Here is a 288,358-nt window from a genome sequence, read left to right on the forward strand (position 1 = left end):
CCAACATTCATGATACACATGCTCCTGAGTCTGTGTAATTGAATAATTAATTGAAAGAGGTGTGTTCAAAATAATAGCAGGGTGGAGTTCAATTAGTGAGGTCATTCATTCTGTGAAAAAACAGGTGTGAATCAGGTGGCCCTTATTTAAGGATGAAGCCAGCACATGTTTGCATGCATTTCTCTCTGAAAACCTGAGAAAAATGGGTCGTTCCAGACATTGTTCAAAAGAACAGCGTACTTTGATTAAAACGTTGATTGGAGAGGGAAAAACGTATAAAGAAGTGCAGAAAATAATAGGCTGCTCGGCTAAAATGAGCTTTAAAATGGAAAGCAAAACCAGAGAGACATGGAAGAAAACGAAAGACTACCATTCGAATGGATCGAAGAATAGCCAGAATGGCAAAGACTCAGCCAATGATCAGCTCCAGGGTGATCAAAGACAGTCTGAAGTTACCGGTGAGTACTGTGACAATTAGAAGACGCCTGTGTGAAGGCGAGAAGCCCCCGCAAAGTCCCACTGTTAAAAAAAAGACACGTGATGAAGAGGATACAATTTGCCAAAGAACACATCAACTGGCCTAAAGAGAAATGGAGAAACATTTTGTGGACTGATGAAAGTAAGATTGTTCTTTTTGGGTCCAAGGGATGCAGGCAGTTTGTCAGACGACCACCAAACACTGAATTCAAGCCACAGTACACTCCGAAGACAGTGAAGCATGGTGGTGCAAGCATCATGATATGGGGATGTTTCTCTTACTATGGTGTCGGGCCTATTTATCGCATACAAGGGATCATGGATCAGTTTGCCTATATCAAAATACTTGAAGAGGTCATGTTGCCTTATGCCGAAGAGGAAATGCCCTTGAAATGGGTGTTTCAACAAGACAACAACCCCAAACACACCAGTAAGCGAGCAGCATCTTGGTTCCAGACCAACAAAATTAAAGTTATGGAGTGGCCAGCCCAATCCCCGGACCTTAATCCGATTGAAAACTTGTGGGGTGACATCAAAAATGCTGTTTCTGAGGCAAAACCAAGAAATGCAGAGGAATTGTGGAATGTTGTCAAATCATCCAGGGCTGAAATACCTGTTCGTAGGTGCCAGAAGTTGGTCAATTCCAGGCTGTCGCTCGCGGCAGATAGCCATGTTAAGTCAGGCGCCACGCCTGGACAGCGTCTTCCCCGGGCTGCCAGCTCTCGGATTTCTGCACCCCAGCCTCCTCTGTCCCTCAGGGGTGCAGCCCATCCCCAGAGTTATGGCCCTCCGTCACTGCCGGCACCTCCTCCTCTGACGTCTTTAGTCATTGGCAGTTCCATCTTCAGGCACATAAAGGACAGATCAGCTGTTAGCCACTGTTTCCCTGGCGCCAAGGTCTTGGACATATTAAAGCAGACCCCGAGCCTCCTCCTGATCACCCACATGTTCATAACGTCATAGTACATGTGGGTACTAATGATTCAGCTAACCAACAGTCTGAACTGTTCAAAAGTGATTTTATTGATCTTTTAACTCACTCAAGGAATGCTACAGTCTGAATGCTGTAGTCACAAAATGATGTTCATTGACAATTTTAATCTATTTTTGGAACGTTCATCCTATTTTAGTAAAGACGGAATCCACCCAGTATGCTGGGTGCACGCAAACTCTCAGCAAACATTTTTCTAGGCACGCATATGACTAGCTGCAATGACATGTCTGGACACACCCCTGTCCACTAATTGCCAACTGCTGCCTGGTGAGTTGCAACCTCTACCTTTCACTATGTTTCCGATTGTTACTGGTTGTTCCTTCTATAAGTTCTTCCATTGCAAAAGTTCTGAAGGGTTCAATTAAGAATAATTTAATCGCCATTAACATGATGCCGACAACTCCCATGTGTAAAAATGAGAGGCTTAATATGGCTCTTCTGAACATCAGGTCACTGACAAATAAGATGTTTTTATAAATGACTATCTCTGAGTATAAATTAGACTATTTTTATGACAGAAACCTGGCTATTGTCAGCTGGTTCAGCTACACTCATTGAAGCCTCTTCTCCCAATTATAGCTTTCTACAGTCTGTTAGGGAAGGGAAAAGGGCTGGTGGCATTGGCATCAGTTCTTCCTGATGTTTTAACTGTACAGCAACCTCTTTTGGGAACTTCCAAAGCTTTGAATATCTAGCAGTATCACTCAGATCAAAGTCACCCATCCTTGTTATTACTCTCTATCGCCCTCCTAGACAATGCCCCAGCCTGAGTTCTATGATTTTATGTCTATCATCCTTACTAGCTATGACAGTTTTCTTTTAACTGCCGATTTTAACCTACACGTAGACAATGCTGCTGATTCCAGGGCCATTGAATTTAATAATTCACCACACAAACACGTTAGACCTAGTTAAGGGTATAGATGTTGATATTTCTTCCATTCTTGATATAATTGTGTCGGATCATTGCTGGATTCTTTTTAACCTTAATCTAGAAACCACTGCCAAAAATGTTTCAGATTGTATCGTAAAGAAGCGTCACATCGATGCCACAGTAACTGCAAGTTCTCCAGCTCTGTCCGCTTGAAATTTGTCTGTTCATGATCTCGTTACCACTTTCAATAAAAAAATAAGAAAGGCCATAGACTCTGTAGCTCCAGTTAAAATAAAAAAATGCTCTCGTAGCCAAATTATACCATGGAAAAACAGTACTACCTCTCAGCTGAGAAGGAGCTGCCGCCAAGCTCAGCGACTAAACTCAGCGCAAAACTAAACTCTAAGTCCACCACAATATTTTTAAGGAGTGTGTTGCTGCTTACAATATGCGGAAAGAGAGACAAGCCCACTTCTCTAAGATCATCTCTAATAATACAAATAATCCAAGAGTACTGTTCTCAACTATCAATACTTTGTTGAATCCCACATCCACTGCCCATATTAATAGCCAAGACTCCTTCGATAACTGAGAAATTTGCATCCTTTTTTAGAGACAAGATTATAAAAATCCGTGCAGACATGGTGGAGATTTAGCTGTTGTCCGATCAAACATTAAATGGTATGGTATGATTGTTGGTGTTATCTGCCCTCCGAGGTTAGAGGTTGGATAAGTTGCAGTGTATAATAAGAGACACGACAGTTGATGAAGTTGTTTAGTGTTTCAACAGTAGATTTATTTTTTTAAACAATTCTTTATACATCGGCTATACGCAAAAGTGGTATCAAAATATGACACACATGGTAAGTAAATAACCAAATACATAACTATTAACAATGATAAATGTAATCCATGCTTTCATTCACTTCCATAGGCCATAAACTTATTTAAACCAATGTACATAGAAATGTCCATATGACAGCAAAACTTTTAAAATAACAAAGTCTGTTTCACCTTTAATCAGCAGTCACAGTAAGAAATATTAATAACCTTTTATTTTCCCATTTTATGTAATGACACAGGTCAGTATAACATATAACATGTATAATAATGTGTTTAACTCCCTCCTTTTATGTTACAGTTACAATATCACATAATAATAACCATAAAACATACACACACAGAGTAACAATAGAGCATTTAAATGAATTACTCTTCAAAATGTGATAAATACACTAGTTTGGACCCTTGGGATTGCTGCATACTGCTATACTGTTGTTATTATAATGGCATACTCTTCATAAATTAATTACTGATCCTATTGTTTATCAACACTCTTATTTTAGTTGTTGAGATCACATTTCAACACATAGTATTTTTTAAATAACAGACATTCGTGTACTCTGTATAACTTGTCTATGAACTCATTCTTCAGCAATCACTCTTTACTATTAACCAACTCACATGGCGACCACCATTTTATGAACTGTTCATTGAATGTATGTGCTAACGTCACGTCACTGACTATTAGTTTTCCAATTTACTTGGAAATGTTAAACCAATTCATTGCACCAATTGTCACGTTTCATGTTTGTCATGTCATGTTTTATGTTTAGTTATTGTCTTGGTTATGTTATTGTCATGTCATGTATTATGTTAGTCTAGTATCACCACGTTTTTAGGTTTCATGTCATGTTATGTTTCATATTTAGTTATTGTTATGATTTAATTGTTAGTCTTGCCATGTCATGTTATATAGTTTATTGTCATTGTTTTGCAAACTTGTTATGTCAAAATTTATGTTCCATGTTATGTTGTACCGTTCATTGATTTAGCATACACTTTTTCGTGTCTTTCTGCAAACCTTGCATTCCTGCTTTCTCTCTCTCCCTTTCTGTCACTCACACCCTAATTGTTTCAATTTCCCTTGTCTATTTACTAAATCTACTAATGCTAGATCAGGATTGGGTAATACTAACAAACTAATCATGTGTTCATGTTACCTTACGTTTCTTGTGCATTTCATTTACTAATTTACGAATGCTAGGGCAGGATAGGTTTATTACTAACGATTACTAATTACCTCGTTAACTTGTCAATCCTCCACACCTGATTTCCATTCTCTTGCTGCTATCAAGCTAATTGTCTACACCTGTCTACACCTGCATATAAGCTCAGTTTCATGTCATGTCTGTGCGAAATTGCTTGCCTCCTGTTCGTCAGTGCATTCTCTTGAGCAGTTAAACCAAGCCATTGTCTACCCGTTACGATCCAAGCCTGTTTTTGACCATTGTTTATTGACTTCTGTTTTGTTGACCATTGCCTGCCTGTACCACGACTTTGCCTGCTGTTTTTGTGCTTTTGCCCGGCGGAGCAGACTTCGGTCTTGACTCTTGCACCATCATTGACCCTGAGCCTGTCTACCGTCCGCCTGTACTTCTGCCCCGCTGACCGCTTTCCTGGCTACCGGACTTCCCGCATGGTGTACCGACTACGAGACTGCCTTCTCCCTCGGTACTGCGTTTTGGTTTTCTGGCTGGATATTTACGTATATGAACATTGCTTGTTTTTGCCCTGATGGGACTTTACTACACTACTGTTTCTGAGTCGTGCATTTTGGGTCCAAACCCCCCACGCACCCGTCTCACCAATAATGTTATGTAATAAACCTTGTTGCCAATAGGAAGATGTAGAGAGCCAGACCACATAAAGTATTTGGGCTAGACGCTACAATTACTGGAGGAGAAGGTTCAGGTACAAAACAGTTATCTTTATTATTAAAACACACGCATGGGCTACAGCTCAGACACTACACAGGCATGGGATATTGCGGTGGCTACCTTCCCCACCAGGTCCCCAACAGTACGCCGGACCCACAATAAAGACTCGCCCCCTTAGGGCACGGCACACAGGTAGGCTACTCGGCCTCATGCACACTGCACATAATACTACACACAGGTAGGCTACCCACACGGCAACTGCACTGCACACACACCTAAGCTACTTCCACTACAAACCCCCCCCCCGTGCGATAATGGGCACACCTGTCAAGAAGCCACTGGTAGGTGGAGAGCCGACTGCTTCCCCCACCCCCGTGCTATGGCTGGGCTGTGCTGGGCTAAAATGCTAACACCAATCACACAACAAATAGTGCACAGACATAGGACATAAAACACTTCTTAAAGTCCATTAAAACACTTAACTTGCCCGGGGTTCTAGACCCTCCCACGGGGTCTGGGTTTTGGCACTGGTCCGATCCCCGTCAGTCAACAGCAACAGGTGACCCTCGGTCCAGCGCCGCGAGGCGTCTCCACAAACGGCAGGAGAGCCTCTCCACAAGCTGGAGAGCGGACAGGAGCACTCCTATATCCCCGCTATGCTTTCCCCTTAGCCCTGCCTACCGCAGGAACCTCGCCCTACAACCCGCTACCTATCTTCAGGCCGGCGGCTCTAGGCAGCACGCGAACCTCCCCCCCGTCTATGTGCGAGTGCAATGTTTGTCTTGGTCGGCTGGCTTAGCTCCGTAGCCTCACGTCCTTGCAACACCACTCTCCAGGCCTCCCCTCACGCCCGCTCGGCTCTGATTTATTAGTTCCTCCCCGCTGCAAATCACGTGCAGCTGAGAAGGCTCAACACAGAGTCCCCGTCAGCAGCAATCATCCAACTCAGGTGAAACCACTAGTCCTTGATTACTGACCCACTCAGAACCACATTCACTACATTATTACAACCGTAAACCTCATAGGATTCGGTCATGGTGGGAGGTTACTCCCACTGTGACCACCAGAGGGCCTGAGATCATTGGCTCCACCTGTTCCTCGTTAGCGCCAGGGGAATTACCTCCCTTAGGGCTATTTAAGACCGGTACTGACTATCCTTCAGTGCTTTGGTGTTCAACCGTTCGCGATTGCACTGAGCCGGTAACGCACAGGTAGACTCTACCACTCTGCCACTGAGAGTCAGGTATCGTGCTAGTGTGTGATCTCTAGTCTCTATAACTAGAGAGAAATTCAGAGAAGCTAAGGAAGGTGTTCAGCTGGTGTTTCTTTCGCTGACATCTTCCTCAAGGGTTTTGTTTTTTTGGGCTCGTTGGAGGACGGTGTCCTCCGGTATGTATTTTGGTTTGTGTTTTGGTCCCGAGCTGCGACTCGAGGTTTTATTTTCTTGCCTAGTTTTTTTATCGCTAGATTGTATTTTTATTTTCTCTCCTCGGTCTGTGACCGCCGGTGCATAATTGTTTGGCACTGCTTTTGGTTGGGTCATTCGCCCTGCTTTTTAAAGGGTAGTTTTATTTTCGCTTAGCTGTTTTTGGCTTCTTTTCCGTTTCCTTAAAAAATTTATCAAACAAAGGAGAAAGTCCTTATAGTGTCTGTGTATCCCTCATTCCCTGTTACCCTGGGGTATTTACTGACGAGCACGCCCGCGTGTTGGAGGGTTTCACCCGCTTCTGGCTCTCCGCCCAGCCCCTCCATCACAGATTCAAACTGAATACTGAAAATCCGTCACTCAATGCATTTAGAATAACATTCACAATATGTCCCTACTAATATTAACAGTGCATCATATTAGCACTAGTGATGGGCAGTTTGTGAACGAATTAATCTTTTCTAAGGAATCTTTCAAATGAACAAACACAGCTGAGGCTTCTCCATGAAAGATTTATTCGTTTGGCTCTCTCCCCAAGCGCTGAGATCTGCCTGCCCCGTTTAGCCAAAGAGTTACTAGTGACTTGCTCAGTGTCCAATGGCTATGTATCAGGGCAGCATTGTGTGATGCCAGTCAAACAACCACAAAGGAACAACTGTACGTACTTACGTCAGCGAGCCGTGGAGCCATACTGAGCCAGTGAACGAATGACTGAAAGGAGTGAATGAACGAAAGAGCCACTGAGCTGGTGAACTAGTTTGTGAATGAAGACCCAAATAAGCCATTGAACGAGTGAGCCAAAAGAGCCATTGAATGAATGAACAAACGAGCCATGAGCTGGTGTTGAACTGAAAGTACAGCGCAGTTGAGCCATAAGGAGTAACGTTAATGCCCTCAACAGACATGCCGTGGACCAGCTGAATAGTTAGGATAAACCTGCTCATTATAATATTTATAATAAACTTGCTCATTATAATATTATCACAGATTATATTTAGCTAAATCATTTTGTCTTTTAATTTTCGGTAATATACTCAGCTAGGCTATGCAATAAAAGTGATGAGGTTTTGCAAAGACCACAACGTAGTTACATTGTGTCATTTTATTTTTGTAGGTAGCATATTGAAACGTAGCTGCAATTATATATATATATAAGTTTAATTTTAGGTAATGTTACATTATATACAATGTAATTGTAGCCTATGTAATTTTACATTAACATCAATGTCTCACAACTTACAATTTCTTAAGAAATGAAGCTTTGAAAGATAAAAATGTTTTTTAATGCTATTCATAGCTGATGTATTATTTTGGCTAATAAGCAGATGGCATTTGCGCAGTATCATTCATACTGCAAAGCATAATTAAACAGATGTAACAATGTATTGACCAGCTGCCCGCATAGCAAGTGACGCTGGACCGTATCTGTGCCGGTACTGACGGACTTCGGGCCAGATCCGATCGCTTACTGTCTGTGTGCAATCCAAAAAAATTAAAATATTGCGTCTCCTCGGATTAATAGGCTATGCTACAATAGGGCAACAAGTGGCATTAGTGAATGCTGTCTAAAAGAGGGGTAATGATTATGGTTATTTAACCAATTGCACTTTGGTTGCATGTTAAAGAGGTGAATGTTAGATAAATTCCGCAACTAGACTGGGTGATATTCCGAGGGAGCCACACGTGGGCGGCTTGTTTACACTGTGAACCAATACAATTCAATGCTGCAAACAAACTGAGTAGCATTTGAGACTCATGTGCTTACTTTCCGGAAGTACAAGTGAATGAATGAGTGAGCGAAATGAACAAATCTTTTGAAGGAAGATCTGGCTCACCTGGTTCCCAACGCTAATTAGCACATACCACGTTAGCTATATGGTTAGCTAGTGGCTAGCTCTGTCAACGGGCACTGGATAGCCCTTGGAAAAACACATTGCTTCACACAGCATGAAATGAAAGGTATTCTACACTGACCATCCCTTTGCATCCCTTTTGTCCAGGCTACACTTTTTTAAATCGATAATTGTAGCAGGATAATACAAGGTGTCACAAAATGCACATCTTCTCAAGCTACTTCCACAGACATAACGGTGACTTTAGTTTACTCCAATGGACTGCATAGGCTACAGATCTCATTCTGCCGTTCACCGTAATGCAATGCTTTCGTTTTTATCGTTCTACTAACAGTACTAGCTATTGGCTTATGCTAGCTACTATCATACTAACCTCATATGGGGACCATTAAAGGCCAACAACACACAAGCACTTCTTGTAAGTTTGATCACCACTGCTGTGTAGTAAAAAAAAAAAGGTGCATAAACTTCAATATTCAGCCAACTGTACAATCAGGACACAGAAGAGAACATTTGTACATGTTTTGTAGAATTTGTGATTTGATTGATTTGACTTTTATGTATTAGTTTCTATTTTAGAATGTATAGTTCTATTTTGAATGTATTTCCTGTCGTATTGTACTGCTTCTACTTATCTTTGTTAACAGGGAACTCTTGAAAATGAGACACATCTCAATGAGTCCTCCTGTGTAAATAAAGAATAAACAAAAATAATCAAAATTGTATTGTTAGTAACCATAGTAATTGTCCTTTTCCCCCAGATTTTGTAAAGTATTAGGGTTCTTGAAAAGTGCTATATAAAATTACAATAATCAGCTGATTTCTTACCTCAAAAAGAGTCTAATGGCAAAAAAATTCACATTCAAAAGGATCTTTTCCATACATACATTACCTTGCTCAATCAAATGAATGGTTAAGATAGGAAAGCGTTTGGGCTGAAATTAGCTGGTTCATATTTTTTCCATTGATTTTGATATTAAGAATCTGAATCTACTATGCAATATGGATAACACATTTTCATTTTGGGGTGAAATCAATTTACTTTATTTAATGAGTACCAATAATGATAGAGAACTTCACTTTATCAATAAAGCCTACATATGTGTTATTTAAGATGAGATTAAATGTAACAGTTTAACATTTAGAAGTACATGTGTATATTTCAAATTAAGATATGGAGATATAGAAGACTGGGCCGCCCCACGGCAAGGAGGTCCTGGGTTCAAATCCCCGTTGGCCGGGGCCCCTCTGTGCGGAGTTTGCATGTTCTCCCCATGTCTGCGTGGGTTTCCTCCCACAGTCCAAAGACATGCAGGTTAGGCTGATTGGAAAGTCTAAATTGCCCGTAGGTATGAGTGTATGAGTGTGTGAGTGAATGGTGTGTGTGTCCTGTGATGGACTGGCAACCTGTCCAGGGTGTATTCCTGCCTTTCACCCAATGTATGCTGGGATAGGCTCCAACTTCCCTGTGACCCTGTTCAGGATAACTGGGTTAGGATAATGAATGAATGAATGAAGATATATAAGACTCTTGAATGTAACTTTTTTCTTCTTCTTCAGAGCATTAATTACCGGAAAGTAATGGCATTTGAATTTGGAGGGTAGCAACGGTTTTCATGGCTGCTACCATTAGTTAAGATATACATTATGTACTTATGTATTTTGGCAGTGATTACCTCTTTTAGTTTCTATTACAGAGCATTTATTACTAGAAAGTAACAAGACATATAATTTGGTTTGGTTTAATATGTACACAGTACATATAAGCAAATAAATAATTTTGTAATTGATTTCTAGAAATTAATCAAAGTCCTGCGTTCCTCTGAAAAGAATCGGTTTGTTTGTTTTGGTTGTTGATTCAAAGACAATATTTGAATAGAATATTGGCAGCCTGCCAAGTGGTACATGTTGTTTGAAGTAGACCACAATAGTTACAGTACCCGTAGCAAGTATTAATACATAGTGTGTTGGTAGCCTTGTCAGTGCATAGGTCAAGATAATGTTCTCGGTACTTCGGTGAATGTGTCTTTTTTGGCTTTTGCCAACCATTATGACATTCTCTTACTTTAAATATAGTTTTTGGGTTGAATTTCCACTTTCGGTGATTACATTACCTTGCAGACTTTTTTTCACCAGAAGGTAATGTAATCATATTTATATAAACAGTGGTTGCCCTGACCGATGATATCTTTTTCTGATCTATTTTTTATGTTTATTTATGTTTCAAAATACAGGATTCAAATGTACAAATATATTTTCCACCCTATCCTACCCCCTCCCCATCTAGCAGTCACATCCCCCCCCTCCCTTAGGTCAAATTCCAAATTCAAGTTATATTGCATACATATACACATACATAGATAAATGTAAATGGTAAATATCATAGTCTTGTTGGATAAGGTTAATATTTTATTTGTTCAAGTAACTCAAAATGTTGTCTGTAGTCAGGCTTTTAGCCAGGTTTCTATTGTTCTGTTCATGGCCTTGTGAATTTTTGCCATTGATAATTTGAGCATGACAATGTCTCAAAAATAAGCCATTTCTGTAAAGAAAATGGCTAGCTTATTTTAGGGAATTCATTTCAGCGAATGTGGTGGCATCCATCTTTGAACAACCATTTTTTTTGCTGCCGTTAAGCCTGCTAACCAAATCTTCCATTGTTGTTAGCAGATTGGAATTTTGGAATCAATATATATATATGGGCAATTCCATTATATGACGTTTAAGTGGCACTTATTTGTGCAAGCCACATCACAAATATGAGAGGCCTCTTGGATCAAATCTATAATTTCCAGAAACTTTTAGGTGTTATAATGTTAGTACACTAATTAAATATTTTCTACCAAAATTTTGGTCCATGTTCAGCTTTTGTTTTACCAACTTTGATCGCGTTTCTTTAATGCCCTCTCGTTCAAATTGCATATACAAACTCATAAAGTGTGACCAGCTTTAGTTTCACATTTAATAGAAGGGAACACCGGCACGAAAGCTGGCTAGCTTGTTCTGATCAATGCCAACAGCAACGTTCCTATGCTGTAACCAGGGGTGTTAGCAAGGTTTGAATACATTTGGGGCTGAGCCAAAGTCATATGGGGCTGAGCTGGAAGGGGCGTTCCATGCATTTCGCTTTTACAGGTTAAATTACTGTAATGTTTAGCAGTCTGTATGTATAAATATAATAAACAATGAGCCTGATGACTGTAGATTGGATTGAAAGACTTATTTGTATAACAATTTAAGCAGTAGGTCTTTGTTCATCAATTATGTCATTGTCAATTATGTTCCAAAATCGTATATCCTTTTAAGTCATGTCATGTATGCATACATACAATACTAATATGTAATAGTTCCATTTACACTTTTTTTACATTCACAAAACAATCTCATAAATTGTGTTGCTTGTAAGAATTTAAGGAATATTTTGAAGTCCAGATTGAGATTTTAAGGTGGGAAAATACTTTGGGAAGTCTGCATAATGCAATGGGTGCATACACAACCACCTAGAGGGTGGACAAAAACCTATTTAGGATATTTTTACCCCACTGTTTTTCTGAACCAAATTTGTTTAAATGTAGGCTAATCTCAAACAATCTGTGACGTGACGTTAATTAACTTAACCCCTCACAATTGACACCACTTTTAACTGTCTTACCATATATGTTTTTTAAATTTAACTTTTCGGTGTAAGGAAACACCTTCGATCATCAAGGTGTCAAGATAACAATATCAGAGCTAAGCTGCATTCCAGACAACTCGGAAGTCTTTCCGAACTCATACTAGGAAATAGCCTGTTCTGCGTGTCAATTGATATGAAACAAAGTTACACAAAAGTTATCTGAGGAAATAAAATGAAAAATACCAAAAAACATGTGAAACCATTTGAAAATATACCATTTACTGACTTTTGCTGATTAGCTAGAAATGTAACTAGACCGGAGCACAGTTAACGAGTGGTATAATTTCAATGCAGAATACGGTATGCAGAATGCAGAACGTGGTTATACACTTGCCACATAAACACCACCAGTTTTTCATGTTCAGCCATATTTTTTGTTTACGTTTGGTGTCGTCCACGTGGAACGCTTGGAGGTCGGAACTTTGACATTTAAACTGGGAAAGTCCGACCTCCGATGGCAGCATAATTTGAATCATGGAGAAACCAGGAGAAACGTTTAAATGCTGGAGTTGTCTCTGACAGCCGCCCACAGTTACACTCTCATTGGCTGCGCGCAATGTCAATCGCATGAGTGTGGACGAAATAGGGAAGTTACAATTATGCACGCAGAAACACTCAAAAAGATTCGGGGCTAGTAAAAAAAGATTCGCGACTGAAGCCCCGGAAGCCCGATCCTGGTGACGCCACAGCCTGTAACAATCGCCACAAGTTTAATGTTATCCGTAAGGATACCGGCACTAAAGCTGGCCGACCTGTTTTAATCAAGACAGGGATGTCCAATATCGCCATATCTAAATCAGGAGGTCTTAATTTCCTTGACTTTTCCCACACTTAATAATACGTTCAAAGTCAATTGGATTAAACAATTCTTTAATAATCCTACATCGATTTGGAACTTCATACCCCATTACATATATTAGTGGCCTTGAATTTGTTTTAGTAGCTATGTATTATAAGATTGAAAAGATCCCCCTTAAATTATCCAATTTCCATCAACAAATGCTGCTTGCTTGGTCTATAAGCGTAACTTCTCGCCTCACAAATATTTCATTTGGAATAATAGAAATATATTATATAAAAACAAATCCTTATTTTGTAAGAAATGGTTCACCCATAATATTTACTTGGTGAGTCAGTTATTTAATAATGAGGGACATTTGCTTAGCTACTCAGAATTCTTTACTAAATTTGGTATAACTGTAACCCCAAAAGAATACGCAGTCGTCATGGATGCAATCCCTTCTGGGGTCATAACGCTACTAAAAGATGTAACGGAACTAGGACCTGTATTACCGGTTCCGAATCCAGTCAATACTCCTGTGGGTCAGATATGCTTCTCGTCTACTAAAAACAACAACAAAGGTATACGTAGTTTATTTCAAAATTATGTTATTTCCATTCCCTATGTTGTTGCATACTGGAACAGCTTTGTAAATTACCTTAACTGGAAAAGGATATTTGGAATGTACCCTTTAAGTATTTATTGACTAATAAAATAAGGGAAGTCTCCTTTAAAATTATACAGATATTTCCCAGCAAATCACTATCTTGTAAGGATATCAATATAAGTTGTTCATTTTGTGAAGTGCTCCCAGAAACCCTTCTTCATTTGTTTTTGCATTGTACTCATACCAAAAGCCTATGGAAGGACTTAAGTAGATTTATTATGGACAATATTGACTCTGATTTTACACTATGCTTAGAAAATGTTTTGTTTGGTTTCAATAAAAGTAAAGGAAATAAAATCAAAGAATATTATGTTATTAACCTAATCATTATCTTAGCTAAATGTCATATCCACAAATTCTAATGTAATAACTCTAAACCCTTATTTAAAAAAATTAAAATTGAAACCAGACAATACATGAAAACTATCTTCTCCTTCAATAACAAGATGGCTATCAAAACTGTGAATTTGTGCACCTCCTTTGATATATTTGTATGAATCATTAATATATTCTGGCTTAATATGTATATTCTGTCCCCTGGCATTTTATTTTTCTTGCTTTTGTTATTCAATTAATAGAAAATTATTGATTAATGTCACTTGAATATGCTCTGTATTCAATATTACTTAATAAAATGTAAAAAAGACCTGTTTTGATCAATAGGCTACGAACGGTAATATGTTGCTACACTACACCAGTCGCCACGAGCTTCTTAAACGAATCAGTGCAGACAGTAGTAAAAACAATGCTATGTGATGTCTCCGTAATGACGGAAAACAGCGAGAATATAACGAATTCGATATAAACATGAATAAAATGCATGAAAAAACCCCTTTCCGCAGTGTCACAAACGCATAAAACAGGGCAATAATATAGCCAGCTCAAACCACATACAAAATGCAAGCTAACATTTTCGTGATTCTTAGATTTTATTAAAACTGGACAATGAAAACAACCCGGACGAACGCCAACGTCAGTCAAAAAAGAATGTATTGTTCAAGCGGTCGATTGCGTCGTCTAACCTAACACAGATTTAGTCAGCGAGTAAACTAATTCTAACCGTGTAAAATGCCTCTGTTAACACACAATCTGCAATTTGTGTTCATTTTATATCCTGCTTTACTAACCACTTGAACCTTCACGGTTAATCTGTATTTTCGGAGTGTTTCTTTCGTCGCCATGTTGCAAGAAACACAACCTAGTTTTCAATTTCCGTTCCACTGGTAAACCGAGAGGGCAGGCGCTGAAAACCTGGGGTCCAATCAGAAACACTTTGAAACCATGACAAAGCCAATCTGCGAATAACGTCTAATTTACATAGCTGCAAAGGATAATGGTTGATCTTTAAAATACAATAGTCCGATACAATCGATATAAAATTGAAGTTTATGAAGTTTATATTCGACTGTTAATATGGCTATATCCAGTATATAGCTTATCTTCGATGATTGATGCCTAAGTGTGTAACCTACCGTAAATGTGACTAATGTAGATCCGTTGCCCTTTAAATGTTTACTACTGCGCTTACTGTTCTTGGATGTGAGGGCGATCTGGCTGCGACATCTGTTACCCCATTGATCGCTAGGGTTGATTCGGCTGATCTGGCTAGGCGGGTGTCCCCTTCCTCCCTCACCGCTCCACGTGGGTCCCTCCCGAAGCTCCGCGCTCGGTGGAAGTGGCCGTCTCCCCGGTAGAAGAGAAGGTGTACGAGTAGCTGCACTCCCTGCTAGAACCTCCAAACAAGCTCAAGGCCCATTTGTAGGAGTTACGTAGGGAAGTCAAAAGCTCCGACTTCACACACATCCAAGTGAGGCACTGCACGTGGCAGTCTGCCTTCATTTTTCCGTTTTTCGAAAAATGATATAATGTTATCATTTATATGTTATAAAATGATTAAATGTAAAAAGATGGTATCTTTAAATAGGTGTGACTGGGTCACTGAGGGTTGGGGAATAGCACTCCTACAAAAATGCACAGATGGGAATTGTTTTTGGTTTTTGGTTGTGGTTTTATTGTTTTTTTTTCTATTTCTTTAAAATATATTATTAATCACAAATAGTCATTTTAACACAACAAGCATAGACCAAAGGCAAAATAATTTTACAAAGTTTTTAATTAAGAAACACTAAACAGACTTAAACAGAAAGTGTTTTTACACATAAGAAATTCAAGACTTTAATATAATCAATACAAAAAGCAAGGACACAAAAGGTGGATTGAAAGTCCCAAAGGGCATAAATGTAAAGAAAAAGGGGTCCGTTTTGCTCAGGTTGAGAGCAGGTGCTGGGAATCAATTGCCCCTACTGGCTAATGTGGTTTTATTGGTTATTTTCAAATTCTTTACAATTTAAAAACATTTTTCTCGTTTTTAAAACACACTCCATAAATCCAAATAATAATTTAAACAGACATGTAAACGAAAGAAACAAAGACATCACATGAATGAAAAAATGATCACAAAATAATAAAAAAACGAAACTTTACAAAACTTAGCAAAATCAATATCTAATAAAAAGAAACAAAGGTGGATTAAAAGTCCGAAAAATAGCTAAGAAGAAAGTCAGGTGCACCTCTCAGGTTTTCTGTTCCAAGAGGCTTCTGTGTCCCTTCTGTGTCCCTTGGGGGTGGTTTTTTTAAACACACTAATTAACACAAAATAATCATTTAATCAAGAACTTAAACTAATGAAACAAAGACATCAAAGGAATAAAAACAAACTTAAAGAAAGAGTGATTACAAAATATTCCAAAGAGACCTTACAAAACTTAACAAAATCAATTTCAGCAATAAAGAAACTAAGGTGAATTAAAAGACAAGGAAATAGTAAAGAAAAAGTCCATTCCGCTCAGGTTTGGTTGTCCCGAGAGGCCTCTGTGTCCCTTCTGTGTCCCTTGGGGGGGTGGACTATATGATTAATTCTTTCCAATGGTCCACCCCCCACTTCTCTCTCGCCAGGTTCTTATTTCCATGCATGTCCACCAGAATGCCGTCCTGGAGGAGGTTTTGGATCCTCCTCCGGAGAGTGACCAGGTCTACAGATGTTTTCTGGTAGACCTTGATGTTCCTCGTCTCCCACAGGACCTGCTTCACGGTGTTGATGATCCTCCACTGACGCTGGAGCACGATGGACTTGCATCCCCCCGGCGGACCGTAGAGGACGCCCTCAGCCATCAGGGAGGATCTTGGCAGGAACCTGCTTAGGGAGACAGAGGAACAAACAAGGCCCCAGACCCGCCTGGCCACGGAGCACTCCCAGAACAGGTGGTGGATGTGTTCTGAGTCAGTGCATCCGTGAGGGCAGCGTTCAGTCAGGGCTAAGTGCCGGCGGTACATAAAAGTTTGTGTGGGGAGACACCTATGGGCTGTCATCCAGGCAATGTCTTTTTGTTTGTTTGTAAGACACTTGTGTGTTACATTTGCCCAGATGACTTGCGGGTCCAGGTCTGGCCCCCCCCTCGGGAGCGTTACAATTTCTCCAGATCTTAAATGAGCCATGATCATTTTATAGCTCCACGAGGTTAGGCCAGCCCTGGGCAGACCCGTCCTGTAGGCAAAGTCCTTCAGGGCTCGATAGACATAGGGGGAGTCCCAGCTGTAGGGTATGGTGAGGTCCAGCACACCCAAGCCCATTGCTCTGAGGAAGGGGGTGGCATAGTACCTGGCAAAGGTACCAGAGGCCTTACCCACCTTCCCTGCATTCTGGACAAGGGTGGCCAGACCCTGCACCATAATGATGTTGACAATGTCTGGGACCCCCCGCCCCCCATTCCGCTCCTCTTTGAGGAGGGTGACACGTTTCAGCTTTTCCATGGTGCTCCCCCAGACAAAGCGGAAAGCCATCCAGGTGATTAGCTTCCCGGTGGCTTTGTCTGGGGGAAACACCCTCCCCACATAGAGCAGAATGGGTAGGACAATTGCCTTCAGGACAAGGATCTTACCCGCCATGGTCAAGGGCCGTGCACTCCAGCTCCTGATTTTATTTTGGACGTGGCGGAGGGCTCCCTCCCAGCTGGTTCTCCCTCCTCCGTCAGCCTGGAAGGTCACCCCCAGGAGCTTGATGGTATTCCTACGTACAGGGAAGGAAACGGTCAGCTCCTCACTCCAATATGGAGACAGAAACAGTTCACTCTTGTCCCTGTTGACCAGGGTGCCAGTGGCCACACAGAAGTCGTCCAACACCTTGGTGGCACAAGCGATAGAACGACTATCTGTGGCGACGATGGCAATGTCGTCCATGTACGCCATCACCTTTAGCCGTTCCCCCCCCCGCTCCAGGGAGTGGATAGCCCACCACCCCTGGATTGGCCCTGATGGCCTGGAGGAACGGTTCCAGGTAGATGACGTACAGGAGAGATTCTAGAGGGCACCCCTGCCTGACGCCAGACCTGACATCGAACGGGGCAGAGGGCTGTCGATTGACAACCACTCTGCCCGTTATGTCTGTCAGGCAGATCTTTGTCCAGCGCAGGAGGGGGCCAGGAATGTTCATTTTCTCTAGCACTCTCTCCAAGCACACATGACTCACCCGGTCAAATGCCTTCTCTTGATCGAGACTGAGAAGGCACAAGGGGGACCTCCGCTCCCCGGAGTGGATGATTAGATCCCTCGCGAGGAGCAGGTTGTCATTTATGGACCTCCCCTGCACGCTGCAGGTCTGGTCCGGTCCGATCACCGATGTTATCAGGCCTTGGAACCTCCCCATCAGCGCCTTCGCCATGATCTTATAATCGACTGAGAGGAGGTTGATCGGCCGCCAGTTGCGGAGGTCCTTCAGGTCCCCCTTCTTTGGGACAAGAGCTACTGAGCTCTGTCTCAGTGAGGCGCCTAACCGCCCCTCCCTGTACGCAGCCCTGAACATTTCCGCCACGTCCCCCTTCAGGAGATCCCAGTGAGCCTTGGGGTGGGGTGGCTAATGTGGGCATTGAAAATGTATCTTTAATGACCACAGTGTGGTAGCAAGTAAAGGAGTGTGGTAGCTAATAAAGTAGTTGAAAACAGGTTTATGGTGAGCACCAGAATTCATTGTACATTGACACATTTTTTGTCTTATATTGGTTCTGTACTCTAGCACTTTGAGTTTGAAAGCATACAATGACAGTCAAAAACTGGAAGTGCAGAACCAAAATAACAAAACATGTATCAATGTACAATGTGTTCTGGTGTTCACTGTATATATCCCAGGATGCCAAGGGGCAGGGCTCCTCCACATCGGTGGGAGGCAGCAATTTGTTGACCGCAGATACACTGCAAACTAAAAGAAGGAGAAGAAGAAGGAGGAGGAGCATCATCATTAACGGCTGCCGCTGAATTGTTTGAAATAACGCAAAAGAAGGTCGGCGCGTCTATTGCCGCCGACATACAACATTAATCTAACTCCAGGGTAATTTAAGCTATATTCGAAAACAGTTGAGCATACCATCTTGTTCAATAATTTAGACCGCTGACTAAAAAGTAATTTCGCTAACTGCAAATTTATTTAAGCTTAGCTTCTAAGATACACTGAAAACCCTGTAATCTGTAGGACTGCGTAATGTTTGCAAGTTAACAGTGGAAGAAATGACTGAGTTATTCTCAAAGCGGATTTTGCTACGTTTTGTTTCTCACAGACGACTCAGATTTGTGATAGCTTGGTAATTTTGCATAATATAAGAAAGTAGCGCGTGCTAGCGTTACTTGTGGACGTTCTTGAAAGTTGTAGGCTATGTTTACTTAGGCTAACGTTACAGTACAGGCTAAGTCCAGTATAATTCAGAAAAACTCAACTTTGCGAAGTATGGGCTAACATAAATGCACTTGTCTTTCAGGAAATGGAAATCCTTGATTTCTCAGAAGATGAAATTGAACGTCAGTTGGCAGTACTGGGCTACACCAATATCCCAAAACACAGACTACATGAATTCAAACGAGGTGGGGTTTTGTTAGTTTCAAGTTGTGAATGTTAATTATAACTAGCTAGCCAAGTTGGCTAACTGAACGTTTCATATGTTGCCTTAATGTGCTGTCGGAAGTATCGTATTTGGGCAATTCCTGCGTTATGGAATGACAAACAAATGACTAATGACAAACAAAATCCCTCCGAAAAATCCCTCTCCTCTTGCCTGATAAAAAAAAAAAAAAAAAAAAAAATGCATGCATATTATCACTTTGCTGAGGGGAAGGGGCAAAAATATTGTTAAGCCAGAAGAAATGTGACAGTTGATTATTCAAATTAATGTTATTTCCAGTTAACACCTCCTGATGGAACCCAGGAGCTTTTGTGTTAAAAGACAACAAAAATATATTGAGCAGAAGTCATTTTATTTAGCTTATGTCGCCCTGCTTGTAGCAGTGACATTTTAGTATTCCACTGCCTGCAAGTAAGTATTTTATTGACCATGAAACCCAGTTGGAACTGACACAGTTCTCAGTTGATGATTCACTTGGCTTCTCAGCTGTTTATGTGGAATCAAGTGTATTTAGTCAAGGTCTAAGAAAGCTTTCAGTATCTAGTCTTTTACTATAAATAACAATAATTTCTAAACCTACATTAGCCCTTTTTGTGTCATGCAGTGGAGACTTGCCACTTCAATCTATTGAAATGGCCGTCAATAAGACCACAGTTGTATTTGAGAACCACGGAATTTGTATGTCTTGTACTTTATTGTACGTCACTCTTGATCACATCATCTGCTTTTGGGCAAATAAACAGTTAATGAATTTCTTTAAAAAAATACCAGTTCAAAGGGCCATTTCCTAATAGCCTATGAATATTACACAATATTACAACCAGCTGATTGTCGCCCATTTAAAGTGCTCTATTAATCTCCAGTTATAATAAGAACAGTGTAACATATTGAATTTACTCATTGTTGAATGACTGCATTAACATGGTAACAATGTACGTACAGGGTGATAATGAAAAGTTATGGTATTTGTTGCACTGTGTTTACACAAATATAACACTATAATGTCAAGTGTTACCTGCTTTGTTTCTCCTTCGTGACATTTTAGTGTCTTAATACTTTGTGTAATTACACAGTTACGTGGGTACTACGAATATACCCATCCACGACTCGATATTTTCAGAATACCGAATTTACTCAATTGGTGAAAGTGATTAGTAGTATGTAACCTTGTTACCTACATGTAAATACAAAGTTATGGATGCCAGGACTAAAGCCAGGACATTCACATGACTATTTTGAACATCTCTTGCTAATTGTTTTGATATAAAATGGAAACAAAAACAAACAATGGAGTGATATGGAAATGTATTTCGGGTTGTTGTAGTAGAGTAGAGGTGTACTAAACTTTGAATGAAATGCCCTATCACTTCAATATATTATTGACTCACACCTTGTATGAATTCAAATGTCAGTAGTGCTCAATACTCTCTTTGAAATATGCTAAGTTTCATATGTACATGTCATAGAATTGTGCGAAATGAGTTAAAAAAAACAGATTATTGTAATCTAAGAAGAATGAAATGTGGAAGGCTGAAGTTGAACAAGGAAGTTGGTCTGACACTTATTTTCAATACTTTTCCCTTTGAAGTGCTTTTTATGACTCTTATTCTTTTATCTGAATAATTCTATACCATTGCCATAGCTTTGTGTTTTGCTGAAATTAGCCACTGAAATTACTGAGTGGACAGGACTGTGCTACGAAAAAAAAAACCAGTCTGAATTTACCACAGTACCACCTGTGCGATAGTTTTGCGTGTGTATGTGTGAGCAAGATTCTTGTTTGTGAAGTGAAGGTTTGTGTGCTTGGTTGTGTGAGGTGAATCAATGGTGCATCACTATTCTACTTGGTAGTTGTAGCCTATGATTTGATTAACAATGATGCCCCCGGCCGTGTAGTCCATACATCCAACACCTATTCCCTCAATTGTTCCCTCAATTCCTAGGGGACAATCCCATAATTCCTATGTGTTTGCTTCAGCATGGTTTCCTCAGCCAGTTGAGCTAGCTAGATGATGACAAAATTTCCCATGGCTGACTTCATGCGAAACGGCAACTCTTGTTCTGTTGCTGGTGCAAGGAGGCTCCAGGAAAGGTTCGACAGTCCTTACGTAATGGGTAACCACTTTTTAAAAAGGGATAACATACACCCAGCACTTCCCAACATCACCTTCTTGCCAGAGATGCGCAAAAAGAGCGCAGCGGATATCACTCCACCTTACAATAACCAAGTCCGACCTGGTGGGAGGATATTAGAGGAAGCCGCTAACTTTCTGTGATGATTGACAGGGACATGGACGCACTGAACAAGAAATGTAAAATGGTCTACGTTCAAATCCTTCAAAATGGAAAGCCAACGAAAAAAACTGGTCAGGCAACTGGGACTATTACACAGCTATGCATTAGGTAGCCCACTATTAGAGACCAGATGGATGAACAAGATAGTTTGCTTCGGAGCGGATGGAGCTGCGGTTAATATGGGACATTGTGGAGCCATTTTGGACACAGCCTCAGATGTTTCTATGATAACAGTTCCTGAGTGTCCTCGGAGCAAAATGGCAAAAGCAGTTGATTCATGTCAAGTTCAGGTCAACGTTAGCGACTTCTGAACTCGTTAGCCACCGGTCATTGCCTGCTGGTCAAGTCAGCAACTTGATTAGGCCACCATGTCATGTTATATTTTTGATTTTATGTGACTTAACTGTTCCAACATTCATATCAGTGACTGGCATCAACAATAAACAATATAGAACAAGGGAACAGAAGGGTGGTTGGAAAATCGTTGGAATCAATAGAATTAGCTAACGTAATTTTGTGTATTTTTGTTCTTAGATCTTGATCAACTGATTCAGCATGAAAGATCGAAGAGCCATAGCTCAAGTGATGTGAACTCTCCAAGATCCCAAAGCAGAGCCAGTGGGAATTCCTCGAACGGCCCGGCAGTTCTCAGAGAGAAGTTGCAGAGTTAGTTGTAGTACACAACCTAATTTTTGTTATGGTACCCTAAACGCAATGAACATGATGAATGATATGCTACTGCTAGACGTAGCATAGAGGAAATATTTTTTTGTCCATGAATTCTTTATTCAACATGTTACATTATTATAAATATGGTGTAGGTTTCTTCTCCATAGTTGTTTAGCATTTAATTAAATATAGCTGTTTACTATATTTTGCAAAACATTTATTTCAATTTTAATTTAAAATCCAGCTCAGAGACCAGAATTAAACTTCAGGATCAGTCTGCCGAAAACATCACTGCGAGAAAGACCAGTAAGTTTCTTTCAGGATTTTTTTACTTGCAAAAATGTTCTGACAACACAACACAAATGTGTGTTCTTGCTTTTGGAAAATGTTTTTTATTATATTAATGCATTTACACTCACTCGTGAATACGTGAGATGAAAAAGCGTTTCATTTGTATGGGAATATTTGGTAAAAAAGAAAAAAGTTTGTGTTCCATTTTGCAATTAGTTAAATAGTTCATACCATCATCTCCATGTTCTCTCCGCAAACATTGTAAAATAAATGACTTTATTGTATACAGTCAGTTGAACATTTTTTCTCGTTATTCTCTATCAGTGATCAGGAACAACGAGAATAAGCTTTTTTTTTTAATCTGAGACTTAATTTGTCATGCATGTACTGACAATTTGACGGCCAAAACACTTCTTATTCTCTCCCCTGCTCTTCTCCCCTTTTCTCTCCCCCACAATGGCTGTCCCTGGTCAGCCCCATGTTGACCTGTGTTGTCCATCTGTTCTCGTACTGCTGCTATTACTAGAGCAAATATCTACAGTGCCAGAGAAATATTAATATTTTCAAAATTGCTGTTTTTAATGTTCAGGCAAGTCTCCTGCATCCTTCCCTCCTCAGTCAAGTGGGTGCAATGATAATATGAATTTACGTTTTCTTTATCATGTAAGAGGAGTAATTTCTCTGAGGGATTTTGTCATTCTGTGTCCAAATGTCATGGAATTGCCCATGTATAGGTTTTATTTTATCATAACTGATGTGTTTTTCATGAATAATTAAACCGTGAAAGTTGCCCTGCATCAGTCAGGACTAAATTGTGTTGCATATTCTGTATGTTTGTCTCTTGCCCTACCAGGTGGTGCATTCCATATATGCTGCAGACAATTTGAGTGAGAGACCAGGGCAGTGTGATTCTTACCCAAGGTATTCAGTTTCTGCCCAGTACCCCTGGACTTCATCTGCTCTCCAAAGGCTGCGGGAAGAAAATGACCATAAAAACATGAGCAGTTCTATCTTGGATACAAACAAGTCCTCAAATCCCCACTCTGTGTTTGGGGTTGCTGAGAAGCCTTTCATTAAACGGAAAGTTCTAAGGTATCTTTTACAATTTTATTTAATTAATTAATTAATAATCAGTAGTCTTGCCTTGAATCCAATCTGTGTTAGTGCTGGCTGCGGGTACAGTGCTGTCTATCTGGACAGTGATACTATTTCTGTTTTGGCTCTATACTCCTGCACATTGGATATGAAAATAAATCATGAATATGAGGTTAAAGTGTAGATGGTAATTTGAACATACATCCATATTGGGTGATCGGTGCGGGAATTATTCTTATATTCTTGGGACTGTTGGATAGACTGTTGTACAGAACTGTACAGCACCCTTACTTCGATATGAGTTCATGAACTGGGACTCATCATTTAACTGCTGCTCCTGTGCTCCATAAATCATGAACATCATTCAGCCTTTTTTATTTTATTTTTTATTTTATTTTTTTCAAGCAAGTGTTATCGACAACCTCAGACACTAACGTTTCTATTTGACTTTATTTGTGAACTGAATCCCGTTACCCAATTTAAAAAAGTCCCGTAGAGATACACAAAATAAATTGTCTACATGGGGGAAAAAAAACAACTTCATACATACACATTTTGTAATATGAATACAACCTCATTTAAACAATATGCGCATTACATGTACAGCACCCCTGGAAATCCTTAATTGCGATTAGGCAATAAATGTAATTAATACAGCGGGATGATTAGGCTTTCTTAATGGCTGTTTTGTTTGTCTTTAAACTGCTACAATAACTTAAAACCACAGTTAACATCAATGCAAGATGTGCATCATATGTACATTTCTTAAATATATGATTCTTTTGGCACGGCCTGCCGTATCCATAGCCTCTTCCAAATAAATAAATGTGTGGGCGCGCACATGTCGTCTAAGTGGCTAAAGACTGCATGGACTGGGCCAACTACCCAACAAAATAATTGAGACTTGATTTGTGACTTGACCTGAAAGAATTGACAGCTCTGCTCTGCAGGTCAACCATCCAACCGTTATATGGAAACTGATATTGAGCCGGCACTGTTATAATATTTTTTAATGGATACTGTGTCATCTAGATGCCATGTCATCTGGCAAAGTTTAACTGCGTCTTTTACTGCAAAAATGAATGGGTTGTTATGGCCGCTTGTCCTCCAATACATTATCGTCAAGGAAATTGTGACATGATTAGGAACGATACATAGCCTATGTTAAATAGTTATTACTGTTACTTGTATCAATTTGCTATCAGTTGTTGATTGATATTCTTAATTGATGCTTAGAGATGAAATCAGCGTGACTTCACATTCTGGCAGCAGGTAGTGTTTTCCCTGTCATTTAACCAAGGTACAAACGCGTAAAAAAATCAATGTAGGAATATAAAATAATTTATGAAAACTGAATGAAATAGTTTTATTTATGATTTATACAATGTGGTCTAGCTAGTTAATGTTAGATTAACCATGCAGCTAGCTAACATGAGCTAGCCAACATCATTAACATGAATAACCAGGCCAAACTAGCTCGGTAGCATTATTCAAAACCCTATTACTGTAACATTGCCTCCAAAACAGGCGACAGGCAAAGTCGGATTTAATGTTTCACGTCTGTAAAGTTATCATCCCAGTATTTCTCTATGCGGCTGCCATTGAGCGTCTGGTGTGTATTGGCTAACGTTAGCTGCCAACAATGTTTGTGAAGGACATGAGCAATACAATCAGAAGTTCAGATTTTTTGTTCCCCCCCGACACTTTGAAACTTATGTTCGGTGTCTCTATCAGCTGTCATCGACTGCCAGGCACCTGTCAAAACCGAGACCACCCTGTAAACCGACTGTAGGATCTGGGTTATCCTCCCTTTTAAGAATCAGAAAAAGCCAAATCAACTGTGTGCCTGATTACTTTACAGTCCAAACATAACACTATTTCGGCATCAACAACAAGCTGCTAACTTCTGCACAGCTCTGCTTGTTGATTTTGAAGTAACGTTACTTCGTTCCACGGTCGAGTGGCTGCCGGAAGCATCTTAGCGACCTTTGTTTACACGTATTCTGATTTCATCTATAGGCAATTCCACAGTAATGTCAGCCTGAACATGGAAAAACTGAACTTAATTCCCTATTCAACTTCTTTCACGTTTACCCTTAGGGTGTATATTTTGGAGCACAGACTTAATTTGGCCATTATATTAATGAAACTTCATTTTGTTACCATTAAAGTGCAAATGTCTTCAACTACATTTAATGGATTTTTTAAAAGAGCTCACTGAAAAATTTATCAAATTTATGAGGGTTACAGTTTAATTGATAACTTATGTCTGCAACGATGGCCTTGAGATTCTAGATTCTAGAATTGTCATGTTTTTGAGGAAATGTTTCTGTAAAACGGTTGAAATTGAATTGCAATAAAATTGCATATTAGGGAATTGCAATAAAATTGCATATGCCAAATCATCAGTTTTTATGACTGGTTACCATCCCATTTTCGCTTTCAAAATAGCCTAATGTAGAATATATATATGTATATATGTATGTTATATGTATACATATATGTATAATGTATTGCTTTATTTATTTAGATATATGTAGATACCGCATAGTGGAAAGCGAAGTTTAGTTTGAATAGTTTGAATTTGCGTGTGAACGAATAAACACAGATGAACAACTATAGTGCTGTAGCATTCACTTCCATGCGGTGTTTGCATTCTTAATCCTCTGAAATGGCCTCAGACTGCTTGCTTGTACGACTGTAGCTTGTGGATTTAGTGTAAACAACATATTGTAATATTTGTGAAATGATGTATTGCTTTATTATTTCATGGATATTCCAGTGAATGTGACATTTTGACCCAAAATGACAGACAAAATCCCTCAGAAAATTGGTCTTATTGCATGATAAGGAATTGGAATGCATTTTTTCATAGCACCCACTTGGCTATGAAGGGCCAACATTTAAAAAAATATATCGTTAATGAAGAAAAAAATGTAACAAATTACAAATAAATAATATGCAAAAAGACAGGTATTTTGGGGAGACTATAGACTTTCTTTCGTTTTAAAAGTCGAATGCATAAAGTTTGTTATCCATGTAATGCAGGAGGCTTGGCTCATAAAAATAGCAATTTTGAAAATCGTCTTGATTTTTTTGAGGAGATACTAGCATTATGCATGTGACACCATTAAGTTATGGATGTGACATGTCTGAAATATACAAATATACATATTTTTTGGCAATCTACTTCCTAATCAAATTTTATCATAACGCATTTGTCATCTGACATGGTTCTGAATATCAGTTTTGACATTGAGAAAACCATCTCAAATGTTTTCAAGAGCAAATAGCCAAATAGCCACCAAATAGAATTAATTTCAATTTCAATTGGTCTAATAAATCTATTTTTAAGCATTTTATAGTAGGCTGCACCAGAAATCAATCTCACAGATTTGTTTGATTACAAATGTAAAATTGTGTAATACAGAAATAAAGCGTCTTCTCCAAAAATTATGAATAAAATGTGCTGTAATTTCTGAAACCAAACCAAAATGGTAATGATACACTTTCTGAGAATCTGCAGAATTCTAAAATTGTGGAGTACAGAGAATAAAAAAAAAAGACTGTCTATCCTTTTATTTGCTTTCTAGTTATGTTTTTCAGGTCACAGTAAATAACCACTAAATTAAAATATAAATATACAAACCTTGGTAGATTTGATATAGAGGTATTTTCACAGTTTACTGCCTGGCTTGTAATGGTAATCTCAAGCAGAGCATAGATAAATACCTATTTTTTAATTAATCTACAATACACCTGACTAATCAGAAACAGCAGAGAAGCCAACTGTCCAATGACTTTTGGTCCCCTAAAATAGAGGGACTTTGTATAAAAAGGGATGTTATTCTTACATGGATCACCTGATATGGCCTGAAATTAATGATGACAGTCTGTGCTTTAAAGGAGTAACATGGTGGTTTAATGTGACACTTGTCCATTGTCTTTAGGCAACAACAAAATAAATGTGCATAATTTTACCATTCATGATATAAGCTTCTCTTGGGAGACTGAATTTTCACAAGCTTGCTAACTTATATCCACTGTCGATAGCTAAGGTAAGGACGCTGACTTATCCAATGACTTTAGCTAGCTAGCTAGCAATGATTTTAGCTAGCTAGCAAAATTAAGATAAAAGCAGAACTGTAATGTCCTTATGAAAGCAAACTAGCTAGCTAACGTTATCGATAACATCACCTTTTGAAAGCAAACTAGCTAGCTAGCTAAATTTAATATAACCAGAAATAGTCCTTAAAAGGCACTCTAATTTCACTATGAAAGTGAACCAAACATTAGTTGAATATTATCTTTGTCTTGCCTGGAGGCCAGTGGCGCAAAGGGTAGTGGTTATGACAAAATAATGAGAATTCACAAGAAAATCTTAAACCAGTTTCATCAAAACTGTTTTTGACATTCAAGTAGTCATAATTACCGAAATATGTAATACCCCCATCTTGTAACCTCTCATTATGTACTTTAAAGGGAACCTCCACTCTTTACCCTCTGGGGTCTGAGGGCAAAATTAGGAAAACTGGTGACTGTGCCATGCTCTGACATTTGTGTCATTTTAATCAAGTTTATATGGCTGGTTGTTGTTGCACTGCACTGTGTATGACAAAAAAATGTTTGTCATGGCATTGTGAAACTATGACGTTTGCATGTCTGTTTTTGACATTTTTAAGTAGACTAGCGGCTATTTAGAGTAGGCTTATTTCAATTCAACGAATAAGCTGACCAGCTGCCCCATTATGGTTGAAACAAAAACCAGCATACACAGGAGGCCCCCAGGACCGAGTTTGGGAACCACTGGTCTATTTTATGGCACTATTAGCCTATTAGTCATCTACTTTTGCAGGTTACATATGCAAAGTCTGTTATGCATTATTATAACAGGTGACTACACCCCTCTGAAACACCCCTAATATATGCATCTATATGTATATATGTTTGTGTGCATCTTATTTTAATTTTTTTCTAGGAAACTGAGCGGGCAGTTGCATGTCTGTGATGAATCCATGCATAACGAAGACTCAGGTAACTCTCAGGATCTTATTCTTTCTCCTCCCAAAACGCTATGATATTCGAAGGCTTCAGTTAATTGCAATAATTTTAATTAATTGAACCTGCACATTTCTCAGAGATGCCATTTACTATGTTATTTGGACTAGGGCTGAATGATATGGGAACATTATCTAATTGCCATTTTTCAGAACAATATTGCAAATATTGCTTTTTAAAGTCCCTTCCCTTTTGTATTCACAGTGTGTAACACAAAAATCTTTCTGTATTATTTCAAGTTCCTTGAGGGGGTATCATAGTGTGGCTGCTGCACTTCACTTGGTCACTGTCGAGTGTTTATATTTTTATTTTTTATTTTGCATTATTTTAGTGCTGTTGGATCATGTTTGCTGGGTGTGGCAAAGTTCATTTGGCTTTATTTTCTGGTATCTGCTCAAATTGAGACTAAATGACATTTTTCTCGTGTTCTTTGCGATCTATTTTTAGCAACGCCTATTTACTTATATATATGTTCCAACTAAACAATGGTTAGTTTACTCAGAATCGAAACTGACACAGATCAGCAGAATAGCCGAATTTAGATGGGCTAACTCAAATGGTTATATATCATTTTAGTGACGTTTAATAGCACTATTAAAAATGCTAATTTAACAGTTAGTCACACCTCTGAAGAGGCACTTTGCTGATCAGTATCCAGCTTGCCCTTGCCTGTCAAACTGAGTGCATGATGTTCAGAAGCAGCCTTAGGCAAACCATGCCACATAATTTATAAGGTATGATGTTGTGCCAGTGTAAAGCAACAGCTTACATATGTTCTATTTTTCCTCCAGATGGACAACTTTATGAGCACTCCTGAATGAACCTAAATTGTTCAGCCCTAATTTGAACAATTAGGGGACGAGATAATTTCTTGGTTTAAATGCAAGTTTACTCACTGACAATTGACGTATAACATTGGAAATGGTGCCGTCCGAACAGGCAGAATAAAACATTTTAATAATGATATAAAATATAACTTTCTAAAATGCCATTGTTACAGCACAGAAGTAAAAAAGGCCCTTGCACTGAAGTGCAGTTTTTACAATAACAAATACAAGTAGACAAGCAAGGTATTGGGCAGAAGTGAACACAGACACAGGTTGCCAGTGTATCATAGTAATTCAACCCAAAAACTGTTTAAAGTGAAAGATAATGTCATAATGGTTGGCTGAAAAAGACTGGAAATTCAATCCAAAAACTGTTTTAAAGAATAGATGATGATTTGCAAGAGCCGAAAGACAGGAAATTTGCACAAGCACCATGACAATTCTCTTGAACGATGCACTGTCAAGGATTCCTACTCACAATGCATTAATACCTGCTACGGCTACTGTAACTATGGTGCTCTAGGTTCAAACAACATGTACCATTGTAATGGCAATTCAATTTGGAGGGTAGCATGAGTGAGAAAGTCATTCATTTCTGTAATTGTAAGCCCTTTTAAAAAGCATTCGGTTTACAGTTGTCTGAACATCTGATCGATTTTCATGGCTCCTACCATTAGTTCAGATATACACTATGTACTTATGTAATTTGGCAGTGATTACCTCTTTTAGTTTATTTTACAGAGCATTAATGAGTTACTAGAAAGTAACAAGACGCATAATTGGTACATTTTAAGTACATTGCAACAAAATACTAACCTAATTGATTTCTAGAAATTAAGTCCTGTGTCCCTCTGAAAATAATCTATTTGATGGTTGTTGATTCAAATATAATATTTGATTAGTGGTACATGTCTGAAGTAGACCGCCATAGTCACAGACCTCCGTCAAGTTGCCAGCCCATGTGATCCGAAGATGAATAAAAATATTGTCATTCGTTTGTGCCGATTTGTGGCATAAATCATTATAATTTGTGCCGGTATGGTTATTGATACATTTCACATTATATTTTTTGAGCTGTGACGTCATTTTCTACCCCAAGCAATTCCAAATCGCTCCGGAATAGTCTTGGTTGTTTGTTCTACATTTGTGCTCATTTGTGTCGTTGAAAGAAACAAATGTGCTATTTCTATTCTTTAGATATTAAACATAATTAAGCATAAAGTGACAGAATTTTCCACCTCATCATTGTCCAAATCCTTCCAAGTAGTCTTTCGTTTGTGCTATATTTGTTTTGTTTAGTGCCGTTATGTTTATTTAGATATGAAGCGTTTTATTAGCCATTCATTAGCACATCTTCCATCCCAACAAGCGCCGAATCGGCCCAAAGAGTGGTGTCATTTGTTTGTGCTGGGTTTATACTAATTTGTCCATCCATCCGTTATCTTAACCCGCTTATCCAGAACAGGGTCGCAGGGGGCTGGAGCCTATCCCAGCATACATTGGGCGAAAGGCAGGAATATACCCTGGACAGATCACCAGTCCATCGCAGGACACACACACCATTCACTCACACACCATTCACTGCTGCTGGATGCGTGAAGCTTTTAAGTATTTTACAGGTATTGTAACTGAGTCAGTAGAGATGGTAAGAAGAGCTGTCCTCACTGTCCAACCGGTTCAACTACCTGATTTCATTAGCCTTGTTTCCTTTACACAAGCACTTGAACGGCGCAGATTAAACTATGTCACAGGGTTTCTTTCATACAATTAATCCTTTCAGTTATAAAAACCAGCAAATCTGCGCAGACTGATCAGATAAAAAAGATGTTGAACCCAGCTTTCGTGTTTAGATCTTGGCGATTATTCAGGGGAGACGGTACTCTCCTGTACAGCAGATCTGCAGCAGAGAGCACCGATGCCGGTCTGGGCAATACGGTTTCCCAAAACATTACTCTCCCGTGCTCATCCAGACACAAACCGCATCGTTTCATACCAACACAAACAATATTGTTTATGGCACAAATGAGCATAAACCCAGCACAAATGAATGACACCGCTTTGGGCCAATTCTGCGCTTGTTGGGGTGGAAGATGATAATTAAATAATTAAATGTTTCATATCTAAATTAACAGAATGGCTCTTAAAACAAATACAGCATAAACCTGTACAAACGCAGCACAAACGAACGAGACTACTTCGGAGTGATTTGGAGTTACTTGGGGTGGAAAACGACCAATAAAATTTTAAATGTATCAATCATACTTGCACAAAGTATAATTTTTACGGCACAGATCTGCACAAACTAATGACAATATTCTTATTCATGTTTTGATCACATGGGGTGCGAACTACTTACAGTACCCATAGCAGGTATTAATGCATTGTGTGTTGGAAGCCTTGTCAGTGCATAGGTCAAGTTGATGGTCTCAGTGCTTGTGTGAATTTCCTGTCATTATCTCTTCTTTAAAACATAGTTTTTGGGTTGAATTTCCTGACATTATCGCTCACTTTAATTGTTTTTCATTGAATTTGAATTAGGGATGTGAAAAATCATTAGTTTTTGTATACTGTTACCATCCCGTTAAACTGTTAACTGTGTAACCAATACGACCCCTAGCGGCCATAAGCAGTATCTTGTTTATGAAAAAAAAAGTTGCCTACTGACAAAATTAATTTGCATTTTCAAACTTTATTTTGGGCCCTCTTAAAATTCTTTCATGTAAATGTCAACATTGTAAATCAGATAATTGCCTAATTGTCACATAAAAATAATACTGCAGCATTCCACCCTGTACGGTTTGCATTCTTAACCTCCTGAAATAGCCAAAGACTGCTTGCTAGGACCAGCTTCATGTCATTACGCATCCAGAATCTTTCTTTAAATTGTCCGTGTTGTGCGTTTTGTCACTGGTGGTGAAAGTGCATTTATTTAAACTGAACTTACCATTTTGGCTGATTTACTGCAGTAGTTAAAAAAAGATAGCCTTATTTATTGCCAACAAGCTAATGGTGATTAAGAGAACAAACTAGATATTAGCTGATGTTAATTCTGACAATTGTTTGATCCTGTTAAAGTGCAAATGTCTGCCTGTGAAATTCCAAATGCTCAGGAAAAGATATACAACAGATATACAACATTTGACTTCTGTGATTGTCGAAACCACCAAGATGAATTAATCTTTAATAATGGATGACATTCTTTTTTAAACCAGTGCTGTAAATTTGTTTTGTAGCTTTCAATGTTTGTATGTATGTAGTGAAACTTTAGTTTGTGTGTTGCTTCTTCAAACGAGCGTAACCACACCATGACTTGTAAATAAAGGTATTTTTTCTACATAGAACTCTGATGAAAAAATCCTTAATGTCGAGCTCATGGTCCTGTTTCCCAAAGCAGGATTACTTGGCTAGATGGCTGCACTTTAGATGATCACATGAATAAGTAGGTGTACAGGTGTTCCTAATAAAGTGCTCAGCGAATATATCGTGATAGGCCTTATCTGCAAGGAAGATTTGGATAAACTGCCCAAAGCTTGCAATGCTTGTAGGGATTTACCCAAGAAAACTCAAAGCTCAATTTGCATTAACCAGCTTGTGTACAGGTTCTTTAGGCCTTTTTGAGATTTTACATGCTGCCTGTTCATTATGTCCCAGAAGGTGTACATCTATTCCAGAACAATGCAGTTGGAAAGTGTATTAACATGGCATTTAAAATGACTGATACGTCCATCTATGCAGTGGACGGGCTGGAGGACCAGTTTGAAAGGCTGCAGGTATCGGTGACTGCATCCGAATCAGAGAATCTGGATTCGGAGCCAGACAGTGAGGAGGTGGATAGTTTAAGTGAAGCTCCAAATGCTTTTCAGGCTTACAGTAAGGCAATGGTGAGTACTCTCTGGAGCATACTAAATCTTTTTATTTATTAATTTTTATTTTTTCAAAGTGTTAGGAATGCTACATGATGATGATACATAACAGGAATGCTGGGTACATATTCATAATTATTAATGTAGTATATACAGTCTTGCAGTTATTGGCACCCTTGATTAAAAAAACCCTTGCTGCATTTGATGAACAAAACATAATGTTCTCATGCTTCAAGGTCTTTCCCATGGTGCCCAGCGGAGCAAGCCGTGGGCTGGAATCTGCACGTTCAGGTCACTTACTCAGGGACATCATTTCTGTTTGTAGGTTGTTTTCACCCACGTGACACTTCTCACAAGCCCTTGTTACAGCGCCATGTATTGGTTAAAATAAGCCCCTACCCCAAATTAGAACAAGACTGAGCAAGGTGAACTTACTGTAAGAGTGATCAAGGGAAATGTCACTTGTAGAAAAAATAATTAAATTGCTTGTTGTGATGATGTATTGTGTTTTGTGCATCAGCATGTCTTAACAGCATATTGTATGTCCGCGATTACAAAAATGTCCAAATTTACAGTTTTAAAGGCCTACGATATCCACCTTCAAAATATTATAAAACGCATTCAGTCACACTGGAAACCAGTGTCTGTGTTCACGTTTGCCCAATACTTGTCTACTTGCATTTGTTATTTTAAACGGCTCTTCTAGGCGTAGCCTTTTATTACTGTGCTGGATCTGATTTTCGGGAGATTCTTAACAGTATATTTCCTCTCCTCGGCATGGAGCTCATGCCTAAATTCAAAAGACCCCCGGACTTTCAGATGACTTGAGATGTCTGCTGAAAATCAAGACTGAATGGCTGGTGTTAGCACTAGTATCAGTGCCTAGTTGTCAGCTCTAGGTAATGTTTAGCTAAAGTTTGCCAACTGCAAATACAAGTAACGTCAGTTACATAGCTTCCTAATGGCCTGTGTGGAAAGGGACTACGAAAGCTGATGTTTTACAAATATATTGTACCGCAGTTTCTCAGCTTATTGCTCTCATGGCACCGTTATCTGCAACAGAGAGGCGGGGTTGAGAATGGGGTATATAGGTTCTTTTTGTATGCAAACACAGGAACGAGAAATTCCGCGTAGTCTGCTTTTAATGAGCAAACTCAAGTGAGCTCAGGTGTTCCAGGTGAAATTATTTTTTAAAAGTATACATGAATCAAAAAAAAAACTTAACCAACAAATCCCATTGCTTCCCATAAATTAACTCAGTTGTGTAGATTTCCCTCCACAGTATCAGAATGAAGCCAAAATATTTTTTACTCATAATAAACATAAAAAGCTTTGCACCGTCCCTTACTGTACCTACGTAGGAGATGTGAGAGCTGGCCTTTGACACTGGCTGTAGTCTCGAGTGTTGCAAGCCATCGGTCCAGAGCTTATTTTGAGAAGACAAGATAGTTTGAGTTAATTATCTATTCCCTATCTACATCTTGAATGTGGTTACAATAGTTTAAACATTATTTCCAGCATCAAATTATTAAAGCTGTATGTATCCTGAATGACAGTACCATTATGTTGAACACATGAGGGAATGAAACTGTAGATATTGATAGTAGGGCTTTTAAAAGTAGTTACACCTTGCTTCTCATTACAAATTTAATTTATTTAACCTTTATTTAACCAGGAATGTCCCATTAAAAAAAAAAATCTTTCAAGAGAGACCTGGCCAAGACAGTCACCAACAAGCATTAAATACAATGGTTAAAGGTACAATAGGTAAGATTGTTATGTTAAAACATTGTTACAATACCAATCTATTGAAATTCAAGCAATGATTTAAGAAGGCTCACTGACATGTTGACTCACCCCTGGCTGTGTTTATAGTCCTTAAGTTTGGGTTTTAAAATACACAGTTGATGGACTGGCACTGTAGCAAAATATTCTATAGCTGTACAATGATTCAAGCTCATTGCTTGAAAATTTGTTCTAATTGCCATGGGGTAGGGATAAACAGTGTTGCCGTTTGTGCGTGTCCTCTCTTGACTGGTAGAAGTCTAAAATTGCCTATTGTACCTTTAAAATAGGTCATTAAGCAGGGCAAATTCGAATATAACAATCAAGGGAAAATTGGCTAGTCAAAACAGACAAATTATTGAGTTTGCCTCTAAATCCTTCATATGGGATTTAAAGGCATCTACACTCGTTTCATGTTTCATTTGGCGGTTTGCCTCTGTGGTAAGAATTTTGGTGGCCGGGGAAAAAATTCTTACGAGGTTCTGACAGTAGTGGCAGTCGCGTTGCATTTCGGCCTGTAACAGGCAGCAGTCATTTGTAGAAGGCGAGGCGGCCTGTAGCGTAGTGGTTAAGGTAAATGACTGGGACACGCAAGGTCGGTGGTTCTAATCTTGGTGTAGCCAGAATAAAATCCGCACAGCCATTGGGCCCTTGAGCAAGGCCCTTAACCCTGCATTGCTCCAGGGGAGGATTGTCTCCTGCTTAGTCTAATCAACTGTACGTTGCTCTGGATAAGAGCGTCTGCCAAATAGCTGTAATGTAATGTAATTTTTGGTCCCAACAAATTTTTGGTGCCGTTGACCATAATCAAATTTTTTTCCAATAAACTTTGTTTATTGCCAATGTAAAGTTACCTTGCTAGCTAATTTAATTTGATTATGAAGTCAGACCATGCCCTGTTTTTATCCACTCATCCTTAATGACATTTTGCCGTTTGCCATGTACTGTAGTGCTGTAGAGTGATTAACCAACATTTTGTGTTTATTCGATGTTTAAATAATGGATTGAAGTCCATTGGATCATTTGATTTGTCTTGATTCGTTGGATAAACTCCAAGCTCATTGTGCTTGTTTAAAAAAAAAATTTATTTATCTTTTTTTTATTTTTTAAACCATATCGAACCGAACTCAAAACACTAATTGCTCAGCACTATTGTATTGGCACAGCTTGCGTTAATCTAGTTATTACTGTGGTTTTTACTTGTCAACTAGTTAACCCACCTGAGTAATGACATGTTCCTCCCTGTGCAGCTATATTTTGTTTACCTTATCTTTAAATTTTGACAGTCCAGATCCCGGAGTGAAAATGACATTCGAACATATCCAAAATCCTGTAAGTATCATACATACATGAGCACTATTTCACATTTTATCTTGTTGCCATGCATATTAAACATGAGTCACTTCTCCAGTTATTCGGCCGCAGATGGCACACCCTCACACAAGAAACCTAAAGAAGACCGACCCAGTAGCAAAGTAAGTTTTAAGTAGGACATTTTACCCTCTTCAATGATGTGTTGTCAGTGAATAAAAAAAATATATATACTGTGTATCATGCAAAGTTTTTGGATCAAAAACAAAATATTATTTTTGTACTTAAGAAATGTCAGTTAAGTGTAATGGTGTCTTCACTGTGCCTGTGGTGCAGGTATTTTCAGTATAAACAGGACTGGGAGACTTTCCGAGCACCTGGAGAGAAGGATAGAAAAGGACTTCGCTCAGACATTCGGGTATTTACCTTCATGCATTAGCAATATTAAGTTGATATAGAATGAGTAAACTATGGTTAAATATTGTTGCTCGGTGAATTGCTGGTCGCCCTGCAATCTACAAATTGTATAATGTGCATCGATTTTCAGCATATTATCCACAGTGACTTGCAATGTTTATTTATTTATTTCTAAACATGCAACTTGAGATCCAGTTATACGGTGCTGTTGCTTTGGGCGAGTGATTGAAGTTCAGGGCCAAGCAGAAATTGGGCCTGACAAGATGGTAATGTGACTATCTCAAGTGAATTAGGGGAAGATGTATTGATTGGTTGTAGCATCACCTGGGTTTATAAACTGCTCTATCATCCCTTGCTGGTTCATATTACAGCTGCAGTAAGTGTGCTAAAACTGACTGATGAAGAGTGGCTGTATACAAGTGACCATTCCAAATGGAGGAGAAAATGTACTTGAGCTTGCCGGCAGTATAAACTTGATATGGCCTGGCAATAGGAATTTTCCAGACAGCAAAGGGACAGCTTGCATGCATTTTGGAGGAAAGCACATGCTCTTCAGTGCTTCACTGTGTACGCAACTGAGGCGGTGATAACCATTGCAGTGCAACCATGTTTGGACATTCTGAATTGGGGAGCAAAATGGAAAAATTATAAAAATAATAATTTGATTTAATTTCAGGCCTACTAACGAGTACCTTTTTCTGACTGACATTTTCCCCTACTTTACAGGAGCAAATGATGTACAAAACCAGGCCGTCTATGGTGAGTTTGCTCTGGTTTCCTGCTGATATCTTAGAGCCGTCCCGTTTATTTGTTGTGCATAAAACCACTACAATAAATCTCAATTTCAGTTGTTAAAATTTGGAACTACAAGTTGATAGAAGTGGATCTCCTTATGGAACAACCTGCCTCTGCATGGTAAACAAAGCCAAACGAAGGCAATTTTTTCAACAAAAGTTACGGTGACATTGTGGGGAGTGTCGATGGTTCACTTGGGTGTGGGGTTGCAGTTTGAGACTAGTAGGTTTATCATATTTTGTTTATATCCACCACTTTGGAAATAAGTGTTTTTAATAATGCTTTTAAGTGCTATCATCTGAGATTGTGTCATGATACTGAGTTGTTGAGCTTTTAAATTCCTCATGAATTAATTGCTACAAATGCTAACTTAGCAACTATATGATGCAGCATTATTTTGTTTTCCATTGTTTAGCTAGTTAGTCGCCTACTTTTGAGTTCGCTGCGGATTAGCTAAAGCAATTTCTGCTACAGTTGCAAGTATAACTATCATTTTTGGCTAGCTATATGACGATAAAACGACAAACACAGCAGACAAACGAGGTTACTCAATTAGTATAGTGAATCACATGTGCTAGCTTGCAGTTGGTTTCAAAACAAGTGAACAGCATGTACATTTAAATCATGATTATATTTTGTTTCTCTGATAAGTCATTTTAACTATGGATTTATTTGTAACGGGTGCAGTTTTTTTCTCTTGTTCACAGAATGCGGGTGAGACAAAAACGAGAAACCACAACTCATCCCATACAATCCCGCAATTAGGGGTGCAACGAATAGTCAACAAAATTAGTTGGCAAATAATTTAATTGTTTATTCATTGGTTAAATCATCGTATGTGTTTTTCGCTTTGACTCGGAATGCTCTGACTTGTAGGCATTACCGCTTACTGGAGTGTAGTGAACAATAGCACGATGGCAACACCCTCACGACCAAAAACCACCATGAAATGGTTTATTTCCTTAGAACTGGAGTGGTTTATTCTGCTTATTCCTGTTTTATTCTTTTGAGAAAAGAGTATTATAATTATACATGTGCACATCTGTGGAATATGCATCCTTGCTAACTAAATTGAATTTAGCTAATGGTGGTCACTAAACACATTGCTAATTGCTATCTGCACAGTCTGGATCAATCATTAAAATACCGCGATTTTAAAATGTTGCCCATTAGTTTGAAAGAAACTTAGCTATGTAACTATGCACATCCACTTACATTGCGACAACTTAACCCCCTGTCACTAACTAGAGTTTAGCTGAGGTTAACCATGCAGTGTCCATTTTAGTTCATGTTATTTTTGCTCTCGTTGTGGTGGGCGAGAATTTCTTGCTATTGCTTGGTCTCCTCAAGACGCGTGTTTTGACAGACCACTTTTTACCGAACTATCCAGCAGGTTATCTGTCATAATGATTGTAATGTCCATATGTGCTAAAAAGACAAAAGGTTTTGGAGAATCCTTTCTTTTTAGATGGCAGTATAATTTTGTCGACTGGTAACCCCTTACGTTGTTGCTAGATAACGTTGACCGAATTGATGCCGTTATGTTCAGTTGTGAATAGTGTTGAATGAGCCTGCGTATTAATTTTGAACGGTGATAAGGCCACTTTCACTGCAACTGCTTCATAGCCGTGGATTATTACCATGCATTAGCTGGGAAATAATGCAAACCCGTCCAGCCAATCAGAAATTAGTATTTAACAAAACCATGATATAATAACCTATTGCTAACTAACGCTAACTCACCACTGCCTTCCAGGCGTCACAGACCTCGGTGACTGATTCTGGTAGACCAGTGCCATGTACAGTGTATGGAGTGTAACTGTTCAACCAGTTACTGTGGAATTCCGCAGGGGATTGACTCCTCAATTAAGTTCAACACTAATTTGAAATGACTCCAACTGTTTATTTACTTTATTTATACTGGGGGATTACACTGAGACAAGTCTCATTTTCAGATGAGCCCTGTGTAAACGCCAATACAGACAATAGAAGCAAGGACATGAAAGATAAAAGCAATAAAAATAAGTAAATAAAGTTATTATATATATACATACACACACATACAAGCAAGCCAAATACACATCTAAAGATATCTAAAAACAATTGCATTCATCTATAAAAATATCCATAATCAAGAGTTTGAACTCATGAAGAGAAGCCCTAGTGAGGTTTCCAAATGTGAGGTGCATTAAAACTAAATTAGATTTTTCCCAGCTAAGGATCTCCAGTGCCAAGCGTTCTTGCGAGCGACTGTTGTAATTTCTGGTTTTGTATTTGAGTAGTTACATTTTACATTTTTACATTTTAGTCATTTGGCAGACGCTTTTAATCCAAAGCGACTTACAAGTGCATAGGTTCTACCATAAGTCAGAGCATCACATCCAGAAACTAGCAAAATACACAGGAAATGCTGTTCTAAACATAGTTGTCATCAGAAGTGCATTTTTTTTTGTTTTGTTTTTTTGTTTTTATTTTTTTTGGGGGGGGGGGGGGGTTAGACAAGAATAGGGATATCAGAAAGGAGGGGCAGGGGAAATCAGGAGGGAGGACTAAGGTAGAGTTTGAAAAGGTGGGTTTTGAGTCTGCGTCGAAATAGGGGGAGGGATTCTGCTGTTCTGACAGTGGTAGGCAGGTCATTCCACCACTGAGGAACCAGAACGGAAAACAGGCGTGAACGTGCAGCTCGACCGCCAGGTGCACGTAGAGAGGGAACCGTAAGGCGACCAGAGCTGGCAGACCGGAGTGGTCCAGCTGGGGAGTAGGGAGTGATCAGGGATTGTATGTAAGGTGGGGCAGTCCCCTTAGCAGCCTGAAATGCCAACACTAGGGCCTTGAAACGGATGCGTGCGGCAATGGGAAGCCATTGGAGGCCAATGAGAAGCGGGGTGACATGAGCCGACCTGGGCTGATTGGTGATCAGGCGGGCTGCAGCATTCTGGACCAGCTGGAGGGGCTTGATGGCACATGCTGGGAGACCGGCTAGGAGGGAGTTGCAGTAATCCAGGCGGGAAATGACGAGCGCCTGGACTAGGAGCTGGGTGGCTTTCTCAGTCAGGAGATGACGGATACGGCGTATATTATACAGAAAGAACCTGCAGGTTCTGGCAGTGGAGGATACTTGTGGAGCCAGGGTGAGGCAGTTATCAAGAGTCACCCCAAGATTCTTTGCCGTACGGGAGGAGGAAACTACAAAGTCCTCAACAGTCAATGAGAGGTCGATTGACGGAGAGGACTTAGCAGGGATGTAGAGAAGCTCAGTTTTGGCAAGGTCGAGCTTCAGGTGATGGGAAGTCATCCACGCAGAGATATCAGCCAAGCAGGCAGAGATCCGTGTGGTGATTTGGGTGTCGGGGGGGAAGGAAATGAAGAGTTGGGTGTCATCAGCGTAGGAGTGATAAGAAAAGCCGTTGGAAGAGATAACAGAACCAAGAGACATGGTGTATAGTGAGAAGAGGAGAGGCCCAAGAACCGAGCCCTGCGGGACTCCAGTTCGTAGGGGTTGAGGGTCGGAGACTGCGCCCCTCCAAGTCACCTGGTAGGAGCAACCAGAGAGGTAGGAGGAAAACCAAGCGAGTGCAGAACCTGTGACGCCCATCCCAGACAGCGATGAGAGCAGAATCTCATGGTTGACTGTATCGAAGGCGGCTGACAGGTCGAGGAAGATGAGGACAGAGGAGAGGGATTTTGCTTTAGCAGAGTGGAGTGCCTCAGTGACCGCGAGCAGGGCGGTTTCAGTGGAGTGGCCACTCTTGAAGCCAGACTGGTTGGGGTCATGGAGATTGTTGTGGAGAAGATAAGTGGACAGTTGGGAGCAGACCGCCCGTTCCAGGGTTTTAGCGAGAAAGGGAAGAAGAGAGACAGGCCGGTAGTTGTTCAGGACAGAGGGGTCAAGAGTAGGTTTTTTGAGGAGGGGAGTGACTCTGGCCCTCTTCAGGGAAGAGGGCATGGTGCCGGAAGAGAGGGAGGTGTTGATTAGAGAGGAGAGAAAAGGGAGAATGTCCTCAGATATAGATTGTAGGAGGGGAGAGGGGATGGGGTCAAGAGGACAGGTGGTTGGGCGGTGGGAAGTAAGGAGTTTCAGTGTGTCGGCGTCAGAGAGGGGAGAAAAGAAGGTTAGGGAGTTTGGGAGGGTAGGAGGGTCAGCAGGGGTGGAGGGTTGAGAGAAGGAATTGCGAATAGCATCGACCTTCTTTTCAAAGAAGGAGACAAAGTCATCAGGTGTGAGTGACGAGGGGGGTGGGGGGGGAGGGGGGGCCAGAAGAGAGGAGAAAGTTGAAAACAGTTTGCGGGGATTAGAGGCGGCCGCGTTAATTTTCGAGTGAAAGAAGGAAGATTTAGCTAGAGAGACAGAGGAATGGAAAGATGATAAGAGGGCATGGAAGGAAGCCATATCACTGGGGAGACAGGACCTTTTCCATTTTCTCTCCGCCGCCCGCAGTTCGGTTCGGACAGCTCGTAGAGCATCAGAAAGCCAAGGACTGGGGGGGGAGGCCCGAGCTAGTTTGGTGGTGAGGGGACACAGAGAGTCAGAGGAAGATGAGAGGGAGGACATGACAGTTGTAGCCGCATCATCGGGAGACAGTCGAGAGAAAGACTCCGCAGATGGTAGGGAGGAGAGGATTGTAGATGAGAGGGTGGAGGAAGACAGGTGGCGTAGGTTCCGTCGACAGGTGACAGTGGATGGTGGGAGAGATGGATGGGTGTTGGAGGAGAGTGGAAGAGAGAAAGAGATGAAGGAGTGGTCAGATATATGGAGTGGTGTTACAGAGAGGTTGGTTGTTGTGCAGCTCCTTGTGAAGATGAGGTCAAGAAGGTTGCCTGCTTTGTGGGTGGGAGGGGAAAGAGTGAGGGTAAGGTCAAAAGAAGAGAGGAGGGAGAGAAAGGTAGACTGGGTGGACTCTGAGTTGAGGTTGAAGTCACCCAGGAGGATCAGGGGGGTGTCATTGACAGGTGAGGAGCTGAGGAGGATGTCCATCTCATTCAAAAAGTTTCCCAGAGGACCCGGGGGGCGATAAACAACAATAACAAACAGTTTGCACGGCAGAGTAACAGAAACCGCATGAAATTCAAAAGAGGAGAAGGAGAGGGATGAGGAGAAGACACTAGATCTCCATGAGGATGAGATTAGGAGACCTGTGCCACCTCCTCTGCCAGAGGATCTGGGTGTGTGGGGAAAAAGAGAAGGCAGAGGAAAGTGCAGCCGGGGTGGCCGTGTTCTCTGGTGAGAGCCACGTTTCAGTTAAAGCCAGAAAGTCAAGGTTGAGGTGGGAGGCATAGGCAGATATGAAGTCTGCTTTCTGGACGGCGGACTGGCAGTTCCAGAGGCCACCAGCCACACAGAGATCAATACCAGGGGATCTGGGAGGGAAGATGAGGTTTGAGATATTCTGCCCATGTTGGCGGGAGGCGAACCTCCTACCTGACTGGGACCTGGGGAGAGGAGAGAGGACAGGGATGGGAAGGAAACACATGGAGGGAACTAGGGAGGACAAGAGGAATACTACACAGTGGAATGAGGGCAGGCAGCAAAAACAAAATCAAACATCAGGCTCTCAGACAGCCTCGATGGACACCCGTAGATAGACACCCCCGACTTTGTACACCTGCGAATTCGTACGCCGAGGCAAGTAGCCGAGGCTGCCGCACACAGCTGCCGCTGGTGTGCTACACAACTGCTTAAATAACACTGAGGCCGAATACAGAAAATGCAACCAACCCACTGCAGAACAATAATGCACACTGAAGTGAGTTCAGGTGTGCCAGTACTAATAGCCTGAGCAGGGTGCAAAGTATTGGCTCCTCCTACAACAAAAGCTGTGGCCTGCCAGCCAGTAAAACAATAGCCTAACTTAATAGCCTAGCTTACCTGAGAGAAACAAACACCTAACCCAGTTTCACTGAATCTAAATAAACACCACTTGTAATAGCTAACAAACAAACAAGTACACAACAGAACACTATAATGACAACTAAACTGAATTTAGAATCAGCAAGCAAACAAATAATACTTAACTAATCCAGGAGAAAATGCAACCAACCCACTGCAGAACAATAATGCACACTGTGCATAGTGAGCATAAATAGTGAGGTAATTCTTGAATAAGAGCTTTATAGACGAACAATATGCTATGTTGGGCTCTCCTGACATTAAGGGAGGGCCTACTTTTTTATAAAGCTCACAATGGTGTGTACAGTAGCTGGTAATAAAACGCAATGCTGAATGGTAAACTGAATCCAATTTTTTAAGAGTTGAGGGTACAGCATGTGTGTAAATTGTATCAGCATAGTCGAGTACCAGCATGCATTGAAAGGAGGGCATTTTTGTGTATCAAAATGAACCTGAATACACAATCTACACAAGACTATTGTCTACTCAAATGTGACGTCATTATGTCCGCCCCAAGCATTGCGATTTGCAGTAATCAATAAGGTGTCCAGTGCACCGTAGCTCAATTTCCTGTTGAGTAAAACAATTTGACTATTACTTTGAATCATGCCATGTACAGGAATTCATTTTTATACTTTTTGTGTATACAATGGTTGTGGGGTTAATTTGGCACGCCCTCTTTGGGAGATCCCACAGTACAGTAAAGTGTTATTCACACAACAACCACTAGGTGGCAAATGTGAGGCCTCTAATCCATCGCAGTCTGAAATATTTGCAAGGTTCCAACAGTGGGGAGCAGTCCTTTTTCATCATAGCTTCCTGTTTCCAGAAGTAGAAATACCAAAATATTTACCTTTGGGAATTTGATTCGGAGGCAATGTGTATTAAACTTCAGTAATATCATGTTTCAACATTTGCTTCTTTCCACAAAACACTTACTCAGGTGATATGTTTATTTCCAGTGCATAGGCCTACGCTGAAATGCTAGCGTAAATATGCTTGTATTTTTGGCCGGAAATCTTTAGACTTCTTTATTAGATTTTCTTGCTTTCGTTAGAAAATACATTTTGAAAGACTTTTTTTTTTTTTTTTTTTTCTGTCTCCCATGCTACTTTTCCCCCGCATTTCGCTGCTGCTATAGCCTTGATAATGCAGACAGATAATAGTTTACAATCGGGTACTTGGGTAGCTTATTTCACACTTGGTTAGCATATTTTGATTAAGCTGTAATAGTGCATCTGCCAATTCGACATTTGGCACATTCTGGTTTACGGCTTTTGTTGGTTTTGCATTGGGCTTATTCAATTAAGTTTATGGTCTGAATTAATTGGATGAAATTAGTTGAAATTGTCAGATTGGAGAACAAAATTCACACTGTTAATTTTCTTCAACAGAAACTGCAGAAAATCTATATCCCAAACTCCTATGTAGTGCCAACAGAGAAGAAACGGTCTGCCTTGAGATGGGAAGTGCGTCATGACCTGGCAAATGGGATCCCACCCCAAAGAATCTTCTACCCATTATAGGGAATGCAGCACCAGCCTTAGTTGTGTGCCTTGTACTCATGGATACAGAGAATGCAATATTGGTGGATGTTTTTAAGTGTGATTTTAACAACAATAAATTATATTTAAGCAGATTTTCATTAGAATCCATGTAACCATTGGTAAACTGACAGTTGGATTGTCAGTTTTTACTCCACTGTCATGATTTCTTTCCTTCAATGAAAGTCACTGTAGAGGAATTTAAAAGGATAGAGAGGAGTGAATCTGCGATCATGCTGAAGAAGCTTCTTTTCCAGAATATTCACAGCTTCCAGGGTGTAATTGCCAGCGTTTCATTGTTCAGCATGCAGCACAAAATCACAAACTTTTTGGCTACCAAATCTCAGTTCCACAAAATTATATTACAGGATGTAATTAAGAAGATTAATTCTCTAGAAGAGATTCGAAATTGGCTAGCTATACTTTTGCCCTCAACAGCACCCTGGGGTAGACGGACGTGTCAAAAGGGTGATCTCACATTGATGAGCAAACACACAGGTGCAAGTTTACAATTAGAAATTTATTTTAATAAACTGAGCAGCCTCATCTACTGAAAAGGCAGCTCTGGCACCCTGCAGATATGGGGGTGCATTTTTTTTTGTTTTTTGTTTCCTCCCCCTCTTTGTTTCGCTCACTCTCAGTTTAGAGGGTAGAACGGAGTTGGCTTCAATCGTAAAATCAAGCCCCCAGAGTGGAACCCTCCAGAATCCGCCTGACAGGGGCTCAAATGGGGTAGGCAGAAATCAAGTAGATAAATCCCCATCATGGCACGCAGGTGACACATGGTGGTCGTGCTCCCTGGGCACTTTGTAGAAATCTGCTTGTGGGGTCGTGCACCTCCACTAGCCTGGGTATCGACCTTCATGTGCCGGGTCGAAATGGCAGCTACCTACCTTCATTTTTCGGGGATCTAAAATTAGCGTGTAAGGGTAATTTTCTGAATTGATTCTTAATTGACAATGTGTGTTAACATAAAGACAGTCACATGATTACAAATAACCTTTCAGTGATAATCCTTATTACTATTAGACCACTTTCTGAATTAACTGCTTACTATGAGTCTTTCTCTGTCTCTCTCCAGCAGACAGACAGCCTTTGACCTTAATGTCTCTGCTTCTCAGCTAGCACATTCTGGTCTTACAGCAAGGTCAACAAGGGGTACAAGACAAAATACTGATAAATGTTCGTGGCCAGCTTCATGTCTTTTTATTTTGGTAAAGCCCCCCCTTCTGGAAAAGTGTATAAGAGTCTTACTGTGTCTGATGCAAATCAGAAAGCCGGTAAGCTTTCTCACTTTGTCATTTCTTTGCAAATAAATCCGAAAGTTAAACTGAAGAATAGCTATTGTTGTTTTTTTACTGGATCTGTTTCATCAGACGATGCTCACCTGTGAAATGTTAAAAAGGGCATTTTCCCCTAACAAGCGTAAAAAGCATCAAGAGAGATTATGGAACACCAAGTTGGCCACATGCTGATGATGGTGTAGGGATCACGTAACTATGTTTCCCATGACTCCACAGGACACTTCCGCAACACAACCCCGGGCGTGTCGTCTCGGTACCGTTAAACTAATACTGTAACGCCAGGAGCAATAAACATTCACACAAAGAGCTAGGACAATCCATTTTTTTTATTTCTTCTTTTGCTCCCTTGCTGAGCTCACTAACCTTCCTGCCAGCTGGGACAGAGGTCATACCACACAACTTGGCTTACTTACAGTGACTAAGTCCAGGACACTTTCAACCAGGTGAACAAGCGTACGTGCTGCGCAAGATATCCACCGGGATATCGGGAAAACTTCCGAACAACCTGGAACTTGGTACGTGGCCCATTTATCACCAACAGCTAAACTAACCACTGTGGCCTGTGACCTGCGCCCATCTTTCAGACGACCAGACCACGCATCGTGTTGCCTAGGCTAAAGCCAAGGACACCAACTGGAACGCAGCTCCCCAAGGAAATTCATAATTCACGGCTTCAACATCCATCATTGCGTCTCTCCAGGACATCCACGACCAGGCAGCAACGCGTAAACAGACTCAGTAAGACTGACCAAACACCCCAGGCATGTGCTACTGTTTAGTTTAGTCTTAATTGTGGTTCGCCTGCTGCAAATGTTTTCTGTTTGCAAGGTTAGTTCGTTATTTATGCGAGCTTGCTTTGTTAGCTGTGTAGCTTATGTGAATCGGTTCGCCGTTATCGCGAGTTAAACACACACGTGTTTTACTCCTAACCACAGCTATGTCTTCCATACTCCCCTAATAACCACTAACACGCACTGTCCTCCCCTCTCTTTGTCCAGAAATAGAGTTATTAGTACAATTATGTGCACATCCGCACCGACACACCCACACACATTTCTTTGTTAGCATTCCTTGTTAGCATTCATTCTCCGTGATTAGGCTAGTGCTTGTATGCTGTAGTTTTGTTTAATAAATTATATTATTAAACCAGCCTGACTCGGCTTTAATGTCATGCAACACCAAAACAAATTCACGTTATCTGTATGTTTAATCGGTAATATTGGTGATTTTAATTATTCATTAAAATGCTACATTTGTGGTTAGATATTTCAGATAATAGTAATCTAATGATCTTATGAGACTGATTACCAATCGCAGTATACACTGCTTCCCCTACATAATTGCCGCCAACATGAGGACTGAGACTATATATAGTTCTCCCCACTATAGATCGTAAAAACCCTATAATGGACTGACGGAAATGGAGAAGAATATAAATGTTATAACGGGTTACATGTAATGGACTATATACCTGTGTGTTCCACATGCCCATTTCTGCCGGAAACTAAAAGTTGGGTACCAGGAAAAGTGTTGGCGCGAATCGTAGTGTATTACAAGTAGGCAAGAGAAGACAAATCGGTTGCCTGATTCATTGTGTAGTAGATTCAAACGGAGTAACTGGAACAGAGCAATTTCATTTTTTGATTTTTAATAAATATGCAAAAGTTTCACAGGTAAGACTTTTGCATAGTGCTGTTGGGGAGGTTGCTCGATTATGTTTTATCAACAGGAATAGTAATACTGGATTACAAATGTATTAGACTCACTGGATATGACACCATAACTGCAATTTAACTTCTAAATATCTTGTTTGCATACAACCAAATAATTTATTCTGTGTTCGGGCCAACTATCCAATGGACAACAAGGGGAAAATTATAATACGTAAAAAAAACTAAATGGAACTAAGATCCATATGCAGAATTTCTACAACCTGTACCTTTACCTGAGATTACTGACATTTTGAGGTTAGAAGATAAAGAACTAAATTCCCAGATTAAATTAAATTCAGGTGAGAGGGGTTTGATTTCGCTAATTTACAACTCTTATTCGGCCTTCAGGAATAGAGGGGAATTACTACAAATGCAGAACAAATGAAAATGGCAACCACAACTTTTTAAAATAGTTTATTAGTCAGTTAATAAGTACAAGTGCCCAAAGAGCCACAAAAACCGTTGTTTGAAACGAAAGAAAAAACATTACTGTTTGCTTGCTCACCAAGCCGCAGTCCCGCAAGCGTTGCGCATTGATAATCATCTCGTTTCACCACAGATTCCCTATTCAGTGCTCAATGTAGATTTCCCTATGTATGAACTCTGTAAGAGGGCAGAGACTATTGTGACATGAGGCTCACATCTCATTTTCATAAAGAATGTGGATTAAACTGTAGATATGTAAGTGAGAAGTTGTTCCTGAGGGTAGCACTCGTGATAAAACTAGCTTCTGGAAGTGAGATGCCTGAAGAAGCATTCACAATGTTCCAATTTGGAGAAGTTTTGAGGACACTTGGGGCCCACCTTAACACGTCAACTTTTACTGCTTTGTTCAATCGACAGGAAAAAAAAATTCCTAGTGTTGTGGACATATTCGGGGTAGACTGGAAGAAGACGTTTGGTTTTCACCAGCATCAAAAGTACGTTATCACTACAGAAAACACAAAACTATTCTTTGTTTTTAAAAATAAATATGTCCTGCATGTTTACTGATTGAGACTCCTGTTGGATCAGGTGAGATGGTTATTTTGGGACAAATATGCACTTAGTTTTATTTTATTTATTTTTCTACAAGAAGCCCTGGATTTTAAGTGTGTTTTAAGGGGTTAACAGATTAAAAAAGAAAGCCTTACTGTAAATATGGCACGTGCAAAAGTTAGTAACGTCATGTTCAGGAATAAATTGAGGCGTTCTTTGAAGTCTCCCCAAAGATTTTCAATAATATAGCCTGGAGTCATTTCAAAACCGTAATCTGAGGTATATTTTGTATCATTATCTTGGGGAAATATTGTACCTTTTTCCAATGACTTTTGCAATGACCACAAGCAAACACCATGGACCTGGAGAAACACTTCATTGAGAAATGGTCTCCGATCCCTTGTTTTCCAACCTAATAAAACATGACAATCACTGCTGTTGCCTTGGCAAAGGGAAGGTGCACAATAATGTAACCGATGTGATGCACGTTTTAGATGATTTGGATCTCTGAGCAATTTTCTCATATTGCTGATCTTTTGAATTTTTTGTCCATATTAATTGAGGGTCCCAATAATCTGAAGTGCACTGAAGTACAGACACTCAGTGCGTGTAATACTATGAAGTAAAGAGTTGAAAACCTGTCATAATTGATTACCAGAAAAATGCAGGAAGTCAAATCAATGAGAGGGAGGGCATCTGTCAGGAAAAAATATGAACATAGTTTGAAAGCAAATCATAGTTTGTGCAATTCATTTCCCCAATTAAGTATTCTGTTATACTTATGTATTTCAGAATGAATGAGGGAAAGCACTGCAGAATTTATTCATACATTAAATGGAATGCACACATGCATGAAGTAATCGCCTGCCCACATGTATAAAATATATAGCGTTTATGTAACATGCTGTGGTAAAAACAAACATCTTTAAAAAAAACAATTTCAATATTCACTCAGATGTCTGTAGACATTTTGGAATAAAATCTTGAACCAAAATATATGCAGATATTCTAGTTCTTGCCTGTTGTATGGCTACATTGTAGAAGCAAAATTCATGCATACAACTGGCCAAATAATTGTCTTTTTTTAAAATTGTAATTATTTTAAATCTTAAAACTGAGAAGTCTTTTACAGATGATTTAACATAACTTGCAATAGTTGAACAAATAAAACAGGATGGATGTTTTAGTCAACATTAAACATTTTTGCATCAAAAAGTCACAAATTAATAGAAACGCAAAATCATGCACAGTAAAATTACCACACAACATGCATAAAGCTGCTATAATGTTATCATTAGTATGCATAAATTCAGGCAGCAAAACAAATATTTATTTTTGTTGTATATTCAATTTATTGGGTACACACTTGGGAGTTGGCTGGTAGACTAAGGTTCACTCATAGATTTATTTTCCTGGACCAATCAATCGAATAATTCCGAAATATTGATCAATGTCCCAGGACCAAAGAAACGATGGTGCAGTCGGATAGAACCTTTGAACCTTTGACACTCATTGTACCATGTCATTAGCCATATACAAGTCTAATTATCTGTAAATATTCTTATTTCAATTTATACATTGTTTTCATTATTACCCTATCAAGCACATAAATGGGATTGAACCTGCAATTTTACAGATACTAAGCCATTGATTATTGATCTCTTTTGGGACATTATGTTAATGAATATAATAAGGTAGCTTTAATTTACTTCAATTGATGAATAATTCAACTGCTTTCCACTTGCAGTAAACTATTCAGCATACATTCCAAGCAACATGGCTTACATTGTGACAGTACTCAGTATGTGATAAATACCAAACCCAAGGTAGAAGGCACATATTTCATTAACTAGCACTTCTTATGATAAACTTCCTTCCTTTATAGTTAAACTTACTTTCTTTGACTAATCAGGCCATCATAAACAATTTAGTGCTGAATTCAAACTCAACAAATTCAGTTTCTAAAAGTATCTGCATATCTGACAGTCAATAATTTTCTGTTTAAGATATGCAATTAAAAATAGGAACAAATTGAATTGTCAGTTGAATTCAGTAAGAAGCATAAAGTTTGACTACATAGAATAGATTTCCCTTCTGAAATCGTGAAACTTAATTGGGGGGGGGAGGACAATTCCTGAATGTTGGTACTTGTACAAAAAAATGGTACAAATTGTATACTGATGCCTATCACTTAAAAGTTAAACTAAAGTACTTGCTCTGGCAGCATTGTCTGTACATAGTCATTTCCCACTAGAAGTGTACTATAATTAGCAAAAATGAAAAGTACATTAGAACTTGCAATATACATGCCTGTATACTTGGTTCTTGAATCAAAAACACTGATGTAAATGGAGGCATTTCCCCCTTATATAGGGACGAATGCATTTTCAGGTATTCATAGACAAAATAAGGTCTGCACAGAGAACTGAAGAAATGGTTATAAAAATAAACAAGGGGGAGACTGATGTTAATTTATTTAACCTTTTCTGTTTTGTCATTATGTTTGGCAAAAACCGTCAGCATATTTTGCAAGCATACAAACTTCTGAAGCACAAATACAAATGGAGGTACACCTAATAAATGCAATGAAGATAATACTTAAGATTTTGGTAAACACAGTATATAAACCTCAGCCGTAAGCCAGAACCCTTTTGAAAGACAGCTGGTTTTGTGGTTATTTTTGACACAACCAATTTTCCACTACATTTATGGTTAGAGTAATGCAGATGTTAAAAATGGCAGAATAATGAAAAGGACAGACGGTTTGCCTAAAACAGCCTTCCTCCTGTTGGGACTGGTTCATCATCGCAATCAAGTTTTATCTTTTTTCAACAGCAGGCCAGTTTATACCAGTTTCTTGAGGAGAGGGAATATTTAAGACAAACTCACAAGGTTTTAAAAAATGTGAAATTTGGCTCAGTTGCACAGACTACAACTTCATTCAAATGGCTCTTGGATTGTAAAATAGATTGAGTTAAAAGCTTCTTATTCCAACACACTATTCAGATATATTCAGAGACCCACATTTTCGGAAGTAACAGTACTGATGGCTTCAAAATGAGATTCAGCTTAGATGAAGAGGGGAAGACATTTCAAAACCGGTAAGTAATGGCATAACAGGAGTGCAATTGTTCCTTAGGGACTAATATTCACCCACAACCACCCCACAAATGTCCCATAAATCCAAGTTTTTAAGTAGAGCTTCCTGCCAGTATCTGTGAGTAGCAATGGTAAAGTGAGGCCACCCAAAAACAGCAGTGATGGTAATGTCTTCTTGAGGCTCAGTGGTGACTTTCGACCTTCCCCTGGGAACTTGCATCTCTGTTCAGGCACTTCTGACTCATAAAAACTGGTCAGCAACCTAACAGCAATGGGAGAAATTATTTTAACATTATGTAAATAATAAAGTTTGGACAGATATACAAAATAATTACAAAACCATGGCTACTAGTCCAGACCATAGGAAAGAGACACTGTAATCTGACAAAACGCACATTCTGGATTTGTAAAATTGCAGTTGTACAGTAAACAACACTGAAGGATCACATTAATCCAGGTTACAAAAAGTCTACCAAATAATTGTTCACAAAGACTGGTGTACATTGGGTCAAGGAAAAATACTGTCTATGGGCAACTCAAACCAGATTCACCAGCAAATAATATGCTCTACACAAGTAAAATGCATAACAAAAAACCTGACTTATTTAAAAGAGATAAAATAACATTTCATTGGGATTCATGTAAAAGGACATGGAAATCATTTACACCTCTTTTCTTTTAGATTTAGGAATCACTGAAAATACTTTGCACATGTTGTATGGGAGAAAACACGGGTATTGACAAATGCTTTAGTTAAAAAAAAACTAAAAAAACACCACACCCACTCCACAGATATTAGACCAATTCTTTTTATTACAGATGTTTTTAAATTATGCTGGAATTGTTTGTATGGCAAAAAATCTGTCAAAATCATCGCTACAGATGGGAACATCTGAAGTCACTCCAGAAAATTACTCAGCGGGAACGCAAGCAGATTTGGTATTTTCCTTTAAGTTGAAAATATGACAGAAATGAACAGCATTGACTCATTTGATGCTGGATCATTGGACATTCCCCTCCAGAAGTATTGGAAAAGTAAGGTCAATTCCTTTGAAGACAATTGAGTTTGAGGTCAAAAGATGTACATGAGATGACAGATATGGATTTCAGCTTTCATTTCCTGGTATTTTTTTTACTAGATTTGTTAAGCAACTTAGAACATATCACCTTGTGTGATACCACCCAATTTTTAGGTGAGCAAAGGTATTGGAACATACCTTTGTTCCAATTAATTCACGACAGGTGTTTCTTGTTGTCCAGATGTGTCCTATTAGATTGAATGGATAAACAATAAATAGTTCTGAATGTCTACTCTTGGTTTTAGCCTTGGGTTTTGCCAGAATTTCTGTTAGAAAAGATAAGTCAACATGACGACCAAAGATCTGTCTTTGGGAGAAAGGCAAGCCATTTTGAAGCTTAGAAAAGAGGGGAAATCTATCAGAGCCATTGCACAAGCATTGGGGATAGTTTGTACAACTTGGAATGTCCTGAAAAAGAAAGAATCTGCTGGAGTACTGAGCAACAGACATCAAACAGGTCGACCAGGGAAAACAACAGAGAGCTGTGAAGAAAAACCCCAGAACATCAGTCAGTGACATCAAACAATCTCCACAAGGCAGGGGTGAAGGTCTCTCAATCAACCATTCGAAGAAGACTTAAAGAGCAGCAATACAGTGGCTGTACCACACGACGCAAACCACTCAGTACTAAGAATCGAAAGGCTAGATTACAATTTGCAAAGCAGATAAGCCACAAAAGTCCTGGAACAAAGTTTATGGACTGATGTGACCATGATTAACCTCTACCAAAATGATGGAAAGGCCAAAGTGTGGTGAAATAAGGGATCTGCTCATGATCCAAAACAAATTGGAATGTCTTGAAAAAGAAAGAAACAGCTGGCGTACTGAGCAACAGTCATCGACCAGGTCTACCAAGGAAAATAACAGTAGTTGATGGCAGAAACATTGTGAGAGCTGTGAAGAAAACCCCAAAACATCAGTCAAACAACAAGACTTTGTTGTTTTAGAGACTGATGAGACCAAGATTAACCTCTATGAAAGTGATGGAAAGGCCTAAGTGTGGAGAAAGAAGGGACCTGCTCATGTTTCAAAACATACAAGCTCATCGGTGAAGCATGATGGAGGAAGTGTCATGGCTTGGGCTTGCATGGCTGCTTCTGGAGTGGGCTCACTTTTTTTTTTGATGGTAGCAGCAGAATTAATTCACAAGTCTACAAAAACAAATTGAATTGATTAAACATCAGCCGCACACCTGTGTATATAAGGTCCCACAATTCACACTGCATGTCAGGACAAAGGCTATGCCAAGAAACTCTCTGTAGACCTCCGCGATAAAATTGTGGCGAGACATAGATCAGGGAAAGACTATGAAACCATTTCCAAAGATTTGAGTGTTCCCAGGAGCACAGTTTGGAACCACTAGGACTCTTCCTAGAGTTGGCTGTCCGGCCAAACCGAGTAAGTAGGCAAGAAGTCAGGAAGTCCTCTGCAGAGATGGGAGAACCTGCCAGAAAGACGACCATCTCAGCGGCATCAATCAAGCCTTTATGGTAGACATGTTATTGAAGATATGTTGCTTGACAAAGTCAAGAAATTTTGGAAAGATCGAATCTTACCATTAAAGGTACAATAGGTAATTTTGGACAAGAGAGGAAATGCAGCAACAAACACACTCAAACTACAACACTGTTTATCCCACCCACCCCTTCTCTGTGAATGCACTGACATTGAAATGCCATTGGCTGTGGCAATTAGAACCAATTTTCAACCAATGACCTTGAATTATTGTACAGCTATACAATGTTTTGGTACAGAGTGCCGGCCCATCAACTGCATATTTTGAAACCGGAATAGAAGCACTAGAACACAGGCAAAGGTTGAGTCAACATGTCAGTGAGCCTTTTTAAATAATAGGAAGGGATTTACAATCGTCTTTTAATAATGTTTTAAGACAAAGATCTTACCTATTGTACCTTTAAATATCAATAAAAGTATATGTCTTGGTCGGATATAACCCTAGTTGGTTAAGGGTAATAATGTGATTTCAGCTTTTGATTTTTAATTAATTTCCAAAAAAATAATCAATGTGATTTCAGCTTTTGATTTTTAATTAATTTGCGAAAAGTTCTAAAAACAAATGCAAGCTTCAGAATAAAGAATGACCTATTCCGATACAAATAAGTTCCTTGTCTGTGACACACACAACATTGCATGTTTAGGCCAACTGTGCATCGTATGCCACGAGTTGTTGCAACCAAATACACTTCAAATCATGTGAACTAATGTGATGTACTTCGGCAACCCACTGTTGGAGGGGACTGTAGGTACACAAGTTATATAGTAATAATCACCCATTAGGTTGGTATTCTGAAAATATTAAGCTGTGGCTGGGTATATTAGTAGTAACCACGTAACTTGTAAAAACCATGTAATTACACAAAGTACTAAGACTCCAAAATGTCAAGGAAAAAGAATGAGGTAAAACTTAAAGGAGCACTGTCATGCTTGTTTCAGTTGAGCGTATTTGGATTAATTGCTTAAATTATGTGTGTAGGCCTTTTAAAATCACTATCAGTGTAGCAATTTCCTAAATATGGGGCAAAACTTCAAAGGGCAAAAGTATCCAGTGACGAATCTCCAGCCTGTGTTTCCCAGAAGGTAACACCACTCAAACTCCACCGTTGAACGCAGAGACTGGTTTATGGAAGGCCACCCATCCAAGCGATCACATGACACTCCCACGAAAATACAGTAATGTTAGCATACAAATCTCATGGAACCTAACTTTGCTAGCCTGAGCTATACAACGGACAGCTCTGACTTTGCCGAGTTAGAGGACAAGCTTTTTGATTTTGATGAAGAAATACAACCTTACAGTTTTGAACCAAACTTACAGAGGAAGAACTGTGTGATCGAGAGAGACATAGCGGAGGACAAGGCAGCCAAAGTTAACAGAGCAGAGAAGTGGGAACAGAAATAGGTGTCAGTGTGGGAACTGTGAATCCATGCCTAACGTTACTGAAAGAGTCGGAGACCCTTTGCTGCCACAAATGGGATTGAGGGCAACAGCTGTTGGCAGAAGCCGAACACGGAGTTTGCTACAGCCAATAATAACTTCTTCTGCAGCAATAGGAGGATTAATAGAAAGAAGTATCCACAACCAAGATTTTGATACATATTTGTTAGCTAGATATTTATTTACTTGTTGCTTAGTTGCCCTCCTGGACCCCTTGGCTGTGGATACTTCTTACATTTTTTCCCCTCTCCAATCAGCATGCACCTCCATTCATTCAACCTCTTTTACAACAGAATACACAGCTACAAAACCGAGTGTTTGCACATACATTTCTTTACACTTTCCTTTCCTCATATGACATACTCCACCCATACAGTTTTGTTCAAATAAATAGCAGTGCATTAAAAAATGTGCAAATGGGGTGGCCTGTAGCGTAGTGGTTCAGGTAAATGACTGGGACACACAATGTTGGTGGTTCGATCCCCAGCATAGCCACAATAAGATCCGCACAGCCATTGGGCCCTTGAGCAAGGCCCTTAACCCTGCGTTGCTCCAAGAGAGGATTGTCTCCTGCTTAGTCTAATCAACTGTACGTTGCTCTGGATAAGAGCATCTGCCAAATGCCATTAATGAAATGTAAATTTTTTTCAAATGTAGTGGAAACATTACACATTCAATTCCAAATAAAAGCATTAGCGAATTTTATCAAGTCAAGGAATATTAATCTGTTAAAAGAAATGGCAGTCAACATTTTTCTCTTCAAACTGTATAAACTGAAGAAATATTTAAAGATTTAACTTCTCTTTAAATTACTGAACTGCAGTTGCATCACCATCGTTTTTGATAACTGCTGCGCATCTCTGTTGCATCGACTCAACCGATTTCTGACACCTAGAAACGGGGATTTCAGCCCAGGATGAACAAACTACCTAATTTTTTAGTTTTGCTTCAGAAACTGCATTTTTAATGTCACCCCACAAGTTTTCAATGGGGTTGAGGTCGGGGGATTGAGCTGGCCATTCTATTACCTCAATCCTGTTTGTCTGGAACCAAGATGTTGCTTGCTTACTCGTGTGTTTGGGGTCGTTGTCTTGTTGAAACGCCCATTTCAGGGGCTTTTCCTCTTTGGCATACGGCAACATAATCACTTCAAGTATTTTGAATTATTAACTGATCCATGATCCCTGGTATATGAACCCAACACCGTAGTATGAAAAACATCCCCATACCACGATTTTTGCGCCACCATGCTTCACTGTCTTCACAGTGTACTGTGGCTTGAATTCAGTACCCAGGGGTCGTCTGATGTACTGTCGACAACCACTAGACCCGAAAAGAACAATTTTACTCTCATCAGTGCATAGAATGTTACGCTATTTCTCTTTGGGCCAATCGATGTGCTCCCTGGCAAATTTTAACCGATTCTGCGCATGCCATTTTTCCAACAATGGTGCCTTACGGGGGCTTCTTAGCTTCAATCAAACGTCTTCTGACTGTAACAGTACTTACAGATAATTGTAGATCATCTTTGATCTTTCTGAAACTGATGAATGGCTGAATCTTTGCCATTCTCAGTATTCTTCGATCCGTTTTAACAGTAGTTGCTGGTTTTCTTCTGCTTGTTTTGGGTTTTTGTTGCCATTTTAAATCATATGAGATCATTTTAGCTGAGCATCCTATAATTTGCTGCACTCCTTTATACGCTTTCCGCTCTCCAACTTTTTAATCAAATGGCGTTGTTCTGCCGAACGATGTTTGGAACAGTCCATTCTACTTAGCAATTCAGAAGGAAATATATTTCCCTTCTTCCTTAATAAAGGAATTAATGATACCTGTTTTTTCACAGAATGGATGAATTCTCGAATTAAACTTATTTTGAACGCGCCCCTTTCAATAAATGAGTCAATTACTCAGAACAAGCAGCGTGCATGTCATGACAGTTGGGTCTGTTGTTTTTCTATTATACTACTTCATCTACAAGTAAAGTATTTGCCATGCAGAAATATGACTACTACTAATAACAGTGGTCCATGAGGTTACTGATGTTGTACTGGCATTTTCTTGAACCAGCAGTACTAGTACTCGCTACCAACTACAGCAAAAACATAAAACAACACTGCATCCCATATGCCACAACCAACGTAATAAATAAAAAATCCACAAAACCACACATATATCACTACGTGCAAGTTGACAAAACAACAGCTTATCATCTGAACAATGTGCTAATACACATGCTCTAATTTCACGTTTCAAACGCACAAAACTCATTTTACACTTCCAAAAACCTTGCTCATATTGCTCAAATCACTGTTCTGTCAGACGGGTCCCTCGGTTGCCATTGCATGGTCCAGCATGTCTGTTGGAACATTTCAGTCTACGATTGCCAAGTCTTATGCTGCTTGGACATTGGGAATTACTGCACGCAGCTATATTTTTGTATGCCTTTTGTTGAACAGCAAAATATATATATATATATATATATATATATATATATATATATATTGTTGTCATGTTTGTTGACATTTCTTGAAACCCATGAGTGCAAAGTATTTTCAGTGATTCATAAAATATGCTCAAAATTCCTCAAAAACTTACATTTTCACAGAACTTTACAACCATAACTGATATAATTCTGGTCTCTTCTGTCCACAATACCTTTTTCCAGAACTCTGCAGGCACTTTTTGGTAGCTCTGAGGAAAATGTAACCTGTCCATCCTGTTTTGCAGCTAACTAGTGTTTTTTTTGCAGTGTAGTGTCTGTAGTTTGTCACTGACACATCCACGCCTGCCTCCTAAAGAGCGTTTCTGATCTGTCAGACTGTTTTTTGCTTCATTATGGTGAGAATTCTTTTGATCATCAACTGTAGAAGTCTTCCTTGGCCTACTAGCCCAACTGCAATTACTAAGCTCACAAGTGGTCTCTCTTCTGTATGATGTCCAAAACAATTTATTTTGGTAAGCATTTTGTTTGTTTGGCTTATGTTTGACCGATTTCTTCTCATTTCTCAGACTCATAATGGCTTCCTTGACTGTCATTGGCACATCTCTGGTCCTCAGGTTGATAAATGCCAATAATAAATGACAAATGCAATCAAAAGCCTAGAATCAAGACTAGATACTGAAAGCTTTCTTGTATCGGCACTCATGAAGTGATTGAATACACATGACTAATAAAAAACAGCTGAGAAGCCAACTGTCCAATTACATTTGGTCCCCTAACATGGGGGGGACTATATATGAAACAGGACGCTAATGCTACACGATATGGCTATAAATATGGCTATTATTAGCCTCAAATTAAGGGTGACAGTTTAACCTCATATTCATGGTTTCATTTCAAATTCAATGTGTACAGAGCCAAAAGAACAGAAATGGTACCACTGTCCAAATTCTTATGCACTGCACTGTAAATACTGCATAGTATGCCTTTTAGGGAAATTCTGTTCTAGATGTTTATGTCCTACAAAGAAAGCAGCCAGGTTCAGGGCTATGGAAGGAATTTGCGTGCCATATTCCCATATCAAAGAACCATGTGTAATAATGAAAACTCAACAGTGAATTAACAAAGTGCTTCTTGATTTGATTAAAGGAGTACCATTGATTGACTGTGACACTTTCCAGTTGTCTTTAGGCAACAGCAAAACAAATGTGCATTATTCAGTCATTTAAATGTAATTTAAAACTTATTTTTCTAAGCCTAAATTTCCCACAATAAAAGTTCACCCAAACTGTCTGGGCGTGGTCCTTAAAAAACACTAATTTAAGTGAACCTAAGGATAGTCAAATATTTGCATTGTCTTGCCTAAAGGCCAGCGGTGAAAACTATGGGTTGCAAGAGGAGGGATAAGGAGAGTAATGTAGATGTAATAATGTAATGTAATAATGAGAGTGGTTATCCTCAGGTGACGCACTACAAGGAGAACATTAATTAATTCGTTGAAAATTACAATACATTTAAAACGCTTACTCATCCAATGCAAATTGCATATAAAAACATAGAACATGTGACCTACCACATGTTACTCCTTTAAAGCAGTGTTTACTGGCTGGCTTTTATTATTCATCATCACCACATTTGATATTTATCATTTCATTTATCATCCATCACGATAGCATACAAAAAGTTCTGCAGTTTCACAGATAGCGATATTGAGATTTGGCCTACATTTGCTGAAATCGGCTTAAGCCAATGTTTTATTGACTTAAAAAAAAAGTTTTTTCCTGTAGCAGGAAGAAAGCACCTATTGAACAAGCAGGCGGTAGCCTACAGCTTTGAAGTTTGCTCAAGCAAAGCGACGCTGAGACTTACCTACATTGGCTCAAGTAGAGGTTCACCCACTGGTTTTAAGTTGACTTTTACATACATTTTTTTCCTAACCTAACTTTCTAACAGAAATAGTAATTTTCATTTATTATAATCATAGATATGGTGTCCAAGTGTGGTTATGCACATGGGTGGTCGGATCACTAGCTAGCCAACTAGATGGGAGGATGTGCAACTGGAAAATGTTAGTGTATATTTAAAACTCACAGATGTGAGTTCAATGCATGTGAGTGACAATGCCAGCAAATGAAATTGAAAAAATATTCACGAACATTTTCATTTACCACCTGTGTTTTTCTGTTAATGTCTTTCAGAGGCACATTTGTAAAATATTCCATCTAATATTGGAGCCAGTATAGGGGATAGGCTGAAGGTAAAAAAATCCTTTTATCGGAAGACATGTCATAGGCTGAAGGCAAAAATTTCCTTTAATTGTCATAAGGAATCACAGTAATCCAGAATGAAAAATGTCCTCAAATTTGCATATCCAAATGGTTTTCCACAAGAGAGGGCGGTTTAGAGAACTAGGCCACGTTAGTCCATATTTGCGAATGCATTTCCCTATACACCAGCTCGACCACGTCGCTCTGCTGCCACAGGCCGTCTGAATGACTGTCACTTGTTCTGACTGCGGAGCTTCTCCACCCTAGCTCCCCAATGGTGGAACACCCCCGCCCATAAGAACTGCTCACTCGCTGCCAATTTTCCACCACAGTCAGAAGACTCATCTCTTCACACTGTACCTTAACTCCCCTAATCTACTGTCACTTGTTTTTCACCTGTGTAGGCCCTTGTCTTATCTTAATCTAGGACTTTTGAATTCGTATTTGTCTCGTTACTGTAGTTCCTCAAGTTGTAGTTGCCTTGGTATGGTAGTGTATTGGTTATTTATCGCTTCAAATGTTTTTGTATTGATTCGTATTGATCCCATGGAGCCATTAGACGGAACCCGCCTACAGTACCGCCCATTATACAAACAACTTGGGGGTGCGATGCATTACCATGTGTCGTCGCCGGAATTGGTTTCTGAGCACCTTCAGTATCACTTTGCTTGAGCAAGCTGCAGAGCTGGTCTAACCCACCGGCTCGTTCGATAGCTTAGGTGCTTTCTTCCTGCTACAGGAAGATAGTTATTTTTGAAGTCAATTTAAAGTCCGACTGGCTAAATCTCTGACTTTAGCCAATGTATGCCTATCGTAAATTTCAATATTGCACTGCAGAACTACACGTACACCGCCTGCATTTTCTTCCCGGCGACTAAGAAAACATTGAGAGCTGAAGCATGGATCTGTATCCATGGGTGTGGCTTTTGATTGACATTTGTATGCCATCGTGATGAACAATAAATGGAACGATAAACAAGAAACAAGATGGTGATGATCATCCAAGGTAGATTTTTGAAATAAAAAAAACACCACTTTAACCAAATCGTATGCTTATACCACTTTAATCAAATCATCTTTTGTTAACTCATGTGTTGATGTGATCATTTGTTTATTCCCATGTTGAGTTTTCATAATATACAATGTGGCCTTTTGTTCATTCATGCGTTGAGTTTTCATTATTGGACGTGGTCGTTTTATAATTGGAAATGTTTTTCCATACAGGGCCTACAAGAATTCTTCATTTAAAAAAAATGTCCGCCATCATCCAATCAGAATTCAGCACTCATTCGTTCAACTGAAAGGCCCAATCATGTATGGCCTCTGCATGATGGAGAAGAATGAATGAATGCCACTCCGAGGGTGGTGGGAGGGACTCGGTAGCCCAATTATTCATAGCTATTTTATATTAGCAAAATTTTATCATAGGGTGGCCCAATAGAGCACAATATTATATCAATACATGAATCATCATTGTTGCCTTTTAGAGATGCTGTACTGATCAATATCCACATCTGGAACAGACACCTGTACCTTATATTTTGCCAACCTCTTGCATTGACCTCAATTTTGTAAATGCCATCATCCCTTTTTGCTCGGCCCCCAGTTTTTGCCTTAGCACAGAATGAGACCCTACATCTTGGCACAGTTACACAGGGTATCTCCCAATTGCCATGGAGTGATTTTGGCACTGACTGGCTACTTGAACCCTGTGCATGACGGCTTGTGGCTATTAAATACGCTTTCCAGACTCACTTGTCCTTAATTTCAAATCTTTCATGCAGCCACCTGCGGAAGAACACAGCTTCTTTGGGGATTTCCTTCAGATCCACACGCTCAAAGTGGATGTGGACTCTAGGACATTCCTTACACAGGAATTCTGTCAATGACAGCAAACAAACAGAAGATTAATATATTAGACAAGGAAATCAAAATCACACACAGTCCACAAAGACATCAAATCACACACAGTCAGGGCATTCTGTCAGAAATAAATAACTTTCTCACCTCACCCTTTTAGATTAGATTTTTCAAAAATATGTTAACCTCTATGAGAGTGTTACAATGTGGGTTGAATAACCAGAACGTCAACGATTCTGGAGATCAGGGCCTCAAAGTTGAGCCAATACGGGTCCCCCTACCCTACTTAAAGACACAGATATCGTCTTAAAAAAAAAAAAACATAACAGGATCACTTGTTTATTATTATCCACAATACATTTGGTTGAAAATAAATATTTTTTTGTTGTCATTAAACCTTAATTTAAAAGGTTAAGGGGAGGTACCACAGGTTTATAGTGGGAAAAAAAAACATTTTCCTCCAATCAAAATAACATTTTATTTTTTGAACAGATGCTATTTTTTTTTTTTATGAAAATATAAAAATGAGCTCATAAAAAAAGAAAATGCATTTGCATATTATTTAAAACAGTGGACGAATTTTAATTATTTTTCTCTTTCAATGCTCTTTCAAATGTGAAGACTGACTCAATAGCGGGGGAATTACTGACTGTTTCTTTTCACATTTTTGTTTTATTAATGAATTATTCTTTAAAAACCATACAGTATGTTTGTACATCAAATTGAAATGACAAAATATACCAAAAAGCCCTCTTAATTCCCCAGCCATTTTGGTTAAGAAGCACCAAGTAATATTTGGTAGCTATATCGAATTGGAGTATTTCTTTTGGTGTTAGAATACTTGCCACGGCTGGTATATACACATCTAAATTAACTACTTAAAGTGAAGGGAAAACATTCTCCCTACAGCGACAAATGAATGACCAATTTAATAAGACTTTTATTAATCACGCAGTCTAATAAATTAAATGCCCTCATTCACAATTTTGAGGAAAGACCCAAAAAATATCAGAAATATGGCATGCTTACACGTCCATATTACAATTAGCTGAAAAATGGGTATGGACCTACCACAAAAAAAACCCTTAAATTTACATATCAGGAAATACAATGTTGGAAGGTAACCTAATGGGTCAACGGCGTGTAGCCGTTTCACGCCGTACTACAGCATAGGATTACAACGGCACAGATGAGGGAAAACTTTGGAATAACACAATTTACAGAAATCTTATAATAGGCCAATAATAAAATGAACAGTAGGCTAGAGGATGTGAAGAAAAGATGATGATAGGCAGCATTCAAAGAATAGTTATTGTGGAAAGAATAGTTACAAATGGCCTTGTAATGGGAGCAAGAAAAACTATATTCCCTAATGAACGTGTACGCAGAACAGTTCAGAACTGCGTTGCAGGTTAGGGACTACAGATGAAAATTAACTCATTAGCTAACTAGCTACCGCATTTACATTGATGTGGAAACTGACAATGTTGATTAATGTAAACTGTCCCTGATAAATTCAATAAATTAAAAAATAGAAGTCATGTGTCCCTCCAAAGATAATTTCATATCATATCTGAAAATACATTCGAAGAGATTAATAGAAATCTGGTCTTTTCTGGAGTGGTATGGATGCATTCGTTCATCCCCACCACCCCATGCTGACGTGGACACGAGTTATCTACAGCCGAGCACCCTTCCCCGGTATCTGCATGTGAGCCTCAGGCTATCTTGCCGCATAAAAAATACCAAATGATTCAAATTAGATTCCATTCAAATTGGATAGGCCATCCATGAACAAGGTTTAAGATATTATAGAACAAACATGCTCAGTCATTACTATGATACACTGGCAACCTGTGTCCGAGTTCACTTCTGCCCAAAACCTTGCTTGTCTACTTGAATTTGTTATTTTAAAAACTGCTCTGGCCTCTTCTGGGCGTGGACCTTTTTATTTTATTTCATTGTATTTTATTTAACCACTAAAATGGCTAGGCTGCTTTCGGTAACATTAGATAGCTGCCGCGTTATTAGCTAGCTAACTAAATATACAGTTTTGTATGTCAGCTACCTGGCCGTGATAGCTCCCACTGCACAGAACTATTACGGCTTATATTTTTGGGTGATTCTATCAGTCTATTTCCTCTCCTGAGCAGGGAGCTCATGCCGAAATCCACAAGACTCCCAGACTATCAGAAGACTTGAGATGTCTGATAAAAATAAATGCAATAAATTGATGCTTTTTTGAGCATTCCTGTTGCAGAATTGTGCAGCCAGGCTAGAGAGCAGACTGAAATCCACTGGTGTTAGCACAAGCATCAGTGGCTAATGTCACCACTAGTGAAAAATCCTGCATAGTGCACCTAAAAGTAACATACAAAAAAATCTGGATTCGAACAAGGAGAGATTTAATATTTAAAGGTACAAGACCATTGTAAATCCCTTCATCATTGAAAAAGGCTCAATGACATGTTGACTCACCCTCTGCCTGTGTTATTAGTCCTTAAATTCAGGTTCCAAAATATGTAGTTGACAGGCCAGCACTCTACCCAAACATAGTATAGCTGTACAATAATTCAAGCTCATTGGTTGAAAATTGGTTCTAATTGCTGTAGCCAATGGCGTTTCAACATCAGCGCGTTCACAGAGAAGGGGTGGGATAAACGGTGTTGTGGTCTCGGTTGTGGTTTGTTGCTGCAATTCCTCTCTTGACCTTTAGTAGTCGGAAATGACCTATTGTACATTTAAATATTCAGTAATTGCACACCTCCAAGTTCATATACATTGTACAGGTATGTTTAATTTGACCTGGGTTCTCATTCAAGAAAAAAATTAATAATCTCTGTACATATGGTTTCAAAAAGTCACCTGAACATAAATAGCAACAAACAACAAACTTTTCCACCCGGAAAACGGACCAGCGGACATCTTTTCAGAACCGAATGGACCAGACGACAACACGCAGCCCACGGGAACATCGCAGCTCTGCACATCTGCCTAGGACAATGGTTCACATTACCATCGCCACTCCTACAAGGACAGCACGTCTTTTGGATCCAGCAATACATATGGACTCAGTAAGACTAAACAAGCATTTTGCAAGCATAGCCAGTGTTAGCTTAGTCTTAACTGGTATTGTGAATCTGTATTTTTCTATTTGTCATTTGAATGTATTTTGTTAGCCACATATATACATGAATTGATTAACCGTCCTTCGCGTATGTAATTATAGAGTAAAACTACGCAAGTATAGTCTCTCTTTCCCCAGCTAACACTAACACGCCCACTTTTACCTTTCCTTTGTTCAAGGGACGTGAACACACATATCCTAACATACCTTACCCTACTAACCTCCCATTAGCCCAACCCTATATCTGTTCTGTGTTTGCACGTTTGTTTAATAAATATATTTTATTAAACCCGGTGTCTGTTTTGGTGTCACATAGACATGAGCCGAGTTAAAGCAGTCTTTCAAAGAACTTCCAACCTACAGGGTATCGGTATGTTTAATCATTGATGTTGGTTATTTTAGTTATTAATTAAAATACTATTACTAATACTAATATTACTGCTAATACTTACTAATACTACTATACTAATATATTTCTGATAACAGTAATTTTCTGGGACTGATTACCTTTTGCAGTTATACTGCTACACTACATTAATTGGTGCCCCGGTTTCATAGAGAGTAAAATCCCTACGTTATTAGGCGGCCCATGCGAGGACCCTACAGTGGTACACTTTCTGTTCTTTTGGCTCTGTAGTCCATCACAGTGGACTTGAAATTAAAAATAAATGTGAGGTTAAAGTACAGATTAACCCCTTTAACTTGAGGGTATTTACATCCATATTGGGTGTTGTGGTGGAATCACATCCATTTTTATACAGTCACCCCCATTTTGGGGGACAGAAAGTAACTGGATGGTTGGATTGTCAGCTGCTTCTGTATAGTCAGGTGTATTGCTTCCTAAGTGCAGGTATAAGAAAGCTTTCAGCATCTAGTCTTAATTCTAGGCTTTTGATTGCCTTTGGAGTGTATAATTGGTGTAGTTGAACATAAGGCCATGAGGCATGAGTTGTGCCAATGGACACTCAAGGAAGCCATTATGAGGCTGAGAGAAAAAAAAACAGTAAATCTCAACAAACACACACAGATAACCATAAGGTGATCCTTTACCGGTTTGGCACACTATATGGCATTGTAAACCACTTTATTCTCATGTCTGTGGTCACCAGGCTGCAAAACCCCACATGCATGAGAACATACAACTTCCCAATATGCCTGCACACATAGATAATTATGACTTACGAGAAGACTTGGAACACTTCAATAGGAGTGCCATTAAGGCCAGGTTATTTTCCAGTTTTGGAGGAGTTAATTGCAGTTAGCTGTTCATCTCCCATAATTAAGCCTTCATATGAGTTATGTTAGGTACTGTAGAAGACAATTTGTGGTAAGTTGGGAAGACATTTCTACAATTCTGCTCACTAAGATTAAGAGGATGCGACAAAGGAATAGATATGCTGAAATAAATTTTCTCTTCTTCGAGGATTCGATCAGGAGAGTCAAAGACTGCTCCCCCACCAGTTGTTACAAGTTTTTCTATATTCTTCTTATGGGCAATTTGATGTTGAAGTTCAAGAAACTCCATGATCCATTCATTGTGGTTTATCTTTGTAAAATGTATTTGCCCTTTCCTCAATCAATTCTTCTACTTCTTTTCCAATGTCATCCATGTTACAGTATCCATAGTGGAGTCGACCAGTATTCAGTTCAACTAGGAAAAACATTTTTTTTTTTTTTTTTTTTTTGAAATATTAATGTTTTTTTTGTTTTTTCACCAATGATGAAAAGGCACACTTAAAATATGTTGACCCTCTAATTACTTTTAAGTGAAAGAAAAAGCGTTTTATTTACTGTAGCATCAGAAGGTATTCAGGCCCCTTCACTTTTTGCACACTTTGCGTTGTAGATTTAATTTTAAATGGATGAAATTGCCATTTTTCCCAATCTACACTCAATAACCCACAATGACAAAGCAAACACATGCTTTTAGAAGGTTTAGAATTTAGTATTTGCTAATTTATTAAATATAAAAAACAGAAATCTCACATTTATATACTCACTGAGCACTTTATTAGGTAGACCTGTACAGCAGCTTGTTAATGCTTGTTAATGAATCAGCCAATGATGTGGCAGCAACTAAATGCATCAAACTAAATGCAGACGTGATCACGATGTTCAGCTGTTCTTCAGACCAAATGTCCACCAAATAAAGAAATGGATCAAACTGACTTTCACCATTGTTGGTGCAAAACAGGGCATTTTGAGCATCTCATAAACTTTCCAGGGAATTTCACACACAACAGTCTCTCTGCAGAGCATGGTGCAAAAAACAAAAAACATCCATCCAGTGAGCAGTTCTGTGGGCAAAAGAGCGCTGTTAATGTGAGATGTCAGAGGACAAGGGCTAGACTGGTCAAAGCTGATGAAAAGGTGACCGTAACGCAAATAACCACACATTACAGTGGTAACCAGAAGAGCATCTCTGAACACACTATGCATCAAACTTCTAAGTGGATAGGCTACAGTAGAAGACCAATAAGTAAAAATAATAATAAAATATAGCTGCAAGCAGCAATGAACGGGCCCAAGCACCATGGGCGCAACCGCCTTGGTGGCATAGTTGTGCCAATGACATGTTTAACAATATGTACACACTTTGGAAATAATCACCTTCCTTGGCAATGTATAGTGTGCACAGGAATTCCCCTTTGATCAATGAAGATGTTGGTGTTGCTATTGGAATGCATCAATGATATGAGACTCACTTCCAGTTGCCAGATGGTGGCGCTATGATATTGAGCCGTGTATGGTTTTTGAATTTGATTACACTCCAATAATAAACCTATTTCAAAATTTTCAGCCACATCGGAAGATGTTGAGTGAAATTAAGGTCAATTCAATGTTCTAGTTTCCAGATGGTGGCGCTATAACATTGAGTCGTTTTTGGAATATGGATTTAATTACACTCCAACAATATACATATTTCTAAATTTTCGGCCACATCGGAAGATGTCGAGTAAAATGAAAGCCACTTCCTGTTGCCAGATGGTGGCGCTATAACATTGAGTCATTTTTGGGATATGGATGTGATTACACTCCCACAACGAACATATCTGTGTAATATCAACCAGATCAGACCATCTAGAATGAAATTACGACCACTTCCTGTTGCCGCGGCGAGACCTCAAATTGTACGCCTCGCCATAGCCGTACCGTTTGACATATCAGAAATATCCTTTCAATTTAGCATCAAGATTATCCTGAGACCATTCTCACCACATTTGGTGTGAATGTGATGAACTCCCTAGGAGGAGTATTTCAGAGTTTGGTACGTGTAAAAACACTTAAAAACACACAAAATCCAGAATAGCTCACTTCCTGTTTGGAAAAGTTAAGGGATGCAAATGAGAAATGTGTGTGTCTTGAGGAGACCCATATGCATACCATATTCGGTGAATTTACGTGAAAGTATATGTCCACAATATTAGAAAAGAACCATAGGGGGCGCTGCGTAGCCTCGCCCAGATGTATGTGGATATGGATGTGATTGCACTCCAACAGTGAATATATCTGTAAAATATCAGCCCAATCAGACGATGTAGAACGGAATTAAGCCCACTTCCTGTTTTCGCTCGTAACGTGTGTATTGTACGCCTCGCCATTGCCAAACCATTTGAGATACCAAAAATCCGTTTGGCTTTTAGGGTCAGGACTATCCTAAGATCATGCTGACTTCATTTGGTGTGAATGTGATGAATACCCTAGCAGGAACACATACAAATATGATAAAAACCTCACTTCCTGTTGCCAGATGGTGGCGCTATAACATTGACTTCTTCTTGGGACATGGATGTGAGTATACTCACACAATGAACATATTTGTAAAATATCAGCCAGATCAGACGATGTAAACCACAAAATTATGGCCACTTCCTTTTGGCGCGGCGTGACATAAAAATTGTACGCCTCGCCATGACCATACCGTTTGAGATATCAAAAATATCCTGGCAATTTAGAATCATGACTATCTTGAGACCATTCTTACCCCATTTGGTGTGAATGCGATGAACCGCCTAGGAGGAGTACTTAAAAGTGTAGTACATGTGAAAACGCACAAAATTCAAAATGGCTGACTTCCTGTTCGCATATTTGCATCAATGCGAATGAGAAATGTGTTTCAATTGAGGAGCCACACATGCCTACCAAATTAGGTTCATGTAGCTCAAAGTGCCTGCCCACAATAGACAACAATGCAGGGGGGGGGGGGGGGTCAGCGCAATAGGGGGCGCTGTGGAGTCCCTCGGCCAAACCCAGGTCTGAGCATCTGATACATCCTGACGGCCACCACTTCTGATGTGTCTGCAAAATTTCAAGACTTTTTAGCCAGGGCAAGGCCCTCAAAAATGCCCATTTGACGGAAGAGAAAGAATAATAATAATAAATATAGCTGCAAGCAGCAATGAACGGGCCCAAGCACCATGGGCGCAACCGCCTTGGTGGCACAGTTGTGCCAATGACATGTTTCACAATATGTACACACTTTGGAAATAATCACCTTCCTGGACAACGAATAGTGTGCACAGGAATTCCCCTTTGATCAATGAAGATGTTGCTGCTGCTATTGGAATGCATCAATGATATAAGCCTCACTTCCTATTGCCAGATGGTGGCGCTATAATATTGAGCTGTGTATGGTTTATGGATTTGATTTCACTCCAAAAATGAACATATTTGTACATTTTCAGCCAAATTGGAAGACGTCCAGTAAAATTAAAGCCACTTCCTGTTGCCAGATTGTGGCGCTATAATATTGAGCCGTGTATGGTTTATGGATTTGATTACACTCCAATAATTAACATATTTGTACATTTTCAGCCAAATTGGAAGATGTCAAGTAAAATTAAAGCCACTTCCTGTTGCCAGATGGTGGCGCTATGCCATTGAGCCTTTCTTGGTATATGGATGAGATTACACTCCAAAAATGAACATGTGTGACGTTTCTGCCACATCAGACAATGTAGAATGAAACAAAAATTACTTCTTGCTTGCACATTGTAATAATATGCTCCAGTCCTGTATGGAGAGCAGAGATGAATTAATTTCAATAGATTTTACAGCGGGAGGCACAATTTACGCTTGAGAAGTCATTCGGTTATAAATATGCACTCAAAATAAAACCATTGGCGTAAAGAAACTATTCAACTTTATTGTGGCCGCACCGGGGATGGAACTGCGGACCTTGCATGTCTTAATCCACTGTCTGAACCATTAAGCTATACTGCCCTCTTATACACGTACGCCATCTATTGGCCAAAAGTTGTATGTTTCCTTTTATCCTGGTTAAATAATTTCTCTCCGAAGTGTCGGATAATATTGCATTAAACGTCGAGTTAGCCAGCATCATTCTTTTCCATTTCACCGGTAATTATGCTGCCTGAAACGCATTTGTTCAGCCAAATCTAAAGGAGATGCCAAGTCTCTGCCCTCAATCCGGTATTTTCATATTAAGTCAAAAATTCCTAGCGAAATTGTATGTTCTCTTAATTCGTGTTTAATGACAAGCAAAATAAACTAACATATCTGGCGATTTAACTGAAAGTTTTCTATTCATGTAAACAAACGTAGCTGACCTGTTTTTTTGACTCACACAGACAGTGGACTGGCTGGCTGCTGTTAGCCCGTGCGCGTCATCTCGCAACGACCTGCATGCCATACCTTTGTTGAACGTAACGGTCTCATGTTAACACAGAGTTCGACCAGAGCCATCTCAAACGTTAACGTTTCTTTTTGACTTTTGACTCTTAAATATATGCTACTCTCCTGCCAGTTAAGGACAGTCATTAAATGTCTTTAATATTTATTTCAGATATTCTATTCAAAAATGAAAATAGATGCAAAGAAACGTCGGGCTGGGTGTTGTCAATACATTTTGTCACGTAGGCTGCAGCTGTAAATCATACATCGTTATGCCTACTGGCTCGCTAGAAAAAAAACAAAAACCTATCGTTGAAAAATCACTTGAAGGAAGAAAAATATAAAAGTTCCACTTTCTGCCAATAAATGGAATCCCCGTATCAGAAATGGGGGGAAGTTACAGCGACACAGTTAGTCTGTGAGTAGAATAGATTGTGTAGACAACTTCACTGTTTCCACAAAGGTGATGTGCTTTTTAACAGGACTTGGTCAGTGTAATGATATAAATGCTAGCATTCGATTATGGTCAACGGTACCGAAAATGCCCGTTGCACCAGCCATCATAACAAATGTCCCAATATAGGATCGATTTAAACCTCTATATATTTTTATTTCACGTTGACAGTGTAGGCTATTATGTGTATTCCGACGCGAATTACATTTAATTGGGTTACGGCATTCACTTCAACCGAATGAAGTCAAAGAGAAACGGCTCGAATTCCTTAATAAGGCTTCTTGGTTTTCAAGCTAACTTTCCGAACAGCCGTTTTGTATTGAGTCCTTAAAATGCTACAACACGTTTTTTTTTAAACCAAATAACATTGAACGTCATTGCAAGATATGCAATACCAGCTTTTGCCAGTAGATGGCAGTCGCGTATTAGAAATGGGAGAGTCATTTGCGACTTGCGTTGAAGTTTTAAGACTGGATATAATGAGTCTCCAGCGAAAATAGTGAACTATTATTGCTTAATGGATGTGATGACACTCCAACAATGAACATATGTGAAAAGTTGTAGCCTCAAAATCAGGCAATGTAGAATTGAATACCTTTTTGAAATTATTTAATACATAATTGTATTAAAACATGAACTGTTTGAGCAGCATTACAAGTTAATTTTAAGGCTGACCAGAGCCATACCATTCCAAGATATTAAAAATCAGTTCATAGTTGTGTGTCAGGGCTATAATATCATGCTGACCACATTTTGTGTGAATGTGATGAACCCCCTAGGAAGAGTATTTCAAAGTTTGGTATGTGAAAAAACACTTAAAAACACACAAAATCCAAAATAGCTCACTTCCTGTTGGGAAAAGTTAAGGGATGCAAATGAGAAATGTGTGTGTCTTGAGGAGACCCTTATGCCTACCAGACGTGGTGCATTTACGTGAAAGTATATGTCCACAATATTAGAAAAAAGCCATAGGGGGCGCTGTGTAGCCACGCCCAGATGAATGTGGATATGGATGTGATTGCACTCCAAAAGTGAATATATTTGTAAAATATCAGCCCGATCAGATGATGTAGAACGGAATTAAGCCCACTTCCTGTTTTTGGGCGTAACGTGTGTATTATACGCCTCGCCATTGCCAAACCGTTTGAGATATCAAAAATCCTTTCGTCATTTAGGGTCACGACTATTCTAAGATCATGATGACTACATTTGGTGTGAATGTGATCAATACCCTAGCAGGAACGCATACAAACATGATAAAAACCTCACTTCCGTTGCCAGATGGTGGCGCTATAACATTGATTTCTTCTTGGTATTTGGATGTGATTACACTCTAACAGTGAACATATTTGTAAAATATCAGCAAGATCAGACAATGTAGACCATGAATTTATGGCTACTTCCTGTTGGCGCGGCGTGACATGAAAATTGTATGCCTCGCCATGACCATACCGTTTGAGATATCAAAAATATCCTTTGGAATTAGTATCATGACTATCCTGAGACCAGTTTGACCCCATTTCGTGTGAATGCAATGAAGCCCCTAGGAGGAGTACTTAAAAGTGTAGTACGTGTAAAATGCACAAAATTCAAAATGGCTGACTTCCTGTTCACATATTTGATTCGATACGAATGAGAAATGTGGTTGTCCAGAGGAGTCCCACATGCCTACCAAATTAGGTGAAGGTAGCTCAAAGTGCCTTTCCACAATAGAAGACAAAGCATTAGAGGGCGCTGTGGAGTCCCTCGGCCACGCCCAGGTCTGCGCATCTGATACATCCTGACAGCCAACACTTCTCATGTGTCTGCAAAATTCCATGAGTTTCCATCCATGGCAAGCACCTCAAAAATGCAAAATACATTTAAAAAAAAGAGAATAATAATTATAGGGGGCGCTGTCTAGCCACGCCCCGATTGATATGTATATATTTTATATTGTACTCCAACAGTGAACATATTTGGAAAATATCAGCCAGATCGGACGATGTCGAAAAAAAAGTCATTTTTTTGCACGCAATATGTGTACTGTACGACTCGCCATTTCCATACCGTTTGAGATATCAAAAATCCCTTGACAGCTTATGGTCATGAGTATCCTAAGATCATGCTGACTACATTTCGTGTGAATGTGATGAATGCCCTAGCAGGAAGGCATAGAAATATGATAAAGACCTCACTTCCTGTTGCCAGATGGTGGCGCTATAACATTGACCCGTTCTTGGGATATGGATGTGATTATACTCCAACAATAAACGTATTTCTAAAATATCAGCCAGATCAGACAATGCAGACCATGAAATTACGGCCACTTCCTGTTGGCGCGGCGTGACATAAAAATTCTACGCCTCCCTAGGACCGTCCCGTTTGAGCTATCAAAAATATCCTGTCAATTTAGCATCATGAATATCCTGAGACCATTCTGACCACAGGTGGTGTGAATGTGATGAACCCCCTAGGAGGAGTACTTAAAAGTGCAGTACGTGTAAAACGCACAAAATCCAAAATAGCTGACTTCCTGTTTGTATATTTGATTAGATGTGAATGAGAAATGTGTTTGGTCCGAGGAGTGCTATATGCATATAAAATTTTGTGAAGGTAGCTCAAAGTGCCTGCCCACAATAGATGACAATGCGATAGGGGGCGCTGTGGAGTCCCTCGGCGACGCCCAGATCTGAGCATCTAATAGATCCTGAAGGTCCTCATTTCTGATGTGGGTGCAAAATTCGCAGACTTTTTATGCATGGCAAGCACCTCAAAAAGGCCCATTTGCATATAGAAAAAAGAATAATAATAATAAATATAGCTGCAAGCAGCAATGAACGGGCCCAAGCACCATGGGCGCAACCGCCTTGGTGGCATAGTTGTGCCAATGACATGTTTCACAATATGTACACACTTTGGAAATAATCACCTTCCTGGACAACGTATAGTGTGCACAGGAATTCCCCTTTGATCAATGAAGATGTTTCTGCTGCTATTGGAATGCATCAATGATATAAGCCTCACTTCCTATTGCCAGATGGTGGCGCTATAATATTGAGCCGTGTATGGTTCATGGATTTGATTTCACTCCAATAATTAACATATTTGTCCATTTTCAGCCAAATTGGAAGATGTCAAGTAAAATTAAAGCCACTTCCTGTTGCCAGATGGTGGCGCTATGCCATTGAGCCTTTCTTGGTATATGGATGAGATTACACTCCAAAAATGAACATGTGTGAAGTTTCTGCCACATCAGACAATGTAGAATGAAACAAAAATTACTTCTTGCTTGCACAGTGTAATAATATGCTCCAGTCCTGTATGGAGAGCAGAGATTAATTAATTTCAATAGATTTTACAGCGGGAGGCACAATTTACGCTTGAGAAGTCATTCGGTTATAAATATGCACTCAAAATAAAACCATTGGCGTAAAGAAACTATTCAACTTTATTGTGGCCGCACCGGGGATGGAACCGCGGACCTTGCATGTCTTAATCCACTGTCTGAACCATTAAGCTATACTGCCCTCTTATACACGTACGTTATCTATTGGCCAAAAGTTGTATGTTTCCTTTCATCCTGGTTAAATAATTTCTCTCCGAAGTGTCGGATAATATTGCATTAAACGTCGAGTTAGCCAGCATCATTCTTTTCCATTTCACCGGTAATTATGCTGCCTGAAACGCATTTGTTCAGCCAAATCTAAAGGAGATGCCAAGTCTCTGCCCTCAATCCGGTATTTTCATATTAAGTCAAAAATTCCTAGCGAAATTGTATGTTCTCTTAATTCGTGTTTAATGACAAGCAAAATAAACTAACATATCTGGCGATTTAACTGAAAGTTTTCTATTCATGTAAACAAACGTAGCTGACCTGTTTTTTTGACTCACACAGACAGTGGACAGGCTGGCTGCTGTTAGCCAATGCGCGTCATCTCGCAACGACCTGCATGCCATACCTTTGTTGAACATAACGGTCTCATGTTAACACAGAGTTCGACCACAGCCATCTCAAACGTTAACGTTTCTTTTTGACTTTTGACTCTTTTAAATATATGGTACTCTCCTGCCAGTTAAAGACAGTCATTAAATGTCTTTAATATTTATTTCAGATATTCTATTCATATAATGAAAATAGATGCAAAGAAACGTCGGGCTGGGTGTTGTCAATACATTTTGTCACGTAGGCTGCAGCTGTAAATCATACATCGTTATGCCTACTGGCTCGCTAGAAAAAAAACAAAAACCTATCGTTGAAAAATCAGTTGAAGGAAGAAAAATATAAAAGTTCCACTTTCTGCCAATAAATGGAATCCCCGTATCAGAAATGGGGGGAAGTTACAGCGACGCAGTTAGTCTGTGAGTAGAATAGATTGTGTAGACAACTTCACTGTTTCCACAAAGGAACCAAAAATGTGCTTTTTAACAGGACTTGGTCAGTGTAATGATATAAATGCTAGCATTCGATTATGGTCAACGGTACCGAAAATGCCCGTTGCACCAGCCATCATAACAAATGTCCCAATATAGGATCGATTTAAACCTCTATATATTTTTATTTCACGTTGACAGTGTAGGCTATTATGTGTATTCCGGCATTCGGCATTACGGCATTCACTTCAACCGAATGAAGTCAAATAGAAACGGCTCGAATTCCTTAATAAGGCTTCTTGGTTTTCAAGCTAACTTTTCGAACAGCTGTTTTGTATTGAGTCCTTAAAATGCTACAACACGGTTTTTTTTAAACCAAATAACATTGAACGTCATTGCAAGATATATGCAATACCAACTTTTGCCAGTAGATGGCAGTCGCGTATTAGAAATGGGAGAGTCATTTGCGACTTGCGTTGAAGTTTTAAGACTGGATATAATGAGTCTCCAGCGAAAATAGTGAACTATTATTGCTTAATGGATGTGATGACACTCCAACAATGAACATATGTGAAAAGTTGTAGCCTCAAAATCAGGCAATGTAGAATTTAATACCTTTTTGAAATTATTTAATACATAATTGTATTAAAACATGAACTGTTTGGGCAGCATTACAAGTTAATTTTAAGGCTGACCATAGCCATATCATTCCAAGATATTAAAAATCAGTTCATAGTTGTGTGTCAGGGCTATAATATCATGCTGACCACATTTTGTGTGAATGTGATGAACCCCCTAGGAAGAATATTTCAAAGTTTGGTACGTGAAAAAACACTTAAAAACACACAAAATCCAAAATAGCTCACTTCCTGTTGGGAAAAGTTAAGGGATGCAAATGAGAAATGTGTGTGTCTTGAGGAGACCCTTATGCCTACCAGACGTGGTGCATTTACGTGAAAGTATATGTCCACAATATTAGAAAAAAGCCATAGGGGGCGCTGTGTAGCCACGCCCAGATGAATGTGGATATGGATGTGATTGCACTCCAAAAGTGAATATATTTGTAAAATATCAGCCCGATCAGATGATGTAGAACGGAATTAAGCCCACTTCCTGTTTTTGGGCGTAACGTGTGTATTATACGCCTCGCCATTGCCAAACCGTTTGAGATATCAAAAATCCTTTCGTCTTTTAGGGTCAGGGCTATTCTAAGATCATGATGACTACATTTGGTGTGAATGTGATGAATACCCTAGCAGGAACGCATACAAACATGATAAAAACCTCACTTCCTGTTGCCAGATGGTGGCGCTATAACATTGATTTCTTCTTGGTATATGGATGTGATTACACTCTAACAGTGAACATATTTGTAAAATATCAGCCAGATCAGACAATGTAGACCATGAATTTATGGCTACTTCCTGTTGGCGCGGCGTGACATGAAAATTGTATGCCTCGCCATGACCATACCGTGTGAGATATCAAAAATATCCTTTGGAATTAGTATCATGACTATCCTGAGACCACTTTGACCACATTTCGTGTGAATGCAATGAACCCCCTAGGAGGAGTACTTAAAAGTGTAGTACGTGTAAAATGCACAAAATTCAAAATGGCTGACTTCCTGTTCACATATTTGATTCAATGCAAATGAGAAATGTGTTTGTCCAGAAGAGGCCCACAGGCATACCAAATTAGGTGAAGGTAGCTCAAAGTGCCTGTCCAAAATAGAAGACAAAGCATTAGGGGGCGCTGTGGAGTCCCTCGGCCACGCCCAGGTCTGAGCATCTGATACCTCCTGACAGCCAACACTTCTCATGTGTGTGCAAAATTCCGTGAGTTTTCATCTATGGCAAGCACCTCAAAAATGCTAAATACATTGAAAAAAAAGAGAATAATAATTATAGGGGGCGCTGTCTAGCCACGCCCCGATTGATATGTATATATTTCATATTGTACTCCAACAGTGAACATATTTGTAAAATATCAGCCAGATCGGACGATGTCGAAAAAAAAGTCATTTTTTTGCACGCAATATGTGTACTGTACGACTCGCCATTTCCATACCGTTTGAGATATCAAAAATCCCTTCGCAATTTAGTGTAAGGACTATCTTAAGATCATGCTGACCACATTTGGTGTGAATGTGATGAATGCCCTAGCAGGAAGGCATACAAATATGATAAAGACCTCACTTCCTGTTGCCAGATGGTGGCGCTATAACATTGAGCCGTTCTTGGGATATGGATGTAATTATACTCCAACAATAAATGTATTTCTAAAATATCAGCCAGATCAGACAATGTAGACCATGAAATTATGGCCACTTCCTGTCGGCGCGGCGTGACATAAAAATTCTACGCCTCCCAAGGACCGTCCCGTTTGAGCTATCAAAAATATCCTGGCAATTTAGCATCATGAATATCCTATGACCATTCTGACCACAGGTGGTCTGAATGTGATGAACCCCCTAGGAGGAGTACTTAAAAGTGCAGTACGTGTAAAACGCACAAAATCCAAAATGGCTGACTTCCTGTTTGTATATTTGATTAGATGCGAATTAGAAATGTGTTTGGTCCGAGGAGTGCTATATGCGTACTAAATTTGGTTAAGGTAGCTCAAAGTGCCTGCCCACAATAGATGACAATGCGATAGGGGGCGCTGTGGAGTCCCTCGGCCACGCCCAGGTCTGAGCATCTAAGCGATCCTGAAGGTCCTCATTTCTGATGTGTGTGCAAAATTCCCAGACTTTTTATGCATGGCAAGCACCTCAAAAAGGCCCATTTGCATATAGAAAAAAGAATAATAATAATAAATATAGCTGCAAGCAGCAATGAACGGGCCCAAGCACCATGGGCGCAACCGCCTTGGTGGCATAGTTGTGCCAATGACATGTTTCACAATATGTACACACTTTGGAAATAATCACCTTCCTGGACAACGTATAGTGTGCACAGGAATTCCCCTTTGATCAATGAAGATGTTTCTGCTGCTATTGGAATGCATCAATGATATAAGCCTCACTTCCTATTGCCAGATGGTGGCGCTATAATATTGAGCTGTGTATGGTTTATGGATTTGATTTCACTCCAAAAATGAACATATTTGTCCATTTTCAGCCAAATTGGAAGATGTCAAGTAAAATTAAAGCCACTTCCTGTTGCCAGATGGTGGCGCTATGCCATTGAGCCTTTCTTGGTATATGGATGAGATTACACTCCAAAAATGAACATGTGTGAAGTTTCTGCCACATCAGACAATGTAGAATGAAACAAAAATTACTTCTTGCTTGCACAGTGTTATAATATGCTCCAGTCCTGTATGGAGAGCAGAGATTAATTAATTTCAATAGATTTTACAGCGGGAGGCTCAATTTACGCTTGAGAAGTCATTCGGTTATAAATATGCACTCAAAATAGAACCATTGGCGTAAAGAAACTATTCATCTTTGTTGTGGCCGCACCGGGGATGGAACCGCGGACCTTGCATGTCTTAATCCACTGTCTGAACCATTAAGCTATACTGCCCTCTTATACACGTACGTTATCTATTGGCCAAAAGTTGTATGTTTCCTTTAATCCTGGTTAAATAATTTCTCTCCGAAGTGTCGGATAATATTGCATTAAACGTCGAGTTAGCCAGCATCATTCTTTTCCATTTCACCGGTAATTATGCTGCCTGAAACGCATTTGTTCAGCCAAATCTAAAGGAGATGCCAAGTCTCTGCCCTCAATCCGGTATTTTCATATTAAGTCAAAAATTCCTAGCGAAATTGTATGTTCTCTTAATTCGTGTTTAATGACAAGCAAAATAAACTAACATATCTGGCGATTTAACTGAAAGTTTTCTATTCATGTAAACCAACGTAGCTGACCTGTTTTTTTGACTCACACAGACAGTGGACAGGCTGGCTGCTGTTAGCCAATGCGCGTCATCTCGCAACGACCTGCATGCCATACCTTTGTTGAACATAACGGTCTCATGTTAACACAGAGTTCGACCACAGCCATCTCAAACGTTAACGTTTCTTTTTGACTTTTGACTCTTTTAAATATATGCTACTCTCCTGCCAGTTAAAGACAGTCATTAAATGTCTTTAATATTTACTTCAGATATTCTATTCAAAAATGAAAATAGATGCAAAGAAACGTCGGGCTGGGTGTTGTCAATACATTTTGTCACGTAGGCTGCAGCTGTAAATCATACATCGTTATGCCTACTGGCTCGCTAGAAAAAAAAAAAAAAAACCTATCGTTGAAAAATCAGTTGAAGGAAGAAATATATAAAAGTTCCACTTTCTGCCAATAAATGGAATCCCCGTATCAGAAATGGGGGGAAGTTACAGCGACGCAGTTAGTCTGTGAGTAGAATAGATTGTGTAGACAACTTCACTGTTTCCACAAAGGAACCAAAAATGTGCTTTTTAACAGGACTTGGTCAGTGTAATGATATAAATGCTAGCATTCGATTATGGTCAACGGTACCGAAAATGCCCGTTGCACCAGCCATCATAACAAATGTCCCAATATAGGATCGATTTAAACCTCTATATATTTTTATTTCACGTTGACAGTGTAGGCTATTATGTGTATTCCGACGCGAATAACAATTAATTGGGTTACGGCATTCACTTCAACCGAATGAAGTCAAATAGAAACGGCTCGAATTCCTTAATAAGGCTTCTTGATTTTCAAGCTAACTTTCCGAACAGCTGTTTTGTATTGAGTCCTTAAAATGCTACAACACGGTTTTTTTTAAACCAAATAACATTGAACGTCATTGCAAGATATATGTAATACCAACTTTTGCCAGTAGATGGCAGTCGCGTATTAGAAATGGGAGAGTCATTTGCGACTTGCGTTGAAGTTTTAAGACTGGACATAATGAGTCTCCAGCGAAAATAGTGAACTATTATTGCTTAATGGATGTGATGACACTCCAACAATGAACATATGTGAAAAGTTGTAGCCTCAAAATCAGGCAATGTAGAATTTAATACCTTTATGAAATTATTTAATACATAATTGTATTAGCCTCACAGCAAGGAGGTCCTTGGTTCGAATCCCCGTCGGCCGGGGCCTCTCTTTGCGGAGTTTGCATGTTCTCCCCGTGTCTGCGTGGGTTTCCTCCGGGTACTCCGGTTTCCTCCCACAGTCCAAAGACATGCACGTTAGGCTGATTGGAGAGTCTAAATTGCCCGTAGGTATGAGTGTGTGAGTGAATGGTGTGTGTGCCCTGCGATGGACTGGCGACCTGTCCAGGGTGTATTCCTGCCTTTCGCCCAATGTATGCTGGGATAGGCTCCAGCCCCCTGCGACCCTGATCAGGATAAGCGGGTTCAGATAATGGATGGATGGATGGATAATTGTATTAAAACATGAACTGTTTGGGCAGCATTTCAAGTTAATTTTAAGGCTGACCATAGCCATACCATTCCAAGATATTAAAAATCAGTTCATAGTTGTGTGTCAGGGCTATAATATCATGCTGACCACATTTTGTGTGAATGTGATGAACCCCCTAGGAAGAGTATTTCAAAGTTTGGTACGTGAAAAAACACTTAAAAACACACAAAATCCAAAATAGCTCACTTCCTGTTGGGAAAAGTTAAGGGATGCAAATGAGAAATGTGTGTGTCTTGAGGAGACCCTTATGCCTACCAGACGTGGTGCATTTACGTGAAAGTATATGTCCACAATATTAGAAAAAAGCCATAGGGGGCGCTGTGTAGCCACGCCCAGATGAATGTGGATATGGATGTGATTGCACTCCAAAAGTGAATATATTTGTAAAATATCAGCCCGATCAGATGATGTAGAACGGAATTAAGCCCACTTCCTGTTTTTGGGCGTAACGTGTGTATTATACGCCTCGCCATTGCCAAACCGTTTGAGATATCAAAAATCCTTTCGTCATTTAGGGTCAGGACTATTCTAAGATCATGATGACTACATTTGGTGTGAATGTGATGAATACCCTAGCAGGAACGCATACAAACATGATAAAAACCTCACTTCCGTTGCCAGATGGTGGCGCTATAACATTGATTTATTCTTGGTACATGGATGTGATTACACTCTAACAGTGAACATATTTGTAAAATATCAGCCAGATCAGACAATGTAGACCATGAATTTATGGCTACTTCCTGTTGGCGCGGCGTGACATGAAAATTGTACGCCTCGCCATGACCATACCGTTTGAGATATCAAAAATATCCTTCAGAATTAGTATCATGACTATCCTGAGACCAATTTGACCACATTTCGTGTGAATGCAATGAACCCCCTAGGAGGAGTACTTAAAAGTGTAGTACGTGTAAAATGCACAAAATTCAAAATGGCTGACTTCCTGTTCACATATTTCATTCGATGCGAATGAGAAATGTGTTTGTCCAGAGGAGGCCCACATGCACACCAAATTAGGTGAAGGTAGGTCAAAGTGCCTGTCCACAATAGAAGACAAAGCATTAGGGGGCGCTGTGGAGTCCCTCGGCCACGCCCAGGTCTGAGCATCTGATACATCCTGACAGCCCACACTTCTCATGTGTGTGCAAAATTCCGTGAGTTTTCATCCATGGCAAGCACCTCAAAAATGCAAAATTCATTGAAAAAAAAGAGAATAATAATTATAGGGGGCGCTGTCTAGCCACACCCCGATTGATATGTATATATTTCATATTGTACTCCAACAGTGAACATATTTGTAAAATATCAGCCAGATCGGACGATGTCAAAAAAAAAGTCATTTTTTTGCACGCAATATGTGTACTGTACGACTCGCCATTTCCATACCGTTTGAGATATCAAAAATCCCTTCACAGCTTATGGTCATGACTATCCTAAGATCATGCGGACCACATTTCGTGTGAATGTGATGAATGCCCTAGCAGGAAGGCATACAAATATGATAAAGACCTCACTTCCTGTTGCCAGATGGTGGCGCTATAACATTGAGCCGTTCTTGGGATATGGATGTGATTATACTCCAACACTAAACGTATTTCTAAAATATCAGCCAGATCAGACAATGGAGACCATGAAATTACGGCCACTTCCTGTTGGCGTGGCGTGACATAAAAATTCTACGCCTCCCCAGGACCGTCCCGTTTGAGCTATCAAAAATATCCTGGCAATTTAGCATCATGAATATCTTCAGACCATTCTGACCACAGGTGGTGTGAATGTGATGAACCCCCTAGGAGGAGTACTTAAAAGTGCAGTACGTGTAAAACGCACAAAATCCAAAATGGCTGACTTCCTGTTTGTATATTTGATTAGATGCGAATGAAAAATGTGTTTGGTCCGAGGAGTGCTATATGCGTACTAAATTTTGTGAAGGTAGCTCAAAGTGCCTGCCCACAATAGATGACAATGCGATAGGGGGCGCTGTGGAGTCCCTCAGCCACGCCCAGGTCTGAGCATCTGAGACAACCTGACAGCCACCACTTCTGATGTGTGTGCAAAATTCTGTGAGTTTTCATCCATGGCAAGCACCTCAAAAATGCACAAAACATTGAAAAAAAAAGAATAATAATAATAATAATAATAATAATAATAATAATAATCCTTCCAATAACAATAGGGTCCTTCGCACCCTACGGTGCTTGGGCCCTAAATATAGCTGCAAGCAGCAATGAACGGGCCCAAGCACCATGGGCGCAACCGCCTTGGTGGCACAGTTGTGCCAATGACATGTTTCACAATATGTTCACACTTTGGAAATAATCACCTTCCTGGACAACGAATAGTGTGCACAGGAATTCCCCTTTGATCAATGAAGATGTTGCTGCTGCTATTGGAATGCATTAATGATATAAGCCTCACTTCCTGTTGCCAGATGGTGGCGCTATAATATTGAGCTGTGTATGGTTTATGGATTTGATTACACTCCAATTATTAACATATTTGTACATTTTCAGCCAAATTGGAAGATGTCAATAAAATTAAAGCCACTTCCTTTTGCCAGATGGTGGCGCTATGCCATTGAGCCTTTCTTGGTATATGGATGAGATTACACTCCAAAAATGAACATGTGTGAAGTTTCTGCCACATCAGACAATGTAGAATGAAACAAAAATTACTTCTTGCTTGCACAGTGTAATAATATGCTCCAGTCCTGTATGGAGAGCAGAGATGAATTAATTTCAATAGATTTTACAGCGGGAGGCACAATTTACGCTTGAGAAGTCATTCGGTTATAAATATGCACTCAAAATAAAACCATTGGCGTAAAGAAACTATTCAACTTTATTGTGGCCGCACCGGGGATGGAACCGCGGACCTTGCATGTCTTAATCCACTGTCTGAACCATTAAGCTATACTGCCCTCTTATACACGTACGTTATCTATTGGCCAAAAGTTGTATGTTTCCTTTCATCCTGGTTAAATAATTTCTCTCCGAAGTGTCGGATAATATTGCATTAAACGTCGAGTTAGCCAGCATCATTCTTTTCCATTTCACCGGTAATTATGCTGCCTGAAACGCATTTGTTCAGCCAAATCTAAAGGAGATGCCAAGTCTCTGCCCTCAATCCGGTATTTTCATATTAAGTCAAAAATTCCTAGCGAAATTGTATGTTCTCTTAATTCGTGTTTAATGACAAGCAAAATAAACTAACATATCTGGCGATTTAACTGAAAGTTTTCTATTCATGTAAACAAACGTAGCTGACCTGTTTTTTTGACTCACACAGACAGTGGACAGGCTGGCTGCTGTTAGCCAATGCGCGTCATCTCGCAACGACCTGCATGCCATACCTTTGTTGAACATAACGGTCTCATGTTAACACAGAGTTCGACCACAGCCATCTCAAACGTTAACGTTTCTTTTTGACTTTTGACTCTTTTAAATATATGCTACTCTCCTGCCAGTTAAAGACAGTCATTAAATGTCTTTAATATTTATTTCAGATATTCTATTCAAAAATGAAAATAGATGCAAAGAAACGTCGGGCTGGGTGTTGTCAATACATTTTGTCACGTAGGCTGCAGCTGTAAATCATACATCGTTATGCCTACTGGCTCGCTAGAAAAAAAAAAACCTATCGTTGAAAAATCACTTGAAGGAAGAAAAATATAAAAGTTCCACTTTCTGCCAATAAATGGAATCCCCGTATCAGAAATGGGGGGAAGTTACAGCGACGCAGTTAGTCTGTGAGTAGAATAGATTGTGTAGACAACTTCACTGTTTCCACAAAGGTGATGTGCTTTTTAACAGGACTTGGTCAGTGTAATGATATAAATGCTAGCATTCGATTATGGTCAACGGTACCGAAAATGCCCGTTGCACCAGCCATCATAACAAATGTCCCAATATAGGATCGATTTAAACCTCTATATATTTTTATTTCACGTTGACAGTGTAGGCTATTATGTGTATTCCGACGCGAATTACATTTAATTGGGTTACGGCATTCACTTCAACCGAATGAAGTCAAATAGAAACGGCTCGAATTCCTTAATAAGGCTTCTTGATTTTCAAGCTAACTTTCCGAACAGCTGTTTTGTATTGAGTCCTTAAAATGCTACAACACGGTTTTTTTTAAACCAAATAACATTGAACGTCATTGCAAGATATATGCAATACCAACTTGTGCCAGTGGATGGCAGTCGCGTATTAGAAATGGGAGAGTCATTTGCGACTTGCGTTGAAGTTTTAAGACTGGATATAATGAGTCTCCAGCGAAAATAGTGAACTATTATTGCTTAATGGATGTGATGAGACTCCAACAATGAACATATGTGAAAAGTTGTAGCCTCAAAATCAGGCAATGTAGAATTTAATACCTTTATGAAATTATTTAATAAATAATTGTATTAAAACATGAACTGTTTGGGCAGCATTTCAAGTTAATTTTAAGGCTGACCATAGCCATACCATTCCAAGATATTAAAAATCAGTTCATAGTTGTGTGTCAGGGCTATAATATCATGCTGACCACATTTTGTGTGAATGTGATGAACCCCCTAGGAAGAGTATTTCAAAGTTTGGTACGTGAAAAAACACTTAAAAACACACAAAATCCAAAATAGCTCACTTCCTGTAGGGAAAACTTAAGGGATGCAAATGAGAAATGTGTGTGTCTTGAGGAGACCCTTATGCCTACCAGACGTGGTGCATTTACGTGAAAGTATATGTCCACAATATTAGAAAAAAGCCATAGGGGGCGCTGTGTAGCCACGCCCAGATGAATGTGGATATGGATGTGATTGCACTCCAAAAGTGAATATATTTGTAAAATATCAGCCCGATCAGATGATGTAGAACGGAATTAAGCCCACTTCCTGTTTTTGGGCGTAACGTGTGTATTATACGCCTCGCCATTGCCAAACCGTTTGAGATATCAAAAATCCTTTCGTCATTTAGGGTCGGAAATATTCTAAGATCATGATGACTACATTTGGTGTGAATGTGATGAATACCTTAGCAGGAACGCATACAAACATGATAAAAACCTCACGTCCGTTGCCAGATGGTGGCGCTATAACATTGATTTCTTCTTGGTATTTGGATGTGATTACACTCTAACAGTGAACATATTTGTAAAATATCAGCCAGATCAGACAATGTAGACCATGAATTTATGGCAACTTCCTGTTGGCGCGGCATGACATAAAAATTGTACGCCTCGCCATGACCATACCGTTTGAGATATCAAAAATATCCTTTGGAATTAGTATCATGACTATCCTAAGACTGCTTTGACTACATTTCGTGTGAATACAATGAACCCCCGAGGAGGAGTACTTAAAAGTGTAGTACGTGTAAAATGCACAAAATTCAAAATGGCTGACTTCCTGTTCACATATTTGATTCGATGCGAATGAGAAATGTGTTTGTCCAGAGGAGCCCCACTTGCATACCAAATTAGGTGAAGGTAGCTCAAAGTGCCTGTCCACAATAGAAGACAAAGCATTAGGGGGCGCTGTGGAGTCCCTCGGCCACGCCCAGGTCTGAGCATCTGAAACATTTTGAAAGCCAACAGTTCTCATGTGTGTGCAAAATTCTGTGAGTTTTCATCCATGGCAAGCACCTCAAAAATGCAAAATACATTGAAAAAAAAGAGAATAATAATTATAGGGGGCGCTGTCTAGCCACGCCCCGATTGATATGTATATATCTGATATTGTACTGCTACCGTGAACATATTTGTAAAATATCAGCCAGATCGGACGATGTCGAAAAAAAAGTCATTTTTTTTCACGCAATATGTGTACTGTACGACTCGCCATTTCCATACCGTTTGAGATATCAAAAATCCCTTCACAATTTAGCGTAAGGACTATCTTAAGATCATGCTGACCGCATTTGGTGTGAATGTGCTGAATGCCCTAGCAGGAATGCATACAAATATGTTAAAGACCTCACTTCCTATTGCCAGATGGTGGCGCTATAACATTGACCTGTTCTTGGGATATGGATGTGATTACACTCCAACAATAAACGTATTTCTAAAATATCAGCCAGATCAGACAATGTAGACCATGAAATTATGGCCACTTCCTGTTGGCGCGGCGTGACATAAAAATTGTACTCCTCCCCATGACCGTCCCGTTTGAGCTATCAAAAATATCCTGGCAATTTAGCATCATGACTATCCTGAGACCATTCTGACCACAGGTGGTGTGAATGTGATGAACCCCCTAGGAGGAGTACTTAAAAGTGTAGTACGTGTAAAACTCAGAAAATCCAAAATGGCTGACTTCCTGTTTGGATATTTGATTAGATCCGAATGAGAAATGTGTTTGGACCGAGGAGCGCTATACGGCCACCCAAGTAGGTGCAGGTAGCTCAAAGTGCCTGCCCACAATAGAAGACAATGCGATAGGGGGCGCTGTGGAGTCCCTCGGCCACGCCCAGGTCTGAGCATCTGAGAGCTCCTGACAGCAACCACTTCTGATGTGTGTGCAAAATGTCAAGACTTTTTACGCATGGCAAGGCCCTCAAAAAAGCCCATTTGCCTGAAGAAAAAGAATAATAATAATAATAATAATAATAATAATAATAATAATAATCCTTCCAATAACAATAGGGTCCTTCGCACCCTACGGTGCTTGGGCCCTAATAATAATAATCTTTACAATAACAATAGGGTCCTTCGCACCCTACGGTGCTTGGGCCCTAAATATAGCTGCAAGCAGCAATGAACGGGCCCAAGCACCATGGGCGCAACCGCCTTGGTGGCATAGTTGTGCCAATGACATGTTTCACAATATGTACACACTTTGGAAATAATCACCTTCCTGGACATCGTATAGTGTGCACAGGAATTCCCCTTTGATCAATGAAGATGTTGGTGTTTCTATTGGAATGCATCAATGATATAAGCCTCACTTCCTATTGCCAGATGGTGGCGCTATAATATTGAGCCGTGTATGGTTCATGGATTTGATTACACTCCAATAATTAACATATTTGTACATTTTCAGCAATATTGGAAGATGTCAAGTAAAATTTAAGCCACTTCCTGTTGCCAGATGGTGGCGCTATAATATTGACCCGTGTATGCTTTATGGATTTGATTACACTCCAATAATTAACATATTTGTACATTTTCAGCCAAATTGGAAGATGTCAAGTAAAATTAAAGCCACTTCCTTTTGCCAGATGGTGGCGCTATGCCATTGAGCCTTTCTTGGTATATGGATGAGATTACACTCCAAAAATGAACATGTGTGAAGTTTCTGCCACATCAGACAATGTAGAATGAAACAAAAATTACTTCTTGCTTGCACATTGTAATAATATGCTCCAGTCCTGTATGGAGAGCAGAGATGAATTAATTTCAATAGATTTTACAGCGGGAGGCACAATTTACGCTTTAGAAGTCATTCGGTTATAAATATGCACTCAAAATAAAACCATTGGCGTAAAGAAACTATTCAACTTTATTGTGGCCGCACCGGGGATGGAACCGCGGACCTTGAATGTCTTAATCCACTGTCTGAACCATTAAGCTATACTGCCCTCTTATACACGGGCGCCATCAATTGGCCAAAAGTTGTACGCTTCCTTTTATCTTGGTTAAATAATTTATCTCCGAAGTGTCGGATAATATTGCATTAAACGTCGAGTTAGCCAGCATCATTCTTTTCCATTTCACCGGTAATTATGCTGCCTGAAACGCATTTGTTCAGCCAAATCTAAAGGAGATGCCAAGTCTCTGCCCTCAATCCGGTATTTTCATATTAAGTCAAAAATTCCTAGCGAAATTGTATGTTCTCTTAATTCGTGTTTAATGACAAGCCTAATAAACTAACATAGCTGGCGATTTAACTGAAAGTTTTCTATTCATGTAAACCAACGTAGCTGACCTGTTTTTTGACTCACACAGACAGTGGACTGGCTGGCTGCTGTTAGCCAATGCGCGTCATCTCGCAACGACCTGCATGCCATACCTTTGTTGAACATAACGGTCTCATGTTAACACAGAGTTCGACCAGAGCCATCTCAAACGTTAACGTTTCTTTTTGACTTTTGACTCTTTTAAATATATGCTACTCTCCTGCCAGTTAAAGACAGTCATTAAATGTCTTTAATATTTATTTCAGATATTCTATTCATATAATGAAAATAGATGCAAAGAAACGTCGGGCTGGGTGTTGTCAATACATTTTGTCACGTAGGCTGCAGCTGTAAATCATACATCGTTATGCCTACTGGCTCGCTAGAAAAAAAACAAAAACCTATCATTGAAAAATCACTTGAAGGAAGAAAAATATAAAAGTTCCACTTTCTGCCAATAAATGGAATCCCCGTATCAGAAATGGGGGGAAGTTACAGCGACGCAGTTAGTCTGTGAGTAGAATAGATTGTGTAGACAACTTCACTGTTTCCACAAAGGAACCAAAAATGTGCTTTTTAAACAGGACTTGGTCAGTCTAATGATATAAATGGTAGCATTCGATTATGGTCAACGGTACCGAAAATGCCCGTTGCACCAGCCATCATAACAAATGTCCCAATATAGGATCGATTTAAACCTCTATATATTTTTATTTCACGTTGACAGTGTAGGCTATTATGTGTATTCCGACGCGAATTACATTTAATTGGGTTACGGCATTCACTTCAATCGAATGAAGTCAAATAGAAACGGCTCGAATTCCTTAATAAGGCTTCTTGGTTTTCAAGCTAACTTTCCGAACAGCTGTTTTGTATTGAGTCCTTAAAATGCTACAACACGGTTTTTTTTAAACCAAATAACATTGAACGTCATTGCAAGATTTATGCAATACCAACTTTTGCCAGTAGATGGCAGTCGCGTATTAGAAATGGGAGAGTCATTTGCGACTTGCGTTGAAGTTTTAAGACCGGATATAATGAGTCTCCAGCGAAAATAGTGAACTATTATTGCTTAATGGATGTGATGACACTCCAACAATGAACATATGTGAAAAGTTGTAGCCTCAAAATCAGGCAATGTAGAATTTAATACCTTTTTGAAATTATTTAATACATAATTGTATTAAAACATGAACTGTTTGGGCAGCATTACAAGTTAATTTTAAGGCTGACCATAGCCATACCATTCCAAGATATTAAAAATCAGTTCATAGTTGTGTGTCAGGGCTATAATATCATGCTGACCACATTTTGTGTGAATGTGATGAACCCCCTAGGAAGAATATTTCAAAGTTTGGTACGTGAAAAAACACTTAAAAACACACAAAATCCAAAATAGCTCACTTCCTGTTGGGAAAAGTTAAGGGATGCAAATGAGAAATGTTTGTGTCTTGAGGAGACCCTTATGCCTACCAGACGTGGTGCATTTACGAGAAAGTATATGTCCACAATATTAGAAAAAAGCCATAGGGGGCGCTGTGTAGCCACGCCCAGATGAATGTGGATATGGATGTGATTGCACTCCAAAAGTGAATATATTTGTAAAATATCAGCCCGATCAGATGATGTAGAACGGAATTAAGCCCACTTCCTGTTTTTGGGCGTAACGTGTGTATTATACGCCTCGCCATTGCCAAACCGTTTGAGATATCAAAAATCCTTTCTTCATTTAGGGTCAGGACTATTCTCAGAAAATGATGACTACATTTGGTGTGAATGTGATGAATACCCTAGCAGGAACGCATACAAACATGATAAAAACCTCACTTCCGTTGCCAGATGGTGGCGCTATAACATTGATTTCTTCTTGGTATATGGATGTGATTACACTCTAACAGTGAACATATTTGTAAAATATCAGCCAGATCAGACAATGTAGAGCATGAATTTATGGCTACTTCCTGTTGGCGCGGCGTGACATGAAAATTGTACGCCTCGCCATGACCATACCGTTTGAGATATCAAAAATATCCTTTGGAATTCGTATCATGACTATCCTGAGACCGGTTTGACCACATTTCGTGTGAATGTAATGAACCCCCTAGGAGGAGTACTTAAAAGTGTAGTACATGTAAAATGCACAAAATTCAAAATGGCTGACTTCCTGTTCACATATTTGATTCGATGCGAATGACAAATGTGTTTTTCCAGAGGAGGCCCACATGCATACCAAATTAGGTGAAGGTAGCTCAAAGTGCCTGTCCACAATAGAAGACAAAGCATTAGGGGGCGCTGTGGAGTCCCTCGGCCACGCCCAGGTCTGAGCATCTGATACATCCTGAGAGCCAAAACTTCTCATGTGTGTGCAAAATTCCGTGAGTTTTCATTCATGGCAAGCACCTCAAAAATGCAAAATACATTGAAAAAAAAGAGAATAATAATTATAGGGGGCGCTGTCTAGCCACGCCCCGATTGATATCTATATATTTCATATTGTACTCCAACAGTGAACATATTTGTAAAATATCAGCCAGATCGGACGATGTCGAAAAAAAAGTCATTTTTTTGCACGCAATATGTGTACTGTACGACTCGCCATTTCCATACCGTTTGAGATATCAAAAATCCCTTCACAGCTTATGGTCATAACTATCCTAAGATCATGCTGACCACATTTCGTGTGAATGTGATGAATGCCCTAGCAGGAAGGCATACAAATATGATAAAGACCTCACTTCCTGTTGCCAGATGGTGGCGCTATAACATTGACACGTTCTTGGGATATGGATGTAATTATACTCCAACAATAAACGTATTTCTAAAATATCAGCCAGATCAGACAATGTAGACCATGAAATTACGGCCACTTCCTGTTGGCGCGGCGTGACATAAAAATTGTACTCCTCCCCATGGCTGTCCCGTTTGATCTATCAAAAATATCCTGGCAATTTAGCATCATGAATATCCGGAGACCATTCTGACCACAGGTGGTGTGAATGTGATGAACCCCCTAGGAGGAGTACTTAAAAGTGCAGTACGTGTAAAACGCACAAAATCCAAAATGGCTGACTTCCTGTTTGTATATTTGATTAGATGCAAATTATAAATGTGTTTGGTCCGAGGAGTGCTATATGCGTACTAAATTTGGTGAAGGTAGCTCAAAGTGCCTGCCCACAATAGATGACAATGCGATAGGGGGCGCTGTGGAGTCCCTCGGCCACGCCCAGGTCTGAGCATCTAATCGATCCTGAAGGTCCTCATTTCTGATGTGTGTGCAAAATTCCCAGACTTTTTATGCATGGCAAGCACCTCAAAAAGGCCCATTTGCATATAGAAAAAAGAATAATAATAATAATAATAATAATAATAATCTTTACAATAACAATAGGGTCCTTCGCACCCTACGGTGCTTGGGCCCTAATAATAATAATAATAATAATAATAATAATCTTTACAATAACAATAGGGTCCTTCGCACCCTACGGTGCTTGGGCCCTAAATATAGCTGCAAGCAGCAATGAACGGGCCCAAGCACCATGGGCGCAACCGCCTTGGTGGCACAGTTGTGCCAATGACATGTTTCACAATATGTACACACTTTGGAAATAATCACCTTCCTGGACAACGAATAGTGTGCACAGGAATTCCCCTTTGATCAATGAAGATGTTGCTGCTGCTATTGGAATGCATCAATGATATAAGCCTCACTTCCTATTGCCAGATGGTGGCGCTATAATATTGAGCCGTGTATGGTTTATGGATTTGATTTCACTCCAAAAATGAAAATATTTGTACATTTTCAGCCAAATTGGAAGATGTCGAGTAAAATTAAAGCCACTTCCTGTTGCCAGATGGTGGCGCTATATTATTGAGCCGTGTATGGTTTATGGATTTGAATACACTCCAATAATTAACATATTTGTACATTTTCAGCCAAATTGGAAGATGTCAAGTAAAATTAAAGCCACTTCCTGTTGCCAGATGGTGGCGCTATGCCATTGAGCCTTTCTTGGTATATGGATGAGATTACACTCCAAAAATGAACATGTGTGAAGTTTCTGCCACATCAGACAATGTAGAATGAAACAAAAATTACTTCTTGCTTGCACATTGTAATAATATGCTCCAGTCCTGTATGGAGAGCAGAGATGAATTAATTTCAATAGATTTTACAGCGGGAGGCACAATTTACGCTTGAGAAGTCATTCGGTTATAAATATGCACTCAAGATAAAACCATTGGCGTAAAGAAACTATTCAACTTTATTGTGGCCGCACCGGGGATGGAACTGCGGACCTTGCATGTCTTAATCCACTGTCTGAACCATTAAGCTATACTGCCCTCTTATACACGTACGCTATCTATTGGCCAAAAGTTGTATGTTTCCTTTTATCTTGGTTAAATAATTTCTCTCCTAAGTGTCGGATAATATTGCATTAAACGTCGAGTTAGCCAGCATCATTCTTTTCCATTTCACCGGTAATTATGCTGCCTGAAACGCATTTGTTCAGCCAAATCTAAAGGAGATGCCAAGTCTCTGCCCTCAATCCGGTATTTTCATATTAAGTCAAAAATTCCTAGCGAAATTGTATGTTCTCTTAATTCGTGTTTAATGACAAGCAAAATAAACTAACATATCTGGCGATTTAACTGAAAGTTTTCTATTCATGTAAAAAAAACGTAGCTGACTTGTTTTTTTGACTCACACAGACAGTGGACAGGCTGGCTGCTGTTAGCCAATGCGCGTCATCTCGCAACGACCTGCATGCCATACCTTTGTTGAACATAACGGTCTCATGTTAACACAGAGTTCGACCAGAGCCATCTCAAACGTTAACGTTTCTTTTTGACTTTTGACTGTTTTAAATATATGGTACTCTCCTGCCAGTTAAAGACAGTCATTAAATGTCTTTAATATTTATTTGAGATACTCTATTCAAAAATGAAAATAGATGCAAAGAAACGTCGGGCTGGGTGTTGTCAATACATTTTGTCACGTAGGCTGCAGCTGTAAATCATACATCGTTATGCCTACTGGCTCGCTAGAAAAAAAAGAAAAAACCTATCGTTTAAAAATCAGTTGAAGGAAGAAAAATATAAAAGTTCCACTTTCTGCCAATCAATGGAATCCCCGTATCAGAAATGGGGGGAAGTTACAGCGACGCAGTTAGTCTGTGAGTAGAATAGATTGTGTAGACAACTTCACTGTTTCCACAAAGGTGATGTGCTTTTTAACAGGCCTTGGTCAGTGTAATGATATAAATGCTAGGATTCGATTATGGTCAACGGTACCGAAAATGCCCGTTGCACCAGCCATCATAACAAATGTCCCAATATAGGATCGATTTAAACCTCAAATATTTTTATTTCACGTTGACAGTGTAGGCTATTATGTGTATTCCGACGCGAATTACATTTAATTGGGTTACGGCATTCACTTCAACCGAATGAAGTCAAATAGAAACGGCTCGAATTCCTTAATAAGGCTTCTTGGTTTTCAAGCTAACTTTCCGAACAGCTGTTTTGTATTGAGTCCTTAAAATGCTACAACACGGTTTTTTTTAAACCAAATAACATTGAACGTCATTGCAAGATATATGCAATACCAACTTTTGCCAGGAGATGGCAGTCGCGTATTAGAAATGGGAGAGTCATTTGCGACTTGCGTTGAAGTTTTAAGACTGGATATAATGAGTCTCCAGCGAAAATAGTGAACTATTATTGCTTAATGGATGTGATGACACTCCAACAATGAACATATGTGAAAAGCTGTAGCCTCAAAATCAGGCAATGTAGAATTTAATACCTTTTTGAAATTATTTAATACATAATTGTATTAAAACATGAACTGTTTTGGCAGCATTACAAGTTAATTTTAAGGCTGACCATAGCCATACCATTCCAAGATATTAAAAATCAGTTCATAGTTGTGTGTCAGGGCTATAATATCATGCTGACCACATTTTGTGTGAATGTGATGAACCCCCTAGGAAGAGTATTTCAAAGTTTGGTACGTGAAAAAACACTTAAAAACACACAAAATCCAAAATAGCTCACTTCCTGTTGGGAAAAGTTAAGGGATGCAAATGAGAAATGTGTGTGTCTTGAGGAGACCCTTATGCCTACCAGACGTGGTGCATTTACGTGAAAGTATATGTCCACAATATTAGAAAAAAGCCATAGGGGGCGCTGTGTAGCCACGCCCAGATGAATGTGGATATGGATGTGATTACACTCTAACAGTGAACATATTTGTAAAATATCAGCCAGATCAGACAATGTAGACCATGAATTTATGGCAACTTCCTGTTGGCGCGGCGTGACATGAAAATTGTACGCCTCGCCATGACCATACCGTTTGAGATATCAAAAATATCCTTTGGAATTAGTATCATGACTATCCTGAGACCACTTTGACCACATCTTTGACCACATTTCTCGCCATTTCCATACCGTTTGAGATATCAAAAATCCCTTCACAGCTTATGGTCATGACTATCCTAAGATCATGCTGACCACATTTCGTGTGAATGTGATGAATGCCCTAGCAGGAAGGCATACAAATATGATAAAGACCTCACTTCCTGTTGCCAGATGGTGGCGCTATAACATTGACCCGTTCTTGGGATATGGATGTGATTATACTCCAACACTAAACATATTTCTAAAATATCAGCCAGATCAGACGATGTAGACCATGAAATTATGACCACTTCCTGTTGGCGCGGCGTGACATAAAAATTGCACGCCTCGCCATGACCATCCCGTTTGAGCTATCAAAAATATCCTGGCAATTTAGCATCATGAATATCCTGAGACCATTCTGACCACAGTTGGTGTGAATGCGATGAACCCCCTAGGAGGAGTACGTAAAAGTGTAGTACGTGTAAAACACACAAAATCCAAAATAGCTCACTTCCTGTTCGCATATTTGCATCAATGCGAATGAGAAATGTCTTTGAATTGAGGAGCCACACATGGTTACCAAATTAGTTTCATGTAGTTCAAAGTGCCTGCCCACAATAGACAACAATGCAATGGGGGGGGGGGGTCAGCGCATTAGGGGGCGCTGTGGAGTCCCTCGGCCACACCCAGGTCTGAGCATCGGATAGATCCTGACGGCCACCACTTCTGATGTGTCTGCAAAATTTCAAGACTTTTTAGCCATGGCAAGGCCCTCAAAAATGCCCATTAGACGGAAGAGAAAGAATAATAATAATAATAATAATAATAATAATAATAATCCTTCCAATAACAATAGGGTCCTTCGCACCCTACGGTGCTTGGGCCCTAAATATAGCTGCAAGCAGCAATGAACGGGCCCAAGCACCATGGGCGCAACCGCCTTGGTGGCATAGTTGTGCCAATGACATGTTTCACAATATGTACACACTTTGGAAATAATCACCTTCCTGGACAACGTATAGTGTGCACAGGAATTCCCCTTTGATCAATGAAGATGTTTCTGCTGCTATTGGAATGCATCAATGATATAAGCCTCACTTCCTATTGCCAGATGGTGGCGCTATAATATTGAGCCGTGTATGGTTTATGGATTTGATTTCACTCCAATAATTAACATATTTGTACATTTTCAGCCAAATTGGAAGATGTCACGTAAAATTTAAGCCACTTCCTGTTGCCAGATGGTGGCGGTATAATATTGAGCCGTGTATGGTTCATGGATTTGATTACACTCCAATAATTAACATATTTGTCCATTTTCAGCCAAATTGGAAGATGTCAAGTAAAATTAAAGCCACTTCCTGTTGCCAGATGGTGGCGCTATGCCATTGAGCCTTTCTTGGTATATGGATGAGATTACACTCCAAAAATGAACATGTGTGAAGTTTCTGCCACATCAGACAATGTAGAATGAAACAAAAATTACTTCTTGCTTGCACAGTGTAATAATATGCTCCAGTCCTGTATGGAGAGCAGAGATTAATTAATTTCAATAGATTTTACAGCGGGAGGCACAATTTACGCTTGAGAAGTCATTCGGTTATAAATATGCACTCAAAATAGAACCATTGGCGTAAAGAAACTATTCATCTTTATTGTGGCCGCACCGGGGATGGAACCGCGGACCTTGCATGTCTTAATCCACTGTCTGAACCATTAAGCTATGCTGCCCTCTTATACACGTGCGTTATCTATTGGCCAAAAGTTGTATGTTTCCTTTAATCCTGGTTAAATAATTTCTCTCCGAAGTGTCGGATAATATTGCATTAAACGTCGAGTTAGCCAGCATCATTCTTTTCCATTTCACCGGTAATTATGCTGCCTGAAACGCATTTGTTCAGCCAAATCTAAAGGAGATGCCAAGTCTCTGCCCTCAATCCGGTATTTTCATATTAAGTCAAAAATTCCTAGCGAAATTGTATGTTCTCTTAATTCGTGTTTAATGACAAGCAAAATAAACTAACATATCTGGCGATTTAACTGAAAGTTTTCTATTCATGTAAACAAACGTAGCTGACCTGTTTTTTTGACTCACACAGACAGTGGACAGGCTGGCTGCTGTTAGCCAATGCGCGTCATCTCGCAACGACCTGCATGCCATACCTTTGTTGAACATAACGGTCTCATGTTAACACAGAGTTCGACCACAGCCATTTCAAACGTTAACGTTTCTTTTTGACTTTTGACTCTTTTAAATATATGCTACTCTCCTGCCAATTAAAGACAGTCATTAAATGTCTTTAATATTTATTTCAGATATTCTATTCAAAAATGAAAATAGATGCAAAGAAACGTCGGGCTGGGTGTTGTCAATACATTTTGTCACGTAGGCTGCAGCTGTAAATCATACATCGTTATGCCTACTGGCTCGCTAGAAAAAAAAAAAAAACCTATCGTTGAAAAATCACTTGAAGGAAGAAAAATATAAAAGTTCCACTTTCTGCCAATAAATGGAATCCCCGTATCAGAAATGGGGGGAAGTTACAGCGACGCAGTTAGTCTGTGAGTAGAATAGATTGTGTAGACAACTTCACTGTTTCCACAAAGGTGATGTGCTTTTTAACAGGACTTGGTCAGTGTAATGATATAAATGCTAGCATTCGATTATGGTCAACGGTACCGAAAATGCCCGTTGCACCAGCCATCATAAAAAATGTCCCAATATAGGATCGATTTAAACCTCTATATATTTTTATTTCACGTTGACAGTGTAGGCTATTATGTGTATTCCGACGCGAATTACATTTAATTGGGTTACGGCATTCACTTCAACCGAATGAAGTCAAATAGAAACGGCTCGAATTCCTTAATAAAGGCTTCTTGATTTTCAAGCTAACTTTCCGAACAGCTGTTTTGTATTGAGTCCTTAAAATGCTACAACACGGTTTTTTTTAAACCAAATAACATTGAACGTCATTGCAAGATATATGCAATACCAACTTTTGCCAGTAGATGGCAGTCGCGTATTAGAAATGGGAGAGTCATTTGCGACTTGCGTTGAAGTTTTAAGACTGGATATAATGAGTCTCCAGCGAAAATAGTGAACTATTATTGCTTAATGGATGTGATGACACTCCAACAATGAACATATGTGAAAAGTTGTAGCCTCAAAATCAGGCAATGTAGAATTTAATACCTTTATGAAATTATTTAATACATAATTGTATTAAAACATGAACTGTTTGGGCAGCATTTCAAGTTAATTTTAAGGCTGACCATAGCCATACCATTCCAAGATATTAAAAATCAGTTCATAGTTGTGTGTCAGGGCTATAATATCATGCTGACCACATTTTGTGTGAATGTGATGAACCCCCTAGGAAGAGTATTTCAAAGTTTGGTACGTGAAAAAACACTTAAAAACACACAAAATCCAAAATAGCTCACTTCCTGTTGGGAAAACTTAAGGGATGCAAATGAGAAATGTGTGTGTCTTGAGGAGACCCTTATGCCTACCAGACGTGGTGCATTTACGTGAAAGTATATGTCCACAATATTAGAAAAAAGCCATAGGGGGCGCTGTGTAGCCACGCCCAGATGAATGTGGATATGGATGTGATTGCACTCCAAAAGTGAATATATTTGTAAAATATCAGCCCGATCAGATGATGTAGAACGGAATTAAGCCCACTTCCTGTTTTTGGGCGTAACGTGTGTATTATACGCCTCGCCATTGCCAAACCGTTTGAGATATCAAAAATCCTTTCGTCATTTAGGGTCGGAACTATTCTAAGATCATGATGACTACATTTGGTGTGAATGTGATGAATACCTTAGCAGGAACGCATACAAACATGATAAAAACCTCACGTCCGTTGCCAGATGTTGGCGCTATAACATTGATTTCTTCTTGGTATTTGGATGTGATTACACTCTAACAGTGAACATATTTGTAAAATATCAGCCAGATCAGACAATGTAGACCATGAATTTATGGCAACTTCCTGTTGGCGCGGCGTGACATGAAAATTGTACGCCTCGCCATGACCATACCGTTTGAGATATCAAAAATATCCTGTGGAATTAGTATCATGACTATCCTGAGACCACTTTGACCACATTTCGTGTGAATGCAATGAACACCCTAGGAGGAGTACTTAAAAGTGTAGTACGTTTAAAATGCACAAAATTCAAAATGGCTGACTTCCTGTTTACATATTTGATTCGATGCGAATGAGAAATGTGTTTGTCCAGAGGAGCCCCACATGCGTACCAAATTAAGTGAAGGTAGCTCAAAGTGCCTGTCCACAATAGAAGACAAAGCATTAGGGGGCGCTGTGGAGTCCCTTGGCCACGCCCAGGTCTGAGCATCTGATACATCCTGACAGCCAACACTTCTCATGTGTGTGCAAAATTCTGTGAGTTTCCATCCATGGCAAGCACCTGAAAAATGCAAAATACATTGAAAAAAAAGAGAATAATAATTATAGGGGGCGCTGTCTAGCCACGCCCCGATTGATATGTATATATCTGATATTGTAGTGCTACAGTGAACATATTTGTAAAATATCAGCCAGATCGGACGATGTCGAAAAAAAAGTCATTTTTTTGCACGCAATATGTGTACTGTACGACTCGCCATTTCCATACCGTTTGAGATATCAAAAATCCCTTCACAACTTAGCGTAAGGACTATCTTAAGATCATGCTGACCGCATTTGGTGTGAATGTGCTGAATGCCCTAGCAGGAATGCATACAAATATGTTAAAGACCTCACTTCCTGTTGCCAGATGGTGGCGCTATAACATTGACCTGTTCTTGGGATATGGATGTGATTGTAGTCCAACAATAAACAAAGTTCTAAAATATCAGCCAGATCAGACAATGTAGACCATGAAATTATGGCCACTTCCTGTTGGCGCGGCGTGACATAAAAATTGTACTCCTCCCCATGACCGTCCCGTTTGAGCTATCAAAAATATCCTGGCAATTTAGCATCATGACTATCCTGAGACCATTCTGACCACAGGTGGTGTGAATGCGATGAACCCCCTAGGAGGAGTACTTAAAAGTGTAGTACGTGTAAAACTCAGAAAATCCAAAATGGCTGACTTCCTGTTTGGATATTTGATTAGATACGAATGAGAAATGTGTTTGGACCGAGGAGCGCTATATGGCCACCAAATTAGGTGCAGGTAGCTCAAAGTGCCTGCCCACAATAGAAGACAATGCGATAGGGGGCGCTGTGGAGTCCCTCGGCCACGCCCAGGTCTGAGCATCTGAGAGCTCCTGACAGCAACCACTTCTGATGTGTGTGCAAAATGTCAAGACTTTTTACGCATGGCAAGGCCCTCAAAAAAGCCCATTTGTCTGAAGAAAAAGAATAATAATAATAAATATAGCTGCAAGCAGCAATGAACGGGCCCAAGCACCATGGGCGCAACCGCCTTGGTGGCATAGTTGTGCCAATGACATGTTTCACAATATGTACACACTTTGGAAATAATCACCTTCCTGGACAACGTATAGTGTGCACAGGAATTCCCCTTTGATCAATGAAGATGTTGCTGCTGCTATTGGAATGCATCAATGATATAAGCCTCACTTCCTATTGCCAGATGGTGGCGCTATAATATTGAGCCGTGTATGGTTCATGGATTTGATTACACTCCAATAATTAACATATTTGTACTTTTTCAGCCAAATTGGAAGATGTCAAGTAAAATTTAAGCCACTTCCTGTTGCCAGATGGTGGCGCTATAATATTGAGCCGTGTATGGTTCTTGGATTTGATTACACTCCAATAATTAACATATTTGTACATTTTCAGCCAAATTGGAAGATGTCAAGTTAAATTAAAGCCACTTCCTTTTGCCAGATGGTGGCGCTATGCCATTGAGCCTTTCTTGGTATATGGATGAGATTACACTCCAAAAATGAACATGTGTGAAGTTTCTGCCACATCAGACAATGTTGAATGAAACAAAAATTACTTCTTGCTTGCACATTGTAATAATATGCTCCAGTCCTGTATGGAGAGCAGAGATGAATTAATTTCAATAGATTTTACAGCGGGAGGCACAATTTACGCTTGAGAAGTCATTCGGTTATAAATATGCACTCAAAATAAAACCATTGGCGTAAAGAAACTATTCAACTTTATTGTGGCCACACCGGGGATGGAACCGCGGACCTTGCATGTCTTAATCCACTGTCTGAACCATTAAGCTCTACTGCCCTCTTATACACGTACGCCATCTATTGGCCAAAAGTTGTATGTTTCCTTTTATCTTGGTTAAATAATTTCTCTCCGAAGTGTCGGATAATATTGCATTAAACGTCGAGTTAGCCAGCATCATTATTTTCCATTTCACCGGTAATTATGCTGCCTGAAACGCATTTGTTCAGCCAAATCTAAAGGAGATGCCAAGTCTCTGCCCTCAATCCGGTATTTTCATATTAAGTCAAAAATTCCTAGCGAAATTGTATGTTCTCTTAATTCGTGTTTAATGACAAGCAAAATAAACTAACATATGTGGCGATTTAACTGAAAGTTTTCTATTCATGTAAACAAACGTAGCTGACCTGTTTTTTGACTCACACAGACAGTGGACAGGCTGGCTGCTGTTAGCCAATGCGCGTCATCTCGCAACGACCTGCATGCCATACCTTTGTTGAACATAACGGTCTCATGTTAACACAGAGTTCGACCAGAGCCATCTCAAACGTTAACGTTTCTTTTTGACTTTTGACTTTTTTAAATATATGGTACTCTCCTGCCAGTTAAAGACAGTCATTAAATGTCTTTAATATTTATTTCAGATATTCTATTCATATAATGAAAATAGATGCAAAGAAACGTCGGGCTGGGTGTTGTCAATACATTTTGTCACGTAGGCTGCAGCTGTAAATCATACATCGTTATGCCTACTGGCTCGCTAGAAAAAAAACAAAAACCTTTCGTTGAAAAATCACTTGAAGGAAGAAAAATATAAAAGTTCCACTTTCTGCCAATAAATGGAATCCCCGGATCAGAAATGGGGGGAAGTTACAGCGACGCAGTTAGTCTGTGAGTAGAATAGATTGTGTAGACAACTTCACTGTTTCCACAAAGGAACCAAAAATGTGCTTTTTAACAGGACTTGGTCAGTGTAATGATACAAATGCTAGCATTCGATTATGGTCAACGGTACCGAAAATGCCCGTTGCACCAGCCATCATAACAAATGTTCCAATATAGGATCGATTTAAACCTCTATATATTTTTATTTCACGTTGACAGTCTAGACTATTGTGTGTATTCCGACGCGAATTACATTTAATTGGGTTACGGCATTCACTTCAATCGAATGAAGTCAAATAGAAACGGCTCGAATTCCTTAATAAGGCTTCTTGGTTTTCAAGCTAACTTTCCGAACAGCTGTTTTGTATTGAGACCTTAAAATGCTACAACACGGTTTTTTTTAAACCAAATAACATTGAACGTCATTGCAAGATATATGCAATACCAACTTTTGACAGTAGATGGCAGTCGCGTATTAGAAATGGGAGAGTCATTTGCGACTTGCGTTGAAGTTTTAAGACTGGATATAATGGGTCTCCAGCGAAAATAGTGAACTATTATTGCTTAATGCATGTGATGACACTCCAACAATGAACATATGTGAAAAGTTGTAGCCTCAAAATCAGGCAATGTAGAATTCAATACCTTTTTGAAATGATTTAATACATAATTTTCCTGTTTGGGCAGCATTACAAGTTAATTTTAAGGCTGACCATAGCCATACCATTCCAAGATATTAAAAATCAGTTCATAGTTGTGTGTCAGGGCTATAATATCATGCTGACCACATTTTGTGTGAATGTGATGAACCCCCTAGGAAGAGTATTTCAAAGTTTGGTATGTGAAAAAACACTTAAAAACACACAAAATCCAAAATAGCTCACTTCCTGTTGGGAAAAGTTAAGGGATGCAAATGAGAAATGTGTCTGTCTTGAGGAGACCCTTATGCCAACCAGACATGGTGCATTTACGTGAAAGTATATGTCCACAATATTAGAAAAAAGCCATAGGGGGCGCTGTGTAGCCACGCCCAGATGAATGTGGATATGGATGTGATTGCACTCCAAAAGTGAATATATTTGTAAAATATCAGCCCGATCAGATGATGTAGAACGGAATTAAGCCCACTTCCTGTTTTTGGGTGTAACGTGTGTATTATACGCCTCGCCATTGCCAAACCGTTTGAGATATCAAAAATCCTTTCGTCATTTAGGGTCAGGACTATTCTCAGATCGTGATGACTACATTTGGTGTGAATGTGATGAATACTCTAGCAGGAACGCATACAAACATGATAAAAACCACACTTCCGTTGCCAGATGGTGGCGCTATAACATTGATTTCTTCTTGGTATATGGATGTGATTACACTCTAACAGTGAACATATTTGTAAAATATCAGCCAGATCAGACAATGTAGACCATGAATTTATGGCTACTTCCTGTTGGCGCGGCGTGACATGAAAATTTTACGCCTCGCCATGACCATACCGTTTGAGATATCAAAATTATCCTTTGGAATTAGTATCATGACTATCCTGAGACCACTTTGACCACATTTCGTGTGAATGCAATGAACCCCCTAGGAGGAGTACTTAAAAGTGTAGTACGTGTAAAATGCACAAAATTCAAAATGGCTGACTTCCTGTTCACATATTTTATTCGATGCGAATGAGAAATGTGTTTGTCCAGAGGAGGCCCACATGCATACCAAATTAGGTGAAGGTAGCTCAAAGTGCCTGTCCACAATAAAAGACAAAGCATTAGGGGGCGCTGTGAAGTCCCTTGGCAACGCCCAGGTCTGAGCATCTGATACATCCTGACAGCCAACACTTCTCATGTGTGTGCAAAATTCTGTGAGTTTTCATCCATGGCAAGCACCTCAAAAATGCAAAATACATTGAAAAAAAAGAGAATAATAATTATAGGGGGCGCTGTCTAGCCACGCCCCGAATGATATGTATATATTTAATATTGTACTCCAACAGTGAACATATTTGTAAAATATCAGCCAGATCGGACGATGTCAAAAAAAAAGTCATTTTTTTGCACGCAATATGTGTACTGTACGACTCGCCATATCCATACCGTTTGAGATATCAAAAATCCCTTCACAGCTTATGGTCATGACTATCCTAAGATCATGCGGACCACATTTCGTGTGAATGTGATGAATGCCCTAGCAGGAAGGCATACAAATATGATAAAGACCTCACTTCCTGTTGCCAGATGGTGGCGCTATAACATTGACCCGTTCTTGGGATATGGATGTGATTATACTCCAACAATAAACGTATTTCTAAAATATCAGCCAGATCAGACGATGTAAACCATGAAATTACGGCCACTTCCTGTTGGCGTGGCGTGACATAAAAATTCTACGCCTCCCCAGGACCGTCCCGTTTGAGCTATCAAAAATATCCTGGCAATTTAGCATCATGAATATCCTGAGACCATTCTGACCACAGGTGGTGTGAATGTGATGAACCCCCTAGGAGGAGTACTTAAAAGTGCAGTACGTGTAAAACGCACAAAATCCAAAATGGCTGACTTCCTGTTTGTATATTTGATTAGATGCGAATGAGAAATGTGTTTGGACCGAGGAGTGCTATATGCGTACTAAATTTTGTGAAGGTAGCTCAAAGTGCCTGCCCACAATAGATGACAATGCGATAGGGGGCGCTGTGGAGTCCCTCAGCCACGCCCAGGTCTGAGCATCTGACCCAACCTGACAGCCACCACTTCTGATGTGTGTGCAAAATTCTGTGAGTTTTCATCGATGGCAAGCACCTCAAAAATGCACAAAACATTGAAAAAAAAAGAATAATAATAATAAATATAGCTGCAAGCAGCAATGAACGGGCCCAAGCCCCATGGGGGCAACCGCCTTGGTGGCATAGTTCTGCCAATGACATGTTTCACAACATGTACACACTTTGGAAATAATCACCTTCCTGGACAACGTATAGTGTGCACAGGAATTTCCCTTTGATCAATGAAGATGTTGGCGCTGCTATTGGAATGCATCAATGATATAAGCCTCACTTCCTGTTGCCAGATGGTGTCGCTATATTATTGATCCGTGTATGTTTTTTGAATTTGATTACACTCCAGAAATAAACATATTTGTACATTTTCAGCCACATCGGAAGATGTTCAGTGAAATTAAGGTCAATTCCTGTTTCTAGATGATGCGGCTATAACATTGAGTCGTTTTTGGAATATGGATTTGATTACACTCCAACACTGAGCATCTGTGTAAAGTTGCAGTCACATCAGACATTGGAGAATTTAAGTATGACCACTTCCTGTTTGTCTGGCATGATGTGTTTTTTATGTGCCTGACCATAGCTATATCATCCCAGTAAATCAAAAATCTGTTTTGTCAGGACCATCCTAGCATCATGCTGACCACATTTACCGTGAATGTCATGAACCCATTGAAAAATAATGCTTAAGAATGCAATATAAGGCTCACTTCCTGTTGCCAGCGGGTGGCGCTTTGCCATTTAGCCTTTATTGGAAAATGTATGAGATTACACTCCAAAAATGAACGTGTGAAGTTTCAGCCACATCAGACAATGTAGAATGAAATAAAAATAACGTCTTGCTTGCACATTGTGATAACATGCTACAGTCCTGTATGGAGAGCAGAGATTAATTAATTCCCATAGTTTTTACACGGGGAGGCACAATTTATGCTTGAAAAGTCATTAGGCCATAAACATGCACTCAAAATGAAAACAATTGGCTTCAAGAAACTATTCAAATTCATTGTGGCTGCAGCGGGGATCGAACGGCTGAATTTGCGTGCCTTAATCCACCGCCCTAACCATTACGCTATACTGCCCGTTTATACACGGGTGCCATCTATTGGCCAAATGTCTCCTTTTATCTTGGTTTAATAATTTCTCTACGAAGTGTCGGATAATATTGCACGAAACGTCTAGTTAACCAGCATCATTCTTTTCCATTTCACTGGTAATTATGCTGCCTGAAACGCATTTGTTCAGCCAAATCTAAAAGAGATGCCAACTCTCTGCCCTCAATACAGTATTTTCATATTAATTTACCATTCCTAGCGAAATTGTATGTTCTCTTAATTCGTGTTTAATGACAAGCCTAATAAACTAACATAGCTGGCGATTTAACTGAAAGTTTTCTATTCATGTAAACCAACGTAGCTGACCTGTTTTTTGACTCACACAGACAGTGGACTGGCTGGCTGCTGTTAGCCCGTGCGTGTCATCTCGCAACGACCTGCATGTGATACCTTTGTTGAACAAAACGGTCTCATGTTAACACAGCGTTCGAGCAGAGCCACCTCAGACGCTAAAGTTTCTTTTTGACTTCATGTGTTAATCTTTTAAAAATATGATACTCTCCTGCCAGTTAAAGCCTGTCTTTAAGTCTTTAAATGTCTTTAATATTTATTTTAGTTATTCAATTCATGTAATGAAAATAGATGCAAAGAAACGTCGGGCTGGGTGTTGTCAATACATTTTGTCACGTAGGCTGCAGCTGTCAATCATACATCGTTATGCCTACTGGTTCCCTAGAAAAAAACAAAAACCTATCGTTGAAAAATCACTTGAAGGAAGAAAAAAAAGAAAGTACCACTTTCTGCCAATAAATTGAATCGCCGTATCAGAAATGGGGGGAAGTTACAGCGATGCAGTTAGTCTGTGAGTAGAACAGATTGTGTAGACAACTTCACTGTTTCCACAAAGGAACCAAAAATGTGCTTTTTAACAGGACTTGGTCAGTGTAATGATATAAATGCTAGCATTCGATTATGGTCAACGGTACCGAAAATGCCCGTTGCACCAGCCATCATAACAAATGTCCCAATACAGGATCGATTTAAACCTCTATATATTTTTATTTCACGTTGACAGTGTAGGCTATTATGTGTATTCCGACGCGAATTACATTTAATTGGGTTACGGCATTCACTTCAATCGAATGAAGTCAAATAGAAACGGCTCGAATTCCTTAATAAGGCTTCTTGGTTTTCAAGCCAACTTTCCGAACAGCTGTTTTGTATTGAGTCCTTAAAATGCTACAATACGGTTTTTTTTTAATCCAAATAACATTGAACGTCAAAGCAATATATGCATTATATGTGTTAATCTTTTAAATATATGATACTTTCCTGCCAGTAAAAGCCTGTTTTTTATTTTAGTTATTCAATCGAGTTAATTAAGATAGATGAGAAAAAACGTTGCTGTGGGCTGGGTGTTTTCAGTACATTTTGTCACGTAGGCTGCCGCTGTTACTCATACATCGTTATGGTTACTGGCTCGCAAAAAGAAACAAAACTTGTCGTTGAGAAATCACTTTATCCAAGAAAAAGAGAAACAATACCGAAAATTAGAAAGAATACTAACCTTTGCCACTAGATGGCAGTCGCGTATTAGAAATGGGAGAGTCAGTTGCGACTTGAGTTGAAGTTTTAAGACTGGAGATAATGAGTCTCCAGCGATAATAGTAAACTATTATTGCTTAATGGATGTGATGACACTCCAACAATGAACATATGTGAAAAGTTGTAGCCTCAAAATCAGGCAATGTAGAATTTAATACCTTTTTGAAATTATTTAATACATAATTGTATTAAAACATGAACTGTTTGGGCAGCATTACAAGTTAATTTTAAGGCTGACCATAGCCATACCATTCCAAGATATTACAAATCAGTTCATAGTTGTGTGTCAGGGCTATAATATCATGCTGACCACATTTTGTGTGAATGTGATGAACCCCCTAGGAAGAGTATTTCAGAGTTTGGTACGTGTAAAAACACTTAAAAACATACAAAATCCAGAATAGCTCACTTCCTGTTTGGAAAAGTTAAGGGATGCAAATGAGAAATGTGTGTGTCTTGAGGAGACCCATATGCATACCATATTCGGTGAATTTACGTGAAAGTATATGTCCACAATATTAGAAAAGAACCATAGGGGGCGCTGCGTAGCCACGCCCAGATGTATGTGGATATGGATGTGATTGCACTCCAACAGTGAATATATCTGTAAAATATCAGCCCAATCAGACGATGTAGAACGGAATTAAGCCCACTTCCTGTTTTCGCTCATAACGTGTGTATTGTACGCCTCGCTATTGCCAAACTGTTTGAGATATCAAAAATCCCTTTGGCTTTTAGGGTCAGGACTATCCTAAGATCATGCTGACTACATTTGGTGTGAATGTGATGAATACCCTAGCAGGAACGCATACAAATATGATAAAAACCTCACTTCCTGTTGCCAGATGGTGGCGCTATAACATTGACTTCTTCTTGGGACATGGATGTGAGTATACTCACACAATGAACATATTTGTAAAATATCAGCCAGATCAGACGATGGAAACCACAAAATTATGGCCACTTCCTTTTGGCGCGGCGTGACATAAAACTTGTACGCCTCGCCATGACCATACCGTTTGAGATATCAAAAATATCCTGGCAATTTAGAATCATGACTATCTTGAGACCATTCTAACCCCATTTGGTGTGAATGCGATGAACCGCCTAGGAGGAGTACTTAAAAGTGTAGTACATGTGAAAACGCACAAAATTCAAAATGGCTGACTTCCTGTTCGCATATTTGCATCAATGCGAATGAGAAATGTGTTTCAATTGAGGAGCCACACATGCCTACCAAATTAGGTTCATGTAGCTCAAAGTGCCTGCCCACAATAGACAACAATGCAGGGGGGGGGGGGGGGGGGCAGTGCAATAGGGGGCGCTGTGGAGTCCCTCGGCCAAACCCAGGTCTGAGCATCTGATACATCCTGACGGCCACCACTTCTGATGTGTCTGCAAAATTTCAAGACTTTTTAGCCAGGGCAAGGCCCTCAAAAATTCCCATTTGACGGAAGAGAAAGAATAATAATAATAATAATAATAATAATAATAATAATAATAATAATAATCCTTCCAATAACAATAGGGTCCTTCGCACCCTACGGTGCTTGGGCCCTAATAATAATAATAATAATAATAATCCTTCCAATAACAATAGGGTCCTTCGCACCCTACGGTGCTTGGGCCCTAATAATAATCCTTCCAATAACAATAGGGTCCTTCGCACCCTACGGTGCTTGGGCCCTAAATATAGCTGCAAGCAGCAATGAACGGGCCCAAGCACCATGGGCGCAACCGCCTTGGTGGCATAGTTGTGCCAATGACATGTTTCACAATCTGTACACACTTTGGAAATAATCACCTTCCTGGACAACGTATCGTGTGCACAGGAATTCCCCTTTGATCAATGAAGATGTTGGTGCTGCTATTGGAACGCATCAATGATATAAGCCTCACTTCCTGTTGCCAGATGGTGGCGTTATAATATTGAGCCGTGTATGGTTTTTGAATTTGATTACACTGCAATAATAAACCTATTTCTAAATACTAAGCCACATCGGAAGATGTTGAGTGAAATTAAGATCAATTCAATGTTATAGTTTCCATATGGTGGCGCTATAACATTGAGTCATTTTTGGAATATGGATTTAATTACACTGCAACAATATACATATTTCTAAATTTTCGGCCACATCGGAAGATGTCGAGTAAAATGAAGGCCACTTCCTGTTGCCAGATGGTGGCGCTATAACATTGAGTCATTTTTGGGATATGGATGTGATTACACTCCCACAACGAACATATGTGTAATATCAACCAGATCAGACCATCTAGAATGAAATTACGACCACTTCCTGTTGCCGCGGCGAGACCTCAAATTGTACGCCTCGCCATAGCCGTACCGTTTGACATATCAGAAATATCCTTTCAATTTTGCATCAGGATTATCCTGAGACCATTCTCACCACATTTCGTGTGAATGTGATGAACCCCCTAGGAGGAGTATTTCAGAGTTTGGTACGTGTAAAAACACTTAAAAACACACAAAATCCAGAATAGCTCACTTCCTGTTTGGAAAAGTTAAGGGATGAAAATGAGAAATGTGTGTGTCTTGAGGAGACCCATATGCATACCATATTCGGTGAATTTACGTGAAAGTATATGTCCACAATATTAGAAAAGAACCATAGGGGGCGCTGCGTAGCCACGCCCAGATGTATGTGGATAAGGATGTGATTGCACTCCAAAAGTGAATATATCTGTAAAATATCAGCCCAATCAGACGATGTAGAACGGAATTAAGCCCACTTCCTGTTTTCGCTCGTAACGTGTGTATTGTACGCCTCGCCATTGCCAAACCGTTTGAGATATCAAAAATCCGTTTGGCTTTTAGGGTCAGGACTATCCTAAGATCATGCTGACTACATTTGGTGTGAATGTGATGAATACCCTAGCAGGAACACATACAAATATGATAAAAACCTCACTTCCTGTTGCCAGATGGTGGCGCTATAACTTTGACTTCTTCTTGGGAGGTGGATGTGAGTATACTCACACAATTAACATATTTGTAAAATATCAGCCAGATCAGACGATGGAAACCACAAAATTATGACCACTTCCTTTTGGCGCGGCGTGACATAAAAATTGTACGCCTCGCCATGACCATACCGTTTGAGATATCAAAAATATCCTGGCAATTTAGAATCATGACTATCTTGAGACCATTCGTACCACATTTGGTGTGAATGCGATGAACCGCCTAGGAGGAGTACTTAAAAGTGTAGTACATGTGAAAACGCACAAAATTGAAAATGGCTGACTTCCTGTTCGCATATTTGCATCAATGCGAATGAGAAATGTGTTTCAATTGAGGAGCCACACATGCATACCAAATTAGGTTCATGTAGCTCAAAGTGCCTGCCCACAATAGACAACAATGCAGGGGGGGGGGGGGGGGTCAGCGCAATAGGGGGCGCTGTGGAGTCCCTCGGCCACACCCAGGTCTGAGCATCTGATAGATCCTGACGGCCACCACTTCTGATGTGTCTGCAAAATTTCAAGACTTTTTAGCCAGGGCAAGGCCCTCAAAAATGCCCATTTGACGGAAGAGAAAGAATAATAATAATAAATATAGCTGCAAGCAGCAATGAACGGGCCCAAGCCCCATGGGGGCAACCGCCTTGGTGGCATAGTTCTGCCAATGACATGTTTCACAACATGTACACACTTTGGAAATAATCACCTTCCTGGACAACGTATAGTGTGCACAGGAATTTCCCTTTGATCAATGAAGATTTTGGCGCTGCTATTGGAATGCATCAATGATATCAGCCTCACTTCCTGTTGCCAGATGGTGGCGCTATATTATTGATCCGTGTATGTTTTTTTAATTTGATTACACTCCAGAAATAAACATATTTGTACATTTTCAGCCACATCGGAAGATGTTCAGCGAAATTAAGGTCAATTCCTGTTTCTAGATGATGCTGCTATAACATTGAGTCGTTTTTGGAATATGGATTTGATTACACTCCAACACTGAGCATCTGTGTAAAGTTGCAGTCACATCAGACATTGGAGAATTTAAGTATGACCACTTCCTGTTTGTCTGGCATGATGTGTTTTTTATGTGCCTGACCATAGCTATATCATCCCAGTAAATCAAAAATCTGTTTTGTCAGGACCATCCTAGCATCATGCTGACCACATTTACCGTGAATGTCATGAACCCATTGAAAAACAATGCTTAAGAATGCAATATAAGGCTCACTTCCTGTTGCCAGCGGGTGGCGCTTTGCCATTTAGCCTTTATTGGAAAATGGATGAGATTACTCTCCAAAAATGAACGTGTGAAGTTTCAGCCACATCAGACAATGTAGAATGAAATAAAAATAACGTCTTGCTTGCACATTGTGATAACATGCTACAGTCCTGTATGGAGAGCAGAGATTAATTAATTTCCATAGTTTTTACACGGGGAGGCACAATTTATGCTTGAAAAGTCATTAGGCCATAAACATGCACTCAAAATGAAAACAATTGGCTTCAAGAAACTATTCAAATTCATTGTGGCTGCAGCGGGGATCGAACGGCTGAATTTGCGTGCCTTAATCCACCGCCCTAACCATTACGCTATACTGCCCGCTTATACACGGGTGCCATCTATTGGCCAAATGTCTCCTTTTATCTTGGTTTAATAATTTCTCTACGAAGTGTCGGATAATATTGCACGAAACGTCTAGTTAACCAGCATCATTCTTTTCCATTTCACTGGTAATTATGCTGCCTGAAACGCATTTGTTCAGCCAAATCTAAAAGAGATGCCAACTCTCTGCCCTCAATACAGTATTTTCATATTAATTTACCATTCCTAGCGAAATTGTATGTTCTCTTAATTCGTGTTTAATGACAAGCCTAATAAACTAACATAGCTGGCGATTTAACTGAAAGTTTTCTATTCATGTAAACCAACGTAGCTGACCTGTTTTTTGACTCACACAGACAGTGGACTGGCTGGCTGCTGTTAGCCCGTGCGTGTCATCTCGCAACGACCTGCATGTGATACCTTTGTTGAACAAAACGGTCTCATGTTAACACAGCGTTCGAGCAGAGCCACCTCAGACGCTAAAGTTTCTTTTTGACTTCATGTGTTTATCTTTTAAAAATATGACACTCTCCTGCCAGTTAAAGCCTGTCTTTAAGTCTTTAAATGTCTTTAATATTTATTTCAGATATTCTATTCAAAAATGAAAAAATAGATGCAAAGAAACGTCGGGCTGGGTGTTGTCAATACATTTTGTCACGTAGGCTGCAGCTGTAAATCATACATCGTTATGCCTACTGGCTCGCTAGAAAAAAACAAAAACCTATCGTTGAAAAATCACTTGAAGGAAGAAAAAAATGAAAGTACCACTTTCTGCCAATAAATTGAATCGCCGTATCAGAAATGGGGGGAAGTTACAGCGACGCAGTTAGTCTGTGAGTAGAACAGATTGTGTAGACAACTTCACTGTTTCCACAAAGGAACCAAAAATGTGCTTTTTAACAGGACTTGGTCAGTGTAATGATATAAATGCTAGCATTCGATTATGGTCAACGGTACCGAAAATGCCCGTTGCACCAGCCATCATAACAAATGTCCCAATACAGGATCGATTTAAACCTCTATATATTTTTATTTCACGTTGACAGTGTAGGCTATTATGTGTATTCCGACGCGAATTACATTTAATTGGGTTACGGCATTCACTTCAATCGAATGAAGTCAAATAGAAACGGCTCGAATTCCTTAATAAGGCTTCTTGGTTTTCAAGCCAACTTTCCGAACAGCTGTTTTGTATTGAGTCCTTAAAATGTTACAATACGGTTTTTTCAAAATCCAAATAACATTGAACGTCAAAGCAATATATGCATTATATGTGTTAATCTTTTAAATATATGATACTTTTCTGCCAGTAAAAGCCTGTTTTTTATTTTAGTTATTCAATCGAGTTAATTAAGATAGATGAGAAAAAACGTTGCTGTGGGCTGGGTGTTTTCAGTACATTTTGTCACGTAGGCTGCCGCTGTTACTCATACATCGTTATGGTTACTGGCTCGCAAAAAGAAACAAAACTTGTCGTTGAGAAATCACTTTATCCAAGAAAAAGAGAAACAATACCGAAAATTAGAAAGAATACTAACCTTTGCCACTAGATGGCAGTCGCGTATTAGAAATGGGATAGTCATTTGCGACTTGCGTTGAAGTTTTAAGACTGGAGATAATGAGTCTCCAGCGAAAATAGTAAACTATTATTGCTTAATGGATGTGATGACACTCCAACAATGAACATATGTGAAAAGATGTAGCCTCAAAATCAGGCAATGTAGAATTTAATACCTTTTTGAAATTATTTAATATATAATTTTCCTATTTGGGCAGCATTACAAGTTAATTTTAAGGCTGACCATAGCCATACCATTCCAAGATATTAAAAATCAGTTCATAGTTGTGTGTCAGGGCTATAATATCATGCTGACCACATTTTGTGTGAATGTGATGAACCCCCTAGGAAGAGTATTTCAAAGTTTGGTACGTGAAAAAACACTTAAAAACACACAAAATCCAAAATAGCTCACTTCCTGTTGGGAAAAGTTAAGGGATGCAAATGAGAAATGTGTGTGTCTTGAGGAGACCCTTATGCCTACCAGACGTGGTGCATTTACGTGAAAGTATATGTCCACAATATTAGAAAAAAGCCATAGGGGGCGCTGTGTAGCCACGCCCAGATGAATGTGGATATGGATGTGATTGCACTCCAAAAGTGAATATATTTGTAAAATATCAGCCCGATCAGATGATGTAGAACGGAATTAAGCCCACTTCCTGTTTTTGGGCGTAACGTGTGTATTATACGCCTCGCCATTGCCAAACCGTTTGAGATATCAAAAATCCTTTCGTCATTTAGGGTCAGGACTATTCTAAGATCATGATGACTACATTTGGTGTGAATGTGATGAATACCCTAGCAGTAACGCATACAAACATGATAAAAACCTCACTTCCGTTGCCAGATGGTGGCGCTATAACATTGATTTCTTCTTGGTATTTGGATGTGATTACACTCTAACAGTGAACATATTTGTAAAATATCAGCCAGATCAGACAATGTAGACCATGAATTTATGGCTACTTCCTGTTGGCGTGGCGTGACATGAAAATTTTACGCCTCGCCATGACCATACCGTTTAAGATTTCAAAAATATCCTTTGGAATTAGTATCATGACTATCCTGAGACCACTTTGACCATATTTCGTGTGAATGCAATGAACCCCCTAGGAGGAGTACTTAAAAGTGTAGTACGTGTAAAATGCACAAAATTCAAAATGGCTGACTTCCTGTTCACATATTTCGTTCGATGTGAATGAAAAATGTGTTTGTCCAGAGGAGTCCCACATGCATACCAAATTAGGTGAAGGTAGCTCAAAGTGCCTGTCCACAATAGAAGACAAAGCATTAGGGGGCGCTGTGGAGTCCCTCGGCCACGCCCAGGTCTGAGCATCTGGTACATCCTGACAGCCAACACTTCTCATGTGTGTGCAAAGTTCTGTGAGTTTTCATCCATGGCAAGCACCTCAAAAATGCAAAATACATTGAAAAAAAAGAGAATAATAATTATAGGGGGCGCTGTCTAGCCACGCCCCGATTGATATGTATATATTTCATATTGTACTCCAACAGTGAACATATTTGTAAAATATCAGCCAGATCGGACGATGTCAAAAAAAAAGTCTTTTTTTTGCACGCAATATGTGTACTGTACGACTTGCCATTTCCATACCGTTTGAGATATCAAAAATCCCTTCACAGCTTATGGTCATGACTTTCCTAAGATCATGCGGACCACATTTCGTGTGAATGTGATGAATGCCCTAGCAGGAAGGCATACAAATATAATAAAGACCACACTTCCTTTTGCCAGATGGTGGCGCTATAACATTGACCCGTTCTTGGGATATGGATGTGATTATACTCCAACAATAAACGTATTTCTAAAATATCAGCCAGATCAGACGATGTAGACCATGAAATTACGGCCACATCCTGTTGGCGTGGCGTGACATAAAAATTCTACGCCTCCCCAGGACCGTCCCGTTTGAGCTATCAAAAATATCCTGGCAATTTAGCATCATGACTATCCTGAGACCATTCTGACCACAGGTGGTGTGAATGTGATGAACCCCCTAGGAGGAGTACTTAAAAGTGCAGTACGTGTAAAACGCACAAAATCCAAAATGGCTGACTTCCTGTTTGTATATTTGATTAGATGCGAATGAGAAATGTGTTTGGACCGAGGAGTGCTATATGCTTACTAAATTTTGTGAAGGTAGCTCAAAGTGCCTGCCCACAATAGATGACAATGCGATAGGGGGCGCTGTGGAGTCCCTCAGCCACGCCCAGATCTGAGCATCTGAGACAACCTGACAGCCACCACTTCTGATGTGTGTGCAAAATTCTGTGAGTTTTCATGCATGGCAAGCACCTCAAAAATGCACAAAACATTGAAAAAAAAAGAATAATAATAATAATAATAATAATAATAATAATAATCCTTCCAATAACAATAGGGTCCTTCGCACCCTACGGTGCTTGGGCCCTAAATATAGCTGCAAGCAGCAATGAACGGGCCCAAGCACCATGGGCGCAACCGCCTTGGTGGCACAGTTGTGCCAATGACATGTTTCACAATATGTTCACACTTTGGAAATAATCACCTTCCTGGACAACGAATAGTGTGCACAGGAATTCCCCTTTGATCAATGAAGATGTTGCTGCTGCTATTGGAATGCATTAATGATATAAGCCTCACTTCCTGTTGCCAGATGGTGGCGCTATAATATTGAGCTGTGTATGGTTTATGGATTTGATTACACTCCAATTATTAACATATTTGTACATTTTCAGCCAAATTGGAAGATGTCAATAAAATTAAAGCCACTTCCTTTTGCCAGATGGTGGCGCTATGCCATTGAGCCTTTCTTGGTATATGGATGAGATTACACTCCAAAAATGAACATGTGTGAAGTTTCTGCCACATCAGACAATGTAGAATGAAACAAAAATTACTTCTTGCTTGCACATTGTAATAATATGCTCCAGTCCTGTATGGAGAGCACAGATGAATTAATTTCCATAGATTTTACAGCGGGAGGCAAAATTTACGCTTGAGAAGTCATTCGGTTATAAATATGCACTCAAAATAAAACCATTGGCGTAAAGAAACTATTCAACTTTATTGTAGCCGCACCGGGGATGGAACCGCGGACCTTGCATGTCTTAATCCACTGTCTGAACCATTAAGCTATACTGCCCTCTTATACACGTACGCCATCTATTGGCCAAAAGTTGTATGTTTCCTTTTATCCTGGTTAAATAATTTCTCTCCGAAGTGTCGGATAATATTGCATTAAACGTCGAGTTAGCCAGCATCATTCTTTTCCATTTCACCGGTAATTATGCTGCCTGAAACGCATTTGTTCAGCCAAATCTAAAGTCTCTGCCCTCAATCCGGTACTTTCATATTAAGTCAAAAATTCCTAGCGAAATTGTATGTTCTCTTAATTCGTGTTTAATGACAAGCAAAATAAACTAAAATTATCTGGCGATTTTAACTGAAAGTTTTCTATTCATGTAAATAAACGTAGCTGACCTGTTTTTTGACTCACACAGACAGTGGACAGGCTGGCTGCTGTTAGCCAATGCGCGTCATCTCGCAACGACCTGCATGCCATACCTTTGTTGAACCTAACGGTCTCATGTTAACACAGAGTTCGACCAGAGCCATCTCAAACGTTAACGTTTCTTTTTGACTTTTGACTCTTTTAAATATATGGTACTCTCCTGCCAGTTAAAGACAGTCATTAAATGTCTTTAATATTTATTTCAGATATTCTATTCATATAATGAAAATAGATGCAAAGAAACGTCGGGCTGGGTGTTGTCAATACATTTTGTCACGTAGGCTGCAGCTGTAAATCATACATCGTTATGCCTACTGGCTCGCTTGGCCACCAAATTAGGTGCAGGTAGCTCAAAGTGCCTGCCCACAATAGAAGACAATGCGATAGGGGGCGCTGTGGAGTCCCTCGGCCACGCCCAGGTCTGAGCATCTGAGAGCTCCTGACAGCAACCACTTCTGATGTGTGTGCAAAATGTCAAGACTTTTTACGCATGGCAAGGCCCTCAAAAAAGCCCATTTGCCTGATGAAAAAGAATAATAATAATAATAATAATAATAATAATAATAATAATCCTTCCAATAACAATAGGGTCCTTCGCACCCTACGGTGCTTGGGCCCTAAATATAGCTGCAAGCAGCAATGAACGGGCCCAAGCACCATGGGCGCATCCGCCTTGGTGGCATAGTTGTGCCAATGACATGTTTCACAACATGTACACACTTTGGAAATAATCACCTTCCTGGACAACGTATAGTGTGCACAGGAATTCCCCTTTGATCAATGAAGATGTTGGTGCTGCTATTGGAATGCATCAATGATATAAGCCTCACTTCCTGTTGCCAGATGCTGGCGCTATAATATTGAACCATGTATGGTTTTTGAATTTGATTACACTCCAATAATAAACCTATTTCTAAATTCTAAGCCACATCAGAAGATGTTGAGTGAAATTAAGGCCGCTTCCTGTTGCCAGCAGGTGGCGATGTGACATTGAGCATTTATTGGAACATGGATGTGATTATAATCCAACATGGAACATATCTCTAAAGCAGGGGTCACCAACACGGTGCCCGCGGGCACCAGGTCGCCCCCAAGGACCACATGAGTCGCCCGCAGGCCTGTTCTAAAAATAGCACAACTCACTAGTGAGCTGCATCTAAAATTTAATTTTATTCTGTTGCTATTTATTTTTAATCACACTTGCATTTATATAGATTTAAAAATGACAATATCTTAAAAATATGTTTACTATCCATGAAGTTGAAAAGTTTAGGTGAACTCTGACCTACTCTAGTTCAAAGGTGAGTATTGTGCACGTGACAAAAGAAACTGGTAGCGCTTAGTATGACTCAGTACCCATGAAGTAGCTCTCAGTTTCAAAAAGGTTGGTGACCCCTGCTCTAAAGCGTCAGCAAAATCAGACGATGTGAAATGAAATGAAGCCACACTTCCTGTTCCCAGGAGGTGGTGCTATGCCATTGAGCCTTTATTGGGATATGGATGAGATTACATTCCAAAAATGAACATGAGTGAAGTTTCAGCCACATGAGACAATGTAGAATGAAACAAAAATAACTTCTAGCTTGAACATTGTGAGAACATGCTACAGTCCTGTATGGAGAGCAGAGATTAATTAATTTCCATAGTTTTTACACGGGGAGGCACAATTTATGCTTGAAAAGTCATTAGGCTATAGATATGTACTCAAAATAAAACCATTACCTTCAAGAAACTGTTCAATTTTATTGTGGCTGCACCGGGGATGGAACCGCTGAATTTGCGTGCCTTAATCCACCGCCCGAACCATTACGCTGCACTGCACGCTGATACACGGGTGCCATCTATTGGCCAAAAGTTGTATGTTTCCTTTTATCTTTGTTAAATAATTTATCTCCGAAGTGTCGGAAAATATTGCATGAAACGTCTAGTTAGCCAGCATCATTCTTTTCCATTTCACCGGTAATTATGCTGCCTGAAACGCATTTGTTCAGCCAAATCTAAAAGAGATGCCAACTCTCTGCCCTCAATACAGTATTTTCATATTAAGTTACCATTCCTAGCGAAATTGTATCTTCTCTTAATTCGTGTTTAATGACAATCTAATAAACTAACATAGCTGGCGATTTAACTGAAAGTTTTATATTCATGTAAACCAACGTAGTTGACCTGTTTTTTGACTCACACAAACAGTGGACAGGTTGGCTGCTGTTACCCCGTGCGTGTCATCTGGCAACGACCTGCATGCGATACCTTTGTTGAACATAACGGTCTCATGTTAACACAGCGTTCGAGCAGAGACACCTCAAAGGCTGACGTTTCTTTTTGACTTCATGTGTTCATGTTTTAAATATATGATACTTTCGTGCCAGTTAAAGCCTGTCTTTAAGTCTTTAAATGTGTTTAATATTTATTTTAGTTATTCAATTCATATAATGAAAATAGATGCAAAGAAACGTCGGGCTGGGTGTTGTCATTACATTTTGTCACGTAGGCTGCAGCTGTAAATCATACATCGTTATGCATACTGGCACGCTATAAAAATAAAAAAACCTATCGTTGAAAAATCACTTGAAGGAAGAAAAAAATGAAAGTACCATTTTTTGCCAATGAATGGAATCCCCGTATCAGAAATGGGGGAAGTTACAGGGACGCAGTTAGTCTGTGATTAGAGTAGACCGTGTAGACAACTTCACTGTTTCCAGAAGGGAGCTTAAAATATGCTTTTTAACGGTACTTGGTCAGTGTAATGATATAAATGCTAGCATTCGATTATGGTCAACATTACCGAAAATGCCCGTTGCACCAGCCATCATAACAAAAGTCCCAATATAGGATCGATTTAAACCTCTATATATTTTTATTTCACGTTGACAGTGTAGGCTATTATGTGTATTCCGACGCGAATTACTAATTGGGTTATGGCATTCACTTCAATCGAATGAAGTCAAATAGAAACGGCTCAAATTCCTTAATAAGGCTTCTTGGTTTTCAAACTAACTTTCCGAACAGCCGTTTTGTATTGAGTCCTTAAAATGCTACAATACGATTTTTTAACACCATTTAACGTCAATGCAATATATGCATTATATGTGTTAATCTTTTACATATATGATACTTTCCTGCCAGTAAAAGCCTGTTTTTTATTTTAGTTATTCAATCGAGTTAATTAAGGGAGATGAGAAAAAACGTTGCTGTGGGCTGGGTGTTGTCAGTACATTTAGTCACGTAGGCTGCCGCTGTTACTCATACATCGTTATGGTTACTGGCTCGCAAAAATTAATAAAACCTGTCGTTGAGAAATCACTTTATCCCAGAATACGAGAAACAATACCTTTTTTTTGCCAATAGATGGCAGTCGCGTATTAGAAATGGGAGAGTCAGTTGCGACTTGCTGACCACATTTTGTGTGAATGTGATGAACCCCCTAGGAAGAGTATTTCAAAGTTTGGTACGTGAAAAAACACTTAAAAACACACAAAATCCAAAATAGCTCACTTCCTGTTGGGAAAAGTTAAGGGATGCAAATGAGAAATGTGTGTGTCTTGAGGAGACCCTTATGCCTACCAGACGTGGTGCATTTACGTGAAAGTATATGTCCACAATATTAGAAAAAAGCCATAGGGGGCGCTGTGTAGCCACGCCCAGATGAATGTGGATATGGATGTGATTGCACTCCAAAAGTGAATATATTTGTAAAATATCAGCCCGATCAGATGATGTAGAACGGAATTAAGCCCACTTCCTGTTTTTGGGCGTAACGTGTGTATTATACGCCTCGCCATTGCCAAACCGTTTGAGATATCAAAAATCCTTTCGTCATTTAGGGTCAGGACTATTCTAAGATCATGATGACTACATTTGGTGTGAATGTGATGAATACCTTAGCAGGAACGCATACAAACATGATAAAAACCTCACGTCCGTTGCCAGATGGTGGCGCTATAACATTGATTTCTTCTTGGTATTTGGATGTGATTACACTCTAACAGTGAACATATTTGTAAAATATCAGCCAGATCAGACAATGTAGACCATGAATTTATGGCTACTTCCTGTTGGCGCGGCGTGACATGAAAATTGTACGCCTCGCCATGACCATACCGTTTGAGATATCAAAAATATCCTTTGGAATTAGTTTCATGACTGTCCTGAGACCAATTTGACCACATTTCGTGTGAATGCAATGAACCCCCTAGGAGGAGTACTTAAAAGTGTAGTACGTGTAAAATGCACAAAATTCAAAATGGCTGACTTCCTGTTTACATATTTGATTCAATGCGAATGAGAAATGTGTTTGTCCAGAGGAGCCCCACATGCATACCAAATTAGGTGAAGGTAGCTCAAAGTGCCTGTCCACAATAGAAGACAAAGCATTAGGGGGCGCTGTGGAGTCCCTTGGCCACGCCCAGGTCTGAGCATCTGATATATCCTGACAGCCAACACTTCTCATGTGTGTGCAAAATTCTGTGAGTTTCCATCCATGGCAAGCACCTCAAAAATGCAAAATACATTGAAAAAAAAGAGAATAATAATTATAGGGGGCGCTGTCTAGCCACGCCCCGATTGATATGTATATATCTGATATTGTACTGCTACAGTGAACATATTTGTAAAATATCAGCCAGATCGGACGATGTCGAAAAAAAAGTCATTTTTTTGCACGCAATATGTGTACTGTACGACTCGCCATTTCCATACCGTTTGAGATATCAAAAATCCCTTCACAACTTAGCGTAAGGACTATCTTAAGATCATGCTGACCGCATTTGGTGTGAATGTGCTGAATGCCCTAGCAGGAATGCATACAAATATGTTAAAGACCGCACTTCCTATTGCCAGATGGTGGCGCTATAACAATGACCTGTTCTTGGGATATGGATGTGATTACACTCCAACAATAAACAAATTTCTAAAATATCAGCCAGATCAGACAATGTTGACCATGAAATTATGGCCACTTCCTGTTGGCGTGGCGTGACATAAAAATTGTAATCCTCCCCGTGACTGTCCCATTTGAGCTATCAAAAATATCCTGGCAATTTAGCATCATGACTATGCTGAGACCATTCTGACCACAGTTGGTGTGAATGCGATGAACCCCCTAGGAGGAGTACTTAAAAGTGTAGTACGTGTAAAACTCATAAAATCCAAAATGGCTGACTTCCTGTTTGGATATTTGATTAGATCTGAATGAGAAATGTGTTTGGACCGAGGAGCGCTATTTGGCCACCAAATTAGGTGCAGGTAGCTCAAAGTGCCTGCCCACAATAGAAGACAATGCGATAGGGGGCGCTGTGGAGTCCCTCGGCCACGCCCAGGTCTGAGCATCTGAGAGCTCCTGACAGCAACCACTTCTGATGTGTGTGCAAAATGTCAAGACTTTTTACGCATGGCAAGGCCCTCAAAAAAGCCCATTTGCCTGAAGAAAAAGAATAAATATAGCTGCAAGCAGCAATGAACGGGCCCAAGCACCATGGGCGCAACCGCCTTGGTTGCATAGTTGTGCCAATGACATGTTTCACAATATGTACACACTTTGGAAATAATCACCTTCCTGGACAACGTATAGTGTGCACAGGAATTCCCCTTTGATCAATGAAGATGTTTCTGCTGCTATTGGAATGCATCAATGATATAAGCCTCACTTCCTATTGCCAGATGGTGGCGCTATAATATTGAGCCGTGTATGGTTTATGGATTTGATTTCACTCCAATAATTAACATATTTGTACATTTTCAGCCAAATTGGAAGATGTCACGTAAAATTAAAGCCACTTCCTGTTGCCAGATGGTGGCGGTATAATATTGAGCCGTGTATGGTTCATGGATTTGATTACACTCCAATAATTAACATATTTGTCCATTTTCAGCCAAATTGGAAGATGTCAAGTAAAATTAAAGCCACTTCCTGTTGCCAGATGGTGGCGCTATGCCATTGAGCCTTTCTTGGTATATGGATGAGATTACACTCCAAAAATGAACATGTGTGAAGTTTCTGCCACATCAGACAATGTAGAATGAAACAAAAAATTACTTCTTGCTTGCACAGTGTAATAATATGCTCCAGTCCTGTATGGAGAGCAGAGATTAATTAATTTCAATAGATTTTACAGCGGGAGGCACAATTTACGCTTGAGAAGTCATTCGGTTATAAATATGCACTCAAAATAGAACCATTGGCGTAAAGAAACTATTCATCTTTATTGTGGCCGCACCGGGGATGGAACCGCGGACCTTGCATGTCTTAATCCACTGTCTGAACCATTAAGCTATGCTGCCCTCTTATACACGTGCGTTATCTATTGGCCAAAAGTTGTATGTTTCCTTTAATCCTGGTTAAATAATTTCTCTCCGAAGTGTCGGATAATATTGCATTAAACGTCGAGTTAGCCAGCATCATTCTTTTCCATTTCACCGGTAATTATGCTGCCTGAAACGCATTTGTTCAGCCAAATCTAAAGGAGATGCCAAGTCTCTGCCCTCAATCCGGTATTTTCATATTAAGTCAAAAATTCCTAGCGAAATTGTATGTTCTCTTAATTCGTGTTTAATGACAAGCAAAATAAACTAACATATCTGGCGATTTAACTGAAAGTTTTCTATTCATGTAAACAAACGTAGCTGACCTGTTTTTTTGACTCACACAGACAGTGGACAGGCTGGCTGCTGTTAGCCAATGCGCGTCATCTCGCAACGACCTGCATGCCATACCTTTGTTGAACATAACGGTCTCATGTTAACACAGAGTTCGACCACAGCCATCTCAAACGTTAACGTTTCTTTTTGACTTTTGACTCTTTTAAATATATGCTACTCTCCTGCCAGTTAAAGACAGTCATTAAATGTCTTTAATATTTATTTCAGATATTCTATTCAAAAATGAAAATAGATGCAAAGAAACGTCGGGCTGGGTGTTGTCAATATATTTTGTCACGTAGGCTGCCGCTGTTACTCATACATCGTTATGGTTACTGGCTCGCAAAAAGAAACAAAACTTGTCGTTGAGAAATCACTTTATCCAAGAAAAAGAGAAACAATACCGAAAATTAGAAAGAATACTAACCTTTGCCACTAGATGGCAGTCGCGTATTAGAAATGGGAGAGTCAGTTGCGACTTGAGTTGAAGTTTTAAGACTGGAGATAATGAGTCTCCAGCGATAATAGTAAACTATTATTGCTTAATGGATGTGATGACACTCCAACAATGAACATATGTGAAAAGTTGTAGCCTCAAAATCAGGCAATGTAGAATTTAATACCTTTTTGAAATTATTTAATACATAATTGTATTAAAACATGAACTGTTTGGGCAGCATTACAAGTTAATTTTAAGGCTGACCATAGCCATACCATTCCAAGATATTACAAATCAGTTCATAGTTGTGTGTCAGGGCTATAATATCATGCTGACCACATTTTGTGTGAATGTGATGAACCCCCTAGGAAGAGTATTTCAGAGTTTGGTACGTGTAAAAACACTTAAAAACATACAAAATCCAGAATAGCTCACTTCCTGTTTGGAAAAGTTAAGGGATGCAAATGAGAAATGTGTGTGTCTTGAGGAGACCCATATGCATACCATATTCGGTGAATTTACGTGAAAGTATATGTCCACAATATTAGAAAAGAACCATAGGGGGCGCTGCGTAGCCACGCCCAGATGTATGTGGATATGGATGTGATTGCACTCCAACAGTGAATATATCTGTAAAATATCAGCCCAATCAGACGATGTAGAACGGAATTAAGCCCACTTCCTGTTTTCGCTCATAACGTGTGTATTGTACGCCTCGCTATTGCCAAACTGTTTGAGATATCAAAAATCCCTTTGGCTTTTAGGGTCAGGACTATCCTAAGATCATGCTGACTACATTTGGTGTGAATGTGATGAATACCCTAGCAGGAACGCATACAAATATGATAAAAACCTCACTTCCTGTTGCCAGATGGTGGCGCTATAACATTGACGACTTCTTGGGACATGGATGTGAGTATACTCACACAATGAACATATTTGTAAAATATCAGCCAGATCAGACGATGGAAACCACAAAATTATGGCCACTTCCTTTTGGCGCGGCGTGACATAAAACTTGTACGCCTCGCCATGACCATACCGTTTGAGATATCAAAAATATCCTGGCAATTTAGAATCATGACTATCTTGAGACCATTCTAACCCCATTTGGTGTGAATGCGATGAACCGCCTAGGAGGAGTACTTAAAAGTGTAGTACATGTGAAAACGCACAAAATTCAAAATGGCTGACTTCCTGTTCGCATATTTGCATCAATGCGAATGAGAAATGTGTTTCAATTGAGGAGCCACACATGCCTACCAAATTAGGTTCATGTAGCTCAAAGTGCCTGCCCACAATAGACAACAATGCAGGGGGGGGGGGGGGGGCAGTGCAATAGGGGGCGCTGTGGAGTCCCTCGGCCAAACCCAGGTCTGAGCATCTGATACATCCTGACGGCCACCACTTCTGATGTGTCTGCAAAATTTCAAGACTTTTTAGCCAGGGCAAGGCCCTCAAAGATTCCCATTTGACGGAAGAGAAAGAATAATAATAATAATAATAATAATAATAATAATAATAATCCTTCCAATAACAATAGGGTCCTTCGCACCCTACGGTGCTTGGGCCCTAATAATAATCTTTACAATAACAATAGGGTCCTTCGCACCCTACGGTGCTTGGGCCCTAATAATAATAATAATAATAATAATAATAATAATAATCCTTCCAATAACAATAGGGTCCTTCGCACCCTACGGTGCTTGGGCCCTAATAATAATAATAATAATAATCCTTCCAATAACAATAGGGTCCTTCGCACCCTACGGTGCTTGGGCCCTAATAATAATAATAATAATAATAATCTTTACAATAACAATAGGGTCCTTCGCACCCTACGGTGCTTGGGCCCTAATAATAATAATCTTTACAATAACAATAGGGTCCTTCGCACCCTACGGTGCTTGGGCCCTAATAATAATAATCCTTCCAATAACAATAGGGTCCTTCGCACCCTACGGTGCTTGGGCCCTAATAATAATAATAATAATCTTTACAATAACAATAGGGTCCTTCGCACCCTACGGTGCTTGGGCCCTAATAATAATAATAATAATAATAATAATAATAATCTTTACAATAACAATAGGGTCCTTCGCACCCTACGGTGCTTGGGCCCTAATAATAATAATAATAATCTTTACAATAACAATAGGGTCCTTCGCACCCTACGGTGATTGGGCCCTAATAATAATAATAATAATAATAATAATCTTTACAATAACAATAGGGTCCTTCGCACCCTACGGTGCTTGGGCCCTAATAATAATAATAATAATAATAATCTTTACAATAACAATAGGGTCCTTCGCACCCTACGGTGCTTGGGCCCTAATAATAATCCTTCCAATAACAATAGGGTCCTTCGCACCCTATGGTGCTTGGGCCCTAATAATAATAATAATAATAATAATAATAATAATAATAATAATCCTTCCAATAACAATAGGGTCCTTCGCACCCTACGGTGCTTGGGCCCTAATAATAATAATAATCCTTCCAATAACAATAGGGTCCTTCGCACCCTACGGTGCTTGGGCCCTAATAATAATAATAATCCTTCCAATAACAATAGGGTCCTTCGCACCCTACGGTGCTTGGGCCCTAATAATAATAATAATAATAATAATAATAATAATAATAATAATAATAATCCTTCCAATAACAATAGGGTCCTTCGCACCCTACGGTGCTTGGGCCCTAATAATAATAATAATAATCTTTACAATAACAATAGGGTCCTTCGCACCCTACGGTGATTGGGCCCTAATAATAATAATAATAATAATAATAATAATAATCTTTACAATAACAATAGGGTCCTTCGCACCCTACGGTGCTTGGGCCCTAATAATAATAATAATAATAATAATAATAATCTTTACAATAACAATAGGGTCCTTCGCACCCTACGGTGCTTGGGCCCTAATAATAATCCTTCCAATAACAATAGGGTCCTTCGCACCCTACGGTGCTTGGGCCCTAATAATAATCCTTCCAATAACAATAGGGTCCTTCGCACCCTACGGATCTTGGGCCCTAATAATAATAATAATAATAATAATAATAATAATAATAATAATAATCCTTCCAATAACAATAGGGTCCTTCGCACCCTACGGTGCTTGGGCCCTAATAATAATAATAATTTTTCCAATAACAATAGGGTCCTTCGCACCCTACGGTGCTTGGGCCCTAATAATAATATTAATCCTTCCAATAACAATAGGGTCCTTCGCACCCTACGGTGCTTGGGCCCTAATAATAATAATAATAATAATAATAATAATAATAATAATCTTTACAATAACAATAGGGTCCTTCGCACCCTACGGTGCTTGGGCCCTAATAATAATCTTTACAATAACAATAGGGTCCTTCGCACCCTACGGTGCTTGGGCCCTAATAATAATAATAATAATAATAATAATAATCCTTCCAATAACAATAGGGTCCTTCGCACCCTACGGTGCTTGGGCCCTAATAATAATAATAATTTTTCCAATAACAATAGGGTCCTTCGCACCCTACGGTGCTTGGGCCCTAATAATAATATTAATCCTTCCAATAACAATAGGGTCCTTCGCACCCTACGGTGCTTGGGCCCTAATAATAATAATAATAATAATAATAATAATAATAATCTTTACAATAACAATAGGGTCCTTCGCACCCTACGGTGCTTGGGCCCTAATAATAATCTTTACAATAACAATAGGGTCCTTCGCACCCTACGGTGCTTGGGCCCTAATAATAATAATAATAATAATAATAATAATCCTTCCAATAACAATAGGGTCCTTCGCACCCTACGGTGCTTGGGCCCTAAAAAAAGAAATCCAATAAATAAGTCCAATAAAGTGCTCAGTGAGTGTAAGTATTCAGGCCCTTTGTTGTGACACTCCAAATTGTGGTCAGGTGCATCCTAGTTGCTTTATCATTACTCTCTACTTGTAACACTCCAGTGCTTGAACTATGAACTCAAAGTATGATGCTGGGTTACCATGTTGGGGGAAAAAAAAAGGTGCAATACCAATCCACTTTTGAAATCTTGCTCAATTATGGCCAATATACACTCCCCTCCAAAAGTATTGGAAGATCAATTATTTTGTTTCTGCAATACACTGAAGCTGATTGAGGTTGAAGCTGAGGTCAGCTTTTATTTAGTGGTATTTTTATCGAGATTTGTTAAGCAACTTAGAACATACCACCTTTTGTATCAGACTACCCATTTTTTAGGTGAGCAAAAGTATTGGAACATGACTGACAGGTGTTTCTTGTTGCCCAGATGTGTCCTGTTAGATTGTTTGGTTAAACAAAAAATAGTTCTGAATGTCTACCAGGCCTTAAAGCAAGAAAAAATTCTGTGCCTGAAATGTATTGTTCAGAACATTATGAAATTCTTCTATTAAAGTGGTGGCTGACCCTGGGGGGGGGCTATTTAAATTAGCTGAATTTAAATACTCTAAATAGCCGCTAGTCTACCTATACATGTCTATAAAAGTGCCCACCTTAACTATAAACCACTGCAGGAAACATGGAATATGCTAGATGCTGTGTTATACGTTATATGTGTTATGTGTTATATGCTTTGCCAAGATCATCATCATAATAGTCAATTAGGACATTAAAAATTCTATCCATGTCCAGGCTTGTAGACTAATTTTTCACTCCCCTCACAATTAGGTTTATGTCATCCGGAGTTTGAATGAACTTTGCTCCCATGTTTCAGTGGATACTTTGAATTTCATGCACAGCATGAAGACTGACAGACTTCCTAATCATTTGATGAAAAAACTGCCTTACTTGCACAATGTTGGTAATTGAAGAATTAACGTCATTGGACAGGACGCGTCCAGAACAAAAACAAAGACACATGGGATAGCGTTATGACATTTACGTTATAAGACCTTGTGTTGCATGTTACAAAAGAAAGGATGTTATCATATTGATATATTACATGGGATTAAATTCCTGTATATACCATAATTTTAGGGGGAAAGTAGCATAGCTATTATCTTGACTTAGCCAGGGAGTGGTTGTTGCGTTTTTCCTCTTTTCTCAGCATTTGTGTTATTAAAGATAAACCAACATGACAACCAGTCTTTTGGAGACAAGCAAGCCATTTAGAAGCATAGAAAGGAGGGGACATCGTGCGCACGCATCGGGGATAGCTTGTACAACCACTTGGAATGTCCTGAAAAAGAAACTGCTGTCAGAGCAACAGACATCGAACAGGTTGACCAAGGAAACCAACAGCAGTTCATGACAGAAACAGTGTGAGAGCTGTGAAGAAAAAAAAAAAAAGATGTCAGTGACATCACAAACAATCTCCACAGGGCACTGGTGAAGGTATCTCAATCAACCATTCGAAGGAGACTTAGAGAGTAGCAATATAGAGGCTATATCACAAGATGCAAACCACTCATCAGGAGTAAGTATCGGAAGGCGAGATTACAATTAGCAAAGAAGTACAGATATGAGCCACAAAAGTTCTGGAACAAAGTTATATGGACTGAGACCAAGATTAACCTCTACTAAAGTGATAGAAAGGCCAAAGGGTGAAGAAAGAAGAGATCTGCAGACTTTAATATTTTGGAAAATATGAGAGGAGATCTGAAACATGGACAACATGCAGACCACCTAAGAATATCTCTGAAGTAGAAGGGTTCTGTTTGGAAGAGTGGGATAAAATTCCAAGAGCAAGAATATAACTGTTAGTTGGCTAGAAGAAACCAAGCACTAACGGACAGGGTGCCACAACATTTTCATGCTACTAAAATAAAAAATGTAACTGTGCATTAACATTTTCTGAAACATGTTATGTTTAACATTCCTAATGTGTTGCACGCCTCGAGGGTTTTTGCGTACTGGTTTTTGTTACAACCAATTGCCTTGTTTTTAATTTGCTGACAGTTCTATAAATGACCCTGGTTCAAGCCTGTACTTGTGCACAGTAAAATCATTAGGATACACTTTCAGTTTATAGTTGGCACAAAATCCTGAAACTGATCAGCCCTTGTTGTGCACACCCCTGGTCTAATTTAACCCATGTTTTAACTCAGCATAAAGCACACAAAAAAAAGATCACCCAATATTAATTATAGCTAAATTAGTATCTGCTCATAACCATACAATAACTCTTATTTTTTTAATTTTATGGTTTCCCAACCATTTACCACTTGTTTTCAGGAGAAAAAAGTGCTAAATTCACTCAATATAATTCCTATTGTGAATACAAGGGCAATTATGTTAGCTGACTATTAAGGACTAATATTAGAAAGCGCTTAACGAGAATAAATTGTTTTCTTTTAATTATAAATAACATTATTAACCATTGTGACATCAGTGGTGTTATGGGCTAAAATGACCTACAGTGATCAATGTTATAAAAAGATATAATATATTCTAAACCAAACTTTATTTTGTTCAAAATAACACATTCAAATTGAACATGAACAAGAGGGTTTCTCAAATCATAGGTAGTCAAGGCAGTCAAACTTACTTAAACATAGGTACTACCATGAGTAACATCAGTGCAGCCGTTGGGCCCTTGAGCAGGGCCCCTAACTCCTACATTGTTCCAGGGGGGATTGGCCCCTGCTTAGTCTAACCAACTGCCGCTTTGGAGAAAAAACGTCAGCAAAATAATTTAAATGTGAATATAGTTCCTGTGATGCTGCATGTGGGCATAATATTATTAAGGGGCGCAGTTGTGATGACGGAGAAAGGGGTACTCTTTTTGAGTGTGTGTGGGAGAGATAGAGTGACAGATATACACTCAGTGAGGACTTTTTTTCTGTATTTATTACGGACTTATTTTTCTACTGCTGTAGCCTATGCCTTTAGAGTTACGATGATTTGTGTGTTCAGATATGCTCTTCTGCATAGAACTGTTGTAATGTGTGGTTATTTGCATTACTGTCACCTTCCTGCTAGGTTTCACCAGTCTGGCCATTCCCCTCTGATGTCTCATTAACAAGGTGTTTCTGTCTGCAGAACTGCTGCTCACTGGATTTGTTTTTGTTTTTTTGCACCATTCTTTGCAAACTGTAGACTAGTGTGCATGAAAATAACAGGAGGTCAGCAGTTTCTGAGACCACCCTGTCTGCCACCATGAAACATTCCATGATCAAAGTCACTTAGATCACATATACAAATTCTGATGGTTAATGTGAACATTAACTGAAGCTCCTGACCTGTGTCTACATGATTGTATGCATTGCACTGCTGCCACACAATTGGCTGGTTAGATAATCGCATGAATAAGTAGGTGTAATAAAGTTAAAAAAAAGTGCTTGGTGAGTGTATATAGAGAGAGAAAGAGATTGAGAGTGAGAGATAGAAAGAAAGAGAGAGAGTGTGTGTGTTCAAGTTCTTCTTTAGTGTGTGAAAAAATTAGCTCCTGATTAGGTGAAAAGATCAATTCACATTTGATCCACAGATCAAATTATCATTTGGATTCTACAAAACATGCTCTTTGACCAGAGGTACTTCAACATTTGCATACCTACTGTACACCATGCCATGTAGCAATATCTTATGACTATGGCTACAAATGTTCACTGCCTTAGTATTTGCAATACTAGTAGTTTGGTAAAAGTTAGCCAAATAGTTTGATGATCAAAAACTGCAACCAGGTTCCCACATTCGTATACCTATATGAACACTGATGTTAACCAATAAATTTATAATAATAAACAAATTTAAAAACAGACTTTATACATTTTATTTGCATAAAAATGTTTTAAACGTTCCAACTGTATTAGTACTGTAAGTAGTGCGCATGCGATGCTTTTGTTTATGGCAAAAATAATTAAATAAAAATAAATAAAATAGGTTCAGTCACTGATTAGGCTATTCTGACATTTAACTCAGTTTACAGTACCAACAATGCATCAATTATCTCACTTGCGTGTGATTTGTCAGCTCATATCAGCCACAATCATAGTTTATCTGACGATACCATCAAGTGTGTTTATCCTCATTTTTAGCTGATATTGATATTATTGTGCATCACTAGCTTGATCAAAGTTTGGGGTTTTCCACAAGCATGCAACAAGGTATTATTTTAAGGAGGAAATGAGACATGCCATGAAACTTCTAAGCACTGCAAGATTTCACATTAGCTATCCTACAATTCTAAGTACACAATGTGAAACCTAATTTATGTGCAGAAACTGTCACTATACTTGTGTAAATTATGACACTTGATCTTTGAATAAAGAAGAGTGGCACAAGGACAATTATACCAAGGTCGCTAAACAGTCATATACAATGTAGTCTACACTGGATAGATAACATTTTATGGTTAGCTGAAAAGCATTCTAATAGCCATTGTACAGTCATACACATTTACCACCCATTAAAAAATTTATTAGCGCTTACCTGGCATAGAGGGAGCAGAACGTCGTCCACCTGTAGCCTTCAGGGTACCCTCATATGCCACAGTGATGTCATAAACAGAATCCAGGTGATCCTTCATTGCATTAATAGCTATATGGGAAGCTTTCATTCTAGGAGTGAGATTGTGTTTCAAAACTGCAAGTCCTGAGAAAAAGTACAGAACAAAATAAAAATGATCAAGCCAGGGGCAATATAGAAAGGCCTGAAGGACATGTATAAGACCAATGCAAAATAAAGCTCATACAATTCAGTGCTGTGGAAACAAATACAAGCGTCAGTGCCGGGGCAAGTTTCACTGTGGTCAACCATCTATGGTTAAATAATTAAAGGTTTGTTCTTGATAAGAGTTTTATTAGGCTGATCCTGTGGCTGAAGTTGTGGTTAAGTTGCGGTGCCTGCAATTTCGATTGTTACCACGTATTAAGAGCCGATTGACAGTGTATGAATTTGCGGTCAGGAGGTGGAGAAACTAGAAAGGATGATTTGTAAAGTAATTAGGAAATGGCTGGGAGCGCCACAGTGCTTAAGGAGAGTTGCATTATATGGTAAGGAAATTTTGGAGCTGCTGGTGACTAGTCTGGTAGAGGAATTTGTGTGTTAAGGAGGGTTTGGAAATGACACTGGCAGGCGCAAAGGATGCAGTGCTGAACAGTGCTGCTCCAGTATTGAAAAGGGGAGGAAGTGGAACCTGAGGGAGGCAGCCCAGCGTGCTCAGCGAGCATTTGACGCGGTGGACCAGGTCCAAAAGAGGAGGGTTGGGCGAGGATCAAGTGACGTGGAATTCATGGGCTTGATGCAGGGTTGCTACACCTGGCATCATAATACACTTCTTAAATGTTAAATTACATTACTTCCTGTTTATAGTGGAATCGGCATGGTGGGTTTTGTATGAGAGGGGCAGAGTAGTGGTGTTCACGCATAAATAATATTGGTAAATGAAGTAGTGAAGTGGCTGGAAACTAGTAGCCGACATTGAGAGGCAACTCCAGGTTCCGCAGATTATTGTTTCAACCTCCCTGAGACCTGATATGGTTTTATATCAAGAGAGAGCAGATAGTGTACTTCACTGAGTTAACAGTGCCATGCGAGGATGCAATTGAGGAAGCGTTTGAGAGGAAAAAGCTAAAGTACTTTGATTTGGTTGCTGTGACAAGGGAGTGCAGGTGGCAAGCCTATGTGAGACCTGTAAAAGAAGGATTTGTTGCCAAGTGAGCGACATCGCTCCTTTTGGAATTTGATGCTTGAGACATCCAAAGCAACTGAAAGAGCAAGTCAGTTGTTGCGGATAAAGACAGGGCAGGCTAGTTGGGGGGCATCTTAAGCCCTTCACGCATGCCCCCAAAAGGCCATGACACAGGCGTCTTAACAGTCTCATTAGCTCAATCATATATTGATCTCACGTTTGTACAAGTGCCAGCCATAGCCGGTAAAGTTTTTACTGTGCTCAAGTCCAGGAATGAACCAGCATAGTTTACTGAGCCATCAGAAAACTAAAGAGAAAGTAATTAGTGTGAACAAAAACCAGTACATGGAACGGCCCCCCAGGACCGGAGTTGTGCACCCATGACTCAGACATTCAGCGCTCCTGCAACCACATGATGAAAGGAAACATTAAAAAAAGAAACGCAGTGGTGAAAAATGCTGCTCACTGAACAGCAAATTAAACTAGATTATTCTGTAATAATACCACACCCTTCTACCATCAATATGTGCAACTAAATATGGAATACATATAACATCTTACTGTTGGCTTTACACATAAAGATGTCCTTTTAAGATCTGATGGTCATTTACCGTCTTGGACAATCCAATTTTGAAAAATAGGCTAATTTGCAAAGCCTGTCAATTGTCTGAACTAGCTGTGCATAAAACCACACTTGTCGTTTAGTCCGTTGTGGGGCTTCCCAGGAGCCTCCCAGCTTTTCTCAGGTGTAGCCACAATAAGAAGCTGTTGGGCTCTTGAGAATGGCCCTTAACCCCACATTGGCTCCTGTTCAGTCTAATCAACTGTATGTCACTTTGGATAAAAGCGTCAGCTAAAGTACATATAATGTAATAACGTCATCCACCAATTGGTGATCTGCTTCACAGATGAGCTTGTATGTTTTAGATGAGTGAATCCATTCTTTCTCCACACTTTGGCCTTTCCATCACTTCGGTAGAGGTTAATCTTGGTCTCATCAGTCCATAAACTTTGTACCAGAACCTTTGTGGCTCCTCTCTGTACTCCTTTGAAAATATATTAGCTATTTATTAGACTTTTCACTTCTACTGCTATAGCCTATCCACTTAGAGGTATGATGATGCTCTTCTGCATGCCACTGTTGGAATATGTGGTTATTTGCGTTACTGTCACCTCCTGTCAGCTTTGACCAGTCTGGCCATTCTCCTCCAACGTCTCTCATAACAAGGCTTTTCTGTCTGCAGAACTGCTGCTCACTGGATTTTTAGAAGTTTTTTGCATCATTCTTTTGCAAACTGTACAGACTAGTGTGCATGAAAATCCCAGGAGATCAACAGTTTCTGAGACACTCAAACCACCCTGACTGCCACCGACACATTCCACAGTCACTTAGATCACATCTTTTCCCAACTCTGATGGTTGACATGAACATTAACTGAAGCTCCTGACCCGTATCTTCATGATTGTATACATTGCACTGCTGCCACACAATTGACTGGGGGGAAAATAAGCTTCCACCTTCAATGTGCTTGAGCTTCTGTAACTTTGTTTTAGTAATATTTACAGAAATTCTGTTTCTTGGAAAACAAACCCCAAAGGCTTACCTTATAGAAGAGACAAGGATTTTGTCAAAAGGATTCAATTGTAACCATTTTATTTTATGTACGTTTTATGTCATTTTCAAGCTTGTGTTCAGAAAAGGGGCAATACTTAAGGGGTTAAAGTATTATTAATATATCCTCTACGGTGGTCTTGAGTAGTCGGTCTACCAGGGTGTTTGCAATTACTGAGTTCAGCAGTGCGTTCTTGCTTCTTAATGTACTAAACAGTTGATTTTGACTCACCCAAGATTTTAGCTATGTCTCTGCTCAATATATTCTGATTTGTCCATGCCATAAATTGCTTTACAGACACTTCTTTGGGCCTCATGCTGAGACAACAGCAACAAATGCTAATTCCAAACCTAGATTTACTAGATTATGAATGACTTTTGGTCTCCAAAATTGGGGACAATGTATGTAAAGGCCTGTAATTCCAAAATTGATCACCCAATGTGAATCTGAATACCATCAAATTAGTCTATGCTTTATGCTTTAATTTAAAATCCAATGTGCTGGAGTACAGAGCCAAAACCACAAAATTTGTATCAATGCCCAAATACTGACTGCACTGTGTAATAAAGCAATAATTGATTAGAAGCATGATCATGTTTTTCCCCCAAACAAAATCTCCTTTTCAGTGACCCATTATCCTCAACTACAAATAGCTTACTTTTTTCTAACCCTTCTTTTAATGAAACACTGTTCCCTTCTTGTTTTTGCAGTGAGACGCATCTACTTTTGGTATCGCCCTTCAACTGCCCAATAATTAGGATATGGCTCTCTCTTGATGCTAATGTCTCAATATCGAAGAGTGGCCATTGCGTGATTGAAATAAGCACACAGCACAAGCAGAAGCTTTATGTAGGTAACACAAAAAATACTATTCATCTTGTCCTCTGAAATACAAAAAACATTTAATTGGATGTATGCCTATGACAGAGAAATTGAAAACTTTTCACCAAGAAGTGCAGTAGAAGGATACACAGGAAAACTCTTTGATTTTCGATGGACCAAAACACACAGATATAGACAGGGAGGTCTGTTTACGAAGATAAAGATAAAGATAATCTATGCATTTATGCAAGGAATTTGACTGGTCAGTCTAACCCAGAAGCAGCTATCTCTCAGATTGTACTATATTTATTGACGATTAAATGAAAAAAGCTACAAACAGTGCAGATGTAATGTGTTCATAAATACTTTGAAGTCATACCTTCTTTCTTGGCAAAAGCTTGGCTGTCACTGATCACTTTGGGAAGCTCTGGGTTGTACCGAGTTCCTTCTGGGAAAATTACTAGATACATCTTGATCCAAAAATAAATAAATAAAATTTTAAAAATACAAAAATAAAAAAAACAAGAGAAAGAAGAGTTAGGTCAAGACATATAATGCAGCTCAATTCAATCAATGGAAATAAAAATTCTAAGAAACAGTTGGACAAGTAGGATATACATTTTATTATTATGTACATAAAGTACATACAAGGCTCATCATTGTCGGTTTTAACCTAAAAGGACAGTTGGGATTTTTGGCCAGATTTTAGATTTTCTTATTGAGGTTTCTCCACCTTTGAAATGTTTTTGGAATTAAAATCTATTATAGATTTGATCTCAGTGATGTTAACGTAATGTACGTCACGTAACTCTCGAATGTGAGAGTGGTTGCCAACGAGAACGAGACCCCACCGAAAAAGCCAAACAATGTTCTTTCCAGTCATTTTGGATGAAAGACCCACAATTTTTGCAATGGATACACACAACTGAACACATGTGAACAGTAAAAATGCGTGTTTGGCGCAAAAATAAATTTTCCATTCAAGGGACGTGCGCAGCCATGCTAGCAGTGGGAAACATGACACTATTGCTAAAGCGGGAATTGCTCATTTTCTTAGAAAAGAAGGTCCCAAAAGGACAGACCGTTTTAAACAACAGGTAACTGAGACAGAACTCAAAATTGATAACTTTGTTGTACAAAACAACTAACAACTACTGAGTATAATTGATGACCTGAGCGAGCAAAGCACTGAAAGGAGACTTGGCCAGCAAGCTTAGAACACAGCAATTTTACTTTGTCCACAGACATTAGCGCCACTCAGAAACTCCCATTGGTGATCTTTTTGACAATGAATTGGGAAAAGTCCAGTATTGGTTCGTATTGTATTGTGGAGGCTTATAATATTTTCCTGTTGGAGGAACATGGCATTCCTCCATCAAATATCATGGCAATTGGAACCAATGGAGCTACCATTATGCTTGGGGCAAAGAACTCCATACTGTCCAGATTGAAAGACGGACAGCCTAATGTTTTTCACACTCACGGCAACTGCCACGTTGCTGTCCTCTGCTTATCAGGCACATGTAAGGCACTTCCAAAATCTATCCAACAGCTATGCAGGGAACCACTTCTCTAACGGTTGCAAACAACAGCAGCTTTACAAACACTTTTAGGCATTCTTTGAGGCAGAAACACAGAAAATATTGAACGACTACTTTCTGTCAGCTGATGAAAAAGACAGGCTGTTTACCGTAGAACGAATAGGTCAACAACCTTGAAATCCAATCAGTGTCATAATTTCTTATTATTTCATAATTTTATGCCAGCGTAAATCTGTCAGTAAATAGTAAGTAAAAATGCTCAGAGGTGAGCATCACAGATCTTTTCATCAACATAAGATAAATATCTAAATGACCAAAAACCCATCCAAAACCAACGAATGAAAACGAATAATGATATGAAAATAATGAAAATGAATAAAATGATTATCGTGGACCACACATTCTCCAAAATAATTTTCAGGTAAATAGCAGAATTCCTCTGATAATGGCAAGTTGTCCAGGTCCAAAGGCAGCATCCCCACAGCATCACACAAACACCATGTTTAACTTTTAATAAGATGTTCTTCCTGTGAAATGCAGTATTTGCTTCATGCCAGACATAATGGACCCGTATCATTCAATAAGTTCCACTTTTGACTAATCTGTCCATAGAACATCATCCCAAAAGGCTGTACATATCCACCACAATGCCGTCCTGGAGGAGGTTTTGGATCCTCCTCCGGAGAGAGACCAGGTCTACCGATGTCTTTTGGTAGACCTTGATGTACCTCGTCTCCCACAGGACCTGCTTTACGATGTTGATGATCCTCCACTATGGTGTTAAGTTGCAATTGTGAGAGGATATGTTACATAGACGATGCCTGATTCACTTTGTGAGATTTTACCAAACAGATGAAACTAACATATTGACAGAAACCTTAGAATCTTGACTTTACAATGAACCTACTGACACATAATATTAATAGTTTTAAAACGTTTTAAATTAGATGAATGAGACCACTGCAATTTATATTTGATGCATTAATATTTGAGTTTCGCTCATCACGAATTCCGGCCCATCTCATTCAAATTTAAACAAGGTGATAATTATTCTCTGGCAGGGGAGGGGCATTTGAAACCACTCAGTTAGAATCGTTCATAAATTCAGAACAATAAAATTTCAAAATGAAAATTTTTGTAAGACGTGCATGCTCTGCAGGATGGACACTGGGAAAAAACAACACCCTGCGGAAGTGAAAAGACTGATGTACCCCTGCGCTAGCAGCTAAACAGGAACTGTTTTGAAAAATGGCACGCAAAACTTTGAGGTGTTTGGGAATGGCATCTTCACTGTATGTAGTTTGTGTAGTGATTTCCAAAAATTCCTGAATCAAAAAAAAAAAAAAGTGTTTTGTTCTTCTAAATGGCTGAGTATTACTTTGTGGAAATGCTTTGTCTTAGAGGTAGGTGGTGAAAAGCCACTGTGAAAAGCCAACTTACCTGGCAGGACCGCATACCACAAATATTCATTGAAGAAAGGCCATTAGCCCTCCCATTGTCAACTGGTGCTGAAAACTAGGGTTTTGTCATTTATTTTATATTTCTAACTGGATTTGCTAATATATTTCGTCATCTTTTGATACCCAAGACTGAGATTAACAAATTTCAGTTACATTAGTACATCATTACTGTACATGTTCAAAACTACTATTTACAATGTGTGATTCTAGAGCTATTTTATAACCAGCATATGATTCTGACCTACTTACAGCTGCCATATTATAGCTGAGTTTGTACTGAAAACAAAGCTATGAAACATTTTGGAATCACTATATCTAAAGTTGATTAAAATGACACAAATGCCAGAGCATGGCAGTCACCAGTTTTCCTCATTTTACCCTCAGACCCCAGGAATCTACAGTAATGCTGTATTAAATCACCATCCGGTTCTGTGCCCAGTATTAATAGTATGGACTGAAGTATGGACAGAAATTGTAATGGGAAGTATTTCCGCTGTTAAAACGGATTTATCCAATGTTGACAAGATCAAACAAAATCAATTTGTGAATATGTCCTGTGTCTTGGTAAGAAATATATATTATACATAACAGATTTGTTTCTCATCCTCTGCGCATCAAGCACATATTGGCATAGAATAAATTAAGAAAGTTAATTTGGACATGGATCACAGGTAATAAGATTAGCGCACAGCTGTTGGACCCTTGAGCAAGGCCCCTAACCCTGCATTGCTCCAGGGGAGGATTGTCTCATTTAGTCTAATCAACTGTACATTGCTCTGGACAAAAGCGTCTGCCAAATGCCATTAATGTAATGTAATGATCTAGAGCAGGAACATACCTGATTGAAATTGCCACCTAACATCAAATGATAGTCTGGAAAATCTAAAAGAATGTGTGATATTGGATCATACTTATTGGGTGCATCAACAGAGCTAAAGAATAGTTTGGAAACGTTAAAAGTTTTTCAATTAACAAAAGAATCATCTGTACCAAAGTTAACAATTTGTAGGGTGTGGGAGAAAAATATAATGTAGTACAATGTGACCTAGGATATATGTATCCAGATATGTACAATGCATATAGTTAGAAAACTGCTTAAAAGAATATATTGTGCTTGTGACAGATAACCAGCAAAAATGTAAGGGAGGGGTGAGTGCTCTGCCACAGCTTACGTCATATAAGCATACGTGCAGGGGATAAAGCAGAACACGCTTCCATTGTTGGGTGCGCTCATGTGCTTGTTATGATGAAAAATAATGAGGAGGAATCGCACCCAAGGTCGGTTCCTCCTTACCCAGACTAAGGAGGAACCACGGATGATAAATATAACCCTGAAGATACTGTAGCAGTGGGCTAATTGCAACACAAATGTTATATGACTTAAGGAGCAGATGTGGGCCTAGGAGTACAACGCGTGGGAAAAATACTGAGACACTGTCTGAAGATGATTGGCTTTCACCGTAATGTATTCATGTGATAACTTAGGATGTGTAATGGTATAAGAATAGACACCCTGTCTGTTAAAATCTAGAGTGTTTTTCTCACATTGGTGAGAGGCATTCTCCGTGCTTTGTCATAGGGATAATAAAGCTTGTATTATTGAAACTCTCCTTGCTGTGAAAGAACTGGGTTCTTTTAAACGGGAAAGGTTGCTTGCAAGAAGTCTCTCCTAATTCAAAGGGAATTTTCCCCGACAAGGGGCAATTTCTTGTCAATCAGGATTAGTACACCTTTGGTTCTATTACTGCCACATGAAGATGCCACACATTTAAAAAAATTATTCTGGAACCAGCAGACATCAGAAGCTCTCAAAGGCATCTCCTTTATATTAAAATAACAGAAACCCTTTTACGATGATGGAACTGCAGACACTGTTTTCTTATTAGCAGAATTTAGTCTATGGACATTCCATGTAATAACAAAGATATCGGTTGCCATTATGGGATTGTGGCGGCCGGACTCCATGTGCAGGAAAGAAGGACCACACTGACTGGTTAAGTAGGCACACCTAGACGGCATTACAAATCAGGGGGTGTTTCACGGCAAGTGACAGGGATATAAAGATGGAAGTCTACAACACTTATATCTGAATTGAAGAATGTAATAAATGATATGGCAAAAAGCAGATTCTGAAAGACACTTCATCATAAAAAACAAACCATACACACAAAATCATCCACAAGCGAACAACCATTACAGCTACACTCTTAGGCTAATGGTAACCTAAAACTGCTAACTACCTGAGACTCGCCTCAAGCCTGACAGTGCAATGATATTAGTCACCTATTTTGCTATGCAAAAGGGCTAGATTACAAAGTATTACGCAAAGCTAATGATATTAAAGTATATTCTATACCCAATTTAGATCATAAGAAATAAAGAGTTAGATGTCAAGCAGTTCAGCTACTAGTAATCAAAATAAGACTGTTAAACTTAAAAGTCTAGGCTATCAGCTGTAAGCTTAGCCTGACACATGCTTATTGTCAGCCATGTTTTTGTTTTAGTTAAAAAGAATGGAGCTGAAATAGCTTATTTAACCATTTATTAAAACAAAATTTGGTCTGCATATGAAGGAGGTTTTGTTCTATTAAACCCTTTCAGCCCCAAGAGTGCCACATATGGCACTCAAAAGTAACTACCATAAAAAATTTAAAAACAAGTTTGTCATATGGCACTCCCAACCTTCTACCTTTTCAACCAATCAAAATTACCTCTATACTATTATTTGGAGCCTTGAATAAATTCTCAACTTTCTAAACTTTCTGAACCAAAGCCAAAACTCCTTGGGATTTGGGTGAGGAAACTTCATATTGGGCTTGAGACTGAAATGGTTAAAAAGTCACTGTTGAACCACGACTAGTCATATTTAATGGCATGCAATTTTTTGTTGGCGGACTGGAGAGGAGTTAGATGTGCTTTGGGGGATTTCAGTAGCCATAAACTATTCCAAAATAATTTTGGCTTGTCATGGACATCCCTAATTACGTACTGTGTATTAGGGATGTAACGGTACATGTATTCATCCCGAACTGTCATAGTACGGACATTACGGTTCAGTGCATGCAGTCATACAGAGAATACGTGGTAGCCTATATGCGAATATTGACAAACTTAATGCGGAACTTCATTCACAATCACAAATTTCTCAAGAGCGAGTTCCACCCGGAAACCTTAAGGTGTAAGTTGTTAGCAAGTTAGTAACATGCCATGCTAAGCTTAGCTGACAGCACTATGGTGAGTAAAAATGACAGACAGGAGCTTGTTTCAATTTAGCTTTGTGGAAAAAATGTGGGTTCCCGTGAACTACGACAGGAATGGAGAGTGAGTGGTGGATCGGACGAGGATGGTGTCGGCGTTGTTTGACGGTTGTAGGGTATGTGTGCAGAAACAAATTGAACATGCTAAAGCATATTCAAATGCATTACGCAGATCTGCCAATCACCGGATCTGTGTAAAAAAGTCCAACTACTTATCCCCACTGATTTTAAGCAGCCTCTAGATACGAAAGCAGTTAAGGCTTCAAGTATTTATTAAAAGTGCTCAAGCCTCCTTACAATGTTCCATCCCATGTGCGCATAAGCCATCTCAGTCCCTACCTTTGGAACAAACACAACCTCCTAATACACTATAACATAACAGACGTTTTTGTAGCCAATTGTGACCTATTGCCTGTTGTTTTTTTTTTATCAGCCCTACTACAGTAAATCCACAAATTGTGTCCGGGATTCTATTTGAAGCCGGGCCTCGGATAATAGCCGGGGGCGTGGTCGATTTGGACAAATAAAGGCCGGCCCCCGAATACAAGCCGGGGTAACATTGCCTACCAGTAGGGCTATCAGTCCATGAGCACTAGAAGACATTGTTTCGATTTAACTCAATGAAATAAAAGGGCTCTTCTTAATATTTTATATTGTTGGTTGGTTTAATACTGTTGCCAATGAAAAGTCGTTGTCCTACACCATGGGTCTCCAACACGTTGCTCTCAAGCTACCAGTCGCTTGCCGCCCCCTTCTGAGTAGCTTGCCAAAAGCTCAAGCAGTATACATTTAAACACAATTGTTGCCGCTAGGCATTCCAGCCTACAAATTCCAGCCTACAACTCAATTTAGGCTACTTGGCTACGCAATAAGGTTTCCATGTATTTACAGCACAGCGCACGTTCAATGAATGAATGAAAGCGGCTGCCTTGACTCGCAATAAACAGACGGGTGGAAATCCCGACACTCTTTCAACTACATAAAACTTAACAGTGAACCATCAAATACCCCCCAGATTTCAGTGCCCATCAGTCCCAACATTTAGCAATTGAATCAAACAGTCCAAAAGTAAATTAAATCCCAAACCAAAGTGAAAATCTTTTGATAGCCTACCGGTATGCTGCTCCAAACGAAACGCATGTCTCACAATAAAATGCACTTTAGGAAAAAAAGATCCTTAACTTGCTGTTATCTACGCTAATTTGTTATTGTTCATGAAGGCGTGTCTGGCAAGTTGGTATTTTATGAAGACGCATCTGTTTTGGCTTTCATTAATGGTTTAGCTACGTCAAGTTGCGTTTCAGAACGGTTACAGGAAGTGTTGAACAGTGTTGGCCCAGTGTAGCCGTTTACTTTATTTCTACAACAGAAGCCTAATAAGAAATAAAGGCCTGCCTCGAATACAAGCCTGCCCAAAATAAAGGCCTGTGCTTTGTGCAGCCTAAGTAAATAAAAGATCTCAATGGGATTAAGATCTGGGCTTTGACTGGGCCATTCCAGGACTCTCCACTTCTTAGTTTTCAGCCAGTCCTTGGTGGATTTACTGTTATGTTTTGGGTAATTGTCATGTTGCAGGGTCCAGTTCCGCTTCAGCTTTATTTTTTTTTACAGATTGGCTCACATGTTCCTCAAGCACCCGCTGGTATACTGTAGAATTCTTGATAGATTCTATGATGGTGAGCTGGCCAGGTCCTGCTGCAGCAAAGCATCCCCAAACCGTGATACCTCCACCTCCATACTTCACAGTTGGCATGAGGTTCTTTTCCTTGGTGTGCGCCAAACATGTCCTCTGTTCTGGTGTCCGAATAATTCAATTTTAGACTCATCTGTCCAAAGAACATTATTCCAGAAGTCCTGGTCTTTGTCCATGTTCTCTCTGGGAAACTTCAGTCTGGCCTTAATGTTTCTCTTGGAGAGTAAAGGTTTCCTCCTTGCACACCTCTCATGAAAGTTAAACTTGTGCAGTCTCTTTCTGATTGTAGAGGCATGCACTTTCACATCAACAGTCACCAGAGCCTGCTGTAGGTCCCGTGATGACATTTTAGGGGTTTTGGAGACTTCTTTTAGCATCTTGCGGTCTGCTCTCGGGGTGAACTGGCTTGGACGGCAAGACCTGGGCATGTTGGCTGTGGTTTTGAATGTCCTCCACTTGTAGACTATTTTCCGGACAGTGGAATGGCTGATTTCAAAATCTTTTGAGATCTTTTTAAATCCCTCACCAGACTCATAAGCTGCTACAATCTTTCTGAAGGCCTCAGACAGGTCTTTCAATCTCACCATGGTGTTCACTCTCACATCAACAGTCAGAAGCACACCAAACTAAATGTCTGAGGTTTAAATAGGGCAAGCCTCCTTCAAAATGCTGAGTAACAATGTTCTAATAATGTGCACCTGATGTGATACACCTGTGTGTGAGTTCAGCCATTTTAGGTGGGAGAAATTTAGGGGTGTCCTAATTTATTCCTCACCAGACATTGCATTTTTATTTTATTACATTTTATTAAGGATTTTCTTCAGTTTTACTTGTTTAGTTATATTACTTGAATCTCTCAGTTTTGTTAAAATTGATATTAAATATCCAATGTCTAAAAATGTTTAAAAAAAACACAATTTTCCATAGGGTGTCCTAATTTTTTCACATGACTGTATATAGATGTAATCAATATAAGCCCACACATGCATAAGTCTTTTTAAATAATATCATCTATAATGATACATTTTATTGCTTAAAATGTTTATAGAAGTACAATTTACAAATATCCACCTGAGGATTTGGCAAACTAACTGAATAGCTAATGTGCTTGTTGCTAATGATAGCGAACTGGTATTGTTCTATAACTAGATATGTAGTCTTCGCTTGGAAAATAAGCAGTAGTATACAGAGTTTCAGTGATCGCTTGTCTGGAGGGCAATTTGGCCAGCTACACGTTCCTTTTATCTCTTTAAAGGTTCAAATCATGCGTGTTTAGTTAAGCCTTTAACTGTAAGTCACAGCTGCATCATTTGTGGTAGACTATCATATCTTGGTTATATAGCCAGCTAGTTACATAGCCAAATACATTGCTTGCTCATAATATAGTTGGTTATAGGTTAAGTGAAAATTTCAAAAAGAAAAAAATATATAGAGTTGTGCAGCACACTAAAAAGTCAACAGTTCATGAAGTCAACTGTTCGGCGAACATTTTCTTTCTAGAACAGTACAAAAAGGCGGTAGGCTCTGTCACGTTTCTTACCATCAGCTTTCCAAAACAGTGCATGAGAACAATTACCTGTATAATAAAGCTTTATATTAGGTATTATATTCAATGCATGAGAACCTGAAGCGAGGGGGGGAGGGGGTGGTGGTTTCAACTTCAGCGTGTTCAAAGAGAAGGGGGAGTGTTGTGGTTTGAGGGTGTTTGTAGCTGCAATTCCTCTCTTGACCATAGAAGTCCTAAATTATCTATTGTACCATTAAGCAATTAAGTATATCAAACATTCCCCTTTTAAGCAATATACTATAAAAAGTAGTTTTCAACCAAATAAACAACATTCAAATGAATTATTGTAATCACAAGAAAATAAAGTTTGATTTGCTTTAGGTTCCATTGTAAACAAAGAAAGAAATTGGTTGCTGTAGGCCGATAGCCATATGATTTTACAAAAGTTGTTTGGTGTTTCAAAATAGAATAAACATGTGTCCTCAGCTTATTCCATTTTAAAATAAACAAATAATACACCAAACCAGTGAAATCTACTTTTTATATAAAAATCACAGATGTTGAGGACTGGCCTATATCACAGATTCCCTATCATTTCATGTTACCATACAAGCCCTTTGATCTTTAACTGTAGGTCATTTAAAAACTTACAACCAGAGCCATAGAAAGAGAGCTGCATCAATGGAGGGTTAAAACGTAAGACTGTTCTTGTAGGCTTCAAATAGTTCTAAACAAATTCTGGCAGGCCACATGAATGCACATATTTCTATTAGCAACATTAAGATGAAATGGCGATTTATGGCATCTAGTAAGCAATATATGCCTTTGCCGTATATATATACTGAATGCCAACCTATTTTGGATTGGTCCGTGTAGTTACAGTTATATTAAGCTCAAATATTTATATTTAAAAGTTTTGGAAGGATGATGGTATTGCATTTACAACGTACCCAGCAGCCATACCATCATGCACCCTGCTCCTGCCGAATGGCTGAAGCTAAGAAGGTGGTGTAAAGCATTCTGCCGCAAAATGGCTGCCATTGCATCACCCAGGTGGGTGCGACACATTGGTGGTGGTTGAGGCGAGTTTCTCCCTCAGCCTAGCCTGTGCTTTGAGTCACCGGCTAGTGAGCAAAAATATTACAAATACTATTAGTAATTACCATTTGGTCACCGGCCTTTTTTTTTTTTGTGTTAATGCATCAAATCAAAGGGCAGGGACACTAGTCAAATTTCATCATCACTTCATTTGCATTCATTAGCAAATCTACAGCTGTTCCACCAACAAATAACAAGCAAATCTTAAACATGTTGTCCACCACCCCCAGGCACTGTTGGCTCCTCTGATTTCTTTGGGGGGGGCGACAATTAGCCTACTTGACTCTTGATGTTGGTAGTACGAATACAGTTAAGCTAAGCTGTTAATGGATAAACAGAAGACTAACTTGAAGTAGTCTCCTACATTACAATTGCCAGACACTGATCTGAAAAAATGTATGACAATGGCATTTGCTGCTGACAAATTCAGCATAGGAGATCACACAACCTGGCAAGGTTATCTAGCAGCTTGGGAGCTACAATCCAATCACGAAAAAGTAGCATCTCATCTGCTTACCTGCTGTAGAAGTTACTGTGCAAGTACAATGTACAATGTCGCTCTCGAAGGAAATGCATTTGCCAATTTCGCCTGGTATGAGCAATACAGTGGCAACAACATTCCCAGACCAGCATGTAAAAGGAAGTGGAGCGTAGTCTCATGTTAAAGCACCAAGCTGCACATGAACTCGCTCTAGGACTGGGAACCGTCCTTCCCTCAAAGGTCTTCATCGCACTTGTACCTGGTTCTGATTTGCACTTAATTCTACGTCACTCTGGATAAGAGTGTCTGCTAAATGTAATGTAATGAAGGCAGAATTGTTGTCACTTGGAAGATGACTAATAGATTACAAAAAAAATAGTCTTTATACTCACCGGTGCTCCACATTTTGTCTGAGAGCAGAGTTTGCTTGTCATAGCTTTTTCATCAAAGTTGGCACTGCGCTTCACATAGACACCTCCATGCTTTAAAATTGGAAAAATATTTTGAACAAAAATGCATTAGATAAACAGATAGCAGAGAAGGGAAATTGAACTCATCTGCAGGTAAAGTTTAAAGACTCTGCATCCAAGGCAATTTCTTAAGAATCCACTGGAGCAAATTAAGAAAATATACATAAACTGTGAGGAATGCAGGAAAAACAACCATAGTTTAAGAGACATATATATATATTTTTTGGATACATTTATTTCAGATTTTTCCCTTTTTCTCCCAATTTAGTAGCCAATTGTACCCTCCTCTAATTCAATTCGAGTTATGTTAGATAACTCTTCCCCGGCGGACCGAGGAAGAGAGACACACCTTCTTCAACCCTGCCAAGACCCTCCCTCTGGAGCGGCGAGCCAATTAATGCCGCTCGACATGAGCCGGCCATGAGCTTGGCTTTTGGCAGGACCGGGAATCGAACCCCGGTCCCAGGTGTGCAACTGCAGCAAACTGCAACCGCAAGTCTGCTGCATCTTAGCCTGTTGCGCCACCACGGCCCCTGTAAGAGACATATTTTTTAAAATAGCCCATATTTCATATCGTATTACAGTAGGGTGGGGAAGGTATTATAGGTCAGTAGGGTGATAAAATGTTTTTAATGAAACTTTAAAAATAACATAATGTGTAGATTGCAATTCTAGAGTAATTTTCCCCATCTTTCTATGTCTACTCCATATTTGAAACACAGGAATCCTAAAACATTCAGTCTGCAAGACTGAAAATGTATTAAACTCTCTTCGCAATGCTCCAGAAACAGGAGTTTTATCTTTCATAAAGATTAACATATTTACCAGTTATTCGGAATACATATGGTTCATCAAAAAATGATGGATAGTAAACTTCAAATGAATGGAATAGGCTAGTGAGCCTGATTTCAGCTGTCAGTGAATTGGTATGCTACCTGAGAAAAATACCATCCGTACAGAGGGAGCCACTTCAATCCATCTTTTAAGACGTATCGTACATGACCAAGTGCATTCTGCCTGATGGCTAACATGTCAGCAATGATCCAGTCCGCTGAAGGAGCAATGAAGGGACAGAGGAAAATATCAAATATAAATTACAAATTTGAATTTGAGACTCTAGAATTAGAATTGTTTTAATGAAACAAAGTCCAGATGCAAACGCATAATGAGTAAAAGAAAAGCCCCTACCTGTGCATTGGTGGTTGGAAAGGTAAACCACATTCTCTTTATTCTTTGGTATATCGCCATAGATGAGGACCTGGAAAAGAGTGGAGGGGGAAAGGAGCTTTGCTAAAAGACTTGCAACCTTACTCAGGGACCACTTTTGAGAGACACCTGTACACTAACTGTCCACTCCCCTCAGTAGATCTGCCAGGCAAAAGCAAATTTGCATGCATTTTTAATATGTTTTCCCACAGTAACTATTTGTTGTTCGCACAAGAACCACCAAGGTGGCAAATGTGAACACTAATCCACAGAATCTACAGTTCTGTGGTTTAGACCCATCTTGCCCATTCAATTTTAATGTATATTTGAGTCAAATTTACATTTATTTGTAGAACTTTGTAATCAGACTTTGAAACCTGGAAAAATGCAATGACAAAAACACAGATTTTGAGCACAGAATGGTATTAGTTTAATTTAGCTTACACCTGTAGGCTGCCTCCAATAAGTATGCTGCACAGTACAATTGAATACATTTAGCATCTTCAGTCATGGAACATAATCGAATAGACAAATAGTTTTTGCATTCATGTAAAAACCCATAGAATGTTTTCACGTTTTATCTGCTCCAAATTTAACAAAAACACAAGAGAAATTATATTAAAGAGCAGTGGCACGCTTTTTTCAGTTGAGCTTAAATCCTGATTCAAGTAAGGTTGTATTTCTTCGTGAAAATCGAAAAGCTTGTCCTCTAACTTGACAGTCAGAGCTGTCCATCATATTGCTCAGGCTAGCCAAGGTAGGTTCTGTGATATTTTGATGCCAACTGGACATGTTTTGAGAAGTTTAGCCCCATATGTAGGAAACGGCTACACTGACGGAAATGCCTACACACATAACTTAAGCATTTATTCCAAATAAGTTCAACTGAAAAAAGCATGACAGTACTCTTAACTAAAGTTCATTTGGAGATCTTATTAATATTATGAACAATCATAAACAGTCCCTTCAAAAAGTAGAAAGGTCAATTCCTTTGTTTTTGCTATACACCAAGACAACGGAGTTTGAGATGTACAAAAGATGTACATGACATGACAGATCTGAATTTCAGCTTTTATTCCCTGGTATTTTTATCTAGATTTATTAAACAACTTAGAACATATAACCTTTTGTACCAGACCACCTAATTTTCAGGTGAGCAAAAGTATTGGAACATGCAACTGACAGGTGTTTCTTGTTGCCGAGATGTGTTGTGTTAGATTGATTGGTTAAACAATAAATAGTACTGAATGTCTACTCTTGGTTTTAGCCTTGGGTTTTGCCTGAATTTCTGTTAGAAAAGATAAGTCAACATGACGACCAAAGACCTGTCTTTGGGAGAAAGGCAAGCCATTTTGAAGCTTAGAAAGAGGGGAAATCTATCAGAGCCATTGCACAAGCATTGGGGATAGCTTGTACAACTTGGAATGTCCTGAAAAAGAAAGAATCTGCTGGAGTACTGAGCAACAGACATCGAACAGGTCGACCAGGGGAAACAACAGAGAGCTGTGAAGAAAAACCCCAGAACATCAGTCAGTGACATCAAACAATCTCCACAAGGCAGGGGTGAAGGTCTCTCAATCAACCATTCGAAGAAGACTTAAAGAGCAGCAATACAGTGGCTGTACCACAAGACGCAAACCACTCAGTACTAAGAATCGAAAGGCTAGATTACAATTTGCAAAGCAGATAAGCCACAAAAGTTCTGGAACAAAGTTTATGGACTGATGTGACCATGATTAACCACTACCAAAATGATGGAAAGGTGTGATGAAATAAGGGATCTGCTCATGATCCAAAACATACATGTATGGTGGAGGAAGTGTCATGGCTTGGCCTCGCATGGCTGCTTCTGGAGTGGGCTCACTAATATTTACTGATGACATGACTCATGAGCAGCCTGTAGTGTAGGGTTAAGGTACTGAGGACCCGCAAGGTCGGTGGTTTGATCCCCAGTGGAGCGACAATAAGGTCCACACAGCTGTTGGGCCCTTGAGCAAGGCCTTTAACCCTGCATTGCTCCAGGGGAGGATTGTCTCCCTGCTTAACCAAATTGAGCATGCATTTCACCCCCTGAAGAGGAGATTTAACAAACAATAACTGAAAGCTGCAGTAAAAGTCTGGAAAAGCAAAAGAAAAATGCAACAGTTTGGTCATGTCAATCGGTTGCAGGCCTGATGCAGTTATTGCAAGCAAGGGCGGGATATGCTACCAAATAACATTTACATTTACATTTTTGTCATTTGGCAGACACTTTTAATCCAAAGCGATTTACAAGTGCATAGGTTCTACCACAAGCATCACATCTAGAACTAGGAAAATACACATGGAATGCTGTTCTAAATGTAGTGGTAAATGGTGTTAGACAAGGATAGGGATATCAGAAAGGAGGGGCGGGGGAAATCAGGAGGGAGGAGTAAGGGTAAGTACTATTCATTTTCATTCACTTAAATACTTACCCAAATACCCAAAAATTGGGTTGTCATAATACCAAAGGTGTTATGTTCCAAGTAGTTTAACACATTTCAGTGTAAATACCAGAAAATAAAAGCTGAAATTCTGAACTCTTGTCTTGTGTTCATCTTTTTATCTCAACCCAAACGTATTGTGAATTGCAAAAACAAATGATTTGGCCTTGCTTTTCCAATAATTTTGCAGTGGACTGTATTTTCCCCTCGCTATCTTTAATTTCTGAGAGCTTTTCAAATGATACTTTATTCGATACTAATATGCCTACTCATCTCTCATGGCCCGATTTAAATGAGGAATATATTTTTGAAAAACCCATTTTATCTTATTTCTCATGCTCAGATTGGCTGAAATGGGTTTCTTGCAAAAAAAATGTTTTACTTATTTTAATCGGGTTAAGTATCCCATCTATATTGAATGAAACCATTTAAATAAATAGTTCATCATCTATCAGTGAAATTCTCCCCTCTGTGTACTATATCGAAAATCTTCCCTTGAAAACTCTTTCATGACACATGAAAACAATTACTATCAAAACAGATAACATCAAACTTGACTAAATGTCTTACTTCCAATGTTAAGGTTTGTTGCATATGAACCTTACGTGGGCTTGAAAGGAAAGAAAGAAAGAAAGAAGCAAGCCTGTTAGGGGAGATCTCACTCTCCAGGCTGGAAAGGAAAGCCCTTTATTGTCAGCTAAGGTCTGTTCATTCCAGGTAGTGAGAAGAATGAAGAAAATGTTTGAAAATGCACCTTGTGTCTCTATTTAAGTGAGGCACCTGACAATAGGAGGACACAGGGTTTTACTTTGATTTTTACTCGATCCATCTGAAGTTCTGCAGCTTCATCTTGTATTGAGGCCTGGATGGCCCCCTGCCTTGTCTTCAGCATTCTCTTTGCTTCGGTGTACTCACTGTGTTTTTTTAAGCATTGTTTTGCCATGCCTTGCGAAGCACATCCCGTTTCATTCGCCAGATTAAAACATAACAATTAAGCAGGATTTAGCCACTGGAACCATTGGTTTCGTGACGAGTGCCTTGTGTGCCCTTTTGATGTGGAATTCAGTCGAGTTCATTACACGACAGCAACAGAGAGCATGCCGCGACAGCAACAGTCAATTATCTTTTCTTCGGCGTTAGCCAGTCACTTCACCCACTGCTTCAGTATCCACTAAGTTTTAACTGTGGTCTCCTCAATCTGCTCCTCTGCCTTGTCCATTCTTTTGTTTGTCTGTCGCAATTGCTCTTTGATGTCTGTAAGGTGTTGATTATTGTTCCATCTGACATCCCGGAGTTGACGTATTTTCTCTTGGCCAACCCCAAAATCAGTGCCTTGTCCATTAGCTCAGCCATCTTGCGCAAACAATGGAGACTACTATGGCTGCCTTGGCAAGACGTTAACTCTGCATGTTCAGTCACCAGTAAATTTCTCCTGCTTTTCCTTAATGCCCCATCATCCAAATTTAATCAAAAATTCTCTGCACCTGGTCTATCCGCAAGTCCGGCGGTACACTGACGTTAAGTTAAATCACTTAAACATATTCTCATCGGATCGATCGAAAGACAGACAGAGAGCAGTGGATGAATAAACAGATTGATAGATAAACAGATTGCTTCGGCAGCAGTGTCAAGTAACATTAGAACTTGTAGCTATACAGTAGCTGTAGAGCCAGCTAGTTAGCTAACTTTACTTGACACTGGTGCTGAATCTATCCATCTAATCTATCTATCTAATCTATTCATTTATACACTGCTGTCTATCAATCGATCAATCTGGTGTGTTGAAGTGATTTAATGTAACATCAGTATACTACTACTCATCGTAAAAATGTCAACTTGGTATGGAAAAGCTCAAAATACTTTCAGCTTGTCAGGCATATAATAAAAGATTGGATATTGCTGTCAAAAGATATAGCTAATTTAGGTAAAATATCCTATCCCTGCAGTGTTATATTACCCCCGAGAAGGGGCGTGGCTATGGCAGTGACGTGTTGCCGATCTGGTCTATATCCTCACATTTGCCACCTGGTGGTGTTTGCGTGAAAAGCAAAGCCTAAACCATATAAACAAACCCATATTTTTTTCCCGGCCAGTGAAATTCTTACCACAAAAAAGCAAACCACCAGATAAAACACAAAACCACAGAATTCTTTTTTCATGAATGCCATGTCATCCAGGCCTAGTTTACCCCTGTGTTTGACCACAATAATGAACGGGTTGCTATGGGTTGCAATGGCCGCCCCAGTATAATTTAAGTTTGATTGCAAGTTATAGTGTAACGTCAACACTAAACATTACGTTTCAGATCAGTGTCAACTGGTTCAATTTAAGTCGGACCAACTACTTACAGAGCAGCATCAGAATTGACTCTGCCAGTGTATTTGAGCACAAGAGTAAAAACAAATATATATAATATAAATAAATAATTGTAATAAAGTGGCCTATCGGTTCAAGTCAGCTCCAGAATTAGTGACACCATTTGCAAAAGAAAATAATAATAAATACATAAAAAAAACCTGCATACACTAAGCACAAATAATAAGCATATGCTCAGCAATTTTATTTATTAAAAGAACCAAAGGTCCTGTGAGCAATATAAATGTTTGCTGTAAATTTGAAAATTGCCTTCAAGCTCATGCGCCCAGTTCCTTATTTCTTTCTTCTTCTTTTTTTTTTTTTTTACAAACTGAACTTACAGTACTGTGAAAACGTTTTAGGCAGGTGTGAAAAAATGCTGTAAAGTAAGAATGCTTTCAAAAATAGAAAAGTTAATAGTTTATTTTTTATCAATTAAGTGAGTGAACAGAAGAAAAAGCTAAATCAAATCAATATTTGGTGTGACCACCCTTTGCCTTTAAACCGGCATCTATTCTTCTAGGTACACTTGCAAAAAGTCAGGGATTTTGTAGGCATATAGTCAGGTGTGTGATTAACCAATTATACCAAACAGGAGCTAATGATCTAATTTAATTTAATATGTAGGTTGAAACACAATCATTAACTGAAACAGAAACAGCTGTGTATGATGGTTAAAACTGGGTGAGGAACAGCCAAACTGCTTCCAAGGTGAGGTTGCTGAAGACAGTTTAATGTCAGAAGTCATACACCATACTGCCTTGTGTATTGTTACTGAGCACAGTAACAATATACAAGATAGTTATACTGCATCAGCAAGGTCTCTCCAAGCTCTGTTGAAGAAGCATAAAGAAACGGGCAACATCGAGGACCATAGACGCAGTGGTCGGCCAAGGAAACTTGGTGCAGCAGATGAAAGACACATCATGCTTACTCTTCCCTTCGCATTCGGAAAATGTAGCTACAGCAGTGCCATCAGCTCAGAATTGGCAGAAACCAGTGGGACCCAGGTACACCCATCTACTGTGCAGAGAAGTCTGGTCAGAAGTGGTCTTCATGGAAGAATTGTGGCCAAAAAGCCATACCTCCGACGTGGAAACAAGGCCAAGCGACTCAACTATGCACAAAAACACAGGAACTGGGGTGCAGAAAAATGGCAGCAGGTTCTCTGGACTAGTATTCTGGATTAGTCAAAATTAGTTGAAATATTTGGCTGTAGCAGAAGGCAGTTTGTTCTGCAGGCAGCAGTGAAGCATGGTGGAGGTTCCCTGCAAGTTTGGGGCTGCATTTCTGTTGGAGTTGGGGATTTGGTCAGAATTAATGGTCTCCTCAATGCTGAGAAGTACAGGCAAATACTTATCCATCATGCAATACCATCCGGGAGGCATCCGATTGGCCCCAAATTTATTCTGCAGCAGGACAACAACCCCAAACATACAGCCAATGTCATTAAGAACTGTCTTCAGAAAAACAAGGAGTCCTGGAAGTGATGGTATGGCCCCCACAGAGCCCTGATCTCAACATTATCGAGTCTGTCTGGAATTACATGAAGAGACAGAAGCATATGGGGCCGCCTAAATCCACAGAAGAACTGTGGCTAGTTCTTCAAGATGTTTGGTACAACCTACCTGCCGAGTATCTTCAAAAACTGTGTGCAAGTATACCTAAAAGAATTGATGCTGTTTTGAAGGCAAAGGGTGATCACACCAAATATTGATTTGATTTAGATTTTTCTTCTGTTCATTCACTTCTTCTGTTCATGCATTTTGTTAATTGATAAAAATAAACTGTTAACATTTCTATTTTTGAAAGCATTCTTACTTTACAGCATTTTTTCACACCCATCTCAAACTTTTGCACAGTACCATACACCAACTGCTTTTTCATAATCACAAGCGCATGCCCTTTCCTCTTTTATCAATTTGACTTCTGAGACCTTAATTCTCTCTCATCAAATATTATTAGTTTAAATACTAAGATAAATATAGGTAATTTACTATCAGGAGTGAACTAAATGGGAACATACAGTGTTTTGAAATGCGTTATGGGCTACTATGATATACCTGGCTAACATGCCCACAAAAGAAAGAAACATGTCAATGCAGAACTTACAGGAAAGCAGCAGGTCCAATGAACTCCTATGATTAAATGCCTGTTGTCTGTTATCCGTGTGTTGACGTTACAATTCCATAATATCCCCAGGCTCCAACACTTTTTACCTCCTCTCCTCCAAACTACAGCATACTTTAGGAAAAGTAATTATTTAAAAGAACCTAGTGATTAATTTCAAGAAATGTCTGGGCAGCTGTCATACGCCAATTCTGTGATCATCACCGATAATGATCCAAGTGATCTTACTCATGCTCAGAAAAATGTCATTAATCATAACAGGTACTCATTACGTCTGAGTATTCAGACCACCCCGAGTATTTAGACAGCCTTAACTGTTTTTTCTTTGATACAAATGATTTGGTATGAAATATGAAATAAAGCATTTTTATTATAACCTTTTATCAATTTATGATTGTACTCAGAGATAAGGTTGGTTATTTCTGTACCACAGCTGGAGGAAAATGAAAGCACGCGTACATTTCAATATCATCATACAAATTAAAGTTGGCTGTCGATCTATTGTAGAGAATGTGTCATGCTGAGTTTCTCTGGGTCCTGCAACAAGTTTTCCAGTCTTTCAAATAGTTGCACTATGTCAACAGCTGTTTTAGGAAGTAGGTCACTTTACACCGAGTAGGAAGTAGGCGTAAATTTGAAGTCATCTTAACTCTACATGAGAACTAACTCCAGTTTGCAACTGGTCCAGTTTAAGTTAGAGGAATTAATGTGAACTCTGAATTAGGTTGAAACTAGCCAACGTTTTAACTTACATTATACTGGTGCAACAGGCTGCTGAACAGTTATTTTTCTTCAGTCCATGTGCCAGATTTGGAAGGGTTCCAGGTTTTACTCGGTGCAGTTACCCAACTAACTCAATAATCCTGCTTTGTAGAACAGGGCCCTGATTTATATTTGATGAGATGAAAATTATACATTGGGTTTTTATCATTACATTACATTAATGCCATTTGGCAGACGCTCTTATCCAGAGCGACATACAGTTGATTAGACTAAGCAGGAGACAATCCTCCCCTGGAGCAATGCAGGGTTAAGGGCCTTGCTCAAGGGCCCAACGGCTGTGCGGATCTTAATGTGCCTACACATTAAGAGATTAGAACCACTGACCTTGCGTGCCTCAATCATTTACCTTAACCTATGCCACAGGCCACCCTCAATACAAAGAATGCAAGAACGTACTTGGGTTCTCCGGAAGTACATTCCTGCCTTGTGTTCTTGATGAAAACAGTCTTGCAAGAACAAAAGGACAGACAACACCGTTTTATGCATTTTAGATGCAATGCATCTTTACTCTGCACCTTGCGTTTCTAATTTCCTTGTAAGGAAAATTGTACTTTGGTCCTGCTTTACTATGGTTTTGAGTATCATTTAGTTCCAATTGTAGACAAACTGTAGCCCACTTAAAACATTACAGTGAACAAAATGTCCCTTTCACTCACTGTTCTTTAGCAAGCTAATGTATTTGGGCTGCTTCACTCACGTTACTCACAAAAATCTAAATAGTGCTTTCAAGTTTGCTCAGTTAACATTTACTCTATAATGTAGTACTTGTGACTAGGATACTCATGTGGGAAGTGATTTGCTGCGGAGAAGACCAAGACCGAAAATATACGGTGATGAGAGCAGTGCTGAGACATCCCACCTGTCCTGGAAGGTTCAGCACCTGCTCCTTGATACTCGCGAGTGGGAAGAATTCTCCCACAAACCAACAATGCACACCAAAAGGCAAAGTGAAGTTTAGAAATGTGCATTATACTGTCGCGAATTTACGGACAATCGTGAATTAAGGAACTGAAAAGAGAAAAGTGCAGGTGAGGTCGCTAAAATGCAGACGAAATTCGGATTATTATTGATGGGATGTCTGAGCCAGATAACTGCATACTACTTCACTACACTGGCTAAGATTACATAACATCTTACATATCCTTAAACTTAAAAAAAGGGTTTATTTTAGGTCACATACAGTGTTGTTCATTCACATAGTACCACTGTCAGTTCTAAACCCTGCTGGAACGAACAGGAAACTGGAAATTACTGCTGGTAGCTGATCATAGCAGGATTTTACTGCAATGGCCTGAAGTGATACAAAGGTAATGTTTGCTAGGTTTATTTTTGTATGTTATAGCAAGTTTTTTATATTTGTAAAATGTAACATATTTGTATTTAATTTTACAAATTACACATTAACAGCTATGACCGCTAAAAATTGTTTTTTTTTTTCGATTTAAAACGGACAAAATCTTATTTAATTGGGGCGCTACCGAGAGTCTGGCTCCAGAACACCAATCACGCAATCAGAGTTCCATTTCCATTCCATTCCATTTCTTATAAATCGCATGCTCTGCCCCATCCGTTTCTAGCCAATCAAAACTTCCGTTTCTCCCAGGTCATCCGGTCCGACTGTACTTGGGCTGCGAAAGACGACGTTGAACAAATTCACAATAACACAAGAACGGACAGGGACAGACAAGTATGTTCGCTGTGTGCGAAAACCATACTTGGAATACTAGGAATACATTGAAATGAAAATCAACCTGAAATTTAGTATGAGTAGTGTGCTAGTATGAGGTTTCGAAAACAGCCCGATTATTACCCATTATTAAAAATTGTGGTCAATTGTTAACACGCAGCCATCAAGATTAAACATTGGCTGGGCGTGCCACTTTTACAGGAGCCTCTATTGCATAAGGCACTTTCCTTCCCTCAGTGATGCCTGGAAGGCAGCTGCTGCCTCCAACACTGCGGTTTCAGTTCAGCCAACCACATATGTGTCCATACATCTTCGCAGGCAGTTTATCTTCTATGTATTTGTAACAAATCTGTAAAAAAAAAACGTTAGTGAGCTAGCTACTTTGGCAATCTGACGCTATTACTTCACTAGTTCTAAAAGCCGCTGCCTTCCAGGCGTCACTGAGGGAAGGAAAATACCTTGGGCGCCTCTATTGAAAATATTGACCTATGCGAGGTGGAAAGCAGTTCGCACGCTCCGTCAATTTCTGCTTAGAATGTCAAATTCTCAGACTTATAGACAAGCAGTCATACTCACCTCAACGCCAGTGTAATTCTCAAAGAAGAAGAGGACCATGCTCTGATAAATCGCGTAGAAAAGATCATCCATTACGTGGAACGGCCTGCCCGGGATGATCGTTGACAGCAGTCTCCAAGCACTCCAAGACAGCACGTATGCTGGTGCTGTACCCAGCATTACAGCGGCTGGAAGCCAGTACCGCAACGAGTATGTGTGTACGACCAAGGACAGCAGCATTTTGAAAATGTAAAAATAAGATGCGCTTCTACAGCAACACAGACTCTTGCAAACTACCTATCCGAACAAATCTTTGCTTGCTATGTAGCCAACTAACGTTACCGCTTTTTGCGCCCTGATGACAACTTTACCAGGCGTGTGTTTTAGAGTTTCTTTCGTTTTTTGGCTCCTGATTGGATCTCATTACAATTGCCCTCATGATCTCCAAGTGTGTACAGACCACAAACGCGCAGTCATGAACTTGTGTGGGTATTCTTAAAACTGGTCAGTAGAACCATAAACAAAAATAATTAAGCAAGACTTAGCTGCCTTTCGTGGAGATCAGGAAAGTTCCAAACGTTCGCAAATATCTGCATGCCATGCAAGAATAGCTAACCAAAAGGATACTATTTAGTCTGACAGTTAAGCACGCAGCAGCCAACTAGTTAACGATAAATTGCCGAATTTTGAGTAACGTTAGATCAAAGATCAAGATCTTGAACGCTTAGGCCAAAATAAGTAAATTGTGGCTAGCTAGCTAGTTAACTAGCAACCTATGCTCCGCTAACAGAAGTAACGTTAGCTCCACGCGATTCTACATGGGAGTACAACACTGCTTTACAGACATTTATCGTTTAGATAAACGAAATGGCTAATAACTCATCATAAAAACTCGTTTACTAACGTTATACCGGGACATTACATTAGCTAGGTACAGTTCACATACGACTTAAACTGTAGTGAATAAAACTACAAACCTAAATAGTCTATTTAGCTAGCTCTAGCTTGCAAACGAAACGCTCCCTAGTAATAAATGGTAAATATGTACAGCGTGCTAACGAACGTTGAACGGTATCTTCAACAAACCTGTATTATGGCATTTCTGTAATCGTTTTGTAACTGCACTGTGAACATCTTGTTACAAAGTCAAACACCTCATAGAATCCATGTTGAAAAAGTTGTGCTTGGGCCAGCAGGCCAGTACAAAGACAATGTACATCTTGAGATGTACTTTTATGTAATCTGAGCTTTTTCCTGGTGTTGTCATACAGTTCCGGTTATATCTGAAATAGAGTTCCGGTACTGCACAGTTTCGTCTCCGCCTGTGTTAGTATGCATACTTGCATATTTGCATACTGGCATACTAGTTAATACGCAATTTCAGCACGGAACGTTCTCAGCGTCATTTGTTTACATCAAAGACTGCAGTGGTTGCAAAAAAACCGGCGGGAATAATATTCAGTTCTTTATTAAAGACTCGGCGTCCAGATAAAAGACAAGACAGAACATACAATGAATTACATACAAGAGATCATAAAAAACAAAACCATCATTTAAAATATATAACGATTTACAAAGAGACACCCGTCTCCACAGCTGGGATTGATAACGTGAAGTACTAAACCTTATTTGACTTTGTTTGATAAGACCAAAATGATTTCATTTTCAGAGTCATTAAGCCGGCGGCACGGATGGTGCAGTGGGTAGCACTGCCGCCTCACAGCAAGGAGGTCCTGGGTTCGAATCCCCGTCGGCCGGGGCCTCTCTGTGCGGAGTTTGCATGTTCTCCCCGTGTCTGCGTGGGTTTCCTCCGGGTACTCCGGTTTCCTCCCACAGTCCAAAGACATGCAAGTTAGGCTGATTGGAGAGTCTAAATTGCCCGTAGGTATGAGTGTATGAGTGTAAATAAATAAATATTGGTCTCATCTGTCCATAAGGCCCTTTTCCAGAATGCTGCAGACTATTTTAGGTACTACTTAGCAAACTGATTACCTGGCCATCCTGTTTTGCAGCTAACTTGTAGTTTGCATCTTGCAGTGTTGCATATGTAGAAGTCTTTTGTGGAGAGCACTGTCATATCCACGCCTGCCTATTGAAGAGTGTGTTTCTGATTTGTGGGCAGGTGTTCTGCATTATGTAGCGATTTCTTCAGTTACATTACATTACATTAATGGCATTTGGCAGACGCTCTTATCCAGAGCGACGTACAACAAAGTGCAAAGTACCCATAACCAGGGATAAGTGTGCTGAAAGACCCTAGAGGGAAGTACAATTTCAAATGCTACCTGCACAACAAAGATTTGATCATTAAATGTTTTTTCTTGTTTTTATTTTATTTTTAATCAGAATACCGAAACACGCAAATTTTTGAACAAACCGCTTACCTAGCCAAACACTGCTTACCTAGCCAAACTAAACATCCTAATACACAAGTAAATATCACAGAAAGACAACAATTAAGGTTCACAGGGAGGTAGGGAGGGACAGCGAGAGGTGCAGCTTAAAGAGGTAGGTCTTCAGTTTGTGCTTGAAGATGGCAAGAGATTCTACTGTTCTGACCTCCACAAGGAGTTTGTTCCACCACCGTGGAGCCAGAACAGACAGTAGTCGTGAGCAGGAGTTGGAAGTTCGGAGAGGGGGAGGTGCCAAGTGGCTTGTGGAGGCCAAACAAAGAGGTCTGGCAGGGGTGTAGGGTCTGATGATTTATTGGAGGTAAGCTGGGACCCCTTAACTGCGTGGAAGGCTAGCACCAATGTTTTGAATGTGATGCAAGCCATGACTGGCAGCCAGTGGAGGGAAGTAAGCAGGGGGGTGACGTGAGTGTTTGGGAAGGTTGAAGACCAGACGAGCTGCTGCATTCTGGATAAGTTGGAGGGGTCTGATGGCGGACGGTGGGAGGCCAGCCAAGAGGGAATTGCAGTAGTCCAGGCGGGACAAAACCATCACTTGGACCAAGAGCTGGGTCGAGTAGGGGGTGAGAAAGGGCAGATTCTCCGTATGCTGTATCGGAAGAACCTGCATGCCTGCAGAGCACTTCAATCGTCCCACACAGACAAGTGCTTTCTTTTAGAAAAAACCCACAAAAGGAAAAACGGAAAAAATATAAGTGGCCAAAAAATTCTCTCCCTCTCCGGTAGTGAGAGACGGGTTCACCCACCTGCATGGGTTTAGGTTCTAGTTCAGGAGGCTTTCTAGGAGTTCGGTGTCTGATACAGGGAACCGGAGGAGGCGCCTTATCGCGCGTTGTTCCCCCAGCCGAGTGTCCACTCACTAGTGCTTGGATCAAGAACCCTGGGGGATCTGGAACAGCTCATGGGAAGCCGCTGGAACAGAGATGGCCCGGTCGATTACCCTCTTCATGGCAGTGGAGAAGAGGGTGAAGTTGTAGCATTTGGGGGTGCCAGAGTCCCAGAAAGCAGACCTCCAACCATGTGCTCCTTTATGAGCTTTAGATATAGGCTTTATAAAAACTTTAACTTTTCCCGCATTCAGGAACAAAGTTTTTCAAACTGTGCATTTCTTCAAAGTCAATACTCAAACTTCATCCAAAAGGAAAAGGTTTGATGGTGGGGCGATAATCTATCAGGTATATGCCCATTTGCCAGAAACCGCCTTGAGAGCTTGTGAAATACAAAAATGACGATTTCAAGCTTTGGTACTCTAAGTTTCATAGTAGGTGAAAATGAGCATATCTTGAAGAGAGAATACACTAGCTGCTTCCAAATGAAATATGTATGATGGTGAATGGTTCCATACCATATATTCAAAAGGTAGCCATGAGCTCCTTTAGGAGCTTTAGATATAGGCTCTATAAACACTTTAACTTTTCCCGGATTCAGGAACAAAGTTTTTCAAACTGTGCTTTTCTTCAAAGTCAATACTCAAATTTCATCCAAAAGGAAAAGGTTTGATGGTGGGGCGATAATCTATCAGGTGTATGCCATTTGCCAGAAATTGCATTCAGAGCTTGTGAAATTCCCAAAATGACGATTTCAAACTTTGGTACTCTAAGTTTCATAGTAGGTGAAAATGAGCATATCTTGAAGAGAGAATGCATTAGCTGCTTCCAAATGAAATATGTATGATGGTGAATGGTTCCATATCTTATATTCAAAAGGTAGCCATGTGCTCCTTTAGGAGCTTTAGATATAGGCTCTATAAACACTTTAACTTTTCCCGCATTCAGGAACAAAGTTTTTCAAACTGTGCATTTCTTCAAAGTCAATACTCAAATTTCATCCAAAAGGAAAAGGTTTGATGGTGGGGCAATAATCTATCAGGTGTATGCCCATTTGCCAGAAACCGCATTCAGAGCTTGTGAAATCCCCAAAATGACGATTTCAAGCTTTGGCACTCGTAAGTTCCATAGTAGGTGAAAATGGGCATATCTTGAAGAGAGAATACACTAGCTGCTTCCCAATGAAATATGTATGATGATGAATGGTTCCATATCATATATTCAAAAGGTAGCGATGTGCTCCTTTAGGAGCTTTAGATATAGGCTCCATAAAAAGTTTAACTTTTCCCGCATTCAGGAACAAAGTTTTTCAAACTGTGCATTTCTTCAAAGTCAATACTCAAATTTCATCCAAAAGGAAAAGGTTTGATGGTGGGGCAATAATCTATCAGGTGTATGCCCATTTGCCAGAAACCGCATTCAGAGTTTATGAAATCCCCAAAATGACGATTTCAAGCTTTGGTACTCTAAGTTTCATAGTAGGTGAAAATGGGCATATCTTGAAGAGGGAATGCACTAGCTGCTTCCAAATGAAATATGTATAATGGTGAATGGTTCCATATCATATATTCAAAAGGTAGCCATGTGCTCCTTTAGGAGCTTTAGATATAGGCTTAAAAAAAACTTTACCTTTTCCCGCATTGAGGAACAAAGTTTTTCAAACTGTGCATTTCTTGAAAGTCAATTCTCAAATTTCATCTAAAAGGAAAAGCTTTGATGGTGGGGCAATAATCTATCAGGTGTATGCCCATTTGCCAGAAACTGCATTCAGGGCGTGTGAAATCCCCAAAATGACGATTTCAAGCTTTGGCACTCGTAAGTTCCATAGTAGGTGAAAATGGGCATATCTTGAAGAGAGAATACACTAGCTGCTTCCCAATGAAATATGTATGATGATGAATGGTTCCATATCATATATTCAAAAGGTAGCGATGTGCTCCTTTAGGAGCTTTAGATATAGGCTTTATGAAACCTTTAACTTTTCCCGCATTCAGGAACAAAGTTTTTCAAACTGTGAATTTCTTGAAAGTCAATACTCAAATATCAACCAAAAGAAAAAGGTTTGCTGGTGAGGCGATAATCTATCAGGTGCATGCCCATTTGCTAGAAAGCACATTCAGAGCTTGTGAAATACATACATGACAATTTCAAGCTTTGGCCCTCTAAGTTTCATAGTTGGTGAAAATGAGCATATCTTGAAGAGAGAATAGACTAGCTGCTTCCAAATGAAATATGTATGATGGTGAGCGGTTCCATATCATATATTCAAAAGGTAGTCATCGGCTCCTTTAGGAGCTTTAGATATAGGCTTTATAAAACCTTTAACTTTGCCCGCATTCAGGAAAAAAGCTTTTCAAACTGTGCATTTCTTGAAAGTCAATACTCAAATATCAACCAAAAGAAAAAGGTTTGATGGTGAGGCGATAATCTATCAGGTGAATGCCCATTTGCCAGAAAACGCTTTCAGAGCTTGTGAAATACATACATGACGATTTCAAGCTTTGGCGCTCTAAATTTCATAGTTGTTGAAAATGAGCATATCTTTAAGAGAGAATACAAAAGCTGCTTCCAAATGAAATATGTATGATGGTGAGTGGTTCAATATCATATATTCAAAAGGTAGCCATCTGCTCCTTTAGGAGCTTGAGATATAGGCTTTATAAAACGTTTAACTTTGCCCGCATTCAGGAACAAAGTTTTTCAAACTGTGCATTTCTTGAAAGTCAATACTCAAATATCAACCAAAAGAAAAAGGTTTGATGGTGAGGCGATAATCTATCAGGTGAATGCCCATTTGCCAGAAAGCGCTTTCAGAGCTTGTGAAATACATACTTGACGATTTCAAGCTTTGGCGCTCTAAGTTTCATAGTAGTTGAAAATGAGCATATCTTGAAGAGAGAATACACTAGCTGCTTCCAAATGAAATATGTATGATGGTGAGTGGTTCAATATCATATATTCAAAAGGTAGCCATCTACTCCTTTAGGAGCTTTAGATATAGGCTTTATGAAACCTTTAACATTACCCGCATTCAGAAATAAAGTTTTTCAAACTGTGCATTTCTTGAAAGTCAATTCTCAAATGTCAACCAAAAGAAAAAGGTTTGATGGTGAGGCGAAAATCTATAAGGTGTATGCCCATTGGCGGCACGGATGGTGCAGTGGGTAGCACTGCTGCCTCACAGCAAGGAGGTCCTGGGTTCGAATCCCCGTCGGCCGGGGCCTCTCTGTGCGGAGTTTGCATGTTCTCCCCGTGTCTGCGTGGGTTTCCTCCAGGTACTCCGGTTTCCTCCCACAGTCCAAAGACATGCAGGTTAGGCTGATTGGAGAGTCTAAATTGCCCATAGGTATGAGTGTGTGAGTGAATGGTGTGTGTGCCCTGTGATGGACTGGCGACCTGTCCAGGGTGTATTCCTGCCTTTCGCCCAATGTATGCTGGGATAGGCTCCAGCCCCCCTGCGACCCTGATCAGGATAAGCGGGTTCAGATAATGGATGGATGGATGGATGTATGCCCATTTGCCAGAAAGCGCATTCAGAGCTTGTGAAATACATACATGACGATTTCAAGCTTTGGCGCTCTAAGTTTCATAGTTGTTGAAAATGAGCCTATCTTGAAGAGAGAATACACTAGCTGCTTCCAAATGAAATATGTATGGTGGTGAGTGGTTCTATATCATATATTCAAAAGGTAGCCATCTGCTCCTTTAGGAGCTTTAGATATAGGCTTTATAAAACCATTAACTTTTCCCGCATTGAGCAACAAAGCTTTTCAAACTGTGCATTTCTTGAAAGTCAATACTCAAATATCAACCAAAAGAAAAAGGTTTGATGGTGAGGCGATAATCTATCAGGTGAATGCCCATTTGCCAGAAAGCGCTTTCAGAACTTGTGAAATACACACAAGACGATTTCAAGCTTTGGCGCTCTAAGTTTCATAGTGGTTGAAAATGAGCATATCTTGAAGAGAGAATAGACTAGCTGCTTCCAAATGAAATATGTATGATGGTGAGTGGTTCCATATCATATATTCAAAAGGTAGCCATCTGCTCCTTTAGGAGCTTTAGATATAGGCTTTATAAAACCTTTAACTTTTCCCGCATTCAGAAGCAAAGTTTTTCAAACTGTACATTTCTTGAAAGTCAATACCCAATATCAACCAAAAGAAAAACGTTTGATGGTGAGGCGATAGTCTATCAGGTGTATGCCCATTTGCCAGAAAGCGCATTCAGAGCTTGTGAAATCCCCAAAATGACGATTTCAAGCTTTGGCGCTCTAAGTTTCATAGTTGTTGAAAATGAGCATATCTTGAAGAGAGAATAGACTAGCTGCTTACAAATGAAATATGTATGATGGTGAGTGGTTCCATATTATATATTCAAAAGGTAGCCATCTGCTCCTTTAGGAGCTATAGATATAGGATTTATAAAACCTTTAACTTTTCCCGCATTCAGAAACAAAGTTTTTCAAACTGTGCATTTCTTGAAAGACAATACTCAAATATCAACCAAAAAAAAAGGTTTGATGGTGGGCCGATAATCTATCAGGTGTATGCCCATTTGCCAGAAAGCGCATTCAGAGCTTTTGAAATAGATATATGACGATTTCAAGCTTTGGCGTTCTAAGTTTCATTGTAGATGAAAATGAGCATATCTTGAAGAGAGAATAGACTAGCTGCTTCCAAATGAAATATGTATGATAGTGAGTGGTTCCCGCCTCACAGCAAGGAGGTCCTGGGTTCGAATCCCCGTCGGCCGGGGCCTCTTTGTGTGGAGTTGGCATGTTCTCCCCGTGTCTGCGTGGGTTTCCTCCGGGTACTCTGGTTTCCTCCCACAGTCCAAAGACATGCACGTTAGGCTGATTGGAGAGTCTAAATTGCCCGTAGGTATGAGTGTGTGAGTGAATGGTATGTGTGCCCTGTGATGGACTGGCGAATTGTCCAGGGTGTATTCCTGCCTTTCGCCCAATGTATGCTGGGATAGGCTCCAGCCCCCCTGCGACCCTTATCAGGATAAGCGGGTTCTGATAATGGATGGATGGATGGATGGTGAGTGGTTCCATATCATATATTCAAAAGGTAGCCATCTGCTCCTTTAGGAGCTTTAGATATAGGCTTTATAAAACCTTTAACTTTTCCCGCATTCAGAAGCAAAGTTTTTCAAACTGTGCATTTCTTGAAAGTCAATACCCAAATATCAACCAAAAGAAAAAGGTTTGATGGTGAGGCGATAATCTATCAGGTGTATGCACATTTTCCAGAAAGCGCATTCAGAGCTTGTGAAATCCCCAAAATGACGATTTCAAGCTTTGGCGCTCTTAGTTTCATAGTGGTTGAAAATGAGCATATCTTGAAGAGAGAATAGACTAGCTGCTTCCAAATGAAATATGTATGATGGTGAGTGGTTCCATATCATATATTCAAAAGGTAGCCATCTGCTCCTTTAGGAGCTTTAGATATAGGCTTTATAAAACCTTTAACTTTTCCCGCATTCAGAAGCAAAGTTTTTCAAACTGTGAATTTCTTGAAAGTCAATACCCAATATCAACCAAAAGAAAAAGGTTTGATGGTGAGGCGATAGTCTATCAGGTGTATGCCCATTTGCCAGAAAGCGCATTCAGAGCTAGTGAAATCCCCGAAATGACGATTTCAAGCTTTGGCGCTCTAAGTTTCATAGTTGTTGAAAATTAGCATATCTTGAAGAGAGAATAAAATAGCTGCTTCCAAATGAAATATGTATGATGGTGAGTGGTTCAATATCATATATTCAAAAGGTAGCCATCTGCTCCTTTAGGAGCTTGAGATATAGGCTTTATAAAACGTTTAACTTTGCCCGCATTCAGGAACAAAGTTTTTCAAACTGTGCATTTCTTGAAAGTTAATACTCAAATATCAACCAAAAGAAAAAGCTTTGATGGTGAGGCGATAGTCAATCAGGTGTCTGCCCATTTTCCAGAAAGCGCATTCAGAGCTTGTGAAATACATACGTGACGATTTCAAGCTTTGGCGCTCTAAGTTTCATAGTTGTTGAAAATGAGCATATCTTGAAGAGAGAATAGACTAGCTGCTTACAAATGAAATATGTATGATGGTGAGTGGTTCCATATTATATATTCAAAAGGTAGCCATCTGCTCCTTTAGGAGCTATAGATATAGGATTTATAAAACCTTTAACTTTTCCCGCATTCAGAAACAAAGTTTTTCAAACTGTGCATTTCTTGAAAGACAATACTCAAATATCAACCAAAAAAAAAGGTTTGATGGTGGGCCGATAATCTATCAGGTGTATGCCCATTTGCCAGAAAGCGCATTCAGAGCTTTTGAAATAGATATATGACGATTTCAAGCTTTGGCGTTCTAAGTTTCATAGTAGATGAAAATGAGCATATCTTGAAGAGAGAATAGACTAGCTGCTTCCAAATGAAATATGTATGATAGTGAGTGGTTCCCGCCTCACAGCAAGGAGGTCCTGGGTTCGAATCCCCGTCGGCCGGGGCCTCTTTGTGTGGAGTTGGCATGTTCTCCCCGTGTCTGCGTGGGTTTCCTCCGGGTACTCTGGTTTCCTCCCACAGTCCAAAGACATGCACGTTAGGCTGATTGGAGAGTCTAAATTGCCCGTAGGTATGAGTGTGTGAGTGAATGGTATGTGTGCCCTGTGATGGACTGGCGAATTGTCCAGGGTGTATTCCTGCCTTTCGCCCAATGTATGCTGGGATAGGCTCCAGCCCCCCTGCGACCCTTATCAGGATAAGCGGGTTCTGATAATGGATGGATGGATGGATGGTGAGTGGTTCCATATCATATATTCAAAAGGTAGCCATCTGCTCCTTTAGGAGCTTTAGATATAGGCTTTATAAAACCTTTAACTTTTCCCGCATTCAGAAGCAAAGTTTTTCAAACTGTGCATTTCTTGAAAGTCAATACCCAAATATCAACCAAAAGAAAAAGGTTTGATGGTGAGGCGATAATCTATCAGGTGTATGCACATTTTCCAGAAAGCGCATTCAGAGCTTGTGAAATCCCCAAAATGACGATTTCAAGCTTTGGCGCTCTTAGTTTCATAGTGGTTGAAAATGAGCATATCTTGAAGAGAGAATAGACTAGCTGCTTCCAAATGAAATATGTATGATGGTGAGTGGTTCCATATCATATATTCAAAAGGTAGCCATCTGCTCCTTTAGGAGCTTTAGATATAGGCTTTATAAAACCTTTAACTTTTCCCGCATTCAGAAGCAAAGTTTTTCAAACTGTGAATTTCTTGAAAGTCAATACCCAATATCAACCAAAAGAAAAAGGTTTGATGGTGAGGCGATAGTCTATCAGGTGTATGCCCATTTGCCAGAAAGCGCATTCAAAGCTAGTGAAATCCCCGAAATGACGATTTCAAGCTTTGGCGCTCTAAGTTTCATAGTTGTTGAAAATTAGCATATCTTGAAGAGAGAATAAAATAGCTGCTTCCAAATGAAATATGTATGATGGTGAGTGGTTCAATATCATATATTCAAAAGGTAGCCATCTGCTCCTTTAGGAGCTTGAGATATAGGCTTTATAAAACGTTTAACTTTGCCCGCATTCAGGAACAAAGTTTTTCAAACTGTGCATTTCTTGAAAGTTAATACTCAAATATCAACCAAAAGAAAAAGCTTTGATGGTGAGGCGATAGTCAATCAGGTGTCTGCCCATTTTCCAGAAAGCGCATTCAGAGCTTGTGAAATACATACGTGACGATTTCAAGCTTTGGCGCTCTAAGTTTCATAGTTGTTGAAAATGAGCATATCTTGAAGAGAGAATACACTAGCTGCTTCCAAATGAAATATGTATGATGGTGAGTGGTTCTATATCATATATTCAAAAGGTAGCCATCTGCTCCTTTAGGAGCTTTAGATATAGGCTTTATAAAACTTTTTACTTTACCCGCATTCAGAAACAAAGTTTTTCAAACTGTGCATTTCTTGAAAGTCAATACCCAAATATCAACCAAAAGAAAAAGGTTTGATGGTGAGGCGATAATCTATCAGGTGTATGCCCATTTTCCAGAAAGCGCATTCAGAGCTTGTGAAATCCCCAAAATGACGATTTCAAGCTTTGGCGCTCTTAGTTTCATAGTGGTTGAAAATGAGCATATCTTGAAGAGAGAATAGACTAGCTGCTTCCAAATGAAATATGTATGATGGTGAGTGGTTCCATATCATATATTCAAAAGGTAGCCATCTGCTCCTTTAGGAGCTTTAGATATAGGCTTTATAAAACCTTTAACTTTTCCCGCATTCAGAAGCAAAGTTTTTCAAACTGTGAATTTCTTGAAAGTCAATACCCAATATCAACCAAAAGAAAAAGGTTTGATGGTGAGGCGATAGTCTATCAGGTGTATGCCCATTTGCCAGAAAGCGCATTCAAAGCTAGTGAAATCCCCGAAATGACGATTTCAAGCTTTGGCGCTCTAAGTTTCATAGTTGTTGAAAATTAGCATATCTTGAAGAGAGAATAAAATAGCTGCTTCCAAATGAAATATGTATGATGGTGAGTGGTTCAATATCATATATTCAAAAGGTAGCCATCTGCTCCTTTAGGAGCTTGAGATATAGGCTTTATAAAACGTTTAACTTTGCCCGCATTCAGGAACAAAGTTTTTCAAACTGTGCATTTCTTGAAAGTTAATACTCAAATATCAACCAAAAGAAAAAGCTTTGATGGTGAGGCGATAGTCAATCAGGTGTCTGCCCATTTTCCAGAAAGCGCATTCAGAGCTTGTGAAATACATACGTGACGATTTCAAGCTTTGGCGCTCTAAGTTTCATAGTTGTTGAAAATGAGCATATCTTGAAGAGAGAATACACTAGCTGCTTCCAAATGAAATATGTATGATGGTGAGTGGTTCTATATCATATATTCAAAAGGTAGCCATCTGCTCCTTTAGGAGCTTTAGATATAGGCTTTATAAAACTTTTTACTTTACCCGCATTCAGAAACAAAGTTTTTCAAACTGTGCATTTCTTGAAAGTTAAAACTCAAATATCAACCAAAAGAAAAAGGTTTGATGGTGAGGCGATAATCTATCAGGTGTATGCCCATTTGCCAGAAACTGCATTCAGAGGTTGTGAAATCCCCAAAATGACGATTTCATGCTTTGGCACTCTAAGTTTCACAGTAGTTGAAAATGAGCATATCTTGAAGAGAGAATACAATAGCTGCTTCCAAATTAAATATGTATGATGGTGATTGGTTCTATATCATATAGTCAAAAGGTAGCCATCTGCTCCTTTAGGAGCTTTAGATATAGGCTTTATAAAACTTTTTACTTTTCCCGCATTCAGAAACAAAGTTTTTCAAACTGTGCATTTCTTGAAAGTCAATACTCAAATTTCATCCAAAAGGAAAAGGTTTGATGGTGAGGCGATAATCTATCAGGTATATGCCCATTTGCCAGAAAGCGCATTCAGAGCTTGTTAAATACATACATGACGATTTCAAGCTTTGGCGCTCGAAGTTTCATAGTTGTTGAAAATGAGCATATCTTGAAGAGAGAATACACTAGCTGCTTCCAATTGAAATATGTATGATGGTGAGTGGTTCTATATCATATATTCAAAAGGTAGCCATCTGCTCCTTTAGGAGCTTTAGATATAGGCTTTATAAAACTTTTTACTTTTCCCGCATTCAGAAACAAAGTTTTTCAAACTGTGCATTTCTTGAAAGTCAATACTCAAATTTCATCCAAAAGGAAAAGGTTTGATGGTGAGGCGATAATCTATCAGGTATATGCCCATTTGCCAGAAAGCGCATTCAGAGCTTGTTAAATACATACATGACGATTTCAAGCTTTGGCGCTCAAAGTTTCATAGTTGTTGAAAATGAGCATATCTTGAAGAGAGAATACACTAGCTGCTTCCAAATGAAATTTGTAGGATGGTGAGTGGTTCCATATCATATATTGAAAAGGTAGTCATCTGCTCCTTTAGGAGCTTTAGATACAGGCTTTATAAAACCATTAACTTTGCCCGCATTCAGCAACAAAGTTTTTCAAACTGTGCATTTCTTGAAAGACAATACTCAAATATCAACCAAAAGAAAAAGGTTTGATGGTGGGCCGAGAATCTATCAGGTGTATTCCCATTTGCCAGAAAGCGCTTTCAGAGCTTGTGAAATAGATATATGACGATTTCAAGCTTTGGCGCTCAAAGTTTCATAGTAGATGAAAATGAGCATATCTTGAAGAGTGAATAGACTAGCTGCTTCCAAATGAAATATGTATGATGGTGATTGGTTCCATATCATATATTCAAAAGGTTGCCATCTGCTCCTTTAGGAGCGTTTGATATAGGCTTCATAAAACCTTTAACTTCTCCCGCATTCAGAAACAATGTTTTTCAAACTGTGCATTTCTTTAAAGTCAATACTCAAATTTCATCCAAAAGGAAAAGGTTTGATGGTGGGCCGATAATCTAACAGGGGGATGCCCATTTGCCAGAAACCGCATTCTGAGCTTGTGAAATCCCCAAAATGACGATTTCAAGCTTTGGCGCTCTAAGTTTCATAGTAGTTGAAAATGAGCATATCTTGAAGAGAGAATACACTTGCAGCTTCCAAATGAAATATGTATGATAGTGAGTGGTTCCATATCATATATTCAAAAGGTAGCCATCTGCTCCTTTAGGAGCTTGAGATATAGGCTTTATAAAACCTTTAACTTTGCCCGCATTCAGGAACAAAGTTTTTCAAACTGTGCATTTCTTGAAAGTCAACCCTCAAATTTCATCCAAAAGGAAAAGGTTTGATGGTGAGGCGATAATCTATCAGGGGTATGCCCATTTGCCAGAAAGCGCATTCAGAGCTTGTGAAATACATATATGACTATTTCAAGCTTTGGCCCTCTTAGTTTCTTAGTAGTTGAAAATGAGCATATCTTGAAGAGAGAATACACTAGCTGCTTCCAAATGAAATATGTATGATGGTGAGTGGTTTCATATCATATATTCAAAAGGTAGCCATCTGCTCCTTTAGGAGCTTGAGATATAGGCTTTATAAAACCTTTAACTTTGCCCGCATTCAGGAACAAAGTTTTTCAAACTGTGCATTTCTTGAAAGTTAATCCTCAAATATCAACCAAAAGAAAAAGGTTTGATGGTGAGGCGATAATCTATCAGGTGTATGCCCATTTGCCAGAAAGCGCATTCAGAGCTTGTGAAATAAATACATGACGATTTCAAGCTTTGGCACTCTAAGTTTCATAGCAGTTGAAAATGAGCATATCTTGAAGAGAGAATACACTTGCAGCTTCCAAATGAAATATGTATGATAGTGAGTGGTTCCATATCATATCTTCAAAAGGTAGCCATCTGCTCCTTTAGGTGCTTTAGATATAGGCTTTATAAAACCTTTAACTTTTCCCGCATTCAGAAGCAAAGTTTTTCAAACTGTGCATTTCTTGAAAGTCAATACTCAAATATCAACCAAAAGAAAAAGGTTTGATGGTGAGGCGATAATCTATCAGGTGTATGCCCATTTGCCAGAAACCGCATTCGGAGCTTGTGAAATACCATACATGGCGATTTCAAGCTTTGGCCCTCTTAGTTTCTTAGTAGTTGAAAATGAGCATATCTTGAAGAGAGAATACACTAGCTGCTTCCAAATGAAATATGTATGATGGTGAGTGGTTCCATATCATATATTCAAAAGGTAGCCATCTGCTCCTTTAGGAGCTATAGATATAGGCTTTATAAAACCTTTTACTGTTCCCGCATTCAGAAACAAAGTTTTTCAAACTGTGCATTTCTTGAAAGTCAACACTCAAATTTCATCAAAAAGGAAAAGGTTTGATGATGGGCCGATAATCTATCAAGGGTATTCCCATTTGCCAGAAACCGCATTCGGAGCTTGTGAAATCCCAAAAATGACGATTTCATGCTTTGGCAATCTAAGTTTCATAGTGGTTGAAAATGAGCATATCTTGAAGAGAGAATACACTTGCTGCTTCCAAATGAAATATGTATGATGGTGAGTGGTTCCATATCATATATTCAAAAGGTAGCCATCTGCTCCTTTAGGAGCTTTAGATATAGGCTTTATAAAACCTTTAAGATTACCCGCATTCAAAAACAAAGTTTTTCAAACTGTGCATTTCTTGAAAGTCAATACTCCAATATCAACCAAAAGAAAAAGGTTTGATGGTGACGCGATAATCTATCAGGTGTATGTCCATTTGCCAGAAAGCGCATTCAGAGCTTGTGAAATAAATACATGATGATTTCAAGCTTTGGCACTCTACGTTTCATAGTAGATGAAAATGAGCATATCTTGAAGAGAGAATACACTAGCTGCTTCCAAATGAAATATGTATGAAGGTGAGTGGTTCCATATCATATATTCAAAAGGTAGCCATCTGCTCCTTTAGGTGCTTTAGATATAGGCTTTATAAAACCTTTAACTTTTCCCACATTCAGAAGCAAAGTTTTTCAAACTGTGCGTTTCTTGAAAGTCAATACTCAAATATCAACCAAAAGAAAAAGGTTTGATGGTGAGGCGATAATCTATCAGGTGTATGCCCAATTGCCAGAAAGCGCATTCAGAGCTTGTGAAATACTTAGAGGACGATTTGAAGCGTTGGCGTTCTAAGTTTCATAGTTGTTGAAAATGAGCATATCTTGAAGAGAGAATACACTTGCAGCTTCGAAATGAAATATGTATGATAGTGAGTGGTTCCATATCATATATTCAAAAGGTAGCCATCTGCTCCTTTAGGAGCTTGAGATATAGGCTTTATAAAACCTTTAACTTTGCACGCATTCAGGAACAAAGTTTTTCAAACTGTGCATTTCTTGAAAGTTAATCCTCAAATATCAACGAAAAGAAAAAGGTTTGATGGTGAGGCGATAATCTATCAGGAGTATGCCCAATTGCCAGAAAGCGCATTCAGAGCTTGTGAAATACTTAGAGGACGATTTGAAGCGTTGGCGTTCTAAGTTTCATAGTTGTTGAAAATGAGCATATCTTGAAGAGAGAATACAATAGCTGCTTCCAAATAAAATATGTATGATGGTGAGTGGTTCTATATCATATATTCAAAAGGTAGCCATCTGCTGCTTTAGGAGCTTGAGATATAGGCTTTATAAAACCTTTAACTTTGCCCGCATTCACGAACAAAGTTTTTCAAACTGTGCATTTCTTGAAAGTCAATACTCAAATATCAACGAAAAAAAAAAGGTTTGATGGTGAGGCGATAATCTATCAGGTGTATGCCCATTTGCCAAAAAGCGCATTCAGAGCTTCTGAAATACATATATGACGATTTCAAGCTTTGGCACTCTAAGTTTCATAGTGGTTGAAAATGAGCATATCTTGAAGAGAGAATACACTAGCTGCTTCCAAATGAAATATGTATGAAGGTGAGTGGTTCCATATCATATATTCAAAGGGTAGCCATCTACTCTTATAGGAGCTTTAGATATAGGCTTTATGAAACCATTAACATTACCCGCATTCAAAAACAAAGTTTTTCAAACTGTGCATTTCTTGAAAGTCAATACTCAAATATCAACCAAAAGAAAAAGGTTTGAGGGTGAGGCGATAATCTATCAGGTGTATGCCCATTTGCCAGAAAGCGCATTCAGAGCTTGTGAAATACATATATGACGATTTCAAGCGTTGGCGTTCTAAGTTTCATAGTTGTTGAAAATGAGCATATCTTGAAGAGAGAATACAATAGCTGCTTCCAAATGAAATATGTATGATGGTGAGTGGTTCTATATCATATATTCAAAAGGTAGCCATCTGCTCCTTTAGGAGCTTTAGATATAGGCTTTATAAAACCTTCAACGTTTCCCGCATTCAGAAACAAAGTTTTTAAAACTGTGCATTTCTTGAAAGTCAATACTCAATTATCATCCAAAAGGAAAAGGTTTGATGGTGGGCCGATAATCTATCATGGGTATGCCCATTTGCCAGAAACCGCATTCGGAGATTGTGAAATCCCCAAAATGACGATTTCATGTTTGGCACTCTAAGTTTCATAGTGGTTGAAAATGGGCTTATCTTGAAGAGAGAATACACTAGCTGCTTCCAAATGAAATACGTATGATGGTGAGTGGTTCCATATCATATATTCAAAAGGTAGCCATCTGCTCCTTTAGGAGCTATAGATATAGGCTTTATAAAACCTTAAACGTTTCCCGCATTCAGAAACAAAGTTTTCCAAACTGTGCATTTCTTGAAAGTCAATACTCCAATATCAACCAAAAGAAAAAGATTTGATGGTGAGGCGATAATCGATCAGGTGTCTGCCCATTTGCCAGAAAGCGCATTCAGAGCTTGTGAAATAAATACATGACGATTTCAAACTTTGGCGCTCTAAGTTTCATAGTAGTTGAAAATGAGCATATCTTGAAGAGAGAATACACTAGCTGCTTCCAAATGAAATATGTATGATGGTGAGTGGTTCCATATCATATATTCAAAGGGTCGCCATCTGCTCTTTTAGGAGCTTTAGATATAGGCTTTATGAAACCATTAACATTACCCGCATTCAAAAACAAAGTTTTTCAAACTGTGCATTTCTTGAAAGTCAATACTCAAATATCAACCAAAAGAAAAAGGTTTGAGGGTGAGGCGATAATCTATCAGGTGTATGCCCATTTGCCAGAAAGCGCATTCAGAGCTTTTAAAATACATATATGACGATTTCAAGCGTTGGCGTTCTAAGTTTCATAGTTGTTGAAAATGAGCATATCTTGAAGAGAGAATACAATAGCTGCATCCAAATGAAATATGTATGATGGTGAGTGGTTCTATATCATATATTCAAAAGGTAGCCATCTGCTCCTTTAGGAGCTTTAGATATAGGCTTTATAAAACCTTCAACGTTTCCCGCATTCAGAAACAAAGTTTTTAAAACTGTGCATTTCTTGAAAGTCAATACTCAAATATCATCGAAAAGGAAAAGGTTTGATGGTGGGCCGATGGTCTATCATGGGTATGCCCATTTGCCAGAAACTGCATTCGGAGATTGTGAAATCCCCAAAATGACGATTTCATGCTTTGGCACTCTAAGTTTCATAGTGGTTGAAAATGGGCTTATCTTGAGGAGAGAATACACTAGCTGCTTCCAAATGAAATACGTATGATGGTGAGTGGTTCCATATCATATATTCAAAAGGTAGCCATCTGCTCCTTTAGGAGCTTTAGATATAGGCTTTATAAAACCTTAAACGTTTCCCGCATTCAGAAACAAAGTTTTCCAAACTGTGCATTTCTTGAAAGTCAATACTCCAATATCAACCAAAAGAAAAAGATTTGATGGTGAGGCGATAATCGATCAGGTGTCTGCCCATTTGCCAGAAAGCGCATTCAGAGCTTGAGAAATAAATACATGACGATTTCAAACTTTGGCGCTCTAAGTTTCATAGTAGTTGAAAATGAGCATATCTTGAAGAGAGAATACACTAGCTGCTTCCAAATGAAATATGTATGATGGTGAGTGGTTCCATATCATATATTCAAAGGGTCGCCATCTGCTCTTTTAGGAGCTTTAGATATAGGCTTTATGAAACCATTAACATTACCCGCATTCAAAAACAAAGTTTTTCAAACTGTGCATTTCTTGAAAGTCAATACTCAAATATCAACCAAAAGAAAAAGGTTTGAGGGTGAGGCGATAATCTATCAGGTGTATGCCCATTTGCCAGAAAGCGCATTCAGAGCTTGTAAAATACATATATGACGATTTCAAGCGTTGGCGTTCTAAGTTTCATAGTTGTTGAAAATGAGCATATCTTGAAGAGAGAATACAATAGCTGCATCCAAATGAAATATGTATGATGGTGAGTGGTTCTATATCATATATTCAAAAGGTAGCCATCTGCTCCTTTAGGAGCTTTAGATATAGGCTTTATAAAACCTTCAACGTTTCCCGCATTCAGAAACAAAGTTTTTAAAACTGTGCATTTCTTGAAAGTCAATACTCAAATATCATCCAAAAGGAAAAGGTTTGATGGTGGGCCGATGATCTATCATGGGTATGCCCATTTGCCAGAAACCGCATTCGGAGATTGTGAAATCCCCAAAATGACGATTTCATGTTTTGGCACTCTAAGTTTCATAGTGGTTGAAAATGGGCTTATCTTGAAGAGAGAATACACTAGCTGCTTCCAAATGAAATACGTATGATGGTGAGTGGTTCCATATCATATATTCAAAAGGTAGCCATCTGCTCCTTTAGGAGCTATAGATATAGGCTTTATAAAACCTTAAACGTTTCCCGCATTCAGAAACAAAGTTTTCCAAACTGTGCATTTCTTGAAAGTCAATACTCCAATATCAACCAAAAGAAAAAGATTTGATGGTGAGGCGATAATCGATCAGGTGTCTGCCCATTTGCCAGAAAGCGCATTCAGAGCTTGAGAAATAAATACATGACGATTTCAAACTTTGGCGCTCAAAGTTTCATAGTAGTTGAAAATGAGCATATCTTGAAGAGAGAATACACTAGCTGCTTCCAAATGAAATATGTATGATGGTGAGAGGTTCCATATCATATATTCAAAGGGTCGCCATCTGCTCTTTTAGGAGCTTTAGATATAGGCTTTATGAAACCATTAACATTACCCGCATTCAAAAACAAAGTTTTTCAAACTGTGCATTTCTTGAAAGTCAATACTCAAATATCAACCAAAAGAAAAAGGTTTGAGGGTGAGGCGATAATCTATCAGGTGTATGCCCATTTGCCAGAAAGCGCATTCAGAGCTTGTAAAATACATATATGACGATTTCAAGCGTTGGCGTTCTAAGTTTCATAGTTGTTGAAAATGAGCATATCTTGAAGAGAGAATACAATAGCTGCATCCAAATGAAATATGTATGATGGTGAGTGGTTCTATATCATATATTCAAAAGGTAGCCATCTGCTCCTTTCGGAGCTTTAGATATAGGCTTTATAAAACCTTCAACGTTTCCCGCATTCAGAAACAAAGTTTTTCAAACTGTGCATTTCTTGAAAGTCAATACTCAAATATCATCCAAAAGGAAAAGGTTTGATGGTGGGCCGATGATCTATCATGGGTATGCCCATTTGCCAGAAACCGCATTCGGAGATTGTGAAATCCCCAAAATGACGATTTCATGCTTTGGCACTCTACGTTTCATAGTAGATGAAAATGAGCATATCTTGAAGAGAGAATACACTAGCTGCTTCCAAATGAAATATGTATGAAGGTGAGTGGTTCCATATCATATATTCAAAAGGTAGCCATCTGCTCCTTTAGGTGCTTTAGATATAGGCTTTATAAAACCTTTAACTTTTCCCACATTCAGAAGCAAAGTTTTTCAAACTGTGCGTTTCTTGAAAGTCAATACTCAAATATCAACCAAAAGAAAAAGGTTTGATGGTGAGGCGATAATCTATCAGGTGTATGCCCTTTTGCCAGAAAGCGCATTCAGAGCTTGTGAAATACTTAGAGGACGATTTGAAGCGTTGGCGTTCTAAGTTTCATAGTTGTTGAAAATGAGCATATCTTGAAGAGAGAATACACTTGCAGCTTCGAAATGAAATATGTATGATAGTGAGTGGTTCCATATCACATATTCAAAAGGTAGCCATCTGCTCCTTTAGGAGCTTGAGATATAGGCTTTATAAAACCTTTAACTTTGCACGCATTCAGGAACAAAGTTTTTCAAACTGTGCATTTCTTGAAAGTCAATACTCAAATATCAACGAAAAGAAAAAGGTTTGATGGTGAGGCGATAATCTATCAGGAGTATGCCCAATTGCCAGAAAGCGCATTCAGAGCTTGTGAAATACTTAGAGGACGATTTGAAGCGTTGGCGTTCTAAGTTTCATAGTTGTTGAAAATGAGCATATCTTGAAGAGAGAATACAATAGCTGCTTCCAAATGAAATATGTATGATGGTGAGTGGTTCTATATCATATATTCAAAAGGTAGCCATCTGCTCCTTTAGGAGCTTGAGATATAGGCTTTATAAAACCTTTAACTTTGCCCGCATTCAGGAACAAAGTTTTTCAAACTGTGCATTTCTTGAAAGTCAATACTCAAATATCAACGAAAAAAAAAAGGTTTGATGGTGAGGCGATAATCTATCAGGTGTATGCCCATTTGCCAAAAAGCGCATTCAGAGCTTCTGAAATACATATATGACGATTTCAAGCTTTGGCACTCTAAGTTTCATAGTGGTTGAAAATGAGCATATCTTGAAGAGAGAATACACTAGCTGCTTCCAAATGAAATATGTATGAAGGTGAGTGGTTCCATATCATATATTCAAAGGGTAGCCATCTACTCTTATAGGAGCTTTAGATATAGGCTTTATGAAACCATTAACATTACCCGCATTCAAAAACAAAGTTTTTCAAACTGTGCATTTCTTGAAAGTCAATACTCAAATATCAACCAAAAGAAAAAGGTTTGAGGGTGAGGCGATAATCTATCAGGTGTATGCCCATTTGCCAGAAAGCGCATTCAGAGCTTGTGAAATACATATATGACGATTTCAAGCGTTGGCGTTCTAAGTTTCATAGTTGTTGAAAATGAGCATATCTTGAAGAGAGAATACAATAGCTGCTTCCAAATGAAATATGTATGATGGTGAGTGGTTCTATATCATATATTCAAAAGGTAGCCATCTGCTCCTTTAGGAGCTTTAGATATAGGCTTTATAAAACCTTCAACGTTTCCCGCATTCAGAAACAAAGTTTTTAAAACTGTGCATTTCTTGAAAGTCAATACTCAATTATCATCCAAAAGGAAAAGGTTTGATGGTGGGCCGATAATCTATCATGGGTATGCCCATTTGCCAGAAACCGCATTCGGAGATTGTGAAATCCCCAAAATGACGATTTCATGCTTTGGCACTCTAAGTTTCATAGTGGTTGAAAATGGGCTTATCTTGAGGAGAGAATACACTAGCTGCTTCCAAATGAAATACGTATGATGGTGAGTGGTTCCATATCATATATTCAAAAGGTAGCCATCTGCTCCTTTAGGAGCTTTAGATATAGGCTTTATAAAACCTTAAACGTTTCCCGCATTCAGAAACAAAGTTTTCCAAACTGTGCATTTCTTGAAAGTCAATACTCCAATATCAACCAAAAGAAAAAGATTTGATGGTGAGGCGATAATCGATCAGGTGTCTGCCCATTTGCCAGAAAGCGCATTCAGAGCTTGAGAAATAAATACATGACGATTTCAAACTTTGGCGCTCTAAGTTTCATAGTAGTTGAAAATGAGCATATCTTGAAGAGAGAATACACTAGCTGCTTCCAAATGAAATATGTATGATGGTGAGTGGTTCCATATCATATATTCAAAGGGTCGCCATCTGCTCTTTTAGGAGCTTTAGATATAGGCTTTATGAAACCATTAACATTACCCGCATTCAAAAACAAAGTTTTTCAAACTGTGCATTTCTTGAAAGTCAATACTCAAATATCAACCAAAAGAAAAAGGTTTGAGGGTGAGGCGATAATCTATCAGGTGTATGCCCATTTGCCAGAAAGCGCATTCAGAGCTTGTAAAATACATATATGACGATTTCAAGCGTTGGCGTTCTAAGTTTCATAGTTGTTGAAAATGAGCATATCTTGAAGAGAGAATACAATAGCTGCATCCAAATGAAATATGTATGATGGTGAGTGGTTCTATATCATATATTCAAAAGGTAGCCATCTGCTCCTTTAGGAGCTTTAGATATAGGCTTTATAAAACCTTCAACGTTTCCCGCATTCAGAAACAAAGTTTTTAAAACTGTGCATTTCTTGAAAGTCAATACTCAAATATCATCCAAAAGGAAAAGGTTTGATGGTGGGCCGATGATCTATCATGGGTATGCCCATTTGCCAGAAACCGCATTCGGAGATTGTGAAATCCCCAAAATGACGATTTCATGTTTTGGCACTCTAAGTTTCATAGTGGTTGAAAATGGGCTTATCTTGAAGAGAGAATACACTAGCTGCTTCCAAATGAAATACGTATGATGGTGAGTGGTTCCATATCATATATTCAAAAGGTAGCCATCTGCTCCTTTAGGAGCTATAGATATAGGCTTTATAAAACCTTAAACGTTTCCCGCATTCAGAAACAAAGTTTTCCAAACTGTGCATTTCTTGAAAGTCAATACTCCAATATCAACCAAAAGAAAAAGATTTGATGGTGAGGCGATAATCGATCAGGTGTCTGCCCATTTGCCAGAAAGCGCATTCAGAGCTTGAGAAATAAATACATGACGATTTCAAACTTTGGCGCTCAAAGTTTCATAGTAGTTGAAAATGAGCATATCTTGAAGAGAGAATACACTAGCTGCTTCCAAATGAAATATGTATGATGGTGAGAGGTTCCATATCATATATTCAAAGGGTCGCCATCTGCTCTTTTAGGAGCTTTAGATATAGGCTTTATGAAACCATTAACATTACCCGCATTCAAAAACAAAGTTTTTCAAACTGTGCATTTCTTGAAAGTCAATACTCAAATATCAACCAAAAGAAAAAGGTTTGAGGGTGAGGCGATAATCTATCAGGTGTATGCCCATTTGCCAGAAAGCGCATTCAGAGCTTGTAAAATACATATATGACGATTTCAAGCGTTGGCGTTCTAAGTTTCATAGTTGTTGAAAATGAGCATATCTTGAAGAGAGAATACAATAGCTGCATCCAAATGAAATATGTATGATGGTGAGTGGTTCTATATCATATATTCAAAAGGTAGCCATCTGCTCCTTTCGGAGCTTTAGATATAGGCTTTATAAAACCTTCAACGTTTCCCGCATTCAGAAACAAAGTTTTTCAAACTGTGCATTTCTTGAAAGTCAATACTCAAATATCTTCCAAAAGGAAAAGGTTTGATGGTGGGCCGATGATCTATCATGGGTATGCCCATTTGCCAGAAACCGCATTCGGAGATTGTGAAATCCCCAAAATGACGATTTCATGCTTTGGCACTCTAAGTTTCATAGTGGTTGAAAATGGGCTTATCTTGAAGAGAGAATACACTAGCTGCTTCCAAATGAAATATGTATGATGGTGAGTGGTTCTATATCATATATTCAAAAGGTAGCCATCTGCTCCTTTAGGAGCTTGAGATATAGGCTTTATAAAACCTTTAACTTTGCCCGCATTCAGGAACAAAGTTTTTCAAACTGTGCATTTCTTGAAAGTCAATACTCAAATATCAACGAAAAAAAAAAGGTTTGATGGTGAGGCGATAATCTATCAGGTGTATGCCCATTTGCCAAAAAGCGCATTCAGAGCTTCTGAAATACATATATGACGATTTCAAGCTTTGGCACTCTAAGTTTCATAGTGGTTGAAAATGAGCATATCTTGAAGAGAGAATACACTAGCTGCTTCCAAATGAAATATGTATGAAGGTGAGTGGTTCCATATCATATATTCAAAGGGTAGCCATCTACTCTTATAGGAGCTTTAGATATAGGCTTTATGAAACCATTAACATTACCCGCATTCAAAAACAAAGTTTTTCAAACTGTGCATTTCTTGAAAGTCAATACTCCAATATCAACCAAAAGAAAAAGATTTGATGGTGAGGCGATAATCGATCAGGTGTCTGCCCATTTGCCAGAAAGCGCATTCAGAGCTTGAGAAATAAATACATGACGATTTCAAACTTTGGCGCTCTAAGTTTCATAGTAGTTGAAAATGAGCATATCTTGAAGAGAGAATACACTAGCTGCTTCCAAATGAAATATGTATGATGGTGAGTGGTTCCATATCATATATTCAAAGGGTCGCCATCTGCTCTTTTAGGAGCTTTAGATATAGGCTTTATGAAACCATTAACATTACCCGCATTCAAAAACAAAGTTTTTCAAACTGTGCATTTCTTGAAAGTCAATACTCAAATATCAACCAAAAGAAAAAGGTTTGAGGGTGAGGCGATAATCTATCAGGTGTATGCCCATTTGCCAGAAAGCGCATTCAGAGCTTGTAAAATACATATATGACGATTTCAAGCGTTGGCGTTCTAAGTTTCATAGTTGTTGAAAATGAGCATATCTTGAAGAGAGAATACAATAGCTGCATCCAAATGAAATATGTATGATGGTGAGTGGTTCTATATCATATATTCAAAAGGTAGCCATCTGCTCCTTTAGGAGCTTTAGATATAGGCTTTATAAAACCTTCAACGTTTCCCGCATTCAGAAACAAAGTTTTTAAAACTGTGCATTTCTTGAAAGTCAATACTCAAATATCATCCAAAAGGAAAAGGTTTGATGGTGGGCCGATGATCTATCATGGGTATGCCCATTTGCCAGAAACCGCATTCGGAGATTGTGAAATCCCCAAAATGACGATTTCATGTTTTGGCACTCTAAGTTTCATAGTGGTTGAAAATGGGCTTATCTTGAAGAGAGAATACACTAGCTGCTTCCAAATGAAATACGTATGATGGTGAGTGGTTCCATATCATATATTCAAAAGGTAGCCATCTGCTCCTTTAGGAGCTATAGATATAGGCTTTATAAAACCTTAAACGTTTCCCGCATTCAGAAACAAAGTTTTCCAAACTGTGCATTTCTTGAAAGTCAATACTCCAATATCAACCAAAAGAAAAAGATTTGATGGTGAGGCGATAATCGATCAGGTGTCTGCCCATTTGCCAGAAAGCGCATTCAGAGCTTGAGAAATAAATACATGACGATTTCAAAATTTGGCGCTCAAAGTTTCATAGTAGTTGAAAATGAGCATATCTTGAAGAGAGAATACACTAGCTGCTTCCAAATGAAATATGTATGATGGTGAGAGGTTCCATATCATATATTCAAAGGGTCGCCATCTGCTCTTTTAGGAGCTTTAGATATAGGCTTTATGAAACCATTAACATTACCCGCATTCAAAAACAAAGTTTTTCAAACTGTGCATTTCTTGAAAGTCAATACTCAAATATCAACCAAAAGAAAAAGGTTTGATGGTGAGGCGATAATCTATCAGGTGTATGCCCATTTGCCAGAAAGCGCATTCAGAGCTTGTAAAATACATATATGACGATTTCAAGCGTTGGCGTTCTAAGTTTCATAGTTGTTGAAAATGAGCATATCTTGAAGAGAGAATACAATAGCTGCATCCAAATGAAATATGTATGATGGTGAGTGGTTCTATATCATATATTCAAAAGGTAGCCATCTGCTCCTTTCGGAGCTTTAGATATAGGCTTTATAAAACCTTCAACGTTTCCCGCATTCAGAAACAAAGTTTTTCAAACTGTGCATTTCTTGAAAGTCAATACTCAAATATCATCCAAAAGGAAAAGGTTTGATGGTGGGCCGATGATCTACCATGGGTATGCCCATTTGCCAGAAACCGCATTCGGAGATTGTGAAATCCCCAAAATGACGATTTCATGCTTTGGCACTCTAAGTTTCATAGTGGTTGAAAATGGGCTTATCTTGAAGAGAGAATACACTAGCTGCTTCCAAATGAAATATGTATGATGGTGAGTGGTTCTATATCATATATTCAAAAGGTAGCCATCTGCTCCTTTAGGAGCTTGAGATATAGGCTTTATAAAACCTTTAACTTTGCCCGCATTCAGGAACAAAGTTTTTCAAACTGTGCATTTCTTGAAAGTCAATACTCAAATATCAACGAAAAAAAAAAGGTTTGATGGTGAGGCGATAATCTATCAGGTGTATGCCCATTTGCCAAAAAGCGCATTCAGAGCTTCTGAAATACATATATGACGATTTCAAGCTTTGGCACTCTAAGTTTCATAGTGGTTGAAAATGAGCATATCTTGAAGAGAGAATACACTAGCTGCTTCCAAATGAAATATGTATGAAGGTGAGTGGTTCCATATCATATATTCAAAGGGTAGCCATCTACTCTTATAGGAGCTTTAGATATAGGCTTTATGAAACCATTAACATTACCCGCATTCAAAAACAAAGTTTTTCAAACTGTGCATTTCTTGAAAGTCAATACTCAAATATCAACCAAAAGAAAAAGGTTTGAGGGTGAGGCGATAATCTATCAGGTGTATGCCCATTTGCCAGAAAGCGCATTCAGAGCTTGTGAAATACATATATGACGATTTCAAGCGTTGGCGTTCTAAGTTTCATAGTTGTTGAAAATGAGCATATCTTGAAGAGAGAATAAAATAGCTGCTTCCAAATGAAATATGTATGATGGTGAGTGGTTCTATATCATATATTCAAAAGGTAGCCATCTGCTCCTTTAGGAGCTTTAGATATAGGCTTTATGAAACCATTAACATTACCCGCATTCAAAAACAAAGTTTTTCAAACTGTGCATTTCTTGAAAGTCAATACTCAAATATCAACCAAAAGAAAAAGGTTTGAGGGTGAGGCGATAATCTATCAGGTGTATGCCCATTTGCCAGAAAGCGCATTCAGAGCTTGTAAAATACATTTATGACGATTTCAAGCTTTGGCGTTCTAAGTTTCATAGTTGTTGAAAATGAGCATATCTTGAAGAGAGAATACAATAGCTGCATCCAAATGAAATATGTATGATGGTGAGTGGTTCTATATCATATATTCAAAAGGTAGCCATCTGCTCCTTTAGGAGCTTTAGATATAGGCTTTATAAAACCTTCAACGTTTCCCGCATTCAGAAACAAAGTTTTTAAAACTGTGCATTTCTTGAAAGTCAATACTCAAATATCATCCAAATGGAAAAGGTTTGATGGTGGGCCGATGGTCTATCATGGGTATGCCCATTTGCCAGAAACCGCATTCGGAGATTGTGAAATCCCCAAAATGACGATTTCATGCTTTGGCACTCTAAGTTTCATAGTGGTTGAAAATGGGCTTATCTTGAGGAGAGAATACACTAGCTGCTTCCAAATGAAATACGTATGATGGTGAGTGGTTCCATATCATATATTCAAAAGGTAGCCATCTGCTCCTTTAGGAACTTTAGATATAGGCTTTATAAAACCTTAAACGTTTCCCGCATTCAGAAACAAAGTTTTCCAAACTGTGCATTTCTTGAAAGTCAATACTCCAATATCAACCAAAAGAAAAAGATTTGATGGTGAGGCGATAATCGATCAGGTGTCTGCCCATTTGCCAGAAAGCGCATTCAGAGCTTGAGAAATAAATACATGACGATTTCAAACTTTGGCGCTCTATGTTTCATAGTAGTTGAAAATGAGCATATCTTGAAGAGAGAATACACTAGCTGCTTCCAAATGAAATATGTATGATGGTGAGTGGTTCCATATCATATATTCAAAGGGTCGCCATCTGCTCTTTTAGGAGCTTTAGATATAGGCTTTATGAAACCATTAACATTACCCGCATTCAAAAACAAAGTTTTTCAAACTGTGCATTTCTTGAAAGTCAATACTCAAATATCAACCAAAAGAAAAAGGTTTGAGGGTGAGGCGATAATCTATCAGGTGTATGCCCATTTGCCAGAAAGCGCATTCAGAGCTTGTAAAATACATATATGACGATTTCAAGCGTTGGCGTTCTAAGTTTCATAGTTGTTGAAAATGAGCATATCTTGAAGAGAGAATACAATAGCTGCATCCAAATGAAATATGTATGATGGTGAGTGGTTCTATATCATATATTCAAAAGGTAGCCATCTGCTCCTTTCGGAGCTTTAGATATAGGCTTTATAAAACCTTCAACGTTTCCCGCATTCAGAAACAAAGTTTTTCAAACTGTGCATTTCTTGAAAGTCAATACTCAAATATCATCCAAAAGGAAAAGGTTTGATGGTGGGCCGATGATCTATCATGGGTATGCCCATTTGCCAGAAACCGCATTCGGAGATTGTGAAATCCCCAAAATGACGATTTCATGCTTTGGCACTCTAAGTTTCATAGTGGTTGAAAATGGGCTTATCTTGAAGAGAGAATACACTAGCTGCTTCCAAATGAAATATGTATGATGGTGAGTGGTTCCATATCATATATTCAAACGGTAGCCATCTGCTCCTTTAGGAGCTATAGATATAGGCTTTATAAAACCTTAAACGTTTCCCGCATTCAGAAACAAAGTTTTCCAAACTGTGCATTTCTTGAAAGTCAATACTCAAATATAAACCAAAAGAAAAAGGTTTGAGGGTGAGGCGATAATCTATCAGGTGTATGCCCATTTGCCAGAAAGCACATTCAGAGCTTGTAAAATACATATATGACGATTTCCAGCTTTGGCGCTCTAAGTTTCATAGTTTTTGAAAATGAGCATATCTTGGAGAGAATACAATAGCTGCTTCCAAATGAAATATTTATGATGGTGAGTGGTTCTATATCATATATTCAAAAGGTAGCCATCTGCTCCTTTAGGAGCTTTAGTTATAGGGTTTATAAAACCATTAACTTTGCCCGCATTCAGAAACAAAGTTTTTGAAACTGTGCATTTCTTGAAAGTCAATACTCAAATTTCATCCAAAAGGAAAAGGTTTGATGGTGGGCCGATAATCTATCAGGTGTTTGCCCATTTGCCAGAAACCGCATTCAGAGCTTGTGAAATCCCCAAAATGACGATTTCATGCTTTGGCACTCTAAGTTTCATAGTAGTTGAAAATGAGCAAATCTTGGAGAGAATACAATAGCTGCTTCCAAATGAAATATGTATGATGGTGAGTGGTTCTATATCATATATTCAAAAGGTAGCCATCTGCTCCTTTCGGAGCTTTAGATATAGGCTTTATAAAACCTTCAACGTTTCCCGCATTCAGAAACAAAGTTTTTCAAACTGTGCATTTCTTGAAAGTCAATCCTCCAATATCAACCAAAAGAAAAAGGTTTGATGGTGAGGCGATAATCTATCAGGTGTATGCCCATTTGCCAGAAACCGCATTCAGAGCCTGTGAAATGAATACATGACGATTTCAAGCTTTGGCACTCTAAGTTTCATAGCAGTTGAAAATGAGCATATCTTGAAGAGAGAATACAATAGCTGCTTTCAAATGAAATATGTATGATGGTGATTGGTTCCATATCATATATTCAAAGGGTAGCCATCTGCTCTTTTAGGAGCTTGAGATATAGGCTTTATGAAACCATTAACATTACCCGCATTCAAAAACAAAGTTTTTCAAACTGTGCATTTCTTGAAAGTCAATCCTCCAATATCAACCAAAAGAAAAAGGTTTGATGGTGAGGCGATAATCTATCAGGTGTATGCCCATTTGCCAGAAAGCGCATTCAGAGCTTGTGAAATACATATATGACGATTTCAAGCTTTGGCCCTCTTAGTTTCTTAGTAGTTGAAAATGAGCATATCTTGAAGAGAGAATACACTAGCTGCTTCCAAATGAAATATGTATGATGGTGAGTGGTTCCATATCATATATTCAAAAGGTAGCCATCTGCTCCTTTAGGAGCTTTAGATATAGGCTTTATAAAACCTTTAACTTTTCCCGCATTCAGAAGCAAAGTTTTTCAAACTGTGCATTTCTTGAAAGTCAATACTCAAATATCAACCAAAAGAAAAAGGTTTGATGGTGAGGCGATAATCTATCAGGTGTATGCCCATTTGCCAGAAACCGCATTCGGAGCTTGTGAAATACATACATGGCGATTTCAAGCTTTGGCCCTCTTAGTTTCTTAGTAGTTGAAAATGAGCATATCTTGAAGAGAGAATACACTAGCTGCTTCCAAATGAAATATGTATGATGGTGAGTGGTTCCATATCATATATTCAAACTTAGCCATCTGCTCCTTTAGGAGCTTTAGATATAGGCTTTATAAAACCTTTAACTTTTCCCGCATTCAGAAGCAAAGTTTTTCAAACTGTGCATTTCTTGAAAGTCAATACTCAAATATCAACCAAAAGAAAAAGGTTTGATGGTGAGGCGATAATCTATCAGGTGTATGCCCATTTGCCAGAAACCGCATTCAGAGCCTGTGAAATGAATACATGACGATTTCAAGCTTTGGCACTCTAAGTTTCATAGCAGTTGAAAATGAGCATATCTTGAAGAGAGAATACAATAGCTGCTTCCAAATGAAATATTTATGATGGTGAGTGGTTCTATATCATATATTCAAAAGGTAGCCATCTGCTCCTTTAGGAGCTTTAGTTATAGGGTTTATAAAACCATTAACTTTGCCCGCATTCAGAAACAAAGTTTTTCAAACTGTGCATTTCTTGAAAGTCAATACTCAAATTTCATCCAAAAGGAAAATTTTTGATGGTGGGCCGATAATCTATCAGGTGTTTGCCCATTTGCCAGAAACCGCATTCAGAGCTTGTGAAATCCCCAAAATGACGATTTCATGCTTTGGCACTCTAAGTTTCATAGTAGTTGAAAATGAGCATATCTTGGAGAGAGAATACACTTGCAGCTTCCAAATGAAATATGTATGGTAGTGAGTGGTTCCATATCATATATTCAAAAGGTAGCCATCTGCTCCTTTAGGTGCTTTAGATATAAGCTTTATTAAACTTTTAACATTTCCCGCATTCAGAAACAAAGTTTTTCAAACTGTGCATTTCTTGAAAGTCAACCCTCAAATTTCATCCAAAAGGAAAAGGTTTGATGGTAACGCGATAATCTATGAGGGGTATGCCCATTTGCCAGAAACCGCATTCAGAGCCTGTGAAATAAATACATGACGATTTCAAGCTTTGGCACTCTAAGTTTCATAGCAGTTGAAAATGAGCATATCTTGAAGAGAGATTACAATAGCTGCTTTCAAATGAAATATGTATGATGGTGATTGGTTCCATATCATATATTCAAAGGGTAGCCATCTGCTCTTTCAGGAGCTTGAGATATAGGCTTTATGAAACCATTAACATTACCCGCATTCAAAAACAAAGTTTTTCAAACTGTGCATTTCTTGAAAGTCAATACTCAAATATCAACGAAAAGAAAAAGGTTTCATAGTGGTTGAAAATGAGCATATCTTGAAGAGAGAATACACTAGCTGCTTCCAAATGAAATATGTATGATGGTGAGTGGTTCCATATCATATATTCAAAAGGTAGCCATCTGCTCCTTTCGGAGCTTTAGATATTGGCTTTATGAAACCTTCAACGTTTCCCGCATTCAGAAACAAAGTTTTTCAAACTGTGCATTTCTTGAAAGTCAATCCTCCAATATCAACCAAAAGAAAAAGGTTTGATGGTGAGGCGATAATCTATCAGGTGTATGCCCATTTGCCAGAAACCGCATTCAGAGCCTGTGAAATGAATACATGACGATTTCAAGCTTTGGCACTCTAAGTTTCATAGCAGTTGAAAATGAGCATATCTTGAAGAGAGAATACAATAGCTGCTTTCAAATGAAATATGTATGATGGTGATTGGTTCCATATCATATATTCAAAGGGTAGCCATCTGCTCTTTTAGGAGCTTGAGATATAGGCTTTATGAAACCATTAACATTACCCGCATTCAAAAACAAAGTTTTTCAAACTGTGCATTTCTTGAAAGTCAATCCTCCAATATAAACCAAAAGAAAAAGGTTTGATGGTGAGGCGATAATCTATCAGGTGTATGCCCATTTGCCAGAAAGCGCATTCAGAGCTTGTGAAATACATATATGACGATTTCAAGCTTTGGCCCTCTTAGTTTCTTAGTAGTTGAAAATGAGCATATCTTGAAGAGAGAATACACTAGCTGCTTCCAAATGAAATATGTATGATGGTGAGTGGTTCCATATCATATATTCAAAAGGTAGCCATCTGCTCCTTTAGGAGCTTTAGATATAGGCTTTATAAAACCTTTAACTTTTCCCGCATTCAGAAGCAAAGTTTTTCAAACTGTGCATTTCTTGAAAGTCAATACTCAAATATCAACCAAAAGAAAAAGGTTTGATGGTGAGGCGATAATCTATCAGGTGTATGCCCATTTGCCAGAAACCGCATTCGGAGCTTGTGAAATACATACATGGCGATGTCAAGCTTTGGCCCTCTTAGTTTCTTAGTAGTTGAAAATGAGCATATCTTGAAGAGAGAATACACTAGCTGCTTCCAAATGAAATATGTATGATGGTGAGTGGTTCCATATCATATATTCAAACTTAGCCATCTGCTCCTTTAGGAGCTTTAGATATAGGCTTTATAAAACCTTTAACTTTTCCCGCATTCAGAAGCAAAGTTTTTCAAACTGTGCATTTCTTGAAAGTCAATACTCAAATATCAACCAAAAGAAAAAGGTTTGATGGTGAGGCGATAATCTATCAGGTGTATGCCCTTTTGCCAGAAAGGGCATTCAGAGCTTGTGAAATACATATATGACGATTTCAAGCTTTGGCGCTCTAAGTTTCATAGTTGTTGAAAATGAGCATATCTTGGAGAGAATACAATAGCTGCTTCCAAATGAAATATTTATGATGGTGAGTGGTTCTATATCATATATTCAAAAGGTAGCCATCTGCTCCTTTAGGAGCTTTAGTTATAGGGTTTATAAAACCATTAACTTTGCCCGCATTCAGAAACAAAGTTTTTCAAACTGTGCATTTCTTGAAAGTCAATACTCAAATTTCATCCAAAAGGAAAATTTTTGATGGTGGGCCGATAATCTATCAGGTGTTTGCCCATTTGCCAGAAACCGCATTCAGAGCTTGTGAAATCCCCAAAATGACGATTTCATGCATTGGCACTCTAAGTTTCATAGTAGTTGAAAATGAGCATATCTTGGAGAGAGAATACACTTGCAGCTTCCAAATGAAATATGTATGGTAGTGAGTGGTTCCATATCATATATTCAAAAGGTAGCCATCTGCTCCTTTAGGTGCTTTAGATATAGGCTTTATTAAACCTTTAACATTTCCCGCATTCAGAAACAAAGTTTTTCAAACTGTGCATTTCTTGAAAGTCAACCCTCAAATTTCATCCAAAAGGAAAAGGTTTGATGGTAACGCGATAATCTATGAGGGGTATGCCCATTTGCCAGAAACCGCATTCAGAGCCTGTGAAATAAATACATGACGATTTCAAGCTTTGGCACTCTAAGTTTCATAGCAGTTGAAAATGAGCATATCTTAAAGAGAGATTACAATAGCTGCTTTCAAATGAAATATGTATGATGGTGATTGGTTCCATATCATATATTCAAAGGGTAGCCATCTGCTCTTTCAGGAGCTTGAGATATAGGCTTTATGAAACCATTAACATTACCCGCATTCAAAAACAAAGTTTTTCAAACTGTGCATTTCTTGAAAGTCAATACTCAAATATCAACGAAAAGAAAAAGGTTTCATAGTGGTTGAAAATGAGCATATCTTGAAGAGAGAATACACTAGCTGCTTTCAAATGAAATATGTATGATGGTGAGTGGTTCCATATCATATATTAAACTTAGCCATCTGCTCCTTTAGGAGCTTTAGATATAGGCTTTATAAAACCTTTAACTTTTCCCGCATTCAGAAGCAAAGTTTTTCAAACTGTGCATTTCTTGAAAGTCAATACTCAAATATCAACCAAAAGAAAAAGGTTTGATGGTGAGGCGATAATCTATCAGGTGTATGCCCTTTTGCCAGAAAGGGCATTCAGAGCTTGTGAAATACATAAATGACGATTTCAAGCTTTGGCGCTCTAAGTTTCATAGTTGTTGAAAATGAGCATATCTTGGAGAGAATACAATAGCTGCTTCCAAATGAAATATTTATGATGGTGAGTGGTTCTATATAATATATTCAAAAGGTAGCCATCTGCTCCTTTAGGAGCTTTAGTTATAGGCTTTATAAAACCATTAACTTTGCCCGCATTCAGAAACAAAGTTTTTGAAACTGTGCATTTCTTGAAAGTCAATACTCAAATTTCATCCAAAAGGAAAAGGTTTGATGGTGGGCCGATAATCTATCAGGTGTTTGCCCATTTGCCAGAAACCGCATTCAGAGCTTGTGAAATCCCCAAAATGACGATTTCATGCTTTGGCACTCTAAGTTTCATAGTAGTTGAAAATGAGCATATCTTGGAGAGAATACAATAGCTGCTTCCAAATGAAATATGTATGATGGTGAGTGGTTCCATATCATATATTCAAAAGGTAGCCATCTGCTCCTTTAGGAGCTATAGATATAGGCTTTATAAAACCTTTTACTTTTCCCGCATTCAGAAACAAAGTTTTTCAAACTGTGAATTTCTTGAAAGTCAACACTCAAATTTCATCAAAAAGGAAAAGGTTTGATGGTGGGCCGATAATCTATCAAGGGTATTCCCATTTGCCAGAAACCGCATTCGGAGCTTGTGAAATCCCCAAAATGACGATTTCATGCTTTGGCAATCTATGTTTCATAGTGGTTGAAAATGAGCATATCTTGAAGAGAGAATACACTTGCTGCTTCCAAATGAAATATGTATGATGGTGAGTGGTTCCATATCATATATTCAAAAGTAGCCATCTGCTCCTTTAGGAGCTTTAGATACAGGCTTTATAAAACCTTTAACATTACCCGCATTCAAAAACAAAGTTTTTCAAACTGTGCAGTTCTTGAAAGTCAATACTCCAATATCAACCAAAAGAAAAAGGTTTGATGGTGACGCGATAATCTATGAGGGGTATGCCCATTTGCGAGAAACCGCATTCAGAGCCTGTGAAATACTTAGATGATGATTTCAAGCTTTGGCACTCTAAGTTTCATAGCAGTTGAAAATGAGCATATCTTGAAGAGAGAATACACTTGCAGCTTCCAAATGAAATATGTATGATAGTGAGTGGTTCCATATCATATATTCAAAAGGTAGCCATCTGCTCCTTTAGGAGCTTGAGATATAGGCTTTATAAAACCTTTAACTTTGCCCGCATTCAGGAACAAAGTTTTTCAAACTGCATTTCTTGAAAGTCAATACTCAAATATCAACCAAATGAAAAAGGTTTGAGGGTGAGGCGATAATCTATCAGGTGTATGCCCATTTGCCATAAAGCGCATTCAGAGCTTCTGAAATACTTATATGACGATTTCATGCTTTGGCACTCTAAGTTTCATAGTGGTTGAAAATGAGCATATCTTGAAGAGAGAATACACTAGCTGCTTCCAAATGAAATATGTATTATGGTGAGTGGTTCCATATCATATATTCAATGGGTAGCCATCTACTCTTATAGGAGCTTTAGATATAGGCTTTATGAAACCATTAACATTACCCGCATTCAAAAACAAAGTTTTTCAAACTGTGCATTTCTTGAAAGTCAATACTCAAATATCAACCAAAAGAAAAAGGTTTGAGGGTGAGGCGATAATCTATCAGGTGTATGCCCATTTGCCAGAAAGCGCATTCAGAGCTTGTGAAATACATATATGACGATTTCAAGCGTTGGCGTTCTAAGTTTCATAGTTGTTGAAAATGAGCATATCTTGAAGAGAGAATACACTTGCAGCTTCCAAATGAAATATGTATGATAGTGAGTGGTTCCATATCATATATTCAAAAGGTAGCCATCTGCTCCTTTAGGAGCTTGAGATATAGGCTTTATAAAACCTTTAACTTTGCCCGCATTCAGGAACAAAGTTTTTCAAACTGTGCATTTCTTGAAAGTCAATACTCAAATATCAACCAAATGAAAAAGGTTTGAGGGTGAGGCGATAATCTATCAGGTGTATGCCCATTTGCCATAAAGCGCATTCAGAGCTTCTGAAATACTTATATGACGATTTCAAGCTTTGGCACTCTAAGTTTCATAGTGGTTGAAAATGAGCATATCTTGAAGAGAGAATACACTAGCTGCTTCCAAATGAAATATGTATGAAGGTGAGTGGTTCCATATCATATATTCAAAGGGTAGCCATCTACTCTTATAGGAGCTTTAGATATAGGCTTTATAAAACCTTTAACTTTGCCCGCATTCAGGAACAAAGTTTTTCAAACTGTGCATTTCTTGAAAGTCAATACTCAAATATCAACCAAAAGAAAAAGGTTTGATGGTGAGGCGATAATCTATCAGGTGTATGCCCATTTGCCATAAAGCGCATTCAGAGCTTCTGAAATACTTATATGACGATTTCAAGCTTTGGCACTCTAAGTTTCATAGTGGTTGAAAATGAGCATATCTTGAAGAGAGAATACACTAGCTGCTTCCAAATGAAATATGTATGAAGGTGAGTGGTTCCATATCATATATTCAAAGGGTAGCCATCTACTCTTATAGGAGCTTTAGATATAGGCTTTATGAAACCATTAACATTACCCGCATTCAAAAACAAAGTTTTTCAAACTGTGCATTTCTTGAAAGTCAATACTCAAATATCAACCAAAAGAAAAAGGTTTGAGGGTGAGGCGATAATCTATCAGGTGTATGCCCATTTGCCAGAAAGCGCATTCAGAGCTTGTGAAATACATATATGACGATTTCAAGCGTTGGCGTTCTAAGTTTCATAGTTGTTGAAAATGAGCATATCTTGAAGAGAGAATACACTTGCAGCTTCCAAATGAAATATGTATGATAGTGAGTGGTTCCATATCATATATTCAAAGGGTAGCCATCTACTCTTATAGGAGCTTTAGATATAGGCTTTATGAAACCATTAACATTACCCGCATTCAAAAACAAAGTTTTTCAAACTGTGCATTTCTTGAAAGTCAATACTCAAATATCAACCAAAAGAAAAAGGTTTGAGGGTGAGGCGATAATCTATCAGGTGTATGCCCATTTGCCAGAAAGCGCATTCAGAGCTTGTGAAATAAATACATGACGATTTCAAGCTTTGGCACTCTAAGTTTCATAGCAGTTGAAAATGAGCATATCTTGAAGAGAGAATACACTTGCAGCTTCCAAATGAAATATGTATGATAGTGAGTGGTTCCATATCATATATTCAAAAGGTAGCCATCTGCTCCTTTAGGTGCTTTAGATATAGGCTTTATAAAACCTTTAACATTTCCCACATTCAGAAACAAAGTTTTTCAAACTGTGCATTTCTTGAAAGTCAACCCTCAAATTTCATCCAAAAGGAAAAGGTTTGATGGTGAGGCGATAATCTATCAGGGGTATGCCCATTTGCCAGAAAGCGCATTCAGAGCTTGTGAAATACATATATGACTATTTCAAGCTTTGCCACTCTAAGTTTCATAGTAATTGAAAATGAGCATATCTTGAAGAGAGAATACACTAGCTGCTTCCAAATGAAATATGTATGATGGTGAGTGGTTCCATATCATATATTCAAAAGGTAGCCATCTGCTCCTTTAGGAGCTATAGATATAGGCTTTATAAAACCTTTTACTTTTCCCGCATTCAGAAACAAAGTTTTTCGAACTGTGCATTTCCTGAAAGTCAACACTCAAATTTCATCAAAAAGGAAAAGGTTTGATGATGGGCCGATAATCTATCAAGGGTATTCCCATTTGCCAGAAACCGCATTCGGAGCTTGTGAAATCCCCAAAATGACGATTTCATGCTTTGGCAATCTATGTTTCATAGTGGTTGAAAATGAGCATATCTTGAAGAGAGAATACACTTGCTGCTTCCAAATGAAATATGTATGATGGTGAGTGGTTCCATATCATATATTCAAAAGGTAGCCATCTGCTCCTTTAGGAGCTTTAGATATAGGCTTTATAAAACCTTTAACAATACCCGCATTCAAAAACAAAGTTTTTCAAACTGTGCATTTCTTGAAAGTCAATACTCCAATATCAACGAAAAGAAAAAGGTTTGATGGTGAGGCGATAATCTATCAGGAGTATGCCCAATTGCCAGAAAGCGCATTCAGAGCTTGTGAAATACTTAGAGGACGATTTGAAGCGTTGGCGTTCTAAGTTTCATAGTTGTTGAAAATGAGCATATCTTGAAGAGAGAATACAATAGCTGCTTCCAAATGAAATATGTATGATGGTGAGTGGTTCTATATCATATATTCAAAGGGTCGCCATCTGCTCTTTTAGGAGCTTTAGATATAGGCTTTATGAAACCATTAACATTACCCGCATTCAAAAACAAAGTTTTTCAAACTGTGCATTTCTTGAAAGTCAATACTCAAATATCAACCAAAAGAAAAAGGTTTGAGGGTGAGGCGATAATCTATCAGGTGTATGCCCATTTGCCAGAAAGCGCATTCAGAGCTTGTAAAATACATATATGACGATTTCAAGCGTTGGCGTTCTAAGTTTCATAGTTGTTGAAAATGAGCATATCTTGAAGAGAGAATACAATAGCTGCATCCAAATGAAATATGTATGATGGTGAGTGGTTCTATATCATATATTCAAAAGGTAGCCATCTGCTCCTTTCGGAGCTTTAGATATAGGCTTTATAAAACCTTCAACGTTTCCCGCATTCAGAAACAAAGTTTTTCAAACTGTGCATTTCTTGAAAGTCAATACTCAAATATCATCCAAAAGGAAAAGGTTTGATGGTGGGCCGATGATCTATCATGGGTATGCCCATTTGCCAGAAACCGCATTCGGAGATTGTGAAATCCCCAAAATGACGATTTCATGCTTTGGCACTCTAAGTTTCATAGTGGTTGAAAATGGGCTCATCTTGAAGAGAGAATACACTAGCTGCTTCCAAATGAAATATGTATGATGGTGAGTGGTTCCATATCATATATTCAAACGGTAGCCATCTGCTCCTTTAGGAGCTATAGATATAGGCTTTATAAAACCTTAAACGTTTCCCGCATTCAGAAACAAAGTTTTCCAAACTGTGCATTTCTTGAAAGTCAATACTCAAATATCAACCAAAAGAAAAAGGTTTGAGGGTGAGGCGATAATCTATCAGGTGTATGCCCATTTGCCAGAAAGCGCATTCAGAGCTTGTAAAATACATATATGACGATTTCCAGCTTTGGCCCTCTAAGTTTCATAGTTTTTGAAAATGAGCATATCTTGGAGAGAATACAATAGCTGCTTCCAAATGAAATATTTATGATGGTGAGTGGTTCTATATCATATATTCAAAAGGTAGCCATCTGCTCCTTTAGGAGCTTTAGTTATAGGGTTTATAAAACCATTAACTTTGCCCGCATTCAGAAACAAAGTTTTTGAAACTGTGCATTTCTTGAAAGTCAATACTCAAATTTCATCCAAAAGGAAAAGGTTTGATGGTGGGCCGATAATCTATCAGGTGTTTGCCCATTTGCCAGAAACCGCATTCAGAGCTTGTGAAATCCCCAAAATGACGATTTCATGCTTTGGCACTCTAAGTTTCATAGTAGTTGAAAATGAGCAAATCTTGGAGAGAATACAATAGCTGCTTCCAAATGAAATATGTATGATGGTGAGTGGTTCTATATCATATATTCAAAAGGTAGCCATCTGCTCCTTTCGGAGCTTTAGATATAGGCTTTATAAAACCTTCAACGTTTCCCGCATTCAGAAACAAAGTTTTTCAAACTGTGCATTTCTTGAAAGTCAATCCTCCAATATCAACCAAAAGAAAAAGGTTTGATGGTGAGGCGATAATCTATCAGGTGTATGCCCATTTGCCAGAAAGCGCATTCAGAGCCTGTGAAATACATATATGACGATTTCAAGCTTTGGCCCTCTTAGTTTCTTAGTAGTTGAAAATGAGCATATCTTGAAGAGAGAATACACTAGCTGCTTCCAAATGAAATATGTATGATGGTGAGTGGTTCCATATCATATATTCAAAAGGTAGCCATCTGCTCCTTTAGGAGCTATAGATATAGGCTTTATAAAACCTTTTACTTTTCCCGCATTCAGAAACAAAGTTTTTCAAACTGTGCATTTCTTGAAAGTCAACACTCAAATTTCATCAAAAAGGAAAAGGTTTGATGATGGGCCGATAATCTATCAAGGGTATTCCCATTTGCCAGAAACCGCATTCGGAGCTTGTGAAATCCCCAAAATGACGATTTCATGCTTTGGCAATCTATGTTTCATAGTGGTTGAAAATGAGCATATCTTGAAGAGAGAATACACTTGCTGCTTCCAAATGAAATATGTATGATGGTGAGTGGTTCCATATCATATATTCAAAATGTAGCCATCTGCTCCTTTAGGAGCTTTAGATATAGGCTTTATAAAACCTTTAACAATACCCGCATTCAAAAACAAAGTTTTTCAAACTGTGCATTTCTTGAAAGTCAATACTCCAATATCAACGAAAAGAAAAAGGTTTGATGGTGAGGCGATAATCTATCAGGAGTATGCCCAATTGCCAGAAAGCGCATTCAGAGCTTGTGAAATACTTAGAGGACGATTTGAAGCGTTGGCGTTCTAAGTTTCATAGTTGTTGAAAATGAGCATATCTTGAAGAGAGAATACAATAGCTGCTTCCAAATGAAATATGTATGATGGTGAGTGGTTCTATATCATATATTCAAAGGGTCGCCATCTGCTCTTTTAGGAGCTTTAGATATAGGCTTTATGAAACCATTAACATTACCCGCATTCAAAAACAAAGTTTTTCAAACTGTGCATTTCTTGAAAGTCAATACTCAAATATCAACCAAAAGAAAAAGGTTTGAGGGTGAGGCGATAATCTATCAGGTGTATGCCCATTTGCCAGAAAGCGCATTCAGAGCTTGTAAAATACATATATGACGATTTCAAGCGTTGGCGTTCTAAGTTTCATAGTTGTTGAAAATGAGCATATCTTGAAGAGAGAATACAATAGCTGCATCCAAATGAAATATGTATGATGGTGAGTGGTTCTATATCATATATTCAAAAGGTAGCCATCTGCTCCTTTCGGAGCTTTAGATATAGGCTTTATAAAACCTTCAACGTTTCCCGCATTCAGAAACAAAGTTTTTCAAACTGTGCATTTCTTGAAAGTCAATACTCAAATATCATCCAAAAGGAAAAGGTTTGATGGTGGGCCGATGATCTATCATGGGTATGCCCATTTGCCAGAAACCGCATTCGGAGATTGTGAAATCCCCAAAATGACGATTTCATGCTTTGGCACTCTAAGTTTCATAGTGGTTGAAAATGGGCTTATCTTGAAGAGAGAATACACTAGCTGCTTCCAAATGAAATATGTATGATGGTGAGTGGTTCCATATCATATATTCAAACGGTAGCCATCTGCTCCTTTAGGAGCTATAGATATAGGCTTTATAAAACCTTAAACGTTTCCCGCATTCAGAAACAAAGTTTTCCAAACTGTGCATTTCTTGAAAGTCAATACTCAAATATCAACCAAAAGAAAAAGGTTTGAGGGTGAGGCGATAATCTATCAGGTGTATGCCCATTTGCCAGAAAGCGCATTCAGAGCTTGTAAAATACATATATGACGATTTCCAGCTTTGGCGCTCTAAGTTTCATAGTTTTTGAAAATTAGCATATCTTGGAGAGAATACAATAGCTGCTTCCAAATGAAATATTTATGATGGTGAGTGGTTCTATATCATATATTCAAAAGGTAGCCATCTGCTCCTTTAGGAGCTTTAGTTATAGGGTTTATAAAACCATTAACTTTGCCCGCATTCAGAAACAAAGTTTTTGAAACTGTGCATTTCTTGAAAGTCAATACTCAAATTTCATCCAAAAGGAAAAGGTTTGATGGTGGGCCGATAATCTATCAGGTGTTTGCCCATTTGCCAGAAACCGCATTCAGAGCTTGTGAAATCCCCAAAATGACGATTTCATGCTTTGGCACTCTAAGTTTCATAGTAGTTGAAAATGAGCAAATCTTGGAGAGAATACAATAGCTGCTTCCAAATGAAATATGTATGATGGTGAGTGGTTCTATATCATATATTCAAAAGGTAGCCATCTGCTCCTTTCGGAGCTTTAGATATAGGCTTTATAAAACCTTCAACGTTTCCCGCATTCAGAAACAAAGTTTTTCAAACTGTGCATTTCTTGAAAGTCAATCCTCCAATATCAACCAAAAGAAAAAGGTTTGATGGTGAGGCGATAATCTATCAGGTGTATGCCCATTTGCCAGAAAGCGCATTCAGAGCTTGTAAAATACATATATGACGATTTCAAGCTTTGGCCCTCTTAGTTTCTTAGTAGTTGAAAATGAGCATATCTTGAAGAGAGAATACACTAGCTGCTTCCAAATGAAATATGTATGATGGTGAGTGGTTCCATATCATATATTCAAAAGGTAGCCATCTGCTCCTTTAGGAGCTATAGATATAGGCTTTATAAAACCTTTTACTTTTCCCGCATTCAGAAACAAAGTTTTTCAAACTGTGCATTTCTTGAAAGTCAACACTCAAATTTCATCAAAAAGGAAAAGGTTTGATGATGGGCCGATAATCTATCAAGGGTATTCCCATTTGCCAGAAACCGCATTCGGAGCTTGTGAAATCCCCAAAATGACGATTTCATGCTTTGGCAATCTATGTTTCATAGTGGTTGAAAATGAGCATATCTTGAAGAGAGAATACACTTGCTGCTTCCAAAAGAAATATGTATGATGGTGAGTGGTTCCATATCATATATTCAAAAGGTAGCCATCTGCTCCTTTAGGAGCTTTAGATATAGGCTTTATAAAACCTTTAACAATACCCGCATTCAAAAACAAAGTTTTTCAAACTGTGCATTTCTTGAAAGTCAATACTCCAATATCAACGAAAAGAAAAAGGTTTGATGGTGAGGCGATAATCTATCAGGAGTATGCCCAATTGCCAGAAAGCGCATTCAGAGCTTGTGAAATACTTAGAGGACGATTTGAAGCGTTGGCGTTCTAAGTTTCATAGTTGTTGAAAATGAGCATATCTTGAAGAGAGAATACAATAGCTGCTTCCAAATGAAATATGTATGATGGTGAGTGGTTCTATATCATATATTCAAAGGGTCGCCATCTGCTCTTTTAGGAGCTTTAGATATAGGCTTTATGAAACCATTAACATTACCCGCATTCAAAAACAAAGTTTTTCAAACTGTGCATTTCTTGAAAGTCAATACTCAAATATCAACCAAAAGAAAAAGGTTTGAGGGTGAGGCGATAATCTATCAGGTGTATGCCCATTTGCCAGAAAGCGCATTCAGAGCTTGTAAAATACATATATGACGATTTCAAGCGTTGGCGTTCTAAGTTTCATAGTTGTTGAAAATGAGCATATCTTGAAGAGAGAATACAATAGCTGCATCCAAATGAAATATGTATGATGGTGAGTGGTTCTATATCATATATTCAAAAGGTAGCCATCTGCTCCTTTCGGAGCTTTAGATATAGGCTTTATAAAACCTTCAACGTTTCCCGCATTCAGAAACAAAGTTTTTCAAACTGTGCATTTCTTGAAAGTCAATACTCAAATATCATCCAAAAGGAAAAGGTTTGATGGTGGGCCGATGATCTATCATGGGTATGCCCATTTGCCAGAAACCGCATTCGGAGATTGTGAAATCCCCAAAATGACGATTTCATGCTTTGGCACTCTAAGTTTCATAGTGGTTGAAAATGGGCTTATCTTGAAGAGAGAATACACTAGCTGCTTCCAAATGAAATATGTATGATGGTGAGTGGTTCCATATCATATATTCAAACGGTAGCCATCTGCTCCTTTAGGAGCTATAGATATAGGCTTTATAAAACCTTAAACGTTTCCCGCATTCAGAAACAAAGTTTTCCAAACTGTGCATTTCTTGAAAGTCAATACTCAAATATCAACCAAAAGAAAAAGGTTTGATGGTGAGGCGATAATCTATCAGGTGTATGCCCATTTGCCAGAAAGCGCATTCAGAGCTTGTGAAATACATATATGACGATTTCAAGCTTTGGCCCTCTTAGTTTCTTAGTAGTTGAAAATGAGCATATCTTGAAGAGAGAATACACTAGCTGCTTCCAAATGAAATATGTATGATGGTGAGTGGTTCCATATCATATATTCAAAAGGTAGCCATCTGCTCCTTTAGGAGCTATAGATATAGGCTTTATAAAACCTTTTACTTTTCCCGCATTCAGAAACAAAGTTTTTCAAACTGTGCATTTCTTGCAAGTCAACACTCAAATTTCATCAAAAAGGAAAAGGTTTGATGATGGGCCGATAATCTATCAAGGGTATTCCCATTTGCCAGAAACCGCATTCGGAGCTTGTGAAATCCCCAAAATGACGATTTCATGCTTTGGCAATCTATGTTTCATAGTGGTTGAAAATGAGCATATCTTGAAGAGAGAATACACTTGCTGCTTCCAAATGAAATATGTATGATGGTGAGTGGTTCCATATCATATATTCAAAAGGTAGCCATCTGCTCCTTTAGGAGCTTTAGATATAGGCTTTATAAAACCTTTAACAATACCCGCATTCAAGAACAAAGTTTTTCAAACTGTGCATTTCTTGAAAGTCAATACTCCAATATCAACGAAAAGAAAAAGGTTTGATGGTGAGGCGATAATCTATCAGGAGAATGCCCAATTGCCAGAAAGCGCATTCAGAGCTTGTGAAATACTTAGAGGACGATTTGAAGCGTTGGCGTTCTAAGTTTCATAGTTGTTGAAAATGAGCATATCTTGAAGAGAGAATACAATAGCTGCTTCCAAATGAAATATGTATGATGGTGAGTGGTTCTATATCATATATTCAAAGGGTCGCCATCTGCTCTTTTAGGAGCTTTAGATATAGGCTTTATGAAACCATTAACATTAACCGCATTCAAAAACAAAGTTTTTCAAACTGTGCATTTCTTGAAAGTCAATACTCAAATATCAACCAAAAGAAAAAGGTTTGAGGGTGAGGCGATAATCTATCAGGTGTATGCCCATTTGCCAGAAAGCGCATTCAGAGCTTGTAAAATACATATATGACGATTTCAAGCGTTGGCGTTCTAAGTTTCATAGTTGTTGAAAATGAGCATATCTTGAAGAGAGAATACAATAGCTGCATCCAAATGAAATATGTATGATGGTGAGTGGTTCTATATCATATATTCAAAAGGTAGCCATCTGCTCCTTTCGGAGCTTTAGATATAGGCTTTATAAAACCTTCAACGTTTCCCGCATTCAGAAACAAAGTTTTTCAAACTGTGCATTTCTTGAAAGTCAATACTCAAATATCATCCAAAAGGAAAAGGTTTGATGGTGGGCCGATGATCTATCATGGGTATGCCCATTTGCCAGAAACCGCATTCGGAGATTGTGAAATCCCCAAAATGACGATTTCATGCTTTGGCACTCTAAGTTTCATAGTGGTTGAAAATGGGCTTATCTTGAAGAGAGAATACACTAGCTGCTTCCAAATGAAATATGTATGATGGTGAGTGGTTCCATATCATATATTCAAACGGTAGCCATCTGCTCCTTTAGGAGCTATAGATATAGGCTTTATAAAACCTTAAACGTTTCCCGCATTCAGAAACAAAGTTTTCCAAACTGTGCATTTCTTGAAAGTCAATACTCAAATATCAACCAAAAGAAAAAGGTTTGAGGGTGAGGCGATAATCTATCAGGTGTATGCCCATTTGCCAGAAAGCGCATTCAGAGCTTGTAAAATACATATATGACGATTTCCAGCTTTGGCCCTCTAAGTTTCATAGTTTTTGAAAATGAGCATATCTTGGAGAGAATACAATAGCTGCTTCCAAATGAAATATGTATGATGGTGAGTGGTTCTATATCATATATTCAAAAGGTAGCCATCTGCTCCTTTCGGAGCTTTAGATATAGGCTTTATAAAACCTTCAACGTTTCCCGCATTCAGAAACAAAGTTTTTCAAACTGTGCATTTCTTGAAAGTCAACACTCAAATTTCATCAAAAAGGAAAAGGTTTGATGATGGGCCGATAATCTATCAAGGGTATTCCCATTTGCCAGAAACCGCATTCGGAGCTTGTGAAATCCCCAAAATGACGATTTCATGCTTTGGCAATCTATGTTTCATAGTGGTTGAAAATGAGCATATCTTGAAGAGAGAATACACTTGCTGCTTCCAAATGAAATATGTATGATGGTGAGTGGTTCCATATCATATATTCAAAAGGTAGCCATCTGCTCCTTTAGGAGCTTTAGATATAGGCTTTATAAAACCTTTAACAATACCCGCATTCAAAAACAAAGTTTTTCAAACTGTGCATTTCTTGAAAGTCAATACTCCAATATCAACGAAAAGAAAAAGGTTTGATGGTGAGGCGATAATCTATCAGGAGTATGCCCAATTGCCAGAAAGCGCATTCAGAGCTTGTGAAATACTTAGAGGACGATTTGAAGCGTTGGCGTTCTAAGTTTCATAGTTGTTGAAAATGAGCATATCTTGAAGAGAGAATACAATAGCTGCTTCCAAATGAAATATGTATGATGGTGAGTGGTTCTATATCATATATTCAAAGGGTCGCCATCTGCTCTTTTAGGAGCTTTAGATATAGGCTTTATGAAACCATTAACATTACCCGCATTCAAAAACAAAGTTTTTCAAACTGTGCATTTCTTGAAAGTCAATACTCAAATATCAACCAAAAGAAAAAGGTTTGAGGGTGAGGCGATAATCTATCAGGTGTATGCCCATTTGCCAGAAAGCGCATTCAGAGCTTGTAAAATACATATATGACGATTTCAAGCGTTGGCGTTCTAAGTTTCATAGTTGTTGAAAATGAGCATATCTTGAAGAGAGAATACAATAGCTGCATCCAAATGAAATATGTATGATGGTGAGTGGTTCTATATCATATATTCAAAAGGTAGCCATCTGCTCCTTTCGGAGCTTTAGATATAGGCTTTATAAAACCTTCAACGTTTCCCGCATTCAGAAACAAAGTTTTTCAAACTGTGCATTTCTTGAAAGTCAATACTCAAATATCATCCAAAAGGAAAAGGTTTGATGGTGGGCCGATGATCTATCATGGGTATGCCCATTTGCCAGAAACCGCATTCGGAGATTGTGAAATCCCCAAAATGACGATTTCATGCTTTGGCACTCTAAGTTTCATAGTGGTTGAAAATGGGCTTATCTTGAAGAGAGAATACACTAGCTGCTTCCAAATGAAATATGTATGATGGTGAGTGGTTCCATATCATATATTCAAACGGTAGCCATCTGCTCCTTTAGGAGCTATAGATATAGGCTTTATAAAACCTTAAACGTTTCCCGCATTCAGAAACAAAGTTTTCCAAACTGTGCATTTCTTGAAAGTCAATACTCAAATATCAACCAAAAGAAAAAGGTTTGAGGGTGAGGCGATAATCTATCAGGTGTATGCCCATTTGCCAGAAAGCGCATTCAGAGCTTGTAAAATACATATATGACGATTTCCAGCTTTGGCCCTCTAAGTTTCATAGTTTTTGAAAATTAGCATATCTTGGAGAGAATACAATAGCTGCTTCCAAATGAAATATTTATGATGGTGAGTGGTTCTATATCATATATTCAAAAGGTAGCCATCTGCTCCTTTAGGAGCTTTAGTTATAGGGTTTATAAAACCATTAACTTTGCCCGCATTCAGAAACAAAGTTTTTGAAACTGTGCATTTCTTGAAAGTAAATACTCAAATTTCATCCAAAAGGAAAAGGTTTGATGGTGGGCCGATAATCTATCAGGTGTTTGCCCATTTGCCAGAAACCGCATTCAGAGCTTGTGAAATCCCCAAAATGACGATTTCATGCTTTGGCACTCTAAGTTTCATAGTAGTTGAAAATGAGCAAATCTTGGAGAGAATACAATAGCTGCTTCCAAATGAAATATGTATGATGGTGAGTGGTTCTATATCATATATTCAAACGGTAGCCATCTGCTCCTTTAGGAGCTATAGATATAGGCTTTATAAAACCTTAAACGTTTCCCGCATTCAGAAACAAAGTTTTCCAAACTGTGCATTTCTTGAAAGTCAATACTCAAATATCAACCAAAAGAAAAAGGTTTGAGGGTGAGGCGATAATCTATCAGGTGTATGCCCATTTGCCAGAAAGCGCATTCAGAGCTTGTAAAATACATATATGACGATTTCCAGCTTTGGCCCTCTAAGTTTCATAGTTTTTGAAAATGAGCATATCATATATTCAAAAGGTAGCCATCTGCTCCTTTAGGAGCTTTAGTTATAGGGTTTATAAAACGAGAAAAAGGTTTGAGGGTGAGGCGATAATCTATCAGGTGTATGCCCATTTGCCAGAAAGCGCATTCAGAGCTTGTAAAATACATATATGACGATTTCCAGCTTTGGCCCTCTAAGTTTCATAGTTTTTGAAAATGAGCATATCATATATTCAAAAGGTAGCCATCTGCTCCTTTAGGAGCTTTAGTTATAGGGTTTATAAAACCATTAACTTTGCCCGCATTCAGAAACAAAGTTTTTGAAACTGTGCATTTCTTGAAAGTAAATACTCAAATTTCATCCAAAAGGAAAAGGTTTGATGGTGGGCCGATAATCTATCAGGTGTTTGCCCATTTGCCAGAAACCGCATTCAGAGCCTGTGAAATGAATACATGACGATTTCAAGCTTTGGCACTCTAAGTTTCATACTGGTTGAAAATGAGCATATCTTGAAGAGAGAATACACTAGCTGCTTCCAAATGAAATATGTATGATGGTGAGTGGTTCCATATCATATATTCAAAAGGTAGCCATCTGCTCCTTTAGGAGCTTTAGATATAGGCTTTATAAAACCTTTAACTTTTCCCGCATTCAGAAGCAAAGTTTTTCAAACTGTGCATTTCTTGAAAGTCAACACTCAAATTTCATCAAAAAGGAAAAGGTTTGATGGTGGGCCGATACTCTATCAAGGGTATTCCCATTTGCCAGAAACCGCATTCGGAGCTTGTGAAATCCCCAAAATGACGATTTCATGCTTTGGCAATCTAAGATTCATAGTGGTTGAAAATGAGCATATCTTGAAGAGAGAATACACTTGCTGCTTCCAAATGAAATATGTATGATGGTGAGTGGTTCCATATCATATATTCAAAAGGTAGCCATCTGCTCCTTTAGGAGCTTTAGATATAGGCTTTATAAAACCTTTAACATTACCCGCATTCAAAAACAAAGTTTTTCAAACTGTGCATTTCTTGAAAGTCAATACTCCAATATCAACCAAAAGAAAAAGGTTTGATGGTGAGGCGATAATCTATCAGGTGTATGCCCATTTGCCAGAAACTGCATTCAGAGCTTGTGAAATAAATACATGATGATTTCAAGTTTTGGCACTCTATGTTTCATAGCAGTTGAAAATGAGCATATCTTGTAGAGAGAATACACTTGCAGCTTCCAAATGAAATATGTATGATAGTGAGTGGTTCCATATCATATATTCAAAAGGTAGCCATCTGCTCCTTTAGGTGCTTTAGATATAGGCTTTATAAAACCTTTAACATTTCCCGCATTCAGAAACAAAGTTTTTCAAACTGTGCATTTCTTGAAAGTCAACCCTCAAATTTCATCCAAAAGGAAAAGGTTTGATGGTGACGCGATAATCTATGAGGGGTATGCCCATTTGCCAGAAACCGCATTCAGTGCTTGTGAAATAAATACATGACGATTTCAAGCTTTGGCACTCTAAGTTTCATAGCAGTTGAAAATGAGCATATCTTGAAGAGAGAATACAATAGCTGCTTCCAAATGAAATATGTATGATGGTGAGTGGTTCTATATCATATATTCAAAAGGTAGCCATCTGCTCCTTTAGGAGCTTTAGATATAGGCTTTATAAAACCTTCAACGTTTCCCGCATTCAGAAACAAAGTTTTTCAAACTGTGCATTTCTTGAAAGTCAATACTCAATTATCATCGAAAAGGAAAAGGTTTGATGGTGGGCCGATAATCTATCATGGGTATGCCCATTTGCCAGAAACCGCATTCGGAGATTGTGAAATCCCCAAAATGACGATTTCATGCTTTGGCACTCTAAGTTTCATAGTGGTTGAAAATGGGCTTATCTTGAAGAGAGAATACACTAGCTGCTTCCAAATGAAATACGTATGAGGGTGAGTGGTTCCATATCATATATTCAAAAGGTAGCCATCTGCTCCTTTAGGAGCTATAGATATAGGCTTTATAAAACCTTAAACGTTTCCCGCATTCAGAAACAAAGTTTTCCAAACTGTGCATTTCTTGAAAGTCAATACTCCAATATCAACCAAAAGAAAAAGATTTGATGGTGAGGCGATAATCTATCAGGTGTATGCCCATTTGCCAGAAGGCGCATTCAGAGCTTGTGAAATCCCAAAAATGACGATTTCATGCTTTGGCACTCTAAGTTTCATAGTGGTTGAAAATGGGCTTATCTTGAAGAGAGAATACACTAGCTGCTTCCAAATGAAATACGTATGATGGTGAGTGGTTCCATATCATACATTCAAAGGGTAGCCATCTGCTCCTTTAGGTGCTTTAGATATAGGCTTTATAAAACCTTTAACTTTTCCCGCATTAAGGAACAAAGTTTTTCAAAATGTGCATTTCTTGAAAGTTAATACTCAAATATCAACCAAATGAAAAAGGTTTGATGGTGAGCCGATAATCGATCAGGTGTCTGCCCATTTGCCAGAAAGCGCATTCAGAGCTTGTGAAATAAATACATGACGATTTCAAACTTTGGCGCTCTAAGTTTCATAGTAGTTGAAAATGAGCATATCTTGAAGAGAGAATACACTCGCTGCTTCCAAATGAAATATGTATGATGGTGAGTGGTTCCATATCATATATTCAAAGGGTCGCCTTTTGCTCTTTTAGGAGCTTTAGATATAGGCTTTATGAAACCATTAACATTACCCGCATTCAAAAACAAAGTTTTTCAAACTGTGCATTTCTTGAAAGTTAATACTCAAATATCAACCAAAAGAAAAAGGTTTGAGGGTGAGGCGATAATCTATCAGGTGTATGCCCATTTGCCAGAAAGCGCATTCAGAGCTTGTAAAATACATATATGACGATTTCAAGCGTTGGCGTTCTAAGTTTCAAAAAATGAGCATATCTTGAAGAGAGAATACAATAGCTGCATCCAAATGAAATATGTATGATGGTGAGTGGTTCTATATCATATATTCAAAAGGTAGCCATATGCTCCTTTCGGAGCTTTAGATATAGGCTTTATAAAACCTTTAACTTTGCCCGCATTCAGAAACAAAGTTTTTGAAACTGTGCATTTCTTGAAAGTCAATACTCAAATTTCATCCAAAAGGAAAAGGTTTGATGGTGGGCCGATAATCTATCAGGTGTTTGCCCATTTGCCAGAAACCGCATTCAGAGCTTGTGAAATCCCCAAAATGACGATTTCATGCTTTGGCACTGTAAGTTTCATAGTAGTTGAAAATGAGCATATCTTGAAGAGAGAATACACTAGCTGCTTCCAAATGAAATATGTATGATGGTGAGTGGTTCCATATCATATATTCAAAAGGTTGCCATCTGCTCCTTTAGGAGCTTTAGATATAGGCTTTATAAAACCTTTAACTTTTCCCGCATTCAGAAGCAAAGGTTTTCAAACTGTGCATTTCTTGAAAGTCAATACTCAAATATCAACCAAAAGAAAAAGGTTTGATGGTGAGGCGATAATCTATCAGGTGTATGCCCTTTTGCCAGAAAGCGCATTCAGAGCTTGTGAAATACATGCATGACGATTTCAAGCTTTGGCGCTCTAAGTTTCATAGTTGTTGAAAATGAGCATATCTTGAAGAGAGAATACAATAGCTGCTTCCCAATGAAATATGTATGATGGTGAGTGGTTCTATATCATATATTCAAAAGGTAGCCATCTGCTCCTTTAGGAGCTTTAGATATAGGCTGTATAAAACCTTTAACTTTTCCCGCATTCAGAAGCAAAGTTTTTCAAACTGTGCATTTCTTGAAAGTCAATACTCAAATATCAACCAAAAGAAAAAGGTTTGATGGTGAGGCGATAATCTTTCAGGTGTATACCCATTTGCCAGAAAGCGCATTCAGAGCTTGTGAAATCCCCAAAATGACGATTTCATTCTTTGGCACTCTAAGTTTCATAGTAGTTGAAAATGAGCATATCTTGAAGAGAGAATACAATAGCTGCTTCCCAATGAAATATGTATGATGGTGAGTGGTTCTATATCATATATTCAAAAGGTAGCCATCTGCTCCTTTAGGAGCTTTAGATATAGGCTGTATAAAACCTTTAACTTTTCCCGCATTCAGAAGCAAAGTTTTTCAAAATGTGCATTTCTTGAAAGTTAATACTCAAATATCAACCAAATGAAAAAGGTTTGATGGTGAGCCGATAATCGATCAGGTGTCTGCCCATTTGCCAGAAAGCGCATTCAGAGCTTGTGAAATAAATACATGACGATTTCAAACTTTGGCGCTCTAAGTTTCATAGTAGTTGAAAATGAGCATATCTTGAAGAGAGAATACACTCGCTGCTTCCAAATGAAATATGTATGATGGTGAGTGGTTCCATATCATATATTCAAAGGGTCGCCTTTTGCTCTTTTAGGAGCTTTAGATATAGGCTTTATGAAACCATTAACATTACCCGCATTCAAAAACAAAGTTTTTCAAACTGTGCATTTCTTGAAAGTTAATACTCAAATATCAACCAAAAGAAAAAGGTTTGAGGGTGAGGCGATAATCTATCAGGTGTATGCCCATTTGCCAGAAAGCGCATTCAGAGCTTGTAAAATACATATATGACGATTTCAAGCGTTGGCGTTCTAAGTTTCAAAAAATGAGCATATCTTGAAGAGAGAATACAATAGCTGCATCCAAATGAAATATGTATGATGGTGAGTGGTTCTATATCATATATTCAAAAGGTAGCCATATGCTCCTTTCGGAGCTTTAGATATAGGCTTTATAAAACCTTTAACTTTGCCCGCATTCAGAAACAAAGTTTTTGAAACTGTGCATTTCTTGAAAGTCAATACTCAAATTTCATCCAAAAGGAAAAGGTTTGATGGTGGGCCGATAATCTATCAGGTGTTTGCCCATTTGCCAGAAACCGCATTCAGAGCTTGTGAAATCCCCAAAATGACGATTTCATGCTTTGGCACTGTAAGTTTCATAGTAGTTGAAAATGAGCATATCTTGAAGAGAGAATACACTAGCTGCTTCCAAATGAAATATGTATGATGGTGAGTGGTTCCATATCATATATTCAAAAGGTTGCCATCTGCTCCTTTAGGAGCTTTAGATATAGGCTTTATAAAACCTTTAACTTTTCCCGCATTCAGAAGCAAAGGTTTTCAAACTGTGCATTTCTTGAAAGTCAATACTCAAATATCAACCAAAAGAAAAAGGTTTGATGGTGAGGCGATAATCTATCAGGTGTATGCCCTTTTGCCAGAAAGCGCATTCAGAGCTTGTGAAATACATGCATGACGATTTCAAGCTTTGGCGCTCTAAGTTTCATAGTTGTTGAAAATGAGCATATCTTGAAGAGAGAATACAATAGCTGCTTCCCAATGAAATATGTATGATGGTGAGTGGTTCTATATCATATATTCAAAAGGTAGCCATCTGCTCCTTTAGGAGCTTTAGATATAGGCTGTATAAAACCTTTAACTTTTCCCGCATTCAGAAGCAAAGTTTTTCAAACTGTGCATTTCTTGAAAGTCAATACTCAAATATCAACCAAAAGAAAAAGGTTTGATGGTGAGGCGATAATCTTTCAGGTGTATACCCATTTGCCAGAAAGCGCATTCAGAGCTTGTGAAATCCCCAAAATGACGATTTCATTCTTTGGCACTCTAAGTTTCATAGTAGTTGAAAATGAGCATATCTTCAAGAGAGAATACAATAGCTGCTTCCCAATGAAATATGTATGATGGTGAGTGGTTCTATATCATATATTCAAAAGGTAGCCATCTGCTCCTTTAGGAGCTTTAGATATAGGCTGTATAAAACCTTTAACTTTTCCCGCATTCAGAAGCAAAGTTTTTCAAACTGTGCGTTTCTTGAAAGTCAATACTCAAATATCAACCAAAAGAAAAAGGTTTGATGGTGAGGCGATAATCTATCAGGTGTATGCCCATTTGCCAGAAAACGCATTCAGAGCTTGTGAAATCCCCAAAATGACGATTTCATGCTTTGGCACTCTAAGTTTCAGAGTTGTTGAAAATGAGCATATCTTGAAGAGAGAATAGACAAGCTGCTTCCAAATGACATATGTATGATGGTGAGTGGTTGTATATCATATATTCTAAAGGTAGCCATCTGCTCCTTTAGGAGCTTTAGATATAGGCTTTAAAAATCTTTAACTTTTCCCGCATTCAGAAGCAAAGGTTTTCAACCTGTGCATTTCTTGAAAGTCAATACTCAAATATCAACCAAAAGAAAAAGATTTGATGGTGAGGCGATAATCTATCAGGTGTATGCCCTTTTGCCAGAAAGCGCATTCAGAGCTTGTGAAATACATACATGACGATTTCAAGCTTTGGCGCTCTAAGTTTCATAGTTGTTGAAAATGAGCATATCATGAAGAGAGAATACAATAGCTGCTTCCAAATGAAATATGTATGATGGTGAGTGGTTGTATATCATATATTCAAAAGGTAGCCATCTGCTCCTTTAGGAGCTTTAGATATAGGCTGTATAAAACCTTTAACTTTTCCCGCATTCAGAAGCAAAGTTTTTCAAACTGTGCATTTCTTGAAAGTCAATACTCAAATATCAACCAAAAGAAAAAGGTTTGATGGTGAGGCGATAATCTATCAGGTGTATGCCCTTTTGCCAGAAAGCGCATTCAGAGCTTGTGAAATACATACATGACGATTTCAAGCTTTGGCGCGCTTTGTTTCAAAGTTGTTGAAAATGAGCATATCTTGAAGAGAGAATACAATAGCTGCTTCCAAATGAAATATGTATGATGGTGAGTGGTTGTATATCATATATTCAAAAGGTAGCCATCTGCTCCTTTAGGAGCTTTAGATATAGGCTGTATAAAACCTTTAACTTTTCCCGCATTCAGAAGCAAAGTTTTTCAAACTGTGCATTTCTTGAAAGTCAATACTCAAATATCAACCAAAAGAAAAAGGTTTGATGGTGAGGCGATAATCTATCAGGTGTATGCCCTTTTGCCAGAAAGCGCATTCAGAGCTTGTGAAATACATACATGACGATTTCAAGCTTTGGCGCGCTTTGTTTCAAAGTTTTTGAAAATGAGCATATCATGAAGAGAGAATAGACAAGCTGCTTCCAAATGACATATGTATGATGGTGAGTGGTTGTATATCATATATTCAAAAGGTAGCCATCTGCTCCTTTAGGAGCTTTTGATATAGGCTTTATAAAACCTTTAACTTTTCCCGCATTCAGAAGCAAAGGTTTTCAAACTGTGCATTTCTTGAAAGTCAATACTCAAATATCAACCAAAAGAAAAAGGTTTGATGGTGAGGCGATAATCTATCAGGTGTATGCCCTTTTGCCAGAAAGCGCATTCAGAGCTTGTGAAATACATACATGACGATTTCAAGCTTTGGCGCTCTAAGTTTCATAGTTGTTGAAAATGAGCATATCTTGAAGAGAGAATACAATAGCTGCTTCCCAATGAAATATGTATGATGGTGAGTGGTTCTATATCATATATTCAAAAGGTAGCCATCTGCTCCTTTAGGAGCTTTAGATATAGGCTGTATAAAACCTTTAACTTTTCCCGCATTCAGAAGCAAAGTTTTTCAAACTGTGCATTTCTTGAAAGTCAATACTCAAATATCAACCAAAAGAAAAAGGTTTCATGGTGAGGCGATAATCTATCAGGTGTATGCCCATTTGCCAGAAAGCACATTCAGAGCTTGTGAAATACATACATGACGATTTCAAGCTTTGGCGCTCTAAGTTTCATAGTTGTTGAAAATGAGCATATCTTCAAGAGAGAATACAATAGCTGCTTCCCAATGAAATATGTATGATGGTGAGTGGTTCTATATCATATATTCAAAAGGTAGCCATCTGCTCCTTTAGGAGCTTTAGATATAGGCTGTATTAAACCTTTAACTTTTCCCGCATTCAGAAGCAAAGTTTTTCAAACTGTGCGTTTCTTGAAAGTCAATACTCAAATATCAACCAAAAGAAAAAGGTTTGATGGTGAGGCGATAATCTATCAGGTGTATGCCCATTTGCCAGAAAGCGCATTCAGAGCTTGTGAAATCCCCAAAATGACGATTTCATGCTTTGGCACTCTAAGTTTCAGAGTTGTTGAAAATGAGCATATCTTGAAGAGAGAATAGACTAGCTGCTTCCAAATGACATATGTATGATGGTGAGTGGTTCCATATCATATATTCAAAAGGTAGCCATCTGCTCCTTTAGGAGCTTTAGATATAGGCTTTATAAAACCTTTAACTTTTCCCGCATTAAGAAGCAAAGGTTTTCAAACTGTGCATTTCTTGAAAGTCAATACTCAAATATCAACCAAAAGAAAAAGGTTTGATGGTGAGGCGATAATCTATCAGGTGTATGCCCTTTTGCCAGAAAGCGCATTCAGAGCTTGTGAAATACAAACATGACGATTTCAAGCTTTGGCCCTCTTTGTTTCAAAGTTGTTGAAAATGAGCATATCATGAAGAGAGAATAAAATAGCTTCTTCCGAATGAAATATGTATGATGGTGAGTGGTTCTATATCATATATTCAAAAGGTAGCCATCTGCTCCTTTAGGAGCTTTAGATATAGGCTTTATAAAACCTTTAACTTTTCCCGCATTCAGAAGCAAAGGTTTTCAAACTGTGCATTTCTTGAAAGTCAATACTCAAATATCAACCAAAAGAAAAAGGTTTGATGGTGAGGCGATAATCTATCAGGTCTATGCCCTTTTGCCAGAAAGCGCATTCAGAGCTTGTGAAATACATACATGACGATTTCAAGCATTGGCGCTCTATGTTTCATAGTTGTTATAAATGAGCATATCTTGAAGAGAGAATAGAATAGCTGCTTCCAATTGAAATATGTATGATGGTGAGTGGTTCTATATCATATATTCAAAAGGTAGCCATCTGCTCCTTTAGGAGCTTTAGATATAGGCTGTATAAAACCTTTAACTTTTCCCGCATTCAGAAGCAAAGTTTTTCAAACTGTGCATTTCTTGAAAGTCAATACTCAAATATCAACCAAAAGAAAAAGGTTTGATGGTGCGGCGATAATCTTTCAGGTGTATACCCATTTGCCAGAAAGCGCATTCAGAGCTTGTGAAATCCCCAAAATGACGATTTCATGCTTTGGCACTCTAAGTTTCAAAGTAGTTGAAAATGAGCATATCTTGAAGAGAGAATACACTAGCTGCTTCCAAATGAAATATGTATGATGGTGAGTGGTTCCATATCATATATTCAAAAGGTAGCCATCTGCTCCTTTAGGAACTAAAGATATAGGCTTTATAAAAGCTTTAACTTTTCGCGCATTCAGAAACAAAGTGTTTCAAACTGTGCATTTCTTGAAAGTTAATACTCAAATATCAACCAAAAGAAAAAGGTACCATGGTGAGGCGATAATCTATCAGGTGTATGCCCATTTGCCAGAAAACACATTCAGAGCTTGTGAAATAAATACATGACGATTTCAAGCTTTGGCGCTCTAAGTTTCATAGTTGTTGAAAATGAGCATATCTTCAAGAGAGAATACAATAGCTTCTTCCAAATGAAATATGTATGATGGTGAGTGGTTCTATATCATATATTCAAAAGGTAGCCATCTGCTCCTTTAGGAGCTTTAGATATAGGCTGTATAAAACCTTTAACTTTTCCCGCATTAAGAAACAAAGTTTTTCAAACTGTGCGTTTTTTGAAAGTCAATACTCAAATATGAACCAAAAGAAAAAGGTTTGATGGTGAGGCGATAATCTATCAGGTGTATGCCCATTTGCCAGAAAGCGCATTCAGAGCTTGTGAAATCCCCAAAATGACGATTTCATGCTTTGGCACTCAAAGTTTCAGAGTTGTTGAAAATGAGCATATCTTGAAGAGAGAATAGACTCGCTGCTTCCAAATGAAATATGTATGATGGTGAGTGGTTGTATATCATATATTCAAAAGGTAGCCATCTTCTCCTTTAGGAGCTTGAGATATAGGCTTTATAAAACCTTTACCCTTGCCCGCATTCAGGAACAAAGTTTTTCAAACTGTGCATTTCTTGAAAGTTAATACTCAAATATCAACCAAAAGAAAAAGGTTTCATGGTGAGGCGATAATCTATCAGGTGTATGCCCATTTGCCAGAAAGCACATTCAGAGCTTGTGAAATAAATACATGACGATTTCAAGCTTTGGCGCTCTAAGTTTCATAGTTGTTGAAAATGAGCATATCTTCAAGAGAGAATACAATAGCTGCTTCCAAATGAAATATGTATGATGGTGAGTGGTTCTATATCATATATTCAAAAGGTAGCCATCTGCTCCTTTAGGAGCTTTAGATATAGGCGTTATAAAACCTTTAACTTTTCCCGCATTCAAAACAAAGTTTTTCAAACTGTGCGTTTTTTGAAAGTCAATACTCAAATATCAACCAAAAGAAAAAGGTTTGATGGTGAGGCGATAATCTATCAGGTGTATGCCCATTTGCCAGAAAGCGCATTCAGAGCTTGTGAAATAAATACATGACGATTTCAAGCTTTGGCGCTCTAAGTTTCATAGTTGTTGAAAATGAGCATATCTTCAAGAGAGAATACAATAGCTGCTTTTAAATGAAATATGTATGATGGTGAGTGGTTCTATATCATATATTCACAACGTAGCCATCTGCTCCTTTAGGAGCTTTAGATATAGGCTGTATAAAACCTTTAGCTTTTCCCGCATTCAGAAACAAAGTTTTTCAAACTGTGCGTTTTTTGAAAGTCAATACTCAAATATCAACCAAAAGAAAAAGGTTTGATGGTGAGGCGATAATCTATCAGGTGTATGCCCATTTGCCAGAAAGTGCATTCAGAGCTTGTGAAATCCCCAAAATGACGATTTCATGCTTTGGCACTCTAAGTTTCAGAGTTGTTGAAAATGAGCATATCTTGAAGAGAGAATTGACTTGCTGCTTCCAAATGAAATATGTAGGATGGTGAGTGGTTGTATATCATATATTCAAAAGGTAGCCATCTGCTCCTTTAGGAGCTTGAGATATAGGCTTTATAAAACCTTTCACCTTGCCCGCATTCAGAAACAAAGTTTTTCAAACAGTGCGTTTTTTGAAAGTCAATACTCAAATATCAACCAAAAGAAAAAGGTTTGATGGTGAGGCGATAATCTATCAGGTGTATGCCCATTTGCCAGAAAGTGCATTCAGAGCTTGTGAAATCCCCAAAATGACGATTTCATGCTTTGGCACTCTAAGTTTCAGAGTTGTTGAAAATGAGCATATCTTGAAGAGAGAATTGACTTGCTGCTTCCAAATGAAATATGTAGGATGGTGAGTGGTTGTATATCATATATTCAAAAGGTAGCCATCTGCTCCTTTAGGAGCTTGAGATATAGGCTTTATAAAACCTTTCACCTTGCCCGCATTCAGAAGCAAAGGTTTTCAAGCTGTGCATTTCTTGAAAGTCAATACTCAAATATCAACCAAAAGAAAAAGGTTTCATGGTGAGGCGATAATCTATCAGGTGTATGCCCATTTGCCAGAAAGCACATTCAGAGCTTGTGAAATACATACATGACGATTTCAAGCTTTGGCGCTCTAAGTTTCATAGTTGTTGAAAATGAGCATATCTTCAAGAGAGAATACAATTGCTGCTTCCCAATGAAATATGTATGATGGTGAGTGGTTCTATATCATATATTCAAAAGGTAGCCATCTGCTCCGTTAGGAGCTTTAGATATAGGCTGTATAAAACATTTAACTTTTCCCGCATTCAGAAGCAAAGTTTTTCAAACTGTGCGTTTCTTGAAAGTCACTACTCAAATATCAACCAAAAGAAAAAGGTTTGATGGTGAGGCGATAATCTTTCAGGTGTATGCCCATTTGCCAGAAAGCGCATTCAGAGCTTGTGAAATCCCCAAAATGACGATTTCATGCTTTGGCACTCTAAGTTTCATAGCAGTTGAAAATGAGCATATCTTGAAGAGAGAATAGACTAGCTGCTTCCAAATTAAATATGTATGATGGTGAGTGGTTCCATATCATATATTCAATAGGTAGCCATCTGCTCCTTTAGGAGCTTTAGATATAGGCTTCATAAAACCTTTACCTTTGCCCGCATTCGGGAACAAAGTTTTTCAAACTGTGCATTTCTTGAAAGTTAATACTCAAATATCAACCAATAGAAAAAGGTTTCATGGTGAGGCGATAATCTATCAGGTGTATGCCCATTTGCCAGAAACCGCATTCGGAGCTTGTGAAATACATACACGACGATTTCAAGCTTTGGCGCTCTAATTTTCAAAGTTGATGAAAATGAGCATATCTTCAAGAGAGAATACAATAGCTGCTTCCAAATGAAATATGTATGATGGTGAGTGGTTCCATATCATATATTCAAAAGGTAGCCATCTGCTCCTTTTGGAGCTTTAGATATAGGCTTTATGAAACCATTAACTTTGCCCGCATTCAGAAGCAAAGTTTTTCAAACTGTGCATTTCTTGAAAGTCAGCACTCAAATATCAACCAAATGGAAAAGGTTTGATGGTGAGGCGAAAATATATCAGGGGTATGCCCATTTGCCAGAAACCGCATTCGGAGCTTGTGAAATACAAATGTGACGATTTCAAACTTTGGCCCTCTTAGTTTCTTAGAAGTTGAAAATGAGCATATCTTGAAGAGAGAATACACTAGCTACTTCCAAATGAAATATGTATGATGGTGAGTGGTTCCATATCATACATTCAAAAGGTAGCCATCTGCTCCTTTAGGAGCTTTAGATATAGGCTTTATAAAACCTTTAACTTTTCCGCATTCAGAAGCAAAGGTTTTCAAACTGTGCATTTCTTGAAAGTCAATACTCAAATATCAACCAAAAGAAAAAGGTTTGATGGTCAGGCGATAATCTATCAGGTGTATGCCCTTTTGCCAGAAAGCGCATTCAGAGCTTGTGAAATACATATATGACGATTTCATGCTTTGGCACTCTAACTTTCAGAGTTGTTGAAAATGAGCATATCTTGAAGAGAGAATAGACTAGCTGCTTCCAAATGAAATATGTATGATGGTGAGTGGTTCCATATCATATATTCAAAAGGTAGCCATCTGCTTCTTTAGGAGCTTTAGATATAGGCTTTATAAAACCTTTAACTTTTCCCGCATTCAGAAGCAAAGTTTTTCAAACTGTGCGTTTCTTGAAAGTCAATACTCAAATTTCATCCAAAAGGAAAAGGTTTGATGGTGGGACGATAATCTATCAGGTGTTAGCCCATTTGCCAGAAAGCGCATTCAGAGCTTCTGAAATACATACATGACGATTTCAAGCTTTGGCGCTCTTTGTTTAAAAGTTGTTGAAAATGAGCATATCATGAAGAGAGAATACAATAGCTGCTTCCAAATGAAATATGTATGATGGTGAGTGGTTTTATATCATATATTCAAAAGGTAGCCATCTGCTCCTTTAGGAGCTTGAGATATAGGCTTTATAAAACCTTTAACTTTGCCCGGATTCAGGAACAAAGCTTTTCAAACTGTGCATTTCTTGAAAGTTAATACTCAAATATCAACCAAAAGAAAAAGGTTTCATGGTGAGGCGATAATCTATCAGGTGTATGCCCATTTGACAGAAAGCACATCCAGAGCTTGTGAAATACATACATGACGATTTCAAGCTTTGGTGCTCTAAGTTTCAAAGTTGCTGAAAATGAGCATATCTTGAAGACAGAATACAGTTGCTGCTTCCAAATGAAATATGTATGATGGTGAGTGGATCCATATCATATATTCAAAAGGTAGCCATCTGCTCCTTTAGGAGCTTGAGATATAGGCTTTATAAAACCTTTAACTTTTCCCGCATTCAGAAGCAAAGTTTTTCAAACTGTGCATTTCTTGAAAGTCAATACTCAAATATCAACCAAAAGAGAAAGGTTTGATGGTGAGGCGATAATCTATCAGGTGTATGCCCATTTGCCAGAAAGCGCATTCAGAGCTTGTGAAATACATATATGACGATTTCATGCTTTGGCACTCTAACTTTCAGAGTTGTTGAAAATGAGCATATCTTGAAGAGAGAATAGACTAGCTGCTTCCAAATGAAATATGTATGATGGTGAGTGGTTCCATATCATATATTCAAAAGGTAGCCATCTGCTTCTTTAGGAGCTTTAGATATAGGCTTTATAAAACCTTTAACTTTTCCCGCATTCAGAAGCAAAGTTTTTCAAACTGTGCGTTTCTTGAAAGTCAATACTCAAATTTCATCCAAAAGGAAAAGGTTTGATGGTGGGACGATAATCTATCAGGTGTTTGCCCATTTGCCAGAAAGCGCATTCAGAGCTTCTGAAATACATACATGACGATTTCAAGCTTTGGCGCTCTTTGTTTAAAAGTTGTTGAAAATGAGCATATCATGAAGAGAGAATACAATAGCTGCTTCCAAATGAAATATGTATGATGGTGAGTGGTTTTATATCATATATTCAAAAGGTAGCCATCTGCTCCTTTAGGAGCTTGAGATATAGGCTTTCTAAAACCTTTAACTTTTCGCGCATTCAGAAACAAAGTTTTTCAAACTGTGCATTTCTTGAAAGTCAATACTCAAATATCAACCAAAAGAAAAAGGTTTCATGGTGAGGCGATAATCTATCAGGTGTATGCCCATTTGCCAGAAAGCACATTCAGAGCTTGTGAAATACATACATGACGATTTCAAGCTTTGGCGCTCTAAGTTTTATAGTTGTTGAAAATGAGCATATCTTCAAGAGAGAATACAATAGCTGCTTCCCAATGAAATATGTATGATGGTGAGTGGTTCTATATCATATATTCAAAAGGTAGCCATCTGCTCCTTTAGGAGCTTTAGATATAGGCTGTATAAAACCTTTAACTTTTCCCGCATTCAGAAGCAAAGTTTTTCGAACTGTGCGTTTCTTGAACGTCAATACTCAAATATCAACCAAAAGAAAAAGGTTTGATGGTGAGGCGATAATCTATCAGGTGTATGCCCATTTGCCAGAAAACGCATTCAGAGCTTGTGAAATCCCCAAAATGACGATTTCATGCTTTGGCACTCTAAGTTTCAGAGTTGTTGAAAATGAGCATATCTTGAAGAGAGAATAGACAAGCTGCTTCCAAATGACATATGTATGATGGTGAGTGGTTGTATATCATATATTCTAAAGGTAGCCATCTGCTCCTTTAGGAGCTTTAGATATAGGCTTTATTAAATCTTTAACTTTTCCCGCATTCAGAAGCAAAGGTTTTCAACCTGTGCATTTCTTGAAAGTCAATACTCAAATATCAACCAAAAGAAAAAGATTTGATGGTGAGGCGATAATCTATCAGGTGTATGCCCTTTTGCCAGAAAGCGCATTCAGAGCTTGTGAAATACATACATGACGATTTCAAGCTTTGGCGCTCTAAGTTTCATAGTTGTTGAAAATGAGCATATCATGAAGAGAGAATACAATTGCTGCTTCCAAATGAAATATGTATGATGGTGAGTGGTTGTATATCATATATTCAAAAGGTAGCCATCTGCTCCATTAGGAGCTTTAGATACAGGCTGTATAAAACCTTTAACTTTTCCCGCATTCAGAAGCAAAGTTTTTCAAACTGTGCATTTCTTGAAAGTCAATACTCAAATATCAACCAAAAGAAAAAGGTTTGATGGTGAGGCGATAATCTATCAGGTGTATGCCCTTTTGCCAGAAAGCGCATTCAGAGCTTGTGAAATACATACATGACGATTTCAAGCTTTGGCGCGCTTTGTTTCAAAGTTGTTAAAAATGAGCATATCATGAAGAGAGAATACAATAGCTGCTTCCGAATGAAATATGTATGATGGTGAGTGGTTCTATATCATATATTCAAAAGGTAGCCATCTGCTCCTTTAGGAGCTTTTGATATAGGCTTTATAAAACCTTTAACTTTTCCCGCATTCAGAAGCAAAGGTTTTCAAACTGTGCATTTCTTAAAAGTCAATACTCAAATATCAACCAAAAGAAAAATGTTTGATGGTGAGGCGATAATCTATCAGGTGTATCCCCTTTTGCAAGAAAGCGCATTCAGAGCTTGTGAAATACATACATGACGATTTCAAGCTTTGGCGCTCTAAGTTTCATAGTTGTTGAAAATGAGCATATCTTGAAGAGAGAATACAATAGCTGCTTCCAAATGAAATATGTATGATGGTGAGTGGTTCTATATCATATATTCAAAAGGTAGCCATCTGCTCCTTTAGGAGCTTTAGATATAGGCTGTATAAAACCTTTAACTTTTCCCGCATTCAGAAGCAAAGTTTTTCAAACTGTGCATTTCTTGAAAGTCAATACTCAAATATCAACCAAAAGAAAAAGGTTTGATGGTGAGGCGATAATCTTTCAGGTGTATACCCATTTGCCAGAAAGCGCATTCAGAGCTTGTGAAATCCCCAAAATGACGATTTCATGCTTTGGCACTCTAAGTTTCATAGTAGTTGAAAATGAGCATATCTTGAAGAGAGAATACACTAGCTGCTTCCAAATGAAATATGTATGATGGTGAGAGGTTCTATATCATATATTCAAAAGGTAGCTATCTGCTCCTTTAGGAGCTTGAGATATAGGCTTTATAAAACCTTTAACTTTTCCCGTATTCAGAAGCAAATTTTTTCAAACTGTGCATTTCTTGAAAGTCAATTCTCAAATATCAACCAAAAGAAAAAGGTTTCATGGTGAGGCGATAATCTATCAGGTGTATGCCCATTTGCCAGAAAGCACATTCAGAGCTTGTGAAATACATACATGACGATTTCAAGCTTTGGCACTCTAAGTTTTATAGTTGTTGAAAATGAGCATATCTTCAAGAGAGAATACAATAGCTGCTTCCCAATGAAATATGTATGATGGTGAGTGGTTCTATATCATATATTCAAAAGGTAGCCATCTGCTCCTTTAGGAGCTTTAGATATAGGCTGTATAAAACCTTTAACTTTTCCCGCATTCAGAAGCAAAGTTTTTCAAACTGTGCGTTTCTTGAACGTCAATACTCAAATATCAACCAAAAGAAAAAGGTTTGATGGTGAGGCGATAATCTATCAGGTGTATGCCCTTTTGCCAGAAAGCGCATTCAGAGCTTGTGAAATACATACATGACGATTTCAAGCTTTGGCGCTCTAAGTTTCATAGTTGTTGAAAATGAGCATATCATGAAGAGAGAATACAATAGCTGCTTCCAAATGAAATATGTATGATGGTGAGTGGTTGTATATCATATATTCAAAAGGTAGCCATCTGCTCCTTTAGGAGCTTTAGATATAGGCTGTATAAAACCTTTAACTTTTCCCGCATTCAGAAGCAAAGTTTTTCAAACTGTGCATTTCTTGAAAGTCAATACTCAAATATCAACCAAAAGAAAAAGGTTTGATGGTGAGGCGATAATCTATCAGGTGTATGCCCTTTTGCCAGAAAGCGCATTCAGAGCTTGTGAAATACATACATGACGATTTCAAGCTTTGGCGCGCTTTGTTTCAAAGTTGTTGAAAATGAGCATATCATGAAGAGAGAATACAATAGCTGCTTCCAAATGAAATATGTATGATGGTGAGTGGTTCCATATCATATATTCAAAAGGTAGCCATCTGCTCCTTTAGGAGCTTTTGATATAGGCTTTATAAAACCTTTAACTTTTCCCGCATTCAGAAGCAAAGGTTTTCAAACTGTGCATTTCTTGAAAGTCAATACTCAAATATCAACCAAAAGAAAAAGGTTTGATGGTGAGGCGATAATCTATCAGGTGTATGCCCTTTTGCCAGAAAGCGCATTCAGAGCTTGTGAAATACATACATGACGATTTCAAGCTTTGGCGCTCTAAGTTTCATAGTTGTTGAAAATGAGCATATCTTGAAGAGAGAATACAATAGCTGCTTCCAAATGAAATATGTATGATGGTGAGTGGTTGTATATCATATATTCAAAAGGTAGCCATCTGCTCCTTTAGGGGCTTTAGATATAGGCTGTATAAAACCTTTAACTTTTCCCGCATTCAGAAGCAAAGTTTTTCAAACTGTGCATTTCTTGAAAGTCAATACTCAAATATCAACCAAAAGAAAAAGGTTTGATGGTGAGGCGATAATCTTTCAGGTGTATACACATTTGCCAGAAAGCGCATTCAGAGCTTGTGAAATCCCCAAAATGACGATTTCATGCTTTGGCACTCTAAGTTTCATAGTAGTTGAAAATGAGCATATCTTGAAGAGAGAATACACTAGCTGCTTCCAAATGAAATATGTATGATGGTGAGTGGTTCCATATCATATATTCAAAAGGTAGCCATCTGCTCCTTTAGGAGCTTGAGATATAGGCTTTCTAAAACCTTTAACTTTTCGCGCATTCAGAAACAAAGTTTTTCAAACTGTGCATTTCTTGAAAGTCAATACTCAAATATCAACCAAAAGAAAAAGGTTTCATGGTGAGGCGATAATCTATCAGGTGTATGCCCATTTGCCAGAAAGCACATTCAGAGCTTGTGAAATACATACATGACGATTTCAAGCTTTGCCGCTCTAAGTTTCATAGTTGTTGAAAATGAGCATATCTTCAAGAGAGAATACAATAGCTGCTTCCCAATGAAATATGTATGATGGTGAGTGGTTCTATATCATATATTCAAAAGGTAGCCATCTGCTCCTTTAGGAGCTTTAGATATAGGCTGTATTAAACCTTTAACTTTTCCCGCATTCAGAAGCAAAGTTTTTCAAACTGTGCGTTTCTTGAAAGTCAATACTCATATATCAACCAAAAGAAAAAGGTTTGATGGTGAGGCGATAATCTATCAGGTGTATGCCCATTTGCCAGAAAACGCATTCAGAGCTTGTGAAATCCCCAAAATGACGATTTCATGCTTTGGCACAATAAGTTTCATAGTAGTTGAAAATGAGCATATCTTGAAGAGAGAATACACTAGCTGCTTCCAAATGAAATATGTATGATGGTGAGTGGTTCCATATCATATATTCAAAAGGTAGCCATCTGCTCCTTTAGGAGCTTGAGATATAGGCTTTATAAAACCTTTAACTTTTCGCGCATTCAGAAACAAAGTTTTTCAAACTGTGTATTTCTTGAAAGTCAATACTCAAATATCAACCAAAAGAAAAAGGTTTCATGGTGAGGCGATAATCTATCAGGTGTATGCCCATTTGCCAGAAAGCACATTCAGAGCTTGTGAAATACATACATGACGATTTCAAGCTTTGGCGCTCTAAGTTTCATAGTTGTTGAAAATGAGCATATCTTGAAGAGAGAATACAATAGCTGCTTCCCAATGAAATATGTATGATGGTGAGTGGTTCTATATCATATATTCAAAAGGTAGCCATCTGCTCCTTTAGGAGCTTTAGATATAGGCTGTATTGAACCTTTAACTTTTCCCGCATTCAGAAGCAAAGTTTTTCAAACTGTGCGTTTCTTGAAAGTCAATACTCAAATATCAACCAAAAGAAAAAGGTTTGATGGTGAGGCGATGGTCTATCATGGGTATGCCCTTTTGCCAGAAAGCGCATTCAGAGCTTGTGAAATACATACATGACGATTTCAAGCTTTGGCGCGCTTTGTTTCAAAGTTGTTGAAAATGAGCATATCATGAAGAGAGAATACAATAGCTGCTTCCAAATGAAATATGTATGATGGTGAGTGGTTCCATATCATATATTCAAAAGGTAGCCATCTGCTCCTTTAGGAGCTTTTGATATAGGCTTTATAAAACCTTTAACTTTTCCCGCATTCAGAAGCAAAGGTTTTCAAACTGTGCATTTCTTGAAAGTCAATACTCAAATATCAACCAAAAGAAAAAGGTTTGATGGTGAGGCGATAATCTATCAGGTGTATGCCCTTTTGCCAGAAAGCGCATTCAGAGCTTGTGAAATACATACATGACGATTTCAAGCTTTGGCGCTCTAAGTTTCATAGTTGTTGAAAATGAGCATATCTTGAAGAGAGAATACAATAGCTGCTTCCAAATGAAATATGTATGATGGTGAGTGGTTGTATATCATATATTCAAAAGGTAGCCATCTGCTCCTTTAGGGGCTTTAGATATAGGCTGTATAAAACCTTTAACTTTTCCCGCATTCAGAAGCAAAGTTTTTCAAACTGTGCATTTCTTGAAAGTCAATACTCAAATATCAACCAAAAGAAAAAGGTTTGATGGTGAGGCGATAATCTTTCAGGTGTATACACATTTGCCAGAAAGCGCATTCAGAGCTTGTGAAATCCCCAAAATGACGATTTCATGCTTTGGCACTCTAAGTTTCATAGTAGTTGAAAATGAGCATATCTTGAAGAGAGAATACACTAGCTGCTTCCAAATGAAATATGTATGATGGTGAGTGGTTCCAAATCATATATTCAAAAGGTAGCCATCTGCTCCTTTAGGAGCTTGAGATATAGGCTTTCTAAAACCTTTAACTTTTCGCGCATTCAGAAACAAAGTTTTTCAAACTGTGCATTTCTTGAAAGTCAATACTCAAATATCAACCAAAAGAAAAAGGTTTCATGGTGAGGCGATAATCTATCAGGTGTATGCCCATTTGCCAGAAAGCACATTCAGAGCTTGTGAAATACATACATGACGATTTCAAGCTTTGCCGCTCTAAGTTTCATAGTTGTTGAAAATGAGCATATCTTCAAGAGAGAATACAATAGCTGCTTCCCAATGAAATATGTATGATGGTGAGTGGTTCTTTATCATATATTCAAAAGGTAGCCATCTGCTCCTTTAGGAGCTTTAGATATAGGCTGTATTAAACCTTTAACTTTTCCCGCATTCAGAAGCAAAGTTTTTCAAACTGTGCGTTTCTTGAAAGTCAATACTCATATATCAACCAAAAGAAAAAGGTTTGATGGTGAGGCGATAATCTATCAGGTGTATGCCCATTTGCCAGAAAACGCATTCAGAGCTTGTGAAATCCCCAAAATGACGATTTCATGCTTTGGCACAATAAGTTTCATAGTAGTTGAAAATGAGCATATCTTGAAGAGAGAATACACTAGCTGCTTCCAAATGAAATATGTATGATGGTGAGTGGTTCCATATCATATATTCAAAAGGTAGCCATCTGCTCCTTTAGGAGCTTGAGATATAGGCTTTATAAAACCTTTAACTTTTCGCGCATTCAGAAACAAAGTTTTTCAAACTGTGTATTTCTTGAATGTCAATACTGAAATATCAACCAAAAGAAAAAGGTTTCATGGTGAGGCGATAATCTATCAGGTGTATGCCCATTTGCCAGAAAGCACATTCAGAGCTTGTGAAATACATACATGACGATTTCAAGCTTTGGCGCTCTAAGTTTCATAGTTGTTGAAAATGAGCATATCTTCAAGAGAGAATACAATAGCTGCTTCCCAATGAAATATGTATGATGGTGAGTGGTTCTATATCATATATTCAAAAGGTAGCCATCTGCTCCTTTAGGAGCTTTAGATATAGGCTGTATTGAACCTTTAACTTTTCCCGCATTCAGAAGCAAAGTTTTTCAAACTGTGCGTTTCTTGAAAGTCAATACTCAAATATCAACCAAAAGAAAAAGGTTTGATGGTGAGGCGATAATCTATCAGGTGTATGCCCATTTGCCAGAAACCGCATTCGGAGCTTGTGAAATACATACACGACGATTTCAAGCTTTGGCGCTCTAAGTTTCAAAGTTGATGAAAATGAGCATATCTTCAAGAGAGAATACAATAGCTGCTTCCAAATGAAATATGTATGATGGTGAGTGGTTCCATATCATATATTCAAAAGGTAGCCATCTGCTCCTTTTGGAGCTTTAGATATAGGCTTTATGAAACCATTAACTTTGCTCGCATTCAGAAGCAAAGTTTTTCAAACTGTGCATTTCTTGAAAGTCAACACTCAAATATCAACCAAAAGGAAAAGGTTTGATGGTGAGGCGAAAATAAATCAGGGGTATGCCCATTTGCCAGAAACCGCATTCGGAGCTTGTGAAATACAAATGTGACGATTTCAAACTTTGGCCCTCTTAGTTTCTTAGAAGTTGAAAATGAGCATATCTTGAAGAGAGAATACACTAGCTACTTCCAAATGAAATATGTATGATGGTGAGTGGTTCCATATCATACATTCAAAAGGTAGCCATCTGCTCCTTTAGGAGCTTCAGATATAGGCTTTATAAAACCTTTAATTTTTCCGCATTCAGAAGCAAAGGTTTTCAAACTGTGCATTACTTGAAAGTCAATACTCAAATATCAACCAAAAGAAAAAGGTTTGATGGTGAGGCGATAATCTATCAGGTGTATGCCCTTTTTCCAGAAAGCGCATTCAGAGCTTGTGAAATACAGACATGACGATTTCAAGCTTTGGCGCTCTTTGTTTCAAAGTTGTTGAAAATGAGCATATCATGAAGAGAGAATACAATTGCTGCTTCCAAATGAAATATGTATGATGGTGAGTGGTTGTATATTATATATTCAAAAGGTAGCCATCTGCTCCTTTAGGAGCTTGAGATATAGGCTTTATAAAACCTCTAACTTTGCCCGCATTCAGGAACAAAGTTTTTCAAACTGTGCATTTCTTGAAAGTTAATACTCAAATATCAACCAAAAGAAAAAGGTTTCATGGTGAGGCGATAATTAATCAGGTGTATGCCCATTTGCCAGTAAGCACATTCAGAGCTTGTGAAATACATACATGACGATTTCAAGCTTTGGCGCTCTAAGTTTCATAGTTGTTGAAAATGAGCATATCTTCAAGAGAGAATACAATAGCTGCTTCCAAATGAAATATGTATGATGGTGAGTGGTTCTATATCATATATTAAAAAGGTAGCCATCTGCTCCTTTAGGAGCTTTAGATATAGGCTTTATAAAACCTTTAACTTTTCCCGCATTCAGAAGCAAAGTTTTTCAAACTGTGCGTTTCTTGAAAGTCAATACTCAAATATCAACCAAAAGAAAAAGGTTTGATGGTGAGGCGATAATCTATCAGGTGTATGCCCATTTGCGAGAAAGCGCATTCAGAGCTTGTGAAATACATATATGACGATTTCAAGCGTTGGCGCTCTAAGTTTCATAGTTGTTGAAAATGAGCATATCTTGAAGACAGAATACAGTTGCTGCTTCCAAATGAAATATGTATGATGGTGAGTGGATCCATATCATATATTCAAAAAGTAGCCATCTGCTCCTTTAGGAGCTTGAGATATAGGCTTTATAAAACCTTTAACTTTTCCCGCATTCAGAAGCAAAGTTTTTCAAACTGTGCATTTCTTGAAAGTCAATACTCAAATATCAACCAAAAGAGAAAGGTTTGATCGTGAGGCGATAATCTATCAGGTGTATGCCCATTTGCCAGAAAGCGCATTCAGAGCTTGTGAAATACATATATGACGATTTCAAGCTTTGGCGCTCTAAGTTCCATAGTTGTTGAAAATGAGCATATCTTGAAGAGAGAATTGACTAGCTGCTTCCAAATGAAATATGTATGATGGTGAGTGGTTCCATATCATATATTCAAAAGGTAGCCATCTGCTCCTTTAGGAGCTTTAGATTTAGGCTTCATAAAACCTATACCTTTGCCCGCATTCAGGAACAAAGTTTTTCAAACTGTGCATTTCTTGAAAGTCAATACTCAAATATCAACCAATAGAAAAAGGTTTGATGGTGAGGCGATAATCTAGCAGGTGTATGCCCATTTGCCAGAAAGTGCCTTCAGAGCTTGTGAAATCCCCAAAATGACGATTTCATGCTTTGGCACTCTAAGTTTCATAGTTGTTGAAAATGAGCATATCTTGAAGAGAGAATAGACTAGCTGCTTCCAAATGAAATATGTATGATGGTGAGTGGTTCCATATCATATATTCAAAAGGTAGCCATCTGCTACTTTAGGAGCTTTAGATATAGGCTGTATAAAACCTTTAACTTTTCCCGCATTCAGAAGCAAAGTTTTTCAAACTGTGCGTTTCTTGAAAGTCAATACTCAAATATCAACCAAAAGAGAAAGGTTTGATCGTGAGGCGATAATCTATCAGGTGTATGCCCATTTGCCAGAAAGCGCATTCAGAGCTTGTGAAATACATATATGACGATTTCAAGCTTTGGCGCTCTAAGTTCCATAGTTGTTGAAAATGAGCATATCTTGAAGAGAGAATTGACTAGCTGCTTCCAAATGAAATATGTATGATGGTGAGTGGTTCCATATCATATATTCAAAAGGTAGCCATCTGCTCCTTTAGGAGCTTTAGATTTAGGCTTCATAAAACCTATACCTTTGCCCGCATTCAGGAACAAAGTTTTTCAAACTGTGCATTTCTTGAAAGTCAATACTCAAATATCAACCAATAGAAAAAGGTTTGATGGTGAGGCGATAATCTAGCAGGTGTATGCCCATTTGCCAGAAAGTGCCTTCAGAGCTTGTGAAATCCCCAAAATGACGATTTCATGCTTTGGCACTCTAAGTTTCATAGTTGTTGAAAATGAGCATATCTTGAAGAGAGAATAGACTAGCTGCTTCCAAATGAAATATGTATGATGGTGAATGGTTCCATATCATATATTCAAAAGGTAGCCATCTGCTACTTTAGGAGCTTTAGATATAGGCTGTATAAAACCTTTAACTTTTCCCGCATTCAGAAGCAAAGTTTTTCAAACTGTGCGTTTCTTGAAAGTCAATACTCAAATATCAACCAAAAGAGAAAGGTTTGATCGTGAGGCGATAATCTATCAGGTGTATGCCCATTTGCCAGAAAGCGCATTCAGAGCTTGTGAAATACATATATGACGATTTCAAGCTTTGGCGCTCTAAGTTCCATAGTTGTTGAAAATGAGCATATCTTGAAGAGAGAATTGACTAGCTGCTTCCAAATGAAATATGTATGATGGTGAGTGGTTCCATATCATATATTCAAAAGGTAGCCATCTGCTCCTTTAGGAGCTTTAGATTTAGGCTTCATAAAACCTATACCTTTGCCCGCATTCAGGAACAAAGTTTTTCAAACTGTGCATTTCTTGAAAGTCAATACTCAAATATCAACCAATAGAAAAAGGTTTGATGGTGAGGCGATAATCTAGCAGGTGTATGCCCATTTGCCAGACAGTGCCTTCAGAGCTTGTGAAATCCCCAAAATGACGATTTCATGCTTTGGCACTCTAAGTTTCATAGTTGTTGAAAATGAGCATATCTTGAAGAGAGAATAGACTAGCTGCTTCCAAATGAAATATGTATGATGGTGAGTGGTTCCATATCATATATTCAAAAGGTAGCCATCTGCTCCTTTAGGAGCTTTAGATATAGGCTGTATAAAACCTTTAACTTTTCCCGCATTCAGAAGCAAAGTTTTTCAAACTGTGCGTTTCTTGAAAGTCAATACTCAAATATCAACCAAAAGAAAAAGGTTTGATGGTGAGGCGATAATCTATCAGTTGTATGCCCATTTGCCAGAAAGCGCATTCAGAGCTTGTGAAATCCCCAAAATGACGATTTCATGCTTTGGCACTCTAAGTTTCATAGTTGTTGAAAATGAGCATATCTTGAAGAGAGAATACAATAGCTGCTTCCAAATGAAATATGTATGATGGTGAGTGGTTCCATATGATATATTCAAAAGGTAGCCATCTGCTCCTTTAGGAGCTTTAGATATAGGCTTCATAAAACCTATACCTTTGCCCGCATTCAGGAACAAAGTTTTTCAAACTGTGCATTTCTTGAAAGTCAATACTCAAATATCAACCAAAAGAAAAAGGTTTGATCGTGAGGCGATAATCTATCAGGTGTATGCCCATTTGCGAGAAAGCGCATTCAGAGCTTGTGAAATACATATATGACGATTTCAAGCTTTGAAGCTCTAAGTTTCATAGTAGTTGAAAATGAGCATATCTTGAAGAAAGAATACACTAGCTGCTTCCAAATGAAATATGTATGATGGTGAGTGGATCCATATCATATATTCAAAAGGTAGCCATCTGCTCCTTTAGGAGCTTGAGATATAGGCTTTATAAACCCTTTAACTTTTCCCGCATTCAGGAACAAAGTTTTTCAAACTGTGCGTTTCTTGAAAGTCAACACTCAAATTTCATCCAAAAGGAAAAGGTTTGATGGTGGGCCGATACTCTATCAGGAGTAAGCCCATTTGCCAGAAACCGCATTCAGAACCTGTGAAATAGATATATGACGATTTCGAGCTTTGGCACTCTAAGTTTCTTAGGAGTTGAATATGAGCATATCTTCAAGAGAGAATACACTAGCTGCTTCAAAATGAAATATGTATGATGGTGAGTGGTTCCATATCATATATTCAAAAGGTAGCCATCTGCTCCTTTAGGAGCTTTAGATATACGCTTTATAAAACCTTTACCTTTTCCCGCATTCAGAAACAAAGTTTTTCAAACTGTGCGTTTCTTGAAAGTCAACACTCAAATTTCATCCAAAAGGAAAAGGTTTGATGGTGGGCCGATACTCTATCAGGAGTAAGCCCATTTGCCTGAAACCGCATTCAGAACCTGTGAAATAGATATATGACCATTTCGAGCTTTGGCACTCTAAGTTTCTTAGGAGTTGAATTTGAGCATATCTTCAAGAGAGAATACACTAGCTGCTTCCAAATGAAATATGTATTATGGTGAGTGGTTCCATATCATATATTCAAAAGGTAGCCATCTGCTCCTTTAGGAGCTTTAGATATAGGCTTTATAAAACCTTTACCTTTTCCCGCATTCAGAAACAAAGTTTTTCAAACTGTGCATTTCTTGAAAGTCAACACTCAAATTTCATCCAAAAGGAAAAGGTTTGATGGGGGGCCGATACTCTATCAGGGGTATGCCCATTTGCCAGAAACCGCATTCAGAGCTTGTGAAATAGATACATGACGATTTCGAGCTTTGGCACTCTAAGTTTCTTAGGAGTTGAATATGAGCATATCTTCAAGAGAGAATACACTAGCTGCTTCCAAATGAAATATGTATGATGGTGAGTGGTTCCATATCATATATTCAAAAGGTAGCCATCTGCTTTTTTAGGAGCTTTAGATATAGGCTTTAAAAAACCTTTAACTTTTCCCCCATTCAGAAACAAAGTTTTTCAAACTGCATTTCTTGAAAGTCAACAATCAAATTTCATCAAAAATGAAAAGGTTTGATGGTGGGCCGATACTCTATCAGGAGTAAGCCCATTTGCCAGAAAGCGCATTCAGAACCTGTGAAATAGATATATGACGATTTCGAGCTTTGGCACTCTAAGTTTCTTAGGAGTTGAATATGAGCATATCTTCAAGAGAGAATACACTAGCTGCTTCAAAATGAAATATGTATGATGGTGAGTGGTTCCATATCATATATTCAAAAGGTAGCCATCTGCTCCTTTAGGAGCTTTAGATATAGGCTTTATAAAACCTTTACCTTTTCCCGCATTCAGAAACAAAGTTTTTCAAACTGTGCATTTCTTGAAAGTCAACACTCAAATTTCATCCAAAAGGAAAAGGTTTGATGGGGGGCCGATACTCTATCAGGGGTATGCCCATTTGCCAGAAACCGCATTCAGAGCTTGTGAAATAGATATATGACGATTTCAAGCTTTGGCACTCTAAGTTTCTTAGGAGTTGAAAATGAGCATGTCTTGAAAAGATAATACACTAGCTGCTTCAAAATGAAATATGTATGATGGTGAGTGGTTCCATATCATATATTCAAAAGGTCGCCATCTGCTCCTTTAGGAGCTTTAGATATAGGCTTTATAAAACCTTTACCTTTTCCCGCATTCAGAAACAAAGTTTTTCAAACTGTGCATTTCTTGAAAGTCAACACTCAAATTTCATCCAAAAGGAAAAAGTTTGATGGGGGGCCGATACTCTATCAGGGGTATGCCCATTTGCCAGAAACCGCATTCAGAGCTTGTGAAATAGATGTATGACGATTTCAAGCTTTGGCACTCTAAGTTTCTTAGGAGTTGAAAATTAGCATATCTTGAAAAGAGAATACACTAGCTGCTTCAAAATGAAATATGTATGATGGTGAGTGGTTCCATATCATATATTCAAAAGGTAGCCACCTGCTCCTTTAGGAGCTTTAGATATAGGCTTTATAAAACCTTTACCTTTTCCGGTATTCAGAAACAAAGTTTTTCAAACTGTGCGTTTCTTGAAAGTCAACACTCAAATTTCATCCAAAAGGAAAAGGTTTGATGGTGGGCCGATACTCTATCAGGAGTAAGCCCATTTGCCAAAAACCGCATTCAGAACCTGTGAAATAGATATATGACGATTTCGAGCTTTGGCACTCTAAGTTTCTTAGGAGTTGAATATGAGCATATCTTCAAGAGAGAATTCACTAGCTGCTTCCAAATGAAATATGTGTGATGGTGAGTGGTTCCATATCACATATTCAAAAGGTAGCCATCTGCTCCTTTAGGAGCTTTAGATATAGGCTTTATAAAACCTTTAACTTTGCCCGCATTCAGAAGCAAAGTTTTTCAAACTGTGCATTTCTTGAAAGTCAACACTCAAATTTCATCCAAAAGGAAAAGGTTTGATGGGGGGCCGATACTCTATCAGGGGTATGCCCATTTGCCAGAAACCGCATTCAGAGCTTGTGAAATAGATACATGACGATTTCGAGCTTTGGCACTCTAAGTTTCTTAGGAGTTGAATATGAGCATATCTTCAAGAGAGAATACACTAGCTGCTTCCAAATGAAATATGTATGATGGTGAGTGGTTCCATATCATATATTCAAAAGGTAGCCATCTGCTTTTTTAGGAGCTTTAGATATAGGCTTTAAAAAACCTTTAACTTTTCCCCCATTCAGAAACAAAGTTTTTCAAACTGTGCATTTCTTGAAAGTCAACAATCAAATTTCATCAAAAATGAAAAGGTTTGATGGTGGGCCGATACTCTATCAGGAGTAAGCCCATTTGCCAGAAAGCGCATTCAGAACCTGTGAAATAGATATATGACGATTTCGAGCTTTGGCACTCTAAGTTTCTTAGGAGTTGAATATGAGCATATCTTCAAGAGAGAATACACTAGCTGCTTCAAAATGAAATATGTATGATGGTGAGTGGTTCCATATCATATATTCAAAAGGTAGCCATCTGCTCCTTTAGGAGCTTTAGATATAGGCTTTATAAAACCTTTACCTTTTCCCGCATTCAGAAACAAAGTTTTTCAAACTGTGCATTTCTTGAAAGTCAACACTCAAATTTCATCCAAAAGGAAAAGGTTTGATGGGGGGCCGATACTCTATCAGGGGTATGCCCATTTGCCAGAAACCGCATTCAGAGCTTGTGAAATAGATATATGACGATTTCAAGCTTTGGCACTCTAAGTTTCTTAGGAGTTGAAAATGAGCATGTCTTGAAAAGATAATACAGTAGCTGCTTCAAAATGAAATATGTATGATGGTGAGTGGTTCCATATCATATATTCAAAAGGTAGCCATCTGCTCCTTTAGGAGCTTTAGATATAGGCTTTATAAAACCTTTACCTTTTCCCGCATTCAGAAACAAAGTTTTTAAAACTGTCCGTTTCTTGAAAGTCAACACTCAAATTTCACCCAAAAGGAAAAGGTTTGATGGTGGGCCGATACTCTATCAGGGGTATGCCCATTTGCCAGAAACCGCATTCAGAGCTTGTGAAATAGATATATGACGATGTCAAGCTTTGGCACTCTAGGTTTCTTAGGAGTTGAAAATGAGCATATCTTGAAAAGAGAATACACTAGCTGCTTCCAAATGAAATATGTATGATGGTGAGTGGTTCCATATCATATATTCAAAATGTAGCCATCTGCTGCTTTAGGAGCTTTAGATATAGGCTTTATAAAACCTTTAACTTTTCCCGCATTCAGAAACAAAGTTTTTCAAACTGTGCATTTCTTGAAAGTCAACACTCAAATTTCATCCAAAAGGAAAAGGTTTGATGGTGGGCCGATTCTCTATCAGGGGTATGCCCATTTGCCAGAAACGGCATTCAGAGCATGTGAAATACATACATGACGATTTCAAGATTTGGCACTCTAAGTTTCTTAGGAGTTGAAAATGAGCATATCTTCAAGAGAGAATACACTAGCTGCTTCCAAATGAAATATGTATGATGGTGAGTGGTTCCATATCACATAATCAAAAGGTAGCCATCTGCTCCTTTAGGAGCTTTAGATATAGGCTTTATAAAACCTTTAACTTTTCCCCCATTCAGAAACAAAGTTTTTCAAACTGTGCATTTCTTGAAAGTCAACACTCAAATTTCAACCAAAAGGAAAAGGTTTGATGGTGGGCCGATACTCTATCAGGAGTAAGCCCATTTGCCAGAAACCGCATTCAGAGCTTGGGAAATAGATATATGACGATTTCGAGCTTTGGCACTCTAAGTTTCTTAGGAGTTGAACATGAGCATATCTTCAAGAGAGAATACACTAGCTGCTTCCAAATGAAATATGTATGATGGTGAGTGGTTCCATATCATATATTCAAAAGGTAGCCATCTGCTCCTTTAGGAGCTTTAGATATAGACTTTATAAAACCTTTAACTTTTCCCGCATTCAGAAACAAAGTTTTTCAAACTGTGCATTTCTTGAAAGTCAACACTCAAATTTCATCCAAAAGGAAAAGGTTTGATGGTGGGCCGATTCTCTATCAGGGGTATGCCCATTTGCCAGAAACCGCATTCAAAGCTTGTGAAATAGATATATGACGATTTCAAGCTTTGGCACTCTAAGTTTCTTAGGAGTTGAAAATGAGCATATCTTGAAAAGAGAATACACTAGCTGCTTCAAAATGAAATATGTATGATGGTGAGTGGTTCCATCTCATATATTCAAAAGGTAGCTATCTGCTTTTTTAGGAGCTTTAGATATAGGCTTTATAAAACCTTTACCTTTTCCCGCATTCAGAAATAAAGTTTTTGAAACTGTGCGTTTCTTGAAAGTCAACACTCAAATTTCATCCAAAAGGAAAAGGTTTGATGGTGGGCCGATACTCTATCAGGAGTAAGCCCATTTGCCAGAAACCGCATTCAGAACCTGTGAAATAGATATATGACGATTTCGAGCTTTGGCACTCTAAGTTTCTTAGGAGTTGAAAATGAGCATATCTTGAAAAGAGAATACACTAGCTGCTTCAAAATGAAATATGTATGATGGTGAGTGGTTCCATATCATATATTCAAAAGGTAGCCATCTGCTCCTTTAGGAGCTTTAGATATAGGCTTTATAAAACCTTTACCCTTTCCCGCATTCAGAAACAAAGTTTTTCAAACTGTGCGTTTCTTGAAAGTCAACACTCAAATTTCATCCAAAAGGAAAAGGTTTGATGGGGGGCCGATACTCTATCAGGGGTATGCCCATTTGCCAGAAACCGCACTCAGAGCTTGTGAAATTGATATATGACGATTTCAAGCTTTGGCACTCTAAGTTTCTTAGGAGTTGAAAATGAGCATATCTTGAAAAGAGAATACACTAGCTGCTTCAAAATGAAATATGTATGATGGTGAGTGGTTCCATATCATATATTCAAAAGGTAGCCACCTGCTCCTTTAGGAGCTTTAGATATAGGCTTTATAAAACCTTTACCCTTTCCCGCATTCAGAAACAAAGTTTTTCAAACTGTGCGTTTCTTGAAAGTCAACACTCAAATTTCATCCAAAAGGAAAAGGTTTGATGGTGGGCCGATACTCTATCAGGAGTAAGCCCATTTGCCAGAAACCGCATTCAGAGCTTGTGAAATAGATATATGACGATTTCAAGCTTTGACACTCTAAGTTTCTTAGGAGTTGAATATGAGCATATCTTCAAGAGAGAATACACTAGCTGCTTCCAAATGAAATATGTATGATGGTGAGTGGTTCCATATCATATATTCAAAAGGTAGCCATCTGCTCCTTTAGGAGCTTTAGATATAGGCTTTATAAAACCTTTACCTTTTCCCGCATTCAGAAACAAAGTTTTTCAAACTGTGCATTTCTTGAAAGTCAACACTCAAATTTCATCCGAAAGGAAAAGGTTTGATGGGGGGCCGATACTCTATCAGGGGTATGCCCATTTGCCAGAAACCGCATTCAGAGCTTGTGAAATAGATATATGACGATTTCAAGCTTTGGCACTCTAAGTTTCTTAGGAGTTGAATATGAGCATATCTTCAAGAGAGAATACACTAGCTGCTTCAAAATGAAATATGTATGATGGTGAGTGGTTCCATATCATATATTCAAAAGGTAGCCATCTGCTCCTTTAGGAGCTTTAGATATAGGCTTTATAAAACCTTTAACTTTTCCCCCATTCAGAAACAAAGTTTTTCAAACTGTGCATTTCTTGAAAGTCAACACTCAAATTTTATCCAAAAGGAAAAGGTTTGATGGGGGGCCGATACTCTATCAGGGGTATGCCCATTTGCCAGAAACCGCATTCAGAGCTTGTGAAATAGATATATGACGATTTCAAGCTTTGACACTCTAAGTTTCTTAGGAGTTGAATATGAGCATATCTTCAAGAGAGAATACACTAGCTGCTTCCAAATGAAATATGTATGATGGTGAGTGGTTCCATATCATATATTCAAAAGGTAGCCATCTGCTCCTTTAGGAGCTTTAGATATAGGCTTTATAAAACCTTTACCTTTTCCCGCATTCAGAAACAAAGTTTTTCAAACTGTGCATTTCTTGAAAGTCAACACTCAAATTTCATCCGAAAGGAAAAGGTTTGATGGGCGGCCGATACTCTATCAGGGGTATGCCCATTTGCCAGAAACCGCATTCAGAGCTTGTGAAATAGATATATGACGATTTCAAGCTTTGGCACTCTAAGTTTCTTAGGAGTTGAATATGAGCATATCTTCAAGAGAGAATACACTAGCTGCTTCAAAATGAAATATGTATGATGGTGAGTGGTTCCATATCATATATTCAAAAGGTAGCCATCTGCTCCTTTAGGAGCTTTAGATATAGGCTTTATAAAACCTATAACTTTTCCCCCATTCAGAAACAAAGTTTTTCAAACTGTGCATTTCTTGAAAGTCAACACTCAAATTTTATCCAAAAGGAAAAGGTTTGATGGGGGGCCGATACTCTATCAGGGGTATGCCCATTTGCCAGAAACCGCATTCAGAGCTTGTGAAATAGATATATGACGATTTCAAGCTTTGACACTCTAAGTTTCTTAGGAGTTGAATATGAGCATATCTTCAAGAGAGAATACACTAGCTGCTTCCAAATGAAATATGTATGATGGTGAGTGGTTCCATATCATATATTCAAAAGGTAGCCATCTGCTCCTTTAGGAGCTTTAGATATAGGCTTTATAAAACCTTTAGCTTTTCCAGCATTCAGAAACAAAGTTTTTCAAATGTGCATTTCTTGAAAGTCAACACTCAAATTTCATCCGAAAGGAAAAGGTTTGATGGGGGGCCGATACTCTATCAGGGGTATGCCCATTTGCCAGAAACCGCATTCAGAGCTTGTGAAATAGATATATGACGATTTCAAGCTTTGGCACTCTAAGTTTCTTAGGAGTTGAAAATGAGCATGTCTTGAAAAGATAATACACTAGCTGCTTCAAAATGAAATATGTATGATGGTGAGTGGTTCCATATCATATATTCAAAAGGTAGCCATCTGCTCCTTTAGGAGCTTTAGATATAGGCTTTATAAAACCTTTACCTTTTCCCGCATTCAGAAACAAAGTTTTTAAAACTGTCCGTTTCTTGAGAGTCAACACTCAAATTTCACCCAAAAGGAAAAGGTTTGATGGTGGGCCGATACTCTATCAGGGGTATGCCCATTTGCCAGAAACCGCATTCAGAGCTTGTGAAATAGATATATGACGATTTCAAGCTTTGGCACTCTAGGTTTCTTAGGAGTTGAAAATGAGCATATCTTGAAAAGAGAATACACTAGCTGCTTCAAAATGAAATATGTATGATGGTGAGTGGTTCCATATCATATATTCAAAAGGTAGCCATCTGCTCCTTTTGGAGCTTTAGATATAGGCTTTATAAAACCTTTACCTTTTCCCGCATTCAGAAACAAAGTTTTTCAAACTGTGCGTTTCTTGAAAGTCAACACTCAAATTTCATCCAAAAGGAAAAGGTTTGATGGTGGGCCGATACTCTATCAGGAGTAAGCCCATTTGCCAGAAACCGCATTCAGAGCATGTGAAACAGATACATGACGATTTCAAGCTTTGCCACTCTAAGTTTCTTAGGAGTTGAATATGAGCATATCTTCAAGAGAGAATACACTAGCTGCTTCCAAATGAAATATGTATGATGGTGAGTGGTTCCATATCACATATTCAAAAGGTAGCCATCTGCTCCTTTAGGAGCTTTAGATATAGGCTTTATAAAACCTTTACCTTTTCCCGCATTCAGAAACAAAGTTTATCAAACTGTGCGTTTCTTGAAAGTCAACACTCAAATTTCATCCAAAAGGAAAAGGTTTGATGGTGGGACGATACTCTATCAGGGGTATGCCCATTTGCCAGAAACCGCATTCAGAGCTTGTGAAATAGATATATGACGATGTCAAGCTTTGGCACTCTAAGTTTCTTAGGAGTTGAAAATGAGCATATCTTGAAAAGAGAATACACTAGCTGCTTCAAAATGAAATATGTATGATGGTGAGTGGTTCCATATCATATATTCAAAAGGTAGCCATCTGCTTTTTTAGGAGCTTTAGATATAGGCTTTATAAAACCTTTACCTTTTCCCGTATTCAGAAACAAAGTTTTTCAAACTGTGCGTTTCTTGAAAGTCAAAACTCAGATTTCATCCAAAAGGAAAAGGTTTGATGGTGGGCCGATACTCTATCAGGAGTAAGCCCATTTGCCAGAAACCGGATTCAGAACCTGTGAAATAGATATATGACGATTTCGAGCTTTGGCACTCTAAGTTTCTTAGGAGTTGAAAATGAGCATATCTTCAAGAGAGAATACACTAGCTGCTTCCAAATGAAATATGTATGATGGTGAGTGGTTCCATATCATATATTCAAAATGTAGCCATCTGCTGCTTTAGGAGCTTTAGATATAGGCTTTATAAAACCTTTAACTTTTCCCGCATTCAGAAACAAAGTTTTTCAAACTGTGCATTTCTTGAAAGTCAACACTCAAATTTTATCCAAAAGGAAAAGGTTTGATGGTGGGCCGATTCTCTATCAGGGGTATGCCCATTTGCCAGAAACGGCATTCAGAGCATGTGAAATACATACATGACGATTTCAAGATTTGGCACTCTAAGTTTCTTAGGAGTTGAAAATGAGCATATCTTCAAGAGAGAATACACTAGCTGCTTCCAAATGAAATATGTATGATGGTGAGTGGTTCCATATCATATATTCAAAAGGTAGCCATCTGCTCCTTTAGGAGCTTTAGATATAGACTTTATAAAACCTTTAACTTTTCCCGCAATCAGAAATAAAGTTTTTCAAACTGTGCATTTCGTGAAAGTCAACACTCAAATTTCATCCGAAAGGAAAAGGTTTGATGGTGGGCCGATTCTCTATCAGGGGTATGCCCATTTGCCAGAAACCGCATTCAGAGCTTGTGAAATAGATATATGACGATTTCAAGCTTTGGCACTCTAAGTTTCTTAGGAGTTGAAAATGAGCATATCTTGAAAAGAGAATACACTAGCTGCTTCAAAATGAAATATGTATGATGGTGAGTGGTTCCATATCATATATTCAAAAGGTAGCCATCTGCTCCTTTAGGAGCTTTAGATATAGGCTTTATAAAACCTTTACCCTTTCCCGCATTCAGAAACAAAGTTTTTCAAACTGTGCGTTTCTTGAAAGTCAACACTCAAATTTCATCCAAAAGGAAAAGGTTTGATGGGGGGCCGATACTCTATCAGGGGTATGCCCATTTGCCAGAAACCGCACTCAGAGCTTGTGAAATAGATATATGACGATTTCAAGCTTTGGCACTCTAAGTTTCTTAGGAGTTTAATCTGAGCATATCTTCAAGAGAGAATACACTAGCTGCTTCCAAATGAAATATGTATGATGGTGAGTGGTTCCATATCATATATTCAAAAGGTAGCCATCTGCTCCTTTAGGAGCTTTAGATATAGGCTTTATAAAACCTTTAACTTTTCCCCCATTCAGAAACAAAGTTTTTCAAACTGTGCATTTCTTGAAAGTCAACACTCAAATTTCATCAAAAAGGAAAAGGTTTGATGGTGGGCCGATACTCTATCAGGGGTGTGCCCATTTGCCAGAAACCGCATTCAGAGCTTGTGAAATAGATATATGACGATTTCAAGCTTTGGCACTCTAAGTTTCTTAGGAGTTGAATATCAGCATATCTTCAAGAGAGAATACACTAGCTGCTTCCAAATGAAATATGTATGATGGCGAGTGGTTCCATATCACATATTCAAAAGGTAGCCATCTGCTCCTTTAGGAGCTTTAGATATAGGCTTTATAAAACCTATAACTTTTCCCCCATTCAGAAACAGTTTTTCGAACTGTGCATTTCTTGAAAGTCAACACTCAAATTTCATCAAAAAGGAAAAGGTTTGATGGTGGGCCGATACTCTATCAGGAGTATGCCCATTTGCCAGAAACCGCATTCAGAGCTTGTGAAATAGATATATGACGATTTCGAGCTTTGGCACTCTAAGTTTCTTAGGAGTTGAATATGAGCATATCTTGAAAAGAGAATACACTAGCTTCTTCAAAATGAAATATGTATGATGGTGAGTGGTTCCATATCATATATTCAAAAGGCAATCATCTGCTCCTTTAGGAGCTTTAGATATAGGCTTTATAAAACCTTTACCTTTTCCCGCATTCAGAAACAAAGTTTTTCAAACTGTGCATTTCTTGAAAGTCAACACTCAAATTTCATCAAAAAGGAAAAGGTTTGATGGTGGGCCGATACTCTATCAGGAGTAAGCCCATTTGCCAGAAACCGCATTCAGAGCATGTGAAATACATACATGACGATTTCGAGCTTTGGCACTCTAAGTTTCTAAGAGTTGAATATGAGCATATCTTCCAGAGAGAATACACTAGCTGCTTCCAAATGAAATATGTATGATGGTGAGTGGTTCCATATCATATATTCAAAAGGTAGCCATCTGCTCCTTTAGGAGCTATAGATATAGGCTTTATAAAACCTTTACCTTTTCCCGCATTCAGAAACAAAGTTTTTCAAACTGTGCATTTCTTGAAAGTCAACACTCAAATTTCATCCAAAAGGAAAAGGTTTGATGGTGGGCCGATACTCTATCAGGAGTATGCCCATTTGCCAGAAACCGCATTCAGAACCTGTGAAAGAGATATATGACGATTTCAAGCTTTGGCACTCTAAGTTTCTTAGGAGTTGAAAATGAGCATATCTTGAAAAGAGAATACACTAGCTGCTTCAAAATGAAATATGTATGATGGTGAGTGGTTCCATATCATATATTCAAAAGGTAGCCATCTGCTCCTTTAGGAGCTTTAGATATAGGCTTTATAAAACCTTTACCTTTTCCCGCATTCAGAAACAAAGTTTTTCAAACTGTGCGTTTTTGAAAGTCAACACTCAAATTTCATCCATAAAGAAAAGGTTTGATGGTGGGACGATACTCTATCAGGGGTATGCCCATTTGCCAGAAACCACATTCAGAGCTTGTGAAATAGATATATGACAATTTCAAGCTTTGGCACTCTAAGTTTCTTAGGAGTTGAAAATGAGCATATCTTGAAAAGAGAATACACTAGCTGCTTCAAAATGAAATATGTATGATGGTGAGTGGTTCCATATCATATATTCAAAAGGTAGCCATCTGCTCCTTTAGGAGCTTTAGATATAGGCTTTATAAAACCTTTAACTTTTCCCCCATTCAGAAACAAAGTTTTTCAAACTGTGCATTTCTTGAAAGTCAACACTCAAATTTCATCAAAAAGGAAAAGGTTTGATGGTGGGCCGATACTCTATCAGGAGTAAGCCCATTTGCCAGAAACCGCATTTAAGAACCTGTGAAATAGATATTTGACGATTTCGTGCTTTGGCACTCTAAGTTTCTTAGGAGTTGATTATGAGCATATCTTCAAGAGAGAATACACTAGCTGCTTCCCAATGAAATATGTATGATGGTGAGTGGTTCCATATCATATATTCAAAAGGTAGCCATCTGCTCCTTTAGGAGCTTTAGATATAGGCTTTATAAAACCTTTAACTTTTTCCCCATTCAGAAACAAAGTTTTTCAAACTGTGCATTTCTTGAAAGTCAACACTCAAATTTCATCCAAAAGGAAAAGGTTTGATGGGGGGCCAATACTCTATCAGGAGTAAGCCCATTTGCCAGAAACCGCATTCAGAACCTGTGAAATAGATATATGACGATTTCGAGCTTTGGCACTCTAAGTTTCTTAGGAGTTGAAAATGAGCATATCTTGAAAAGAGAATACACTAGCTGCTTCAAAATGAAATATGTATGATGGTGAGTGGTTCCATATCAAATAGTCAAAAGGTAGCCATCTGCTCCTTTAGGAGCTTTAGATATAGGCTTTATAAAACCCTTACCTTTTCCCGCATTCAGAAACAAAGTTTTTCAAACTGTGCGTTTCTTGAAAGTCAACACTCAAATTTCATCCAAAAGGAAAAGGTTTGATGGGGGGCCGATACTCTATCAGGAGTAAGCCCATTTGCCAGAAACCGCATTCAGAACCTGTGAAGTAGATATATGACGATTTCCAGCTTTGGCACTCTAAGTTTCTTAGGAGTTGAAAATGAGCATATCTTCAAAAGAGAATACACTAGCTGCTTCAAAATGAAATATGTATGATGGTGAGTGGTTCCATATCATATATTCAAAAGGTAGCCATCTGCTCCTTTAGGAGCTTTAGATATAGGCTTTATAAAACCTTTACCTTTTCCCGCATTCAGAAACAAAGTTTTTCAAACTGTGCGTTTCTTGAAAGTCAACACTCAAATTTCATCCAAAAGGAAAAGGTTTGATGGTGGGCCGATACTCCATCAGGAGTAAGCCCATTTCCCAGAAACCGCATTCAGAACCTGTGAAATAGATATATGACGATTTCGAGCTTTGGCACTCTAAGTTTCTTAGGAGTTGAATATGAGCATTTCTTCCAGAGAGAATACACTAGCTGCTTCCAAATGAAATATGTATGATGGTGAGTGGTTCCATATCATATATTCAAAAGGTAGCCATCTGCTCATTTAGGAGCTTTAGATATAGGCTTTATAAAACCTTTAACTTTTCCCCCATTCAGAAACAAAGTTTTTCAAACTGTGCATTTCTTGAAAGTCAACACTCAAATTTCATCAAAAAGGAAAAGGTTTGATGGTGGGCCGATACTCTATCAGGAGTAAGCCCATTTGCCAGAAACCGCATTCAGAACCTGTGAAATAGATATATGACGATTTCGAGCTTTGGCACTCTAAGTTTCTTAGGAGTTGATTATGAGCATATCTTCAAGAGAGAATACACTAGCTGCTTCCCAATGAAATATGTATGATGGTGAGTGGTTCCATATCATATATTCAAAAGGTAGCCATCTGCTCCTTTAGGAGCTTTAGATATAGGCTTTATAAAACCTTTAACTTTTTCCCCATTCAGAAACAAAGTTTTTCAAACTGTGCATTTCTTGAAAGTCAACACTCAAATTTCATCCAAAAGGAAAAGGTTTGATGGGGGGCCAATACTCTATCAGGAGTAAGCCCATTTGCCAGAAACCGCATTCAGAACCTGTGAAATAGATATATGACGATTTCGAGCTTTGGCACTCTAAGTTTCTTAGGAGTTGAATATGAGCATATCTTCAAGAGAGAATACACTAGCTGCTTCCAAATGAAATATGTATTATGGTGAGTGGTTCCATATCATATATTCAAAAGGTAGCCATCTGCTCCTTTAGGAGCTTTAGATATAGGCTTTATAAAACCTTTACCTTTTCCCGCATTCAGAAACAAAGTTTATCAAACTGTGCGTTTCTTGAAAGTCAACACTCAAATTTCATCCAAAAGGAAAAGGTTTGATGGTGGGACGATACTCTATCATGGGTATGCCCATTTCCCACAAACCGCATTCAGAGCTTGTGAAATAGATATATGACGATTTCAAGCTTTGGCACTCTAAGTTTCTTAGGAGTTGAAAATGAGCATATCTTGAAAAGAGAATACACTAGCTGCTTCAAAATGAAATATGTATGATGGTGAGTGGTTCCATATCATATATTCAAAAGGTAGCCATCTGCTCTTTTAGGAGCTTTAGATATAGGCTTTATAAAACCCTTACCTTTTCCCGCATTCAGAAACAAAGTTTTTCAAACTGTGCGTTTCTTGAAAGTCAACACTCAAATTTCATCCAAAAGGAAAAGGTTTGATGGGGGGCCGATACTCTATCAGGAGTAAGCCCATTTGCCAGAAACCGCATTCTGAACCTGTGAAATAGATATATGACGATTTCCAGCTTTGGCACTCTAAGTTTCTTAGGAGTTGAAAATGAGCATATCTTGAAAAGAGAATACACTAGCTGCTTCAAAATGAAATATGTATGATGGTGAGTGGTTCCATATCATATATTCAAAAGGTAGCCATCTGCTCCTTTAGGAGCTTTAGATATAGGCTTTATAAAACCTTTACCTTTTCCCGCATTCAGAAACAAAGTTTTTCAAACTGTGCGTTTCTTGAAAGTCAACACTCAAATTTCATCCAAAAGGAAAAGGTTTGATGGTGGGCCGATACTCCATCAGGAGTAAGCCCATTTCCCAGAAACCGCATTCAGAACCTGTGAAATAGATATATGACGATTTCGAGCTTTGGCACTCTAAGTTTCTTAGGAGTTGAATATGAGCATATCTTCAAGAGAGAATACACTAGCTGCTTCCAAATGAAATATGTATGATGGTGAGTGGTTCCATATCATATATTCAAAAGGTAGCCATCTGCTCCTTTAGGAGCTTTAGATATAGGCTTTATAAAACCTTTAACTTTTCCCCCATTCAGAAACAAAGTTTTTCAAACTGTGCATTTCTTGAAAGTCAACACTCAAATTTCATCAAAAAGGAAAAGGTTTGATAGTGGACCGATACTCTATCAGGAGTAAGCCCATTTGCCAGAAACCGCATTCAGAGCATGTGAAATACGTACATGACGATTTCGAGCTTTGGCACTCTAAGTTTCTTAGGAGTTGAATATGAGCATATCTTCAAGAGAGAATACACTAGCTGCTTCCAAATGAAATATGTATGATGGTGAGTGGTTCCATATCATATATTCAAAAGGTAGCCATCTGCTCCTTTAGGAGCTTTAGATATAGGCTTTGTAAAACCTTTAACTTTTCCCCCATTCAGAAACAAAATTTTTCAAACTGTGCATTTCTTGAAAGTCAACACTCAAATTTCATCCGAAAGGAAAAGGTTTGATGGGGGGCCGATACTCTATCAGGGGTATGCCCATTTGCCAGAAACCGCATTCAGAGCTTGTGAAATAGATATATGACGATTTCAAGCTTTGGCACTCTAAGTTTCTTAGGAGTTGAAAATGAGCATATCTTGAAAAGAGAATACACTAGCTGCTTCAAAATGAAATATGTATGATGGTGAGTGGTTCCATATCATATATTCAAAAGGTAGCCATCTGCTCCTTTAGGAGCTTTAGATATAGGCTTTATAAAACCTTTAACTTTTCCCCCATTCAGAAACAAAGTTTTTCAAACTGTGCATTTCTTGAAAGTCAACACTCAAATTTCATCAAAAAGGAAAAGGTTTGATGGTGGGCCGATACTCTATCAGGAGTAAGCCCATTTGCCAGAAACCGCATTCAGAACCTGTGAAATAGATATATGACGATTTCGAGCTTTGGCACTCTAAGTTTCTTAGGAGTTGAATATGAGCATATCTTCAAGAGAGAATACACTAGCTGCTTCCAAATGAAATATGTATTATGGTGAGTGGTTCCATATCATATATTCAAAAGGTAACCATCTGCTCCTTTAGGAGCTTTAGATATAGGCTTTATAAAACCTTTACCTTTTCCCGCATTCAGAAACAAAGTTTTTCAAACTGTGCGTTTCTTGAAAGTCAACACTCAAATTTCATCAAAAAGGTAAAGGTTTGATGGTGGGGCGATACTCTATCAGGAGTAAGCCCATTTGCCAGAAACCGCATTCAGAACCTGTGAAATACATACATGACGATTTCGAGCTTTGGCACTCTAAGTTTCTTAGGAGTTGAATATGAGCATATCTTCAAGGGAGAATACACTAGCTGCTTCCAAATGAAATATGTATGATGGTGAGTGGTTCCATATCATATATTCAAAAGGTAGCCATCTGCTCCTTTAGGAGCTTTAGATATAGGCTTTATAAAACCTATAACTTTTCCCGCATTCTGAAACAAAGTTTTTCAAACTGTGCGTTTCTTGAAAGTCAACACTCAAATTTCATCAAAAAGGAAAAGGTTTGATGGTGGGGCGATACTCTATCAGGAGTAAGCCCATTTGCCAGAAACCGCATTCAGAACCTGTGAAATAGATATATGACGATTTCGAGCTTTGGCACTCTAAGTTTCTTAGGAGTTGAATATGAGCATATCTTCAAGAGAGAATACACTAGCTGCTTCCAAATGAAATATGTATTATGGTGAGTGGTTCCATATCACATATTCAAAAGGTAGCCATCTGCTCCTTTAGGAGCTTTAGATATAGGCTTTATAAAACCTATAACTTTTCCCGCATTCTGAAACAAAGTTTTTCAAACTGTGCGTTTCTTGAAAGTCAACACTCAAATTTCATCAAAAAGGAAAAGGTTTGATGGTGGGGCGATACTCTATCAGGAGTAAGCCCATTTGCCAGAAACCGCATTCAGAACCTGTGAAATAGATATATGACGATTTCGAGCTTTGGCACTCTAAGTTTCTTAGGAGTTGAATATGAGCATATCTTCAAGAGAGAATACACTAGCTGCTTCCAAATGAAATATGTATTATGGTGAGTGGTTCCATATCATTTATTCAAAAGGTAGCCATCTGCTCCTTTAGGAGCTTTAGATATAGGCTTTATAAAACCTATAACTTTTCCCGCATTCTGAAACAAAGTTTTTCAAACTGTGCGTTTCTTGAAAGTCAACACTCAAATTTCATCCAAAAGGAAAAGGTTTGATGGGGGGCCAATACTCTATCAGGGGTATGCCCATTTGCCAGAAACCGCATTCAGAGCTTGTGAAATAGATATATGACGATTTCAAGCTTTGGAACTCTAAGTTTCTTAGGAGTTGAAAATGAGAATATCTTGAAAAGAGAATACACTAGCTGCTTCCAAATGAAATATATATGATGGTGAGTGGTTCCATATCACATATTCCAAAGGTAGCCATCTGCTCCTTTAGGAGCTTTAGATATAGGCTTTATAAAACCTATAACTTTTCCCCCATTCAGAAACAAAGTTTTTCAAACTGTGCATTTCTTGAAAGTCAACACTCAAATTTCATCCGAAAGGAAAAGGTTTGATGGTGGGCCGATACTCTATCAGGAGTAAGCCCATTTGCCAGAAACCGCATTCAGAGCATGTGAAATACATACATGACGATTTCGAGCTTTGGCACTCTAAGTTTCTTAGGAGTTGAATATGAGCATATCTTCAAGGGAGAATACACTAGCTGCTTCAAAAATGAAATATGTATGATGGTGAGTGGTTCCATATCATATATTCAAAAGGTAGCCATCTGCTCCTTTAGGAGCTTTAGATATAGGCTTTATAAAACCTTTAACTTTTTCCCCATTCAGAAAAAAAGTTTTTCAAACTGTGCATTTCTTGAAAGTCAACACTCAAATTTCATCCAAAAGGAAAAGGTTTGATGGGGGGCCAATACTCTATCAGGGGTATGCCCATTTGCCAGAAACCGCATTCAGAGCTTGTGAAATAGATATATGACGATTTCAAGCTTTGGAACTGTAAGTTTCTTAGGAGTTGAAAATGAGAATATCTTGAAAAGAGAATACACTAGCTGCTTCAAAATGAAATATGTATGATGGTGAGTGGTTCCATATCATATATTCAAAAGGTAGCCATCTGCTCCTTTAGGATCTTTAGATATAGGCTTTATAAAACCTATAACTTTTCCCCCATTCAGAAACAAAGTTTTTCAAACTGTGCATTCCTTGAAAGTCAACACTCAAATTTCATCCGAAAGGAAAAGGTTTGATGGTGGGACGATACTCTATCAGGAGTAAGCCCATTTGCCAGAAACCGCATTCAGAGCATGTGAAATACATACATGACGATTTCGAGCTTTGGCACTCTAAGTTTCTTAGGAGTTGAATATGAGCATATCTTCAAGGGAGAATACACTAGCTGCTTCCAAATGAAATATGTATGATGGTGAGTGGTTCCATATCATATATTCAAAAGGTAGCCATCTGCTCCTTTAGGAGCTTTAGATATAGGCTTTATAAAACCTTTAACTTTTTCCATCCATCCATCCATCCATTATCTGAACCCGCTTATCCTGATCAGGGTCGCAGGGGGGCTGGAGCCTATCCCAGCATACATTGGGCGAAAGGCAGGAATACACCCTGGACAGGTCGCCAGTCCATAGCAGGGCACACGCACCATTCACTCACACACTCACACCTACGGGCAATTTAGACTCTCCAATCAGCCTAACCTGCATGTCTTTGGACTGTGGGAGGAAACCGGAGTACCCGGAGGAAACCCACGCAGACACGGGGAGAACATGCAAACTCCGCACAGAGAGGCCCCGGCCGACGGGGATTCGAACCCAGGACCTCCTTGCTGTGAGGCGGCAGTGCTACCCACTGCACCATCCGTGCCGCCCCTTTAACTTTTTCCCCATTCAGAAACAAAGTTTTTCAAACTGTGCATTTCTTGAAAGTCAACACTCAAATTTCATCAAAAAGGAAAAGGTTTGATGGTGGGCCGATACTCTATCAGGAGTAAGCCCATTTGCCAGAAACCGCATTCAGAGCATGTGAAATACATACATGACGATTTCAAGCTTTGCCACTCTAAGTTTCTTAGGAGTTGAATATGAGCATATCTTCAAGAGAATATACACTAGCTGCTTCCAAATGAAATATGTATGATGGTGAGTGGTTCCATATCACAAATTCAAAAGGTAGCCATCTGCTCCTTTAGGAGCTTTAGATATAGGCTTTATAAAACCTATAACTTTTCCCCCATTCAGAAACAAAGTTTTTCAAACTGTGCATTTCTTGAAAGTCAACACTCAAATTTCATCCGAAAGGAAAAGGTTTGATGGTGGGACGATACTCTATCAGGAGTAAGCCCATTTGCCAGAAACCGCATTCAGAGCATGTGAAATACATACATGACGATTTCGAGCTTTGGCACTCTAAGTTTCTTAGGAGTTGAATATGAGCATATCTTCAAGGGAGAATACACTAGCTGCTTCCAAATGAAATATGTATGATGGTGAGTGGTTCCATATCATATATTCAAAAGGTAGCCATCTGCTCCTTTAGGAGCTTTAGATATAGGCTTTATAAAACCTTTAACTTTTTCCCCATTCAGAAACAAAGTTTTTCTAACTGTGCATTTCTTGAAAGTCAACACTCAAATTTCATCAAAAAGGAAAAGGTTTGATGGTGGGCCGATACTCTATCAGGAGTAAGCCCATTTGCCAGAAACCGCATTCAGAACCTGTGAAATAGATATATGACGATTTCGAGCTTTGGCACTCTAAGTTTCTTAGGAGTTGAATATGAGCATATCTTCAAGAGAGAATACACTAGCTGCTTCCAAATGAAATATGTATTATGGTGAGTGGTTCCATATCATATATTCAAAAGGTAGCCATCTGCTCCTTTAGGAGCTTTTGATATAGGCTTTATAAAACCTATAACTTTTCCCGCATTCTGAAACAAAGTTTTTCAAACTGTGCGTTTCTTGAAAGTCAACACTCAAATTTCATCCAAAAGGAAAAGGTTTGATGGGGGGCCAATACTCTATCAGGGGTATGCCCATTTGCCAGAAACCGCATTCAGAGCTTGTGAAATAGATATATGACGATTTCAAGCTTTGGAACTCTAAGTTTCTTAGGAGTTGAAAATGAGAATATCTTGAAAAGAGAATACACTAGCTGCTTCCAAATGAAATATGTATGATGGTGAGTGGTTCCATATCACATATTCAAAAGGTAGCCATCTGCTCCTTTAGGAGCTTTAGATATAGGCTTTATAAAACCTATAACTTTTCCCCCATTCAGAAACAAAGTTTTTCAAACTGTGCATTTCTTGAAAGTCAACACTCAAATTTCATCCGAAAGGAAAAGGTTTGATGGTGGGGCGATACTCTATCAGGAGTAAGCCCATTTGCCAGAAACCGCATTCAGAGCATGTGAAATACATACATGACGATTTCGAGCATTGGCACTCTAAGTTTCTTAGGAGTTGAATATGAGCATATCTTCAAGGGAGAATACACTAGCTGCTTCGAAATGAAATATGTATGATGGTGAGTGGTTCCATATCATATATTCAAAAGGTGGCCATCTGCTCCTTTAGGAGCTTTAGATATAGGCTTTATAAAACCTTTACCTTTTCCCGCATTAGGAAACAAAGTTTTTCAAACTGTGCGTTTCTTGAAAGTCAACACTCAAATTTCATCCAAAAGGAAAAGGTTTGATGGGGGGCCAATACTCTATCAGGGGTATGCCCATTTGCCAGAAACCGCATTCAGAGCTTGTGAAATAGATATATGACGATTTCAAGCTTTGGAACTCTAAGTTTCTTAGGAGTTGAAAATGAGAATATCTTGAAAAGAGAATACACTAGCTGCTTCCAAATGAAATATGTATGATGGTGAGTGGTTCCATATCACATATTCAAAAGGTAGCCATCTGCTCCTTTAGGAGCTTTAGATATAGGCTTTATAAAACCTATAACTTTTCCCCCATTCAGAAACAAAGTTTTTCAAACTGTGCATTTCTTGAAAGTCAACACTCAAATTTCATCCGAAAGGAAAAGGTTTGATGGTGGGGCGATACTCTATCAGGAGTAAGCCCATTTGCCAGAAACCGCATTCAGAACCTGTGAAATAGATATATGACGATTTCGAGCTTTGGCACTCTAAGTTTCTTAGGAGTTGAATATGAGCATATCTTCAAGAGAGAATACACTAGCTGCTTCCAAATGAAATATGTATGATGGTGAGTGGTTCCATATCACATATTCAAAAGGTAGCCATCTGCTCCTTTAGGAGCTTTAGATATAGGCTTTATAAAACCTATAACTTTACCCCCATTCAGAAACAAAGTTTTTCAAACTGTGCATTTCTTGAAAGTCAACACTCAAATTTCATCCGAAAGGAAAAGGTTTGATGGTGGGCCGATACTCTATCAGGAGTAAGCCCATTTGCCAGAAACCGCATTCAGAGCATGTGAAATACATACATGACGATTTAGAGCATTGGCACTCTAAGTTTCTTAGGAGTTGAATATGAGCATATCTTCAAGGGAGAATACACTAGCTGCTTCGAAATGAAATATGTATGATGGTGAGTGGTTCCATATCATATATTCAAAAGGTGGCCATCTGCTCCTTTAGGAGCTTTAGATATAGGCTTTATAAAACCTTTACCTTTTCCCGCATTAGGAAACAAAGTTTTTCAAACTGTGCGTTTCTTGAAAGTCAACACTCAAATTTCATCAAAAGGGAAAAGGTTTGATGGTGGGCCGATACTCTATCAGGAGTAAGCCCATTTGCCAGAAACCGCATTCAGAACCTGTGAAATAGATATATGACGATTTCAAGCTTTGGCACTCTAAGTTTCTTAGGAGTTGAATATGAGCATATCTTCAAGAGAGAATACACTAGCTGCTTCCAAATGAAATATGTATTATGGTGAGTGGTTCCATATCATATATTCAAAAGGTAGCCATCTGCTCCTTTAGGAGCTTTAGATATAGGCTTTATAAAACCTATAACTTTTCCCGCATTCTGAAACAAAGTTTTTCAAACTGTGCGTTTCTTGAAAGTCAACACTCAAATTTCATCAAAAAGGAAAAGGTTTGATAGTGGGCCGATACTCTATCAGGAGTAAGCCCATTTGCCAGAAACCGCATTCAGAGCATGTGAAATACATACATGACGATTTCAAGCTTTGCCACTCTAAGTTTCTTAGGAGTTGAATATGAGCATATCTTCAAGAGAGAATACACTAGCTGCTTCCAAATGAAATATGTATGATGGTGAGTGGTTCCATATCACATATTCAAAAGGTAGCCATCTGCTCCTTTAGGAGCTTTAGATATAGGCTTTATAAAACCTATAACTTTTCCCCCATTCAGAAACAAAGTTTTTCAAACTGTGCATTTCTTGAAAGTCAACACTCAAATTTCATCCGAAAGGAAAAGGTTTGATGGTGGGACGATACTCTATCAGGAGTAAGCCCATTTGCCAGAAACCGCATTCAGAGCATGTGAAATACATACATGACGATTTCGAGCTTTGGCACTCTAAGTTTCTAAGGAGTTGAATATGAGCATATCTTCAAGGGAGAATACACTAGCTGCTTCCAAATGAAATATGTATGATGGTGAGTGGTTCCATATCATATATTCAAAAGGTAGCCATCTGCTCCTTTAGGAGCTTTAGATATAGGCTTTATAAAACCTTTAACTTTTTCCCCATTCAGAAACAAAGTTTTTCAAACTGTGCATTTCTTGAAAGTCAACACTAAAATTTCATCAAAAAGGAAAAGGTTTGATGGTGGGCCGATACTCTATCAGGAGTAAGCCCATTTGCCAGAAACCGCATTCAGAACCTGTGAAATAGATATATGACGATTTCGAGCTTTGGCACTCTAAGTTTCTTAGGAGTTGAATATGAGCATATCTTCAAGAGAGAATACACTAGCTGCTTCCAAATGAAATATGTATTATGGTGAGTGGTTCCATATCATATATTCAAAAGGTAGCCATCTGCTCCTTTAGGAGCTTTAGATATAGGCTTTATAAAACCTATAACTTTTCCCGCATTCTGAAACAAAGTTTTTCAAACTGTGCGTTTCTTGAAAGTCAACACTCAAATTTCATCCAAAAGGAAAAGGTTTGATGGGGGGCCAATACTCTATCAGGGGTATGCCCATTTGCCAGAAACCGCATTCAGAGCTTGTGAAATAGATATATGACGATTTCAAGCTTTGGAACTCTAAGTTTCTTAGGAGTTGAAAATGAGAATATCTTGAAAAGAGAATACACTAGCTGCTTCAAAATGAAATATGTATGATGGTGAGTGGTTCCATATCACATATTCAAAAGGTAGCCATCTGCTCCTTTAGGAGCTTTAGATATAGGCTTTATAAAACCTATAACTTTTCCCCCATTCAGAAACAAAGTTTTTCAAACTGTGCATTTCTTGAAAGTCAACACTCAAATTTCATCCGAAAGGAAAAGGTTTGATGGTGGGCCGATACTCTATCAGGAGTAAGCCCATTTGCCAGAAACCGCATTCAGAGCATGTGAAATACATACATGACGATTTCGAGCTTTGGCACTCTAAGTTTCTTAGGAGTTGAATATGAGCATATCTTCAAGGGAGAATACACTAGCTGCTTCCAAATGAAATATGTATGATGGTGAGTGGTTCCATATCATATATTCAAAAGGTAGCCATCTGCTCCTTTAGGAGCTTTAGATATAGGCTTTATAAAACCTTTAACTTTTTCCCCATTCAGAAACAAAGTTTTTCAAACTGTGCATTTCTTGAAAGTCAACACTCAAATTTCATCCAAAAGGAAAAGGTTTGATGGGGGGCCAATACTCTATCAGGGGTATGCCCATTTGCCAGAAACCGCATTCAGAGCTTGTGAAATAGATATATGACGATTTCAAGCTTTGGAACTCTAAGTTTCTAAGGAGTTGAAAATGAGAATATCTTGAAAAGAGAATACACTAGCTGCTTCAAAATAAAATATGTATGATGGTGAGTGGTTCCATATCATATATTCAAAAGGTAGCCATCTGCTCCTTTAGGAGCTTTAGATATAGGCTTTATAAAACCTATAACTTTTCCCGCATTCTGAAACAAAGTTTTTCAAACTGTGCGTTTCTTGAAAGTCAACACTCAAATTTCATCAAAAAGGAAAAGGTTTGATGGTGGGCCGATACTCTATCAGGAGTAAGCCCATTTGCCAGAAACCGCATTCAGAACCTATGAAATAGATATATGACGATTTCGAGCTTTGGCACTCTAAGTTTCTTAGGAGTTGAATATGAGCATATCTTCAAGAGAGAATACACTAGCTGCTTCCAAATGAAATATGTATTATGGTGAGTGGTTCCATATCATATATTCAAAAGGTAGCCATCTGCTCCTTTAGGAGCTTTAGATATAGTCTTTATAAAACCTATAACTTTTCCCGCATTCTGAAACAAAGTTTTTCAAACTGTGCGTTTCTTGAAAGTCAACACTCAAATTTCATCAAAAAGGAAAAGGTTTGATAGTGGGCCGATACTCTATCAGGAGTAAGCCCATTTGCCAGAAACCGCATTCAGAGCATGTGAAATACATACATGACGATTTCAAGCTTTGCCACTCTAAGTTTCTTAGGAGTTGAATATGAGCATATCTTCAAGAGAGAATACACTAGCTGCTTCCAAATGAAATATGTATGATGGTGAGTGGTTCCATATCACATATTCAAAAGGAAGCCATCTGCTCCTTTAGGAGCTTTAGATATAGGCTTTATAAAACCTATAACTTTTCCCCCATTCAGAAACAAAGTTTTTCAAACTGTGCATTTCTTGAAAGTCAACACTCAAATTTCATCCGAAAGGAAAAGGTTTGATGGTGGGACGATACTCTATCAGGAGTAAGCCCATTTGCCAGAAACCGCATTCAGAGCATGTGAAATACATACATGACGATTTCGAGCTTTGGCACTCTAAGTTTCTTAGGAGTTGAATATGAGCATATCTTCAAGGGAGAATACACTAGCTGCTTCCAAATGAAATATGTATGATGGTGAGTGGTTCCATATCATATATTCAAAAGGTAGCCATCTGCTCCTTTAGGAGCTTTAGATATAGGCTTTATAAAACCTATTACTTTTTCCCCATTCAGAAACAAAGTTTTTCAAACTGTGCATTTCTTGAAAGTCAACACTCAAATTTCATCAAAAAGGAAAAGGTTTGATGGTGGGCCGATACTCTATCAGGAGTAAGCCCATTTGCCAGAAACCGCATTCAGAACCTGTGAAATAGATATATGACGATTTCGAGCTTTGGCACTCTAAGTTTCTTAGGAGTTGAATATGAGCATATCTTCAAGAGAGAATACACTAGCTGCTTCCAAATGAAATATGTATTAGGGTGATTGGTTCCATATCATATATTCAAAAGGTAGCCATCTGCTCCTTTAGGAGCTTTAGATATAGGCTTTATAAAACCTATTACTTTTCCCGCATTCTGAAACAAAGTTTTTCAAACTGTGCGTTTCTTGAAAGTCAACACTCAAATTTCATCAAAAAGGAAAAGGTTTGATGGTGGGGCGATACTCTATCAGGAGTAAGCCCATTTGCCAGAAACCGCATTCAGAACCTGTGAAATAGATATATGACGATTTCGAGCTTTGGCACTCTAAGTTTCTTAGGAGTTGAATATGAGCATATCTTCAAGAGAGAATACACTAGCTGCTTCCAAATGAAATATGTATGATGGTGAGTGGTTCCATATCACATATTCAAAAGGTAGCCATCTGCTCCTTTAGGAGCTTTAGATATAGGCTTTATAAAACCTATAACTTTTCCCCCATTCAGAAACAAAGTTTTTCAAACTGTGCATTTCTTGAAAGTCAACACTCAAATTTCATCCGAAAGGAAAAGGTTTGATGGTGGGCCGATACTCTATCAGGAGTAAGCCCATTTGCCAGAAACCGCATTCAGAGCATGTGAAATACATACATGACGATTTCGAGCTTTGGCACTCTAAGTTTCTTAGGAGTTGAATATGAGCATATCTTCAAGGGAGAATACACTAGCTGCTTCCAAATGAAATATGTATGATGGTGAGTGGTTCCATATCATATATTCAAAAGGTAGCCATCTGCTCCTTTAGGAGCTTTAGATATAGGCTTTATAAAACCTTTAACTTTTTCCCCATTCAGAAACAAAGTTTTTCAAACTGTGCATTTCTTGAAAGTCAACACTCAAATTTCATCCAAAAGGAAAAGGTTTGATGGGGGGCCAATACTCTATCAGGGGTATGCCCATTTGCCAGAAACCGCATTCAGAGCTTGTGAAATAGATATATGACGATTTCAAGCTTTGGAACTCTAAGTTTCTAAGGAGTTGAAAATGAGAATATCTTGAAAAGAGAATACACTAGCTGCTTCAAAATAAAATATGTATGATGGTGAGTGGTTCCATATCATATATTCAAAAGGTAGCCATCTGCTCCTTTAGGAGCTTTAGATATAGGCTTTATAAAACCTATAACTTTTCCCGCATTCTGAAACAAAGTTTTTCAAACTGTGCGTTTCTTGAAAGTCAACACTCAAATTTCATCAAAAAGGAAAAGGTTTGATGGTGGGGCGATACTCTATCAGGAGTAAGCCCATTTGCCAGAAACCGCATTCAGAACCTATGAAATAGATATATGACGATTTCGAGCTTTGGCACTCTAAGTTTCTTAGGAGTTGAATATGAGCATATCTTCAAGAGAGAATACACTAGCTGCTTCCAAATGAAATATGTATTATGGTGAGTGGTTCCATATCATATATTCAAAAGGTAGCCATCTGCTCCTTTAGGAGCTTTAGATATAGTCTTTATAAAACCTATAACTTTTCCCGCATTCTGAAACAAAGTTTTTCAAACTGTGCGTTTCTTGAAAGTCAACACTCAAATTTCATCAAAAAGGAAAAGGTTTGATAGTGGGCCGATACTCTATCAGGAGTAAGCCCATTTGCCAGAAACCGCATTCAGAGCATGTGAAATACATACATGACGATTTCAAGCTTTGGCACTCTAAGTTTCTTAGGAGTTGAATATGAGCATATCTTCAAGAGAGAATACACTAGCTGCTTCCAAATGAAATATGTATTATGGTGAGTGGTTCCATATCATATATTCAAAAGGTAGCCATCTGCTCTTTTAGGAGCTTTAGATATAGGCTTTATAAAACCTATAACTTTTCCCGCATTCTGAAACAAAGTTTTTCAAACTGTGCGTTTCTTGAAAGTCAACACTCAAATTTCATCAAAAAGGAAAAGGTTTGATAGTGGGCCGATACTCTATCAGGAGTAAGCCCATTTGCCAGAAACCGCATTCAGAGCATGTGAAATACATACATGACGATTTCAAGCTTTGCCACTCTAAGTTTCTTAGGAGTTGAATATGAGCATATCTTCAAGAGAGAATACACTAGCTGCTTCCAAATGAAATATGTATGATGGTGAGTGGTTCCATATCACATATTCAAAAGGAAGCCATCTGCTCCTTTAGGAGCTTTAGATATAGGCTTTATAAAACCTATAACTTTTCCCCATTCAGAAACAAAGTTTTTCAAACTGTGCATTTCTTGAAAGTCAACACTCAAATTTCATCCGAAAGGAAAAGGTTTGATGGTGGGACGATACTCTATCAGGAGTAAGCCCATTTGCCAGAAACCGCATTCAGAGCATGTGAAATACATACATGACGATTTCGAGCTTTGGCACTCTAAGTTTCTTAGGAGTTGAATATGAGCATATCTTCAAGGGAGAATGCACTAGCTGCTTCCAAATGAAATATGTATGATGGTGAGTGGTTCCATATCATATATTCAAAAGGTAGCCATCTGCTCCTTTAGGAGCTTTAGATATAGGCTTTATAAAACCTTTAACTTTTTCCCCATTCAGAAACAAAGTTTTTCAAACTGTGCATTTCTTGAAAGTCAACACTCAAATTTCATCAAAAAGGAAAAGGTTTGATGGTGGGCCGATACTCTATCAGGAGTAAGCCCATTTGCCAGAAACCGCATTCAGAACCTGTGAAATAGATATATGACGATTTCGAGCTTTGGCACTCTAAGTTTCTTAGGAGTTGAATATGAGCATATCTTCAAGAGAGAATACACTAGCTGCTTCCAAATGAAATATGTATTAGGGTGATTGGTTCCATATCATATATTCAAAAGGTAGCCATCTGCTCCTTTAGGAGCTTTAGATATAGGCTTTATAAAACCTATTACTTTTCCCGCATTCTGAAACAAAGTTTTTCAAACTGTGCGTTTCTTGAAAGTCAACACTCAAATTTCATCAAAAAGGAAAAGGTTTGATGGTGGGGCGATACTCTATCAGGAGTAAGCCCATTTGCCAGAAACCGCATTCAGAACCTGTGAAATAGATATATGACGATTTCGAGCTTTGGCACTCTAAGTTTCTTAGGAGTTGAATATGAGCATATCTTCAAGAGAGAATACACTAGCTGCTTCCAAATGAAATATGTATTATGGTGAGTGGTTCCATATCATTTATTCAAAAGGTAGCCATCTGCTCCTTTAGGAGCTTTAGATATAGGCTTTATAAAACCTATAACTTTTCCCGCATTCTGAAACAAAGTTTTTCAAACTGTGCGTTTCTTGAAAGTCAACACTCAAATTTCATCAAAAAGGAAAAGGTTTGATAGTGGGCCGATACTCTATCAGGAGTAAGCCCATTTGCCAGAAACCGCATTCAGAGCATGTGAAATACATACATGACGATTTCAAGCTTTGGCACTCTAAGTTTCTTAGGAGTTGAATATGAGCATATCTTCAAGAGAGAATGCACTAGCTGCTTCCAAATGAAATTTGTATGATGGTGAGTGGTTCCATATCACATATTCAAAAGGTAGCCATCTGCTCCTTTAGGAGCTTTAGATATAGGCTTTATAAAACCTTTAACTTTTTCCCCATTCAGAAACAAAGTTTTTCAAACTGTGCATTTCTTGAAAGTCAACACTCAAATTTCATCCAAAAGGAAAAGGTTTGATGGGGGGCCAATACTCTATCAGGGGTATGCCCATTTGCCAGAAACCGCATTCAGAGCATGTGAAATAGATATATGACGATTTCAAGCTTTGGAACTGTAAGTTTCTTAGGAGTTGAAAATGAGAATATCTTGAAAAGAGAATACACTAGCTGCTTCAAAATGAAATATGTATGATGGTGAGTGGTTCCATATCATATATTCAAAAGGTAGCCATCTGCTCCTTTAGGATCTTTAGATATAGGCTTTATAAAACCTATAACTTTTCCCCCATTCAGAAACAAAGTTTTTCAAACTGTGCATTTCTTGAAAGTCAACACTCAAATTTCATCAAAAAGGAAAAGGTTTGATGGTGGGGCGATACTCTATCAGGAGTAAGCCCATTTGCCAGAAACCGCATTCAGAACCTGTGAAATAGATATATGACGATTTCGAGCTTTGGCACTCTAAGTTTCTTAGGAGTTGAATATGAGCATATCTTCAAGAGAGAATACACTAGCTGCTTCCAAATGAAATATGTATTATGGTGAGTGGTTCCATATCATATATTCAAAAGGTAGCCATCTGCTCCTTTAGGAGCTTTAGATATAGGCTTTATAAAACCTATAACTTTTCCCCCATTCAGAAACAAAGTTTTTCAAACTGTGCATTCCTTGAAAGTCAACACTCAAATTTCATCCGAAAGGAAAAGGTTTGATGGTGGGACGATACTCTATCAGGAGTAAGCCCATTTGCCAGAAACCGCATTCAGAGCATGTGAAATACATACATGACGATTTCGAGCTTTGGCACTCTAAGTTTCTTAGGAGTTGAATATGAGCATATCTTCAAGGGAGAATACACTAGCTGCTTCCAAATGAAATATGTATGATGGTGAGTGGTTCCATATCATATATTCAAAAGGTAGCCATCTGCTCCTTTAGGAGCTTTAGATATAGGCTTTATAAAACCTTTAACTTTTTCCATCCATCCATCCATCCATTATCTGAACCCGCTTATCCTGATCAGGGTCGCAGGGGGGCTGGAGCCTATCCCAGCATACATTGGGCGAAAGGCAGGAATACACCCTGGACAGGTCGCCAGTCCATAGCAGGGCACACGCACCATTCACTCACACACTCACACCTACGGGCAATTTAGACTCTCCAATCAGCCTAACCTGCATGTCTTTGGACTGTGGGAGGAAACCGGAGTACCCGGAGGAAACCCACGCAGACACGGGGAGAACATGCAAACTCCGCACAGAGAGGCCCCGGCCGACGGGGATTCGAACCCAGGACCTCCTTGCTGTGAGGCGGCAGTGCTACCCACTGCACCATCCGTGCCGCCCCTTTAACTTTTTCCCCATTCAGAAACAAAGTTTTTCAAACTGTGCATTTCTTGAAAGTCAACACTCAAATTTCATCAAAAAGGAAAAGGTTTGATGGTGGGCCGATACTCTATCAGGAGTAAGCCCATTTGCCAGAAACCGCATTCAGAGCATGTGAAATACATACATGACGATTTCAAGCTTTGCCACTCTAAGTTTCTTAGGAGTTGAATATGAGCATATCTTCAAGAGAATATACACTAGCTGCTTCCAAATGAAATATGTATGATGGTGAGTGGTTCCATATCACAAATTCAAAAGGTAGCCATCTGCTCCTTTAGGAGCTTTAGATATAGGCTTTATAAAACCTATAACTTTTCCCCCATTCAGAAACAAAGTTTTTCAAACTGTGCATTTCTTGAAAGTCAACACTCAAATTTCATCCGAAAGGAAAAGGTTTGATGGTGGGACGATACTCTATCAGGAGTAAGCCCATTTGCCAGAAACCGCATTCAGAGCATGTGAAATACATACATGACGATTTCGAGCTTTGGCACTCTAAGTTTCTTAGGAGTTGAATATGAGCATATCTTCAAGGGAGAATACACTAGCTGCTTCCAAATGAAATATGTATGATGGTGAGTGGTTCCATATCATATATTCAAAAGGTAGCCATCTGCTCCTTTAGGAGCTTTAGATATAGGCTTTATAAAACCTTTAACTTTTTCCCCATTCAGAAACAAAGTTTTTCAAATTGTGCATTTCTTGAAAGTCAACACTCAAATTTCATCAAAAAGGAAAAGGTTTGATGGTGGGCCGATACTCTATCAGGAGTAAGCCCATTTGCCAGAAACCGCATTCAGAACCTGTGAAATAGATATATGACGATTTCGAGCTTTGGCACTCTAAGTTTCTTAGGAGTTGAATATGAGCATATCTTCAAGAGAGAATACACTAGCTGCTTCCAAATGAAATATGTATTAGGGTGATTGGTTCCATATCATATATTCAAAAGGTAGCCATCTGCTCCTTTAGGAGCTTTAGATATAGGCTTTATAAAACCTATTACTTTTCCCGCATTCTGAAACAAAGTTTTTCAAACTGTGCGTTTCTTGAAAGTCAACACTCAAATTTCATCCAAAAGGAAAAGGTTTGATAGTGGGCCGATACTCTATCAGGAGTAAGCCCATTTGCCAGAAACCGCATTCAGAGCATGTGAAATACATACATGACGATTTCAAGCTTCGCCACTCTAAGTTTCTTAGGAGTTGAATATGAGCATATCTTCAAGAGAGAATACACTAGCTGCTTCCAAATGAAATATGTATGATGGTGAGTGGTTCCATATCATATATTCAAAAGGTAGCCATCTGCTCCTTTAGGAGCTTTAGATATAGGCTTTATAAAACCTATAACTTTTCCCGGATTCTGAAACAAAGTTTTTCAAACTGTGCGTTTCTTGAAAGTCAACACTCAAATTTCATCAAAAAGGAAAAGGTTTGATGGTGGGGCGATACTCTATCAGGAGTAAGCCCATTTGCCAGAAACCGCATTCAGAACCTGTGAAATAGATATATGACGATTTCGAGCTTTGGCACTCTAAGTTTCTTAGGAGTTGAATATGAGCATATCTTCAAGAGAGAATACACTAGCTGCTTCCAAATGAAATATGTATTATGGTGAGTGGTTCCATATCATTTATTCAAAAGGTAGCCATCTGCTCCTTTAGGAGCTTTAGATATAGGCTTTATAAAACCTATAACTTTTCCCGCATTCTGAAACAAAGTTTTTCAAACTGTGCGTTTCTTGAAAGTCAACACTCAAATTTCATCAAAAAGGAAAAGGTTTGATAGTGGGCCGATACTCTATCAGGAGTAAGCCCATTTGCCAGAAACCGCATTCAGAGCATGTGAAATACATACATGACGATTTCAAGCTTTGCCACTCTAAGTTTCTTAGGAGTTGAATATGAGCATATCTTCAAGAGAGAATGCACTAGCTGCTTCCAAATGAAATTTGTATGATGGTGAGTGTTTCCATATCACATATTCAAAAGGTAGCCATCTGCTCCTTTAGGAGCTTTAGATATAGGCTTTATAAAACCTATAACTTTTCCCCCATTCAGAAACAAAGTTTTTCAAACTGTGCATTCCTTGAAAGTCAACACTCAAATTTCATCCGAAAGGAAAAGGTTTGATGGTGGGACGATACTCTATCAGGAGTAAGCCCATTTGCCAGAAACCGCATTCAGAGCATGTGAAATACATACATGACGATTTCGAGCTTTGGCACTCTAAGTTTCTTAGGAGTTGAATATGAGCATATCTTCAAGGGAGAATACACTAGCTGCTTCCAAATGAAATATGTATGATGGTGAGTGGTTCCATATCATATATTCAAAAGGTAGCCATCTGCTCCTTTAGGAGCTTTAGATATAGGCTTTATAAAACCTTTAACTTTTTCCATCCATCCATCCATCCATTATCTGAACCCGCTTATCCTGATCAGGGTCGCAGGGGGGCTGGAGCCTATCCCAGCATACATTGGGCGAAAGGCAGGAATACACCCTGGACAGGTCGCCAGTCCATAGCAGGGCACACGCACCATTCACTCACACACTCACACCTACGGGCAATTTAGACTCTCCAATCAGCCTAACCTGCATGTCTTTGGACTGTGGGAGGAAACCGGAGTACCCGGAGGAAACCCACGCAGACACGGGGAGAACATGCAAACTCCGCACAGAGAGGCCCCGGCCGACGGGGATTCGAACCCAGGACCTCCTTGCTGTGAGGCGGCAGTGCTACCCACTGCACCATCCGTGCCGCCCCTTTAACTTTTTCCCCATTCAGAAACAAAGTTTTTCAAACTGTGCATTTCTTGAAAGTCAACACTCAAATTTCATCAAAAAGGAAAAGGTTTGATGGTGGGCCGATACTCTATCAGGAGTAAGCCCATTTGCCAGAAACCGCATTCAGAGCATGTGAAATACATACATGACGATTTCAAGCTTTGCCACTCTAAGTTTCTTAGGAGTTGAATATGAGCATATCTTCAAGAGAATATACACTAGCTGCTTCCAAATGAAATATGTATGATGGTGAGTGGTTCCATATCACAAATTCAAAAGGTAGCCATCTGCTCCTTTAGGAGCTTTAGATATAGGCTTTATAAAACCTATAACTTTTCCCCCATTCAGAAACAAAGTTTTTCAAACTGTGCATTTCTTGAAAGTCAACACTCAAATTTCATCCGAAAGGAAAAGGTTTGATGGTGGGACGATACTCTATCAGGAGTAAGCCCATTTGCCAGAAACCGCATTCAGAGCATGTGAAATACATACATGACGATTTCGAGCTTTGGCACTCTAAGTTTCTTAGGAGTTGAATATGAGCATATCTTCAAGGGAGAATACACTAGCTGCTTCCAAATGAAATATGTATGATGGTGAGTGGTTCCATATCATATATTCAAAAGGTAGCCATCTGCTCCTTTAGGAGCTTTAGATATAGGCTTTATAAAACCTTTAACTTTTTCCCCATTCAGAAACAAAGTTTTTCAAATTGTGCATTTCTTGAAAGTCAACACTCAAATTTCATCAAAAAGGAAAAGGTTTGATGGTGGGCCGATACTCTATCAGGAGTAAGCCCATTTGCCAGAAACCGCATTCAGAACCTGTGAAATAGATATATGACGATTTCGAGCTTTGGCACTCTAAGTTTCTTAGGAGTTGAATATGAGCATATCTTCAAGAGAGAATACACTAGCTGCTTCCAAATGAAATATGTATTAGGGTGATTGGTTCCATATCATATATTCAAAAGGTAGCCATCTGCTCCTTTAGGAGCTTTAGATATAGGCTTTATAAAACCTATTACTTTTCCCGCATTCTGAAACAAAGTTTTTCAAACTGTGCGTTTCTTGAAAGTCAACACTCAAATTTCATCCAAAAGGAAAAGGTTTGATAGTGGGCCGATACTCTATCAGGAGTAAGCCCATTTGCCAGAAACCGCATTCAGAGCATGTGAAATACATACATGACGATTTCAAGCTTCGCCACTCTAAGTTTCTTAGGAGTTGAATATGAGCATATCTTCAAGAGAGAATACACTAGCTGCTTCCAAATGAAATATGTATGATGGTGAGTGGTTCCATATCATATATTCAAAAGGTAGCCATCTGCTCCTTTAGGAGCTTTAGATATAGGCTTTATAAAACCTATAACTTTTCCCGGATTCTGAAACAAAGTTTTTCAAACTGTGCGTTTCTTGAAAGTCAACACTCAAATTTCATCAAAAAGGAAAAGGTTTGATGGTGGGGCGATACTCTATCAGGAGTAAGCCCATTTGCCAGAAACCGCATTCAGAACCTGTGAAATAGATATATGACGATTTCGAGCTTTGGCACTCTAAGTTTCTTAGGAGTTGAATATGAGCATATCTTCAAGAGAGAATACACTAGCTGCTTCCAAATGAAATATGTATTATGGTGAGTGGTTCCATATCATTTATTCAAAAGGTAGCCATCTGCTCCTTTAGGAGCTTTAGATATAGGCTTTATAAAACCTATAACTTTTCCCGCATTCTGAAACAAAGTTTTTCAAACTGTGCGTTTCTTGAAAGTCAACACTCAAATTTCATCAAAAAGGAAAAGGTTTGATAGTGGGCCGATACTCTATCAGGAGTAAGCCCATTTGCCAGAAACCGCATTCAGAGCATGTGAAATACATACATGACGATTTCAAGCTTTGCCACTCTAAGTTTCTTAGGAGTTGAATATGAGCATATCTTCAAGAGAGAATGCACTAGCTGCTTCCAAATGAAATTTGTATGATGGTGAGTGTTTCCATATCACATATTCAAAAGGTAGCCATCTGCTCCTTTAGGAGCTTTAGATATAGGCTTTATAAAACCTATAACTTTTCCCCCATTCAGAAACAAAGTTTTTCAAACTGTGCATTCCTTGAAAGTCAACACTCAAATTTCATCCGAAAGGAAAAGGTTTGATGGTGGGACGATACTCTATCAGGAGTAAGCCCATTTGCCAGAAACCGCATTCAGAGCATGTGAAATACATACATGACGATTTCGAGCTTTGGCACTCTAAGTTTCTTAGGAGTTGAATATGAGCATATCTTCAAGGGAGAATACACTAGCTGCTTCCAAATGAAATATGTATGATGGTGAGTGGTTCCATATCATATATTCAAAAGGTAGCCATCTGCTCCTTTAGGAGCTTTAGATATAGGCTTTATAAAACCTTTAACTTTTTCCATCCATCCATCCATCCATTATCTGAACCCGCTTATCCTGATCAGGGTCGCAGGGGGGCTGGAGCCTATCCCAGCATACATTGGGCGAAAGGCAGGAATACACCCTGGACAGGTCGCCAGTCCATAGCAGGGCACACGCACCATTCACTCACACACTCACACCTACGGGCAATTTAGACTCTCCAATCAGCCTAACCTGCATGTCTTTGGACTGTGGGAGGAAACCGGAGTACCCGGAGGAAACCCACGCAGACACGGGGAGAACATGCAAACTCCGCACAGAGAGGCCCCGGCCGACGGGGATTCGAACCCAGGACCTCCTTGCTGTGAGGCGGCAGTGCTACCCACTGCACCATCCGTGCCGCCCCTTTAACTTTTTCCCCATTCAGAAACAAAGTTTTTCAAACTGTGCATTTCTTGAAAGTCAACACTCAAATTTCATCAAAAAGGAAAAGGTTTGATGGTGGGCCGATACTCTATCAGGAGTAAGCCCATTTGCCAGAAACCGCATTCAGAGCATGTGAAATACATACATGACGATTTCAAGCTTTGCCACTCTAAGTTTCTTAGGAGTTGAATATGAGCATATCTTCAAGAGAATATACACTAGCTGCTTCCAAATGAAATATGTATGATGGTGAGTGGTTCCATATCACAAATTCAAAAGGTAGCCATCTGCTCCTTTAGGAGCTTTAGATATAGGCTTTATAAAACCTATAACTTTTCCCCCATTCAGAAACAAAGTTTTTCAAACTGTGCATTTCTTGAAAGTCAACACTCAAATTTCATCCGAAAGGAAAAGGTTTGATGGTGGGACGATACTCTATCAGGAGTAAGCCCATTTGCCAGAAACCGCATTCAGAGCATGTGAAATACATACATGACGATTTCGAGCTTTGGCACTCTAAGTTTCTTAGGAGTTGAATATGAGCATATCTTCAAGGGAGAATACACTAGCTGCTTCCAAATGAAATATGTATGATGGTGAGTGGTTCCATATCATATATTCAAAAGGTAGCCATCTGCTCCTTTAGGAGCTTTAGATATAGGCTTTATAAAACCTTTAACTTTTTCCCCATTCAGAAACAAAGTTTTTCAAATTGTGCATTTCTTGAAAGTCAACACTCAAATTTCATCAAAAAGGAAAAGGTTTGATGGTGGGCCGATACTCTATCAGGAGTAAGCCCATTTGCCAGAAACCGCATTCAGAACCTGTGAAATAGATATATGACGATTTCGAGCTTTGGCACTCTAAGTTTCTTAGGAGTTGAATATGAGCATATCTTCAAGAGAGAATACACTAGCTGCTTCCAAATGAAATATGTATTAGGGTGATTGGTTCCATATCATATATTCAAAAGGTAGCCATCTGCTCCTTTAGGAGCTTTAGATATAGGCTTTATAAAACCTATTACTTTTCCCGCATTCTGAAACAAAGTTTTTCAAACTGTGCGTTTCTTGAAAGTCAACACTCAAATTTCATCCAAAAGGAAAAGGTTTGATAGTGGGCCGATACTCTATCAGGAGTAAGCCCATTTGCCAGAAACCGCATTCAGAGCATGTGAAATACATACATGACGATTTCAAGCTTTGCCACTCTAAGTTTCTTAGGAGTTGAATATGAGCATATCTTCAAGAGAGAATACACTAGCTGCTTCCAAATGAAATATGTATGATGGTGAGTGGTTCCATATCATATATTCAAAAGGTAGCCATCTGCTCCTTTAGGAGCTTTAGATATAGGCTTTATAAAACCTATAACTTTTCCCGGATTCTGAAACAAAGTTTTTCAAACTGTGCGTTTCTTGAAAGTCAACACTCAAATTTCATCAAAAAGGAAAAGGTTTGATGGTGGGGCGATACTCTATCAGGAGTAAGCCCATTTGCCAGAAACCGCATTCAGAACCTGTGAAATAGATATATGACGATTTCGAGCTTTGGCACTCTAAGTTTCTTAGGAGTTGAATATGAGCATATCTTCAAGAGAGAATACACTAGCTGCTTCCAAATGAAATATGTATTATGGTGAGTGGTTCCATATCACAAATTCAAAAGGTAGCCATCTGCTCCTTTAGGAGCTTTAGATATAGGCTTTATAAAACCTATAACTTTTCCCCCATTCAGAAACAAAGTTTTTCAAATGTGCATTTCTTGAAAGTCAACACTCAAATTTCATCCGAAAGGAAAAGGTTTGATGGTGGGACGATACTCTATCAGGAGTAAGCCCATTTGCCAGAAACCGCATTCAGAGCATGTGAAATACATACATGACGATTTCGAGCTTTGGCACTCTAAGTTTCTTAGGAGTTGAATATGAGCATATCTTCAAGGGAGAATACACTAGCTGCTTCCAAATGAAATATGTATGATGGTGAGTGGTTCCATATCATATATTCAAAAGGTAGCCATCTGCTCCTTTAGGAGCTTTAGATATAGGCTTTATAAAACCTTTAACTTTTTCCCCATTCAGAAACAAAGTTTTTCAAACTGTGCATTTCTTGAAAGTCAACACTCAAATTTCATCAAAAAGGAAATGGTTTGATGGTGGGCCGATACTCTATCAGGAGTAAGCCCATTTGCCAGAAACCGCATTCAGAACCTGTGAAATAGATATATGACGATTTCGAGCTTTGGCACTCTAAGTTTCTTAGGAGTTGAATATGAGCATATCTTCAAGAGAGAATACACTAGCTGCTTCCAAATGAAATATGTATTATGGTGAGTGGTTCCATATCATATATTCAAAAGGTAGCCATCTGCTCCTTTAGGAGCTTTAGATATAGGCTTTATAAAACCTATAACTTTTCCCCCATTCAGAAACAAAGTTTTTCAAACTGTGCATTCCTTGAAAGTCAACACTCAAATTTCATCCGAAAGGAAAAGGTTTGATGGTGGGACGATACTCTATCAGGAGTAAGCCCATTTGCCAGAAACCGCATTCAGAGCATGTGAAATACATACATGACGATTTCGAGCTTTGGCACTCTAAGTTTCTTAGGAGTTGAATATGAGCATATCTTCAAGGGAGAATACACTAGCTGCTTCCAAATGAAATATGTATGATGGTGAGTGGTTCCATATCATATATTCAAAAGGTAGCCATCTGCTCCTTTAGGAGCTTTAGATATAGGCTTTATAAAACCTTTAACTTTTTCCATCCATCCATCCATCCATTATCTGAACCCGCTTATCCTGATCAGGGTCGCAGGGGGGCTGGAGCCTATCCCAGCATACATTGGGCGAAAGGCAGGAATACACCCTGGACAGGTCGCCAGTCCATAGCAGGGCACACGCACCATTCACTCACACACTCACACCTACGGGCAATTTAGACTCTCCAATCAGCCTAACCTGCATGTCTTTGGACTGTGGGAGGAAACCGGAGTACCCGGAGGAAACCCACGCAGACACGGGGAGAACATGCAAACTCCGCACAGAGAGGCCCCGGCCGACGGGGATTCGAACCCAGGACCTCCTTGCTGTGAGGCGGCAGTGCTACCCACTGCACCATCCGTGCCGCCCCTTTAACTTTTTCCCCATTCAGAAACAAAGTTTTTCAAACTGTGCATTTCTTGAAAGTCAACACTCAAATTTCATCAAAAAGGAAAAGGTTTGATGGTGGGCCGATACTCTATCAGGAGTAAGCCCATTTGCCAGAAACCGCATTCAGAGCATGTGAAATACATACATGACGATTTCAAGCTTTGCCACTCTAAGTTTCTTAGGAGTTGAATATGAGCATATCTTCAAGAGAATATACACTAGCTGCTTCCAAATGAAATATGTATGATGGTGAGTGGTTCCATATCACAAATTCAAAAGGTAGCCATCTGCTCCTTTAGGAGCTTTAGATATAGGCTTTATAAAACCTATAACTTTTCCCCCATTCAGAAACAAAGTTTTTCAAACTGTGCATTTCTTGAAAGTCAACACTCAAATTTCATCCGAAAGGAAAAGGTTTGATGGTGGGACGATACTCTATCAGGAGTAAGCCCATTTGCCAGAAACCGCATTCAGAGCATGTGAAATACATACATGACGATTTCGAGCTTTGGCACTCTAAGTTTCTTAGGAGTTGAATATGAGCATATCTTCAAGGGAGAATACACTAGCTGCTTCCAAATGAAATATGTATGATGGTGAGTGGTTCCATATCATATATTCAAAAGGTAGCCATCTGCTCCTTTAGGAGCTTTAGATATAGGCTTTATAAAACCTTTAACTTTTTCCCCATTCAGAAACAAAGTTTTTCAAACTGTGCATTCCTTGAAAGTCAACACTCAAATTTCATCCGAAAGGAAAAGGTTTGATGGTGGGCCGATACTCTATCAGGAGTAAGCCCATTTGCCAGAAACCGCATTCAGAACCTGTGAAATAGATATATGACGATTTCGAGCTTTGGCACTCTAAGTTTCTTAGGAGTTGAATATGAGCATATCTTCAAGAGAGAATACACTAGCTGCTTCCAAATGAAATATGTATTATGGTGAGTGGTTCCATATCATATATTCAAAAGGTAGCCATCTGCTCCTTTAGGAGCTTTAGATATAGGCTTTATAAAACCTATAACTTTACCCCCATTCAGAAACAAAGTTTTTCAAACTGTGCATTTCTTGAAAGTCAACACTCAAATTTCATCCGAAAGGAAAAGGTTTGATGGTGGGCCGATACTCTATCAGGAGTAAGCCCATTTGCCAGAAACCGCATTCAGAGCATGTGAAATACATACATGACGATTTCGAGCATTGGCACTCTAAGTTTCTTAGGAGTTGAATATGAGCATATCTTCAAGGGAGAATACACTAGCTGCTTCGAAATGAAATATGTATGATGGTGAGTGGTTCCATATCACAAATTCAAAAGGTGGCCATCTGCTCCTTTAGGAGCTTTAGATATAGGCTTTATAAAACCTTTACCTTTTCCCGCATTAGGAAACAAAGTTTTTCAAACTGTGCGTTTCTTGAAAGTCAACACTCAAATTTCATCAAAAAGGAAAAGGTTTGATGGTGGGCCGATACTCTATCAGGAGTAAGCCCATTTGCCAGAAACCGCATTCAGAACCTGTGAAATAGATATATGACGATTTCAAGCTTTGGCACTCTAAGTTTCTTAGGAGTTGAATATGAGCATATCTTCAAGAGAGAATACACTAGCTGCTTCCAAATGAAATATGTATTATGGTGAGTGGTTCCATATCATATATTCAAAAGGTAGCCATCTGCTCCTTTAGGAGCTTTAGATATAGGCTTTATAAAACCTATAACTTTTCCCGCATTCTGAAACAAAGTTTTTCAAACTGTGCGTTTCTTGAAAGTCAACACTCAAATTTCATCAAAAAGGAAAAGGTTTGATAGTGGGCCGATACTCTATCAGGAGTAAGCCCATTTGCCAGAAACCGCATTCAGAGCATGTGAAATACATACATGACGATTTCAAGCTTTGCCACTCTAAGTTTCTTAGGAGTTGAATATGAGCATATCTTCAAGAGAGAATACACTAGCTGCTTCCAAATGAAATATGTATTATGGTGAGTGGTTCCATATCATATATTCAAAAGGTAGCCATCTGCTCCTTTAGGAGCTTTAGATATAGTCTTTATAAAACCTATAACTTTTCCCGCATTCTGAAACAAAGTTTTTCAAACTGTGCGTTTCTTTAAAGTCAACACTCAAATTTCATCAAAAAGGAAAAGGTTTGATAGTGGGCCGATACTCTATCAGGAGTAAGCCCATTTGCCAGAAACCGCATTCAGAGCATGTGAAATACATACATGACGATTTCAAGCTTTGGCACTCTAAGTTTCTTAGGAGTTGAATATGAGCATATCTTCAAGAGAGAATACACTAGCTGCTTCCAAATGAAATATGTATTATGGTGAGTGGTTCCATATCATATATTCAAAAGGTAGCCATCTGCTCTTTTAGGAGCTTTAGATATAGGCTTTATAAAACCTATAACTTTTCCCGCATTCTGAAACAAAGTTTTTCAAACTGTGCGTTTCTTGAAAGTCAACACTCAAATTTCATCAAAAAGGAAAAGGTTTGATAGTGGGCCGATACTCTATCAGGAGTAAGCCCATTTGCCAGAAACCGCATTCAGAGCATGTGAAATACATACATGACGATTTCAAGCTTTGCCACTCTAAGTTTCTTAGGAGTTGAATATGAGCATATCTTCAAGAGAGAATACACTAGCTGCTTCCAAATGAAATATGTATGATGGTGAGTGGTTCCATATCACATATTCAAAAGGAAGCCATCTGCTCCTTTAGGAGCTTTAGATATAGGCTTTATAAAACCTATAACTTTTCCCCCATTCAGAAACAAAGTTTTTCAAACTGTGCATTTCTTGAAAGTCAACACTCAAATTTCATCCGAAAGGAAAAGGTTTGATGGTGGGACGATACTCTATCAGGAGTAAGCCCATTTGCCAGAAACCGCATTCAGAGCATGTGAAATACATACATGACGATTTCGAGCTTTGGCACTCTAAGTTTCTTTGGAGTTGAATATGAGCATATCTTCAAGGGAGAATACACTAGCTGCTTCCAAATGAAATATGTATGATGGTGAGTGGTTCCATATCATATATTCAAAAGGTAGCCATCTGCTCCTTTAGGAGCTTTAGATATAGGCTTTATAAAACCTTTAACTTTTTCCCCATTCAGAAACAAAGTTTTTCAAACTGTGCATTTCTTGAAAGTCAACACTCAAATTTCATCAAAAAGGAAAAGGTTTGATGGTGGGCCGATACTCTATCAGGAGTAAGCCCATTTGCCAGAAACCGCATTCAGAACCTGTGAAATAGATATATGACGATTTCGAGCTTTGGCACTCTAAGTTTCTTAGGAGTTGAATATGAGCATATCTTCAAGAGAGAATACACTAGCTGCTTCCAAATGAAATATGTATTAGGGTGATTGGTTCCATATCATATATTCAAAAGGTAGCCATCTGCTCCTTTAGGAGCTTTAGATATAGGCTTTATAAAACCTATAACTTTTCCCGCATTCTGAAACAAAGTTTTTCAAACTGTGCGTTTCTTGAAAGTCAACACTCAAATTTCATCAAAAAGGAAAAGGTTTGATAGTGGGCCGATACTCTATCAGGAGTAAGCCCATTTGCCAGAAACCGCATTCAGAGCATGTGAAATACATACATGACGATTTCAAGCTTTGCCACTCTAAGTTTCTTAGGAGTTGAATATGAGCATATCTTCAAGAGAGAATACACTAGCTGCTTCCAAATGAAATATGTATTATGGTGAGTGGTTCCATATCATATATTCAAAAGGTAGCCATCTGCTCCTTTAGGAGCTTTAGATATAGTCTTTATAAAACCTATAACTTTTCCCGCATTCTGAAACAAAGTTTTTCAAACTGTGCGTTTCTTTAAAGTCAACACTCAAATTTCATCAAAAAGGAAAAGGTTTGATAGTGGGCCGATACTCTATCAGGAGTAAGCCCATTTGCCAGAAACCGCATTCAGAGCATGTGAAATACATACATGACGATTTCAAGCTTTGGCACTCTAAGTTTCTTAGGAGTTGAATATGAGCATATCTTCAAGAGAGAATACACTAGCTGCTTCCAAATGAAATATGTATTATGGTGAGTGGTTCCATATCATATATTCAAAAGGTAGCCATCTGCTCTTTTAGGAGCTTTAGATATAGGCTTTATAAAACCTATAACTTTTCCCGCATTCTGAAACAAAGTTTTTCAAACTGTGCGTTTCTTGAAAGTCAACACTCAAATTTCATCAAAAAGGAAAAGGTTTGATAGTGGGCCGATACTCTATCAGGAGTAAGCCCATTTGCCAGAAACCGCATTCAGAGCATGTGAAATACATACATGACGATTTCAAGCTTTGCCACTCTAAGTTTCTTAGGAGTTGAATATGAGCATATCTTCAAGAGAGAATACACTAGCTGCTTCCAAATGAAATATGTATGATGGTGAGTGGTTCCATATCACATATTCAAAAGGAAGCCATCTGCTCCTTTAGGAGCTTTAGATATAGGCTTTATAAAACCTATAACTTTTCCCCCATTCAGAAACAAAGTTTTTCAAACTGTGCATTTCTTGAAAGTCAACACTCAAATTTCATCCGAAAGGAAAAGGTTTGATGGTGGGACGATACTCTATCAGGAGTAAGCCCATTTGCCAGAAACCGCATTCAGAGCATGTGAAATACATACATGACGATTTCGAGCTTTGGCACTCTAAGTTTCTTTGGAGTTGAATATGAGCATATCTTCAAGGGAGAATACACTAGCTGCTTCCAAATGAAATATGTATGATGGTGAGTGGTTCCATATCATATATTCAAAAGGTAGCCATCTGCTCCTTTAGGAGCTTTAGATATAGGCTTTATAAAACCTTTAACTTTTTCCCCATTCAGAAACAAAGTTTTTCAAACTGTGCATTTCTTGAAAGTCAACACTCAAATTTCATCAAAAAGGAAAAGGTTTGATGGTGGGCCGATACTCTATCAGGAGTAAGCCCATTTGCCAGAAACCGCATTCAGAACCTGTGAAATAGATATATGACGATTTCGAGCTTTGGCACTCTAAGTTTCTTAGGAGTTGAATATGAGCATATCTTCAAGAGAGAATACACTAGCTGCTTCCAAATGAAATATGTATTAGGGTGATTGGTTCCATATCATATATTCAAAAGGTAGCCATCTTCTCCTTTAGGAGCTTTAGATATAGGCTTTATAAAACCTATTACTTTTCCCGCATTCTGAAACAAAGTTTTTCAAACTGTGCGTTTCTTGAAAGTCAACACTCAAATTTCATCCAAAAGGAAAAGGTTTGATAGTGGGCCGATACTCTATCAGGAGTAAGCCCATTTGCCAGAAACCGCATTCAGAGCATGTGAAATACATACATGACGATTTCAAGCTTTGCCACTCTAAGTTTCTTAGGAGTTGAATATGAGCATATCTTCAAGAGAGAATACACTAGCTGCTTCCAAATGAAATATGTATGATGGTGAGTGGTTCCATATCACATATTCAAAAGGAAGCCATCTGCTCCTTTAGGAGCTTTAGATATAGGCTTTATAAAACCTATAACTTTTCCCCCATTCAGAAACAAAGTTTTTCAAACTGTGCATTTCTTGAAAGTCAACACTCAAATTTCATCCGAAAGGAAAAGGTTTGATGGTGGGACGATACTCTATCAGGAGTAAGCCCATTTGCCAGAAACCGCATTCAGAGCATGTGAAATACATACATGACGATTTCGAGCTTTGGCACTCTAAGTTTCTTAGGAGTTGAATATGAGCATATCTTCAAGAGAGAATACACTAGCTGCTTCCAAATGAAATATGTATGATGGTGAGTGGTTCCATATCACAAATTCAAAAGGTAGCCATCTGCTCCTTTAGGAGCTTTAGATATAGGCCTTATGAAACCTATAACTTTTCCCCCATTCAGAAACAAAGTTTTTCAAACTGTGCATTTCTTGAAAGTCAACACTCAAATTTCATCCGAAAGGAAAAGGTTTGATGGTGGGCCGATACTCTATCAGGAGTAAGCCCATTTGCCAGAAACCGCATTCAGAGCATGTGAAATACATACATGACGATTTCGAGCTTTGGCACTCTAAGTTTCTTAGGAGTTGAATATGAGCATATCTTCAAGGGAGAATACACTAGCTGCTTCCAAATGAAATATGTATGATGGTGAGTGGTTCCATATCATATATTCAAAAGGTAGCCATCTGCTCCTTTAGGAGCTTTAGATATAGGCTTTATAAAACCTTTAACTTTTTCCCCATTCAGAAACAATGTTTTTCAAACTGTGCATTTCTTGAAAGTCAACACTCAAATTTCATCCAAAAGGATAAGGTGTGATGGGGGGCCAATACTCTATCAGGGGTATGCCCATTTGCCAGAAACCACATTCAGAGCTTGTGAAATAGATATATGACGATTTCAAGCTTTGGAACTCTAAGTTTCTTAGGAGTTGAAAATGAGCATATCTTGAAAAGAGAATACACTAGCTGCTTCAAAATGAAATATGTATGATGGTGAGTGGTTCCATATCATATATTCAAAAGGTAGCCATCTGCTCCTTTAGGAGCTTTAGATATAGGCTTTATAAAACCTTTACCTTTTCCCGCATTCAGAAACAAAGTTTTTCAAACTGTGCGTTTCTTTAAAGTCAACACTCAAATTTCATCAAAAAGGAAAAGGTTTGATGGTGGGCCGATACTCTATCAGGAGTAAGCCCATTTGCCAGAAACCGCATTCAGAGCATGTGAAATACATACATGACGATTTCGAGCTTTGGCACTCTAAGTTTCTTAGGAGTTGAATATGAGCATATCTTCAAGGGAGAATACACTAGCTGCTTCGAAATGAAATATGTATGATGGTGAGTGGTTCCATTTCATATATTCAAAAGGTGGCCATCTGCTCCTTTAGGAGCTTTAGATATAGGCTTTATAAAACCTTTACCTTTTCCCGCATTAGGAAACAAAGTTTTTCAAACTGTGCGTTTCTTGAAAGTCAACACTCAAATTTCATCAAAAAGGAAAAGGTTTGATGGTGGGCCGATACTCTATCAGGAGTAAGCCCATTTTCCAGAAACCGCATTCAGAGCATGTGAAATACATACATGACGATTTCGAGCTTTGGCACTCTAAGTTTCTAAGGAGTTGAATATGAGCATATCTTCAAGGGAGAATACACTAGCTGCTTCCAAATGAAATATGTATGATGGTGAGTGGTTCCATATCATATATTCAAAAGGTAGCCATCTGCTCCTTTAGGAGCTTTAGATATAGGCTTTAAAAAACCTTTAACTTTTTCCCCATTCAGAAACAAAGTTTTTCAAACTGTGCATTTCTTGAAAGTCAACACTCAAATTTCATCCGAAAGGAAAAGGTGTGATGGGGGGCCAATACTCTATCAGGAGTATGCCCATTTGCCAGAAACCGCATTCAGAGCTTGTGAAATACATACATGACGATTTCGAGCTTTGGAACTCTAAGTTTCTTAGGAGTTGAATATGAGCATATCTTCAAGGGAGAATACACTAGCTGCTTCCAAATGAAATATGTATGATGGTGAGTGGTTCCATATCATATATTCAAAAGGTAGCCATCTGCTCCTTTAGGAGCTTTAGATATAGGCTTTATAAAACCTTTAACTTTTCCCCCATTCAGAAACAAAGTTTTTCAAACTGTGCGTTTCTTGAAAGTCAACACTCAAATTTCATCCGAAAGGAAAAGGTTTGATGGTGGGACGATACTCTATCAGGAGTAAGCCCATTTGCCAGATACCGCATTCAGAGCATGTGAAATACATACATGACGATTTCGAGCTTTGGCACTCTAAGTTTCTTAGGAGTTGAATATGAGCATATCTTCAAGAGAGAATACACTAGCTGCTTCCAAATGAAATATGTATGATGGTGAGTGGTTCCATATCATATATTCAAAAGGTAGCCATCTGCTCCTTTAGGAGCTTTAGATATAGGCTTTATAAAACCTTTACCTTTTCCCGCATTCAGAAACAAAGTTTTTCAAACTGTGCGTTTCTTTAAAGTCAACACTCAAATTTCATCAAAAAGGAAAAGGTTTGATGGTGGGCCGATACTCTATCAGGAGTAAGCCCATTTGCCAGAAACCGCATTCAGAACCTGTGAAATAGATATATGACGATTTCGAGCTTTGGCACTCTAAGTTTCTTAGGAGTTGAATATGAGCATATCTTCAAGAGAGAATACACTAGCTGCTTCCAAATGAAATATATATTATGGTGAGTGGTTCCATATCATATATTCAAAAGGTAGCCATCTGCTCCTTTAGGAACTTTAGATATAGGCTTTATAAAACCTATAACTTTTCCCGCATTCTGAAACAAAGTTTTTCAATCTGTGCGTTTCTTGAAAGTCAACACTCAAATTTCATCCGAAAGAAAAATTTTTGATGGTGGGCCGATACTCTATCAGGAGTAAGCCCATTTGCCAGATACCGCATTCAGAGCATGTGAAATACATACATGACGATTTCGAGCTTTGGCACTCTAAGTTTCTTAGGAGTTGAATATGAGCATATCTTCAAGGGAGAATACACTAGCTGCTTCCAAATGAAATATGTATGATGGTGAGTGGTTCCATATCATATATTCAAAAGGTAGCCATCTGCTCCTTTAGGAGCTTTAGATATAGGCTTTATAAAACCTTTAACTTTTTCCCCATTCAGAAACAAAGTTTTTCAAACTGTGCATTTCTTGAAAGTCAACACTCAAATTTCATCCAAAAGGAAAAGGTGTGATGGGGGGCCGATACTCTATCAGGAGTAAGCCCATTTGCCAGAAACCGCATTCAGAACCTTTGAAATAGATATATGACGATTTCGAGCTTTGGCACTCTAAGTTTCTTAGGAGTTGAATATGAGCATATCTTCAAGAGAGAATACACTAGCTGCTTCCAAATGAAATATGTATTATGGTGAGTGGTTCCATATCATATATTCAAAAGGTAGCCATCTGCTCCTTTAGGAGCTTTAGATATAGGCTTTATAAAACCTTTAACTTTTTCCCCATTCAGAAACAAAGTTTTTCAAACTGTGCATTTCTTGAAAGTCAACACTCAAATTTCATCAAAAAGGAAAAGGTTTGATGGTGGGCCGATACTCTATCAGGAGTAAGCCCATTTGCCAGAAACCGCATTCAGAGCATGTGAAATACATACATGACGATTTCAAGCTTTGCCACTCTAAGTTTCTTAGGAGTTGAATATGAGCATATCTTCAAGAGAGAATACACTAGCTGCTTCCAAATGAAATATGTATGATGGTGAGTGGTTCCATATCACAAATTCAAAAGGTAGCCATCTGCTCCTTTAGGAGCTTTAGATATAGGCTTTATAAAACCTATAACTTTTCCCCCATTCAGAAACAAAGTTTTTCAAACTGTGCATTTCTTGAAAGTCAACACTCAAATTTCATCCGAAAGGAAAAGGTTTGATGGTGGGACGATACTCTATCAGGAGTAAGCCCATTTGCCAGAAACCGCATTCAGAGCATGTGAAATACATACATGACGATTTCGAGCTTTGGCACTCTAAGTTTCTTAGGAGTTGAATATGAGCATATCTTCAAGGGAGAATACACTAGCTGCTTCAAAATGAAATATGTATGATGGTGAGTGGTTCCATATCATATATTCAAAAGGTAGCCATCTGCTCCTTTAGGAGCTTTAGATATAGGCTTTATAAAACCTTTACCTTTTCCCGCAATCAGAAACAAAGTTTTTCAAACTGTGCGTTTCTTGAAAGTCAACACTCAAATTTCATCAAAAAGGAAAAGGTTTGATGGTGGGCCGATACTCTATCAGGAGTAAGCCCATTTGCCAGAAACCGCATTCAGAACCTGTGAAATAGATATATGACGATTTCGAGCTTTGGCACTCTAAGTTTCTTAGGAGTTGAATATGAGCATATCTTCAAGAGAGAATACACTAGCTGCTTCCAAATGAAATATATATTATGGTGAGTGGTTCCATATCATATATTCAAAAGGTAGCCATCTGCTCCTTTAGGAGCTTTAGATATAGGCTTTATAAAACCTATAACTTTTCCCGCATTCTGAAACAAAGTTTTTCAATCTGTGCGTTTCTTGAAAGTCAACACTCAAATTTCATCCGAAAGAAAAATTTTTGATGGTGGGCCGATACTCTATCAGGAGTAAGCCCATTTGCCAGATACCGCATTCAGAGCATGTGAAATACATACATGACGATTTCGAGCTTTGGCACTCTAAGTTTCTTAGGAGTTGAATATGAGCATATCTTCAAGGGAGAATACACTAGCTGCTTCCAAATGAAATATGTATGATGGTGAGTGGTTCCATATCATATATTCAAAAGGTAGCCATCTGCTCCTTTAGGAGCTTTAGATATAGGCTTTATAAAACCTTTAACTTTTTCCCCATTCAGAAACAAAGTTTTTCAAACTGTGCATTTCTTGAAAGTCAACACTCAAATTTCATCCAAAAGGAAAAGGTGTGATGGGGGGCCGATACTCTATCAGGAGTAAGCCCATTTGCCAGAAACCGCATTCAGAACCTTTGAAATAGATATATGACGATTTCGAGCTTTGGCACTCTAAGTTTCTTAGGAGTTGAATATGAGCATATCTTCAAGAGAGAATACACTAGCTGCTTCCAAATGAAATATGTATTATGGTGAGTGGTTCCATATCATATATTCAAAAGGTAGCCATCTGCTCCTTTAGGAGCTTTAGATATAGGCTTTATAAAACCTTTAACTTTTTCCCCATTCAGAAACAAAGTTTTTCAAACTGTGCATTTCTTGAAAGTCAACACTCAAATTTCATCAAAAAGGAAAAGGTTTGATGGTGGGCCGATACTCTATCAGGAGTAAGCCCATTTGCCAGAAACCGCATTCAGAGCATGTGAAATACATACATGACGATTTCAAGCTTTGCCACTCTAAGTTTCTTAGGAGTTGAATATGAGCATATCTTCAAGAGAGAATACACTAGCTGCTTCCAAATGAAATATGTATGATGGTGAGTGGTTCCATATCACAAATTCAAAAGGTAGCCATCTGCTCCTTTAGGAGCTTTAGATATAGGCTTTATAAAACCTATAACTTTTCCCCCATTCAGAAACAAAGTTTTTCAAACTGTGCATTTCTTGAAAGTCAACACTCAAATTTCATCCGAAAGGAAAAGGTTTGATGGTGGGCCGATACTCTATCAGGAGTAAGCCCATTTGCCAGAAACCGCATTCAGAGCTTGTGAAATAGATACATGACGATTTCGAGCTTTGGCACTCTAAGTTTCTTAGGAGTTGAATATGAGCATATCTTCAAGGGAGAATACACTAGCTGCTTCAAAATGAAATATGTATGATGGTGAGTGGTTCCATATCATATATTCAAAAGGTAGCCATCTGCTCCTTTAGGAGCTTTAGATATAGGCTTTATAAAACCTATAACTTTTCCCGCATTCTGAAACAAAGTTTTTCAAACTGTGCGTTTCTTGAAAGTCAATACTCAAATTTCATCCAAAAGGAAAAGGTTTGATAGTGGGCCGATACTCAATCAGGAGTAAGCCCATTTGCCAGAAACCGCATTCAGAGCATGTGAAATACATACATGACGATTTCAAGCTTTGCCACTCTAAGTTTCTTAGGAGTTGAATATGAGCATATCTTCAAGAGAGAATACACTAGCTGCTTCCAAATAAAATATGTATGATGGTGAGTGGTTCCATATCACATATTCAAAAGGTAGCCATTTGCTCCTTTAGGAGCTTTAGATATAGGCTTTATAAAACCTTTAACTTTTTCCCCATTCAGAAACAAAGTTTTTCAAACTGTGCGTTTCTTGAAAGTCAACACTCAAATTTCATCCGAAAGGAAAAGGTGTGATGGGGGGCCAATACTCTATCAGGAGTATGCCCATTTGCCAGAAACCGCATTCAGAGCTTGTGAAATACATACATGACGATTTCGAGCTTTGGAACTCTAAGTTTCTTAGGAGTTGAATATGAGCATATCTTCAAGGGAGAATACACTAGCTGCTTCCAAATGAAATATGTATGATGGTGAGTGGTTCCATATCATATATTCAAAAGGTAGCCATCTGCTCCTTTAGGAGCTTTAGATATAGGCTTTATAAAACCTTTAACTTTTCCCCCATTCAGAAACAAAGTTTTTCAAACTGTGCGTTTCTTGAAAGTCAACACTCAAATTTCATCAAAAAGGAAAAGGTTTGATGGTGGGCCGATACTCTATCAGGAGTAAGCCCATTTGCCAGAAACCGCATTCAGAACCTGTGAAATAGATATATGACGATTTCGAGCTTTGGCACTCTAAGTTTCTTAGGAATTGAATATGAGCATATCTTCAAGAGAGAATACACTAGCTGCTTCCAAATGAAATATGTATGATGGTGAGTGGTTCCATATCACATATTCAAAAGGTAGCCATCTGCTCCTTTAGGAGCTTTAGATATAGGCTTTATAAAACCTATAACTTTTCCCCCATTCAGAAACAAAGTTTTTCAAACTGTGCATTTCTTGAAAGTCAACACTCAAATTTCATCCGAAAGGAAAAGGTTTGATGGTGGGACGATACTCTATCAGGAGTAAGCCCATTTGCCAGAAACCGCATTCAGAGCTTGTGAAATAGATATATGACGATTTCGAGCTTTGGCACTCTAAGTTTCTTAGGAGTTGAATATGAGCATATCTTCAAGGGAGAATACACTAGCTGCTTCAAAATGAAATATGTATGATGGTGAGTGGTTCCATATCATATATTCAAAAGGTAGCCATCTGCTCCTTTAGGAGCTTTAGATATAGGCTTTATAAAACCTTTACCTTTTCCCGCATTCAGAAACAAAGTTTTTCAAACTGTGCGTTTCTTGAAAGTCAACACTCAAATTTCATCAAAAAGGAAAAGGTTTGATGGTGGGCCGATACTCTATCAGGAGTAAGCCCATTTGCCAGAAACCGCATTCAGAACCTGTGAAATAGATATATGACGATTTCGAGCTTTGGCACTCTAAGTTTCTTAGGAGTTGAATATGAGCATATCTTCAAGGGAGAATACACTAGCTGCTTCAAAATGAAATATGTATGATGGTGAGTGGTTCCATATCATATATTCAAAAGGTAGCCATCTGCTCCTTTAGGAGCTTTAGATATAGGCTTTATAAAACCTTTACCTTTTCCCGCATTCAGAAACAAAGTTTTTCAAACTGTGCGTTTCTTGAAAGTCAACACTCAAATTTCATCAAAAAGGAAAAGGTTTGATGGTGGGCCGATACTCTATCAGGAGTAAGCCCATTTGCCAGAAACCGCATTCAGAACCTGTGAAATAGATATATGACGATTTCGAGCTTTGGCACTCTAAGTTTCTTAGGAGTTGAATATGAGCATATCTTCAAGAGAGAATACACTAGCTGCTTCCAAATGAAATATGTATTATGGTGAGTGGTTCCATATCATATATTCAAAAGGTAGCCATCTGCTCCTTTAGGAGCTTTAGATATAGGCTTTATAAAACCTATAACTTTTCCCGCATTCTGAAACAAAGTTTTTCAAACTGTGCGTTTCTTGAAAGTCAACACTCAAATTTCATCCAAAAGGAAAAGGTTTGATAGTGGGCCGATACTCAATCAGGAGTAAGCCCATTTGCCAGAAACCGCATTCAGAGCATGTGAAATACATACATGACGATTTCAAGCTTTGCCACTCTAAGTTTCTTAGGAGTTGAATATGAGCATATCTTCAAGAGAGAATACACTAGCTGCTTCCAAATAAAATATGTATGATGGTGAGTGGTTCCATATCACATATTCAAAAGGTAGCCATCTGCTCCTTTAGGAGCTTTAGATATAGGCTTTATAAAACCTATAACTTTTCCCCCATTCAGAAACAAAGTTTTTCAAACTGTGCATTTCTTGAAAGTCAACACTCAAATTTCATCCGAAAGGAAAAGGTTTGATGGTGGGACGATACTCTATCAGGAGTAAGCCCATTTGCCAGAAACCGCATTCAGAGCATGTGAAATACATACATGACGATTTCGAGCTTTGGCACTCTAAGTTTCTTAGGAGTTGAATATGAGCATATCTTCAAGGGAGAATACACTAGCTGCTTCCAAATGAAATATGTATGATGGTGAGTGGTTCCATATCATATATTCAAAAGGAAGCCATCTGCTCCTTTAGGAGCTTTAGATATAGGCTTTATAAAACCTTTAACTTTTTCCCCATTCAGAAACAAAGT

General features: G+C 38.6%; 2 protein-coding genes across 6 annotated transcripts; one reads left to right on the plus strand and one right to left on the minus strand.

Annotated features, from left to right (window-relative positions):
- Window positions 1–18,660: 18,660 nt before the first annotated feature.
- Window positions 18,661–46,588, plus strand: hyls1 (HYLS1 centriolar and ciliogenesis associated). 3 transcript variants are annotated; one of them, XM_061231725.1, is made up of 13 exons: window positions 18,686–18,848; window positions 19,273–19,375; window positions 22,243–22,374; window positions 22,622–22,683; window positions 23,522–23,760; window positions 28,742–28,797; window positions 33,384–33,529; window positions 36,583–36,628; window positions 36,708–36,771; window positions 36,944–37,025; window positions 37,751–37,783; window positions 37,873–37,939; window positions 45,101–45,237. In XM_061231725.1, exons 2-12 carry the CDS (start codon window positions 19,276–19,278, stop codon window positions 37,897–37,899), a joined length of 987 nt encoding a protein of 328 aa, XP_061087709.1. In that variant the 5' UTR covers window positions 18,686–18,848; window positions 19,273–19,275; the 3' UTR covers window positions 37,900–37,939; window positions 45,101–45,237. The 3 variants fall into 3 exon arrangements, with proteins under 3 accessions (XP_061087708.1, XP_061087707.1, XP_061087709.1); XM_061231724.1 differs by lacking the exon at window positions 37,873–37,939 and having other exon boundaries at window positions 18,661–18,800; window positions 45,101–46,588; XM_061231723.1 differs by lacking the exon at window positions 37,873–37,939 and having other exon boundaries at window positions 18,683–18,848; window positions 45,101–46,588.
- A 2,076-nt stretch (window positions 46,589–48,664) lies between these two features.
- On the minus strand, window positions 48,665–161,359 carry agpat5 (1-acylglycerol-3-phosphate O-acyltransferase 5 (lysophosphatidic acid acyltransferase, epsilon)). 3 transcript variants are annotated; one of them, XM_061231935.1, is made up of 9 exons: window positions 161,247–161,359; window positions 160,182–160,348; window positions 150,168–150,237; window positions 149,915–150,030; window positions 148,902–148,991; window positions 137,852–137,942; window positions 133,837–133,998; window positions 62,844–62,967; window positions 48,665–52,605 (listed from the first exon to the last, which is right to left on the minus strand). In XM_061231935.1, the coding sequence occupies exons 2-9, from the start codon at window positions 160,338–160,340 to the stop codon at window positions 52,380–52,382; spliced, it is 1,038 nt and encodes a 345-aa protein (XP_061087919.1). In that variant the 5' UTR covers window positions 160,341–160,348; window positions 161,247–161,359; the 3' UTR covers window positions 48,665–52,379. The 3 variants fall into 3 exon arrangements, with proteins under 3 accessions (XP_061087919.1, XP_061087918.1, XP_061087920.1); XM_061231934.1 differs by having other exon boundaries at window positions 160,182–161,353; XM_061231936.1 differs by lacking the exon at window positions 133,837–133,998 and having other exon boundaries at window positions 160,182–161,353.
- Window positions 161,360–288,358: the final 126,999 nt, after the last annotated feature.

Source organism: Conger conger, chromosome 2 (genome assembly GCF_963514075.1).
Source record: "Conger conger chromosome 2, fConCon1.1, whole genome shotgun sequence".
In the NCBI taxonomy this organism is placed as follows: Eukaryota; Metazoa; Chordata; class Actinopteri; order Anguilliformes; family Congridae; genus Conger; species Conger conger.

Coding starts and splice junctions, on each gene's coding strand:
- agpat5 (XM_061231934.1), bottom strand. CDS start 160,400: ATGCTGCTGTCCTTGGTCGTACACACATACTCGTTGCGGTACTGGCTT. Junction 150,238..160,181: donor AGAATTACACTGGCGTTGAG/GTGAGTATGACT, acceptor ACTCTTTTCCAG/GTCCTCATCTATGGCGATAT. Junction 62,968..133,836: donor TTCTGCTCCCTCTATGCCAG/GTAAGCGCTAAT, acceptor TGTCATTGACAG/AATTCCTGTGTAAGGAATGT.
- hyls1 (XM_061231724.1), top strand. CDS start 19,276: ATGGAAATCCTTGATTTCTCAGAAGATGAAATTGAACGTCAGTTGGCA. Junction 33,530..36,582: donor AGGCTTACAGTAAGGCAATG/GTGAGTACTCTC, acceptor AAATTTTGACAG/TCCAGATCCCGGAGTGAAAA. Junction 36,629..36,707: donor TCGAACATATCCAAAATCCT/GTAAGTATCATA, acceptor TCACTTCTCCAG/TTATTCGGCCGCAGATGGCA.